Below are 221,155 nucleotides of genomic sequence, written 5' to 3' on the forward strand. Positions count from 1 at the left end.
GGGGAGGCTTGCGTGCCTCAGCGATACAGATAGTCGTAACGTAGGTGCATCCACAACGGAGGGGTATCTGTTGAGACGCCAGACAAACGTGTGGTTCCTGAAGAGGGGCAGCAGCGTTTTCAGTAGTTGAAGGGGCAACAGTCTGGATGATTGACTCATCTGGCCTTGTAACTATAACCAAAACGGCCTTGCTGTGCTGGTACTGCGAACGGCTGAAAGCAAGGGGAAAGTACGGCCGTAATTTTTCCCGAGGGCATGCAGCTTTACTGTATGATTAAATGATGATGGCGTCCTCTTGGGTAAAATATTCCGGAGGTAAAATAGTTCCCCATTCGGATCTCCGGGTGGGGACTACTTAAGAGGATGTCGTTATCAGGAGAAACAAAACTGGCGTTCTACGGATCGGAGGGTGGATTGTCAGATCCCTTAATCGGGCAGGTAGGTTAGAAAATTTAAAAAGGGAAATGGATAGGTTAAAGTTAGATATAGTGGGAATTAGTGAAGTTCGATGGCAGAAGGAACAAGACTTTTGGTCAGGTGAATACAGGGTTATAAACACAAAATCAAATAGGGGTACTGCAGGAGTAGGTTTAATAATGATTAGGAAAATAGGAATGCAGGTAAGCTACTACAAACAGCATGGTGAACGCATTATTGCAGCCAAGATAGATACGAAGCCCACACCTACTACAGTAGTACAAGTTTATATGCCAACTAGCTCTGCAGATGACGAAGAAATTCAAGAAATGTATGATGCAATAAAAGAAATTATTCAGATAGTGAAGGGTGACGAAAATTTAATAGTCATGGGTGACTGGAATTCGGTAGTAGGAAAAGAGAGAGAAGGAAACATAGTAGGTGAATATGGACTGGGGCAAAGAAATGAAAGAGGAAGCCGCCTGGTAGAATTTTGCACAGAGCACAACTTAATCATAGCTAACACTTTGTTCAAGAATCATAAAAGAAGGCTGTATACATGGAAGAAGCCTGGAGACACTGACAGGTTTCAGATAGATTATATAATGGCAAGAGATAGATTTAGGAACCAGGTTTTAAATTGTAAGACATTTCCAGGGGCAGATGTGGACTCTGACCACAATCTGTTGGTTAATACCTGTAGATTAAAACTGAAGAAACTGCAAAAAGGTGGGAATTTAAGGAGATGGGACCTGGATAAACTAAAAGAAGCAGAGGTTGTACGGAGTTTCAGGGAGAGCATGAGGGAGCAATTGACAGGAATGGGGGAAAGAAATACAGTAGAAGAAGAAAGGGTAGCTTTGAGGGATGAATTAGTGAAGGCAGCAGAGGACCAAGTAGGTAAAAAGACGAGGGCTAGTAGAAATCCTAGGGTAACAGAAGAAATATTGAATTGAATTGATGAAAGGAGAAAATATAAAAATGCAGTAAATGAAGCAGGCAAAAAGGAATACAGACGACTCAAAAATGAGATCGACAGGAAGTGCAAAATGGGTAAGGAGGCATGGCTAGAGGACAAATGTAAGGATGTAGAGGCTTATCTCACTAGGGGTAAGATAGATACTGCCTACAGGAAAATTAAAGAGACCTTTGGGAATAAGAGAATCACTTGTATGAACATCAAGAGCTCAGATGGAAAGCTAGTTCTAAGCAAAGAAGGGAAAGCAGAAAGGTGGAAGGAGTATATAGAGGGTCTATGCAAGGACGATGTACTTGAGGACAATATTATGGAAATGGAAGAGGATGTAGATGAAGATGAATTGGGAGATACGATACTGTGTGAAGAGTTTGACAGAGCACTGAAATGACTGAGTCGAAACAAGGCCCCCGCAGTAGACAACATTTCATTGGAACTACTGACGGCCTTGGGAGAGCCAGTCCTGACAAAGCTCTACCATCTGGTGAGCAAGATGTATGAGACAGACGAAATACCCTCAGACTTAAAGGAGAATATAGTAATTGCAATCCCAAAGAAAGCAGGTGTTGACAGATGTGAAAATTACCGAACTATCAGTTTAATAAGTCACAGCTGCAAAATACTAACGCGAATTCTTTATAGACGAATGGAAAAACTAGTAGAAGCCGACCTCGGGGAAGATCAGTCTGGATTCCGTAGAAATGTTGGAACACGTAAGGCAATACTGACCCTACGGCTCATCTTAGAAGCTAGATTAAGGAAGGGCAAACCTACGTTTCTAGCATTTGTAGACTTAGAGAAAGCTTTTGACAATGTTGACTAGAATACTCTCTTTCAAATTCTGAAGGTGGCATGGGTGGAATACAGGGAGCGAAAGGCTATTTACAATTTGTACAGAAACCAGATGGCAGTTATAAGAGTCGAGCGACATGAAAGGGAAGCAGTGGTTGGGAAGGGTGTGAGACAGAGTTGTAGTCTCTCTCCGATGTTATTCAATCTGTATATTGAGCAAGCAGTAAAAGAAACAAAAGAAAAATTCAGAGTAGGTATTAAAATCCATGGAGAAGAAATAAAAACCTTGAGGTTCGCCAATGACTTCGTAATTCAGTCAGAGAGCAAAGGACTTGGAAAAGCAGTTGAACGGAATGGATACTGTCTTGAAAGGAGGATATAAGAGGAACATCAACAAAAGCAAAACGAGGATAATGGAATGTAGTCAAATTAAGTCGGGTGATGCTGAGGGAATTAGATTAGGAAATGAGACACTTAAAGTAGTAAAGGAGTTTTACTATTTGGGGAGCAAAATAACTGATGATGGTCGAAGTAGAGAGGATATAAAATGTAATCTGGCAATGGCAAGGAAAGCGTTTCTGAAGAAGAGAAATTTGTTAACATCGAGTATAGATTTAAGTGTCGGGAAGTCGTTTCTGAAAGTATTTGTATGGAGTGTAGCCATGTATGGAAGTGAATCATGAACGATAAATAGTTTGGACAAGAAGAGATTAGAAGCTTGCGAAATGTGGTGCTACAGAAGAATGCTGAAGATTAGATGGGTAGATCACATAACTAATGAGGAAGTATTGAATCGGACTGATTAGAAGTTTGTGGCAGAACTTGACCAGAAGAAGGGATCCGTTGGTAGGACATGTTCTGAGGCATCAAGGGACCACCAATTTATTATTGGAGGGCAGCGTGGAGTGTAAAAATCGTAGAGGGAGACCAAGAGATGACTACACTAAGCAGATTCAGAAGGATGTAGTTTGCAGTAGGTACTGGGAGGTGAAGATGCTTGCACAGGATAGAGTAGCATGGAGAGCTGCATAAAACCAGTCTCTGGACTAAAGACCACAACAACAACAACATCAAGTGAGAGTCATATTACGCCTTAACTTCCAAAATTTCATCACTGGTGGGATCCGTTAAAGACGACCTTGGCCTGCGTAAATCAGGTGTTTACAAAATTCCGTGTGAATGCGGCAAATCATATATAGGGCACACAATAGGAACTGTGCACGCCCGCACTGTGGAACACCAATGATATACTCACCTTTTCCAACCCACCAAGTCCGCAATCGCCCATCATTGTATTTCCACAGACCATTCCATGAATTACAGTGACACCAAAATTTTGGCTCTTACATCAAACTTTTGGAGTTCGATTATCAATGAATCTGTGGAAATAAGATTGTTAGACAATGAGACTCTCATCAATTGAGATAGCGATTATCATCTAAACTCTGCTTGGAATCCTGTTATAGAGAAACTTCGTAGTCGACGTAGTTATCTGCATAAAGATGAAAATCGACCTGATATCGACACGCCAAGCTTTCACCGTGGAGGGCGTGAGGCGCAGGGCTCGGAGCTGTTATGAACGCGCACGCTGAGCACCGCATGCGCAATGTCACCTCAGTACGGCTTTAAATAGCGGAGCTCAGCGCGTACTCGCCAGTACTACTGCAGTGGTACTCACCTGAAGATGGCCTGAAGGCTCTGCGCCGAAATATCATGGCAGGTCGTTACTGATATCCGACAGTTCTCCCGTGTTTTTATGAAACAATACAGGGACAGATCGGAAACGATTACTGTATCAGGACAGTGCATCCTGTCATAGATTAGCATCTGTGATGGAATGATTTCTGGACCATAACATTCTTCAAATGAACTACCCTGCCCAGAGTCCCAATCTGAACCCAGTGGAAGACCTTTGGGACGAATTTCTAGTCGACATCGCTCCTTCTCCCAACGTCCAACATCAGTACCGTTCTCCGTTCGGTTCTGGAGGAAGAATGGGGCTGTTATTCCCCCACAGATATCACAAACCTCACTGAAAGCGCGCCAGCAGAGTCAAGTCGGCGTAACGTTAATACTCCATATTAATGTCCACTTACAGGTGACCGGATTCTTTTCATCAAATAGTGTGCGCTAACTTCAAAAATTTCTTCTGGTGGGTATTTGAGCTCTTGTAGAATAGGCAATGAGTTATTTATCCTCAGCACACATTATCTTAAAAAGAAAATTGACGACAAGACAACACATTCCAGTATATAATAATAATAGTAGTAATAGTTTAGCAAATCAAGAGCCTTAATATAAGATGATTTTCATTACCACAGTTCTACCGATTACATACGTTCTTATGAAAATGAGTTCACCAACACTGAGATATTTCCCTTTTTCAATATTGTTCTTGAACAATGGCACACTGGTAGATGGTCTAGGCTGTATTTATATTGCGAACATGTCCCAAACACTGATCACGAAAGAAAAAATTTTAAACTATCCTGAGAAACCTTATACCTCAAGAAGTATTACATACGAGAAATTTTTAACATTAAATGTGCGCATTAAAGAAGCCTATGAAATATTATGACAATGTAAAAATGATAGACAATATCGATCCTTTGTGTTCTAAAACATTGTTTCCTTGAGATAGAAATTTTTCTCCTTAATTCCAAATTTCTATACGCAATCATGGGTTGTAATATGTAACAGGTATCTTTCAGAAGTTGCATAGAACACGAAATGTACCATTAACTCAGATAAAAACACAGAAGTTGATGTAATCTGAAAGTCAAAATTGCAGAACTTATTGTTCAAGTTGCTAAAGGAACATTATTTCTTAGTTATATATGTGTGAAACAGAAAATAAACTGGCAAATTTTAGAAACTCACGCTCTTGCAGATGGTTCTTTGAAATATTACCATTTTTACTCTTCCTCTTCCACCGTCAATAGTTTTCTTCCCGGCCATTGTATTCCATCCTATTTTGAGCGTAAGGCATTTATCTAATATGGCATACACATTACTCGTATGTGTAGATGACTTAAGAATTGGCAAAAATTGCAGGAGTCATCATACGTCCAAAAACGTTCACAGTTTCCCTACTGACAGCATCACTATGACATGTTACTGATTCACCAGAATATCAACAGGGAACAAACTAAGTAAACAAACGTTAACGTTTCCACTCACTGTATCTACCGATAATTAAGCAAAAATATGGAAATGGGTATATAACCGTTTCAGTACACGGACACCACGAAAGAGAAAAGAAAATGAAATGTGAGAAACTAGTTATTGTGCATATGCACTGTGATCCTCAGAACTGATTTTCTTTCGATTGCGTAGCGTTTAAAACTGATGTGTTGAACTGAAAGACCATGTCAGTCATAGATTAGTTTATTTGAAATCAAAAGGTATTCTGACCATTTTGCCCAAAAATTCAAGATCATACAGAATTCGCAACCATAAGTACTACGATTGTATCGCATAGATCTCGACACTATATCGCCTCAATGAAATCCATTAACGCTTTCTTTGCGAAGAGGCATTGTTGATGTTCACTTCAGTCCAATGTTGAGAGCGCTTGTAAAGCAGTTGGTCTTTTTTTATTATTTATTATTTTTTTTACACATGTTATGTTCTAAATAGAATATGTAGATGAATACAGTGGTTGCGTCTTCATGTCTTCCTATATTCACTAAAGGCTCCCGACAGTACACCACAAAGCTGACTGATAAAGACACGAACATACAGAACATCGTCATAGATATGTTATTAGATAAATGAATGTTTGACTCACAGAACCAGATACATTAGTCTGGAAGGAGAACGTTTATTTTTCTATAATTTTAATTTTCAACCTCTAACGGTGAAAGAGCATGTGAGCATTCTGACCCATTCGAAGATCAGGCTCTTTTCAGGCAAATACCAATGGATATGACATTATAAAGCGTCAATGCTGATAGGGCCTTGGAAGGTTTCGCAGATAAATAACCGTCAGCCAGTAGTACAGGGGTTCATCTAGTGTAGTGCAATAGCCGCTGGAATGAGAAAGCACGTTCAGGACAAGAGAGCGACGGTTACCGCTTTAAGAAGTCCCACAGCCAGTCGCTGACGTTATCCTCTTGCGTAGCAAACTGTGCTGGCCAAGAGCTACTAAATTACTTACATTTACAAAAATATGAATTGTGGGACACAAATAAAACAGGCATACCGATTCCACTACATCAAAGTTACGAGTGTAGTGAGCATCTGCACCCCAAAATCAGTGCATGCTAAAAGTCGTTTAACTGAACCCGTCAATAACTTAGGATGTTATCCACAATATGCAACCAACACAACGTCGTACCAGCTGCATCATGGTTGCAGTACCACTTTTAATTGAAGAGCGACGTGTGAAGGGAATTTTTTTACACCGACTGTGAGTAAACGCAGAATTCGACATCTCGGTTGAGGTGTCACTGGGTAGCATTGATGTCATAATATTACAACACAGATGTAAACACGCTTAAGTGTGTTTAGAATATACAACTTGTGGCATTTTTATACGGTCATCGCACCGCACATACACGCCACAGCAGTGCAACATTACGATAAGTAGATTTCACGTAGAGTACTGCTCAAACAACTAGTAACTGTATTTAGCTATAATTAACAGAAATAGCTTTTTCATAATCAAACTAGGCCATAGCGCCTAAGTAGGAATATAAATTACAGATAATGACCAAGCTGAATCAAGTATACTCAGTAACGTTTCACTGTATCTGGATCGTAATCGTACAACAAGCGTAAGTAGCATAATTCAGATTTTAAGTGAATTGTGTATCACTTGGATTAACTTTTATTTAAATTCTGTTTATTCCTCACCGAAACATTGAATGACCAGGATCACATAATATACAGCAATCACCTTACAACCTACAAACTTGTAGTTTCTACAGCGGTAGCACGACAAGGCACTGGAAGGTGTAGGGCACCGCCTACAAACAGGAGCAGAGAGCTGCGCTCCTGAGGGGCATTTCTTGTCGCGAGCCTGTTTTCGGTGGAAGGTCTGGTTGGCTTGGTAGTCGCAGTGTGTCGTCGGCTTCAGGCACACTGTTGTGGCCGCTCGCAGTCGGCGAGATAGAGTTGATGTTTCCGGATGATGGACCTTGTTCACGAGCTAACAGTCTGGTAGCGTGCTTCCCTGCTAGAATATTAATCCATACGTATTATAAAAATTTAAGTACACTGCACGTTCCCCACAATCCGCGAATACCCAGACTTTATCATCCAGTACTTGAGAATGACAGCACTCAGTGGCTATATAACACGACTGTATGCTACTGCTATACCACAACCTTAACGTAGGAGGCAGGTCGTGAAATATAGCTATCTAGATAAAACAATTATGGTATAAAGCAACAGAGCAGTGTCACCCTCTGAGAGGAATTTTGTTGTGTTGACCGAGTTGTACCTGACGGGGTTGACTTATCGGAAATGAAAGTCAGAATTACGTAAATATTTGAACAGTAACAAACAAAATTTTTGCCTATCTGCACTCTTTAACGGATAAAGAAAACGGTCGCCAGCCTAATTAGCAAGAGAATGATTAACACTCTTGTTCAAGAAAATAGTTATTAGTAACTTTAACGGATAAACACAACCTATACTTTGTCACACGCGAGTGCAATGAACACTGACACATACGTATGTTTACAGTAAGATTGAAACTAACAGCTAGAGCAGGACAAACTATTTGCAAAAATATAACAGATAGCGAAACACACTATTACTTTTAGGGCTTGTTCAAGCTGAATGGTCTTTATAACATTACTATTAACATTCACTGCAGCATCATAAATTGGACAGTTAAATACTTTACTATTTAAAATGAAAGTTAATTGGAATCCACTAACAGGTTGCTTCTCACTATCTTTTGAATAAAGAAATATGGTTTTCATAAATAGTGGTCTTCCAAATTACTTGCTACCTAGCATTAGCACAATAGACAAACTGTGGATCCTGTTATATTATCAACTTCCAATACACAAGAGAGACAAGCACTTAGCAAACATGAACATATAATTTTGTACTATTGCAGTTTTCCACTTTTACTACAGTGAAACAAAATGTTGACAAATTTGCAAGAAACTGACTCACCTTTTAAAATTTACTACAGGAACCACTATGATCATTAACGAAGCAAAACTTTATAAGCCTCAATTTTAAGAACTTTAATTTATAAAAGAAACAGTAAATTGTCTTTATTACCACAGTCTTATACTTACAAGTAAATGATTAAATAGGTGAATACGAAACTTCACAAAACTACATTTACTGCCTCCCACAATTTCACTAAATCCACAGTAAATCTGAATATTCCCTTCTCATCAAAGATCAAATAACATTATGTAATTAACTGTCTAACTTTGAGGCTTTCATTTTTTCCGCAAAATAGGACACTTGGTAATCATAGTTCAAATGGAGAGGAACCTGAGACGTGTTGTGATAGGGAAAAAATCAAGGTCGGTACATAAATTCAGTTATTAGTTACCTTATATTTGTGCACACTAAATCACCCAATAAGCTGATCCTTCACTGTACGTTATTATAGTACTCCTTTACAGTGATTGCGCAATGTGGTGCAACTGCATGTTGGTAGGCGGATTTGTAGACAGAATTGCTATACTCTGGCGCTTCTTGGTGGCGATGATGAGTACCAATTCCAGAATCGTCCCAGCATTGTAAAGTAGCAGAAAAAGCCTCTCTCGGAACCAGAACACTATACAACTTTTACATGGCAGTGGTCAGTTTGGTAGCTCGTCCCCGACTGCCTCTTGTTTCCACCTTTTCTACCTAGGTCAACTACAATTTGCGCGCTACACAGTTCCGTTCCCGAGGGGAACCACTACACCTTTTACATACAAACTAACTAAGAATCCTAAGTGAAGGCCAGCAATTTACATAACAGCAAACAAACGCATTAAATAAAACAGAACATTTGCATGTATTGACATTTCTACAAAAAATTATTCACACAGAAATTACAATTATATACAGTAAGTTTTGTTCCCTCCAAATGGGACAAAGAATTTAAATAACAGATATACTACTTTGCATAGAACCAAATCATGACACCAAAGTTTGTTCAAAGAAAGGAGTATACAATTTTGTGTTATCGATTCAATCCAACAACCTTTACAGATACTCAATGTTATAACATAAAACCAAAACAAAAGGCAAAATAAATCAGTAGAGTATTAGAGCTGTGGTGTTACAGATGGTAACAAACCTTACACTTAATTTCAAACATTTGCAAAACTTCTTCTCGCTGACAACATCTACAAAATTTTGAAAGAAGAAAACTTTGCTACTTACTACATTTTCACTGTTCCTACAGTAAAACTGCCGAATCGGACATGACATTTTAATTTATTACTTGTATTGTATTGTATGGAACTGGGGATCTAGAAACGACGGAGAGGCTTGTTTGCGCAGCAATCGCCGACGTAGTGTAACTGAGGCGGAATAAGGGGAACCAGCCCGCATTCGCCGAGGCAGATGGAAATCCGCCTTAAAAACCATCCACAGACTGGCCGGCACACCCGACACTAATCCGCCGGGCGGATTCGTTCCGGGGACCGGCACGCCTTCCCGCCCGGAAAGCAGTGAATTTATTACTTCCTTGCAACTAACTGCTCGTTAGTTAACAGTAATCACATATACCACTGAATGTACCAGGAAAATTATATCATTGTACGTCACATAGTTCAGGAGATGCGATATCATAAAAATCGAGATGCGTGAAAAACTGTCGCATCATGCTACACTTTTAAATTCATTACTACGTTGCTGTTATCTCTACTGGCAACATTTTTCGCCGACAGTTTCCACATCTGCCGCTGAATGTACCTACAAAAATATATTATGGTGCGACGAATACGGTGAGCAACAGAATTAAAGGATTATGATGTGTGTGAAATCTTACGGGACTTAACTGCTAAGGTCGTCAGTCCCTAAGCTTACACACTACTTAACCTAAATCATCCTAAGGACAAACACACACACCCATGTCCGAGGAAGGACTCGAACCTCTGCCGGGACCAGCCGCACAGTCCATGACTGCAGCGCCTCTGACCGCTCGGCTAATCCCGCGCGGCATTAAAGGATTACTTTTTAGAAACGCCGTAATTGTCTGCCAATGCGAGGCACAAGTTAAATTTAGCTCAAAGGTGCCTACAGCCTACCTCTACATTGGTGCAAGAGCGTAATGCCCTGCGATATCGCGCTCGACAACGCTTCAAACAGCAAGGCGTCGACATACGCGCGAAAAAGACCACACATGAGAAGTTCAGGTGACGTGTAAAGTGGGCTAACGATTTCCCGTTGGCGCCAAATTTCACCAAAATTCTGCACAACGCGTCCGTGGACGTGTCACCCGGTGGGAAGGTCGTCAAAGTCTCTCATGTTCACATTTCACCCCTTCGTTTGACTGCTCAACGACTGAGGTCTGAACCGCTGCGCCCAGCGTTGAAATCGCGCAGCTTTATTACGCTTGGCTGAAGAAAGCGTTCCACAAGCACCGCCGCTCAGAATCAACACCAAAATGTCTTAGGGGGTGCCATGAAGGACGTCCATGAATCCACGCATTTTGTTGATCATCTTGCAGAAAATGTAATGGGGGCCAAATGCACACAAGACGAAATACCTGTGATTACTGGAGTCAGAGGGACACATTTTTTAGGTTAGAGTCAGGTTACAGACAGAGAGTATTGAAAGAGATTAAAACAGAACAGTGCCATAATGTCTATAGCAGTATCAAAAGAAATAAAATTTGTGTGTTTCATCAGAACATTAGAGGATTCAAAAATAAGATAGATGAGCTTATTTTGTGCATAGAAAATGGGGTAAATTCTGAAGGTATAGATGTTTTGTGTCTCTCTGAACACAATGTATCCGCAGGGATGGGGAAGTTAAATTTAAGGGATTACAGGTTAGCATCTTATTCATGTAGAGTTAACTTGGAAAAAGGAGATGCTACTTATATAAAAACTGGACACAAAGTCAAAACTATTGAAACAAATAGTTTTTGTGTAGATCAGGTCCTTGAAGCATGTGCTTGTGAGTTGCTACTGCAATATACTTCTATACTTGTACAATCTACAAATCCCCTCAAGGTCACTTTCAGCTATTCATGGAAAAATCTAGAGGTAGTATTGAGCCACCTGTCAGATAAAAAGAAGCAGTTAGTGGTTTGTGATGATTTTAATATAGATTTCTTAAAAGATACGTAAACGAAAAATGAGCTACAATCTTTGTTTGGTTGTTACAATCTAGTATCTGTTGAAAATTTTTCAGCTCGTGATCAGCAGGATAGTAGGTCACTTATCGATAACATTTTCATAGACAGTGCTCAGACAGAAACAATTAATGTGTACCCAGTTGTTAAAGGGCTATCTGATTATGATGCACAGTTAATCGAAATAACACATATAGCACCTTACAAGCTTCAGGCAGGTTCATACAGAGCAGGGAGGCTTATTGATGCGAACAGGGTACAGGGTTTTAAGAGCAGCCTAGAAGAGGTAGGACTGGATGAAGTAGACACATTAAACGATGCTGATGCTCAATTCAATTTATTCCACCGTAAATTTCTCTCAATATTTGAGAGTTGCTTTCCTGAAACGTTATCCACAAAAAGCCATTACAAAATCAAGTAAGCCAAGTGTTACTAAGGAAGTTAAGGTATCGTGTAATAGGAAGAGGGAAATATGCGGACAGGCCAGAATAAGTCAGGATCCGACGTTACTTGCCTACTACAAAAGATACTGTACTATTTTGAGGAAAGCCATTAAGAAGTCGAGAAGCTTATGTGTTCTGACAGAAATTAATAATCCGGATAGTAAGATTAAAGCTACATGGAATATTGTCAAATGGGAGACGGGGCAGCCTGACAGTGCACAGCATACCATAGCAATAAAGCTAAATGATGATGTTGTGAGTGATAATTGACAAGTTGCAAGTATTTTTAACAATCACTTTCTGAATGTAGTAGCAAAAATAGGGTTAACTGGTTTCAGCTGAAGAAGCAAAAAAATACGTTAAAAATGTCATTCCCCAGGACTTTAGGCCATTAGAGGTAGCAGCAACATCCCCCACTGAAATAAAGGGAGTTATAAATATACTGAAAAACAAGACCTCGTGTGGTGTTGATGGAGTATCTAACAGAATTTTGAAGTTTTGTTCTAATTTAATAATTGGAGTCCTTAGTGATATATGTAATGCTTCGCTAGCACAGGGAATTTTTCCAGACAGATAGAAATACGCGATTGTCCAACGTTTTCATAAGAAAGGGGACAAGAGTGACTTAAATAGTTATAGGCCAATCTCATTGCTGACTTCATTTTCTAAAGTATTCGAAAAAGTTATTTATTCAAGAGTAGTCTCACATTTAAGTGAAAATAATTTACTGAGCATGTCACAATTCGGATTCCAGAAAGGTTACTCGACTGAGAATGCTATCTACACATTTACCCATCAAATAGTACACGCCCTAAATAACAAATTATCGTCAGTTGGTATTTTTTGTGATCTTTCTAAGGCATTTGACTGTTTGGATCATGTCACAGTCTTAAAAAAACTCAGGTTTTATGGAATTGAAGGCTATACACACAGCTGGTTTGAATCATACTTAACGAACAGAAAGCAAAAAGTTGAACTGAATAACACAAATAATGTTGGGAGAGTGGTAAATTGAAGTGACTGAGGAGTTATCACAAACAGAGTCCTACAGGGTTCAATTTTAGGTCCTCTGCTGTTCCTTATTCATGTGAGTGGCCTCTCACTTAATGTTCACCAAGCAGAACTAGTACTTTTCGCAGATGACACAAGTGTCATAATAAATTCCATTCCAGATAAAGCAGCTGAAAATATTGTTAAGGATGTCTTCCAAAGAATTATTAAGTGGTTCTCAGAAAATGGACTCTCCCTTAATTATGAAAAAACTCACTATATCCAGTTCTGTATACTGAATAGAGTCATACCGACGGTTGATGTAGCATATGAATAGGGCTCAGTTAACAGGGTATAGTTCTCCTAAATTTTGGGTGTTCACAGTGACGACAACTTGAACTGGAAGAAGCATATTACTGAGTTTCTCAAACAATTAAGTTTCGCTCTTCGTATAATAGCTAGTCTTGGTAATAAACAAATCAGCCTCCTAACATACTTTGCATACTTCCTCTCAATAATGTCTTATATAACAGTTTTCTGGGGTAACTCACCGCTTAGACATAAATTATTGATTGCACAAAAGAGAGCAATGAGAACAATTAGTGGTGTTCACCCAAGGACGTCATGAAGGCACCTGTTCAAGGGGTTAGGTATTTTAACTGCACCATCAGAGTACATGTATTCGCCAATGAAATTCGTTGTAAATAAAACATCTCAATTCGCGAAGAACAGTGATGTGCATACGTACAACACTAGAGGGGAAAATGACCTTCCCTATCCGTTATTGAAGCTGTCAGTTGCTCAAAAAGGAGTACATTATTCAGCAACAAAAATCTTTGATCATTTTCGCAACAATATAATGTGTCTGGCAGGTAGCAGATCAGGTTTTAAATCTACCTTTAAATCATTTCTTTTGAACAACTCCTTCTATTCCATGGACGAGCTTCTATTTCAGAACTGGTAAAAAATGAAGAAAAAAATTGTACCCCTAAATGTAGGTGTGTGTAGAACTAAAAATTTCAGTAGCATTAATATTAGCACTATATATATATATATATATATATATATATATATATATATATATATATATATATATATATATATATCTTGTAATCTGACTTGTTCCACATCACATCGATAAAATAATCGTGAAAATGATCTACGGAACGTGATATAACTAAACTAAAGTAAGACGCTGATTTCCACACATTTGGCGATCGAAAACAACAGTTTGCACTGAAATGAGCGACAGTAAGTCGTTCTCGACAATGTTTGACACTGATGACATCTCCCTGACGCTTCAATCCTTCTCTAAGGACATCGTGGGCTAGCAACCCCACTGAAGGCGAACTGATGCCTTTGCAGTGCAATGTGAGCGCAAGTTTTGCTCTGTTGTACCGATTGAAACCACTGGGGACCGTTCAAAACCATTCGACGAAACCTGAACGTGATTCGAAACAGCAGAAGAGTGCTATGCTTTTTTAGTGCTCCTGTTTCACGCCCTCCTGCGACGTGGTCACAGAGGGATGCGACCTTCACACGTGCGTGAATAAAACTGCAAAGTATCCGTCTAAGCTACCCCAGTCGGCATAAGCCTCGGCACCATCCCGTCCCTCCCCCCCCCCCCCACTCCACCCCCCCCCTTCCCCTCGCCCTCCCAACTTATTGAGAATTTCAAAATGCGCCTTTACAGAGAAAACCTTCCAAGTAATGCTAGGCGCCTGCAGGAAGCACTGCAGGTGTATCAAGTTGACCATACGTTACATCCCAAGGATTGGCGAACCTTGTCAATGACACTAGTAATTCCCGTCACCCCGTGAGATGCACATTCCACTCATCCAAACATTTTCACAAACAGGATTTGATTACAGGAATAATTCTGGCATTCTTTCTACAGGGTATAAATAAAGAACAACACACGTTTCGTTCCTCGAGGCAAGCTACAGTCTCAAACAAGCAGTTAAAAGCAGTGAAAAAGCGATAAAGAGACAAATTATATGAAAGAGATCTGTTAAATCTCTTGCACATGGTCAGAGATTCCAAAACCAGATGTTGGATTATAAGGCGTACCCAGAGCAAATGCGAAGTCAGATCATAATTTGGTAATGACAACGAGTACATTGAGAAGAAGAGGAATGATGAGACGCGCTTCAAGTTCGCTAAGGATGTAGATACTGCGATAAGAATTACTAGAGTAGGCAGTTCAGTTGAAGACAATCGAATACGTTGAAAACGAATATCACAGAAGTCAGGAAGAAAAAACGTAGCCATAAGGAAGTTAACTGCAAAGGAATCTTGGGTAACAGAAGAAATACTTCAGTTGTCGACACAAGAAGGAAATACAACAATGTCTCTGGAAATCATGGGATAGCGATATGCATATATATATGACAGCAGTATCGTGTACACAAAGTACGAGTATAAAAGGACGGTGCGTAGGCAGAACTGGCAATTGACTTAGGTGATTCATGTGAACAGATTTCCGAAATTCTATACTCCGAGATCTACAGTGCCGAGAGTGAGTCAAAAATATCAAACTGAATGCGTTATCTCTCACCACAGGCAACGCAGTGGCCAACGGCCTTCACCTAACGACAGAGGGCAGCAGCGTTTGTGTAGAGTTAGCTGTCAGTGCTAACAGAGAAGCACCACTACAAGAAATAACCGCAGAAATCAGTTGTGGAACGTACGATAAACGTGTCCACTAGGACAGTGCATCTAAATTTGGCGTTAACGGGCTATAGCAGCAGAAGACCGGCGCGAGTGCCTTTGATAACAGCATGAAATCGCCTGCAACGCCCCACCTGGGCTTTTGACCATATCGCTTGGCCTTTAGATGCCTGGAAAACCGCGGCTCTGTCAGATGGGTTCCGATATCTGTGGGTAAGAGCTAACCGTAGGGTACGAGTGTGGCCCAAATGGCACGAGCCATGGACGCAGGTTGTCAACCAGGCACTGCGAAAGTTTGTAACTCTTTAATGGTAGGGGCTGTATTTACATCGAATGGGCTGAGTTCTCTGGTCTAATTGAACCGATCATTCACTGGAAATGGTTATGTTCGGTTTCTTGGAGACCATTTGTAGCTATTCATGGAGTTCATGTTTCCAAACTACTATGAAATTTTTATGGATGACAAACTGGGCCACAGTCATTCAAGATTGGTTTGAAGTGCATTCCGGACAATTCGGGCAAATGAAATGGCCACTAATATTGCCCGACATGCTTTCAAAAATGGTTCGAATGGCCCTGAGCTCTATGGGACTTAACTTCTGAGGTCATCAGTCCCCTAGAACTTAGAACTACTTAAACCTAACTAACCTAAAGACATCACACACGTCCATGCCCGAGGCAGGATTCGAACCTTCGACCGTAGCGGTCGCGCAGTTCCAGACTTTAGTCCGTAGAACCGCTCAGCCACTTCGGCTGGCGGACATGCTTTCCCTCGAACATCTATGGGAAATAATCGAGCTGTCAGTTGGCGCACAGAATCGTGCACCGGCAACACTTTTGTAATTATGGACAGCTATAGAGGGAGTATGGCTCAATATTTCTGTAGAAAACTTTCGACGATTTGATGAGTCCATAGTTGCGTCAGGCAAACGGATGTCCTACACGATATTAGGAGGCATCCCAAGACTTTTGCGCCTCCGTGTAAGTCACTTAGAAATGAAATAAATAGGAAGAGTCGGAAAGATAAAGTGAAATGCGAAAAATGCGAGGAAATCGAAACAGAAATGGTCTTCAGAAGGAGTGACTCAAGATACGGGAAACTAAGAACAACCTTCGGTAGCATTAAAAGCAAGGGTGGCAACGTTAAGAGAGCAATGAGAACCCCGCTGTTAAGAGCAGAGGAAAGAGCGCATAAGTGGAAAGAATATATAGAAGGCCTCTCCGAGGGCGAGATTGAGGAAGATATGGGAGTCGATATAGAAGACACAAAGGATCGAGTATTAGAGTCATGATGTAATAGAATGTTGAAAGACCTTCAATCAAATAAGGCAGAAGGGATAAATAACATTCCTTCGGCATTTCTGAAATAGTTGGGGGAGATGGCAAAACTAGACATTTTAAAAGGAGGGACAGCATTATGAGTACTGCAATTGTCCACGAACCTGCCACGTCATTTTACTAACAAAATCCTTTTGACGAGTTGGAAAACACTTCTGAAGTCATCCATGCTCGCAGTGTACTCCACAGGGAAAGACTTACACCCGGAAATTTTTTTTAGGTTTTTCAGTCATAAGTGACTTGAATTTTTCTGTGCCGCTCATATTTGCTGCTAACAGACAGTGAAACGATCTTTGCTTAGCTTGCCCCCTTGATATTTTTCTCCTCAGAAAGTCAAAGCTTTGCCTGGAAGACATTTGTAAAAAAAGTCCAACTTTGTCTGCGTTAAAAACATCATCCGATTTGTAAATTTGAAGGATCCTCTGCAATTCTAACTTCCAATTATCACGAATTTTGTTATCCGCACTGGTTCTTTCCCCACCTACTGTTCGGAAAACAATTCCGTGTCTTTTCCTGAAATTTGCTAAGCAACCATTACACACACGAAACGTGTCGCATTCCATCGCAGCTGCACAATACTCTGCCTTTTCTTTCCAAATAAGACCACAAAACCTCGCGTTATTGTTCCTCTGTTGTCAGAACCACTGGATAAGACCACAAAACCTCGCGTTATTGTTCCTCTGTTGTCAGAACCACTGGATAAGACCACAAAACCTCGCGTTATTGTTCCTCTGTTGTCAGAACCACTGGATAAGACCACAAAACCTCGCGTTATTGTTCCTCTGTTGTCAGAACCACTGGATAAGACCACAAAACCTCGCGTTATTGTTCCTCTGTTGTCAGAACCACTGGATAAGACCACAAAACCTCGCGTTATTGTTCCTCTGTTGTCAGAACCACTGGATAAGACCACAAAACCTCGCGTTATTGTTCCTCTGTTGTCAGAACCACTGGATAAGACCACAAAACCTCGCGTTATTGTTCCTCTGTTGTCAGAACCACTGGATAAGACCACAAAACCTCGCGTTATTGTTCCTCTGTTGTCAGAACCACTGGATAAGACCACAAAACCTCGCGTTATTGTTCCTCTGTTGTCAGAACCACTGGATAAGACCACAAAACCTCGCGTTATTGTTCCTCTGTTGTCAGAACCACTGGATAAGACCACAAAACCTCGCGTTATTGTTCCTCTGTTGTCAGAACCACTGGATAAGACCACAAAACCTCGCGTTATTGTTCCTCTGTTGTCAGAACCACTGGATAAGACCACAAAACCTCGCGTTATTGTTCCTCTGTTGTCAGAACCACTGGATAAGACCACAAAACCTCGCGTTATTGTTCCTCTGTTGTCAGAACCACTGGATAAGACCACAAAACCTCGCGTTATTGTTCCTCTGTTGTCAGAACCACTGGATAAGACCACAAAACCTCGCGTTATTGTTCCTCTGTTGTCAGAACCACTGGATAAGACCACAAAACCTCGCGTTATTGTTCCTCTGTTGTCAGAACCACTGGATAAGACCACAAAACCTCGCGTTATTGTTCCTCTGTTGTCAGAACCACTGGATAAGACCACAAAACCTCGCGTTATTGTTCCTCTGTTGTCAGAACCACTGGATAAGACCACAAAACCTCGCGTTATTGTTCCTCTGTTGTCAGAACCACTGGATAAGACCACAAAACCTCGCGTTATTGTTCCTCTGTTGTCAGAACCACTGGATAAGACCACAAAACCTCGCGTTATTGTTCCTCTGTTGTCAGAACCACTGGATAAGACCACAAAACCTCGCGTTATTGTTCCTCTGTTGTCAGAACCACTGGATAAGACCACAAAACCTCGCGTTATTGTTCCTCTGTTGTCAGAACCACTGGATAAGACCACAAAACCTCGCGTTATTGTTCCTCTGTTGTCAGAACCACTGGATAAGACCACAAAACCTCGCGTTATTGTTCCTCTGTTGTCAGAACCACTGGATAAGACCACAAAACCTCGCGTTATTGTTCCTCTGTTGTCAGAACCACTGGATAAGACCACAAAACCTCGCGTTATTGTTCCTCTGTTGTCAGAACCACTGGATAAGACCACAAAACCTCGCGTTATTGTTCCTCTGTTGTCAGAACCACTGGATAAGACCACAAAACCTCGCGTTATTGTTCCTCTGTTGTCAGAACCACTGGATAAGACCACAAAACCTCGCGTTATTGTTCCTCTGTTGTCAGAACCACTGGATAAGACCACAAAACCTCGCGTTATTGTTCCTCTGTTGTCAGAACCACTGGATAAGACCACAAAACCTCGCGTTATTGTTCCTCTGTTGTCAGAACCACTGGATAAGACCACAAAACCTCGCGTTATTGTTCCTCTGTTGTCAGAACCACTGGATAAGACCACAAAACCTCGCGTTATTGTTCCTCTGTTGTCAGAACCACTGGATAAGACCACAAAACCTCGCGTTATTGTTCCTCTGTTGTCAGAACCACTGGATAAGACCACAAAACCTCGCGTTATTGTTCCTCTGTTGTCAGAACCACTGGATAAGACCACAAAACCTCGCGTTATTGTTCCTCTGTTGTCAGAACCACTGGATAAGACCACAAAACCTCGCGTTATTGTTCCTCTGTTGTCAGAACCACTGGATAAGACCACAAAACCTCGCGTTATTGTTCCTCTGTTGTCAGAACCACTGGATAAGACCACAAAACCTCGCGTTATTGTTCCTCTGTTGTCAGAACCACTGGATAAGACCACAAAACCTCGCGTTATTGTTCCTCTGTTGTCAGAACCACTGGATAAGTCCACAAAACCTCGCGTTATTGTTCCTCTGTTGTCAGAACCACTGGATAAGACCACAAAACCTCGCGTTATTGTTCCTCTGTTGTCAGAACCACTGGATAAGACCACAAAACCTCGCGTTATTGTTCCTCTGTTGTCAGAACCACTGGATAAGACCACAAAACCTCGCGTTATTGTTCCTCTGTTGTCAGAACCACTGGATAAGACCACAAAACCTCGCGTTATTGTTCCTCTGTTGTCAGAACCACTGGATAAGACCACAAAACCTCGCGTTATTGTTCCTCTGTTGTCAGAACCACTGGATAAGACCACAAAACCTCGCGTTATTGTTCCTCTGTTGTCAGAACCACTGGATAAGACCACAAAACCTCGCGTTATTGTTCCTCTGTTGTCAGAACCACTGGATAAGACCACAAAACCTCGCGTTATTGTTCCTCTGTTGTCAGAACCACTGGATAAGACCACAAAACCTCGCGTTATTGTTCCTCTGTTGTCAGAACCACTGGATAAGACCACAAAACCTCGCGTTATTGTTCCTCTGTTGTCAGAACCACTGGATAAGACCACAAAACCTCGCGTTATTGTTCCTCTGTTGTCAGAACCACTGGATAAGACCACAAAACCTCGCGTTATTGTTCCTCTGTTGTCAGAACCACTGGATAAGACCACAAAACCTCGCGTTATTGTTCCTCTGTTGTCAGAACCACTGGATAAGACCACAAAACCTCGCGTTATTGTTCCTCTGTTGTCAGAACCACTGGATAAGACCACAAAACCTCGCGTTATTGTTCCTCTGTTGTCAGAACCACTGGATAAGACCACAAAACCTCGCGTTATTGTTCCTCTGTTGTCAGAACCACTGGATAAGACCACAAAACCTCGCGTTATTGTTCCTCTGTTGTCAGAACCACTGGATAAGACCACAAAACCTCGCGTTATTGTTCCTCTGTTGTCAGAACCACTGGATAAGACCACAAAACCTCGCGTTATTGTTCCTCTGTTGTCAGAACCACTGGATAAGACCACAAAACCTCGCGTTATTGTTCCTCTGTTGTCAGAACCACTGGATAAGACCACAAAACCTCGCGTTATTGTTCCTCTGTTGTCAGAACCACTGGATAAGACCACAAAACCTCGCGTTATTGTTCCTCTGTTGTCAGAACCACTGGATAAGACCACAAAACCTCGCGTTATTGTTCCTCTGTTGTCAGAACCACTGGATAAGACCACAAAACCTCGCGTTATTGTTCCTCTGTTGTCAGAACCACTGGATAAGACCACAAAACCTCGCGTTATTGTTCCTCTGTTGTCAGAACCACTGGATAAGACCACAAAACCTCGCGTTATTGTTCCTCTGTTGTCAGAACCACTGGATAAGACCACAAAACCTCGCGTTATTGTTCCTCTGTTGTCAGAACCACTGGATAAGACCACAAAACCTCGCGTTATTGTTCCTCTGTTGTCAGAACCACTGGATAAGACCACAAAACCTCGCGTTATTGTTCCTCTGTTGTCAGAACCACTGGATAAGACCACAAAACCTCGCGTTATTGTTCCTCTGTTGTCAGAACCACTGGGCTATGCACTCTTCTAAATCTGGAAACGAGCCTTTCGTTATCGTTTCCGATCTGTCATTTCATCTGTGGTAATCACGCGATCTTCATTCTAAATTGTTGTCGATAGGGTGCTTGCCGGAATCCCAAACTCTGAAGCTATTTCTTTCGTTTTTTTCACTCCGTTTTCACTTCATCAATTAACTCTTAGTTTTCAGCGATTGTCAGACATTTCTGCTTAGAGCCCATGGCTGACTCTTGTAGCTCACACTCAATCAATACAAACACTACCTAAAATCGCACCTGCACGGACGGCGTGGGAATTGCAACGCGACGCGGATCTCACTGACGCATTAAAGCATGGAGGGGAAGGACTGGGATTTCCCTATTTTGCGCACTTAGACATACAGAGGTATCAAATGGTTCAAATGGCTCTGAGCACTACGGGACCTAACATCTGAGGTCATCAGTCCCCTAGAACTTAGAACTACTTAAACCTGACTAACCTAAAGACATCTCACACATCCATGCCCGAGGCAGGATTAGAACCTGCGACCTTAGCGGTCGCGCGGTTCCAGACTGTAGCGCCCAGAACCGCTCGGCCACTACGGCCGGATACAGAGGTATCAAATGAAAAACTTGATATATAGGGCTGACTTCGATATAAAGAGTATTCCCACTGAAAGTTGCAAGTGCTAAGCAGTCGAAATATTGATAAAGAGATATAGAGATAAAACTACCCTTCTCGAACCTTCCTAAAACTTCGGTATGACGATGGGATTTCTTCAAAAAATCGAGGTTTTGGGCTTCCAAGGGAAGGGAATAAAGAAAAAATTCGCTATTGAAAGGAAAATGATAAAACAAAAAAATTATAAAATAAAAAAAGAGTTAGGGAACTATGACGTGCGCCCGCGGCGGTGGGCCTCATGTTAGCAGTTGGTGGGGCTGCCCGACTATCTCAAGCCGCAGCTTCGTCAATGGCGGGATGGCGGCCTCAGCCGCAAAGACGAACTAAGACGACGCTGACCATCCACCCCGAAACCAGCGCAGCAGGGCGAGGAATCGGTGGCAGTTCCCCTGTGCGCGAACGGACTGAATGTCACACCAATGATGGGTCTGACGAGCTGTAAGCGCATGGAGGGATACGCTGCCCGATCCTAAGAAATTGCAACAAAAGGCCGGCGATATGCGCTACTTAATGCACGATTTAGCTGGCCTTCAAAACCTTGATGGCGGTTGCGAGGGCTGCTTTCAAGGACGCGCTGACTGCGGAGACGGAGGAGGCATGCCGCCAGCTGCGGCAGCTGCATGTGGCACTTTATGCTGCAACGGAAGACGAGTTTGCTCCCACCAAAGCGACGTCCTCGGAGCGGAAGGCCGGGAAAGATTCTACCGAGTGGCCGACCACTCATTTGGTAGCATCAGAGATGCAAGAAAACCCTGGGGTGGTCGCAGAGAAGACGACACCTGCTACTGCTACTACTCCCACGGATCAGCCGGTACCAAAGCTGGCCGAAGACGCTCAGTAAGCAGCTCTAAGGGGCAGAGTCGAGAAGTATCACCAGGACTAAGGACTGCCTCCACCAGACCTGCCTTCTCCAGTGCCTGTGCGGTAATCTGTGGAGCTTGCAAAGCCATCTACAGCGCTAGACCGGCAGCAGCTGAAGAAGCCGTGCAGAAGGAAGTAACGCAGCAGCAAGGAGACACGCACAAAATTTAAGATAAAGCCAAACTGTGCCTGCTGGTGCAGCGTGACCATGGGCAGAACGCAGCAGAGGTGTCCACACGGCAGCGCATGGCGCTACCGCACTGATTCGGACTTAACTGTTTATGATCAACAGATAGCTATGGATCTGGTATCGAGTTGTATGATACCCGCTACTCACACAACCTACCCTTGTGTGATATGTCGCAGGCAGCAAGTTCACTAGTACCGTTACTACTCTTTCAGACTGGAACAGTGGTTTTTTCCCCATGGTGCTTGCCATAGCAGTTTTTCCCTCTGTCCTTCACCCGCTATTTGTTCGTATGTTTCTGTCCACTTCTTTCTCCCGAAGGGCCCGTACTAGTGGGTAATCTTACCCAGACTTGTCGACAACGTCACAGTCCTCCATGCTCTGAGCTCCTCAGTTCGAATAACTACCCTTGCAGAAGTGACAGTAGGGGTTTTGTGACGGTAACCACGCTAGTGCGGGCGCGTAGGAGCTCCATTCTTTGACAGAAAAGTTTCTTTCTTTTTTTTTTTTTTTGAATGAATGTAGTATTCTCATTTGTTTGCTATTTTTTTCGGTTTTGGTATTGTTTTTGTCGATACTGCGTTTTTTTTTTAGTTTTCGTCATTTTTCATAACGGTGAGCAATGAGATTTCTTTTATAATTTATCTTTCGGTATTGGCGTGTCAGTTGGACCTATACTGGTCTACTTAGTTGGTGACACTGTGTTTCGTTAGTTTTCGCGAGTTCTTTCATTATTTACGTTTTGATGTGGTGCTGCTGTTTTTTCGTAGGATTTCTTTGTTAGTAACGAGCTTTCAAGGTGAGCTATATAGCTCAACTCAAGTTACTGATACCACTCGTTGTTCGTGTTTTATTGTTTATCGCTGTATTTTTTTCGGTTTTGTGTTTCGGATGTTTTTCTAATAATGTGATTTGTTATGTTAGATGTTAGTTTATCCCCATCCAAAGCCCCGACTTTCCCGCGGTTATCCCTTTAATTTCTACATTTATTAGTTTCTCCCCACCCAAAACTTCCATACGGTTGCCCCGTTAGGTTCTTTAAATATAAATAACAATCTTCGCCATATCGTAATTCATGATTATATTAGGCCGCCATTGGAAATGCTTACGAGTACTGGTCACCACCTTGAAATCTTGCGTGTGTTGCATCTTGGGGCGTGGTATGACATCATTGGTCAAAATTGACCTATGGTATCGTACGCTCAGCTTTTCTCTCTCATGTTGCAGAGAGAACCTGAACAATATTTTTAAAAATTAATTCAGGAAAGAATTTGGATAGAAGCAGAGAGAATATATATATGAATGAGATTCTTTGGCAAACGGAGACTGATTTTTGTATGAGGTACAAAACAGGAACAAACTTACAGTTAAATAATGAAACAACCGTAATACCACATCTTCTAGTGATGTCGCACTGCTCTCGATCGCCTAGGAATGTCAAGGAAGATCAGGGTTAATGTTTATTCGACGACGAGATAGACACAGAAGCAATTTGAGCTCGGACTGAACTAGGATAGAGCGGAAATCATCGTTGGCGTTTCTAGAAATGCCGTCGCGACATCCGCCTCAGTGATTGAAAGAAACCTTTATAAATTTAACTTAGGAAGGCCAAATAGGGACTGAAACACGGCTCCTCCAGTATGCAGGTTTTCTGAATAAACCACTGAACCACTTTGCCCCCCCCCCTCCCCTTCTATAGGAAGGTGGAATTGGATACTTCCGATTTTACTAAATACGTCATACCAACTACGAAGCGAAAAATTTTGTAGGCCTAGTTCTCTTGTAAAAGCCAATAGTTATGTCTGCGTTGGTTTATTTCACATAGCGCTTTTTTAACTTATCCGTTTCATATTGTTACGAGACGTAAGGCCTTGTAGCTTCCGTACTGTGAAAGCTTTTCTACAAATTCTTAGATTTGTGTCTTGGCCTCGCATATTGGCATAGTGTATAAAACTATATCTGCAAATGGCACTACAACATTTGTTTTGTAATCATGACAGAAAGGAAGTGTCGAATGACAATACGGAGACGTAGATTCCGACAGCTTGTTTTGCGACTAATTCGAGAGGCTATCTTTCCCAGACATCAGTGGTTCCTTTCCTTCGCAATATGTGAGAGTTGTGTCTTAAAGGCATTTGATTATTTTGTATGACTTTGATGAATAAGTATAAAACATAGTGCTGCCTTCATGTTGTTGTTGAATGAGGCAACATTTGAAAGGCCGTGCCAGAAAGTAGCATGCTACTCTCTGATAAAGTTAAGGAAGCTACCGAGCTTATGATCTAAACAGGACGGACAGATTACCATTAATAGTATCACGTAGCCTCGCTACATACGACAGCGCAGACGTAATGCAGTTTGGCCCCTGAAATTGGCTTAATGCATGATCAGGAACAATATGTCAACCCTCCTTTCCTCTCTGGCCAGATATTCCCTCTTGCATTCGAACCAGCTCTTTCTACAACGAGCCCTAGTCGCCCCAGTTCTATTCAGTACCTCCTCATTAGTTACGAGATCTATCCATCCAGCATTCTTCTGTAGCACCACATTTAAAAAGCTTCTGTTCGCTTCTGGTTTAAACTGTTTATTATCCATGTTTCACTTCCATACATGGCCACACTCCATACAAATAATACGTTAACTAATTTCTCTTCCTAAGAAACACTTTTCTTTCCATTGCCAGTCTACGTTTTATGTCTTTTTTACTTCGCCCGTCATCAGTTATTTTGATTCTCGAATAACTATTGCTTCAAGTGTCTCGTTTCACAGCCTACTTCCCTCAGCGTTACCTGACTTAATTCGTCTACATCTCGTTATCCTTGGTTTGCTTTTGTTGATGTTCATCTTATTTCCTCCTTTCAAGGACGTGTCCATTCCCTTCAACTGCTCTTCCAAGTTCTTTGCTGTCTCTACAGAATTGCAATGTCATCTGCAAACCTCAAAGTTTTTATTTCTTCTCCCTAAACATTAATTTCTGCTCTAAAGTTTTCTTCTGTTTCGCTTACTGATTGCTCAATGTTTAGATTGAATAACGTCGGTGACAGGCTGCAACCCTGTCTCACTTCCTTCTCAACCATAGCTTCCCTTTCATGCCCTCAGCTCTTATTACAGCCATTTGGTTTCTATACAAATTGTAAATAGCCCTTCGCTCCCTGTATTTTGCCCCTGTTATTTTCAGTATTTCACAGAGAGTATTCCAGTCAACATTGTCAAAAGTTTTCTCCAAGTCTACAAATGCTTCACCTATCTTCTAACGTAATCCGTAGGGTCAGCATCGACTCGCGTTTTCCTATACTTCTCCGGAATACAAACTGGCTTTCACCAGTGTTCCATTCTTCTGTAACGAATTCTTGTTAGTACTTTGCGGCAACGACTTATTCCACTGATAGTTCAGTAATTTTCATACCTGTCAGCAACTGCTTTCTTTGGCATTGGAATTATTATATTCTTTTTGAAGTCTAGGGGAATTTCGCCTGTTCATACATCTTGCACATCAAATGACGTCATCAAATTGAAAGAAATGTAATTTCCGGAAAACAAATTAAGGACGCACAGACAAATAACATATTTATGAGAATCATTAAATAATTAAAATATGAAACAATCTTAACGAAGAAAATACGGAATAAGGAAATATCATACGCAAAAAAAAACTGTTTTTCTCATGATTTTACAAAGTGAATTAATTTTGAAATGTGAGATCTCAATATTAATGTAATTACTGGAAAATCCGATAATCGACCTTACTCCGAAATAAACATTTCTCTTGCTCTCTGCATCAGATCAATCTGTTACACACTTCTTTTAAACATAATTTATCTGACTGCATCAATTGTAGACCTTCTTGGATTGTGCTGTGACTTGCCGGCCGCGGTGGTCTTGCGGTTCTAGGCGCTACAGTCGGGAACCGCGGGACTGCTACGGTCGCAGGTTCGAATCCTGCCGCAGGCATGGATGTGTTTGATGTCCTTAGGTTAGTTGGGTTTAAGTAGTTCTAAGTTCTAGGGGACTGATGACCTAAGATGTTAAGTCCCATAGTGCTCAGAGCTATTTTTTGTGCTGTGTAATATTTCATTTTACATCATGTTCCACCTTGCAACGTTAGGACATTGCCCCTTTCATTTTCAGTCAGTACCTTGTAGATTTTCGTTTGCTATGCTCGGGTGTCTGATCAAGATTTCCGTTTAAGCACAATCTCTTTCTACAGTTGACGTCTGTTTGCTTACAATGTCATGCTACGAACTTTCTGTGGCTCTTTTCTCTCTTTAGCTTCAGTTACTTTTCGGTCAGTTTGTGATGCTTCTTCTTTCTTATAATTATTCCATTAAAATTTATTCAACTAAAAATATATATCTTAAGCAGAAAGTATTTGTATGGAGTGTAGCCATGTATGGAAGTGATAGAAGACAATAAATAGTTTGGACAAGAAGAGAATAGAAACTTTCGAAATGTGGTGCTACAGAAGAATGCTGAAGATTAGGTGGGTAGATCACATAACTAATGAGGAAGTATTGAATAGGATTGGGGAGAAGAGAAGTTTGTGGCACAACTTGACTAGAAGAAGGGATCGGTTGGTAGGACATGTCCTGAGGCATCAAGGGATCACAAATTTAGCATGGAGAGCTGCATCAAACCAGTCTCAGGACTGAAGACTACAACAACAACTGCTGCATATTTTTGTGTTATGCTATTTTTCTTTTCGATGTGGACCATATACAGTTTATTTTATTTTGTCAACATTTGTAGATAATATTTTTTTAACTTAACTGAAGATTAATTTTATTGTTCTGATTTGCATGTAGTGGTAATTTCTAATGCAAGTTAATACCACGTAGGGTTTCAGCATGTAGTGAATATTTCGGTGTCCTATATATTTACGGTCAAGCTCCCGCCTTCACACGTTTTTCCCTCTACCTACGTAAAGTTTCAAGTTTAGTTTGAGATGGCGCTCTGCCTAGTACGTTATTCTTATTACGTTGGTCTTGACGTGCAAAGAATTACCGTGTTAAACCATTTTGAGTCCCAAGTGTGTGCTGCTTATAATATAACGGCAGTGTTTGATGTCATATATGGTCCCAGATCAACTCAGCCTGCTATCACATGATTATTGGGGACCTTCCCTGGGGATAAAAGGTGATCAGGGGAAATGGGCGGGTCACCCGCCCCCTCAAGCACTGCGGCCAAGAAAGTCTGCGCTCTGCCTGCAGTTAGGCCAATAGCCCAGTCACAGCCTTGCATCACAGATTTTACTTTACATTTTATGACATCATATACACTTTACCGAAGAGTATGAGGGTACTGGATGTGCCAGGCTGGTCAGTTCTCCCTGCAGATTATATCCCTGACGCCAAATAATCCGCGCCAAGTAAAATGTATAGTCCTGTCCAAACATTTTGCTCATATGAATGTTCTTGTTCAATATGTGTGTAAAAGGACACTCTTGGTTTGGCAGAAGCTCTACGTATATCACTACAAGCAGTGCCACGCATGGGATACGGAGTTACATCAACGAAGAGGAAAACCATTCTATTGCGCATTAACGGCAATTTGAATTATTCTTCTTTTGACGTTACAGAAGTGAGTTAACACACGAAACTCGGCTACCTTTCTAGCACAAACACTTGCTGAACAATTCATGCAATTTTTAATCGATGCAGCCTGAGGAAGAGAAACAAAAGACAGTATTCGTTTTAAGTAGGAAGCTCTTGTTTTAACGCACGAAAGAAGAATTACGCGGTGGAAAGAGCTGAAAGGAGAAACTGTGAACAAATCTCCGTGTCTTCAAAGTAATAAACGAAAAACATCTTCCGGTGCGGAACTGCATAAATTAATCCGCAGCAACAGATTTCGTGGTATGGAAAATAGAAAATTTTCTCTTTAATTACAAGGAGAGCGAAACTGACCACAGGCAAAATGTTTTTCTTTCTCCTTCGAGTTGAAACAGAATTATTTATTTCTAGAGAACGAGACGGAATAAAAGCTCCCAGTTACAGTTTTCGGCAAAAATGCGTTGGAAGTAGCAGATGGTATACTGAAAACTGGTGTCGTTTGTGAAACTCTCATTAAAAACAATCAGACATTGGAGAAAATGAATGAGTGTTGAGTTCAGTACATCTCTTGGAGCGAACATAGGCCTCATGATTTAAGCAGGGTAAATTTTACTTTAAAAGAATAGTGCGGCCATAAAACTGGAAACCGTTAGACATCTGGATCCAGTCTACGAGAGTGAAATCTGACGAAATGGTGGCTATCGGATCACGTACAAAGCCGATACTTGTACAAGGGAGCAAATGTAAGATATCTAGACCGTTTTTGGCATGTGTAAGGTATTATTGAATAATTCTTCCACCGTTTACAAATAACATTTTCGTAATCGATAGTGCTCTTTGTGTGTTCCATTTTTTAAATTTGATACCCCTTCCGACTACGCAAGCACTTCAGCTTTGTGGCGTCAGTTCCAAATTCAGTGATAAATGCATGCATATCGTAAATGTTTAGTTAGTGTGTGAAATGTTAAGTAATAAATGCTGTGGCCATCAAGGTGTTTGCCGCTGTGGAAATAATTTTTTTGTGGTTTTACGAGTACTCCTCCTTAGCTGTGTTGTCAGCCTCTACGAGCCTCGCACGGAAGACGTGGTTTTGATCTCCGCTATTTAAAAAGATTATCCGTTGAGTGTAGGATTGAAGCAGGTTACACTCAGCGTGTTGATGAGCACTGTGGGACTGCTTGAAGGAGAAGTGGCCTCGATTCAAAAGCTGAAATTGACTACCGAGGGAGCGGAGTGTTCACCAGATAGCGGTACAAACTGGCGTCCATTGAAGCTTAGGAAGAGGATAACACCACAGACGGTGAGCGATCTTGGGTCACCGGGTCTGACTACGTGTTTATTTTTCTATTTTGTACGAATGAGGCTAGTTAGCAGTCCACAAAGTATATAGAACTGCTGTGATCATGTTTACTTCGCTATATTGCTGTGTGCTTGTTTCCTCGGAAAGTTTGAAAATTTGTCGTAAGGTCTTATGGGACCAAACTGCTGAGGTCATCGGTCCATAAGCTTATGCACTACTTAATCCAACTTCAACTAACTTACGCTACGAACAACACACACACACACACACACACACACACACACACACACACACACTCACACACACACATCCATGCCCGAGGGAGGACTCGAACCTCCGACGGGGGAAGCCGCGCGGACCGTTACAAAGCGCTTGAGGCCTCGCGGCTACCCCGTGCGGATTTTCCTCGCTTCTGATCAAGTGTTCTCCTTCGGTTATCCATCTTCCTAAACTTGTCATTACTCCACTTTAGATCGAAAAATTTCCCTCTGCTGATAATATTAGTGCATGTTTCTTCTTTACTCCGCGTTTCACGAGATCCTGATGTGTCTTGTAACTACAGTTAATAATCCCATTGTAACTGGCGTAAATATTTAATCTGCTTATTCTAATGTCACTATGACTATTTGTGTACTGTTTGCTTTCGTGATTGCCTCTTAGCCTGAGAAAATCGTCTATGGATATTGGTTCGAGAACTTTTCATATTATTTTACCTTCACTCATTTGACCCATTAGAAATGTTTTGTGAAACCCTGCGACTGTGAAAATATTGGGCTTCTTTATAAATAACTTTTCCGCTACCAACGACAATTTTTTTTATTTTTATTTTACATGACATGTTTCAGAAAATGATACCCATATTGAAGTGCATTTTTCTCTGCCTACTATTCCATTTTCTGGTAATGTTTTCGATATGTGAGGTTCTGCGTTGTTCTATTGACTTTATTGAAATATGTAAAATTTCTCGTTTTTCTTCTATATAGTGCAGTGAAGTCAACAGAACAATGCAGAATTTCACACATTAAGAAAAAATCGAATAGTACACAGAGAAAAACGCTCTCGAATATGGGAATCATTTCTCGAAACATGTCGTATAGAACATAAATAAAAACAAAATCGTGACTGGTAGCAGAAAAGCTCTCTGTATACAAACCCATTTTCCTTCGCTGTTTTCATAGTTTTTGGCATCCATTTTCCTGGTCAGAATGAACGTTTCAGGAGCATAGCGACAATCTGGTAATGATGGAGAGTTTTGAAGTGCATTTTTTTAAAAGTATTTTGGCTGAAAAGATAGGCTATTTTCATTTTAATCTACCCAATTTCTTTAGCATTTCTTATGTGTAGTGTTATTATTATTATTATTATTATTATTGTGTAACGAAATTAAATATGGACTGAGTATGTCGATTACTTACGCTAGAACTTCACGCATTATACATCTGGAAATGTGTTCCAGTTTTTTTTATTTTTATTGAAAGCACTAATACACAAGCATAAATAAAGAGGATTTTCTTTGTATCATTGTAAAGGGAAAACAGTGATCTGAAGACAAAAATATAATGCCGGAATAATGTATACGTATTTCAATATTGGCACGGTGGAGTTTATAGAGGTCAGTCTACAACTCTGAAGATTCTCAATTCGATTCCCTATGGAATCTATGTTTTCTTCTTTTCACTTGTATTCAGACCCGTGGAATAAAGTTCTCGGGATACCAAAGTACACCAAAAAAAAAAAAAAAGCTTAGGCTGCTGCAAATGCGAGACTTAAATTCAGATTTGATGTTCCAGCGCAGCCTAATCCTTAATGGTTTTCCGTAATGTGTATTATGAGGTGCTTTCTCTACTTTAAACCTAGATTTAAGAGGTAAATCATTCGAAAATTTTAATTTAAGTTACATAACATTTATTTTTCTTATTGTCTAAGATTTGTGGTAATACTCCTTGTTTATTTTATTAAAGTGAACAAAGCCAGCAGCGTTTTATTTTTTTAACGCACAGACTCAAACACTTTTCTGCGATTTTTAAATACTGCATATAATTAAACTCTTAGAGAACAGTATTTTACACTCCGAAAAACTTCAGTTTCTCTTTATCAAGTGAATTTCCAAAGAAAACTAAGCTCTAGGATTTAAACTAGCACACAAAAATTACACTCGATAGGCTCGAGAGACTCCCCCCATGAACCATGGACCTTGCCGTTAGTGGGGAGGCTTCCGTGCCTCAGCGGTACAGATAGCCGTTCCGTAGGTACGACCACAACGGAGGGGTATCTGTTGAGAGGCCAGACTAACGTGTGGTTCCTGAAGAGGGGCAGCAGCCTTTTCAGTAGTTGCAAGGGCAACAGTCTGGATGATTGACTGATCTGGCCTTGTAACAATAACCAAAACGGCCTTGCTGTGCTGGTACTGCGAACGGCTGAAAGCAAGGGGAAACTAGCGCCGTAATTTTTCCCGAGGGCATGCAGCTTTACTGTATGATTAAATAATGATGGCGTCCTCTTGGGTAAAATATTCCGGAAGTAAACTAGTCCCCCATTCGGATCTCCGGGCGGGGACTACTCAAGAGGATGTCATTATCAGGAGAAAGAAAACTGGCGTTCTACGGATCGGAGCGTGGAATGTCAGATCACTTAATCGGGCAGGTAGGATAGAAAATTTAAAAAGGGAAATGGATAGGTTAAAGTTAGATATAGTGGGAATTATTGATGTTCGGTGGAAGGAGGAACAAGACTTCTGGTCAGGTGAATACAGGGTTATAAACACAAAATCAAATAGGGGTAATGCAGGAGTAGGTTTAATAATGAATAGGAAAATAGGAATGCAGGTAAGCTACTACAAACAGCATAGTGAGCGCATAATTGTAGCCAAGATAGATACGAAGCCCACACCTACTACAGTAGTACAAGTTTATATGCCAACTAGCTCTGCCGATGACGAAGAAATTGAAGAAATGTTTGATGAAATAAAAGAAATTATTCAGATAGTGAAGGGTGACGAAAATTTAATAGTCATGGGTGACTGGAATTCGGTAGTAGGAAAAGGGAGAGAAGGAAACGTAGTTGGTGAATATGGATTGGGGCTAAGAAACGAAAGAGGAAGCCGCCTGGTAGAATTTTACACAGAGCACAACTTAATCATAGGTAGCACTTGGTTCAAGAATCATAAAAAAAGGCTGTATACATGGAAGAAGCCTGGAGATACTGACAGGTTTCAGATAGATTATATAATGGTAAGACAGGGATTTAGGAACCAGGTTTTAAATTGTAAGACATTTCCAGGCGCAGATGTGGACTCTGACCACAATCTATTGGTTATGACCTGTAGATTAAAACTGAAGAAACTGCAAAGAGGTGGGAATTTAAGGAGGTGGGACCTGGATAAACTGAAAGAACCAGAGGTTGTATAGAGTTTCAGGAAGAGCATAAGGGTCAATTGATAGCAGTGGGGGAAAGAAATACAGTAGAAGAAGAATGGGTAGCTCTGAGGGATGAATTAGTGAAGGCAGCAGAGGATCAAGTAGGTAAAAAGACGAGAGCTAGTAGAAATCCTAGGGTAACAGAAGAAATATTGAATTTAATTGATGAAAGAAGAAAATATATAAATGTAGTAAATGAAGCAGGCAGAAAGGAACACAAAAAGGAATACAAACGTCTCATTAATGAGATCGACAGGAAGTGCAAAATGGCTAAGCAGGAATGGCTAGAGGACAAATGTAAGGATGTAGAGGCTTATCTCACTAGGGGTAAGATAGATACTGCCTACAGGAAAATTAAAGAGACCTTTGCAGACAAGAGGGCCACTTGTATGAACATCAAGAGCTCAGATGGAAGCCCAGTTCTAAGCAAAGAAGGAAAAGCAGAAGGAGTATATAGAGGGTCTATACAAGGACAATGTACTTGAGGACAATATTATGGAAATGTAAGAGGATATAGATGAAGATAAGTTGGGAGATACGATACTGCGTGAAGAGTTTGACAGAGCACTGAAAGACCTGCGTCGAAACAAGGCCCCCGGAGTAGACAACATTCCATTGGAACTACTGACGGCCTTGGGAGAGCCAGTCCTGACAAAACTCTACCATCTGGTGAGCAAGATGTATGAGACAGGCGAAATACCCTCAGACTTCAAGAAGAATATAATAATTCCAATCCCAAAGAAAGCAGGTGTTGACAGATGTGAAAATTACAGGATATAGATGAAGATGAATTGGGAGATACGATAGTGCGTGAAGAGTTTGACAGAGCACTGAAAGACCTGCGTCGAAACAAGGCCCCCGGAGTAGACAACATTCCATTGGAACTACTGACGGCCTTGGGAGAGCCAGTCCTGACAAAACTCTACCATCTGGTGAGCAAGATGTATGAGACAGGCGAAATACCCTCAGACTTCAAGAAGAATATAATAATTCCAATCCCAAAGAAAGCAGGTGTTGACAGATGTGAAAATTACAGGATGTAGATGAAGATGAATTGGGAGATACGATAGTGCGTGAAGAGTTTGACAGAGCACTGAAAGACCTGAGTCGAAACAAGGCCCCCGGAGTAGACAACATCGCATTGGAACTACTGACGGCCTTGGGAGAGCCAGTCCTGACAAAACTCTACCATTTGGTGAGCAAGATGTATGAGACAGGCGAAATACCCTCAGACTTCAAGAAGAATATAATAATTCCAATCCCAAAGAAAGCAGGTGTTGACAGATGTGAAAATTACCGAACTATCACTTTAATAAGTCACAGCTACAAAATACTAAAGCAAATTCTTTACAGACGAATGGAATCACTAGTAGAAGCCGACCTCGGGGAAGATCAGTTTGGATTCCGTAGAAATGTTGGAACACGTTACGCAATACTGACCCTACGACGAATCTTAGAAGCTAGATTAAGGAAGGGCAAACCTACGTTTCTAGCATTTGTAGACTTAGAGAAAGCTTTTGACAATGTTGACTGGGATACTCTCTTTCACATTCTAAAGGTGGCAAGGGTAAAATACAGGGAGCGAAAGGCTATTTACAATTTGTACAGAAACCAGATGTCAGTTATAAGAGTTGAGGGACATGAAAGGGAAGCAGTGGTTGGGAAGGGAGTGAGACAGGGTTGTAGTCTCTCCACGATGTTATTCAATCTGTATATTGAGCAAGCAGTGAAGGAAACAAAAGAAAATTTCGGAGTAGGCATTAAAATCCATGGAGTAGAAATAATAACTTTGAGGTTCGCCGATGACATTGTAATTCTGTCAGAGACAGCAAAGTACTTGGAAGAGCAGTTGAACGGAATGGACAGTGTCTTGAAAGGAGGATATAAGATGAACATCAACAAAAGCAAAACGAGGGTAATTCAATGTAGTCGAATTAAGTCAAGTGATGCTGAGGGAATTAGATTAGGAAATGAGACACTTAAAGTAGTAAAGGAGTTTTGCTATTCGAGGAGCAAAATAACTGATGATGGTCGAAGTAGAGAGGATATAAAATGTAGACTGGCAATCGCAAGGAAAGCGTTTCTGATGAAGAGAAATTTGTTAACATCGAGTATAGATTTAAGTGTCAGGAAGTCGTTTCTGAAAGTATTTGTATGGAGTGTAGCCATGTATGGAAGTAAAACATGGGCGATAAATAGTTTGGACAACAAGAGAATAGAAGTTTTTGAAATGTGGCGCTACAGAAGAATGCTGAAGATTAGATGGGTAAATCACATAACTAATGAGGAAGTATTGAATAGGATTGGGGAGAAGAGAAGTTTGTGGCACAACTTGACCAGAAGAAGGAAACGGTTGGTAGTACATGTTCTGAGGCATCAAGGATCACTAGCTTAGTATTGGAGGCAGCGTGGAGGGTAAAAATCGTAGAGGGAGACCAAGAGATGAATACACTAAGCAGATTGAGAAGGATGTAGGTTGCAATAGGTACTGGGATATGAAGGAGCTTGCACAGGATAGAGTAGCATGGAGAGCTGCATCAAAGCAGTCTCAGGACTGAAGACCACAACAACAACACAAGGTTCAAGAAAGAAGCTTGCAAAATTGACATTTAAAGTTTGGATCTACATTTGTCTTTGGTACCGCTCACAACATGTTTGATATTAACGAACACTTGAAGTATTTTGTTGGAGAAACAGAAAGGTCCCCACCACCTTTCTGAAGTTCTTCCTCTGAATTGTTTCCTTGTTCGCTAACAGAATTGTGATCACTAGCTATTGCAAAATCGTAGTCTTTTTCGTCCGTTTCTTGATCTATATTACTGAAATCTTTCTCCAGCCACCGACTAAAAATTTCATCAAACTTAGGATTGTTAAAATTGTTACGTTCCTGCCAAAACTTTTTGTACTGTACTGGAGAAAACAGCTACGTAGCTCAGGAGGCGCGGTCTAAGAAAACCAATACATGTAAACAACAAAAGAAGAAGGTGATAATGCAGCCGACAGTAAAAGGTTGTAATGTCAGCGATTTAAGAACGGTAGAGGATTTGGGTACAGAAATATTTTGCCAGCGCTGACTCTGCAGAAGGAGCTTGAAAGTTCTCTAACGGTCTGAGAGATCACATCTAGTGAATTAAGAATAGATGCTCTGATCGTGTTGTACCGTAAGACGAGATCCAAGCCGGTTTTTAATGATTTAACATCAATATTCCAAACGTGTGAATCTATCTTTAATTAAAAAATAGGCTTCACCGTGTAAACAATATAGCCAACACATTCGTTTCAACCGTCGCAATATCAAAAGAGGCTGGGGTGTACCTAACGTTCACCTCTTGAAAATATTGTGATCTGGTGAAAAAAATATTTATTGTTTTCAGTCATTTGTTATAACAGATTCCGTTATTGCCTTTAATTTTTCTTTAAAACTTAAGCCAAAAACTTAAGTGAATGTGACTTTTCAGGTCCAGAGCGCTTCTTACACATCTATAACCCTTTAAAAACTATGTCATAAAGTATCCTTCCTCTCTGTGTGCAGATTGCGGAAGATGTGTTGGTATTGCTAAGATTGTGCTAATAGATTTTTCAGGTTCAGGACCCTACTTATATATCAGTACCTATTTAAAAAAGATTTTGTTAATAAGAGTTAGAAACAATTAACGACTATTGTTTGTTTTTAATTTTTGTGGTGGGCACAAATAAATCCCCCCCCCCCCCTCCCATTGAAGTGCACGTTATGGTAAATTCACTGGAATTGCTAAGGTTAATTCAAGCATTATTGTAGTTACACATCAGACGCCATTCCATTTGTAGTCAGTACAGATATGTTGACTGCTGTATCTATACACACATCATGACGGTATATTAAAAGTCCTAATCACGTCGTTGCACGACGAGATGTACAAGTCTGCAACCTGTACTTCTCTGCGTCGGGATACTACTCCAAGAACACGCAAGAAATTAGGGTCTCACGTCCCATTGACGATGAGATAGTTAACGAAAGAGCATATGTTCGGATTGACTGGCAAGTTGAAGGATATCCTCCGTGTTCGTTTCAAAGGAGCTACTCCAGCGATTTAAGGAGAACACGGAAAACCAGATCTGGACGGCTGGGTATGTATTTGAGCCTCGCTCCTGCAGAATGAAAAACCACTGGCTTAGCCGTAGTGTCTCGGTATAGCCCTTGTACTCTTGCTATTCTGCTTGTATTTTCATTTTGCATTTGTACTGGCCAACTCGGATCAGATATGATTTGAGTTCCTCTTCTTTCTACATCTACTACATCTACATCCGTACTCCGCAAGCCACCTGACGGTGTGTGGCGGAGGGTACCCTGAGTACCTCTATCGGTTCTCCCTTCTATTCCAGTCTCGTATTGTACGTGGAAAGAAGGATTGTCGGTATGCTTCTGTGTGGGCTCTAATCTCTCTGATTTTATCCTCATGGTCTCTTCGCGAGATATACGTAGGAGGGAGCAATATACTGCTTGACTCTTCGGTGAAGGTATGTTCTCGAAACTTCAACAAAAGCCCGTACCGAGCTACTGAGCGTCTCTCCTGCAGAGTCTTCCACTGGAGTTTATCTATCATCTCCGTAACGCTTTCGCAATTACTAAATGATCCTGTAACGAAGCGCGCTGCTCTCCGTTGGATCTTCTCTATCTCTTCTATCAACCCTACCTGGTGCGGATCCCACACTGCTGAGCAGTATTCAAGCATTGGGCGAACAAGCGTACTGTAACCTACTTCCTTTGTTGTCGGATTGCATTTCCTTAGGATTCTTCCAATGAATCTCAGTCTGGCATCTGCTTTACCGACGATCAACTTTATATGATCATTCCATTTTAAATCACTCCTAATGCGTACTCCCAGATAATTTATGGAATTAACTGCTTCCAGTTGCTGACCTGCTATTTTGTAGCTAAATGATAAGGGACCTATCTTTCTATGTATTCGCATCACATTACACTTCGCTACATTGAGATTCAATTGCCATTCCGTGCACCATGCGTCAATTCGCTGCAGATCCTCCTGCATTTCAGTACAATTTTCCATTGTTGCAACCTCTCGATACACCACAGCATCATCTGCAAAAAGCCTCAGTGAACTTCCGATGTCATCCACCAGGTCATTTATGTATATTGTGAATAGCAACGGTCCTATGACACTCCCCTGCGGCACACCTGAAATCACTCTTACTTCGGAAGACTTCTCTCCATTGAGAATGACGTGCTGCGTTCTGTTATCTAGGAACTCCTCAATCCAATCACACAATTGATCTGATAGTCCGTATGCTCTTACTTTGTTCATTAAACGACTATGGGGAACTGTGTCAAACGCCTTGCGGAAGTCAAGAAACACGGCATCTACCTGTGAACCCGTGTCTAAGGCCCTCTGAGTCTCGTGGACGAATAGCGCGAGCTGGGTTTCACACGATCGTCTTTTTCGAAACCCATGCTGATTCCTACAGAGTAGATTTCTAGTCTCCAGAAAAGACATTATACTCGAACATAATACGTGTTCCAAAATTCTACAACTGATCGACGTTAGAGATATAGGTCTATAGTTCTGCACATCTGTTCGACGTCCCTTCTTGAGAACGGGGATGACCTGTGCCCTTTTCCAATCCTTTGGAACGCTTCGCTCTTCTAGAGACCTACGGTACACCGCTGCAAGAAGGGGGGCAAGTTCCTTCGCGTACTCTGTGTAAAATCGAACTGGTATCCCATCAGGACCAGCGACCTTTCCTCTTTTGAGCGATTTTAATTGTTTCTCTATCCCTCTGTCGTCTACTTCGATATCTACCATTTTGTCAACTGTGCGACAATCTAGAGAAGGAAGCACAGTGCAGTCTTCCTCTGTGAAACAGCTTTGGAAGAAGACATTTAGTAATTCGGCCTTTAGTCTGTCATCCTCTGTTTCAGTATCATTTTGGTCACAGAGTGTCTGGACATTTTGTTTTGATCCACCTACCGCTTTGACATAGGACCAAAATTTCTTAGGATTTTCTGCCAAGTCAGTACATAGAACGTTACTTTCGAATTCATTGAAAGCCTCTCGCATAGCCCTCCTCACACTACATTTCGCTTCGCGTAATTTTTGTTTGTCTGCAAGGCTTTGGCTATGTTTATGTTTGCTGTGAAGTTCCCTTTGCTTCCGCAGCAGTTTTCTAACTCGGTTGTTGTACCACGGTGGCTCTTTTCCATCTCTTACGATCTTGCTTGGCACATACTCATCTAACGCATATTGTACCATGGTTTTGAACTTTGTCCACTGATCCTCAACACTATCTGCACTTGAGACAAAACTTTTGTGTTGAGCCGTCAGGTACTCTGTAATCTGCTTTTTGTCACTTTTGCTAAACAGAAAAATCTTCCTACCTTTTTTAATATTTCTATTTACGGCTGAAATCATCGACGCAGTAACCGCTTTATGATCGCTGATTCCCTGTTCTGCATTAACTGATTCAAATAGTTCTGGTCTGTTTGTCACCAGAAGGTCTAATATATTATCGCCACGAGTCGGTTTTCTGTTTAACTGCTCAAGGTAGTTTTCAGATAAAGCACTTAAAAATATTTCACTGGATTCTTTGTCCCTGCCACCCGTTATGAACGTTTGAGTCTCCCAGTCTATATCCGGCAAATTAAAATCTCCACCCAGAACTATAACATGGTGGGGAAATCTACTCGAAATATTTTCCAAATTATTCTTCAGGTGCTGAGCCACAACAGCTGCTGAGCCCGGGGGCCTATAGAGACATCCAATTACCATGTCTGAGCCTGCTTTAACCGTTTGCTTCTTAATTTTTCAGTAGTCCTTCAGCCTCTCTCCATGTTGTCTTTCCATTTGCTATGTCTGTATTGTTCCCGCATCCTTCTGCCTTCTGCCTTGAAAGCCTACTAAATTTTGTACTTTATGCTTAAAAAAGTTTCTTTCTGTTATTTCCGATTCTTTAATATTGTTTCTTTCCAGACTCATTTCTTTCTACTGTCCTTGCTGTTGTCGATTTATTTTTCAGAAGTACAGGATTACTTGCTTCGTTAGCCTATTTTAATTCATTAGGTAGAGCTGTCCAAAGAACATCAATCTTCGCTTTGACATTGCCTCTTATATGTTGTTTGTATTTCCTAGATCGCCTTCTTACTTCTCATTTTCTTACCTTCTGTAGGGTACATTTCAGTCATTGTTTTTCAATCCTCTATTCTGTCCAGTTTATAGTTTATCGTTGAGCATTCATATCATATAAAGATTTTGCTCTTACTACTGCGGTACAGTATATCAGTTTTTTACTCGATATGTATATCTTATTGTAGATATTTTTTGCCAAACCTTATGCTCTTTCCATTTTATTAATTTTTTCTTTTTCATTCTGCTAAACAGGGTGCATCAACTGTCCCAACGATGGGTTTGAGGCAACCCACAATGCTTTCAAAAACCACGTGTGACGTTTTCATATTCTCTTGCTCCCTAGTTGCAAACTATTAGCCGTACACAAAAAAAATGAACAGGTCCTTTTTGCAGGAAATTTAATTGTATTAGGATGTGTTTTCACTGTAGGCCACGGTTTTCGAGTTATTAAAGAAAAACGCGTTTGAAGGTTACCTTTGTACATTTTTCTTGAATAATTCAAGAGGTATCGTCTGTAGCGAAAACGTATCCAAGTACAAAATTTAACTACATTAAATTTACTACAAAAAGGTCTTGTCACTTTTCCTGTAGGACTAATAGTTTGTGCGAAGCGAGCGAGAGAATATGGAGATCTTGCACATGGTACATAACGCACTTGGTTGCATAAAATCTGTCGGTAGGGGCAGTTGAATCACCCTGTATACTTTCTCCAAATTATTCAAGTTTTCTGACGAGCTCTGTTTTTCCTAATCGTATTTGTATTATTTTGGTGCAGTTTTATGTTTGACATGAATTTCATTTCATCAGCTGAAATTTTGATTCCAGTTCTACGAGCTATTTTCCAGAAGACTTATTTCACTAACTGTATCTGCCAGAATTTCTGAAAATATTGCATAATCGCCTACAAAAGCCAAGTAGTTTACCTTATGTTATGGTAACAGACCTTGCAGCCCACTGAGAGGTGAGAGGCGAGCTGTCTACGAAATACTGTTGCAGGATGACATCTTGGCTATTTGGGAGTCCAGCCGGATGTTCGCGTCGTTCTCGCACGATATTTCAACAGCGTGCCTCGCTGTCTTCTTCAGGTGCTACTTGAGACTGGTCCTTGGGTCGATCGAGTCCATTATTTATGCCTGGAAGGAGCTGGGCGTTCCCTAATCGGTCCGCGCCGAGTCGAGTGTTCCCTCTGTGGTCCGCGCCCGCCAGACTCGGCTTCAGTAGACCCCTTCAGTCGCGGATGTTCCCTACTGCCGTCCGCGCCCGTTCTGGACGTCCTCAACGGTTGTGGTAGTCATCAGAGGTGTGTCGGACCCGTTCTGAGATGTTGGGTACTCTGTCTCACGACTGTTAGTATGATTTCCACTTCTGTTTCGTGCTGGTCGCTCCATAATCGGTCCGCGCCACGTCGTGTGTTCCGTGGTGGAACTCGATGTGACAGTGCTGCATTTGGTAGAAACTGATGTCAGTGCCCCACTGCCTCACGGTTTGCCTCTCTGTAAAAGGGAATCAATTAGCCTGTATGCAGTGCCACTAAAGGTTAACTTGTGCAATGAAGTTCCGCAAGGTATGAGAGAAAGCAGGAATCGATTTGGAAATAAATTGTTATGTGTGACTGAGCCATTGTAGAAGAATGATTGGTTGGATAAGCCACGGTGTTTCGTATGCAGGGGCGTTGCACACGTACAGGAGACAGACAATGACAACGTAATGATCATCAGAATAGAGAACTTGTCTAATGAATTTCTGGTCGCCATTTTGGAGATTTTGAGGCAGGATAATATTGATGTGATAAATTCGGACTCCAAGCATAACCAGTTTGTCAATTTTAATGCATTCTGGAAAAAAGTAAAACACTTGGAAGGAATGGAAAATTTGTCAATGGAGGCGTTGATATTAAAGTTTGAGCACCTGTTTAAACCTCGTGGGTTTTTGCCAGCAGCCCTGATGACACAGCACAGAATCTCAATTCGGAATGAAAAACCAGGGTATCATAAACAATACCGCATAAGCATGGCTTACGACCTGTGATAGAAGGATTTTTTAAATCAACAGTCACAGAATGGTATTACAGAGGTGTGTACCAGTCCTTTGGGAGTACCAGTAGTGATTATCCCAGAAATGAGTATGGATGGTGCAAAAGCATACAGGTTTCGTTGTGACTGCAGATTATCTGATAGCAACGAAACTTTTGGGCAATTTGTAGCAGTGCAGATTTTTCCACAATGGATCTGTGGATTGGCTATCATTAGTTAGAAGTAGCGTTGGAGGACTGGCCGAAAATGGCATTAAGGTTCGTTCAGGACATTTCCAAAATTGTGGTATGCCGTTTGAATTAAATAATGTGCCAAAGTCGCTTCAACATTTGTTACACAGAGTTTGTGAGGATAAAAACCTAGGCTGTGCAGGGTATATCTGGATTATATAATTGCCTTTGCAAAGCTAATGGAGAAACATGTGTTACAGCTGATGGAGGTGTTTTAACAGTTGCTGATGGTGCACCTAGCTGGCAGTATAGAGAAGTGTCACATAACGCTACAGGAAGTACAATGTTTAGCACATGTGAATATTGTGGTGCAGTCTGGACGGATTCTAGATTAGTAAAGGCTGTACAAGATTTTCTGACAACTTGTATATAGAGGGAGATACAGTCTTTTCAGGGTTTAGCAAATAATTATAGACAGTTCGTTCCGAAATTTGCAGAAATAGCGTAACTTCTGATGTTGAAAAAATAAATAAAGTACCATTCGACATCAAAGTGTGGGTATACATTTGGTAAATTGAAAAATTTATTGACAACTGGTCCAAAATTTGTTTTTCCATACTGTGAGAAGGAATTCATCCTGTCATATGATGCAAGCAGACACGCACTTGGCTGTATATTGCGTCAAGAACTACGTGGAGTACGCTGAGTGTATTATTTCTTATTCAGTTAAATTAAGCAGAAAGAAGTGACTCTACAGTGGAGAATGAAAGCCTGAGCAATATATATAGTCTAAAATGTTTCCAATATTATTTGTATGGTAGGTTAATTTAAAATAACGGATCATGCAGCATTAAAGTGTCTGTTTGGGTTGAAAGAGCCATCATGAATATTTCCGCACTGGGCACTGAAGCTTATCGTGTTCGATTTTGTAGTAAACTATGGAACTGACAAGAACCATGGGATTGGAGAAGGGTATGTGTATTGCAAAAAATGCGGCACTTTACAGCAGAAAGCACAAGCAGCTTCCGATAACTGTGAGGAATTTGCAATACAACCACAGTTCACTGTGCACAACGAAGTATTATGTAAGAAACAATACTAGGGCCTCTTGCTGTGGTTCGAAACAAGCTACGGGAGGAACTATTGAGCCAAGGACATGGTCACATGTTAGTGGCCAGGGGGTTGAATAACCATGGAATGGCAATTGGCCAAAAAATGCTAGTGGAGAACATATATGCAAGATATGGAACAATATGTGAAAAACTGTGCACCATACACATGGTGGGCTGAATTGAGCCATCAGTATATTCCATTGCAAAAGTTGCCAGAGGATAGTAATCCATTAGAAACGAATGGTATGAACATATTAGGTTCTTCTGGGAAAATGCCGGTAGGAAATCGTATGTAATGCAATAATAGATTAATTTTGTACGCTGTATGGCAACGTTGGATAGCCCAAATCATCAAGCTGACATGGTGGCTAAGCTCATTGCATTTTATTGCTTGTTGAAGGTCAGTGGTCCAGAGATTTTGATAATGGATCAGGACACCAATTTCATATCAGAGTTACTGAAGAAACTTGGTCATTTTTTTAATTTTTTTTATAAGCATAGGACAAGTGTGTTACATCCATAAGTGGATGGGAGAACAGAGAGGTTTATCACATAATAGAGAAAATGGGAAGTCATTATGTAAATAGTGATCATAACGATTGGGCTGGTCTGTCAACATTTGTTGTCACAGCACATACTTTTAAGGTTTACGAAAGCATGGACTTGTCATCCTACGAGGTAGTATGTTAGTGGAAAATGTCATCAACACTTGAGGTATTGAAGTCCAGTGTAGGGAAGAATGGTGAATCTGCATCGAATTTTGCAAAAACTTTACTGAAGGTATGGTATCAGGTGAAAAATCAAATATAAAGACCTTGGAACGTCAGGAACTGAAATGGGAGATAGAATGTTAGACTACCTGAATACCACCTGGTACAGTGGGAGATGTTAATGACCCTGTACAAAAGAAGTGAACGAGGTGACCTCACTAGTGAACGTCAAGCTACAACCTCCAGCTCGTGCAACAGTCATTCAAGCTGTGCATTTCCATCAATTTTGGAGCAAGCCAGTCTCTTTACGGTTGTTGCTTGCATCAGTTCCACAAACGGGTGGAAGGAGTAGGAAGGAGAAGGTAACACAGCGAGCAAAGCAGACTGCGACTGCACAGTATACACACACACTGCCTAATGAGTTAATACCTAGGGTTGAGCAGATGTAAAGAGGAATAATAGAGTATCCAAATTTTTCGGATTTTATTAAGTGCATTCTTTTAAGAAGTGTTTAATCTAGTAACATGTTTTATTTGTATGTATATCTATTTTGCTTGAGAGTATACAACAGTCCTTGAGAGTGTAGGTGGCTGTACCACTGCATGGTTGCAAATTGACTGTCAGATGGTGTCGACGGATGATTTCGACGCTGCAGTGCGTGGATGAATTTTGTTCTTGTGGTATGTTAACAGCTAATTGGGGGATATCACGTGGCTTGTTAATTTGAATTAATTCTTCTATTTTGTTACTGTAGTAAGTTGGTGGTTTCTTTTGTTTTGCAATGAACTTCAAATGACTGGGGTGGTGTTTCTTTTATTGTGAATATGGTGTAACCAGAGTACAGTGATGAGTATTTTATAGCTGTAATTTCAGAGGAAACGTTGGTAGAGAGAGTAACTCACAGCCAGCACCAGGTGTAGCATTAGAGAAATTGCAGTTGTCTGGTGTGCGACGATTTTTTCACATGGCCCTTCCATGGTAATCCAAACTGTCACACAGAGCTGAGATAGAGTTGCTTCTCGAGGGGAGTTGTTTCTCGAGGGGTACACGTGTGGGGACATTCTTCCAAAATAGAAAGCCAATATGCACTCGGTATCAGAATGAAATTTTCACTCTGCAGCGGAGTGTGCGCTGATATGAAACTTCCTGGCAGGTTAAAACTGTGCCGGTCCGAGACTCGAACTCTAGACCTTTGCCTTTTGCGGGCAAGTGCTCTACCATCTGAGCTACCCAAGCACGACTCACGACCCGTCCTCACAGCTTCAATTCTGCCGGTACCTCGTCTCCTACCTTCCAAACTTCACAGAAGCTCTTCCTGCGTACCTTGCAGAACTATCACTCCTGGAAGAAAGGATATTGCGGAGACCTGGCTTAGCCACAGCCTCGGGGAGGTCCCGAGTTCGAGTCTCGGTCCGGCACGCAGTTTGAATCTGCCAGGAAGTTTCATATCAGCGCACACTCCGCTGCAGAGTGAAAATTTCATTCTTTGAACATCCCCCAGGCTGTGGCTAAGCCCAAGTCTCCGCAATATCCTTTCTTTCAGGAGTGCTAGTTGTGCAAGTTTCGCAGAAGCGCTTCTGTGAAGTTTGGAAGGTAGGAGACGGGGTACCGGGAGAATTGAAGCTGTGAGGACGGCTCATGAGTCGTGCTTGGGTAGCTCAGATGGTAGAGAACTTGCCGGTAAAAGGCAAAGGTCCTTTTAATCTGCCAGGAAGTTTCATATTTGCACTTGGTATGTCTGCTGGGGGCCCTCACGTGATATGTGGAGGAGGCCTTGCCTGAGGCTATGGAGCATGCTTGGTACAGTTGTCTGCATGTTGCGGCTGTAGCACAGGTTCCTAGACAATCCTCAGTTCATACAGGCGGCTGGGGAAAGCTGTGAAGGGCCCTGGCCTCGCAGGGTGCAATTAGTATTGTTCCCTTAGTTGACTGTGTTCCTTTGGTTTGGAGCCGAGTGTACGGTCTCAACCAAAGTGATGGTCTTGGCTGTAGATCTCTGGACCTGTTTTATCGGGTGGGGAATTGTAGGACTCCTCTTGATAGGTCAGTGTTGCACTACACAAAGCAACCAGCTACTAGGGTGGCAGAGTACTTGTGGAGTGCACATGAGGGTTTATTAGGCTATGTAGAGTTTGAGGTGCTCTGATGAACACGCGCCAGACGATACGCAGATAACGAAAAGAGACCACGTTCAGAGTAGACACATCGACTGTCAAAATTTGATCAGTAAATTGTTGAAGTATTCATAACAAAGCTCCTGAATTTATTACCCTCCAGGAAGTTTCTCGGGCTCAAGTTATTCTTGGAACCGAGAGCAGACTGAAATCTAAAGTTGAAAGTTTTGAGATATTTAATGAGTTTATTGGAAAGACAGACTAGATACCATAGGAGCGCGAGCGTTCACTGCAGTTAACAAAAATATTGTCTCTATTGAGATCGAATTTTAGCACCTGGCCCTTCCATGGTAATCCAAACTGTCACAGAGAGATGAGATAGAGTTATTTCTCGAGGGGAACGAGTGTGGGGACATTCTTCCAAAATAGAAAGCCAATATGCACTCGGTATCAGAATGAAATTTTCGCTCTGCAGCGGAGTGTGCGCTGATATGAAACTTCCTGGCAGGTTAAAACCTTGCCCCTGGCGTTGAGAAACAACTGAAAGAGTTGAAAACAAATAATTCGCCAGGTCCAGATGGAATCCAAATTCGCTTTTACAAAAAAAAAGTAATCTGAATCACTGGCCCCTTACTTATCGTGCAACTTTCGCCCAAACCAAAGTCCCAAGCGACTGGAAAAAAGCGCAGTGGCTCCTGTTTATAAGTCTAGGTGAAATCCGGTTAACTGTTGGATGTTTTTACCGGCCACCCGATTCCGTCGTGAGAGTTTTGGAGTCATTCAAAGAAAGTCTACTGCCAATAACGGTTAAATACCCAGATCATGCAGTACTAACTGGAGACCATTTTAACCTACCGAGAATAGGGGTACAGACAGAGAGTCTTGCGATGTTCTTTTGGACACGTTTTACGAATACTGTCTTGAGCAGATAGTTTGGCAGTCCACACGCAACGGAAATATTTTAGAATTTGTAGCTAGAAACAGGTCTGACCTTATCGATGGTGTCAATATAGAGACAGGGATTAGTGGTCGTGATGTCATCAAAGCATTGTGGTTACTAAAGTTAATAAATCATCAAGCATGCTAGGAGATAGTTTCTGCTAGAAAGCGCAGATATGCAAGTGTTAGTAACTCACTTAGACAATGACTCGATATCATTTAGTTCCAGTATGATGGAAACAGAAGGATTATGGGCCAAGTTTAAATAGATTGTAAATCGTGTTCTTAAGAACAATGTGTCGATTAAGTGGATTAAAGACCTAAAAGACCTTGTTGCATTTTCTATTAACAAAAGGACGCACAAATGGTACAGGTGGATGTCACCAGAGCTTCGTGCGTCTGTTTCCACTGGCCGCACTACTCAGCCTTGACAGATTTAGTCATTCCAAGAAAGTTATGGTCGATAGCGCGTAAATACCGGACCATACAAAGCTGGAGGCGAAACATTCAACTGATACCGTCATGCCTTAGCGAAAGATCTGGCTGAGAATCCGAGGCAGCTTTGGTCCTTTGTAAAATCTCTAAGCGGGTCTAAGGCTTCCGTTCAGGCATTAGTTGCCCAGTCTGGAGTGGCAGCAGATGATGGTAAAAGGAAAGCCGAATTTTAAATTTCCATTTAAGAAATCGTTCACGTAGGAGAATCGTACAAATGTACTGTTGTCTTACCATATGGATGATATAGTAAAAGGCATCCCTGGCGTTAAGAAAAAACTGAAAGAGTTGAAAAATAATCCGCCAGGTCCAGATGGAATTCAAATTCGGTTTTACAAAAAAAGTAACCTGAATTACTGGCCCCTTATTAGCTTGCATTTATCGTGCAACTTTCGCCCAAACCAAAGTCCCAAGTGACTGGAAAAAAAGCGCAAGTGGCTTCTGTTTATAAGAAAGGTAAAAGAACAGACCGCAGAATTACAGACAAATATCCATAACATCGATTTCTTGCAGAATTCTTGGAGATATTCTGAATCAGAATGTAACAAATTTCCTTGAGACCAAAAAGGTTCGGTCCACGAATCAGCACAGTTTTCGAAAGGATCGATCGAGCGAAACTCGACTTGCCCTTTCTCGCTCCGGACACTGCGAGAGGGCTGTACAAGCAATGATCACACGCACGGCACAGCGGACACACCATGAACCGCGGTGTTGGCCGTCGAATGGCGCTAGCTGCGCAGCATTTGTGCACTGCCGCCGTCAGTGTCAACCAGTTTGCCGTGGCATACGGAGCTCCATCGCAGTCTTTAACACTGGTAGCATGCCGCGATAGCGTGGACGTGAACCGTATGTGCAGTTGACGGACTTTGAGCGAGGGCGTATAGTGGGCATGCGGGAGGCCGGGTGGACGTACCGCCGAATTGCTCAACACGTGGGGCGTGAGGTCTCCACAGTACATCGATGTTGTCGCCAGTGGTCGGCGGAAGGTGCACGTGCCCGTCGACCTGGGACCGGACCACAGCGACGCACGGATGCACGCCAAGACCGTAGGATCCTACGCAGTGCCGTAGGGGACCGCACAGCCACTTCCCAGCAAATTAGGGACGGTGTTGCTCCTGGGGTATCGGCGAGGACCATTCGCAACCGTCTCCATGAAGCTGGGCTACGGTCCCACACACTGTCAGGCCGTCTTCCGCTCACGCCCCAACATCGTGCAGCCCGCCTCCAGTGGTGTCGCGACAGGCGTGAATGGAGGGACGAATGGAGACGTGTCTTCTTCTGCGATGAGAGTCGCTTCTGCCTTGGTGCCAATGATGGTCGTATGCGTTTTTGGCGCCGTGCAGGTGAGCGCCACAATCAGGACTGCATACGACCGAGGCACATAGGGCCAACACCCGGCATCATGGTGTGGGGAGCGATCTCCTACACTGGCCGTAAACCTCTGGTGATCGTCGAGGGGACACTGAATAGTGCACGGTACATCCAAACCGTCATCGAACCCATCGTTCTACCATTCCTAGACCGGCAAGGGAACTTGCTGTTCCAACAGGACAATGCACGTTCGCATGTATCCCGTGCCACCCAACGTGCTCTAGAAGGTGTAAGTCAACTACCCTGGCCAGCAAGATCTCCGGATCTGTCCCCCATTGAGAATGTTAGGGTCTGGATGAAGCGTCGTCTCACGCGGTCTGCACGTCCAGCACGAACGCTGGTCCAACTGAGGCCCCAGGTGGAAATGGCATGGCAAGCCGTTCGACAGGACTACATCCAGCATCTCTACGATCGTCTCCATGGGAGAATAGCAGCCTGCATTGCTGCGAAAGGTGGATATACACTGTCCTAGTGCCGACATTGTGCATGCTCTGTTGCCTGTGTCTATGTGCCTGTGGTTCTGTCAGTGTGATCATGTGATGTATCTGACCCCAGGAATGTGTCAATAAAGTTTCCCCTTCCTGGGACAATGAATTCACGGTGTTCTTATTTCAATTTCCAGGAGTGTATTTATGTGGGGCAGCAAGGCAGACTCCACATTTCTAGATTTCTAAAAAGTATTTAACTCAGAGCAGACTGTTAAAGAAGGTGCCAGATATGTGACTGGTTTGAAGACTTTTTCAATAACAGAATCCAGTAAGGTGTCCTCGACAGTGAGTGGTCCTCAGAAAAAATGGTATCGTCAGGAGTTCCCCTGGGAATTGTGATAGGACCGCTATGATATTCTGTAGACATGATCTGGTGGACAGGCAGGTAGCAATCTGCACTTGTTTGTTGATGATACTACGGTGTATATGAAGGTGTCGTTACGATATCCTGGCCTCCTTGGTAGCATCTCCTGTACAAATTTCAGCATAATGGATACGGTCCATGTCGATGCATTTCAGCCCCTTTACAGTGTTGTTATCATCCAGTGTTCCCAAGGGACTTGACAAATCAGTCATCTTTGACAGTTTTCATACCCTTGTGTAATTGACAGAATTCAGAAGACAGTCGATAAATCAAACAGGCTGGCAATCATCAAAATAACAATTTTCTCTTGCAACCGAAATAAGAATATCTGTGGAACATAAATGTTTGGCGTACTATAATCAATACTAAGCAAGTCAGACCAAAAATGGCCGGGGCACTAGTTATCACATAACACGAAAAAATTAATAACTCCGAACCTAATTGTCAAATTTGCATGAAACAAGCGGTATTTTGTAGGCAAATAATAGGAGCACTGAACAAGACTAAAAAAAAGTCGATATTTTTTCAGCCTGTTCGCGGCTGTGTACACTTAAAGTAAGATGTCGAAGCAATTCAGAGGCAGTCTTCTAGGTTTGTTACCGGTAGATATGAGCAACACGAAAGTATTACGAAGATGCCTCGGGAACCCAAATGGGAATTTCTGAAGGGAAGGCAGCATTCTTTTCGAGGATCAATATTGAGAAAATTTAGAAAACCGGCATTTGAAGCTGAGAGCGGTATGATTCTACTGCCGGCAACATACATTTTGCCTAAGGACCACGAAGATGAGACGAGAAAGTAGATCTCATACGGAGGGTTATGCACAGTCGTTTTTCCCTCGCTCTATTTGGAAATGAAATACGAAAGGAAATGACCAGTAATTATACAGTGTACCCTCTGCCATGCTTGCTGAGCATGTATGAAAATGTAGATGTAGGTCCTCGCAGCAATCATATTTCCAGAAGACGGGAACTCACTGGATATATTCACTATTTCTGTATGACTCAGTTGCAGTTGCAGTTATTATCATTGCAACGGGCAGGGACGTTTAATAGGGACGGAACGCTTAGAACTAAAAGACAGCAGATTAATACTGAACAGGACAAAGTGAGGATTGTCTTTTCGGCTTCCTGCAACAATAACTAGGGGTATAACTCTGAACCTAATGTATCAACTGATGTATTTGGCGTACAGTCCTGCAGAAATACTGGTAACTAAGAATCCGACCTTCCTGAATAAAACCTGCATCCCAACATTTCCGATTCTCTTGATCATCATACAGCAGCACAGACGGGATGCATTAGCATGGATCCGATGCTCCAAGATATTCAGCAATACCACAGCAAGCCTACGTCTGTTTACGGTGGGGAAACATCTGCCCACCAGAACTTCCAAACTATTACCTGTTGCCCGACTAGGCCACTTCTAAGGTTTGAGCAGGTGCGGGTGTACATACACCAAATGACGATAAAAGACAGCCATTCGGGATATTGTAAATAAGAATGTAAGAGAATGTAAATAGTACCACGTTTGTCGAATGATTCTTAGGTTTAGTAGCACTAGGATTCAGTGCACTAAATCTTCCTGGAAGGGGAGGAGTATTCCAGCAACAATCTCCGTGTAGACATCGCAACGATTTTAGGGGGGCAGGGGGGAGAACAGCCAACGAAATCCTGCTCCAAGGTGCTAGAATATTGTTGGCACAGCATGGTGCACGACCGCAGCCCACCACAGTGGTGAGCTGAATTTACATATGGTGTGGCACGACGCTGTGTTGCCATGGTCACCTACACGACTAGAGGTGAGGCACTCTCACAAGAAAGCTCGGCAGAGCAACTATAAACACTCGCCACTTTGCCATCATCAGCACCTTATATTCAGCTACAACTGACACCATATCGTTTTTCATGCCAGACTTCGGTCCCATGTGGGAGCAGCAGCTTCAGCTTCATCTAGCAGCATCATCTAGTTGTCTACGAGCAGCTGCTAGAATGATGTTTCCATGTTTCGAGGTGATGCCCACAGGGAATGCAACCTCTGGGGTGGCTTCCTACGGGCGTAAGCGCCTGCTTACGTGTGCTCTTGACTGCCAGTCGGGACTGGCTGGCTTTTCCACATTCACGGCCGGCCGCGGTGGCCTCGCAGTTCTAGGCGCGCAGTCCGGAACCGTGCGACTGCTACGGTCGCGGGTTCGAATCCTGCCTCGGGCATGGATGTGTGTGATGTCCTTAGGTTATTTAGGTTTAAGTAGTTCTAAGTTCTAGGGGACTGATGACCACAGTGCTCAGAGCCATTTGAACCATTTTTTTCCACATTCACCTGCAATGTGCTGCACGCCTGAAGACAGCCTTGCGTCTGCAAGGCCGCACCAGCTGCAGCTGTTTTTCTGTGGCAGACCTCAGCCACAACTCCATACTCTCACTGCCACGAGCTTTGATGAGGTTGCAGCCGCTGCCTAGAAAATTACGCACACCACTGAGACGCCGGCACCAACCTCTGTATAGACATCTCGCAGAATAAAGTGCGTTATTGCTAACCGAACTCTTCTGATGTCGCGCTCTGCCCGATACTGATGGTACGTAGGCCCTTGTCCTCCACACGCCATCCTGGTGCAGAAAGGACCATCCTGCCATTTAATGGTGTCCAGAACCATTACACTTAATTTCATTTGATTTGCTTCAGAAAATTATTGGTTTAATTTTGTGAGTTCTTCGCTGCAAATTCTATATTCTTATAATTTTCTTCTATACGCAGTTACACTATATAGGTAGACGATAAGCCATCGTCTTGTCTACCAGTAACACCAATTTTTATTTAAAATGACTGGAGATACATCTCCAATATGTTTAACTTAAGATGCCTTATTTGTTAGTTTCATGAATTGTCTTTGCTGATTTTGCTTTAACATCAGACTCACTATTATTTTTTCTCACATTTCTCTGATACGGTATCAAACGCTTACTTGAAATCAGTAAACGATATTGTTGCAAGTTGCCTGGTTAGCATTATGCGACGAATTATTGATTTTAAATTAAAAATCTGTTCTGTGCAGACTCTTCCCTTTCGAAAACTGCCCTGATAGTCTCCCATGTGTTGGACTTAACATTTCAACTCTTCCCAGGAAAAGTTTTGTTAATATTTTGTGTGCCGTTAGCCGAAGTGTCATCCCTCTGCAATTGTTGACTTTTGTTTGTCTTCCCTTTTATGTAGTTGGTCGATTAACGATAATTTCCACTTCCCTGGAATCTTTTTTTGTTTTCCAAATATCCTCGAAAGAAAGTATACTTCACCTATAATGTGCGGTTTTGACCATTTCAACAATTCTGCACCACTTGCTTTGTTGTTTTTGAGTGTTTTGATGGCTTCATGAACTCTAACAGTTGGTCGGAAATCTCCTTCAAGATTTTTGGTACTGCGGGAAAATCCAGTTTAATTGTTGAAATCCAATTTAATTGTTGGAACTAGATAATTTACGAGCCCGTTGAAAAATCTTGGTAATGTTTTACAATTTTCTTGTTACTTAATCCTACTTTTCCATTTTCTTGGTGCTTGATGCACTTTGAGTACGAGTTTAAAAGTTTGCTAAAATTTATAGTATTATTTTTGATGAAATGTTGTATTTCCATAGGCTGAGGTTTTTCGAAGGTTCTTTTGATATCTGGTTTGTTTTTTATGTTTTTTTCTGTGTTGTCTGAGTTATTCTAGGTGTTGGTCTTTTTTTGACTTTCCCATTTTTGTGCTCTTTGACGTAATCTTCTTCTTCTTGGTTTCTAAGGGACTCGAACCTCCTGTGTTGGTCTCACATGTTGCCTCCAAATGCTTCTATCTTGTGCTACTTTCTGCCATTAACTTATACCCACCCTGTTGCATATTGTTTTACTTTCATCTGGGTCTCCCCCTTAGTCTCTTACAAAAAGACTATATTCTTGAAACCACTTGATCCTGTTCCATTCTCATCAGATCGCCTGCCCATTAATTCTTCTGGATATATTATTCCCATTATTATTGGTTGTTGTGGCAGCATGTAAATTTCTGTGTCGTGTCTTCTCTTTCGGCTGTACGATTCATTTTCATAGTATGGGCCAAAGATTTTCCTGTAAACTTTAGTTTCAAATACTTGTAACTGATATTTCCCTTTTACTTAAACACCACGTTTCTGTTCCATAGGTTAGGTCTGGTCTGATGATGAGGCTATATAGCTTCATTTTAGTTTTATTTATAAGGAGTTTGGAACTTTAGAGTTGTATGGACTAGTCAGTTCTATCAGCTCTTTGCAGTCCAGTCTCATTGTTCCATCTTCTTGTCTCGGATTTAGATTGTCTTTCATTTGCCCGAAAGTTTGAAGTGTTCAACGTATTTTATGTTTGCCAGTTATTAGGTGCGACTGATTGTCTTGCTCAATTCTACATCTTTGGACTATGATATATCTCGTTTTCTGATAGTTTACTTTTGCTCTACGTTTGGGTGTTTCTTCTGCGAGCCCTACAAATATCTTTCTCCTGTATTTCATTTTTCTGAATGAGCACTGTATCATCAGCACCTATTAAACCTTAACTTTTATTTTTGTTTGAGGTTCTCAGCACATACCAATTTGAGTTTCCTTAGAACTCTTTCTAAGGTTCCATTAAAGAGAAGAGGGGACATAGCATCTCCCTGCCTTAGTCCCATTTTTTTTAATGGCCATACTTTAGTCAATTTGGCAAATCCTTGCCTATGTTATCATCCATGTACATTTTACAAAGATTTAGGCCTGTGAGTCTCCCCAGGAAAACCCACATCCGTCATTACATTCCTGTGAATGGAGTCATAAGCTTTCATAAAAATGGTGAACAAGAAATGTATTTTTTTTACATTCCCATACTTTTGCATTTATTGTTTTAATTACAACTAAATTGTCAGTTGTGGATCTATTTCTGTGAAAGCCATTTTGTTAATCCCTGATTCTGTTTTCTGCGTGTGGTTTAGCAATAAACAGTATAAAATCTAGCGCTTATATTTGTTTAATATCAACCGATTTTTGACTTATGAAATCATCATCACACCGATGTCGTTATCACAGAGTTCTTACATGGTGTATTTGTTTTTATTACTTTTTACCAAATTCTGAAAGGCCACCTAAATCAAAATACTTGGGACAAGAAACGAGTAACTACAACGCTTCTTAAACGAGACATGAAAGCAAAATCTTAACAAGTAAAATATACAACTGAAGTTTCAAACTATTACTGAAACACGACTATATATCAGTATCCTAAATCCCTGACAGGTTTTCACAGATCGTTTTCAAATTTTGGCAAAACGTTGCATTCGAATATACGCTGGCTTAATTTGTTACCAAAAATCTCGAAAAATTCTTGACTGATTTATTTTATATTTCTACACAACATTCTAATAAACGCTGGGATGGACATGGGCTGTATATTTTAATATATATAATACCTAATGTATATATAATAGAGAAATCTTGTTAGCAAAGAGTTCGAAAAGATCATTACCGATTTACTTCAATTTTTTACAGGACACTCCACTAAACAATCATACGGACAGAGGCCATATACCTATTTAAATAACAATGTACAGGTTTTCTGTTGAAACTGACCGCGAGAAGGAAAATGGTGTGCTTTACTCTGCTGTGGAAATGTGCGTTCTTTTTTTTCTTTTTCGCAATGTATTTTAACTACAATAGTAGGGCTTTTAAATCATTAGAAAAATTTTTTCGTCCATACATATTCTTTCTCGTTATACAGGGTGTTACAAAAAGGTACGGCCAAACTTTCTGGAAACATTCCTCACACACAAAGAAAGAAAATATGTTATGTAGACATGTGTCCGGAAACGCTTACTTTCCACGTTAGAGCTCATTTTATTACTTATCTTCAAATCACATTAATCATGGAAAGGAAACACACAGCAACAGAACCTACCAGCATGACTTCAAACACGTTGTTACAGAAAATGTTCAAAATGTCCTCCGTTAGCGAGGATAAATATATTCACCCTCCGTCGCATGGAATCCCTGATACGCTGATGCTGCCCTGGAAAATGGCGTATTCTACCACAGCCTTCCAAAATGCAAGCACGAAGAGTCTCTACATTTGGTATGGGGTTGCGTAGACAAGAGCTTTCAAATGCCCCTATAAATGAAAGTCAAGGGGTTGAGGTCAGGAGAGCGTGGAGGCCATGGATTTGGTCCGCCTCTACCAATCCATCGGTCACCGAATCTGTTGTTGAGAAGCGTACGAACACTTCGACTGAAATGTGCAGGAGCTCCATCGTGCATGAACCACATGTTGTGTCGTACTTGTAAAGGCACATGTTCTAGCAGCACAGGTGGAATATCCAGTATGAAATCATGATAACGTGCTCCATTAAGCATAGGTGGAAGAAACTAAAATGAGCTTTAACATGGAAATTAAGCGATTCCGGACACATGTCCATATAACATCTTTTTTTATTTGTGTGTGAGGAATGTTTCCTGAAAGTTTGGCCGTACCTTTTTGTAACACCCTGTATGTATTTTTTAAAACTATATACGTGACAATGTGCTGGTTTATTTTCTTCTCCTTTAAATACGAAATTGGTATGCCAAGGCGGAACAAGAGTGCATTAACCCATGCGTAATATGTCAGCAGATTTGTCTGATTTGTGTAAATTATTTATTTAAATCCTCATACAATGTTGAATTAGTATCATCAAAGGCGCTTGAATGTGATAAAGTGGCTGTTGTTTCAGGAAATCAACCGATATAAAAAGATGATAAAATAAATGCATATTTGCCGAAAACGTTGAAATTTGTTAAAGTTTTTGTCGGTAGTATAGAGAGAACTGTAGATTTTTTGACACATTGACTGTTGGATTTCGTATCTTCGTCCTACATTTGTGGCTGGTAATGTCAGGGATTCACCCCCCGTTGCTGGTGGTGGTCTGAAGTCGAGACGGCGGCAAAGGTTATACACACTTGCCCTGCCATCGTCTGAGAACCTTCGCTGATCATTACCACTGTGGTACCCCCTTGTTATCTGCAACCGTGCTCAGCCACACACCGTTGGGTGGCTTGCGGAGTATAAATGTAGATGTAGATGTAGACCATTGTAAGGAGAGGACCAAAGCAGTAATGCCTAGGACAAGATCCTCAGACGTTAGCGCGGCAAGTAAATGCACCTCCGGTCTCAAACTCGATTCCTGTCCGTCACAGGATGGAGGGTACATTTCTGACAATGCTAGGCACTCGTGCTAGCGACCTATCGTCTGTCGAATTTCTTCCATCTGAAAGTTAAGTTGTGGTTGTGGTAATTCAAGTAAGGAGTTAACTGCATGTAGCAAGTCTAATATGAATGAAAACGTGCAGCTAACTAAACAACTTGTAGGAGTGTAGCAAAATGTACCACTCAGAATAGCCAGGTGAACTGTTAGTCACTTTGTCTTCTGATACGCAACACCCGATTAAGCCATCTTCACTTGAGATTGTGTGGTGGATAGTGGTGTGCTGTTGTGTCACTAGGCAGAAGGTGAAACAGAAAACAGTTTGCACGGCTGGCACCTTACGTCTTACCAACAGATACGACGTGCTACCCAGTGTCGAAAATACTTCTGAGCCAGCAGGGGATGCCCCTTCTGTTTGGCCAGGCAGTTCATTTTCCTGCCCACTCCAGACAAGTGCAGAGGGCGGCTGTGTTAGCCATTGGGAGCTCCACCTTTAGGCGGCTAATGGAGCCCCTCAGGGAAACAGCAAGCAGGGCAGGAAAGAATGCCATTGTGCACTCTGTATGTCTGCCGGGGAGGTCTCGTTCAGTACATGGAGAAAGCTCTCCCTGCAGCTATCGAGCCCGCTGGGTGCAAGTTGCTGCAAACAGTGGTATACGTCGGAACGAATAACACCTGCCGCTTGGGTTCTGAGACCATCCTCAGTTTCTTTCAGCGGATGGCTGTTTTGCTGAAGGCAGCTAGCATGACACTGTCTGTAGCATAGTACTCAGGGTCGACGGGGGTCCTTGGAGCAGCGTGGAAGGTCTCAGCTGGAGGCTCAGGCGACTCAGTGACGGTATGAGATGCGAATTTCCTGACTTCCGCTATCGGGTGGAGGATTGTAGGGCACCCCTTAACAAGTCAGTCGCGCACTACAAGCAGCAAGCGGCTACTAGCGTAACACAGTACTTGTCGAGTGGGCCTGGGGTATTTTAGGTTAGTGATGCCCCACCCCCACATCCCTCTCCCCTCGAGATCAGAGACAAATTGCCTGCCAAATCGAAGATACATCAGCCACATTGCTCTCAGAGGATGCTCGTCCTCGCCGATCGGATACAGAAAAGGTTAATTTGATATTAATAAACTGCAGGAGGATCCATGGAAAGGTTTCAGAATTAATATCGCTTATTGAAGATTATAATGCACAGATAACATTAGGAGCAGGTGACTGGTGGGAACCGGAAGCGAATAGCAACTAAATCCAAGTTAAGATTGGAACTTCTGTCGTAAGGACAGGTTACCCGTCAGTGATTGTTCAAATGGCTCTGAGCACTATGGGACTTTTGTTGTGATGGATAGGATTGAAATCGCAGAGTATCTGAGTAGTCAGCATCAAACATTCAGTGCTAAGGACGCGTATGTGGAGCACAAACGGGAAAAATTTGAAAGCATCGTTCAATATGTATTTTCCGAGTAGAGTCTTAAGGGATGCGGAAGACCCACAGTGGTTTAATAGCTGTACCAGAAAACTGCTAAGTAAACAAAGTACTGCTAAGTAAACAAAGAGATCTTGACAAACAAAATCTGAAAGAAGCGTAAACGAGCGTAAGGAGAGCAATTAGAGAAGAGTTCAATGACTTAGAAAATAAAATTTTGTCAACTAGTCTCACTGAAAATCCTAAGAGGTTTCAGTCTTACGTAAAATCAGGAAACGGTGAGAAGGCACTTATTCAGTCACTCAACGATCACCGTGGCACGTAAACGGCAGATTTCAGAAAGAAGACCGAAATACTCAATTTGGTCGTTTCGCCTCGGAAGAATGTAATACGGTCCCTTTTTTCAGTCATCTTACGAACGTCGAGATGACAGATATTGAGATAACCGATCGCGGAATGTAAAAGCTAATGCGCTCCTTTAGTGTGGGGGTGAAAGGAATGAGGGCTAGATGAGGTACGTGTAAGATTCTACAAAGATTGTGCGAAAAGACCTGACCGTTCTAGTAACAGCGACTGGATTCAATATCTCTTTGCAGACAGAACTCAACACGTTGCTCTTAACGGAACAAAATCGGTAATTATCGGTGTAATCCAAAGAAGTGTCACAGGACCGTTACTGTTTATAAATTATACAAATTACCTAGGAGAAGAATATAATAATTCCAATCCTAAGGAAAGCAGATGTTGACAGATGTGAAAATTACCGAACTATCATTATAATAAGTCACGGCTGCAAAATACTAACAGGAATTCTTTATAGACGAATAGAAAAACTGGTAGAAGCTGACCTCGGGGAAGAGCAGTTGGGATTCCGTTAGAAATGTTGGAACACGTGAGGCAATACTCACCCTACGACTTATCTTAGAAGACAGATTAAGGAACGGCAAACCTACGTTTCTAGCATTTGTAGACTTAGAGAAAGATTTTGACAATGTTGACTGGAATACTCTCTTTCAAATTCTGAAGGTGGCAGGGGTAAAATACAGGGAGCGAAAGGCTATTTACAATTTGTACAGAAACCAGATGCCAGTTATGAGAGTCGAGGGGCATGGAAAGGAAGCAGTGATTGGTGAGGGAGTGAGACAGAGTTGTAGCCTATCCCCGATGTTATTCAATCTGTATATTGAGCAAGCAGTGAAGGAAACAAAAGAAAAATTCGGAGTAGGTATTAAAATCCACGGAGAAGAAATAAAAACTTTGAGGTTCGCCGATAATATTGTAATTCTGACAGAGACAGCAAAGGACCTGGAAGAGTAGTTGAATGGAATGGACAGTGTCTTTAAAGGAGGATATAAGATGAACATCAACAAAAGCAAAACGAGGATAATGGAATGTAGTCGAATTAAATCGTGTGATGCTGAGTGAATTAGATGATCAAATGAGACACATAAAATAGTAAATGAGTTTTGCTATTTAGGGAGAAAAATAACTTATGACGGTCGAAGTAGAGAGGATATAAAATGTAGACTGGCAATGGCAAGGAAAGCCTTTCTAAAGAAGAGAAATTTGTTGACATCGAGTATAGATCTAAGTATAGATTTAAGTGTTAGGAAGTCGTTTCTGAAAGTATTTGTATGGAGTGCAGAGCCATGTATGGATGTGAAACGTGGACAATAAATAGTTTGGACAAGAAGAGAATAGAAGCTTTCGAAATGTGGTGCTACAGAAGAATGCTGAAGATTAGATGGGTAGATCACATAACTAATGAGGAGGTACTGAATAGAATTGGGCAGAAGAGAAATTTGTTGCACAACTTGACTAGAAGAAGGGATCGGTTGGTAGGGCATTTTCTGAGGCATCTAGGAATCACCAATTTAGTACTAGAGGGCAGCGTGGAGGGTAAAAATCGTAGAGGGAGGCCAAGAGATGAATGCACTTAGCAGATTCAGAAGGATGTAGATTGCAGAAGGTACTCGGATATGAAGGAGCTTGCACAGGATAGAGTAGCATGGAGAGCTGCATCAAACCAGTCTCTGGGCCTAAGACCACAATAACAACAACCTAGGAGAAAACGTAGGAATCTCTTCAAGACTCTTAGTAGATGATGCGGTTGTCTATAAGAAAGTAGTAGGGCCAGAAGGCAGTATCGATTTGCACCATGACCTACAGAGGACTGATGAATGGTGCAGGCTCTTTTAGTTGACCGGGAACGTAAATAAATGTAACATATCGCGAATACAGAGGAAAAGAGATTCACTCCTTTACAAGTACACTATTAACGACAAGTTTCTGGAAACAGCACCTACCGTAGAACATCTAGGAGTAACTATCCAGAACGACCTTAAATGGAATGACCAAATAAACCAGGTAGTAGAAAAGCAGCTGTCAAATTGAGATTCATAGAAGAAATCTTAAGGAAATATAGCTCATCCTCGAAGGAAGTGGCTTACAAGGCGCTCGTGAGTATTGTTCATCACTCTGGGATCCCTAGCAGGTAGGACTGACAGAAGACATAGGAAGATCCAACGAAGGGCAGCACGTTTCGCCTCGGGTATATTTAGTATCCGCGAGAGCGATACAGAGATGCTGAACCTGTGGCAGGCGCTACAAGAGCGGCACTGTGCTTCACGTAGAGGTTTACTATTCAAAAATCGTGGAATTCTTTCCGGGAAGCCTTCGACAACATATAACTTCCTCCCTCATCTCGCGAAATGACAACGACGAGAAAATTCGAGAAGTTAGAGCTAATACAGAGGCCTACTAAGAATCATTCTTTCCACGTGCCATTCGCGGGTGGAATAGGGATAGGCTGGGATCAGTTATTGGTACCAGAAGTACACTCCGCTTCACACCATCAGGTGGCTTGCAGAATATTGATACAGAAGTAGATGCAGAACACATTGAGCGACTTTGAACCCTGGCTGGGCCGGCCGGTGTGGCCGAGCGGTTCTAGGCGCTACAGTCTGGAACCGCGCGACCGCTACGGTCGCAGCTTTTAATTCTGCCTCGGGCATGGATGTGTGTGATGTCCTTAGGTTAGTTACGTTTAAGTAGTTCTATGTTCAAGGGGACTGATGACCTCAGAAGTTAAGTCCCATAGTGCTTAGAGCCATTTGAAACATTTTTTCGAACCCTGGCCGCGTCTCAGATGGCCACTGACACTGAACATATGATGTCACATGTAATATCACAAGACAGGCCTCCCACCTATTACTTCATCATCACAACGTCAGAACCCGTCCCCTCCTCTTTTCCATGATATCACGATAGTGGGAAATTAAAAAAAAAAATCAAGACGACTTAAACTGACGCCATGCAAAAGGAATGAATTATTTGGCAAAAATATGATATCTACAATACTGCAGTACTATGACGTCTGTAGTTTGATTATCAAAAAAATACGTAAGATTCATCTGGACTGTATGAACTGGGGCCGTTCAGCAAAAGCTCTGCCTCGTCAGTAAATTCATTTCGGTCTCTCTCTCTCCATCTTCCACTTTCTGCCTGTTTCACACACGCACGCGCGCGCGCTCACACACACACACACACACACACACACACACACACATCCAAGAAAGATATTATTCTCTCATCCGTAGATATGATTGCAGCTGGTGGCTGGAGGGAAAATTCTATGGAAGGTCTTGGCATGCTCAGCATTAGATTGCACACATCTCTGCGAAGGCCTTGTTGACTTAGCAGTGAAATGTTTGTCTCCAGGTCCTGCTGCAGGTGACGCACGAGAAAACACCCCTCTTACTAGAGGCTGTCGCCCCACAGAGAGAAATCAAAGGCTTACTGTTGAAATTGCATTTTATTATTTATTATTTTCATTGTGAGTCCGTGTTTAAGGTGCAAAAATAGTCCCAGAATCAAACCTCCATAGCAATAAGTCAGAAGCTGTTAGTATTTGGTAGATGTTAATTGACATTGACACACGACATAAATTAAATCTATGAACACCACGTTAGTGGATTCGTGACTGGGATGTAAAAACTATACGGTAATGGGTGTTACTTAAATCATTTTTAATTACACTAACATTATATATATAATCAGAATTTTACTTTATGTTTGACATAGGTGAAAGCTGTCCACACCATAATGGTGCCCGACAGAAATATGCCTTCACATAATCTCGCTTATCACGTCGATAATAAAAATAAAAATTGTTAGCGTCTTATCAGACTTGAAAAAGTAAAACATCCACCAGAATTCAAGGTTTTGTTTTACACGTATGTTTCTGAAGAGATTTAGAATACATATAGCGTTGGAGAGACTTTAGCTATGAGTGATATACTCTCCTTCACTGTTTATAATAGCCTGCCAACGATGAGGGAATTTTTCGATTCAGCGACTGTAGAAATCACGCGCTTTTTAAGCGAAGAACTCATCAAGCCATGTTCGGAGCGCATTTTCATCCGGAAAAGAAGTTCCTTAAAGCTTGTACAACAGAGAGCGGAAAAGGTGAAAAGCTGAGGGCGCAAGATCCGATGAATAAGGTGCGTGTGAAGTGACTTCCCAACCCAACTCCTGTACAGTTTCTTTTGACAGTGTAGCAGAATGCATGCGAGCTTTATCGTGGAATAACATAACTTCATGCAGTCTTGCTTCTCATTGTTCTTCGACTGCGTCTGCAAGACATCTTAGTTGTTGACAATAAATGTCAGCAATGATGATTACACCTCGAGGAAGCAATTCGTAGTACTGCACACCGTCGCTGCTCAACCAGATGCATAACATTATCTTTTGTGGATGCACGCAGGTCTTTGTACGAGGAGTTACTGCTTCGTTTTGGCTCAACCATTCCTTTCTTTTCCTTTTGTAAGTATAAAGATACCATGTGTCGTCATTAGTAACGACGCAGGATGGGGACGGTGGGTGTTGTTCATGAACCTGTTGACGACGAGCAAACAGAGACGCAGGAGATGCACATATGGCCACCCACTGATTTTTGTGATTTTGCGGTGCCAACATACCCGATTTTTGAACCTTCACCATTCCATGCAAATGTCGCACGGTGGTGAAATTATGACAGTTAATCAGATTTGCCAGTTCTCGAGTACACTGACGTGAATGATTGTGGATTACTGCGTTTAAACAATCTTTATGAAAACCCGAAGGTCTTCCTGAACGTGGAGATTCACTAATGTCAAAACGATTCTTCTTGAAACGAAAAAAACATTTCCTTGCTGTACTGTGTGCAATGGCATTATCCCCATACATGACGCAAATGTTTGTGGCTGCCTTCGATACTGTCAGCTCTCTACTGAACTCAGACAGAAGAACATGTCGGAAATGTTCCGATTCCTCCAATTGGCACTCCATTTTATAGCGTCCGTATCTCCACTTAATATCTCCATATGACGAAATGGCAACATGTAAACCCAAATAGCAATAGCGAACTACAAATAAAAAAAGACAATCAATAAATAAACTCATAGCAACCGGAATACTAACATGCAAAACCAAAACGCTTCGAACTTATGCACTAAGCTAATGTGTACATACACTAGGTGATCAAAAGTATCCAGACACCTCAAAAAACATATGTTTTTCATATTAGGTGCATTGTGCTGCCACCTACTGCCATTTACTCCATATCAGCGACCTCAGAAGTAATTAGACTTCGTGAAAGAGCAGAATTCGGCGCTCCGCGGAAGTCACGGACTTTAAACGTGGTCAAGTGATTCGGTGTCACTTGTGTCATACGTCTGTACGCGAGATTTCTACACTCCTAAACATTCTCAGCTCCACTGTTTCCGATGTGATAGTGAAGTGGAAACGTGAAGGGACGAGTACAGCACAAAAGTGTACTGACCGACCTCGTCTGTTACTCGTCTGTTGATTGACAGAGACAGCCGACAGCTGAAGAGGATCGTAATGTGTAATAGGGAGACATCTATCCAGACCATAACACAGGAATTCAAAACTGCATCAAGATCCACTGCCAGTACTTTGACAGTTAGGCTGGAAGTGAGAAAACTTGGATTTCATGGTCGAGCGGCTGCCAAACAGCACCTCGCTTGGTGTAAGGAGCGTAAACATTGGACGACTGAACAGTGGAAAAATGTTGTGTGGAGTGACGAAACACGGTACTCAGTGTGACGATCCAGTGGCAGGGAGCTACCACGCCTGTACATATTCGACTTTTAAATGCGCGTTTCGGAGAAATACATTGCAGATCGTTGGATGCAGTTAGTTTAAAGTACTGCAGATATGGTTCAGTAAAGGGATTTTAATCGTCAATCAGCGTCGCTCAGGCAACCCATGAGGTATGTTACGGCGATAAAAATTTTGTATGAATTCAATGAAATCTCCTACTTTCAGATATTTCTTTGTTGAGATCTTGTCGTACTTCATCCATTTCTGTTTTCCAGTGAGCAGTAATAATTGCCTTTTCATCACTAGTTGCAGTATTTGAACCCAGCGTTTCGTTGAAATTGGTTGCATTAGAATCTAGTTATTCATTTAGGCTCAAGGACTTATTTCAGTCCTTGTGGCCTAATTTATTTTAAGCAAAAATTATATGAACTATGAATATTTTATATAGACTGCTGTTGACGTGTCTAGCATTGGAAACTCTTAAGGTATCGTCAAGCCTCCTGCTCTCTCCCTTTCAGTTTCATTTAATCTCCTGTTTTTCAGCTGTTAGGTCAAATCCATTCTGTACATTCATTTTTGAAAGATTATTAGAAATTATTAGCAAATAACAAAGGTATTCTTGACATACTCATTAGATGACTTTTGTTAATAGTTGCATCTAATAACATGTGATAACAAGACATCAACATGTTCAGGCGCCTCTTTACATACCTTTTACTCTCTTCGCCCACTAGATATTTGAGGCAATTTTCTTAGTAAACTGTTAAATTTTTTAATACCAGTGCAGGAAACTCTCCTAATGAATGCAGAAATCAATTTCCTACTAAAATCTTGAAAAGAATCAATCGTTTTAGTGCTGCTGATTTCCTAAGAAAGTAAATCTGAATTTTTATTCTCAATAGGTACCTTGATACACTAAAAAGCAAGCATTTCACAAGTGATTGTTAACATCACAACCACTTTATCGGAAGTTGCAGAAAATTAATGTTCTCACATCTATCTCGACGTTCATATTCAAGCAACATCACAACCACTTTATCGGAAGTTGCAGAAAATTAATGTTCTCACATCTATCTCGACGTTCATATTCAAGCAACCGACAAAAGAAGGCAATCAAAGTAAAAAAAATAAAAAATAATTCACTTATTGTTAGCTCCACTCGCCTCGCAGCTTAAGAAAAAAGCAACTGGTAACATAATATTGTTTCTAGAGATGTTAAGTCACATTAAAAATCCATTAGCGTACACAAACTTCTTCATTGTGATAGACAACACAGTCTCTTTAGTGTTGCACTAGCGGTAAGTAAAAGGCCAACGGCGTTGCCGCAGTAGTAACACCACTTCCCATCAGATCACCCAAGCTAAGCACTGTCGGAATGGGCTAGCGCTTGGATGGGTGACCATCTGGTCTGCCGAGCGCTGTTGGCAAGCGGGGTGCACTCAGCCCTTGTGAGGCAAACTGAGGAGCTACTTGACTTGGAAGTTCCGGCTCCCGTAAACTGACATCCGGCCAGGAGACCGGTGTCCTGATTATATACCCCTCCATATCCGCATCCAGTGACACCTGTGGGCTGAGGATGACACGGCAGCCGGTCGGTACTGTTGGGCCTTCATGGTCCGTTCGGGTGGAGTTTAAATTTTAGTGACAAGTCAAAATTCAGAATGACTTGACCACAAAATTTCACACAGAGCTTCTCCGCACAGAAACATCCTAAACTTGGATCACACTAAGACGAGAGAGATCTACAGGCAACACTGCCTCCTCCTCATTTTTCACAGATCTGCACTGTACAATCCTGCCTGTGTCTCAGCGTTTAAATAACCCCCTCAATAGAAATTTGAGTCGTCAGCGACCACGAATGGCTGAGGGTTTCAACTTGGAATTTTAACTGCCAGTCAGCGACATTTAATCAACACCAGCATCCTGCTCGCTGTGAAAACGAGAAAAATTCCTCTATTAATTCACTCAACTCTCACATAGCATTCTAATTACGATTTTGGTTGTTATAATTTCTATATTGAGAGTGCCTTCTTCCAGTGAAGCTAGACATTCATTAATACCCATTGATATTCATACGCTAAATAATTTTCGGAAGCGAGTTTGCTGCACACACAAGATGCCCATATTAGTTTAGAACGCTCCAATTCTGCGCAGGACCACTAAATGACTTGCTTAATAGTTCATCACCCTCCGCTTTACAGGCTTTAATGTGTCTGATGTGTAATATTCCGTTTTTATAATAAACAAGAGAATATTCACAAATATTTGAAAAAATCTAAAAATTTTATAGTTTCTATGGAATTCAGATGGTGCATAACTACTAAAATTACGTCCAATGGTAAATTATCAAGTGTGAGTATGTACCAATAATCAGCAGCGTCCTCTAAAGCAACTATAAGCTGCTAATTGTTGTCAACTTAAGAATGTAAATAGAACTGTGGCCTTCAAAGTGAGCTTTATTAAAATACCTAAAAAAAATTCTTTATAGCACAAAGTTTAATAAGGGTAGTATATTGAATATGGTATCGTCTCTATTTGCTTCCTGTTTGCTCGCATCTTCATGTACCTTGGGAATGGTCGAGAAGACTAAACTTTAATAGCGTTCCATTTTAATCCATTTCTTGGATGGAAAAATGTGAAAGAGAGTACTGGGTAGTAGAAGAAAGTGTTATATGGCAATGTCGGCTGGGAAACTGTTTTTTGTTTTATTTGTCATCTTGTATTTTAATTTTGCTTGTCTTTTTTGCAGATTGACGCCTTTCCTTGCACGCGCTTTTGCGTATCAAACAAGTGTATTAGCTTGTTCATTCAGATTGTCTTGTATCCTTTCCATTTTTCTGATATTTTCCCCATACAGTTTTTGTATGGATTTTAAGTACTTTAATCATCTTTAGTTGTGACACTGTTGCGCCATTACAATCCTATCTTGTAACAGAGCTCTCCTGTGGATGGATTGTTGCCTCCTTTTAAAGGTAAAGTAAAGGCATGGACACCAGTTGTAGAGAGACAGTATCTACATACGTTGTTGGGGACGTGTTACCTGCTGTAATTGAGATTTTTTTGTATGTTCGTTCTTGATTCTTTTGCATCCTGTACATTTTGCTAATTTGTGGCAGTTTACTAGTAGTGTTGTTCTTTTTAGATCTGATGATGATGGTTTAATAACTGAAACTAGTCCTCAGAACGGTATCTTGTGATCAAGAGAAGTATAATTTATATTGAGTTTTTGGATAATGTGTTGCATAACTTGACTATGCTTATCTTTTGAAATGCACAGTTTGTTGATGAGTAACGGTCATTGTTTCCCTTGGATGCACGTCCGACAGTAGCGCAAACTGCGAATATAATGGAAAACTATTACGTAGTTTCGCGTACTTTCGACATAGGTACCCGGGGACTGGGTGTTTGTGTTGTCCTCATCATTTCATCATCATCATTCGTGACAGTGGCTAGACTGGACTGTGAAAAAAATTTGGACTATGTAAAAATTAGGACTTTGTACGGGCGCTGATGACCGCGCAGTTGAGCGCCCCACAAACCAAACATCATCATCATCATCTAAGCAGGTATTTCTGTGAACGCTATAGTCAATACTATTGAACAGTCGCGCACTAAAGCATTATGACCACTGCCCGCCGTAATACTGAATGCAGACTGGTGGCATTGCGGCCACGTGAAACGACAGGGTAAATGTATAAGCAGAGCAGAGACGATTGAGGAATCACTCTAGCCACGACGCAGATTGAAAATGTGGATCTCCGCTGGAAAAAAAAAAAAACAGATTTTTATGGCCCGGCGCCTGGGAGCATCTCGGAAACGGCGAAGTTGTTCGACTGTTCGCGGCTAATGTCATGACCTTTTGTGGAAAGTGGTTGAAGGACGCTGAAAACATGAATAAGCCACAAGACGATGGACGTCCTTGCTTCATCTCAGACCGTGGGGGTAGAAGGCTTGGTCACTCTATACAATAGGACAGGCAGTGATCTGTGGCACATTTGACGACCGAAAACACATCATTGACTGCATATTGCTGAACACGGGTGTCCGCTTTACGTGTTCACGTATTGACTCAACGACACTGTCAATTACGGTTGCAGTGGGCACGTGATCAACGAAATTGCACCGTGAATCAATGGAACAATGGAAATGCGTTGCCTGGACGGATGAATCAGGAATTTTGCTACACCATTTCAATGGTCGTGCCCAGATACGCCGTCATCAAGGCCAATGACTCTTCGAAACATGCAGCACGCCAAGAACGCTGGCATTTGGAGGCAGTATTATGGTAAGGAGCACATCCAACTGTGCTTTTATACGATCTTGATAGTATTCGAAAGCGCCATGACAGCTGTTAACTGCATGAACATCATTGCGGATGACACACATCGCCTCATGCTTGATGTCTTCCCCCGACGGCGATAGCCTCTCCCAGCAGCGTATTGTGCTCGTCACATGGCCAGAATCGCGGTACAGTGGTTTGAGTAACACGATAGCGAACTCCCGTTGATGCCTTCGCCACCAGATTCCCCTGATCTGAACCCGACAGAGCTTGTATTGGACGCTATCGTGTTCCGGCTCCGCGTCCACAAACCACCGACTTGTAATTTATGGACATTGCGCGACATATGCTACGTACCTCCAGAGACCTAGCAACGACCTCAAAGTCAATACTATGTAGAATCGCTACTACATTATGATAATATTTAGCACACACGTTCCAATATCTTTAGAAGCTCGCCAGCACAGTGACATAATGTGGACATCTTGGTAAGCGACGCACAGAATGACAAAACAGAATTTTTGTCTCTATTTCGCTTGAAGAACATAGCTGAGGGCTGGTCATGAAGCAAATTCATAAAAATCATAAAATATGAATTCATAAAATATTTAATCATATGTCTGATAAACGTACAGCCAAGTATAATTATATACATTATCCACCATAATACACTCCTGGAAATTGAAATAAGAACACCGTGAATTCATTGTCCCAGGAAGGGGAAACTTTATTGACACATTCCTGGGGTCAGATACATCACATGATCACACTGACAGAACCACAGGCACATAGACACAGGCGACAGAGCATGCACAATGTCGGCACTAGTACAGTGTATATCCACCTTTCGCAGCAATGCAGGCTGCTATTCTCCCATGGAGACGATCGTAGAGATGCTGGATGTAGTCCTGTGGAACGGCTTGCCATGCCATTTCCACCTGGGGCCTCAGTTGGACCAGCGTTCGTGCTGGACGTGCAGACCGCGTGAGACGACGCTTCATCCAGTCCCAAACATGCTCAATGGGGGACAGATCCGGAGATCTTGCTGGCCAGGGTAGTTGACTTACAACTTCTAGAGCACGTTGGGTGGCATGGGATACATGCGGACGTGCATTGTCCTGTTGGAGCAGCAAGTTCCCTTGCCGGTCTAGGAATGGTAGAACGATGGGTTCGATGACGGTTTGGATGTACCGTGCACTATTCAGTGTCCCCTCGACGATCACCAGAGGTGTACGGCCAGTGTAGGAGATCGCTCCCCACACCATGATGCCGGGTGTTGGCCCTGTGTGCCTCGGTCGTATGCAGTCCTGATTGTGGCGCTCACCTGCACGGCGCCAAACACGCATACGACCATCATTGGCACCAAGGCAGAAGCGACTCTCATCGCTGAAGACGACACGTCTCCATTCGTCCCTCCATTCACGCCTGTCGCGACACCACTGGAGGCGGGCTGCACGATGTTGGGGTGTGAGCGGAAGACGGCCTAACGGTGTGTGGGACCGTAGCCCAGCTTGATGGAGACGGTTGCGAATGGTCCTCGCCGATACCCCAGGAGCAACAGTGTCCCTAATTTGCTGGGAAGTGGCGGTGCGGTCCCCTACGGCACTGCGTAGGATCCTACGGTCTTGGCGTGCATCCGTGCGTCGCTGCGGTCCGGTCCCAGGTCGACGGGCACGTGCACCTTCCGCCGACCACTGGCGACAACATCGATGTACTGTGGAGACCTCACGCCCCACGTGTTGAGCAATTCGGCGGTACGTCCACCCGGCCTCCCGCATGCCCACTATACGCCCTCGCTCAAAGTCCGTCAACTGCACATACGGTTCACGTCCACGCTATCGCGGCATGCTACCAGTGTTAAAGACTGCGATGGAGCTCCGTATGCCACGGCAAACTGGCTGACACTGACGGCGGCGGTGCACAAATGCTGCGCAGCTAGCGCCATTCGACGGCCAACACCGCGGTTCCTGGTGTGTCCGCTGTGCCGTGCGTGTGATCATTGCTTGTACAGCCCTCTCGCAGTGTCCGGAGCAAGTATGGTGGGTCTGACACACCGGTGTCAATGTGTTCTTTTTTCCATTTCCTGGAGTGTATAATCAAAAAATGGTTCAAATGGCTCTGAGCACTATGGGACTTAACATCTGAGGTCATCAGTCCCCTAGAACTTAGAACTACTTAAACCTAACTAACCTAAGGACATCACACACATCCACGCCCGTGGCAGGATTCGAACCTGCGACCGTAGCGGTCGCGCGGTTCCAGACGGAAGCGCCTAGAACCGCTCTGCCACTCCGGTCGGCTAATATAATCAAAGTGATAAAAGTATCTTGAAGTACGTGTTATCACTTGCTGTGCTCTCTCATTTACGAGTGATACCACGTACTGTGCTTGTAGCGAACATGTGTTGTATTAATTTACTTCAAAGCCATATTATATCATATAGCTGAAATGAAGTTTGTGGTATTGTTTCTTCTATTCTTAAGTTGTGTAATTTGATGCATCACGTATGATTTGTGACTGAATTAGTATCTGAGAATATGCAATAACTGAATTAGTTTTGTACTGCGCTCTACTTTTTTGAATCTGAGGCAGTTGGCGATACACTGCCGCGTTTTAACGGTGGGATACTTTACATCTCTTTCTACCTACTCTCATGTTCGATATGTAGCGTATAGGAGTTTATGTGCTGTAAACAAAGTCACATTCAATTTTTTAGCTACTGGGAAAATAAAAGATATAACTTGCTTTGTTTCTCTTGCTCTTCGCCTAAGATCCTGAAGTGTATATTGGGTATATATACTTACTCAGTTTGTGCTTGAGATCCTAAAATTGTAGAAAGCAAAGTCCAACTTAATGCCGCTTTTCGCATCTAACGGAAAGTATTGGATGAAGGTGTTCTCCGTCGCTTAGAAATCTATAGACATACTTAGGAACTATTGGGACAGCAAAGTGATTAGGTTGTAGACTTCCTGGCAAACCGAACTCAGTACTTGGTTTATATTCTTGGTGCTCTGCAGCTTAGATAAATCTTATCAAGGTCATTGTGGTTCAGTAATTGATAAAAGCTGAACTAAAGGTGATTTAACTATAGGTTTTATGAATTAAAGGTTCCGTGGCGCGTTTTTATGTCTATATGTCAAGGTTAATTTCAGGAAATATGTAGGAATTTTGATGCGGTTTTCACTAATAGATGGAATGATTCACGAGAAACGTTTGAGTTTGTTACCGCTACCCCAGGCAAGTCGTCCGTCCCTGGATACTTTGCGCTACGCGTACGAAAAGCCGGACAAGCGCTTCAGTTGCTGATCAAATACCAATACTGAAGAGAAATGAAAAATTGTTACAATATTAGTTCGCAAATCACCTGAGAACAATACTAAGTTTGGATTTGGTGTTGCACTCTATTTACGTAGTGCTTCTGTTTACTATTCTCGTACTTGCTCTAGATCATCCATTCTACGAGGTATGGCTACAAAATAACGGAACTATTGCTGTAAAATATTTTAATTCAAAAAGGTACTTGTTTAGTTGTTGTCACTCTCAACACACACATTCCTCTAGCCCTACAACGCTCCATGCGAACTTTTCCTTGGTAGTAACATTGCTGGAAGTCTTCCTCTATGAGCTCCCTAATGACGTGGCCGCTTTTTCTTTAACTGCTTCAACGGACAGAAATCTTGTTCCTTTTAATGAAGATCTGGCCTTGGCGAATAGAAAATAATCACATGGTACTAGGGCAGGTGAAAAAGGTGGGTGGTCTAACACTAGGAAGCTGTAACTCTTAACAAACAATTCAGTTGAGCCGGTGTGTTGTCTTATGCAGAATGCCCGTAACTTGTTCTTCCAGTAATTCGGGTTTTTTTTTCTTGTTTTCTCACGGAGCTGAGCAAGAAACTCAAGGGAGTATTGTTGATTAGTAGTTCGACCTTTAGAAACCCAGTGAAGATACACAATCAATCATCATCGCTTTGAATCTTGATTTGTTCATTCTAACTTTTTTCGTTCTCGATGAACTTGGACCCCTTCAGTCCATGTAATAGCGCTTATTGTCTGAACAGTAGGTCATAAACCAAGATTCGTCACATGTTCTCACACTTTCCAACAAATTATGATCATTTTCAAGGGTATTCAAAGTGTCAGTACAAACATCTTTGCTATCTGCTTTCTGTTCGCTGGTAAGAATTTTCGACACCAGTTTCACACACATTTTTCTCATGTTAAATTGGTCTTGTGAAATTTCTTGTGCGCATTCTTTGTCAATTCCTACAGTTTCAGCAATGGATCGAATAAGATTACTAACTGTCCCGATATTTTCATTCGGTTTTTAAATTGAAGGGCGTCCCTTCCTTGAGTCATCTACTTATTCTCGATCATCTTGCGAACTCGTGAACCACTCAAAAACTCGCATACATGATAAACAGCCTTCGCCATACACTTCTTTTACTAAAATATAGGAGTCAGTAGCAAGTTTTCTAAGTTAAATGTAAAAACGTCACGACAACTCGTTTCTCTATTGTTGTATTTATCATTTTTTCTGGCAAAACAAAGTAACAGCTCTTACACAAACGAAGGTTACGGGCACACTGATTTAGCTACAGACAGCAGAGATGCCACATTCGACTAAGATGGCTTCACACTTCACAGCTATTGGTCGTTAATCTTTGGAGCATGCTTAATTTATGACAGCACCATTTCAGTTATTTTATAGCCACACATTGCACATTTAGCTCTTTCTTTTACTACATGTAGGTAATATTAGCTCACGAATTGTTGTCGTTATAAGTATAGTGGAGCATAATGAAAACTACGCTCTTTAAGCTACGTTACTATTATTATTGTTATTGTTATGATCACACAACGCCAAAACGATTTATTGGAGTACCTGCAGCCACGTCTTGTCGAGTGTCTTTTCGTGTAAAACATGAATGATGGATTCGTTAGTTTTTCGACTTCCACTGTGGTTGCTTAAAACATACCCAGAACATGTGAATTTATCAAGACGCAATTTCCGCTAAATTACGGTTGACAATGTGATGGATTTTCTGACGTAGACTGGTAGTTTTTGATCCTTATAGTTGCTGAATCTCCACAAACTTTTTTATGAAACTGTATAATTTATCTAAAGCACTGCACAGAGGATTTCTACGATTCAAAACGGGTATAAATTTATCAGATAGTAACAAGATATCAGCTTGTAACACCGAAAATGCAGATAAAAAACCTTCTGCACAATCGTAAATTTTTCGCCATTTGATATTTGTGGATAATTTGTTCTCTACTTCTAAGTCTAAATCTATAAGCTTTATTACAGAAACTATATTTAATACTAATCGAGGTAATAGTGTACTTATTTATGAATGTATTTAATGGATTGTAATAATTACGTAAATATTGTAAATTTTTGGGTAGCTGAGGGAATTTTATTTAAATCTATCAATAGTAACGACGAAATGGCAGTAACTGTGTCATTGTTTATCTTTGCGTATGGAGAGTCTGTCGCGCTGCGATCAGAGAGGAAGCTGAGCTGCTTGAGTTACGAAAGGGCGCAGACGCGGTGTGCCGCTATGATCGGACCGGGTTGAGCACACTTACTTCGTTAACCCGTAAGTACTGAGAGCACGGTGGGTGTGAACAGGCGAAGGAAGCTGCAGTTCTATTGCCTCTTCCATAACTATCAGTGGCTCTGGAGACGACTCGTGGTTCTCAACCAGCAACAGCAGCTGCAGCAGTTCAGTATTATCGTCGGCTACATTCGTCGTCGTCCACACAACTACAGCATAGTAAGATTGTTAACTGACAAAGTATAACTAATAATGTAAAGATCTACCCAGTGGCATTCCTTTCACAAAATTTAATGACTAACTTGAATAAAACCAGCAATACTTAAAATTAGTAGGGCATTTGTGTTATCATTGTCCTCAGACATAATTATCAAGCAGAGCCCCTTTCCTTTCCATCCAGTGTCGTAAAAATATGAAAACTGATTAACTATTTACCGCCAATTTCGTGTGTGTAATAATGACCAGTTTCAGTCTAAATTTTGCTGTCTCAGTAACTGTTCATTATTGTATTACATGACTGAGGCTTAATGAAATTGCAGTTTTGTGTGTTAACTTCATTCACTCAATTTCACTAGCAAAATAATAACTAAGGATACAACACAAATTAAAAGTGCGCAATTTCATTTATTTTGTATTCGGCTTAGCGAGTGACCTTTGCTGGCTTGGTAAGAACCTTATTACTCTTATGTTAAAAGTAAATTCAGTTGCTCATTTGCTTAAAGTAAATTCAATTACATAATTAAAAGTAATTAGATTGCCCTTTTTCAAATTTTACATTATGTTGGTCTGTAGTTACTGAAAGTCATTTTAATGTAACACTCTATGCAGCAGAAACTGACTATGGAGAGAGAGCTAGAACAATTAGAAAAAATTGATGAAGACTTCTATGAAAAGTAGTAGGACCCAAAATTATCAGGGAATCAGAACATAGATTAAGATCTAATACGAAACTACATTAAATAGAAGTTTAAAAGGTAATGGATACAACGAGAACAACGATATTAAAATGCTGTGTACTCATATGCAGGGTGAATAATGACACAAAAACGAAACAAATCTGTGACTTACTAGACTACTGCAAATCCAAAATCGCGGGGCTGAAGGAAGAAAGAAAGAATGTCGAAAATGTAGGAGTCGAGTTGAACAGAATAGTAAGCAGAACAGTTTTTTGAGAAACAAGAGAAAAGGCGGTCTTTCAGGACCGAAAAAAATCAAGAACTAGAAATGAACGGAAGAAGAGAAGGAACGACTTTCACGAACAATGGAAGAAGTGTGGGGCCCACAGAAAACTGCAGTTGAAAACAAATAAGCGGATAAATGTTCATTTATCATATCCTCCACAAGAATCGTTGAGAAAAAAATCCTAGACATCTGTGGCACGTTAGAAGCGAGAGTGGCAAATTAACTTGGAGGAGGAGAAGTGACAAGACGTTGAGAACATCAAAAGAAATATATTTTGGTAGGGAACTCATGGTCTCTGAAGTCAACTTGTAATGATAGGAAACATTTTATTAGTGGTTCTGACGTCGGTGTCGCTGACTGGAATGTATACTGAAATTCAAATATCACAGGTCGCAGGTTTCGGCACTTGTGAACCTACGAGGACTCGACCTTACGCTCATCAACAGCGATTTTGTGTTAATGTATGAGCTCGTACTCTCAATGATAGTTTGATTGGACCATATATTGTTCCATTCAGTCTCAACGGAGGGAAATATCGCATCTTCGTGGAACACGTGTTGCGAAAACTGCTGGAGGATGTAACTCTGAATGTTAGACAATTTACTTCTAGCACGATAGGGCGTCAACCCATTTCGGCATTACTACGAGGAACTATCTGAGTGTCACTTTCGGGGTGGCCTCGCAGTCTGGCCAGCCACGTCACCTGGCCTCACGTGTCTGGATTTCTCTCTCCTTGCGGGCATCTGAAATAGCTGGTGTATGAAATCACTGTGGCAACAGATAAAGCCCTCGTCGCTAGAATTGCCGTCGCGGTTGGTACCATCGCGGACATGCCAGGAATCTTCGAACGGACAACACGATCAATGATCCGACGACGTACTGCGTGCCAGCATGCCAATGATCGCACATTCGGCAAGTTCCTGTGAATGCCATTGCTGTAATTAGCATGCAAAACTACCTTTTGTGCAAATCGTGCCAAGTATTAGAAACTGCCCACACTAAACATGTATACCATTAACTAAATACGCTGAAGCGTCAAAGTACCTGTTGTAGGCATGCGAATCCAAATATAGAGATACGTAAACAGTCAGAATACGGTGCTCCGGTCGGCAACGCCTATATAAGATAACAAGTGTCTGGAGCAGTTGTCAGATCGGATAGTGCTGCTACAATGGCAGGTTATCAAGATTTATGTGACTTTGAATGCCATGTTATGGTCGGTGCACGAGTGATGGGGCAAAGTATCTCAGAGGTAACGAAGAAGTGGGGATTTTTCCGTACGACTATTTCACGAGTGTACCGTGAATATCAGGAATCCGGCAAAACATCAAATCTTCGACATCCCTTGCGCAAATTGCTGCAGATTGCAATGCTGGGCCATCAGCCAGTGTCATCGTGCTAACCATTTAATGAAACGTCATCGATATGGGCTGTTGGAATCGAAGACCCACTCGTGTACTCTTAATGACGCCTCGTCCCGTCCCGTCAACACCGACATTAGACTGTTGATGAATGGATGCTTGTTGCCTGGTCAGACAGGTCCCGTTTCAAATTGTATCGAGCTGATGGATGTGTATGAGTATGGAGACAACCTCATGAATCCATGGACTCTTCATGTCAGCAGGGTACTATTGAAGCTGGTGGAGGCTCTGTAATGGTGTTGAGCTTGTGCAGTTGGACTGATATAGGACCCCTGATACGTCTAGAGACACTCTGGCAAGTGACACTTCCTTAAGCGTCTTGTCTGATCACCTGCATCCATTCATGTCCATTGTGCGGGTTTGGGCAATTCCAGAAGGACAATGGGACACCCCACACGTCCAGAATTGCTACAGAGCGGCTCCAGGAACACTCTTCTGAGTTTAGACGCTTTCGCTGGCCACAGAACTCCCCAAATATGAACAAACATGAACAGTATTGAGCATATCTGGGATACCTTCCGATGTGCTGTCCAGAAGAGATCTCCACACCCTCGTACTCTTACGGATTTATGGACAGCCCTACTGGATTCATGATGATAATTCCCTCGAGCACTACTTCAGACATTAGTCCAGTCCATGCCACGCCGTGTTGCGGCACTTCTGCGTGCTTGCGGGGGCCCTCCGTGATATTAGGCAGATGTACCAGTTTCTTTGGCTCTTGAGTGTACATTTGTTTTGATGTCTTGTACCTCCTGTATTAATCTGAAAAAACAGTTTCACAATACCCCGTAGTAACGAAGACTCCACAGTCTTTTCCCGCCTGAGCGACGTCATGAAAGTACTAGTTGTTCGAACGAGCGTTCTTAACTGTTGATCAGTGTATGAAAAAAAGATTATTTTCCGTTTTGTTACATGTGGAGCGCACACTTCGTGACAACATGGTCCACTGGTTATCTACGGACGAGGCTTGTGGCAGTGCAGGTCACTACAAGACACCAGCAGATGGAGATGCCCGCAGTCGCACCGTGAAGAAAGTCGATGCACGCTACTACACTTAAATGAAATAGTGTTATACACCAAATATGTTCAGCTCTCTTCTGTATGAGCTTGTAACAATGTCTCATGACGTATTTATCAAGTTGTTATGAAGTTATTATATGAAACGTGAAGATATTTTCGAAGATAAAGCACAAGATAAAGATTTATTAAGTAAAAGAAAAATAATTGTGATACAGATTTTTATTTACCTAATAGTCTCCTGCACAATTATTTAAGATTCTTAAGTCCATTAATTAGTTGTGGTTACGAAAGGGGAAGGAACACTCAAAATAAGTTGCTATCCATTCTGAAAAATATTATGAGAATTATTGGAAAAAGCATTATCTCTGGAAAAGAATTTAATCGACTCTCGATACTCCGGCGTAATTTTGTTCAACTATTTGAACTCACAAATTTTAAAGATCACGAAAAATTTTTGCTGTTTTTTTGTGAATGGTTTACAGAATTTGCGCTAAGACAAAAGTTAATTGAAACCTAAAAGTTCATATCACAAGAAATCTGCAGAGAGAAAGAGAGCAATGACTGCGATGTTTGTAGTGTAGCTACTGGTGACAGTGTGCTCCCTATGACAGATACACTGCTTGACAGTACTAAGGAACAACTGACACTTGCTATGTAAAAACTGCCAATTGTTACGGAACAGCCCACAGTTGCTACAGAACTTTTGATCAGCGACAGTAAGGACACATAAAGAGTGGGTGGACACGTGTTAAGTGCAACGAGGCCTGAGCATTCAACCGTTCACACAGTGTGGTGTTTGACAAAGTATGTAGCGGAAGCCATTAGTGTACATTGCTTGTGATGCGGAACATGTCTGCAAGACATCATTTGAGTTCTTACGATCGTGGACGAGCAGTTGGACAGTTCAAAGCCGGTCAACGTGCCACTACTGTGGCTACAATAACGGGGGTGTCCAACAGTGTCATCTCGTCTCGCGATGCAAAAGGCCACCGACGGTGAGAGCGACTTGCGATATCATGCAGGAGGTCGTAGAAGGCTCACTACCCCACAAGAGTATCGATACGTAGCCCTAATCACGAAAAGGAACAGACATCTCACTCCCAGGTAGATCGCTGTAGGTCTTGCAACCGCTATCGGTACGCGCGTCTCTGACAGGAGCATTTCGCCGCTACTATATCAGGCTGGTTTGTATGCTCGGAAGCCTGTTAAATACATTCCAATTCAACCACGCCATCGCCAGGAAAAGGTCGTTGGTTTAGGAGAACGTTGATTGTGGTCAGCAACAATGTTCCGACGCTTCGTAATACCAAGTGATTCCTGACTACCAGCCAGTGCTGGAGAGAGAGGGTACACGTTACACACCACAGACTGTCCATGTACGTTTCCGGCTTGGTCTAACCGTTATGTGTGGGCAGGCATCATGCACAATGGCGGAAAACCGCTGCTTATCTTTGACCAAGGTACCAGTACAGCTCAGTGGTTTGCAGGGAGGTTATTCTGGATCATGTCCGTCTGTTTAGGGGTGCGGTAGGTCCCGACTTTTGTTTCTGGGAGGCAGTTCCCGACCACACAGAACCGCTAACATGTCGGACACATGGGAAAGTGAAGATATTGAATGTATGGAATGGTCTGTGAACTCCCCGCACCTAAACCCTGTAGATGATGCCTGGGATGCTCTTGGCAGACGTGTTTATCAGCGAACAACTCTTCCCTGAACCGTGAAAGACCCTTGAGAGAGGAGTGGGAAAATATCCCAGAAGTACTCCTCAACACCATGAATAACAGGTGCAGAATATGTATTAGTGGCCAAGGGTGCCATATTCCTTAATGAGAGTCCGATATCAACCTTTATGTTGGGATTCCCATCTGGTGAAATCTGCACCATTTTTCGTTGTAAATGTAATGACCCACCTCTGTTATGTATCTACTGTATTTGTTGTCATCCATAACTGCCTGTGATTATTCCTGTCCAACAATCCCTCTGTTCCATAGCGATTGTCAAGCAGTCTGTTGCCATTCCGAGCACTATTTATTAAAACTGCAGACTATTAACTACATAAAACCGTAGCAACACTACAGAAGACTCTGTATCTATGGAGGCAGATCACCTTGAGATATGGCTGAAATGTGCGACTGGGCGATGTCTTGTTGGGCTTGAAGATTGCTGTGATTTTTGATAGCTTCATTTTTTATGGGATTGAACCAGATATCATAAGGTCAGAGAAGAAACCCGTCACCCAACTTTTTCCATATTTCTCACTATGCTGAAGAAATTCTGAATGGATTCATTCATTTCCCGGTCTCTTTCCAGGTCTTACAGTTTTAAATGCAGCAGAAGCTTCAGATGCAGAGAAAGTTCTCGACAACTCAGATTGTTCATTAGAGTTCATTTTTAGCAGTGTAAGTTTGCTTTTGATGTGTCTTGCATGAGATTTTCCCCCTTAGTGCTCTTGATGTGGACCTGGGAAGGCACCAGGAAATGATGTAATCCATCCAGAATACCTTACGCATAGTGGAATTATGCAAAAAGATGGCTGGCGGATTTCTCCTCTGACATTTTGATATTTGGTTCAGTCCCACAAAAAAATGAAGTATTCAAAAATCATAGCAATACTCAAAGACGGGTGAGGGTTGATACCAGCCTAAGATCCATCGCCCACTCGCACTATTAAGCACTATTTATATGTTCCTTGAAAGAATTCTATACAATCGAATTAGTCCAGTGATCTTTCAGAACTTTCCTATTGAGCAAGCTGGATACTGACCAGGACAGAGCTGCGCTGATCAGGTCTTACCTTTAACAATATTTATTGAAGCAAGATACCAAATGAAACAGAAAACATGTTGCTTTCGTTGATCTAAGTACAGCATATGACACAGTCTGGAGGCATGGACTGCTTTATATACACTACTGGCCATTAAAATTGCTACACCAAGAAGAAATGGAGATGATAAACGGGTATTCATTGGACAAATATATTATACTAGAACTGACATGTGATTACATTTACACGCAGTTTGGGTGCGTAGATCCTGAGAAATCAGTACCCAGAACAACCACCTCTGACCGTAATAACGGCCTTGATATGCCTGGGCATTGAGTCAAACAGAGCTTGGATAGCGTGTACAGGCACAGCTGCCCATGCAGCTTCAACACGATACCACAGTTCATCAAGAGTAGTCACTGGCGTATTGGGGCGACCCAATTGCTCGGCCACCATTGACCAGACGTTTTCAGTTGGTGAGAGATCTGGAAAATGTGCTGGCCAGGGAAGCAGTCGAACATTTTTTGTATCCAGAAAGGCCCGTACAGGACCTGCAGCATGCGGTCGTGCATTATCCTGCTGAAATATAGGGTTTCACAGGGATCGAATGAAGGGTAGACACACGGGTCGTAACACATCTGAAATGTAACGTCCACTGTTCAAAGTGCCGTCAATGCGAACAAGAAGTGACCGAGACGTGTAACCAATGGCACCCCATACCATCACGCCGGGTGATACGCCAGTATGGCGATGACGAATACACGCTTCCAGTGTGCGTTCACCGCGATATCGCCAAACACGGATGCGACCATCATGATTCTGTAACCAGAACTTGGATTCATCCGAAAAAATGACCTTTTGTCATTCGTGCACCCAGGTTTATCTTTGAGTACACACCATTGCAGGCGCTCCTGTCTGTGATGCAGCGTCAAGGGTAGCCGCAGCCACGGTCTCCGAGCTGATAGTCCATGCTGCTGCAAACGTCGTCGAACTGTTCCTGCAGATAGTTGTTGTCTTGCAAACGTCCCTATCTGTTGACTCAGGAATCGAGACGTGGCTGCACGATCCGTTACAGCCATGCGGATAAGATGCCTGTCATCTCGACTGCTAGTGATACGAGGCCGTTTGGGATCCAGCACGGCGTTCCGTATTACCCTCCTGAACCCGCTGATTCCATATTCTGCTAACAGTGATTGGATCTCGACCAACGCCAGCAGCAATGTCGCCATACGATAAACCGCAATCGCTATAGGCTACAATCCGACCTTTGTCCAAGCCAGAAACGTGATGGTACGCATTTCTCCTCCTTACACGAAGCATCACAACAACGTTTCACCAGTCAACGCCGGTCAAGTGCTGTTTGTGTATGAGAAATCGGTTGGAAACTTTCTTCATATCAGCACGTTGTAGGTGTCGCCGCCGGCACCAACCTTGTGTGAATGCCCTGAAAAGCTAATCACTTGTATATCACAGCATCTTCTTCCTGTCGGTTAAATTTCGCGTCTGTAGCACGTAATCTTCGTGGTGTAGCAATTTTATTGGCCAGTAGTGTATTATTACAACTTGTCCCGTTCAGATGGACAACAAAACTGATTGACAACATGTTACAAGTTACAGTAAAAAACACTAGCTGTCCAGAAGTATTGAATAATAGGAATCAGTCCATGCTCCTCCGTTGTTTAACTGATATATGACTGATATCCCTCCAGCTCAGTGCAGTAAGTTTGGCTATGTGGTCGACTGGGCAACAGGCACCCAACACAAACCCTTGAAACAACTGAAGAAATCCCAGCTTTTGATCTAGACATCTTAAGCCAGTATTTCCGTAAATTGAGGTTAAAACGAAACTCAAATAAACCAGAAGTTGCAGGTTTTCGTCTGATCAATAGATTGTCACACAGAGCCCTTGATGCCTGTTTTACGGGAAACAAACTTCATCATAACATGCATCCAGACTTTAGGTGTTCAGTTGATGCATCCGAGATACCTTGCGCTCACTCTAGACAGGACATTTTCTTTTAAGGAGCACTTGACACGAACATCTTCTAAGCCCAAAAGTAGAAACAACATTCTCTATGAACTCTGTGACACTCGTTGGGAATCATTAGCAGACACTCTTCTTCGAGTATCAACACTCGTATTGATGCACTCAGCAGCAGAGGGTTGTGCGCCGGTCTGGCTTAAAAGCCCACACTTAAAAAAAATAAACGTATGACTTAAAGAAGTCATGTGAATTGTTAATGAGTCAATACTATCTACTCCCAAATGCTCCTTACCTATCTTGAGCCACATCCCACCTCCTGATATCAGACGGAAGAGCACGCAACTGTGTTCACAACAGAAAACTGCTGATAACGTCGACCCTCCAGTATTGAACAATGTATTCCCTGCAGAGTGAAAAAGACTAAGATCAAGACATCCCATTCTTATCACAGCCAGGACTTTCATGGTAATTCAATATCATCGATGAATGAAATAGCTGCTGGCAAAGGAACTGTCCTCAGAATGCCTGAAACTGCCCTGCACACAGAAGAAATCCCCTGGATTTGTCGAGCCTCGGGCAATTTGGACTACCGTCAATCGCCTTCTAACGGGCCACGTAAGATGAGCAGACACTCTCCACAAGTGGGGCAAATCTCCCTCACCACCGTGTGACTGTGGTGCAGAACGACAGGCACTCGCTCAGTTTGTATCAACATGTCCCACACGTGCTACAAGATTTCTTTCGAAGACTTCCTGAAAGCGACAAGTGGTGTGATGCAATATATCAAAGACCTTGACACCCGTATATACCTGTTGTGCTGGAGAGCTGTGTTTGAATGTTTACATGTAATAGATTTGTAATATACATATATAACAGGCAATGTCCTAACTGGCTGACTCATCATTCACTGGCCCAAACAGCCAAGAATAGAAACATGAAATTTGGAGAGAGTACTGATCTTATACTGTAGGCCTCGTTTAAGAAAGCGTTTTTCGAAATTGCGGTCCTAAGGAGGTAAAATAGGAAATGAAAGGTTTTTTGAAAATATGTCGCTATTGATTCAATTTTGAAGATACTAAGAGTATTGCTACCCGGTTTCTCGATAAGAAATAAAGAAATACGTGTTTCAGTTTTTTTGGAAATGTAACTTCTATGGGTGTGAAACTGTGTGTGAAAGTATTTTTTAAATTAAATTATTATTGAACAACTACTAAATTATTTTTAAAGCTAGATCTATGAAAATTGGTATTCGAATTCTCCGTTACGAATAAAAAAAATACATGTTTCACTGTTTTTGGAAATTCAGCGCCTGTGAGGGTGCAATAGGGAATGAATATCTTATGAAAATATTTTGAAGCTAAATCTGTGAAAATTTGTATATTGCTTCTGGGCTAGAAATAAAAGATACGCGTTTCAATGCTTTTGAATTTTCAACCACTATAGGTTTGAAATAGGGGGTGAAATATTTTATGAAAATATTTCATTGTGATAGCATTTTTAAAGCTCTATCTACGAAAATTTGGCATTTTAATTCTCGGTTAGATATAAAGAAATGTGTGTTAGAGGAAGAAAGTTTCTATGGAAATAGCACTAAAGGAACGGAAAAGGCAACTAGCTACCAGACCTGTTTTTAGAAAACATCGTTGCTGTGAAACACAACTAGCTCTTTATTCAGATGAAGTGCTGAGTGCTATTGACAAGGGATTTCAGATCGATTCCGTATTTCTGGATTTCCAGAAGGCTTTTGACACTGTACCACACAAACGGCTCGTAGTGAAATTGCGTGCTTATGGAATATCGTCTCATTTATGTGACTGAATCTGTGATTTCCTGTCAGAGAGGTCACAGTTCGTTGTAATTGACGTAAAGTCATCGAGTAAAACAGAAGTTAATTCAGGCGTTCCCCTAGGTAGTGTTATAAGCCTCTTGCTGTTCCTTATTTATATAAACGATTTGGGAGACAATCTGAGCAGCCGTCTTCGGTTGTTTGCAGATGACGCTGTCGTTTATGGACTAATAAAGTCATCAGAACGTCAAAACAAACTGCAAAACGATTTAGAAGAAGTATCTGAATGGTGTGAAATGTGGCAGTTGACCTTAAATAACGAAAAGTATGGGGCCATCCACATGACTGCTAAAAGAAACGCGTTAAACTTCGGTTACACGATAAATCAGTCTAATCTAAAAGCCGTAAATTCAACTAAATACCTAGGTAATACAACTACGAACAATTTAAATTGGAAGGAACAAACAGAAAATGTTGTGGGGAAGGCTAACCAAAGACTGCGTTTTATTGGCAGGACACTTAGAAAATGTAACAGACCTACTAAGGAGACTGCCTACAATACGCTTGTCGGTCCACTTTCAGAATACTGTTGCGCGGTGTGGGATCTTTACCCGGTAGGACTGAGTGAGTACATCGAAAAAGTTCAAAGAAAGGGAGCACGTTTTGTATTATCGCGAAATATGAGAGAGAGTGTCACAGAAATGATACAGGATTTGAGATAGACATCATTAAAAGAAAGGTGTTTTTCGTTGCGACGGAATCTTCTCACGAAATTCCAATCACCAAGTTTCTCCTCCGAATGCGAAAATATTTTGCTGATACCGACTTACAAAGGGAGGAACGATCACCACCATAAAATAAGGGAAATCAGAGCTTATACGGAAAGATACAGGCGTTCATTCTTTCCGCGCGCTATACGAGATTGGTATAATAGAGAATTGTGAAGGTGGTTCGATTAACCCACTGCCAGGCATTTAAATGTGATTTGCAGAGTCGCGATATAGACGTAGATGTAGATGTAAGTAAGAAGTACATTCGAAAAATACCCTCGTTCTATGAAGTTCGCTAGCGTGAAAACTGTAGAAGGTGTCGCAATTTGTGAACAGCATAAAAATTAGAATAAGGAAAAACAAAAGAATCTTTGTAGACCGTACAGTCTACGCGAGCGAAGCAGCGGGCGCTAACCTGGTCTTTGTATACGCATTGCCATACAATAAATAGATAAAAGGACTGAAATTTCAAATTGTTGTGTGTGACTATTTGTGAAACAGAGTTGCTACTCCTCCCTGTTTGTGAATGTTTTGGCGTAGACTCCAACAAAGGCCAGGAGGACGGCGCGTCCCCGTCGGAGAACGTGCTGTGGCGCAACATCAGGGTGCTGCGGCTGGCGGGGGTGTGGCGGCCGGAGGGCCGCTGCCTGGCGCGCCTCTACCCGCTCTACTTCGGCACCGTCTGCACTAGCATGCTGCACATCGGCGCGCTGGCCATCTTGCGCAGCTACACCGTCTGGGGCAACATGACCGAGGTCACGTTCGCCCTCGTCTCCGGGCTCACCTGCTTCAACGGAGCCGTCAAGATGATCCACCACTACAGCCACAGTGAGTCCTACTACCGGCTGGTCGACGAGCTCAACATCCTCATCGACCGGCAGCGGCCGCTCTGCGAGGGGGACGCCGAGCTGGCGGCAGCCCTGCACGCCGCCTACGAGAAGGCGAAGCGGCTCACCTTCGGCGTGCTGGGCTACATGTTCGTGCTGGGCCAGATGTGGGCCACCGTGCCCCTCTTCATGCAGTTCCCCCCGGACGACCCGAGCAGCCCGCTGCCTCTCGTCACCATCACCCGCGTGCACAAGGTGCACAACCACACGCTCTACTCGCTCGCGTACCTGTCCGAGTGCCACACCGTCCTCTACTGGAACTTCTCCAGCCTCGGCATGGACGTGTTCTTCGGATCCGTCATGATCCACGTTACGGGTCAGCTTAACATACTCAACATAAGGCTGTCGCGCTTGAGTGACGGCGGGGCGGCACAAGACCTGGCGCACTCCTCCAACTCCGCCAAAGGCAGCCAACAGCAGAAGTGGAACACACACGATTCTGTCTCCATGTACGATGAAGTGCGCAACTGTGTCAAAGATCACCAGGAAATACTAAGGCAAGCCAACTTATTCCGTTATATTTCCCTCTACTTATAGTTAAATTTCATCTGCTTTTGAGTATGACTAATTTGCGAGCACACCCAGCAATCTCATCCATTCATCGAGTTACCATACTTATAGATAAAAATTTATTAATTATTCGAAACATAGTAATCACCGATTAATCATGTTGTTGGTGTGGCATTTAGCTCGATGACTTATTTGATCCACTTCTCCACATTAGTCTGTCCTTTGGGAGCCTCTTCATATCTGCTCAACTATTACAATTTACATGCATTTTAACCTGTCCCCTACACAACCCCCCTCCCCCCCCCCCCCCCACACATTTTCCTCCATTACTAAACAAACAATTCCGTGATGCCTCAGGATGTATCTTATTGAAACTATCTCTTCGTTCAGAACGTTGTTTTCCTTCTTCTGTGGTATAGACCCGACAATACTCGTCATTTCCCCTATCAACTTTTAATCTTACAGCTACTATTCTTCCAGAGGCATAGGACTAGCTTACAATTTTTACTATCGTTATTTAGCATTGTAGTACACAGGAAACCCAGAATTTTCAGTGTAAAATCCAAAGAAATACCTTTCACACGTGAGAGTATCTAAATCTAAGTGCTTATCTACATAAGCATTCGCAACGAAATTGTCAGAGTTTGAAGCTCTCCTAAAATGCACTGAAGCTCTCATAATACTAGGCACAGAAAGCTGGTTAAAACCTCGAGTTGACAGTTGTGAGAACTTTTGGGAAAATTTAAGTGTACATCAAAGTAACAGGAAAATTGGAAATGGAGGTGGTGTATATTTGTTGCAGTAGACAAGAAACTTAAATCCACCGAGATAGAAACTGAAACTGCATGTGATATTGTTTGAAAAAGATACAGTATCAAGGTTGGGCATACTAGGATGCTTTTATCGACCAACAGACACACCTCTAGATCTAATCGAAAATTTTAGAGAAGACCTCATTTCACTTTTACAGAAGTTCCCTAGTTACGCTGTAATTGTTGGAAGCGTCATTGATCATCTAACACTCAATTGTGATAGTTACAGTATTTTTAGCGGTGAGCGTGACAACAAATGTTGTGAAACGTTTCTAAATGCTTTCGCTGAAAACTACCTAGAAAACATAGTTCACAACCCCACTGATGACGGCAGTATTAAGTCTAATGGTAACAAATAGACTTGATCTCTTTGAGGATGTCCACACCGAAACTGGTATCAGTGATCATAAGGTAATTTTAGAAACAGTGAATACCAAAGTAAAAGCGATAACTAAAGAAAAGAATGATTTATTTGTTCAGAAAATGAGACAAAGTAGTAGTAGTGCCATAGATCTATGACAAACTTGAAACCCTTAGGACGGCGGCATGTAAAGGAAGTATGGCTCAAGTTTATAATAATAGCTGGCCATGCACTAGATAGATATGTACCCACCAGGACAGTTCGTGTGGGGAAAGGTCCTTCCATGGTACACAGTCGCTGTAAGGAAGCTCCTACAGGAAGAGAAACTACTGCATAGACAGAGAGACGCTGGATGAAACTCCGTTGTCTGTCAAGAGAGCAATGTGTGAAGCATGTGCCCAGTCACTAATGGATAAGACGTGCACTGAAATTGACAACAGCAAAGCAAAAGCTGAAATACTTAACTGTGTTTCTAAACGTTATTTTACAAAAGAAACCCAGGACTATTACCCCAATTTAATCCTTGTACCACGGAAGTGATGAGTGAAATAGATAGTGGCGTTGAAATCGTTAAAATTGAACAAAGCCCCAGGGCCCAATGGAATCCCTGTCAGATTCTGTACCCAATTGGCGACCATAGATCCCTCGAACAAAAACGTGATCACTAGCTGGAGTAAGGCACAAAAATGGCTCTGAGCACTATGCGACTTAACTTCTGAGGTCATCAAAACTTAGAACTACTTAAACGTAACTAACCTAAGGACATCACACACATCCATGCCCGAGGCAAGATTCGAACCTGCGACCGTAGCGGTCGCGCGGTTCCAGACTGTAGCGCTTAGAACCGCTTTTTTTTTTTTTTAATCTCATTTTGTTCGCTTGTGTTCGTTTGATCTGCTCGGGGCGGACGTCGTAAGACATCCGGTTAAGTTCGCAGTTGATCGATTAACTCAGTTTTTTTTATTACAGAGGGAAGCTAATCCTCTGAACGAAGACGCTGAGCTACCGTGCCGGCTACGGCCATCCCGGCCGGCTGACGTCGGTTCGTTGTAGAATCTTAGGACATATACTGAGTTCAGATGTAATGAGATATCTCGAGCAGTGCGAGCTCCTCCATGCCAACCAGCATGGATTTCGAAAACATCGGTCATATGAAACCCAACTCGCCATTTACCTCACATGACGTACTCAAAGCCATGGAACCATGCAGTCAGGTAGATCCGGTATTTCTCGATTTCCGAAAAGCGTTTGACTCAGTACCACACCTAGGCTTATTATCGAAAGTAAAATCGCGTGGGATATCAGGTGAAATTTGTGGTTGGATTGAGGATTGCTCGGTAGGGAGGACGCATAATTTTGTCTTGGATGGAGAGGCATCGACAGATGTAGAAGTAATTGCGGTTGTGTTCATATTGTATATTAATCACCTTGCGGACAATATTAATAGTAACTTCAGACTTTTCGCAAATGATGCAGTTGTCTACAATGAAGTGTAAGCTAAACGAAGGTGCACGAATATTCAGTCAGACCATGATAAGCGTTGAAAAAACGTAGTATCCTACCAATATAATATCAGTGAGTCGCAATAGTAATCAACGAACTCATACAAATTCCTTGGTGTAACGCTTAGTAGGGATATGGAATGGGACGAACACATAAGATCGGTCGTGGGAAAGCAAGTATCAGACTTCGGTTTGTTGGCGGAATACTAGCGGAATCCTATCAGGCTACAAACGGGGTTGCTGAAAAATTACTCTTGCGGCCCATCCTGGAATATTGCTCAAGTGTGTGGGACATGTACCAAACAGGACTAACAGGGAAGGGCAGCACGAATGATCACAGCTTTGTTTGACCCAGAAAGAACTGAACTGGCAAAATATTGGAGACAAGATCCGACTGTGAATGATGACTCTATGAATGTACTACAATTCCCTACGTATCGCCCAGATAGTGTTTATGAGGACAAGATTAGGTTAATTATAGTACGCATAGAGGCATTTAAGCAATCAATCTTCCAGCGCTCCTTATCTGAATGGAACGGGAAAAAGCCCTATTAACTGGTACAGTGGGTCGAACCCTATGCAATGCATTGAGCGTGGTTCGCGGACAATGAATGTAGATACGGATGTATACGACACGTGAGGAATGCTGTCCACAACTACGCGTTTCTCAGCTCAGGCTCTCATCACTTGACTGTATCCGATCAATTTATTACACACATGCACTTAAAAAAGCACAAAGTAGCGGTGAAATAAAATAAAATAGAGGTATTCAGCATTTCATAATTATTTAGTTCTTCCTTCAGTGTGTATGTATGAAGCGTTGAACGTAGACAACCAGATAACTGATGGGAGCTTGACTCCCGAAACGCGTACCTGTCGATTTTTAGGGACTTTAAAGGTCAGTTCGGTTTTATAAAATAAGAATTTCTTTAGTCTGGCTTTACAATCTAATAATAAAAAGGGTAAGAAATTTTTTTAATTACTTAAAAATTAAGGCATATCTTATAGTCCGTAGCGTCTTGTAATCTGTAAAACACGGTACGCATGTCAATGTGTTGTGTTTTTGGTGTTCGCAAATATTTGTCTACCCCTGTACACGTTCCGTGAACTATCGTACGATGCAGGGAAGGGAGCATCTTGTACTACTGCTAATCATTCCCTTTCCGTTACATCCGCAAGTGGAACGAGCCTTAATTTCTCTTATCTTGTCTTCGCGGTCTTTATGCGAGATGCATGTTGGTGGCAGAACAAACGTTCTGCATTTAGCCGAAAATACTGGTTCTCTAAACTTTCTCAATAATGTTTCCCTTAAAGAAAGTCGTCTTCCCTCTAGGGAACCCATTTGAGTTCACGGAGTATTCCCGTTTTACTCGTATGCTGATCGAACCTACTGGTTACAAATCTAGCAATACGCCTCTGAATTGCTTCGAGGCCTTCCTTAACGCGGCCTTGTGGGAGTCCCAAACAGTCGAGCAGTACTCAAGAAGAGGTCGCACAACTGTTCTACACACGGTTTCCCTTATAAATAGATCAGCTACACTTACCTAAGAGTCTCCCAATAAATAGAAAACGACAATACGTCTTCCCCATAATCGACCTTATGCGCTTGTTCCAATTCATATAGATTTGCAACGTTATGCCCAGATATTCAACAGACTTGTCCTCGTAGTCTTTCGCGACGGCATACATGAATAAAACGTTCTCGGTTTTTCGGCCGCGTCAATTCGAATTGACGCGGCTGAAAAACCGAGAACGTTTTATGCATTTAACAGACGTGACTGTGTCAAGCAGAACACCGTTATACTGCATTCGAAAATCACAGGATCGTTTTTCCTGCTCATTGTGTGTGTGGGTTGTCTTCAGTCCTGAGACTGGTTTGATGCAGCTATCCATGCTACTCTATCCTGTGCAAGCGTCTTCATCTCCCAGTACCTACTGCAACCTACATCCTTCTGAATCTGCTTAGTTTATTTATCTCTTGGTCTTCCTCTACGATTTTTACCCTCCACGCTGCCCTCCAATACTAAATTGGTGATCCCTTGATGCCTCAAAACATGTTCTACCAACTGATCCCTTCTTCTAGTGAAGTTGTGTCAGAATCTTCTCTTCTCCCCAATTCTGTTCAATACCTCCTCACTAATTATGTGATCTATCCATCTCATCTTCAGCATTCTTCTGTAGCACCACATTTCAAAAGCTTCTATTCTCTTCTTGTCCAAACTAGTTATCGTCCATGTTTCACTTCCATACATGGCTACATTCCAAACAAATACTTTCAGAAACGACTTCCTGATACATAAATCTACATTCGATGTTAACAAATTTCTCTTCTTCAGAAACGCTTTCCTTGCCATTGCCAGTCTACATTTTATATCCTCTCCATCATCAGTTATTTTACTTCCTAAATAGCAAAACTCCTTTACTACTTTAAGTGTTTCATTTCCTAATCTAATTCCCTCAGCATCACCCGATTTAATTTGACTACATTCCATTATCCTCGTTTTGCTTTTGTTGATGTTCATCTTATATCCTCCTTTCAAGACATTTTCCATTCCGTTCAACTGCTCTTCCAAGTCCTTTGCCGTCTCTGACAGAATTACAATGTCATCGGCGAACCTCAAAGTTTATACTTCTTCTTCATGAATTTTAATACCTATTCCAAATTTTTCTTTTGTTTCCTTTACTGTTTGCTCAATATACAGATTGAATAACATCGGGGAGAGGCTACAACCCTGTCTCACTCCTTTCCCAACCACTGCTTCCCTTTCATGCCCCTCGACTCTTATGACGGCCATCTGGTTTCTGTACAAATTGTAAATAGCCTTTCGCTCCCTGTATTTTACCCCTGCCACCTTCAGAGTTTGAAAGAAAGTATTACAGTCAACATTGTCAAAAGCTTTCTCTAAGTCTACAAATGCTAGAAACGTAGGTTTGCCTTTTCTTAATCTTTCTTCTAAGATAAGTCTAAGGTCAGTATTGCCTCACGTGTTCCAACATTTCTACGGAATCCAAACTGATCCTCCCCGAGGTCCGCATCTACCAGTTTTTCCATTCGTCTGTAAAGAATTCGCGTTAGTATTTTGCAGCTGTGACTTATTAAACTGATAGTTCGGTAATTTTCACATCTGTCAGCACCTGCTTTCTTTGGGATTGGAATTATTATATTCTTCTTGAAGCATGAAGATATTTCGCCTGTCTCATACATCTTGCTCACCAGATGGTAGAGTTTTGTCAAGACTGGCTCTCCCAAGGCCGTCAGTAGTTCTAATGTAATGTTGTCTACTCCGGGGGCCTTGTTTCGACTCAGGTCTTTCAGAGCTCTGTCAAACTCTTCACGCAGTATCTTATCTCCTGCTCATTTGCATTAACTTAAGTTGTCTACGTTTAGAGAAAGCTGCCATTCATCAGATCAAATAGAAATTTTCTCTAAGTCCATTTTCATACAGGAGGGTTGCGGGACTTCGATTGTTCGGTGTAAAAGGTCAAATCGGAAACAACATTTTGCCGTCTAAATTTCTTATCTTATTTTATTTTGTTACCAGTTTCGGAGTTACACTAAGCGATCTTCAGGCCCCCAGTAGGCGTGTAGAAAGAATCCCACTTCTCCTACAATAGAAATAGGGGCCAGCACGCGGTCACTGATACCCGTAGACTTCTTTTTAACAATGCTATCCCTTCGATTATAAAAAATCCGAAACAAAATTAATTTCTCATCTTCCTTAATGTCCAGAAATCCACTACCTAGATCTCCAATTGGCTCTCGTTTGGATTTATTTTCACCGATCCAAATGTTGGTTAAAACATGTCATTATGCCAGATGACATCCAGTAACAAGCCTTTCTATTTTAAGAGTTGTCTAAATGGTTCTGTTTCTGCTACATTACATTTTATGTCAACGATTGTATCTCCCTATTATCTCGCTAAAGTCAGACTTCTTCATCCCCTCAGATTTCAGGCACTCGTGATCACCAACATGGTGTGCCGTTGTGCGACTGGATTCATGATTTCCTGTCAGAATGTCTCATGAGTTGCCACATAGTCGAAGCAGACGTCTCTAGTGATCCAGGAAGATGTTTATATATTTATTATTCCAGCTACAGACTGCAAAATATTTATAGTTCAGATTTTTAGTACCAATCCGTAATGGCCACCTTCAGACCTAAAAAGACATTTGCAAGGTAGTTTGTTGAAAAAAATAACCAAAATTATAAAACAATAGATCAGAAATCAATTTAAGCAAAATGAATCATTTACATACCTCAGTAGACACAGCATACAAATGATACCGAGTCGGCATGTATAACAACTGTACAGTCACATTTAGTAGCGAAACAAGATTCGTCATGTTCTTTTAATATGTAACTACCACCTGCATAGTTGCAACAGACGTGCTCACACATATTTGACAGCTGCTTCATTTATTTTATCGGGAGATTCGGTCTACAGGTGATGAATTTTGTTGTAGCTTATGTAGTCGGTCGTGGTGGCCGAGCACTTCTAGGCGCTTCAGTCTGGAACCGCGCGAGCACTACGGTCGGAGGTTCGAATCCTGCCTCGGGCATGGATGTGTGTGATGTCCTTAGGTTAGTTAGGTTTTAGTAGTTCTAAGTTTTAGAGGACTGCTGACCTCAGAAGTTAAGTCCCATTGTGCTCAGAGTCATTTGAACCATTTGTAGCTTATGTAGAGAATAGCCGTGTAAGATAGTTGTGCTAAATGTGTCGTTTGGCAGTTACCTCTCCATGCTGTCATACAATTGTCAGACTAGTTGTCTATTACTATTTGTTCAGTAGAGTGCATGGGCGTAATTTAGGTGCTTGTACATGACAACTGTTATATTTATTTTATTGGAGCTGTAGACCGTTTTCATTCAATTACCGTTTCAATTGTGCAATGTTATTCTTTCCAATGCCCTACTCTGGGTGTGCTACGTACAACATGTGTAGGAGTGATGGTTGCACTGTGCAACAATGAAAATGTAAATCGAATGAAAATAGCCAATTCCTATAACTTCTAATGTGCCGATCGCGAATATCACAAAGACAATTCAAAATTAACTCTGGTTTTCATTTTACACTGTTTTATTATGTTGAGATAATTATATACGGATTTTTATGTTAAATTTAAAAACAAATATTATAATGGTTTGTCAAAGTTATAATAACTAGTAACAATGGATTATATTATTGTCCCTGGTCTTACTTGTGTGCAATATTTTGGATATAAACATTTTGCTACCAATTTTAGTAATCTTTTTTTCTCCCTCCTCTTCATCTTCAGTGACTTTATTAATGCATGTAATAATTTTTGCACATTTTTCCCAGATTAATTAGCAGTTGTTCAATTTGAACAGATAATGACATAGAACATTAAATCAGACCCTTTAATCTAAATTTGACATCGGCAAAACGTCTATGACTTTAAATCACGCCCCCCTTTATACGACAGAAACACTAAGTGGTTGATACTGTTTAGCATCGACGTTAAGAGAGCCACCACCTTGATTCATACTGACACTAAAGAGCTCCAAGATCCACTAAGTGGAACTTAACACATGTGTTATTAAAGATTCCCTATCTGCCGAGCCTTGGTGCGTGGATCACCGAATTCAGTGCTGGGAAGAGCATTTCTCTAGCTCCTATCTGCTCAGTGCTGCCGGCCGTCGTAGAGACGAAATGCGTTGCGTAATTGTAATTTGTGACTGTACATAGGTTGTGAAACAGCGTCTGTAAATTCCTAGGGTCGAAAACTACTTCAGTGAAGTGCCAGACACGAATCAAGAATTCTGCTGCTTAAGCCAGGAGTAGAGACTTGACTCAAGTGCCTCAGTTCCACAAAGAAGAACATGTTCCTCACAGACAGACGAATTATTTTGCTCCTAGTGGCGAAATCAGCACTTCATGAAATCTGATGGTGAGACTTTTCACTAGCGCCTTCTCAGCAATGTCTCAAACCACTCTCCAGTGAGGCGGCCGGAGTGGCCGATCGGTTCTAGGCGCTACAGTTTGGAACAGCGCGACCACTACGTTCGCAGGTTCGAATCCTGCCTCGGGCATGGATGTGTGTGATGTCCTTAGGTTAGTTAGGTTTAAGTAGTTCTAAGTTGTAGGGGACTGATGACCTCAGATGTTAAGTCCCATAGTTCTCAGAGCCACTCTCCAGTGATGTGTGTCCTATCGACACCTGGCAGAGTATTACCTGACGCACCGTGCTCCAGTTTAGAGCAAACCTTGCATCGTTAGCATGCACTCTCCATGCGGCCAATCATTGCTATCATTAGAAACGGAATGCCTTCTACACTACGAGCCATGAAGCCGTCAGCCAACCCCTTTCAGCTCATACTCATTTCGATAACACGCTCTAGAACATTCTTTAACTCCTCCTACGACTACATATTTAGCCAATCATATTTTTTTATCTGTTTGCTGTGGGATTACATCTTGTCATCTTGCGTGAGAATTTCCGCTGCTGTTAGCTCGCATCTGCGGCAGCCGTCCCCTGCACATTACTTCATGCTAGAAAGCCTGTGGCGATGCTTGTAAGATGTTACCTTTACGATCTTAAGCTTTCAGCCATCGCCTCGCCACTGACTATATTAGCAACGTACGAGCCGCCATGAGGAGCCCGTACCGCCTGCTTTGCGACAGGGTGGTGGGCATAGGCAGTGAACGCTCCCACTGTCCTATTCTTTTGAGAACCATGAAAACTGCCCTACCTACAGCGCTATCTCCCTCGGCTTGCTTTTCTTTCGACGACTGTGGAGGCCCTCGATTTCTCTCTGCTGTCAGAACCAGCGCAAAATTACTCTTCAGGCATGCAACTCTACGGAAATGTTAATGTGATGCTACTCACTATCAACCAATAAATGATTAATAATTCGAGAACCTCACCTAAAATGGTATCTCCTACTATTATGTAGTATCAATGATGTTTAATGTACCCTTCTATAATATGCAAGCACACTGGTATCTGCACTTATATAAAGCTGTGTTAACTCCCACTGAAAAGATTTCGTGCATTCGTCTGTTAAATAAACAGCTAATGAACACGCCTTGTGAACTGCTGTGCAGTACCGCCCCTAAAGTGCCATACCGCAGGCACGTCATTCGCCGCTGGACGATAGCCCTAAAGCCGTCGGCACACGGACCGTGCTGTCGAACGTTAACGTTGAGCGTGCCAAGTGCAACGTGCTGCTGAACGCTCAGGAATGATGCGACTTGTGCATGCGGTACGTGGGCCTCAAGGTGATATACGAGATCTCAACGCACTCCAGCGGCAGCTCAGGGATGTTTCTAGATCGTAAATCATAGTGTTTAGTCAACGGGTGCGCGTAAAATTCCCACGTTAGCTCCATTAAAACGCACATTTCCTCCATCGTCCACGAGAAGGAAAATGCCATGTCACAAGCTTATAAAAGTGCCACTACAAATACTGCGGTACAAATTTGGAATACTTCTCCGCATAAGATAAACATTATTTCGTCATTCCTACATTTTAGTAAAACCCCGAGGTCAGTCTTATTTGATCACTGTTCCTGCCCAGCAGCAGAATCTTTGCAACATGTGAATTACGAAGCGTAAAAGAAAAAGGAGCAAAATATATTTATACAAGTAGCGCAAGTAGTCCAGTAGATTAAGTCAATCGAACAAAGTGACCCCCAAAAACAAAAGGTGAACTTATATTTAGATAACATCAAATATTATAGTAAATACTTATATTAAATTAACTTATATTAAATTAACAATAAAGTATCAGAACCTAATAAAACGCGAATGTTAGGGGAAAATATTTGGAAGTAAAGATACGCGAACCACCGCCTTCACAAACAACTCAATCCAGGTCACTGTCGCTACGCGTTACACTAAACAAACAACGCATATTCTGCTTCTAATCATAGTATAACTTCCGTTTCTGAAAACCTTAATCGTAGATATTTTAATAACTGGAATTTAATTATAACAAATTGTACCAAGAAAAATGCGTTTTGGGTGGATCTTCAGTGTGTCGCTGCCTTCAAATAGCACACTCTTATAATACACCAGTTACAATAATTCTTTTGCCACGAATATGATGTTTCTCATTATTGTATTGGAAAGAATTACACAGTTAACACCGCGTTTTCCAGTGATTCTCAATTTGCTGGTGCTCAGAAACGGAAACTATACATATACGCTTGAAATGAATGCCAAAATGGGGCCTCACAACTCTGTACTGAAGGGAGACGACGTGTGTGTGACGTAGGTGGCGTTGTGCCATCTCACTGGTCAACGCTCAGACGCACGCTCAGAATATCTGACATGCCAGATATTGCTCTGCACGTTCGGAAAGACTCCAGACGTGCTATTCCACGTTATGACGTCAGAAACTCGGCACGCTCAACGCTCAGCGTTCGGATCCACGGACCGTGTGCCGACGGCTTAATAGTTTCTTTAGAGTGTCAACAGGGCTGTTGACAACTTTAAGTGTGGCCCACGTTCCCTACCCCCAGATGTCCAGAGAGTATCGGACACGGTGTCCCGCTGCAGGCTGTCAATGAAGCTCCGAGCATGTAGGTAAGGTTTCCAGGTATGTGAGTAGCTCATACACCTCTTCAGGAAAGGAACGCAATATGTTGACCTCGATGGCGAGTGTTCATCAGAGGAGAGCTCCAGGGAAGCTTGAGAGGACCGCTATTATTCTATGTACAGATAAATAATCTGACAGGCAGAGTGAGTCGCAATCTTCAGCTGTTGGCTGATGATGCAGCATTGTACAGGAAAGTATCGTCGTTGAGTGACTACAGGAGGGTATATGATGACTCTGAATTTCTAGTTGAAGTGATAAGTTGCAACGTGCTCTAAAAGCAGAAAACCGCAAGTTTATGAGGATTAGTAGGAATCTCAATCCTTTAGTGTTCGAATACAGCATTAGTATTGTGCAGCTTGTGTCAGTCACGTCGATGAAATATCACGGTGTAGCACTGTTAAGCGATATGAAACGGTATGAATATGTGAGGTTGGTAGTAGGAAAGGCGAATCGTCGGTTTCGGTTTGTTGGGAGAACTTAGGGAAGTGTAACTCGTCTGTGCCGGCCGCGGTGGTCTCGCGGTTCTAGGCGCGCAGTCCGGAACCGTGCGACTGCTACGGTCGCAGGTTCGAATCCTGCCTCGGGCATGGATGTGTGTGATGTCCTTAGGTTAGTTAGGTTTAAGTAGTTCTAAGTTCTAGGGGACTGATAACCACAGCAGTTGAGTCCCATAGTGCTCAGAGCCATTTGAACCATTTAACTCGTCTGTACCACCGGAAAAAAAAAAAATATTTTGACCTGGAGGTGGTAGATGTAATGATAATGGCTCCAATAATGGCTCCAATGGCGTCTGCCAACAGATAGCGTAGTGGCATAGTTACCAGAGTGAAATCTGCGTCTACCCATTAATAAGGAATGCTCAGCCAGAAGGCTCAGTGTGGTATAAATGTGTGAATCAGGCAGGCAACCACGCCACAGAGACGCATTCGCGCTTCCTTAGAGCAACTGAGCGATTTTGAAACGGGTCAAATTGTAGCATTTCTGGAGGTGTGGAATTACCACACAAGTTGGACGAGTTGCATTAGTTATGCAACGATACTTGTATCAGTCGTCAATGTGAACATAATTTAACTAGTAGACGAGGTTCTGGGCGTCCACACAGCACAGACGCCGGGATTGTTGTAAGGGCAGCAGTGACGGATCGTACAGCTACCACAGCAGGGATAAGACGGCTTGTGAACACACACGTCTCAACACGGACTGCTGCAATCTGCTTGTTAGCAGTGGGACTATGAGCACACACACCTCTAGCCCGTCTTCCACTCACGCTACTGCATCCACGTGCACGGCTCGACTCGTGACGGCAAACGATCACTTGTAGGACTGAATGGCTAACGAAAACAAATACACACACACCCATGCCCGAGGACGCGAACCTCCGACAGGGGTAGCCGCGCGAGCCGTGGCAAGGCGCCCAAGACTGCACGGCTATCCCGTGCGGCAGCGCTGTGAAGTAGAGTGCATTCGCACAAGACATACTGGTCACACCTCAGGACGCTAACCAGCGCGCAAAATGTGCAGAATGCTTTTAGACCTCTTTCTTAACCGTTCTTTTGCCGTTCTTGCAACAGGAAGGTGATGTGTTGCTCCAATAGGATAACGCTTGCCTACATGCTGTTGTTGTTGTTTTCAGTCCTGACACTGGTTTGATGCAGCTCCCCATGCTACTCCATCCTGTGCAAGCTTCTTCATCTCCCAGTACTTACTGCAACCTACATCCTTCTGAATCTGCTTAGTGTATTCATCTCTTGGTCTCCATCTACGATTTTTACCCTCCACGCTGCCCTCCAATGCTAAATTTGTGATCCCTTGATGCCTCTGAACATGTCCTACCAACCGGTCCCTTCTTCTTGTCAAGTTGTGCCACAGACTTCTCTTCTCCCCAATTCTATTCAATACCTCCTCATTAGTTATGTGATCTACCCATCTCATCTTCAGCATTCTTCTGAAACACCAAATTTCGAAAGCTTCTATTCTCTTCTTGTCCAAACTATTTATCGTCCATGTTTAACTTCCATACATGGCTACACTCCATACAAATGCTTTCAGAAACGACTTCCTAACACTTAAATCTATATTCCATGTTATTTTTTTTTCTATTTTCAAAAAAAAAAGAAAATAATTCTTTATTTCCAGAAAAAACGTTAATTATACATCTAGCCTACTGCCTTATGTGATTAGTGGGCAAAAATAGTGATACAGAGGTATAAGTTGCAGCTAATTCTAAGTCATATTTTAGTAACTAGTTAGTAGGTAAGCTATGAGGAGAAAGCAATGAGCAAAAATAATGTGTTAATTTACTACAAGCAGGTAACCTAAATATAGACTAGTTACTAAGTCCTACAGCGTTACAAATGTGTCAGATGAATAATATAAACCTACTATAGAGCCTTGCTCATTGAGCTAACCCCAATGAGCTTGCCCCTGACACTGGGCAGGCCAAGATGTTGATCGCTGCAGGTTTCTAAGGATAATGTTTAAAAACTAAGTCCTACAACTAACTTATCCTAAGGTCAAATCAGGTGCGTTATCCAAATCAGTAAGGCTGCACCACACTTCCCCAAAATCCCGTGGCGCAGCGGATTCAAGACTGAGGAAGTCGGCCTTTCCGCGCCCAGGTGGTTTGGGAGTAGGGTACCAGACTCTATTAGTGTTTAGGTAGGTCTCTTGTAGGTGCTAATTTAATTCTCTCAAATAGTCCTTTAAGACTTTCTGTGATACCGCGTTAGCCAGTTCATTAATGGTCTGAAAAGTGTCGCGTTGTCTGAACAGTCTATATGTGTCATTATGCGGTAGTTGGTCACGTAATACTGAGGCCACATCATTGAAAAGAGGGCACTCGTAGACTACATGGTCAGGAGTACCCTCCGGAACACCACAGTCACACGCAGGTGTCGCCTTTTCCCCGAATCGACATAAGTATGTCGAGTAGGGTCCATGTCCAGTGAGAAAGTGGATTAGTCCCCGGGTTGGTTCGAAATATGACATTCCCATCATTCGACGCCCTGTTTCTTCGCTTTCCCACGAGTGTTGCCATAGCAGATCCCTTTTTTTGCTTAATCTCAACTTTATTCTCAGTCCTGCTGCCTAGAATTTCCTCAGTTTTCTCCAAATTCCCCTTCTTTGCCCAGTACCAAGCTGCCTGCTCTCGAATTTTGATATCCAAGGGGCAGAGCTCCATTATGACTAACAGGGCTCCTCCCGGTGTAGTCCTGTATGCTCCCACTGATCTCAAAATCATGTTTCTCTGCACTCTCCTCACTGTTATGGCGGGCACCACCCTCGTGAGCCTGTGTGCCCAGACTCCTGAGCCATAACCCACTATAGATGTGAGTGATTGTGATAAAGTTTGATGAGATGTGGTGGGAGATGAAATCGTTTGTGTCCAATGGAGATGAGTTTATTGAGTACTTGTAGGGCTCTTTGAGTTACGGTTTCGATGTGCCTGCCGAAGGACCATCTTTCATCAATGATGATACCGAAATGGTTCAAATGGCTCTGAGCACTATGGGACTCAACTGCTGAGGTCATCAGTCCCCTAGAACTTAGAACTACTTAAACCTAACTAACCTAAGGACATCACACACATCCATGCCCAAGGCAGGATTCGAACCTGCGACCGTAGCAGTCGCACGGTTCCGGACTGCGCGCCTAGAACCGCGAGACCACCGCGGCCGGCGATGATACCGAGATAGCGAGTCTCACGTCGCCTGAGAACTGGTGAGCCGTCTATCCTGACAGTTGGATTGCGAACTAATTGTCCCTTTAGAAGAAGGTATGTGGACTTGGCTGGTGAAATTTTCATCTTTGTGTTACGGCACCAAAGTTGTAGTATTTCTATTGCTCTTTCAATCTTGGGCTCTATGTCTTCTCGGCTACGGCCGCCGACCAGTAGGAGGAGGTCATCTCCGTAGGCTATCACCTCTAGCACTTCATCACCTTGCTGAAGTTTGTCTAGTAAGGGGTCCATGTGGATGTCCCAAAACAGGGGACCCAGTACAGAGCCCTGGGGACATCCTTTAGTGATAGTGTTTCTTACTCTTGTGCTAGTGGATGATAGCCAGACCTCCCGATATTCGCAATGGCTCCTCAGACACCCTTATAGCGGCCGTGGACACTCCTTCTCCCGTAAACAGGAGAAGAGCGAAGGCCACCACAGGTTGTCGAAAGCGCCACTTATGCCCACCATGATGCCAACAACGTACTTGTACGGGGTAGAGCCGCAAACCTCGGCCGCCAGGGCGATTGCATCAGATGCCGATCGCCCAGGCCTGAAGCCGAACTGCCTGCCGCTCATCCCGCACAGCACTCGGTGCGCAGCCAGTCTGTCAGCCAGTAGTCTCTCCAGAACCTTCCCAAGCAGATCAAGCAGGCACATAGGTCGGTAAGATTTTGTTTCTGCTGGGTCTTTGTGAGCTCCTTTCTTGATAATTACAACATTTGCCCTCTTACAGATTCGAGGGAACTTTTTCTGCCTAAGGCATTCTTTGTACAGGTGAGTTAGAGGGGCGACTATCTGGGGGGCCAGGAATTGCACCACCTCCGCCACAATGCCGTCTGGCCCAGGAGCTTTCCCTCTCTTCAGGGAGTTTATATGGGCAGCTACCTCTTCTTCAGAGAATGGATAAACTGCCGTATCATTTCCATATACGTTGTTGTTGTTCTCACGCAACTCTCGTTGTTCGTCTGTCTCTCCATCCGCAGTGTCGTCAGACAGTAGGGACCGGTGAAGGACCTCAGCAGTTTCCTGCCAAGACTCTGTCATCCCGTCCCCATGCCTGACGGTTGAGAGCTCTATCGGAGAGCGGATTTTTTCTCGGACAAGCTTGTAGTGGGCTCCCCATGGGTCTAAAGCTAGTTGGTTCAGAACAAAGTGTTCCCAACTTTTTGTTCTTACTTCACGTAGTTGTTTTTGGAAATTGTCTTTAGCTTCCCGGTAAAGCTGCAGCCATCTTTGTCTTTCTAGCCAGACGACACTGCGCTGGTATTGCCTCCTGAACCTTCTGACCGACCGGCGCATCTCCTCCAGTTCAGCTGACCATGGTGACGGAGAGGCCGCCATGGCCTTCCTCCTAGTAGGTACGGCGGCTTTGACCGCTCGAGTTATTACTGTCACCAGTTCCTCGGCTCTGTTGTCTACATCAATGTCCACGTGTCCGTCACCTTCTGATAATGGAGGAATGTCGCACTCCCTAGCAAGTCTTTCCCAGTCGTCTCTTTTGTAGTTGTATTGTACTTCCCACCCCATGGCCCAGCGGCACTCCTTGTCTCCAATACTGAAGGTGATGAGATTGTGATCACTGGTGGTGGCGTTCTCTACTACTTTCCACTGCTGGATGAGGTGCGCAGCATTAGGCGTAGCCAGGGTCACATCAATGTTTGTGCCTTGGCCACCTCCCGCCGCATAGGTCGGAGGGTTGCCTGGCTTGTTAGCCACCACCAGCTGCAAGGCCATGATGGCCTCTTCTGCCTTCTCTCCATTAGGGTCCCTGGTGCCACTGTACCATAGGGGGGATTTGGCATTTATATCTGCAGTTATAATTGCTTTTCGCCCCCGTAACGCCGTGATAGCTGTGGTGAGGTGTGCCAAGTGTCTCTCAATGTCATCACCGTATTGAAAATACATGTTGATAAGACAATTGCTCCTGATGGAGACTGCAGCTCCACGACGTTGCAGCGGCTAGTTGTGAACTGTGTTAGTACTGTGGCCCTTATAAGTTTATTGGTTATTATTATTGCCGATCTTGGGTCTTCCCCTCTGCTTACTACTTGCCAGGTCGCAGCTGTGAAAGCTATTTTCCCATTTAGGGAGTACGGCTCTTGCAAACAGACCACATCCTGTCTTCTCTCCTCCACTTCCTTACGTAACTCCTGCATCACTAGTCTGCTGTTGTGAGTGTTAAGTTGGCCAATGGTGATTTTCGTCATGTAGTTATCTATGGGAAGTACACTCCTGGAAATTGAAATAAGAACACCGTGAATTCATTGTCCCGGGAAGGGGAAACTTTATTGACACATTCCTGGGGTCAGATACATCACATGATCACACTCACAGAACCACAGGCACATAGACACAGGCAACAGAGCATGTACAATGTCGGCACTACTACAGTGTATATCCACCTTTCGCAGCAATGCAGGCTGCTATTCTCCCATGGAGACGATCGTAGAGATGCTGGATGTAGTCCTGTAGAACGGCTTGCCATGCCATTTCCACCTGGCGCCTCAGTTGGACCAGCGTTCGTGCTGGACGTGCAGACCGCGTGAGACGACGCTTCATCCAGTCCCAAACATGCTCATTAGGGGACAGATCCGGAGATCTTGCTGGCCAGGGTAGTTGACTTACACCTTCTAGAGCACGTTGGGTGGCACGGGATAAATGCGGACGTTCATTGTCCTGTTGGAACAGCAAGTTCCCTTGCCGGTCTAGGAATGGTAGAACGATGGGTTTGATGACGGTTTGGATGTACCGTGCACTATTCAGTGTCCCCTCGACGATCACCAGAGGTGTACGGCCAGTGTAGGAGATCGCTCCCCACACCATGATGCCGGGTGTTGGCCCTGTGTGCCTCGGTCGTAGGCAGTCCTGATTGTGGCGCTCACCTGCACGGCGCCAAAAACGCATACGACCATCATTGGCACCAAGGCAGAAGCGACTCTCATCGCTGAAGACGACACGTCTCCATTCGTCCCGTGCGTCGCTGCGGTCCGGTCCCAGGTCGACGGGCACGTGCACCTTCAGCCGACCACTGACGACAACATCGATGTACTGTGGAGACCTCACGCCCCACGTGTTGAGCAATTCGGCGGTACGTGGTCGAGATCTCCACAATTGTGGCAACGCGGTACAACCAAATAGTCACGTGTATTTATGGCGTGAAAGCCGATGTATAATTTGCCCAATGCAGTTACTTTTCTCCACATTTGAGCGGAGACCTCAGCGACGTGATGCACCACATCACGGTCCAGAGGCCCCGTTTTGAATCTCAGATTGAAATTTCCTTTAAATTGTTCATCTGTCACATCCTCAAATTTTTGTGCCTTTATAGCATTTTGCAGTTCCTCATTCGTCATAATCGTTGGTACATCATGTAAGATGATTAATGGGTTTCTTTTCCTTGGTGGCTCGCATTTGACCACCGAGTTTAGTTTGGCATTGTTTAGTAATTTTTCTTTGTCCTTTTCCGATGAAACTTCGACGATTACCGAATTTTTACTTGGTTTATCTTTGTTGATTCTGACTCTATCTTTTGCAGGATTTATGGTGGTAGTGAGCAGCTCCTGTATCTTTTTCACACTAGTGTCCTGACCAGGCAGGGTCCTTAGAAAGACCGTTGTGTCTGATCGTTTGGTGACTCTGGCAATGGTATCCTTGGTTGTTTGCGGTTTTGGTGGCGCTGGTGCGACCACTGCCGCCCAGGTCTTCACAGGTTGCATCCTTAATCTTTCATTTTCTTTTGTTAATCCTTCGACGCGGCCCTCAAGCTTGGCGTTAGCGATGGCCCACGCCACCATTTCATTTTTAATTATCGTTAATGCCGCCTGACTGACCTTCCCATTTTTGATGTTTTGCTCAAGGAGCAACGTGATCCTCGTGTGTCTTTGCAGCACGTTTTCATCAGTTGCCTGTCCCAACTCGTCCTGAGGAGCGGGTTTAGACATCAAGGAAGCTCGCGATGGCGCACTCGAATCACTCGTCTCTGGTGTCGCCATATTGAACGAGTGATAAAAGAGGGGTGGGAGCCGTCTCTTGCCCCGGACCGGCTCCTCTGGCATGGGGGGGGGGGGGGGGGGACTTCTGCAGCTCGCCCACCGACATCGCCCCTAGGTCAAGAACACTCCAGAGCTGCTGGGTTCAGCGCACCGTTTCCAGCGCACTGGTCCCCCTCGGCGACTCCGTCATCGGCGATTTCACGCGACGCACCCTGGCAACTGCACCCCGCACTCCGGAGAGGCGGATGCACCTCTCGCCCTTCGCCGCCTACTTGCCCGAGTTTCCACCTCTCGGCCAGGGACCCACTCCTACTCAGGTGGCGGGCCTGTCCCCCAGTCGTTCGGCGGTCTGGACCCATCTAACCTGGCCCAGACGATGTCACCACCTCCTGGGTTTGGCAGAACACGCCCCGGTTACCCAGGGGCGCGGCGAAGCACCCTTCCCGACACGCGCCGCGATCCCACGCCGACAAACGAGATCGCCGGCATGCAGAGCACCTGTTGGTCTGTGCCCTGCGAGTGGAAGGGACTGATGTTCGGTCCCTCGACACAGCTCCCACTGTGCCACGCACCCTTCGCTTTCGCATCGGGTTGGGTCGCAGCTCTTCCTTTTGTCGCAAGGCAGAAGCCAAGCTTAACATCTGGCACCACGGGAAGGCGGAAAGAGCCACTTGGGAAGCAGAGGCAATGAGAGACGCATCACTTCCCCTGTGAGGACTGCCGCGCCACGCACGACTGGAAGCGATATGCCCCAGTGCGAGCCTCCGTGCCTTACGGCGCGCCGGCAAAGGGCGCCGTCAAGCGACCGACCTCACGTCAAGTTAACAAACTTCTCTTCTTCAGAACCGCTTTCCTTGCCATTGACAGCCTACATTTTATATCCTCTTTAGGCCGGCCGCGGTGGTCTCGCGGTTCTAGGCGCTCAGTCCGGAACCTCGAGACTGCTACGGTCGCAGGTTCGAATCCTGCCTCGGGCATGGATGTGTGTTATGTCCTTAGGTTAGTTAGGTTTAAGTAGTTCTAAGTTCTAGGGGACTGATGACCACAGATGTTAAGTCCCATAGTGCTCAGAGACATATCCTCTTTACTTCGACCATCATCAGTTATTTTTCTCCCCAAATAGCAAAACTCCTTTACTACTTTAAGTGCCTTATTTCCTAATCCAATTCCCTCAGCATCGCCCGACTTAATTCGACTACATTCCATTATTCTTGTTTTGCTTTTGTTGATGTTCATCTTGTATCCTCCTTTCAAGACACTGTCCATTCCGTCCAACTGCTCTTCCAAGTCCTTTGCTGTCTCTGACAGGATTACAATGTCATCAGCGAATCTCAAAGTTTGAATTTCTTCTCCATGGGCATTAATACCTACTCCGAATTTTTCTTTTGTTTCCTTTACTGCTTGCTCGATATACAGATTGAATAACATCGGGGAGAGGCTACAACCCTGTCTCACTCCCTTCCCAACCGCTCCTTCCCTTTCATGCCCCTCAACTCTTATAACTACCATCCGGTTTCTGTACAAATTGTAAATAGTCATTCGCTCCCAGTATTTTACCCCTGCCACCTTTAGAATTTCAAAGGGAGTATTCCAGTCAACATTGTCAAAAGTTTTCTGTAAGTCTACCAATGCCAGAAACGTAGGTTTGCCTTTCCTTAATCTATTTTCTAAGATAAGTTGTAGGGTCAGTTTTGCCTCACGTGTTCCAACATTTCTGCCGAACCCAGACTGATCTTCACCGATGTCGGCTTCTACCGGTTTTTCCATTCGTCTGTAAAGAATTCGCGTTAGAATTTTGCAGCTGTGATTTATTAAACTGATAGTTCTGTAATTTTCACATCTGTCAACACCTGCTTTCTTTGGGATTGGAATTATTATAATCTTCTTGAAGTCTGATGGTATTTCGCCTGTTTCATACATCTTGCTCACCAGATGGTAGAGTTTTGTCAGGACTGGCTCTCCCAAGGCCGTCAGTAGTTCCAATGGAATGTTGTCTACTCCCGGGGCCTTGTTTCGATTCAGGTCTTTCAGCGCTCTGTCAAACTCTTCACGCAGTATCGCATCTCCCATTTCATCTTCATCTACATCCTCTTCCATTTCCATAATATTGTCCTCAAGTACATCGTCCTTGCATAGACCCTCTATATACTCCTTCCACCTTTCTGCTTTCCCTTCTTTGCTTAGAACTGGGTTTCCATCTAAGCTCTTGATATTCTCTTTTCTCTCCAAAGGTCTCTTTAATTTTCCTGTAGGCAGTATCTATCTTACACCTGGTAAGATAAGCCTCTACATCCTTACATTTATCTTCTAGCCATCCCTGCTTAGCTATTTTGCGCTTCCTGTCGATCTCATTTTTGTGACGTTTGTAAACCCTTTTGGCTGCTTCAGTTACTGCATTTTTATATTTTCTCCTTTCATCAATTAAATTCATTATTTCTTCTGTTACCCAAGGATTTCTACGAGCCCTCGCCTTTGTACCTATTTGATCCTCTGCTGCCTTCACTACTTCATCCCTCAGAGTTACCCATTCTTCTTCTACTGTATTTCTTTCGCCCTTTCCTGTCAATTGTTCCCTTATGCTCTCCCTGAAACTCTGTACAACCTCTCTCTTAGTCAGTTTATCCAGGTCCCATATCCTTAAATTCCAACATAGCAGTTTCTTCAGTTTCAATCTACAGTTCATAACCAATAGATTGTGGCCAGAGTCCACATCTGCCCCTGGAAATGTCTTACAATTTAAAACCTGGTTAATAAATCTCAGTCTTACCATTATATAAGCTATCTGAAACCTTCTTGTATCTCCGGGATTCTTCCATGTATACAACCTTCTTTTATGAACCTTGAACCAAGTGTTAGCTAAGATTAAGTTATGCTCTGTGCAAAATTGTACCAGATGGCTTCCTTTTTCATTGCTCTCTCCCAATCCATATTCACCCACTATGTTTCCTTCTCTCCCTTTTCCTACTCTCGAACTCCAGTCCCCCATGACTATTACATTTTCGTCCCCCTTCATTACCTGAATAATTTCTTTTATCTCAACATACATTTCATCAATTTCTTCATCATCTGCAGAGCTAGTTGGCATATAAACTTGTACTACTGTAGTAGGCGTGGGCTTCGTGTCTATCTTGGCCACAATAATGCGTTCACTATGCTGTTGATAGTAGCTTACCCGCATTCCTATTTTTTTTATCCATGATTAAACCTAGTCCTGCATTACCCCTATTTGATTTTGTGTTTATAACCCTGTATTCACCTGACCAGAAGTCTTGTTCCTCCTGCCACCGAACTTCACTAATTCCCACTATATCTAACTTTAGCCTATCAATTTCCCTTATTAAATTTTCTAACCTTTTCTTTCTCCTAATAACGACATCCTCTTGAGTAGTCCCCGCCCGGAGATCCGAATGGGGGACTATTTTACCTCCGGAATATTTTATCCAAGAGGACGCCATCATCATTTAACCGTACAGTAAAGCTGCATGCCCTCGGGAAAAATTACGGCTGTAGTTTCCCTTGCTTTCAGCCGTTCGCAGTACCAGCACAGCAAGGCCGTTTTGGTTAGTGTTGCAAGGCCGGATCAGTCGATCATCCAGACTGCTGTCCCTGAAACTACTGAAAAGGCTGCTGCCCCTTTTCAGGAACCACACGTTTGTCTGGCGTCTCAACAGATACCCCTCCATTGTGGTTGCACCTACGGTACGGCCATTTGTATCGCTGAGGCACGCAAGCCTCCCCACCAACGGCAAGGTCCATGGTTCATACATACATACTGCATGTGAAACTCAACGCGATGTGCAAGACGTGCAGCAGCTTCCATGGCCAGCACAATTTCTAGACGAACAATTCTTATAGAACTACGTGAACAGGTCAAGCAGGCGTGGCTTATCACATCCCAGGAAGTATTCACCATCAGTACGATCGGCTGGGTGTCAGAATCAGCGCCTGCCTTGCCACCTGTAGAGGCTACGCAGCGTGGTATTTCAGCATGGGTCGACACCTTGTACGTCAGAGCCGTTTGCGCTATTTATCTGTAATTGGAATTGTTTCGTGTACTTCATATGCACTTTTTCAGTGGAAGTGAATTGGAAACCTCTAAAAGGGCATACTAATTTATTTTCCGGCAGTGTATAGAGGGGATCGCATATAGATCACCAGTGTAACCAATCTTGAGTACTTCTCGAGTGTTTGGGATCCCCTTCAGGTCGGAGTAAACGAAAACATCGAAGTAGCTCACAGGCTTGGAGCTAAATTCGTTACCGATAGGTTGGATAAACACGCGAGTTTTATGGAAATGCTCTGTGAAATGGAATGGGAATTCTCTGAAGGAAACCGACATTCCTTTCGCGAAATACTTACTGGAAAATTTAGATAACCGCACTTGTGGCTGACTTCAGGACGATTCTACTGCCTCCTACGTAAGGATCACGAATACAAGAGAAATTACAGCTTCTACGACGAAGTGTATAGAGTCGTTTTTCCCTCGCTCCATTTGTGGGTGGAACTGGAAAGGAAATGAATAGTAGTTGCTCAAGGTATTCTTCGCAACGTGCCGCCGGCGAATTATTTATGTAGAAGTAAAAATTTTATAAAGATAAGACGAAGCTCGTGTGGCTAATGAAAGTGAGTGGGTATGAGTAGTATACTTTTTCTATTGGGGCGTGTGAATGTTTCTTTTTTGCTTAAATTGATTGCTGATCTCTTGTTTCTGTAATTTTTGGTATATTTCGTACCATGTACTAGCTCTGTGTATATATATTTTAGGTCTGAAGATGGTAAACTGAAATTTATGTCCTGACTTGTAAATATTTTTTGGTGTGTAGCTGGAATAAGAAATATATAGAAATGTCATATTTCATAGTAACTGACTGGAAGTCTTCAAAAGTGATATCTGGGGTTCCCAAGAAAGTATTATAGGCCATGTCAAGTTCTTAATCTGTATAAGCGGTTAAGGAAACAATCTCAGCATTCTTTCCAGATTGTTTGTAGATCATGGTGTCGTTTACTGTCTAGGAAAGTCATTCGAAGATAAAAACCAATCGCAGAATTATTCATAAACGTATCCGTATGGTGCGAAAAGTGGTATTTGTCTCTCAGCGATAAAATGTGAGAATTATTTCACATGATCGAACCAGAATAAATAATTTAAAGTTTGTGCTGCACGAACTACCCAAGAGTTAGCATTATTGCCTAGGAAACAAGGAGACCCGGGTTCGAGTCCCGGCGGTGGCACAAATTTTAATTCATTTCTTTTGCTTCGATCATTGTCGTAGATAATGAAGAGATGTCTCAGAGAAACATTTAATCATAACATCTTTAACATGAGTATGAAGTAACATATGTTAAATTTCGGGTTGGAAATTTTAATTTTGTCGGGTCAGTACATAGGGAGTACTATTAAGAACAACTGAAATTAGAAACATCACTTCAAAGGGTGTTGTGGGGAAGGCGAACCAAAAACTGCGTTTTATGGCAGACCACTTAGAACACACAACAAATCTACTACACAGACTGCCTGCGTGATATGGCATCGTTACCGGATAGGGTTGACGGAGAACATGGAAAGAGTTCAAAGTAGGGCAATCTGATGTGAATATGATACTCATCCTCCTATGTGGAAGTGAAGTTGGTAGGTTACGAGAATGGCTCTCGTCACATTGTCGCGGTATTTCAACACCAGCTCCCGGATAGAGACCTGAAGCTTCTCACCAACTAACAATCTTAGCACATTGCCACGTCTGTGCTGCTCGAACGATAATGCACCACCTGTTTCATCCGTACTCCCACGCCTAAAAATGAAAATTCCAATACCTATGGATTCCGATAAAGCGATAGAAGTGCACCACGGCAGCTGAAGGCACATTCGTAAAATGGTTTCAAGAAGGGTTTGGGTCTTCACATGGAATGTTACCACTAACCTTTAAATATACACTCCTGGAAATGGAAAAAAAGAACACATTGACACCGGTGTGTCAGACCCACCATGCTTGCTCCGGACACTGCGAGAGGGCTGTACAAGCAATGATCACACGCACGGCACAGCGGACACACCAGGAACCGAGGTGTTGGCCGTCGAATGGCACTAGCTGCGCAGCATTTGTGCACCGCCGCCGTCAGTGTCAGCCAGTTTGCCGTGGCATACGGAGCTCCATCGCAGTCTTTAACACTGGTAGCATGCCGCGACAGCGTGGACGTGAACCGTATGTGCAGTTGACGGACTTTGAGCGAGGGCGTATAGTGGGCATGCGGGAACCCGGTTGGACGTACCGCCGAATTGCTCAACACGTGGGGCGTGAGGTCTCCACAGTACATCGATGTTGTCACCAGTGGTCGGCGGAAGGTGCACGTGCCCGTCGACCTGGGACCGGACCACAGCGACGCACGGATTCACGCCAAGACCGTAGGATCCTACGAAGTGCCGTAGGGGACCGCACCGCCACTTCCCAGCAAATTAGGAACACTGTTGCTCCTGTGGTATCGGTGAGGACCATTCGCAACCGTCTCCATGAAGCTGGGCTACGGTCCCGCACACCGTTAGGCCGTCTTCCGCTCACGCCCCAACATCGTGCACCCCGCCTCCAGTGGTGTCGCGACAGGCGTGAATGGAGGGACGAATGGAGACGTGTCGTCTTCAGCGATGAGAGTAGCTTCTGCCTTGGTGCCAATGATGGTCGTATGCGTGTTTGGCGCCGTGCAGGTGAGCGCCACAATCAGGACTGCATACGACCGAGGCACACAGGGCCAACACCCGGCATCATGGTGTGGGGAGCGATCTCCTACACTGGCCGTACACCTCTGGTGATCGTCGAGGGGACACTGAATAGTGCACGGTACATCCAAACCGTCATCGAACCCATCGTTCTACCATTCCTAGACCGGCAAGGGAACTTGCTGTTCCAACAGGACAATGCACGTCCGCATGTATCCCGTGCCACCCAACGTGCTCTAGAAGGTGTAAGTCAACTACCCTGGCCAGCAAGATCTCCGGATCTGTCCCCCATTGAGCATGTTTGGGACTGGATGAAGCGTCGTCTCACGCGGTCTGCACGTCCAGCACGAACGCTGGTCCAACTGAGGCGCCAGGTGGAAATGGCATGGCAAGCCGTTCCACAGGACTACATCCAGCATCTCTACGATCGTCTCCATGGGTGAATAGCAGCCTGCATTGCTGCGAAAGGTGGATATACACTGTACTAGTGCCGAAATTGTGCATGCTCTGTTGCCTGTGTCTATGGGCCTGTGGTTCTGTCAGTGTGATCATGTGATGTATCTGACCCCAGGAATGTGTCAATAAAGTTTCCCCTTCCTGGGACAATGAATTCACGGTGTTCTTATTTCAATTTCCAGGAGTGTATTTAGACGGGGCTCCCGCCCTCTATGTACAGGACTGATCGTGGAAGACCCACGGAAAGCGTTACTGATCAGCAACGAGATCCTGAGTCCAAACGCTCCTCTTTAGCATCATGCTATCTGGATAACAGCTCAAAAGCAATAAAACTGTTGATTGTAGAAGTGTTGAAAGTGCTTTTTTTCGTGTTACGTGGAAATATCTGTTCTTTATTTTCATTATCGTGTATATTTCCTTTACTTATATATGCTGCACCTCTGATCCAGTACCGTTGGAATTGCTTCAACCATTACTGTTTCTCTTTCACAGATACCTCGATTTCTTAGAAAACTTGATGAATCCAGTTCCTCTGGCGCAGTTTCTCCTTTGCGTGGGCGGCATTTGTCTCACATTGTACCAAATAACATTCGTAAGTATAAAGTTATACTGTATCTCATTGACAGTCTTACCGAAAGAATCTCGTGTGCACTGAGTATTCTACGTAGGCTGTCACTGATTACTGGAGAAATTACCTTCTATCGTCGGTTTTAAATCTCATCACAATCAGCTACTGTCATTTGGAACTTACACTAGAGTTGACTTCTTAATAAACGAAGTACATGAGTTACATCTTCACTTTTGCATTATTGCACATTCTATGGAGCCTGGGGGTGGCAGGCCTCTATGGTGGCAGGTGGAACTGGGTTGGCAGAGGTCAGGAGGCCAGCAAATCACTGCCCTATATACGGTTCCAGTGGAGCAGTGAGTGTATGCCTGGTAATCGTCCCGTATCGTCATGAAAACATCATTGTTAGAACATTCATTTATTGCTCAGCAGACTACAGCGGTTGGAATGGTGGTTGCAGAAGTCAAATCGGCCAAGTCATAAACTGTATATGGTTGGTGAAGAGGTGCGGTCGTTAGCAATTGGCTCGGCAGCTTGTGGTATCGCACGGCCAGTGAAACGTTGACGGCAGCGACAGTAAGGTCGCTGACTCCAGCATCTCGAGGCAGCCATCATGGCTATCACACTATCACATAGACTAGAGGCAGCCTGATTGTTCAGCGGCATGCAGGACCACATCACAGAACCAGCGCGGGTGAGACGGCTGGCAGCAGCAGTGCCTACTCATGTAATCAGTGGTTTACAGTAAGGAGTTTGCCTAAACAGGCAATGATGGCTGAGTGGCTGCACGGTCCTGGCCTCGAGTTGTAGTTGTACACGTCCAGGGTAATAAACCGGCAGCAGCTGAGTTAGACCCGCAGATGGCCCGCAGGTTGTTGTGCACTCTGCCCACTGCATCAGACTTAGTGCGAACAGCAGGGCTGCAGTTGGCAGCGGCAGAGCCTGGAGGTGATGACATGTTGATGATCCATGTAGACTTGTAGACTCGTAGACTGAAATAGCTGATAGCCAGAGAGAGTAGGGGTCCTTTGTACTAAATTATCGGTTCCTATCACGGAAGTCATAACAGAGGCACGGCTCACTCGTAAATGGAGTTGTAAAATTACATTGACCTGTGGCATTAAACATTTAGCAGGAAAAGTGAGTAACTACGGTTTGGTAAACAATATCATGTATACAGCAGAAGCATTAGAAACTACATTAATTCTGGGTAAACTTCATGGTACACTCTGTACATTTGCACATTCAACACAGTCCATATTCTTGAGCTGGCACCTGTATGTCTGACTTATAATTGAATTTCCACTTTTTGTAAAAAAATGGACAATACTGACGAAGTCCGTTGTGATCAGCTGTCGAAGTAGGTCTGTCACAGACGTAGGATGGGGAATTCCTACTCTGATCAAGGCCTTAAGAAACTTTCGGCGTTGTTTTTCATAGCTTCTACACCCTAGTATCACATGGTTGAAGTCTGCAGTCTCAGTTGGGTGGAGTTCGCAGTATAGAGATGGCTGAACTTTCGTCCTATAAAGATATGAAGGGTAACAGCCTTGACCCAGCCGGATGCGCGTTATAGTAGTGGTATGACATCTAGATGATTTGTGACAATCAGGTTTTTCGCGGAATACTCGGCTGTATTGCAGCATAGTGCCTTCCTTTGAACTCCCACGTCTTCGACCCTTCTTAATGAATCTTTTTCTTTACGCCAGCAGCAAAGCCTATATGTGGCAGGCAGGTACAGTAAGGCTGGCCATCACTCACACTTTGCTTCGCTAGGTGGTCCGCCATCTCGTTCCACGAGGTACCAGTGTGTCCCTTGTCCGCCTGCTTACCTGGGTGGTAATGTGCTCGCCTCCCATGCAAGCGGGCCCAGGTTCGATTCCCGACCGGTTGGAGATTTTCTGCGCTCGGAGACTGGGTTTTGTATTGTCTTCATCACCATTTCATCCTCATCACCGGCGCGCAAGTCACACAACGTGGCGTCGACTGAAATAAGACTTGCACTTCATTGCCGAACTTCTCCGGTTGAGGCTTCCCGGCCAACGATGCCATACGCTCATTTCATTTTTTAGAGAGTCCCTTGATTCATAATGACTGCACTCGTTTATGCTGACTTTTACACTGATAGTTTAACTTCATTACACCGAGCACATGGCGGTTAGTGTTGCTGCTTTTCTAGGTTTTCCCGTGCTCTCCTCGAAGCCGTGAGACAAAACATGTCGTCGAACTGATTTGCCGCAAATTGAAGGATTTCCTTAACTGCAAGAACTTCAGTAGTGAAGATGCTGGCTTCCGTCGGTAACTTAAAAATAGCACAAGACAGTGGATCTCAGCAGAAGTAAGAAAAGCCGGTGCCCTCTCTTGCTTTGGAGCCGTCAGTGAAAGCTTGCCAATGAAGGCCAGATTGATGCAGTCAGATAGGAAACACCAGTAGAAGTAATGAAAGTTCTATCCGATCCCCTAGGCTAATAGAAGATCGGTAGCTGGTAGTTTGGTAAGTCGTATTCCAAGCTAAATGCAGTAGGCAGAGAGTATTTTAGAACGAAGGGTGTCACATATGTCGAGGCGTTGACGTATAACGTGCACCCATAATGCAGTATAGACCCAATCATTTCGGACTGTAACATCAGCTCCCCTCTAAACGAGAGGTACCGGCCGTAGCATAATCAATGATCGACCGAGCTTGGAAATCAAATATTCCACATGGCTTGCACACGTCAGTCTGCTGTCGACAATGAGTCCGAGCCACTTGACTGGGCTCCTTCCCGGAATGGTAAAAGGCTCTACTCGTACCTCGGGAGTTGTCGTCCATCTCTGGAATGCAAAGACGAGATTTTATATCTGACAGATTCAGTCCAATTCTGCACTTCTACGAATACAAAATGCACGCCGCTCAAGCTACCCACCTTAGCGTCATTCTAAAGCTGAGAGAAAACTTGTACATGCCGATGTCATCGCTGTACATTAGGATTTTTACTGTAGGACCAAAAATTTTGCGGAGGTTTGACGAGTACACTGCATAAAGAATAAGACTTTAGATGGAGACTTGCCGCGGCCCGTGCAAGCTATTGTCCTGTTGTTTGATGCAGATTACACGTAGTCGTAGGAGAGAGCAAATGTTGCGGATAATGAAGTCTGGCACACCCATCGACTGGAGCTTCCGGAACAGGACGTTCACGTCCATAATATCATACGCTCCGGAAACATCGTAAAACAGTGCCGTCAAGAAACCATTAAAAGCATAAACACGTTCTATGTCGGTAGTTAAGAGATCTAGGTTATCTATGGTGCCTTTTCCTTTTCGAAACCCGTTCTGAGAGCAGGGCAGAAGGTAATACATACAGACATACATACATAAATCCTTGTTCCATAGCTCGTGAATACGACATTTCGTAATTATGTGTATTGTGTCCCTTTAACATAAATATTCTTTACACAAAATAATTAATTAATTAATTTTTTTACAGTTACTACTTCATATCTAAACATCCATCCATTGAATAGAAGAAGTTGTTACTCAGAAATTCTTTTAATTTGCTTTTAAATGTTGGTTGGCTATCTGTCAGACTTTTAATGCTGTTTGGCAAATGATCAAAGTATTTGTGGCAGAATAATTCACCCTTTTCTGTGGCAAAGTGAGATTTAATCCACATTCGTGAATGTCATCGTTTCTTTTAGTGTTGTTGCTATGCATTTCGCTGTTATTTTTGGATTGGGATGGGTTATTAATAATAATTTTCATAAGTGAATATATGTAGTGAGAAGGTACTGTGAATTTCCCAAGTTCCTTAAAGAAGTGTCTGCAAGACAGTCTTGAGTGGATTCCAGCTATTATTCTGATTACACGCTTTTGTGCAATGAATACTTTCTCTCTTAATGACGAATTGTCCCAAAAAATGCCACATGAAAAGCAGTGAACGAAAATAATCATAGTAGGCTAATTTACTGATATCTTTATCACCAAAATTTGCAATAACCCCAACAGCATGCTGCTGAACTCGGGCTCACTACCTATTTTTCACGTGGCTCATCTGCAAAGGGGGTTGGTAGTAAACGGTTGCATTTGCGCCCCTACTATTGAGTCATATATTGGCTACTTTTTGAACAGCAGTGAATTGAACTATAACAGATTCAGATTGAAACTGATTTATTCAAAAGAAACACTTTAACGTTGTGGCCATGCATTTTTAAGTTCACAAATAAATCCGAATTGTACAAATAATAATCGGTGCAATTTGTACACTGTTTGTCCGGCACCTACACACTCTCACGTTGTTCCTTCACATACACTGGCGTCCATGCTTACACTCGAGGCATTTTGCCGCTCCCAACTTGCCACCACAACGGACCAACGACAAAAGGCCCGATTTTCCCGCTCATATCCGTATTCCTGAGTCGGGTCACGTGACGCTACATTAGTCAAAATAATCCCTAAACATGGCCACAATTCGTTTACAATTTTTTTAATAAGATTTAAGTATTTAAATCTAAATACACTCCTGGAAATGGAAAAAAGAACACATTGACACCGGTGTGTCAGACACACCATACTTGCTCCGGACACTGCGAGAGGGCTGTACAAGCAATGATCACACGCACGGCACAGCGGACACACCAGGAACCGAGGTGTTGGCCGTCGAATGGCGCTAGCTGCGCAGCATTTGTGCACCGCCGCCGTCAGTGTCAGCCAGTTTGCCGTGGCATACGGAGCTCCATCGCAGTCTTTAACACTGGTAGCATGCCGCGAAAGCGTGGACGTGAACCGTATGTGCAGTTGACGGACTTTGAGCGAGGGCGTATAGTGGGCATGCGGGAGGCCGGGTGGACGTTGGGCCGAATTGCTCAACACGTGGGGCGTGAGGTCTCCACAGTACATCGATGTTGTCGCCAGTGGTCGGCGGAAGGTGCACGTGCCCGTCGACCTGGGACCGGACCACAGCGACGCACGGATGCATGCCAAGACCGTAGGATCCTACGCAGTGCCGTAGGGGACCGCACCGCCACTTCCCAGCAAATTAGGGACACTGTTGCTCCTGGGGTATCGGCGAGGACCATTCGCAACCGTCTCCATGAAGCTGGGCTACGGTCCCACACACCGTTAGGCCGTCTTCCGCTCACGCCCCAACATCGTGCAGCCCGCCTCCAGTGGTGTCGCGACAGGTGTGAATGGAGGGACGAATGGAGACGTGTCGTCTTCAGCGATGAGAGTCGCTTCTGCCTTGGTGCCAATGATGGTCGTATGCGTGTTTGGCGCCGTGCAGGTGAGCGCCACAATCAGGACTGCATACGACCGAGGCACACAGGGCCAACACCCGGCATCATGGTGTGGGGAGCGATCTCCTACACTGGCCGTACACCTCTGGTGATCGTCGAGGGGACACTGAATAGTGCACGGTACATCCAAACCGTCATCGAACCCATCGTTCTACCATTCCTAGACCGGCAAGGGAACTTGCTGTTCCAACAGGACAATGCACGTCCGCATGTATCCCGTGCCACCCAACGTGCTCTAGAAGGTGTAAGTCAACTACCCTGGCCAGCAAGATCTCCGGATCTGTCCCCCATTGAGCATGTTTGGGACTGGATGAAGCGTCGTCTCACGCGGTCTGCACGTCCAGCACGAACGCTGGTCCAACTGAGGCGCCAGGTGGAAATGGCATGGCAAGCCGTTCCACAGGACTACATCCATCATCTCTACGATCGTCTCCATGGGAGAATAGCAGCCTGCATTGCTGCGAAAGGTGGATATACACTGTAGTAGTGCCGACATTGTGCATGCTCTGTTGCCTGTGTCTATGTGCCTGTGGTTCTGTCAGTGTGATCATGTGATGTATCTGACCCCAGGAATGTGTCAATAAAGTTTCCCCTTCCTGGGACAATGAATTCACGGTGTTCTTATTTCAATTTCCAGGAGTGTTCATTATATCATTTTACACCTTTATCACCACACTTTTATAATTCGTTGCAATTAAAAGAACACCAAAACACTATGAAACGGAACTAACGGAACTAAAACGCCCATCAAAACATAAAACAAGTATTTTCCGCTCTATTTTTCTCAACATATTATCTCTACTGCTGTGCTTTATATTTAAATTACGAACTACTTGAAAGAGCTCCATATTATCCCCGGTTACCTTACAGGCATAAGCAGCTGAACCTAACCATTTCAGCAGATCTTCTATGTGTTTTTTCCAATTCAATTGCTCATCAATGCACACACCTAGAAATTTTGAATATTCTGCCTTAGAAACATACTTCTGTTCATCATCTATATTTATCAATGGTGTTATGCCATTTACTGTACAAAATTGTGAAACTGTGTTTTCTCAAATTTTAGTGAGAGTCCATTTTCAGTGAACAACTTAATAATTTTCTGAAAGGCATAGTTTACAACTTCTTCAGCTGATTCTTGCTTGTTGGGTTTGATTACTATACTTGTACCATCAGCAAAAAGAATTAGTTTTGCATCTATGTGAATATAGAGTTGCAAGTCATTAATATATAATAAGAACAGTAAGAGACCCAAAGACTGAACCCTATGGGACACCATTCTTGATACCTCCCCACTTAGAAGACTCTGCTGATTTTTGCAGACTGTGTTGTTGATTTAAACCTTCTGCATTCTTGGAGTTAAATATGAATTGAATCATTTGTGCACTGTCCCACCCATGCCACAACACTTAAGCTTATCTAGAAGAATTTCATGATTCACTCAGTCAAAAGCCTTTGAGAGATTACAAAATATCCCAATGGGTTATGTTCGGTTATTCAATGCATTTAATATTTGATCAGTGAAAGGATATATAGCATTTTCTATTGAAAAGCCTTTCTGAAAACCAAATTGACATTTTGTTAGTACTTCATTTTTATAAATATGTGATGCTACTCTTGACTGCACTTCTTTTTCAAGAATTTAGGATAAAACTGTCAGAAGTGAGACCAGGCAGTAGTTGTTAGCATCAGATCTATCCCCTTTTTTATACAATGGTTTAATAATAGCCTGTTTCAGGCTGTCCAGAAGAATGCCCTGTTTCAGTTAGCTACTACATATGTGGCTGAGAATCTTACTTATTTTTTGGAAACAAGCTTTTAGTATCCGTCTGAAATGCCATCAATTCAATGTAAGCTTTTACTTTTGATTAATTTTAATATTTTCCTAATTTCAGTATTAGAGGTCGGTTGAATTTCAATTTTATCAAATTGCATGGGTATTACCTTTTCCATATAGTGCCTTCTATTTTCTAATGAATAGCTGGATCGTATTTTCTCTAGAACACTTAAAAGTGATTATTAAAAATAATACTCCTGACTTCCTTTTAACAAACTTTTCATTGAGTTTGATAGAAATATAGTCTTCCTGTGCTCTTGGTTGCCCTGTTTCCCTTTTAACAATATTCCAAATTGTTTTAATTTTATTATCAGGTGTGCTAATGTCAGACGTAATGCATATACTTCTGGACTTTTAATAACTTTTCTTAATACAGTACAGTAGCTCTTATAATGTTTCACTGTTTTGGGATCATTATTCCTCCCATCTATAAATACATTTCTCTTTTCTGTTTTCAAGATATTTTTATCCCTTTAGTAAGCCATGACTTTTTAGATGGTTTCCTACAATTATATTTCACTGTATTCTAAGGAATTTGTTTTCAGATATACTCACAAAGGTATCATGAAATCATTTCCATACCTGTGGCAATGTGATGTTCAGACAAGCATAGTACATCTACAGCACCCTCAGTTTTTAAATCTTCTAAACAAACAAGAAGTTCATTTACTTTGTTTTTTAATCCCCTGATACTCTGATGCAATATACTAACATTATTTTTCACTGTGCTTTTATGAGAATCTTGTGACATACTACCATTATTTTTCTCTGTACTGTTATGAGAATCATGTGATATTTTAACATCTCTGATACCTGACTGTCTTAACTTCTTGTTAAGCTTAATTTCAATCAGTGTTGGATGATTGATGATTGAACACTGATCTTAGCCTAAAAAAGTACTCCCATGAATTTCAGTGCCCCCCTCCCTTTAAAGATTTTGCTATCATACAGTCAGTTTATCCTTCCCTTTCCTACTGAGTTGCAGGCCATATCTTGTGAAGTCCCTCCTACCAATAGCATCAACAAGAACCAAACCTGTGCCTAGCAAAGTAGCAGTCTGAAGCTGCTGATCTAGCTCAAAATTGACCCTCCTGACAGAGCTGTTCAGTTGGGGCCGATCATACGGCGCGAAAGCAGGAACCAAGCCAACATTTGAATGGTTCGTTGTAGATGCTATTTTTACCAGGTCACACTCAATGAGTTCGTCTCAAACCACGATTCTTGATCTTTTCTAATGTTTTAAACATGCAAGAAGAAAGATTGAAAGGACGGTATCAACTGCTCAAATCGGGATCTTTGCTGGGCTTGAGTATGGTAACAATTACGCAAGTGGCCACTTTCCATAAATGATTGCAGATGTCGAGCAATATGCGTAAGGATTCGTCCGGCAAATTGTCCGGCATTTTCTAGTGGATGTCGTCAAATCCTAGAAAAGCACTGCTGGTACCTTTTTAGACGTTCCGCAGTTCTGTGAACTGAAATGAGTCAGTAAGGACTGCGTCGATCCCACGGACGAAGGAGAAGCAGCATCTCAGGTTGGCAGTGATTCAGGGATGACCGATGGGGGCGCGATGATTTGTGTGAAGTCATCAATCCAGCAATGTAAATCTTTACTCAATGGGGATTTGTTTCAGAATTTGCATTGGTGGACCCAACCGATGACAACGGAGTTTCTCTGGCGAGTATCTCACAGAACTGTATCCAAGATTGTTGTTTTCTCTGCTTGTGGTAGTGGCGGCCGCCTGCTTGTATTTGAGAAAATTCGTCCACGTGCGTTCTTTTTTATACATGCTGTAAGTTAGCTTTCATTTAGGAACTTGTCTTGAGCAGTCTTATTCCATCATGGAACTAAAAGATCTTTCGGCCTTCGGATCGGTTTGACTTGGCATTTGGAAAATACTGCCGCCCCATTTGTTAGGGGAATGACCAGACTGTAACGTTCGTGTGCGGGTCCATACAGTAAACCTGCTTCAAGATGTTCCTTGATATATGTTTTATACGCCTCCCAGTCCGTTTTGCACGTTTTCTTTTTTGGTGACGGCATGTATGTCGCTGGTTCAATATCATTTATAAAAATAAAAAAAAGGCTCTGAGTATATGGGACTTAACTGCTGAGGTCATCAGTCCCCTAGAACTTAGAACCACTTAAACCTAACTAACCTAAGGACATCACACATATCCATGCCCGAGGCAGGATTCGAACCTGCGTCTGTAGCGGTCGCGCGGTTCCAGACTGTAGCGCCTAGAACTGCTCGGCCACTACGGCCGGCTTCTTTTATCATATTACTCGAATAACAAAATGATCAGATCCCAGCGGGGAGTAGCAGATCTCCCACTTAAATTCTTAGAGATATTTGAAGAACGTAAGCTGATGTCTACTGCAGACGAGCGTCTTGGAGGCGCAGGGATGAGAGTTAGGCAATAGTTGTTCAGAATAAATAAATTGAATTCTTCTGTAATGTCCAAAATAGCTGCTCCATGTCTACCGTCCATCTCGCATACGCAGGTCGCATGGTACGCATTGAAGTCTATATAAAACAGGAGAGGGGGTCGAGCTGATTAACCAGTGTGTGTCACTCATGAGTTTCGATTATCTTCTTGGAGGTCTCAGTGGCAGGGTGTTCGGGTTCAGAGGTGAAGGTGGCGTCGCTGCTTTGTGACTGTGTGCCTGTGCGGCTGAGCCGGCAGAGCTGGGAAGGCGCGATCATCACGCAGGGGTGGAGGAGAGTGCACTGCTTCGGCACACGGTCCATATGAGATAGCCGTCTCGACTTTCACGAAAGTGACGCCTCGCCTAGTAGCAACTTCCTTGACGTACTACTGCCGCACGTGCTCTGGGTGCTCCCGGTTTAACGGCTCGTGCGCCTGTTGTAATGTAAATACCGCGGCTGAGTGGTGGGGCAGTCGGCTCGCGCATGATTTCCACCACATTTGGCGCATCTTATAGCTGAGCAGCACTGGCTGTTTGCATGGTTAAATCTGAGACAGTTAAAACGTCGCCGCACAATATGTATCCAGTGGGCAACGCATCATGGAAATTGAAACGGAGTCTGCTAGTACTTTCAAAGCAAACTGAACCACAGACGTGCCAAATGGTGTGATAGTGGTAATTCCATCCTTTATCGCCTTTTTTGACATGCGCCTGACATGTAAGACAGTGTAAGGTGAAACTATCACAAGCATGAGTTCTTCCTCATTTAAGCCGTTGTCAATTTTTCTGCTTACACCTTGGCGCGTGATGACGTGACTTTGTATTTAGGCCTACAGCTGGTGAGTTGAAAATACCGGGGACTCTACCAGTAAGTTAGCTGTTCTGGGAGAGTTAAGTTCAATTTTGGTTCTGCTCCGTCCCATTGATAAGATATTCGTAATGTCTTGCCAACATTCTGAGTTTGTTGTGTACACAAGCTTTCCAATCGCCATCAGATGCAGCCTATTAACGTTTCCTGTACGTATTTCCACGGATGTACAGAGAGGGCCAATGTCACTGCCTCGATAACGTTTATTTTTATTCATTGCATAAACAGACCGACGGGAGCGAACAGCATTGTTTGTAGCACTAGTCGGTGCAGCACGAGAAAAGCTCGACAAGTACAGTTCAGGGATGAGTCTACAGCTGCAGCGCTCTCTAATGGCAAAGCATTATCTACGCACTGCTGCGATAAGTTGGCTACTTCCCTTATTTGGTTGTTGTACTGCTCCACGGCGATTGCTGCTCGTTCGGCTCTCTTCTGTTCTTCCTCATACTACGAGATCCGCTTCTGCACGGCAACCGAAGCACCGGTGCCAGATGAGGTGATGGTGTCAGGGCTGGGATGATCGCTGAGAGCTTCCACGACCTCCGCGACCGCTGAGTGCAGTGGCTGCTGGCCTGCTGTCGAAAGACACACGGCTGTCGGCAAAGGAGACGGGGAGCCACCCTCCTCGTTCGCCCAACTGTTCGTGCTTAGAATAACTTTACCTATTGCACCGTATCTATGTGTCGCCACAAGAAGAATTTAGGTTTCCTCTCAACTTAGCATGAACACAAGTGACTGAGCGACACTAGATAAGCAAATCGAAGTAAAAAACGCTCCGTGAGTACAAGGGAGTTAACGCCTCGGAGTCTCGGTGCAGAATGACTACCGTAAGTAAGCGTAGACTACGTTAGCTTCCCTAGTAGTTTTGGTCAGTTAAGGTGTCCCAGTGTTACGTGTAAGTTAGGTGTGTTGCATACCTATCGGGCGTTACATCATAACGATTGTTTTCTTTATGAATGCGATCAGTGTCTTACTAGCTTCCCCTAAAAATCAAAAGCGGCGAAACTCTAGAAATTGAGTGAAGATGTATAAAGAGCTGGGAAACCTAGGTAACATTTTTGTTCTACATAGTTATCCTCCTGTCTTTTAGTTAAGAATAAACAGTATTTATAGCAAAACTGAAACTGTCTATGTTTAATTCTATGTTTATACTATGTTGATATTTGTTCTTTTGGCCTTATTTTCTATTTATTCAAATATACTCGTGTGTTTATTTCCATGCATTTACAAGTTAAAGCTAAAATAATAAGTGCAACGGAATTTTTAATAAAAATACGTTTCTTCTATCCCATTCGCGTAAGATACTGAAAGTTTCACTATCTCAGGTTATACAGTTTAGTTATCGAATAAAATCGCCTCATCCAAATTGTTAAACGTCGTAAAAAATTAAGTCTTCCTTGTAATAAATTCCACTTTACAGCTGTTATATATGTTGCCCTCATGAAGATACAGAATTCGCATTCCGGGGCGTACCAACTAAATTTTGAGTTTAAATAGGATACCAGTGGAGTTTGATTCTCCACCTGATTTCGTAGTGCGTGAACAACTTAAGTTTGTGTATTGTTAAGTTTCTTTGAGGATTTTTTTGTAATTTGTAATTGCAAAATTTGCATTACATTCCGAATCGTGGATGGAGGTGGTTGCAGGTTTGGCAGTCTAAGAGTTGTTGGAATTTGAAAGGGCATTCAGTTATTTCACCAAATGAATTGTTGAGCATATGGAAGAAGCAGGAGAACGGCTCATTAGCAAACTGCAAAATCATTGACATACAAACATTCACACTCGGTGCAATGTGTGAGTATAACAGGGAACGAGTGTACAAGAACGATTAGCTGAAATATGTTCCACATGCTTTTTGTTCTAGGATCTCTTTTAAATGGAAGCAAAATGGGAATACCTGTAACGATACGTTTTGTAAAGTAAAACCGTTGTTATGGAGTCTTCTACCATACTGGCATTACTCGTTCGGAATATCTAAATGAAATAGTGGAAACAATAGGGAACGCGTGTGTTAGTCAGGAACGAAGAGGGGAGAGTATTAACGAAATACTTCACAGACATTGTCGACTATGACGTAGCGTAGCAGAGAAGCATGAAAGATGCATGTTCTCTAACGTAGCTTTCCACAATGTACGAGTGATACTGTAAAATGAGTGCGTAATTCAACTCTCAATTGATCATTTATAATGGGAAGTAAGGGATATGATTTACCGGTAAATGATAAGAAAAATATTCGACTTAAAGCGTAGTTTGTGTACGATGGAAGCAAGGGCAGTTTTACTAGCACGTTGCTCAGAATTTTCCATTTCCTTTCAAGTTATATTTTTTTTATTTCCAGTTGCTTCCGCCTTCGTAAGTAATAATAATAATAATAATAATAATAATAATAATAATGTATTATTTAGTTCTGTCTTACAGTACACTCTGTACTTCCAGAGTTACTGTAATTATAACTAATTTCGGCTACGTTGCCTTCAGCACCTTTATCTAGAAGAATCCGTGGATAGCATTTACAAGGTTATTGGACATATCCGGCATAAGAACAAAACTTAAATCAAATGTACGTCCAAAACATGCAATATTGGAATAATGAAGTCAGCTTGCTTTCAGCCAGTGACTTTTTCCTCAGAAATCCATCAGAATTTTGCAGACTCCGCATTTTTTCAACATGTTCGCGAGCATCCTTCGCCAGTTCATGTCTCAACTACGTTTAATCAGTATAGCCGGATGGTATTAAGTCTCCATCTTCCCAAATATAAGGCTAATCTTTCAGAAGCAGTGTAATTTCTTTCTGTCTATCCTTTGTGTGAAGTACGGTTTTGTTCATACGGTCTTGCAAAGAAGTTATTTCATAATGTAAACAGTAACGTCACTGAATAGACTGTACAAACATTGAAGCACAATTTGCAAAGCTAGTGATTCACCGCTCATTCATTTCCCGACACCAATCAGGATGACACGTTTTTTCATTTCAGAACCCAGATGATGGTGGAGTGATCGAATGCATCCTCTTTCTACCTATCCCAGCTCTTCAGATATTCATCTACTGCTGGGCTGGACATGGTATAATGGAAGAGGTAAGTAAAAATGGATAACGTTCGTCAATATAACTTGCCAGGCTCGCGCTCATTTACTGAACAGCATATGCGTCTCTACTACAGCAGTGGTTTCCAACCTGGGAATAATTGCCACCTTAGTGGTGCAATGTAATTTTCTCAGTGTTAAAAGCAAAAGGGTTCGATTGCGTTTCGGTCACGAAATTGAGTTACCTTTAGAAGATTGTTAACTTTATCACTATTTACCAAAGCTATAATGCTCATTACATTAGTTGGAAATAATTACATGTTTTAAATACTAACATTAACGTTTGACACAATGTGAAGGAGATTACAACTTGTGAAACGAATGTATGAACATAATCTTCTTCACATAATCTACCCACTATACATATGTTTCCTTCTTTGTGTCGTGCATCTATCACGGTAAATTGTAGACATATACACCACATATGTTTAAATATCTCCTGATAATGCCTTCTACGAGCTATAAACAGTTCACATAATGGGCTTAAAATTGCTTCACAATTCATTTCGCAACAAAAAAATGAACTAATCCACAGCAGACAATATCAGTAACTATGTAATGGCTACTACACTGTTGTAGGACCTACATATTATTATTATTAGCGACAGTGGTCACACACAAAGCATTGTCAGTCTTCCAGTTCCTGCCTTCTGGCAGTTCAGAAATGAGAACTCTAATTCCAGCAATCAAGTAATGTACAAATAATAAGCATATTACGCACATTTTTTGAGAGTTGTAAGTAGCACTCATGATGCACTGGAAACTGCTCCATCATTCTATAAGAAAATATTGTTAGAAACAAGCAGAACAAACTGTCTCGTTTAGTCATTAGTTTGTAGTTTAATAAAACATCCACAAAAACTATATATCATTGATCTTCCGTCATTTGTGCCTGGGAGAAACACTTAGTAGGGACGTGAAGTGGGATGATCACATAGGTTCAATTGTGAGTGAAGCAGGTGGAAGACTTCGGTTTACTGTTAGAATAATGGGGAAACGCAATCAGTCTGCAAAGGTGATTGCTTAGAAATCACTTGTGCGACCCATACTAGAGCATTTCTCAGATGCGTGGGTTTCGTACCAAATACGGCTAGCAGAGGATACTGAACGTATACAGAGAAGAAAAGCACGAATGGTCACAGGTTTGTTTGACCCGCAGGAGAATGTCACAGAGATACTGAAAGAACTCACCTGGCAGACTGTTGAAGATAGGCGGAAACTGTCCTGAGAAATTCTGCTAACAAAGTTTCAAGAACTGGCTGTAAATGATGACTCTAGGAATGTACTACAACAGCTACAAATCGCTCCTATAAAGATCGTGAGGATAAGATTAGATTAATTACAGGACACACTGAGGCACTGAAACAATCATTTTTCCGCGCTGCATACGTGAATGGAACGGGAAAGAGGCGTAACAACCGGTATGGAGTGACGTACGCACTGCCATGCAATTCACAGAGGTACGAAAATCATACGTGTAGATGTACATGTAGCTGTAGATCCATCCATCTTCCCGTTACATCTTACAACTGTTATCTGCAAGAATTTTATTCATCATGATCTCCAGATTTGCCAGAGGATCAGCTGTGTAGTCTGAACGATCCCTTCACATGATTCCTTTAGCGTGGGGCCGACTTACACAATTTCTTTGTGCAGCAGACATTCCTAATACAAAGACGCTTTACTAACGTGTCATACAGTATGCGAAATCAGTCGACACCGTCCACGGGTGTCTGAAAGGGTGCACTGTCTATGATCCAACAATTGTAAGCTATCATATCGCGTTTTGATCATTAGTTCCGGTTTTCTGGCTTGAGAACTCAGCAAAATGTTCTTTCACTAGTATCTCAAATACGATGTGTTTTCAGCTATATGTTTCTTGTTTTAAGGTAAAATAATATGCCCCAAAGTTTGTAGAAGTGTTTCTAATAGGATGTAACTCTTCTGTGGCTGTGGCTACAAGCAGAATATCTTTTCAATGACAGAGTTTGCCACGAAATTACCTAGTACACTTCCAAGTACCCGTTTAGCATATGAATGAAGACGGCAGTCCTTTTAGATGAACCAGATACAACTGTTGAGATGCACTTGTACTACAAAGTTACCGGAACTTCTAGATGGCTCTCTATTGTAGGAGTACGTGTATGAAGAACACTGCTAGAGATAAGACAGTACCCATTTCATCTTCACTGCGGGTAACTTCTCTACATAGGAGGTAACACGCAGATTTTAGTTATGATGCTATATTCAAGCCAATAGTAATTTAATACTATTCAGACTATTTGTGATCAAACTAATTGATGCGTTCTCAAATCCGTGGACATCTAGCTGCACGCGGTTTTTTATGATTTCGGTACTGGAGGAGGATTTAACTTCTTGTTGTTTCTGTCAGCAAGTGTCGACGGAGAAAATGAATTCGAGATTAGTACATGGTATACAATATCACTTGCACATTATAATTTGTTGATGACCACAGTGGAAAATGTGACATAGCCCCTTCTTGACGTGATTCCAGGGCTCTCAAGATTGCTAAGTATACCAGTAAAATTTTACGACTATATGAGTGTACAGGTGCACTATGAGCGTTGGTAATGCAGAAGAGAAACTTTAGAAAACACGGAATCTATGTTCAAGTTTAGTAGGTGTAAAAGATAAGTAGATAAGCATTGCCGAACTATAAAGCACATTGTGGTGCAAGTAACATCGTGTTAGCCTCTGAACCGTGAAGTAATGCTTAGAGTGTGTGAGCATCTGCCTGGTGTCTTGAATATGGCATTTTCCTGATTGTGCTGTGCGATTATGGAATCCGATGAGCTTAATATGTGTTTCGGTTCTTTTAGTACTAAGGGACGGAAACCATAAATTGTAACCATTTGTAGAGGTGACTTTCAGTGCCACAGCGTAACGCGGTTAGCAGAACAGTGCGCTCAAAATAACTTCAGAAGTGCCATTTGGGCGGAAGACACGGAGGCGCGCAGAGGTATCGCCACTTCCCGTGAGGAACCGATTCGTAATCTTACATTTCATTCAGCTCGCCCAATCCAGCAAACTACTCCATGTACGACGAATGACTGTTTTCAGTGTTTCTGGTAGAACTGTACCATGTATTCATTTTAGCTTTACTGGTATTGCAAAACCCAGCTTTATTATACAGGGATATATATGTAGCTTAAAAGCTTCTCTAATCTATTAATCTATCTTGTAAATGAAGTTTTCATTTTTCAAAATGAATTAATGCCGGTGAGGTATTTTACAAAATTTCGAAAGCTGATTATACAGCTTTCAACAACATTAATTACATATCAACTTTCATATGAAAAATATTTTTATATGTATCATCGTTTCGATGAAATTCGGTCTAGACCCAAAACTCCGAATTTCTTTCCTGAAGTGTTCCTCCTCTCATAAATGAAACTGCCAAAAAAAGGTGTATTGCACTATCTTGCCACCCTGTTCAAACTCGCCAAATTTCATCAACATCGTTTATTGACACTTGGGAGTGTTCCGTTGTGAGTGAGTCGACAAGAGGCAGAGAATTTTATATTGTTGCTAGTAACACAGCCTATAATTTAGGCCCTTATCAATTCTACTGGATTGAAATTGCAATGAGAAGGTGACAGCCTAACGACTATGGCCTTACGTTTTTACCAGCTCATTGCGTTCATATATGGGATACTATTGTGTATTGTGATGTATTAGATTAATAAGGCCTCCTGTTTTATTGCTAACTTCGATGTTTCAACGCTGAAGCCAGTCTTCCCCTCCTTTTGGTTTGCCCCGGTAATGTGTGTTGTTAACAACACATTGTTTGTGAATATTATCAAGAATAATTGTTGACATTGTACTTACTTAATACGCAACTCTACTGTCCCGTCATATTAATGTGAGGACTTATCAAAAGCCTGAATAACCTCATTTTGATGCACAGACCGGTGCGACAGATGCAGAAAGAGAATGAGTTTTTTGAAATATCATCAGGGTTGTGGAGCCATGTGGACTCCAGTCCCGTTGCTAGCTGCGTTAAGTTTCTCGGCTGAGGATCCAAGGCGCGAAAAGTCCGAAAGAGGTGACCCCCACAGATTCTCGATTAGGTTTCTATGCGGGGAATTTGGTGGCCAGGGGAGTACGGTAAATTAATCCTGGTGCTCTTCAAACCACGCACATACATTGTGAGTTGTGTGGCACGTTGTATTGTCCTGCTGGTCGATGGACGGCCGCGGTGGCCGAGCGGTTCTAGGCGCTTCAGTCCGGAACCGCGCGACTGCTACGGTCGCAGGTTCGAATCCTTCATCGGGCATGGATTTGTATGATGTCCTTAGGTTGGTTAGGTTTAAGTAGTTCTAAGTTCTAGGGGACTGACGACCTCCGATTTTAAGTCTCACAGTGCTCAGAGCCATTTGAACCATTTTGCTGGTAGATGTCACCATGAAAAGAAAACGAAACTGCCTGTAGGGCTGAACACGGTCCCAACGAGAGATACATACTTGTATTGATCCATTATGCCTTCCTGAATGAGATTAGCCAGGAAACGCCAAGAAAACATTCCACAGACCATAATGCTGTCATCGCCGGCGTGGACCCTTCAGTCGATTGTTGCAGAGGGTTTTCTTTCAAACATTTCACTCCCTACACGCCAAAGAGCATTTCCCTGATGGAGCATAAAACGTAATTAATCTGAGAAGGCCACCTGTCGTCACTCAGAGGACGCCCAATTGTTGTACTGGCGTGACAATTCCAGGCTTCGTCAACGATGAACAGCAGTCAACATAGGTGTATGACCCAAGTGTCTGCTGCGGAGGTCCATTTGCAGCAACTGTAACTGAACAGTCGTTGAGGAGACACTGTTAGAAGCCTCTTGGTTCATCTGGATGGTCAGGTGCTCAACACTTGCTCGTCTTTTCGCCCATACACATCTCTCTAGACGTCGTTCACCCTGACATCTGTAGGCCATGGTGCACCATAATTGTCTCGTCGCTAGTTTTGGATATCGCCATTTTGGCATGCACGGTATACTTTAACCATGGCAACATGCGCTCAGATTAAAAACTTAGCCGTTTCGGATACGCTTCCACCCTTGTCCTGGCAGCCAATGATCATGCCCCTTTGGACGTTGGAAAATTGCTCCGTTTCCTCATTACGACAACGACTGAACTGTTCCGCGTCCGCCCTCCTCCACCCTCACCCCCCTTTCCCACTTGGCATGCTTTATATAGCCTTCACAGCTAGTGCTACCACCTGCCGTCTGCGAATGTTTACTGCACGTTGACGTCGAAGTTTGGCGATTGTCACATTAATGTGATTAGGGCTATGGTCATAATAACCAACGTGACACAGCTCAACGCCAGCAGAACACTTAAAATCCATTTCCGGTCACTGCTAGACCCCTCCATCCAAATACCCTTCCAGCCACTCCATCAGCGAGCAGTAAACAAAGAATTCTATGTTAATTTAGCTTAAGACTATTTTTAAGTAACAATTTTATATACGCACAAACGCCTAAAGATGGGCAGAACACGGTCGCAAACCTGTTGCAATATGTTAAAGTAAACATAAAACAAATAAAAGTGACTGGTTAGAGAAAGTACAAACAAATCAACCTTCTTAATAACGGCCAAAACTTACGAAAATACAATGTTGCTACGTAGGTACTTCTGACATTGTTCACCGTCACACAGCGAACAACAGTAATAACGAACAAAATATTAAACCCTGTAACTGTGAGAAGTAAAAGCTAAAGGTCAACATGCAACATACGATGAGGGATATGGGGAGATACTAGCTAATATCCGATTGCATCCAGGGGTGGTGGTCTCAGAAAGCTTGGGAACCACTTCGCTGGGCCTTTTTCATGGACACATTTTCGATAACCGCGTTTTTCGCACTCCAGATCCAGTCTGGAATAGTACATTTTCTACATCAGCGTGATAGACCTGCTCCTTACAAAATAAACAACGCCACACGCCGTTCGGTGGCTTACGGAGTATGATGTAATTTAGATGTTACATAGAAACTTTGAAGTATTTCAGCTGCATGTGTTGGAGTGCTCTGTTCAGGTGCAGTAGGTGCCAAGAATGTCTGATGACTGGTCGTGCAGTACGCATCATAATTCGGTGGTGTTTATCTACCTGTTTTCACATCTATCAGAACGGTTGGTTGTTTTGGGGAAGGAGACCACACAGCGAGGTCATCGGTCTCATCGGGTTATAGAAGGACGGGGAAGGAAGTCGGTCGTGCCCTTTGAAACGAACCATCCCGGCATTTGCCTGGAGAGATTTAGGGAAATCACGGAAAACCTAAATCAGGATGGCCGGACGCCAGATTGAACCGTCGCCCTCCCAAATGCGAGTCCAGTGTGCTAACCACTGCACCACCTCGCTCGGTTCTATCAGAAAGAAAATTGGTTTCGTGTTTCCTGAAGTTTCTCTTTTACATACCGTCGCTAGCAGTGCACCTGGGCACTCGTATTTTGTTAAGTCCTATTAATGAAGCATTCATCACAGTGTGTCGTCGCAAAAAATATCTTCGGGAGAACTACACCATCTATCGAGTCTCAGATGAATTTGACTATAAACAAATGGTTCAAATGGCTCTGAGCACTATGGGACTTAACATATGAGGTCATCAGTCCCCTAGAACTTAGAACTACTTAAACCTAACTAACCTAAGGACAACACACACATCCATGCTCGAGGCAGGATTCGAACCTGCGACCATAGCGGTCCCGCGGTTCCGGACTGAAGTGCCTAGAACCGCTCGGCCACTCCGGCCGGCACTATATACAACAACAACAGTGAGTTACGATCTCCCAGAAAGCATTTAGACAATTTTTTTGCAGAAATCCATCTCCGAAGACTAAACGCTTCAGTTCAGCCGGATACCTGCATACATTTAGTCGCCTGACGCACCTGAAATTCCAAGAGCGTTCTATTGATTCTGGTCGCTGCGAAAGCTTTGTAAGTGTGCAGCCCAAGCGAACCTCGATCCCCATCGGCGCGGCTACCGCAGTTCCGAACAGCAGCGTGGTGGACGCTGAAGAGCGCCACACGTTCAGCTTCATTTCAATTGTTCATTTGAGGAACTAAAGCTACCACATTCGACTAATGAGAATAATTATTCAAGTGTCCATTCCTCTACGAAGTGCCAGATGCGTTGTTATATTTTCAATATTCTGCTTGAGTTTAGTTAGGTTCATCCTTAAATCTCGGTCAGTGATTTCCAATATGTTTCGTGTTCTTTATAATAAGAAGACTGACAACTGCGCTGAAATTACGTTCGACGAAGTTTAAAGATGGAAGAGCTATCAAAAACTTTTTTGCAGTGGTCCAAAATATCGGGTAAGCAACAATTGCCACAACTGCTGATATCGCTTTCTAAGCTGTAACTCGAGTTCTTTGTTAGCGTTTAATCCGATCAGTTCTTCTTGTCATGTAACATCCTCTTTTTTCAGTATCATTGTGTGGACTCGTAAGACGGCGTTGTATTTACATCCTAGATTCAAAGTCTTTGTGAAAGAATTTAAATGTTGAACGTCATCATCTTGGCAGTTTGTTTGTGACATGCTGAGAAACCTGGGAAAATTTGTGGCATCCAGTGTTTTGCTTCATTAGTTTAATTCCGGGAAGAAAATCAGGAACGATAGACTTTGTTTTTCTCAAATTTAGACCGTCACCTTTAACAGCAAGTTAACACTATTAGATTTAGTAAGCAAATTTGTAAAGTAAAAAATGTCTGGTTTCAAATTGATTTAATTTCCTTTTGAAAGTGGATCCTTTGCAACGCTAAAACAGTTTCAGATGGGAGGAAAACCTTGTTAAACACAGCTCTTTCGATAGGCAGAGTACTACTATGTGGACGAGAAACCGATAACAGTTCTCATCATGTTCTTCGCATAACTGCACAAATAACCTAGAATCCAAACCGCTACTTCGAAATTTGTTTTCTGCGTTAATGACAATTTGACGAGATTAATGCAATCCACGTCTCAGACTTTTAGCAACTAAATGTTATTGACGGATGGCGCAGTGTACTGCAAACACCCCAGGTACATTTTGTTTTAAATAGTTTATAAATCCACTCGGCAGCGCCCAAACATGGCACGTGCTCCATCTCTTGTCGCTGAGATTGTATTTAATAGAGGGATCGCTTTTTCCGTGAAATAATATTTCCAAAAATGAAATATTGATTCAACTTTAGTGATTGTTGTCATATTTCTCGCTAGGAGCAGTACTTCATGGATTACTTTGCCCCTAACAAAAAAAAAAAAAAAAATAAAAACATAAAAATGCAAATAATACTTCATTAACAGGTAAGGTTGACTCGACTTGTTGTATGGAGAAATGGGTTGTTTGCAGAAAATTACACAAGTTGCTTTCAGAATCATAACATATTTTATTACTACGCCCTCGAACTGCGTTGTTATTCAAAAGAATTCTTTTGAGTATTTCTCAACCAGGCTTGTGTAGAATAGTTTCACCGCCTGGGAAAATTAACTGTTCCTCAATAGTATGAGGTTTTTCAGATTTTGCTAAAAGGAGTGAGATATTTTAAGACACTAAAAAAAGTATTATCATTTCTTCCTGCTCACCAGGGGCTCTTTCGATTTTTTTACCTCTAAGTATTTGAAAGTATTTCAAATTTTTGCCTGTTTTATTAGGGTGACGCCTTGCCAGATAACTCTCCAGCCTGGATGCTTTCATAGTTCAATTGCTTAAACCTCCACTCTCATTGATCCCCATTTACATCTAATGCACTCCCAATTCTGTTTTTGTTAACATGGACCCCTTGCACGTTGCAGTCGACAGCTGAGGCTCGATATAGACAACTCTGGAAACCACTGATCCACATAATTTCCTACACTCTAACCCTAGATGAAAACGTCGACAAACGACTAACATGTATGGAGAAGCTGTCATCATTTTCATATCAGAAGGAAAGTACATTTTTCGACTAGAAATAACAATGAAATATTGCTATTCAGGATACGAGCCGCGTTCGTTGAATACTTATCGAAAGCAAAAGCGTCATGAAATTATTTAGAGCGGCTTAAAATAAGAATTCAAACGATTTTGCACGCCGACGATTTACTATCGGTGGAACATGAGTTCTTTCAATTGCCCCAGAAAGGAGACTAGTGTAAAACAGTAGGTGGAATCAAATGGTTCAAATGGCTCTGAGCAATGTGGGACTCAACTGCTGAGGTCATAAATCCCCTAGAACTTAGAACTACATAAACCTAACTAACCTAAGGGCTTCACAAACATCCATTCCCGAGGCAGGATTCGAACCTGCGACCGTAGCGGTCGCGCGGTTCCAGACTGTAGCGCCTAGAACCGCTCGTCCACCCAGGCCGGCAGGTGGAATCCGGATGAGATTCGCCAAAACGCGTAAAGTCGGAGCATGTTCACATTAAGTCAACTTTTCTTTAATAATATCAGTACGCTATTGATTACCGGTAAAGAGTATAAGTTAACTAGTGAATAGGAGCAAGTCGGCTGGAACAAAAATTATAAAAAGTCATTAGGAGGGGCCTGTATCGCAATAAAGTAATATTATTTTGTACTTTTAATGAACCATGTATTAAAGCTTCTTCCGGTTCCATGTTGTTGTTGTTGTTGTGGTCTTCAGTCCTGAGACTCGTTTGGTGCAGCTCTCCATGCTAATCTATCCTGTACAAGTTTCCTCATCTCCCAGTACCTACTGCAACCTACATACTTCTGAATCTGCTTAGAGTATTCATCTCTTGGTCTCCCTCTACGATTTTTACCCTCCACGCTGCCCTCCAATGCTAAATTTGTGATCCCTTGATGCCTCAGAACATGTCCTACCAACCGATCCCTTCTTCTCGTCAAGTTGTGCCACAAACTCCTCTTCTCCCTAATTCTATTCAGTACCTCCTCATTAGTTATGTGATCCACCCATCTCATCTTCAGCATTCTTCTGTAGCACCACATTTCGAAAGCTTCTATTCTCTTCCTGTCCAAACTATTTATCGTCCATGTTTCACTCCCATATATGTGGCTACACTCCATACAAATACTTTCAGAAACGACTTCCTGACACTTAAATCTATACTCGATGTTAACAAAATTCTCTTCTTCAGAAACGCTTTCCTTGCCATTGCCAGTCTACGTTTTATATCCTCTCTACATCGACCATCATCATTTATTTTGCTCCCGAAATAGCAAAACTCCTTTACTATTTTAAGTGTGTCATTCCTAATCTAATACCCTCAGCATCACCCGACTCAATTCGACTACATTCCATTATCCTCGTTTTGCTTTTGTTGATGTTCATCTTATATCCTCCTTTCAAGACACTGTCCATTCCGTTCAACTGCTCTTCCAAATCCTTTGCTGTCTCTGAAAGAATTACAATGTCATCGGTGAGCTTCAAAGTTTTTATTTCTTCTCCATGGATTTTAATACCTACTCCGAATTTTTCTTTTGTTTCCTTTACTGCTTGCTCAATATACAGATTGAATTACATCGGGGAGAGACTACAACCCTGTCTCACTCCCTTCCCAACCACTGCTTCCGTTTCATGTCTCTCGACTCTTATAACTGCCATCTGGTTTCTGTACAAATTGTAAATAGCCTTTCCCTCCCTGTATTTTACCCCTGCCACCTTTAGAACTTGGAAGAGAGTATTCCAGTCAACATTGTCAACAGCTTTCTCTAAGTCTACAAATGCTAGAAACGTAGGTTTGCCTTTCCTTTACCTTTCTTCTAAGATAAGTCGGAAGGTCAGTATTGCCTCACGTGTTCCAAACTGAACTTCCCCAGGTCCGCTTCTACCAGTTTTTCCATTCGTCTGTAAAGAATTCGTGTTAGTGTTTTGCAGCTGTGACTTATTAAACTGATAGTTCGGTAATTTTCACATCTGTCAACAACTGCTTTCTTTGGGATTGGAATTATTATATTCTTCTTGAAGTCTGAAGGTATTTCACCTGTCTCATACATCTTGCTCACCAGATGGTAGAGTTTTGTCAGGACTGGCTCTCCCAAGGCTGTCAGTAGTTCCAATGGAATGTTGTCTACTCCGAGGGCCTTGTTTCGACTCAGGTCTGTCAGTGCTCTGTCAAACTCTTCACCCAATATCGCATCTCCCATTTCATCTTCATTTACATTCTCTTCCATTTCCATAATATTGTCTTCATGTACATCGCTCATGTATAGACTCTCTATATACTCCTTCCACCTGTCCGCTTTCCCTTCTTTGGTTAGAACTGGGTTTCCATCTGAGCTCTTGATATTCATACAAGTAGTTCTCTTTTCTCCAAAGGTCTCTTTAATTTTCCTGTAGGCAGTATCTGTCTTACCCCTAGTGAGATAAGCCTCTACATCCTTACATTTGTCCTCTAGCCATTCCTGCTTAGCCATTTTGCACTTCCTGTCGATCTCATTTTTGAGACGTTTGTATTCCTTTTTCCCTGCTTCATTTACTGCATTTTTATATTTTCTCTTTTCATCAATTAAATTCAATATCTCTCCTGTTACCCAAGGATTTCTACTAGCCCTCGTCTTTTTTACGTACATGATGCTCTGCTGCCTTCACTACTTCATCCCTCAGAGCTACCCATTCGTCTTCTACTGTACTTCTTTCCCCCACTACTGTCAATTGTTCCCTTATGCCCTCCCTGAAAGTCTGTACAATCTCTGGTTTAGTCAGCTTATCCAGGTACCATCTCCTTAATTTCCCACGTTTTTGCAGTTTCTTCAATTTTATTCTGCAGTTCATAACCAATAGATTGTGGTCAGAGTCCACATCTGCCCCTGGAAATGTCTTACAATCCAAAACCTGGTTCCTAAATCTGTTTCTTACCATTACATAATCTATCTGATACCTTTTAGTATCTCCAGGATTCTTCCATGTATACAACCTTGTTTTATGATTCTTGAACCAAGTGTTAGCTATGATTAAGTTATGCTTTGTGCAAAATTCTACCAAACGGCTTCCTCTTTCATTTCTCTCCCCCAATCCATATTCACCTTCCATGTTTCCTTCTCTCCCTTTCCCTACGCTCAAATTCCAGCCACCCATGACTATTAAATTTTCGTCCCCCTTTATTACCTGAATAATTTCTTTTATCTGATGATACATTTCGTTAATTTCTTCATCATCTGCAGAGCTAGTTGGCATATAAACTTGTACTACTGTAGTAGGCGTGGGCTTCGTGTCTATCGTGGCCACAATAACGCGTTCACTATGTTGTTTGTAGTAGCTTACCCGCACGCCTATTTTTTATTCATTATTATACCTACTCCTGCATTACCTCTATTCGATTTTGTATTTATAACCCTGTATTCACCTGACCAGAAGTCTTGTTCCTCCTGCCACCGAACTTCACTAATTCCCACTATATCTTACTTTAACCTATCAATTTCCCTTTTTAGATTTTCTAACCTTTCTGCCCGATTAAGGGATCTGACATTCCACGCTCCGATCCGTAGAACGCCAGTTTTCTTTCTCCTGATAACGACATCCTCTTGAGTAGTCCGCACCCGAAGATCCGAATGGGGGACTATTTTACCTCCGGAATATTTTACATAAGAGGACGCCATCATCATTTAACCCTACAGTAAAACTGCATGCCCTCGGGAAAAATTACGGCTGTAGTTTCCCTAGCTTTCAGCCGTTCGCAGTACCAGCACAGCAAGGCCGTTTTGGTTCGTGTTGCAAGGCTAGATCTGTTAATCATCCAGACTGCTGCCCCTGCAACTACTGAAAAGGCTGCTGTCCCTTTTCAGGAACCACACGTTTGTCTGGCGTCTCAACAGATACCCCTCCGTTGTTGGTGCACCTACGGTACGGCCATCTGTATCGCTGAGGCACGCAAGCCTCCCCACCAACGGCAAGGTCCATGGTTCACACATACATACTGCATGTGAAACTCAACGCGATGTGCAAGATGTGCAGCAGCTTCCATGGCCAGCACAATTTCTGGACCAACAACTCTTATAGAACTACGTGAATAGGTCAAGCAGGCGTGGCATATTACATCCCAGGAAGTATTCACCATCAGTACGATCGGCTGGGTGTCAGAATCAGCGCCTTCCTTGCCACCTGTAGAGGCTACGCCGCGTGGTATTTCAGCATGGGTCGACACCTTGTACGTCAGAGCCGTTTGCGCTATTTTTCTGTAATTGTAATAGTTTCGTGTACTTCATATGCACTTTTTCATCAATAAACCCGGAGTGAATTGGAAACCTCTAAAAGGGCATACTAATTTATTTTCCGGCAGTGTATAAAGGAGATCGCATATAGATCACCAGTGTAACCAATCTTGAGTACTGCTCTAATGTTTGGGATCCCCTTCAGGTCGGAGTAAAGGAAAACATCGAAGTAGCTCACAGGATTGGAGCTAAATTTGTTACCGATAGGTTCGATAAACACGCGAGTTTTATGGAAATGCTCTGTGAAATGGAATGGGAATCCTCTGAAGGAAACCGACATTCCTTTCGCGAAATACTTACTGGAAAATTTAGATAACCGCACTTGAGGCTGACTTCAGGACGATTCTACTGCCGCCAACGTAAGGACCACGAATACTGCTGCCCCTCTTCAGGAACCACACGTTTGTCTGGCCTCTCATTAGATACCCCTCCGTTGTGGTTGCACCTACGGTACGGCCATTGAAGGATGAATTGTAGAGAGAGTGACCTCGTGCGCTTCTTTGTTTGGTTTTATTTGACTAACTCTGTCTGTACGATCTCTGGCGGACAGAAGGATTTTCGTAATTTTCTCTACTGAAAGACGGATTTTGCAAGAAGGTGTATGGCGTCTTTCTTCGAGCATCTGCCACTTCAGATTTTTCAACGCTACAGTTACATTCTCTAGCTAGCTGAACAAGTCTGTGACCATTAAGCACCACTCTTCATGTTAATTCCATCTGATACAGGTCCCATACATTTGGGCAGTATCCAGATGTATATTGTACGCATTCTCTTTGTAGACTAAGTTCTGTTTTCCGGTGTCCTGCCTCTGACTAGCCTTCTATTTGCTTCACCTACAACTGAGCCAATATGTTCTTGGCAATGACGCGACGTCAGACCTCCGTTATATTCCTTGTGAGGCTCCTGGCGTTATTGTAGTTAATATACTCTGAAGAACCAAAGAAACTTGTACACCTGCCTAACATCGTGTACGGCATCTGCGAGCACTCAGAAATGCCGCGACACGACGTGGCATGGACTCGAATAATGTCTGAAGTAGTGCTGCATGGAACTGACATCATGAGTCCTGCAGGGTTGTCTATAAATCCGTAATAGTATGGGGTGAGGGAGGGGGGATTGGGGGGGGGGGGGGGGGGGAGTGGAGATCTCTTCTGAAGAGCACGTTGCATGCAAGGCATCCCATATGTGCTCAATAATGTTCATGTTTGGGGAGTTTGACGGCCAGCGGAAGTGTTTAAACTCAGAAGAGTGTTCCTGGGGCCACTTTGCAGCAATTCTGGACGTGTGGGGTGTCGCATTGTCCTGCTGGAATTTTCCGAGTCTGTCGGAATGCTCAATGAACATGAATGGATGCAGGTGATCAGACAGGATGCTCGCGTACGTATCACCTGTCAGAGGCGTATCTAGGCGTATCAGGGGTTCCACACGCCCCACACCATTACAGAACCTCCACCACTTTGAACAGTTCCCCTGCTGACATGCAGGGTCCATGGAATCATGATGTTGCCTCTATACCCGCACACGTCCACCCACTCGATACAATTTGAAACGAGACTCGTCTGACCAGGCAACATGTTTCCAGTCATCAACAGTCCAATGTCGGTGTTGACGCGTCAAGGCGAGGCGTAAATATTTGTATCATGCATTCATGAAGGGTACACGAGTGGGCCTTCGACTCTGAAAGCTCATATCGATGATGTTTCGTTCAGTGGTTCGCACGTTGACACTTCTTGATGACCCAGAATTGAGATCTGCTGCAATTTACGGAAGTGTTGCACTTCTGTCACGTTGTAAGATTCTCTTCAGTCATCGTTGGCCCCGTTCTTGCAGGATCTGTTTCCGGCAGCACCGATGTCGGAGATTTGATGTTTTACCAGTTTCCTGATATTCACGTTACACTCGTGAAATGATCGTATGGGAAAATCCCCACTTCATCGCTACCTCGGAGATGCTGTGTCCCACCGCTCGTGCGTCGACTATAACAGCACTTTCAAACTCACTGAAATCTTGATAAACTGCCATTGTATCAGCAGTAACCGATCTAACAACTGCGCCAGACACTTTTTGTCTTATACGGTATAGACTCTGCATATCGCAGCGCTACAGTCTGCCTCTGTATTTGAATAGGCATGCCTATACCACTTTCAAAATGGTTCAAATGGTTCTGAGCACTATGGGGCTTAACATCTGAGATCATCAGTCCCCTAGAACTTGGAACTCCTTACACCTAACTAACCTAAAGACATCACACACATCCATGCCCGAGGCAGGATTAGAACCTGCGACCGCAGCAGTCGCGCGGTTCCTGACTGAAGCGTCTAGAACCGCTTGGCCACCGTGGCCGCTATACTACTTTCTTTGGCGCTTCAGTATAAGAGTTGTATGCTCTCCTGTAGTGGAGTCTCTGAGGACCCATTACTCGCCCCCGAAAAGACATAGCAGGGAGAAAGGCCTCTTTTTAATATTATTACACAGTGCAACGTGTGGGGGAGAACAATCCATTAACTATTAGGGATTGAAAATGGTTTCTTTTCTATTCTTCTTGAAGTCTGATGTGTGATTGCTGTTCGGATTTGATGCAAACTGGGCTCTTGCTGAGGCTTTGAGCAGGCCAGCCTATCGGACCCATTTGAATTCTCTCGTATCATGACGCCATGTTTTGTGGATAGGATTGTTATCTTTTAGTGCAGAAAATGTCTAATTTCAATAATCAGTGAGTGTATGTACTATCTAAAGTACTTATAGGAAGAGAGATGTGAGTTTTGCTGTGAACTGACAGCGATTTTTATTTTTTTATTTTTTGCATCTTCCGTAGATCATAATTGAGACTTCTAGCTATGATATCGAACAGGTTAGTTTTAAATTTATGTTACATCTTAATTTTTAATGCGTCCGTTGCTTTATACCTATGTTCAATATCTCTTTCTCCCTTTCTTAAACACACCCACACGGCTACACCACTATATGTTCCGAAATTCTTTTGTAGAGTAGAAGTTGTGAAGTATAGTATCGTGACAACAAATTTCATAAGTGACTAAATACAGCATGAGGCTGTTGTCAGTATCCTCAAACATTTAAAGAGCTCTTTACAAGAGGTTCTAGAGTGGACGCCACGTATTATCCCTATTACGCGCTACTGTGCAACAAACGTTTTTTTCTCAACGACACCCCACAATATGATGCCATAAAGAACCAGTGATTGATAGAAGGAAAAAGAAGTCAACTTGTTACATTTTCATTCCCAAAATCTTATATCGTTCTTAACGCAAAATTTGCAGAGACTAGACATTTAACATCTACGAGTACTTCCTATCATTATCAACACCCAAGAATTTGAAATATTCTGATTCGTTTATTGACATGCCCTCATGCATTATTTATAATGCTGTGGTCACGTCTTGTACAGTACTGAATTGCATATATAGTGTTTTATCTAAATTCTGTGACTGTCCACTTATTAATTTTCAGTAAAATATTATTTACATTTTCAAGTGCTGGAGTTACTCCATAAGACTTGATTATACTATTTACACCACCAGCAAAGAGAATTATACTTCTTGGATAAGTGATGGGAGGTCATTTATTTATAACAAGAACAAAAGTAGACCCAGTATCCATACCAGTGGTACGCCTGCAGGGATTTATTCCCATTTGAAAGATGCTGTTTCGGTGTGTACACTACCTGAGTTTCTTAATGCTACTGTCTCCATCCTTGTAGTTAGACAGGATGAAAACTGATTAGATCTTTCATACCATGATATAGGAGCTTCCTCAGGAGAATATTGTGAAATTCTCAATCAGATGCTTAGGAAAGTCATAAATGATAACAACTGGCAATATTCTGTCACTCAGCCCTAACTGAGACTGGAAAAGCGTCTAATTTTGAAATAGGAGTTTTATGGTTCTTGCACATATAATTTTTCCCAGTGCCTTAGAGAATGAGATAAGCTGTGAAATTGGTTGATGATTATTAGTATCTGTCTTCCTATCTTTCTTGTGAAGGGGTGTGACAATAGCATGTTTTAGTCTCTCTGGAAATACCCTATGTCGTAGTGATGTGATGCATATGTGACAGAAAACGTTGCATACACATTAAGAACACGAGTTTAGTACTTCACTCGAGATATTAGCAACCTCGTGTCCGCCTGCTTAGCTGGATGGTAACGTATCCGCCTCCCATGCAAGCGGGCCCGGGTTGGAGATTTTCTCCGCTCGGGGACTGGAGGTTACGTTGTCCACATCATCATGTCATCCTCATCACCGACGCTCAAGTCGCCCAACGGGACGTCGATTGAAATTGGACTTGCATTTGGCGGCCGAACTTCCCCAGATGGGGCCTCTCGGCCAACGATGCCGTACGCTCATTTCATTTTTATCAACCTCATGAGTTTTTGTTTTGTTACTTACATTCTTAACTTCTTTTTCATAGCAGACTAATTGAAATTCGCTTGTATGTATAAGATGTTTCATGTATTCTATTCCTCTATCCCTTGCACTACCCATGTCAATCTTCTAATCTTCAATGATGTGATAATTAAATACATTGGCTACTTAACCACTATCATTTATTATTCCGCTGTTTTCTTTGATAAAAAAAGCCTTCACAGCCCTTAACTGATTTCCTGGTTTCTCTCTAAATGTTATCAATATAGATTTAATTTTGTTATCTGAATTGTTGCTTTCGTCATTAAATATGTATTTTTAAGCCTTTCCCTTAATACAGTGTTTCTCGTAGTATGAAATCAGTCTTACATATCTGGGTGTCTTAACCATCTCAAACATTTCCTTTTCTTTGCACGTAATATTTTGATTCCGTTAGGACAACAACATACTCTGCCACCAAAGTTTCTTTCAATGTCAGTTTTATTCAAGTTAGGAAAACAAGTTAATTGAAATGGTCATACAGTGATGATAATACCCCAAGAATTAAATATGATTTTCGAATACTAGTGCAAACACAGCAAGCAAAGAGTACGCACAACGTTTACTTTTGTACCAAAGGCATTGGCATGTGCTTTGATTGTTTGAGCTAAGCAAATTCCCTGCATGTAAGCAGGCCTTTTTTGATGTCTTAGTAGTGCCACAATAATCATCCGATGATATCGCAGTCGACCCCAGCTACGGCTGTAATATTCCTACTAATGGTTGTAATATTTTTCTGAGGAACAGTTTGGACGTGTTTAAAAATGTGTAAATAATTTCAGACTATTCTCTACAAGTTAAGAGTTGACATTATTGCAGTGGTGGCCATGTGACAAAGTTGAGGATGGAGTGAGTAGAGCATGTTTAGGGGTCTTTCGGTGGCTGTCCTTGGTCTTGGTAAGTCCTTGCTTGGTCTAGAGTCGCTTATAACAACATGATGTTGCAAATAGTCGAAGTTAGGCATTTCAGTGCAACAGTTTGTAATTCTGGAGGTGCGTATAGTGTGTTAGTATGAATAATTATATCGCATTCTATTTGAAGATCATTTATTCAGTAGACTTCAAATGGTTCAAATGGCTCTGAGCACTATGGGACTCAACAGCTAAGGTCATCAGTCCCCTAGAACTTAGAACTACTTAAACCTAACTAACCTAAGGACATCACACACATCCATGCCCGAGGCAGGATTCGAACCTGCGACCGTAGCAGTCGCGGGGTTCCAGATTAAAGCGCCGAGAACCGCACGGCCACCGAGTAGACTTCAGCGGACTGCTTAAATGCAGGGAATTTGCTTAGCTCAAACAATCAAAGCACATGCCAATGCCTTTGGTACAAAAGTAAACGTTGTGCGTACTCTTTGCTTGCTGTGTTTGCACTAGTATTCGAAAATCATATTTAATTCTTGGGGTATTATCATCACTGTATGACCATTTCAATTAACTTGTTTTCTTGACTTGAATAAAACTGACATTGAACGAACCTTTGGTGGCAGAGTATGTTGTTGTCCTAACGGACTATTCCAGATTCACCTTATTTAATATTTCAGATTTATTTTTCTTTCACATTCATTGATTGTTTCATACGCTGGCTTACTATTATCTAAAGAATTTCTTAAGGGCACAATGCAGCTTTGCACAACCAGACTCCTGCTTTATAATAGCAGACGAAGCACAAAATTTATTAAGTGATTGTGTGCTTGCCCATCAGTTGTTAGGGTAGCAGCAAACAGTTTCTTCTGATGGTTAGTTTTTTTTTCTTTTTTGTTGCTATAAATCAAATAGTACGTTTAGAATGGTGTTGAGTGTGATCGGGAGCAGTAAAGGGTGTTCATGCTGTTTCAGTCCTCCTGTGGCGTAATCGCAGAGAGGTGCGACATTGAGACAACCATGAGGAAAACGGCGAAGGACGCTCTAAAGCGCCTCGAACCAGGTACACAATCAGTGTCACCTGCGCGTCTTTGTTGAGCACTTTAAAAATACATGCGGACTATGTAGAAAAGTGAGGTTCGATTGGTTGCTAAATGGAAATCACTGTGAAAATCAAAAAATGTTTTATTTGAAACAGTTGCTACACTTCCAGCTACTTCACGTAGTCGCCGATCCAACTTAGACATTTGTCGTAAAGTTGTACCAACTTTTCAGTAGCCTAATCGGAGAAGGCAGCCCCCTCTCGTTTCCGCCAGTTCTCTACGCTGGTCTACAGCTCACTGCTTGTGCTAAAATGTTGTCTTTATAGAGAGCGGTTTATGTGAGCAGAGATGAAATTCAGGGGGAGCAAACACTTGCCACTGAAGATGCTGCAGGAGCATTTTTATTGCCCCTGCAGAGTGCAACCTAGAGTTTAATCAAGACTTAAAAAGACGACAGTTACGTTATGTGGGGTGCATGCCGTCGGGCTAAATCTCTCACCAGGCACTCATAGTTGGCGGGAGACGTTTTTACGTGGTCACTGTGTGCTCAGAACTGGAAAGAGCGATGTGGCGGGATCGACGGGAATACTAGAGAAACTGTCCAGCACATGTGTGCAAAGCTTCATCGAATTCTCACTGTAGTTTCCATTTCGAACCCGATCGGACCTTTCTTTCGGAACAGCTCTCTTAGCCATAGACAGCCAGCCACTGGTTGCTGGCGCCGGTGTGATACACATCCCTTTCGACAGCCCTGAGCTCAGTGGAGCTATGTCGGTGAGCTAGCGCCTGCTGGACGCACGCGGAATCTAAGGGGTGTCGAAAGTCAGGCCTGAGCCACACTAGTGCACGATAATCAGTGGCTGCCTCTGTACAGGTAGCGTTGCTGCCTCTGGGTCACGAGGTCCCAGGTTCGATTCCCGGGCGGGTTGGGGGCTTCTCTGCCCGGGGACTGGGTGTTTGTGTTGCCCTCATCATTTCATCATCATCATCTTGATCATTTGTGACAGTGCCTAGATTAGATTTTGAAAAAATGCACTGTTAAAAATTGGGACTTTGTACGGGCGCTGATGACCGAGCAGTTGAGCGCCCCACAAACCGGACATTATTATCATCATCATCTCTGTACAGGTACATTATTAAAGTGCCCGACAAAGATGCATGTGTAGCACTGACCGTGTTGTCGAACTGGTGCCTCATAGACGTAGCCTGTGCCCTTTTATTGACGCATGAGTTAATGCCGCAACGCCCCGTCCCCCCTTTATATAGCTCCACCCTCCCCGTGATCACGCCACAGGAGGGCGGGAAAAGAAGATCACATTCAGATTTCGTCTAATGCTAATCTGTAGTAGTTCCAGCCTGTATAGCACAACAAAAAATTGCTGTCGCACTACACTCCAAAGCGTGTGATCATGTTCAGTGGGGTTTCAGGCCCACGATTTCCTTACACAGGGTCAGCATCTTCAAAGATTGTGAAGAACGTCGCCCTGTTCCTCACCGCACTGCTAATTGTTTTCGACTGCGAAATCTGCGAGTATCGAGGCCCCAAGGGAAGGTGTGGCTTCATTGACACCTTTTCGTGTGAGTACCGGGCGGCAGTGTACCTTAAATATTTTCCTTTCAACGATTGCATCAAAATCTAAAGTTTTTACAAAAATCTCGTGAAAATATAAGCCGGTAGGATTATTAGCTTGATTTGCATCAGTATCATTGTCCTGATCTTCCTTACTTCCGTAACGTCATAATAATCTGGCGGACCTCTTAGAAGGGCTGCAACAATTCTGTCATCTGTTAGTAAGGCCAACGCCCAAAAAGTGGTACTTCTGTGTGAAACAACATTGACAGTAGTGAGAGGCGTGCTAACACTAAAAGGAGTCTGACCCTTATGCAAACAGATCGAGAAAGTTAGTGAAATGCAGCATGCAAAATCAAAGAAAGCGACAAACCACGCTTGTGCGACAACAAGAAAATTGCACATACGGTCAGACGGTACTGTAAAGTATCACACCGTTTTCGGCTTATTTAGTAAATAAAGACTACAGATTTAACAAAAGAACTGCTAAGCTTCATCATATCTTTGCTAGTAAACACAAAATTGCTAGCAGTCGTAGGACAGTAAATAAAACAAATACGATCTTTCCAAAGCAAACCTTCAGGTGCCACCAAAGATTATGGAAACGAGATCAGAAGCCAGTGAAGTGTTTACAACTCAACACGAACATGTACTTAAAGGTACAATAATCCCAGGCTGTGGGAAATATGTGTGCAGTCGAAAAAATAGCGATCGCAAGAGGTGGTACTTAAAGGTACCAGCAGGCAACAAAGTGTAAGTAGGCTGTTTAGGTTTTCATGTTGGTAACGCCACGTAGCGCTTTATATGAAAATCACCCACTGCGGTGTGTACAATCTGTGTCTGGTTGGCATTGTTGGAATATTCGCTGTTGTAGTGTTGGGCAGTTGGATGTGAACAGCGCGTAGCGTTGCGCAGTTGGAGTTGAGCCGCCAGCAGTGGTGGATGTGGAGAGAGAGATGCCAGAGTTTTGAGAACGGACGATCTGGACGTGTGTTCATCAGAAAAAGGAAATTTGTAAAGATGGATGTCATGATATATACACTCCTGGAAATGGAAAAAAGAACACATTGACACCGGTGTGTCAGACCCACCATACTTGCTCCGGACACTGCGAGAGGGCTGTACAAGCAAAGATCACACGCACGGCACAGCGGACACACCAGGAACCGCGGTGTTGGCCGTCGAATGGCGCTAGCTGCGCAGCATTTGTGCACCGCCGCCGTCAGTGTCAGCCAGTTTGCCGTGGCATACAGAGCTCCACCGCAGTCTTTAACACTGGTAGCATGCCGCGACAGCGTGGACGTCAACCGTATGTGCAGCTGTCGGACTTTGAGCGAGGGCGTATAGTGGGCATGCGGGAGTCCGGGTGGACGTACCGCCGAATTGCTCAACACGTGGGGCGTGAGGTCTCCACAGTACATCGATGTTGTCGCCAGTGGTCGGCGGAAGGTGCACGTGCCCGTCGACCTGGGACCGGACCGCAGCGACGCACGGATGCACGCCAAGACCGTAGGATCCTACGCAGTGCCGTAGGGGACCGCACCGCCACTTCCCAGCAAATTAGGGACACTGTTGCTCCTGGGGTATCGGCGAAGACCATTCGCAACCGTCTCCATGAAGCTGGGCTACGGTCCCGCACACCGTTAGGCCGTCTTCCGCTCACGCCCCAACATCGTGCAGCTCGTCTCCAGTGGTGTCGCGACAGGCGTGAATGGAGGGACGAATGAAGACGTGTCGTCTTCAGCGATGAGAGTCGCTTCTGCCTTGGTGCCAATGATGATCGTATGCGTGTTTGGCGCCGTGTAGGTGAGCGCCACAATCAGGACTGCATACGACCGAGGCACACAGGGCCAACACCCGGCATCATGGTGTGGGGAGCAATCTTCTACACTGGCCGTACACCTCTGGTGATCGTCGAGGGGACACTGAATAGTGCACGGTACATTCAAACCCTCATCGAACCCATCGTTCTACCATTTCTAGACCGGCAAGGGAACTTGCTGTTCCAACAGGACAATGCACGTCCGCATGTATCCCGTGCCACCCAACGTGCTCTAGAAGGTGTAAGTCAACTACCCTGGCCAGCAAGATCTCCGGATCTGTCCCCCATTGAGCATGTTTGGGACTGGATGAAGCGTCGTCTCACGCGGTCTGCACGTCCAGCACGAACGCTGGTCCAACTGAGGCGCCAGGTGGAAATGGCATGGCAAGCCGTTCCACAGGACTACATCCAGCATCTCTACGATCGTCTCCATGGGAGAATAGCAGCCTGCATTGCTGCGAATGGTGGATATACACTGTACTAGTGCCGACATTGTGCATGCTCTGTTGCCTGTGTCTATGTGCCTGTGGTTCTGTCAGTGTGATCATGTGATGTATCTGACCCCAGGAATGCGTCAATAAAGTTTCCCCTTCCTGGGACAATGAATTCACGGTGTTCTTATTTCAATTTCCAGGAGTGTATTTAGACGGGTCTCCCGCCCTCTATGTACAGGACTGATCGTGGAAGACCCATATATATATATATATATATATATATATATATATATATATATATATATATATATATATATATATAATGACTTTTGAACATTATTAAGGTAAATACATTATTTATTCTGTATCAAAATCTTTCATTTGCTAACTGTGCCTATCAGTAGTTAGTGCCTTCAGTAGTTTCTTTTATTTAGCTGGCAGTATTGGCGATCGCTGTATTTCAGTAGTTCGAGTAATGAAGATTTTTGTGGGGTAAGTGATTCATGTAAGGTATAGGCTATTGTTAGTCAGGGCCATTCTTTTTTAGGGATTATTGAAAGTCAGATTGTGTGTCAGTTTAGAGATGATTAGAATAAGTAAAGAAAAAACCGTCTGAGTACGTTGAGTTTTGCTCAGCTGTTTGAAAATCTAATAACGTAAGAGCTTTTCCAGCACTGCCAATCTTTACATTCAAAGGGGAAGTTTCAAAAGGGTTAAATCTGAATCCGTGATGTCAGCCACTGAAGTTGTAACTTTTGCCCACAGAGCGAGTACGTGTCATTCGCGGTGTACAGCTGCCGGTGGCCAGGAGCCGACCGGCGGGTGACCAACCTGCTGCGCATCGTCATGAGCAGGGCTCAGAAAGCGTCGTTCCTCACCGCCGGCAAGGTGCACCCCATCAACAGGGACACATTCCTCTCGGTGAGTGGCCGCCACGTCAGGTGTACCAGTCAACTCAGTAAGAACTAGAGGTCTAGTACATCAAGAGCAGCACGTTCCTCTAAATTACTACCCACCATTTGAGAACTACCCCATCAGGGTCATCAGGGTGCCTTCCTCACATTATGTATCTCATAATACAACATCTCTCCAACAACAGTAACTCTCTCTCGGTAAGTGGCCGCCACGTCAGGTGTACCCGTCAACTCAGTAAGAACCAGAGGTCTAGTACATCAAGGGCAGCACTTTCCTCTAAATTACTATCCACCATTTAAGAACTGCGCCATCATGAGAATGCCTTCCTCACATTACATATCTCATAATACAGGCACCTTCCCTTTCTGATGTTGGTCATCACTGAAACCGAGACATCCCCCTCAAAGTAAATGGCCACTACTGAAGATTTACTCTGCTAATAGAGATTTGATCTCCTTGGTAAATACCTACCATTAAGACCCAACTTACGAATATTAACCTCCCGTTAAAAGGAGTCCAAGACCCCGCTACCAGATCTACGTAGACCAGCCTCTTGTTGAAGAGGCACAAAATCATGTCAGCTTTGTAAATAGCGATATTTCCTAGACTATAGAGGGGCATCATGCAAGCTCTCCATCACCAACAGAAATTCTTCTTTTGAGATAGGCATTAAAGTCACACAACCAGAAGTCTTAGACGGAACTTTTCCTAACCCTTCAGTTTATATAGTCGAATCACCTGTCACACACATTTTACAGTCACATTTCTTACTGTAGCAGAAGGGTCCTTGCACAGGCTGACAGCGTAACGTCCCTCATCACGAAGATAAGTTTGGCCGTGTCAGATGGGCTCAATACCAGTTAACCTAAAGGATTTCAAATATGTTTATATTTGTCTACATAAGAGAACACTTTTCATGGGAATATTCAAGGTGTTTTAATGTAGTTTCCCAGTCGGACTGTACCATAGTTCCCCGTCGTTTGCTCTGGTACACAAATAGAAAAACATAAAATCTGAACTTCACACAAACACTTCCTTAGTCTAATACAAAACGTATACAGTTGACTTGCAGGCATCTGGTCCTGCATTGGTAGGTACATCCGTGTTGTGAGGGTATGGTGAGAGAGAACTCACTGCCGTCTCCTTAATTTTGCTTCAAAGATAAGACCTGCCTCTCCCAAGGCTATCAGTAGACCTCACAGAATGTCATTTGCTGGCTGTGTCTATCTACGGTAATGCGTTCACTAGGCTGTTCATAGTAGCTCACCAACATTCCTGTTTTCTTATTCATTATTAAATCTATTCCTGCATTACCCCTATTTGATTTTGTATTTATAATCCTGTATTCACGCGACCAGAAGTTCTGTCCCTCCTGTCACCGAACTTCATTAATTCCCATTACAGCCGACATCAACCTATCCATTTCCCTTTTTAAATTTTCGAACTTACCTGAGTGATTAAGGGATCAAACATTCCTTGCTCAGATCCATAGAACACCAGTTTTGTTTCTTCTGGTCATCATTTTCCTGAGAAGATTCCACCAGGAGATCATCAAGTGTTACATACTTCCAAAGCAGCAGAATTTCTACATTTTGTCAGATATTCCAATTTTGAAGTTAAGTTTGTTACTAGTTTCATTCCAGGTGGTCTCTAATACTTTCATTTCCCTTTTTTTTATTTCTCAGTCTGTATTCTGCACCCAGTAGACTATTCCTTCCATTCGAGATATGCTTTAATTCTTCCTCACTTTCACAGAGGATGATAAGACCCTCAATGATAGATACAGTTGATATCCTTTCACTCAGAATTTTCATCGTATTTCCAATTTTTTTTGTTTTCTGTAGCATTTCATGTACAGGTTTAACAGTAGATACAAGCCTACTGTCCTTCATTGTGCCCTTTTTAGTTTGAACGCTTACCCTTGTTGTTGTTGTTGTTGTTGTAGTGGTCTTCAGTCCTGAGACTGGTTTGATGCAGCTCTCCATGCTACTCTATCCTGTGCAAGCTTCTTCATCTCCCAGTACCTACTGCAACCTACATCCTTCTGAATCTGCTTAGTGTATTCATGTCTTGGTCTCCCTCTACGATTTTTATCCCCCACGCTGCCCTCCAATACTAAATTTGTGATCCCTTGACGCCGCAGAACATGTCCTACCAACCGATCCCTTCTTTTCGTCAAGTTGTGCCACAAACTTCTCTTCTCCCCAATCCTATTAAATACTTCCTCATTAGTTATGTGATCTACCCATCTAATCTTCAGAATTCTTCTGTAGCACCACATTTCGAAAGCTTCTATTCTCTTCTTGTCCAAACTATTTATCATCCATGTTTCACTTCCATACATGGCTACACTCCATACAAATACTTTCAGAAATGACTTCCTGAGACGTAAATCTATACTCGATGTTAACAAATTTCTCTTCTTCAGGAACGCTACATTTTATATCCTCTCTGCTTCGACCATCATCAGTTATTTTGCTCCCCAAATAGCAAAACTCCTTTACTACTTGAAGTGTCTCATTTCCTAACCTAATTCCCTCAGCGTCACCCGACTTAATTCGACTACATTCCATTTTCCTCGTTTTGCTTTTGTTCTTCCATTACTATTATACCCTCGTGGTTTCCTTGTGATCCATGCACATCGTGTATATTATTAGGTCTGTAGAAATATTGAGTCCCTCTGCCTCTGTAGCCATCCATAATTGCAAAAGTATTGCCAGTGCAGGACATTGCGCATGACCTGGCCTCTCGGTTATGTCCCGCAAACGTTCAGTGGGATTTATGATGGGTGAGCTGGGTGGCCAAATCATTCTCAAAATGTCCATAATGTTCTTCAAACCAGTCGCGAACAATTGTGGCCTGGCGACATGGCTCATTGTCATCCATAAAAATTCTGTTGCAAACGGCTGCAAATGGTCTTCAGGTAGCCGAACATAACTATTTCCAGTCAGTGATTGATTCAGTTGGATGAGAGGACACAGTCCGTACCTTGTAAACATAGCACACACCATTGTGGAGCCACCACCAGCTTGCATAATGCCTTGTTGACAACTTGGGTCCATGGCTTTGTGGGGTCTGTGTCAAACTTGAACCCTACCATCAACTCTTACCAATTGAAATCAGGAGTCGTCTGACTAGGTGACAGTTTTTCTGTCGTCTAGGGTCCAACTGATATTGTCTCTCACCCAGGAGAGATGCTGTAGGCAATGTTGTGCTGTTAGCAAAGACACTCACGTCTGTAGTCTGCTGCCATAGCCCGTTAACGCCCAATTTTGCCTCACTGTCCTAACAGATATGTTCATCATACGTCCCACTTTGTTTTCTGCACTTATTCACGCAGTGTTGCTTGTGTGTGAGCACTGACAACTCCACGTAAATGCTGCTGGTCTCAGTCATTAAATGAACGCCTCCGGCCACAACATTGTCCGTGGTGAAAGGTTACACAAGAAATTTGTATTCTTGGCACACTCTTTACACAATTGATCTCAGAATTTTGAATTTCCTAAAAAGCTATATTGCCTACAATGCTAAAACTGTTACCTTACAGAAGCCAAAAGAACCTCCATAGTCAGGAAGAAATCCTGAAGTGCTATAAAAGTACTTTTATTCATAAGCAAAGTGCACAAGCCTGTACACTATCAGCGCTTGCCTGTCTTGAGGACACGTCCGTTCCCAGTGGCTGCTCGCGCTAACTGAGGCCCTGGATAAAGGGACCGGATGCAGCAGCCAGGTGCACCAGACACGGTTACACCATTTCTTAGGCAGATTAGACTGGATAGGAGGACTAGTCCGGTTTGCAAGATGCCTCTAGTAGTGACCAAAGCGAGTGAAAGCGATCATCAGGTTTTGGCTGTAGATTTAAGCTTAAACCAAAATGATAAAGCAAATTAAACCGCGCCCACTCACGTAGCAAAAAACACTATTGTTTCCACAAAAATAAAGCTATATCGCCTAAAATGCCAAAACTGTTACCTCACTACAAGCCAAAAGGACCTCCTTACTCACGAAATGAGCTTAAAGGGCTGATGTGGGAATCCTGAAATGCTATTCTTGGCAGGGTCCCAAAGAAGTCAGTCTGCTACTGAATGCTCCATTCTATCATGAAGCATCAATTGTGTACCTTCATGATGTGGCTTACTGCAATGAGTGCTTGTGCGGTGTACAGTTGTGTTTGTGACGCTATAGTAGAAATCAGGTGTCGGGAAGTGGCCTACTCCTCTCAAAGGGCATCAGCTGAATTGAAGGAGACAGTTACAAATTTCAGTGGCACTCACTGAACCCTTCCAACAGATGATTGCAATCGGTATCTGTTTTACTGTCTCATAGAAGCCACGTCTCGTCTCTGTCAGGTATATGCTGCAGCTAATTACTGAAATACACCTTACTGTCTGTGTAGTTGCGATAATGTCGTTCTTTTTTTAATTGATGTATGTTCCCCATTAAATGATTGTATTAGGCACTGCTGTATGCTTCCCCGCTCCCCATACCCTGTCTATAAAATATCTAGTAATTAGGTTATATGTTTAGAACATCGCACAATGAAATTCCAGAGTTAGTCCTTCGCAGTTCTTTGTTAGCTCTGACATAATTTCAATAAGGCAACACATCAGAATTTTCCTACGTTAATTAATAAAGATACGTTTCTTTTTTTGTTGTAGCTATTAAATGCGTCGTACTCGTTCTACACGCTGTTGCGGCAAATGAAAAATCTTGAAGAGGGGAACGAAGCTTCTCCGTAACGATAACACACGTCGATGTCCCACAAGATGTCGAACAAGAGAAGATTCAGCCAGACTTTTCATCGAACATCCACTGTCAACTCATTAATTCTAAAATACAGCTGAAATGACTGATACTTTGCTTATCACGCACATTAATTAAACTGCAACTTTTCTTTATGTGTCAGCAAAACGTTACGAAATTCGTTTCAGATTTAATAATAAAACCACACAAGTCTGACATCCAACAATGTTTTGATCACAGCTAATATATTTGTGCTTGATACTGTAAACCACGCTGTCACAAATGTACTGACACACATATGAGAAGCTGAATACCAAAAAATTGCTTAATTCTAAAACATATTGTGTAATTTAGAATCGAAGAATATAATAATTCCAATGCCAAAGAAAGCAGGTGTTGACAGATGTGAAAATTACCAAACAATCAGTTTAATAAGGCACAGCTGCAAAATACTAACACGAATTCTTTACAGACGAAGAAAAACTAGTAGAAGCCGACCTCGGAGAAGATCAGTTTGGATTCCGTAGAAATACTGGCACACGTGAGGCAATACTGACCTTACGACTTATCTCAGAAGAAAGATTAAGGAAAGGCAAACCTACGTTTCTATCATTTTTAGACTTAGAGAAAGCTTTTGACAATGTTGACTGGGATACGCTCTTTCAAATTCTAAAGGTGGCAAGGGTAAAATACAGGGAGCGAAAGGCTATTTACAATTTGTACGGAAACCAGATGGCAGTTATAAGAGTCGAGGGACATGAAACGGAAGCAGTGGTTGGGAAGGGAGTGAGACAGGGTTGTAGCCTCTCCCCGATGTTATCCAATCTGTATATTGAGCAAGCAGTAAAGGAAACAAAAGAAAAATGCGGAGTAGGTATTAAAATCCATGGAGAAGACATAAAAACTTTGAAGTTCGGCGTTGATATTGTAATACTGCCAGAGACAGCAAAGGACTGGGAAGGGCAGTTGAACGGAATGGATAGTGTCTTGAAAGGAGAATATAAGATGAACATCAACAAAAGCAAAACGAGGATAATGGAATGTAGTCGAATTAAGTCGGGTGATGCTGAGGGTATTAGATTAGTAAGTGAGACACTTAAAGTATTAAAGGACTTTTGCTATTTGGGGAGCAAAATAACTGTTGATGGTCGAAGTAGAGAGGATATAAAATGTAGACTGGCAATGGCATGGAAAGCATTTCTGAATAAGAGAAATTTGTTAACATCGAGTATAGATTTAAGTGTCAGGGAGTCGTTTCTGTAAGTATTTGTATGGAGTGTAGCCATGTATGGAAGTGAAACATGGACGGTAAATAGTTTGGATAAGAAGAGAATAGAAGCTTTCGAAATGTGGTGCTACAGAAGAATGCTGAAGATGGGTAGATCGCATAACTAATGAGAAGGTTTTAAATAGGATTGGGGAGAAGAGAAGTTTGTGGCACAACTTGACGAAAAGAAGGGATCGGTTGGTAGGACATGTTCTGAGGCATCAAGGGATCACCAATTTGGTATTGGAGGGCAGCGTGGAGGGTAAAAATCGTAGAGGGAGACCAAGAGATGAATACACTAAGCAGATTCAGAAGAATGTAGGTTGCAGTAGGTACTGCGAGATGGAGAAGCTTGCACAGGATAGAGTAGCATGGAGAGCTGCATCAAACCAGTCTCAGGACTGAAGATCACAACAACAACAACAACAACAACAATTTAGAATCACGGTACGGATAACAGGAAGCACGTCAAACAAATAACTACGCGAGAACACCAGCATCTAGGTAAGCTGACCCATTTAATTATATATTCACTACCAATTTTCGTAGCATCAGGAAGTGATGAATATGAATGTCAGTCTAAATAAAGAATAAAACAAGTATTCAAAGATGTTATCGCAGCGATGATTAAATACCTTGTAAGTGTCCTGGTATACGAGGTCTGCTAATATGAGTGGATAGAGTAAGGTCTGATTTGTTGAAGTTGAGCTTTGTTATTTGAGTGTTTTTGACCCATTGATCAATATTGTAATACAGTCAGAATAAATAGTAAGAAAAGAATCAATCATAGTGAAACATACCTACAATAAACTCACAACTTCATACTGGCAGGCATAGCTTCTATGACTGAATATCACACAGTAAGAATATCATTCGGAAAATCCTATCAGAATTACAAAGTACGGCTGTCGTCGGCTTGTAACCAAATACAATGCAATGGGGTGATGCCCCGTGAATGAATAACCCTACTTTAATCTGAAAATGGTCTATCACTGAAAATGTCTATCCAAAGCAATTAAATAATGATGTAGTTAATACAAAGTCTGCAAGTACTATTGCAAAAGGTGAAAGCATCGCTACCCTTTCCTGTGAGCAATCTCTTGGTTACATAAGGACGCACTGCAAAAATCTGCCACAGCAATCTGCATTCCGGATCAGCGCCTGAGCTTACCTTTCACAACTTGAAAATTAGTCATGCAATAGAACTAGATATTCGTTAGTAATAACCATAGAAAGCTGCATATGATTGAGCTATTTCATTCCCTGTGCCATAGATAGCTGAATAGACAAAGTGAAGTTAGCAACAAGTATGCTCATTAGTGCACCGCACAAAACGTCCATCAAAAGTAAGTACGAAAATTTTATAAATGACTGGGGGGCCAGAAGTAAAGGGCAATAACAATGAACAGCTATTCTACATTAACTTCAAATTGACCAAATAAGAACATACACTGTGTGAATATAATTTGAACTGACTTTTTATTGTCCACCTTGATTGCATTACTTTTCAAACTAATTGCTATACACTAGAACAATCAAGGCAGACAATAAAAATCAGTTTTACCGGCTAATTGCGGATTTTTTGCAAAGACATTATGTCAATTTTCGGAAATTTTGTGCTATGTCAGGCATTGGAGACGTATCAATGATTTTTTTAAAAAAAATTAATGCCATCTTGACAGACAATAAAAAGTCTGTTTTAGTAAGTAATCGCATGTTTTTTCGAAAGACATTGTGTCAATTTTTGCAATGAATCGAATTTCTAGTAATCATGAAAATACCAGTGTTCTACACGCATCTGCCGGTAAGGCACTGACTAATCTAAAATGCAGAAGAGAATGACAAAACTGACAGCATGTGGTATTGCATTAAGTAACTACAACATGGTCCTGAAATGAGCATACAACTTACTAAAAACGAACTATTTCTGTGCCTCTGCAGAGCCTCTTACATAAATATCAGACCACATACGCATTTCGTCACTGGTTTAGCACGCAAAACACTGACAAAATAAACGTTTGAATGTAAGGCAGCAGTAGCCGACCGAGACAGACGCAGCAACAGGGGAGTAACCGCTTCTGTGTCATTTACGAGTTCCTAACCAGGAGCGAAGTTTATTGTATCATCTGTGTGCTTTAATAGTTTAGTTTCTTGAGTTTCTGGGTTTAAATTTACTACCTAATAGCCACAGTTGTCGCGTTTTCGTTTGTGTCGGAAAGTAACTCGATTTTGTGACACATTTCAAGTTTCTAATCAGGGGCAAATTATTTAGTTTCACATGAATGCTTCGGTAGTTAAGTTTTCGAATATATCCGTATTACTAGACAAAGTTCGTCTGTTTTCGTCAGGGCCTACAGTAGAGTTGCGCAGCACGTGCCGATAGTCCGTTTATCTGCATAGTTTAGTTTTCCACGTTCTGTAGTATGGACAGGGACTGCGATTGTTGTGTGAGGATGCGAGCCTAGTTGGTGACACTTCGCTCTCAGTTTCAGGCTGTGATTGCTTCGGTTACACAGCTTGAGGCTGCGGTGGATGGGCACCACTGTTGTGAGCCAGCGTGGGGATCCAACGGACGTCCAGCACGTCAGGGTCCTTCGATCGCTCCTCACCGGTGGCCAACCCTTTACTGCTCGCACTGAGTCTGACCCTTCACCTATGGTCGAGTGGGAGGTCGCTCCCGGGCGAAGCAGGCGACGACAGACTTCCCAGGCGGCCGCACATAAGGTCTCCCCGGTTTGTTTGACAAACAGGTTCCAGGTGGTGTCTGTGGCTGACACTGTTGCTGAGCCAGATGCTGTCGCCTGTCCTGTTTCAGAGGAAACCACTCAGCCTGCAAGATACGGGCAAGCGCAGAGGGTGGGATTATTGGTGGTTGGGAGCTCCAACGTTAGGCGTGTTATGGGGCCCCTTAGGGACTTGGCTGACAAGAAGGGTTAGAAAACCAATGTGCACTCCGTGTGCATACCGGGTGGAGTCATTCCAGATGTGAAAAGGGTTCTCCCGGATGCCATGAAGAGCATAGGGTGCCGCCAACTGCAGGTGGTTGCTCACGTCGGTGCCAATGATGTGTGTCAGTTTGGATCAGAAGAGATTCTTTCTAGTTTCGAGCGGCTAACAGAAGTGGTAAAGGCTGCCAGTCTTGCTTGCAAGATGAAAGCAGAGCTGACCATTTGCAGCATAGTCTACAGGACCGATTGCGGATCTCTGGTACAGAGCCGAGTGGAGGGTCTGAATCAGAGGCTCAGACGGTTCTGCGACCGTGTAGACTGCAGATTCCTCGACTTGCGCCAAAGGGTGGTGGGGTTTCGGGTTCCGCTGAATAGGTCAGGTGTCCACTATACTTAGGAGGCGGCTACACGGGTAGCAGGTGCTATGTGGCGTGGACTGGGCGGTTTTTTAGGTTAGAGGGTCTCGGGAAATCACAAGAAGGGCTTCAATCACAAAGGGTGCAGGCTGAACACAGGAAGAACGTAGATGCAGGAACCATTCGTATAACAGTTATAAATTGTCGTAGCTGTGTTGGCAAAGTACCAGAGCTCCAAGCGCTAATAGAAAGCACTGATGCTCAAATCGTTATAGGCACTGAAAGCTGGCTAAAGCCGGATGTAAGCTCAGCGGTGGCGTGTTTGTTGCTGTTAGAAATAGTTTAACTTGTAGCTGAATTGAAGTAGATACTTCCTGTGAGTTAGTATGGGCACAGGTCATTGTTGGCAACCTGAATAAATTAATAATTGGATCCTTTTACAGACCTTCCAATTCAGAGGATACAGTTGCTGAAAGGTTCAAAGAAAACTTGAGTTTGATTTCAAACACATACCCCACTCATACCATAATAGTTGGTGGTAACTTTAATTTACCCTCTATATGATAGCGAAAATACATGTTTAATTCCGGAGGTACGCATAAAATATCATCAGAAATCGTGCTAAACGCATTCTCTGAAACTTATTTAGAGCAGTTACTTCATGAGCTCACCCGAATAGTAAATGGTTGTGAAACCACACTTGACCTCTTAGCAACAAATAATCCTGAGTTAATAACGAGCATCAAAACCGATTCACTGATTGGTGAACACAGGGTTGTCGTAGCGAGACTGAATATTGTAATTCCCAAATCCTCGAAAAATAAGCGAAAAAATACCTATTCAAAACAGCAGATAAAAATTCACTTGACGCCTTCCTGAGAGATAATCTCCACTCATTCCAAATTAATTATATAAGTGTAGACCAGATGTGGCTTAAATTCAAGGAAATAGAATCGGCAGCAATTGAGAGGTTTATACCAAATAAACGACGGGGCTGATCCTCATTGGTACACAATGGGTTAGAACACTGTTGCAGAAACAACGAAACAAACATGCCAAATTTAAACAGACGCAAAATCCCCAAGATTGGCGATCCTTTACAGAAGCGCTGACTTCAATGCGAGATGCCTACAACAGTTCCCACAACGAAACTTTGTTTCGAAACATGGCAGAAAATCCAAAGAGATTCTGGTCGTATGTGAAGTATGTTAGCGGCAAGAAAGAATCAATGCCTTCTCTGCGCGATAGCAATGGAGATATTATCGAAGACGGTGCTGCCAAAGCAGAGTTACTAAACACAGTCTTCCGAAATGCCTTCACAAAAGAAGACGAAGTAAATATTCCAGAATTCGAATAGAGAACAGCTGCCAACATGAGTAACGTAGAAGTAAATATCCTTGGAGTAGTGAAGAAACTTAAATCACTTAATAAAAGCAAGTCTTCTGATCCAGACTGTATACCAATTAGGGTCCTTTCGGAGTATGCTGATGCATTAGCTCCATACTTAACAATCATATACAACCGTTCGCTTGACGAAAGATCCGTACCAAAAGACTGGAAAGTTTCACAGGTCTCACCAATATTCAAGAAAGTTAGTACGAGTAATCCACTAAATTACAGACCCATATATGTAGCAGGATTTTAGAATATATATTGTGTTAGAACATTATCAGTTACCTCGAAGAAAACTGTCTGTTGACACACAGTCAACATGGGTTTAGAAAACATCGTTCCTGTGAAACACAACCAGCTCTCTATTAACATGTAGTGTTGAGTGCTATTGACAAGGGATTTCAGATAGAATCCGTATTTATGGATTTCCGGAAGGCTTTTGACACTGTACCACGCAAGCGGCTCGTAGTGAAATTGCGTGCTTATGGAATATCGTCTTAGTTATCTGACTGGATTTGTGACTTCCTCTCAGAGAGGTCACAGTTCGCAGTAACTGACGGAAAGTCATCGAGTAAAACAGAAGCGATTTCTGGCGTTCCCCAAGGTAGTGTTATAGGCCCTTCGCTGTTCCTTATCTATATAAACGATTTGGGGGACAATCTGAGCAGCCGTCTTCGGTTGTTTGCAGATGACGCTGTCGTTTATCGACTATTTAAGTCATCAGAAGATCAAACTGCAAAACGATTTAGGAAGTATATCTGAATGGTGCGCAAAGTGGCAGTTGACCCTAAATAACGAAAAGTGTGAGGTTACACGATAAATCAGTCTAATCTAAAAGCCGTAAATTCAACTAAATACCTAGGTATTACAATTACGAACAACTTAAATTGGAAAGAACACACAAAAAACGTTGTGGGGAACGCTAACCAAAAACTGCGTTTTATTCGCAGGACACTTAGAAAATGTAACAGACCTACTAAGGAGACTGCCTACACTACGCTTGTCCGTCCTCTTTTAGAATACTGCTGCGCCGTGTGGGATCCTTACCAGGTAGGACTGACGGAGTACATCGAAAAAGTTCAAAGAAAGGCAGCACGTTTTGTATTATCGCGAAATATGGGAGAGAGTGTCACAGAAATGATACAGGATTTGGCCGGCAGGTGAGGCCATGCGGTTCTAGGCCCTTCAGTCTGGAACCGCGTGACCGCTACGGTCGCAGGTTCTAAACCTGCTTCGGGCATGGATGTGTGTGATGTCCTTAGGTTAGTTAGGTTTAAGTACTTCTAAGTTCTAGGGGACTGATGACCACAGATGTTAAGTTCCATAGTGCTCAGAGCCATTTGAACCATTCTTTTGATACAGGATTTGGGCTGGAAATCATTAAAAGAAAGGCGTTTTTCGTTGCGACGGAATCTTCTCATGAAATTCCAGTCACCAACTTTCTCCTCCGAATGCGAAAATATTTTGTTGACACGACCTACATAGGGAGAAACGATCACCACCATGAAATAAGGGAAATCAGAGCTCTTACGGAAAGTTATAGGTGTTCATTCTTTCCGCGTGCTATACGAGATTGGAATAATGGATAATTATTTTGAAGGTGGTTCGATGAACTCTCTGCAGGAACTTAAATGTGACTTGCAGAGTATCCATGTAGATGTAGAAGTACCACCCGAATGAAATGAGGTGATTAAAGTCATGGGACACCTCCTAACATTGTTGCCCGGCGTATTGCAGCGACTCTACGTGGCATGGACTCAACCAGTCGTTGGAGGTCCCTGCAGAAATACTGAGCCATGCTGCCTCTATAGCCGTCCATAATTTCGGAAGTGTTGCTGGTGCAGAATTTTATGTACGAACTGGCCTCTCGACTATGTCCCATAAATGTTCGATGGGATTCATGTCGTACGATCTGTGTGGTCATATCATTCGGTCGAAATGTCCAGAATGTTCTTGAAAACAAATCGCGAACAATTGTGACCTGTTGGCATTCCACGTTGTTATCCATAAAAGTTCCATAGTTCTTTCGGAATATGAAGTCCATGAATGGTTGCAAATGGTCTCCAAGTAGTACAAAATAATCATTTGAAGTTAATGGTCGGTTACGTTTGGCCAGATTACCCAGTATATTCCATGTAAACACAGACCAAGCCAGTGTGGAGTCACCACCAGCTTGCACAGTGGCTTGTTGACAATTTGTTTCATGGTTCCGTCGGTTCTGCGACGCATTCGTATCCGAGTATCAGTTCTTACCAACTGAAACTAGGACTTATCTGACCAGACGTTTTTCCAGTCGTATAGGGTCCAACCGAAATTGCCTCGAGCCCAGGACAGGCGCTGCAAGCGACGTCGTACTGTTAGCAAAGGGACTCGCTCATTCACACCAGATTTTGCAGCATTGACCTAACGGACATGTTCGTCGTACGTCGCACAATGATTTCTGCGGTTATTTGATGCAGTGTTGCTTCTCTATTAACACTGTCAACTCTACACAAATCCCACTGCTCGCGGTCGTTAAGTGAAGGCCGTCGGCCACTGTGTTGTCCTCAGTGAGAGACAATGCCCGAAATTTGGTGTTCTCGGCACATACTTGACACTGTGGATCTAAGAATATTGAATTCCCTAATGATTTCCTCAATAGGAAGTCCCATGTATCTAGATTCAGCTACCATTCCGCGTTCAAAGTCTGTTAATTTTCGTCGTGCAGCCTTAATGAAGTCAGAAATCCTTTCTCATGAATCACCTGACTGCAAAAGACAGCTCCGCCAGTGCACTGCCCTTTTATACCTTATGTATGCGATACTACCGCCATCTGAATATGTGCATATCGCTGTCCCATGACTTTTGTCACCTCAACCTATATGTTGCCTGCAAACAACAATTGCAAATGACTGAAACGGTATCACCAAAAATATCCAAAACTGCAGCTGCGACCTCCAAACTACTCCCAGTTCCTAGTTTTGAAGTCCAGAAAAAAGTGTGGAGCAAACATTCTAATCCGCTTGACCTACTGGAACAAACACTACTCTCATTGACTGAAGGGGAGCGGAAGGCACTGGAGGTGAAACACATTGTTACAGCAGTTCCTCACAAAGAGATAACTCTACGAGAATCCACTAGCTATCGACTATCGATTGCGGGATATCTCTGTGAAAAGTTTTCAAGGTTGCTTTATGATCTAAATAAAAATAAAAGTGAATAATTTGAAAGTACCATTTACTTCAAATCTTTCATCTTCCTCTCCTTCTAAATTTAAACAGATATTAATTTGGTCTGGAGGAGACCAGCAGAGGGGGCTACAAACTAATGTAAATAAAATTCTAAATCACTTATTCAAAAAGAAGAGAAAGTTACCCAGTGATCAAAATTTCTATTCAACTGAGATTGCTGAATCTAAATTGTAGCAATAATAACAAAAAATTGCTCTGAGCACTATGGGACTTAACTTCTTAAGTCATCAGTCCCCTAGAACTTAGAACTACTTAAACCTAACTAACCTAAGGACATCACACACATCCATGCCCGAGGTAGGATTCGAACCTGCGACCGTAGCGGTCGCGCGTTTCCAGACTGTAGCGCCTAGAAACGCTTGGCCACTTAGGCCGGCAGCAATAATAACATCATGCTATAGTCTACAGGCTTGTCATTGTTTGAAGATAACCAATAAGTATTAAATTTTGAGTTCAATAACAATAAAGTGACTTATATCTCGTTGATAAAGTATGAACAGTTAGTCAAAGATTACAGTTAAATGAAACAATGAATGAGTTGCTTCACAGTAAGCTGTCATATTTAGAGATTAGGTAATGAACATTAATGTATTATACAAAATGACTTATTAATATTAACACATAATAAGAATGCACTAGAGAGCAGCTCTGCTTGTTGATGATTTTGTATGTGCAATGTACATATTACAGATCACACTAAAACTATAAATAAAAAATAGTAATTGAATTTTACACCCTTGTATGTACTAAGCATTACGAGACACATACAGAAACAACTAACACAGAATATCTTAATTTGTGTGGATGCTATAATAACACATTAAAGTTGTTCTGTAACTTTTGACGTGCTGTACTCTTGGAATGAAACTGTTTTTTGGGGGGAAGGGGGAAGTTTCTTACGACACATGAACATGTAAATTACCAGTGTGATCTTGCAAGCACAATGGCTATCTTTCTAAATTACCAGGTGTCAACTTTGCAGTGATCTGTATAGATCTCAGTCACATGACCAAACAAGTAACAATGCACCTTCACGGAACTCCATAAAACAGCCAAATAATTACGTCCACATTTACTGAGTACCCACCTGGCAAAAGCAACAGTATGATGCCTCGTAACTCCATCAACCTCATTCTTGAAAAAGCTCAGCACTAAGAACAGTCTTAGAACTGTCTTATCCTAGAGAAAAACATTTACCCAGATAAGAAAGTGACTGGAGAAGAGCCTCCAGAAGAACCATTTTCACACCCTCAAATTACATCAACAGTCTGTCGGTTTCTGGTGAAATAATTATATTTATCTTCCTTGAATCTAATGCCAACCTAATACCATCTCATTTCTTTGGATTTACCAACAATAGGTTGTTATAGGAACTGACAACAGGCTGGATGATACCTTACGGTAATATTTTCCCAATCTCAGTCTCAAGCCTCTCTTTTCAAATCAGTGCTATGGGATAGATCTCTTTATGCTCCTTAACTCTGAACTGCCATGAAAAACCTATGCTTGTCCCAGAACAATGCAGAACAATAAAGTCAATGTAAATGAAATAAATTTTCTTTAACTACCTCATTTGCCTCCTCAACTTTATATTTCTTTTAAAGTTCAATCATCTTATCGGCAATCATATAATAGAACTACACCAACACTATCCTAATTTACAACAAGCTTTCTCTTGAAAGACGACTTAGATCAGGTGAGAATCTGAAGGTAATGACTTGAATTACTCTGATTTATGGCACACTCGTCAAACTCAAATAAAAGTCTGTGATTCCAGAGATATTTTCAATTCTCAAACATCTGTGGTCTATATCTATAGACTGAAGTGACAAATCAAAATTTGTATCAAGGCTGATGCAGTAACCAGTATTCCATCCTGGCTCAGTGACTTTGCACTTCCTCAAAATGGAAGCAGACAGATGGACACTAACGAAAAAACCAGCCATACTTTCGCAGTAAGTGAAGAACTAAATTTGCATCCACATCGACAGATGTACAATAGTCATGGTGATACGTTAAAGCTTGTTCCACCTACTTGTCACAGTGTCAGCACCCAGCATTATGCTAGAAATAATCATGTAACTTCCAGAAAACATCTGAGGATGAACCTGAAAAGGTTAAACAAACTGGTCCACGGAAAAATAAATAATTATTCAAAAAACTGACTGGTTGCAGTTTTATGTATTGATATCTATCATGTGTATATGCAGACTGAAGCTCTGACTGAAAATTCTTACGAAGACTCCGAGTCTCCTGCTCACCATGCAAATGCGCTAACCACTGTTATCTTGGCACAGTAGCTTTGCACAACTGCATGGAGTACCCCAGCATGCTTCCCTCCTCATTCGAAATTCTTGTTTACACCTAAGCCCACTCAGTATTCCACCTAAAATCGAATAGCATTGCAAGGGCTTTCCAATTGCATTGGAATAACACCTCAAAATCGAACGAATCGTGGCTATAATCCAAACACAGGTGTTTTACTCAGAACGTTATGAGCAATTGGTGCTTTTATAAGCTATCTAAGATCCACCCTAGACCACACCTAAGGCAAAAGAACCAACCGATTTACTCCGTTATCGACGGGTGGAGGAAGAATGTGATGTATAAATGTTGACCCTAAACTGTAGTACAACTGCAGTATGCCCATTGTTCCAATAGGAATACAGGCGATTGCTAGACCAAGTGCTACTCAACACTCTTGGCCTCTTTTCTTTCTGAGCAACAGAAATCGAGATACGACACATAAAAAGCAGCATTTTGCACACAAGTGTTTTGAGCGTATTGGTATCGTGCAGAGACTGATAATTGTGTTAATTTAATAATACTAACATTACATGACAGTGACAGTAACTTTTGTATTATCCATTCAATATTAAGGTTAGTTGGTTACCATTTACATAAACCATAAATACCAGTAGCCTATTTCTAGTGGTATTTTAAATGCATTACAAAATAAGGGTTATGCTCTAGATGCCAGATCTGTTTGGGGTAAAAACACTCTAAGAATGGAAATGTTACTTTGGAAGTATTTTAAAGTCTAGAATATCGTTGGCTAACGAACGGATAAAGCTTCATTACTCGGTTAATTACGCCTTGTTTTGTAACAAATTGATTCTAAGTAAGAATGCGGAGGAATTGGTATATTTTCGAATTACACTTTCCGTATTTCTTTCTAATGGTTCAAATGGCTCTGAGCACTATGGGACTTAACATCTATGGTCATCATTCCCCTAGAACTTAGAACTACTTAAACGTAACTAACCTAAGGACATCACACAACACCCAGTCATCACCAGGCAGAGAAAATTCCTGACCCCACTGGGAATCGAACCCGGGAACCCGGGTGTGGGAAGCGAGAACGCTACCGCACGACCGCCAGCTGCAGACTATTTCATTCTAACATTTGTATGAGTTACAATGTGTAACTCATAAAGATAGTCATCCCATCGATTACACATTCACATCAACCTGAAAAGCAGTTTAGTGAAGAATTTGAGGCAGTGAAAGATGTAATTTGCTTTCATTTAATTCCTATCACTTATAACAAATATCAGATGTAATCACCTAATTTCCAAATTTTGTATCACTTGTGTCAAATTGTAAATTACTATCCATTAGATAAGTAGCCTTCATTATATTCTGAAAATACACTCAGCTTCACTAGAAACCATTTCATTAGATACTCATACGTAATATTGTCAAAAGCAAACAAATCTTCTCACACAAAATATTTTAGAATGCTTACTTCACGAGTACAGAAAACATTTTTGTAACTATTTTGCTTCTTAGGTTTTTCTGAGTGTAAAAATGTACACTCCTGGAAATGGAAAAAAGAACACATTGACACCGGTGTGTCAGACCCACCATACTTGCTCCGGACACTGCGAGAGGGCTGTACAAGCAATGATCACACGCACGGCACAGCGGACACACCAGGAACCGCGGTGTTGGCCGTCGAATGGCGCTAGCTGCGCAGCATTTGTGCACCGCCGCCGTCAGTGTCAGCCAGTTTGCCGTGGCATACGGAGCTCCATCGCAGTCTTTAACACTGGTAGCATGCCGCTACAGCGTGGACGTGAACCATATGTGCAGTTGACGGACTTTGAGCGAGGGCGTATAGTGGGCATGCGGGAGGCCGGGTGGACCTACCGCCGAATTGCTCAACACGTGGGGCGTGAGGTCTCCACAGTACATCGATGTTGTCGCCAGTGGCCGGCGGAAGGTGCACGTGCCCGTCGACCTGGGACCGGACCGCAGCGACGCACGGATGCACACCAAGACCGTAGGATCCTACGCAGTGCCGTAGGGGACCGCACCGCCACTTCCCAGCAAATTAGGGACACTGTTGCTCCTGGGGTATCGGCGAGGACCATTCGCAACCGTCTCCATGAAGCTGGGCTACGGTCCCGCACACCGTTAGGCCGTCTTCCGCTCACGCCCCAACATCGTGCAGCCCGCCTCCAGTGGTGTCGCGACAGGCGTGAATGGAGGGACGAATGGAGACTTGTCGTCTTCAGCGATGAGAGTCGCTTCTGCCTTGGTGCCAATGATGGTCGTGTGCGTGTTTGGCGCCGTGCAGGTGAGCGCCACAATCAGGACTGCATACGACCGAGGCACACAGGGCCAACACCCGGCATCATGGTGTGGGGAGCGATCTCCTACACTGGCCGTACACCTCTGGTGATCGTCGAGGGGACACTGAATAGTGCACGGTACATCCAAACCGTCATCGAACCCATCGTTCTACCATTCCTAGACCAGCAAGGGAACTTGCTGTTCCAACAGGACAATGCACGTACGCATGTATCCCGTGCCACCCAACGTGCTCTAGAAGGTGTAAGTCAACTACCCTGGCCAGCAAGATCTCCGGATCTGTCCCTCATTGAGCATGTTTGGGACTGGATGAAGCGTCGTCTCACGCGGTCTGCACGTCCAGCACGAACGCTGGTCCAACTGAGGTGCCAGGTGGAAATGGCATGGCAAGCCGTTCCACAGGACTACATCCAGCATCTCTACGATAGTCTCCATGGGAGAATAGCAGCCTGCATTGCTGCGAAAGGTAGATATACGCTGTACTAGTGCCGACATTGTGCATGCTCTGTTGCCTGTGTCTATGTGCCTGTGGTTCTGTCAGTGTGATCATGTGATGTATCTGACCCCAGGAATGTGTCAATAAAGTTTCCCCTTCCTGGGACAATGAATTCACGGTGTTCTTATTTCAATTTCCAGGAGTGTATTTTACCTATTTTTCTGCTGTATTTGCAACCAGACGTAATTATCATAATTAATTGGACAAAGAAATTTCTTGAATATTCTGGCGGCAAAGCTAAGTTATAAATACCACCAAATGCACGCCAAAGTAATCAGTTTGCATTCTACAATTTCTTCAGCTTGGTGTTGAGAGCAACGCAACTAAAGATGTGGACCGATGGAATTTTTTAAACTGCAGATTGCATATTGTAATCTGATAACCACTCTTTGCTGCATGATTAGTTAAAATTCTCGTACTTCTTCTTGGAATGGCAGCAGGTTCAGATTGAATGATAACTGAAAAAGATACTGAAAAAAGCCATCAAAATCATATCACCGTCAGATCGGTGCCATGTGGACGTTTTGCATCTCTCCACCAAAACAAATCTGAAAAATCGGAGTAGTAACACAACTTTTATTAACAAAATATGTGAACAGGTATTACAATAGAACATTTTAACACATTTAAAATGAAAATTAGCTTAAAATATTAGAAATTATTCAATGCTACTGACAATGATGCTTACTTGGCAAGACCAGGAAGGTAAAAGACAAAAGTGAACGCCAGGTACCTCATAGCTGCCCTCAAAGAAACAATTGAAGGCCCTACACTCTTGTATTTCTACAGATAGTATAGATACTGCCATATCGACTCTTTGGTTATCAGTCGATATATCAATTATATCTTCCTTTACACAAGCAAAAGCAGAATTTTACATACACAAAAATAATAATTTATAGTAAAGGAGTTTTACAAGGAGATGACTATTTTGTTCTGCTCGTTGTTGAATTGAATCACCACTCTTTCCCATGAATTCTATTTGCACTAAAATGACATCACATTCATTAAAAACTTCCAAACTTTTCTAAAAGAACTGTATCATCGTTACATAATTAAGAAAGAGGGTGATATCAGTCCCATTTACTCCATTCCTGAATGTAACTTCTCACCTCCTTCCATTATAAAGAACACTATTATTTATGGATTCTTCCATTGCTTCTTGGTAAAACAATTCCATATTGACGGGTGAATAACAAGTATACTCATTTTGTTACACTGATTTTTGTTTATTTCGAACTAGTTTTAGGTTTATTAGGCCATCTTCAGGAAACAATTGACTAGTTTCTTGAAGTGACACTAGTTTTTAGGTAATCAAACATTATAGGCCAAGATACAATCACTTTCGTTGAGTGTGGTGCATCTAACGTCTGGCAGGTGGCAACACTATACAAGTAGAAGACATAGAACTGGCCACACAGACATTTTTACGACGAAATTGTTTCAAATTTGCAGGTACTCTATTCAGAGAGATGGGTTGAAAGTGGGGTCTCTTCTCAGTCCTCATTTGAAGGAAATCTTCATGGACCATTTCGAAGAAAAGTTGCTGTGTAATGAGCCTCTTAGTGATAATATCAAATGTTGGTGTAGATATGTAGATGCTGTACTGTGTCTGTAGACTGGATAACTGAACTCATTCCTTGAGCATCTAAATTCAAATGTTAAGTCCCATAGTGCTCAGAGCCATTTGCCATCGAAATTCAAAACATGAAGACATACAGTTAACCTTGAAGATTCTTGAAAAACCCATTAATTTATTAGGCCTCAACACAGATACCAGTACAAATGCACATAGTTCAGATATACAGGAAACCCACCATAACAGACACTGTAATACCATCATGTTCAGAACACACAGTATCAAACAAACATTCTGTATTCCATTCCATGATACGCTGTCTTACAACTATACCAATGTCAAAACAGGACCTTCAAATAGAATTAGACACCATTAAAAGTATTGCATCAACAATGGCTATACCCCTGACTTAATTGACAACATTTTACACAAAAAAATACAAAGAAAAAAGTTACCCTATGTGTATGCGAGCTCTGCAGCAACAGTCATATCTCAAACTAACTGATGTACTTTCCCTTATTTAGGAAACCTATCTGACAAAAGAGCCAAAACCCTCAAATCGTGCAATTACAAAACTTCATTTTATGTAAGAGGCATTACAGCCCACATCCTATTCAACAGTGAGGACACAACAAATTTATTAAGTAACAGTGGTGCTTACAAAATCACTTGCGATGACTGCAACAAACAGCATATTGGTCAGACAGGGAGAGCCATAACAATTAGGCTGATGGAACACAAAAGAAGCTGTAGATTGCATTAAGTCAGTCTCCACATTTGCTGAACATATGCCAACGATGGATACAAAATAATACCAAATCTACACAGAAGTAATATAAGGGGCATTCAAAAAGAAACAAGCTGGAGGCATAATTACAGAAAACATTACCTGTATGTAAGAAGTATTGACCCTGTTCAGACACTTGTCCCAATGTGACACAAATCGGTGAATGGCTGTCTCTTAAAATTCCTGGGGCTGCGATGTTAACCAGTTTCGCATGTACAGCTGGACGTCTTCGTCCGAGGTGAATTGTTTGCCCCTCAGAGCTCTTTTAATGGGAGGAAAATGGTCCCCTTAAGATTCACTTCCTGCAGCATGGGACAATAGTGAATGCCCAGCATAATTAGCAAACCTTGACCACCCTTTCCCAAGCGATCAAATCAAAACAAACAGGCAATCTCACCCATGGAGTCATTCTGTTCAATGACAATGCAGCTTCATATGGGCAACACAGTCACTGCACTCCTGCAGAAATTCAAATCGGAGGTTTTCGGCGACTGTCCATACAGTCCAGACCGCTCTCCCTGTGATTATGCCATTTTTGGTCCCCTTAGAAAGGTTCTGAGAGGCAAACTATTCACCTCAGACGACGATGTCCAGCTGTAGATGTGTAACTGGTTAACATCGCTGCCCTGGGAATTTTATGAGACAGCCATTCACCGATTTGTATCACACTGGGACAAGTGTCTCAACAGGGTCAATACTTCTTACATACAGGTAATGGTTTCTGTAATTATGCCTCCAGCTTGTTTCTTTTTGAGTTGTCCTATATAATGGGTTACCTCTAACATTACCTTTTTAATAGAAATAACCGATAGCACATATACTCTCAATTCTTGTAGAGGTGAACAATATATCAGCTGTCTAACTTCATATGATTTTGTATACTACGTGTTATGTTGCAGGCTAAAATATGTAAAAAGAAATCAATTTGTTAGCACTCTGCATGTGCAGTTAAAATTACTTTTCTTTTAAAGATATTTGAAATTATGTATTTCTGATATACTTAAAAATCATATTATTAATTGCACAATCTAAGACTAGTTATTAAATTTAATTCTGGACTCATTTGTAAAATAATGATATAAATTAGTAAAGTCTATTTTTGTGTTAAAAAAGTTTGTAAACTCTTTTGCTCTGTAAACTCTATGGCATACATAGCCAACAAAGGAAGAAAACTAAGCCTATTAGAAGCACTTTAGGTAAGCAGACACTTAGCTCGAAATCAGCTGGTTCTGAATGATAAATTACAGCTGAACCCACCATTACTACTAAGCTTCATATACTGTTATCAACCATCCACATACCCACAAACCACCACAATGACATGTACTGCTACACACAATTAAAACACAACAGACTTTCCTATTCCTTACCCCACAAAACCTCAACAGTATACATTGTAATACTCTAATACTATATATTGTAACCATGTACTATTTTCAATATTGACCAGTGCATAAAATAATGTTATTTACAATATACAACATGTTTGTTTCTCAAGACAAGCTGCTAGTGCTCAGTTATGGCATCATAACCATATATCCTGTAATAATGTAAGATTATGTATTCTAATTATTGTGTAAAATATTGTCCACTGCCTAGAGTATAGTTTAAAAAATATGTTTGTTGCAAACATATATGAAAATTACTCATTTTGGCAATACCTCAAAAAAAACCATTTAACCTGTAATACCGTGTAGTTTAATTATTTGTCATGCTTAACACTGTCCATTGTGTAAAGAGTAGTTTCAATATTAAGAAGCAAGTTTGATGTACAACATTCTATGCAAGTGAATGTATCTTCACCTATAATGTTTGGTTACCTAAGAACCAGCGTCCATTCCAGTTGCTAGTTACTTGTTTCCTGCAGATGGGCTAATAAGCCCAAAAGTTGTTCGAAGTAAACAAAACTCAAAGAACAAAAACACTGTACTTGTTATGCAACATTAAACACTATTCTTCCTTTAACCCAAACATTAGCTTAAATCATTTTCTTTCTACCAGTTGAAATCGAGTAACACGTTCTTTCACAGTTCTCGTAAAAAATGCATAGCTTGTTTGAAATTCCGCATCCCCTATCCCAGGTATATTCTTCTATTTCCAGTTATACTCCTGATTCTTATTCCCTTAACTGGTTAAATAACACCACCATCTTGATTACTAATTTTCTCCTCAGGAGCGTAATTTCCACACATCTCATTTCACTGCCAGTGTTTATAAGGAGATGAGCAGAAACTTCCTGTGTAAGAGCTACTGAGCTACTATAGGACGGAAAAGACTTGCTTTTTATTTCCTTCTCCTCCCTTGACATTTCTCTTAAGTGTTATCCTTCTTTGTAATGGATAAAAGCAGACATTAAAACCCTTTCCTTCTGAAATTATATTTCAGTTATAGGTGCCTGTTCGCTGGTTGGAACCCTAAATGGTTTTTCCTATTCTCTAAGCTGTGATGAAGTCTAAGCCCTTACATTGCTTTCATTTCGTCTCCAATACTGTCGTCTCTTCGTGAGTGGACTAATCTCCCATTACTCCAAGAATATCCCTTTTTCTGTCTATCACTTACATTTCTGATCTTGTCTCCCCTTTTCCTTCTTCACATATTATTACAGCCATTCTCAGAATGTTGGACAATTTGTCCACAGTGCTCGTTACTCACTTAATCACTTTTTCATTATGTCTATATGATCTTCTCCCCCCATTACTAACCCCCTTTTACTATCACAACTTTCACAAGACATATTTAAGTCATCTAACTGATTCAAGCATTCTAAGACAACCTGTATATTTTCCCAGGTTCTGCCAATCAGGCTGTACCAGGCAATCTGATAATTGATACCTCAACTAAATGTGCATCATGTATACCCTCGTTTGAATGCTTGCAAGAATCTGTGTAAATTCCTAATCCCAACAACTGTAACTGCAGTCTTTTCTGCACACCACATGACCAATACTTGGTTTTAATGTCCTTTTCAGATTGACTATAGGACACAAAATGGACTACAATTAATAATCCCCACTGAAGTGTATTGCCCTCCATGTGGTTAGTTACAAAATGTATGTCCTGCTTATCATCCCTAACGCTTACTAAAACACCTTGGAAAGATCTTTAAAAAATACTGGATGGGTATTCCTATGAGGATCAAATTTGGGAAATTTTGTGTCATTCCTTTTCCAAACGCAAACATCAGCTACTCCATCCAGTTACTATGTTCTGGTTGGTGTACCTCACCTTGGCCTGTATACTTATAGACACTGCTAGATGGTTTTACTACATTCTCTGTGTAGTCCTTTCTATTACCACGAATTTGCTACTGCTGTTTGTGTGGTGGGACATAGCCACAAGCAACTGATTCGTTCTCTTGCCTACTTGCATCTCCTAACGACTTAACACTAACACTGTCGACTGACAGGTCATAGTCAGTCAACCTTATATCAGCAACTACCTTTCTTTTGTTTAACGATTTTAATCCATGCTGGACATACGGGCTTCCATGTTTCACTAATGGTATCTCCTGCGCGAACTCTTTCGACATGTGTAGTTCGCAATTTACCAACCTCATCAATGAGGTACTGTAAAGTACCGAGAGGGATGTGGAGCCATGCCAACTGCAGTAATGTCGTCAGCTGCACCAGGTTTCTCGGTTGGGGATCCATGATGCGAACAGCCCTTGTGGTGGTACCACAGATTCTTGGCTGGGATTAGATCCGGATAGTTTGGTGGTCAAGGGAGTACTGAAAATTCATCCTGGAGCTCTTCAAACCATTCACGAACACTGCTAGCTGTGTGACACATTTCATTGTCCTGCTGGTAGATGCCATTGTGGCAAGGAAAAATAAACTGCACATACAGGTGAACATGGTCCCAAGGATGGATGCATACTTGTCTGCTCCTTCCGACGATCCAGCGGCCATCTCTTTGCTGGAGCATAAAACGATACTCATTTGAAAATGTCACTCAATGGACGTCCAGTTGCGGTATTGGCCTTCAGATTCCAGTCTTCGTCACCGACGAACTGCAGTCAGCATGAGTTTGTAAACCTGTTACCAGCTGTGGAGGCCCGTACGCAGAAACTTACGCAGAACGGTCGTTGAGATGTTGTTGTTGCTTCATTTGGGCAGTCAGTTACTCAATAGTTGCACGTCTATTCTCCCCTACACATCATCGCAGCCGTTGTTTCCCTGATTTACTATAAACATAGTCAAATGTGTTCGCTAATCCTTCTCCTAAGTCATGTTGACAAATTTACAAAAATTGCTGCATTGATTATCCACACAACAGTAAAGCAGTACCCTCCTAGTCTACTAAATACACTTCACGAATACAGTAAAAATCCAAATCTACTGACTATTGTTTCATAAAATTAGTCCTGCATTAGCTCTACAGGAACTGCAATTTTTGAACTTAGTTCTTTCAAATAGCCTATTGCTACTATGGTCACTGCCCTGGATCAGAGTAACTGAGTATTGTTCATGCACTACAGTACTCTCTACAAACCATGTATTATTCTATTGTCTGTCAGTTAGTCAATAAGCTTCTTCTTGTGTTAAGCACTCATATACAATGCATGTATTCGGGTTTTCAGGATATTTTCTTTATTACATGTACTTACTTTGGTGCCTTGTAATATTGTCCAGGCTTCCTCCAATGAATCACCATCTACGACTTGTGGCACGAGATCTCATGTCTAAATATTGGTATTTGATACTGGTTAGGCATGGCAAGGTGTTTGGCGTGTGTGAGCTGTAGCCCAGGGACAAGTTAGGAGTCCCTCTGATGGGTGTTGTAGGCAGTATGTGTTGGCAGACGTGGTTACACGCCACCTACAACGATTAGTTTGTAAGAATTACACTTCAATTAACTGTCCATAAATTTGCATAATTTTGCTTATAATTCTAAGCTGATTCTAGCTACATTAATTCTGATGTGGCAGTGAAAGGTAAGGCAAATTCCTGTGAGACAGAGGTTTAACACATGTCTATACAATAATTAGTGAAGGCACAGAAATCACGAACTGCTTCAATTACTGCTACTAAAATATGCAGTCGCTTAAAATTAATTTGTGGGCAAACTACTGCACGTAGAATTAAGTATAATAGATCATTTTTGTTTAGATTTTTAATAGGTATCAGATGGCGCATTAATTTGTTTAGTTGTTCTTGTATATCACAAGTTGAGCTGCTGATAGTATGAAGTCATAAAGTGGGATAGGGTCTTGGATTTTCCAGGGAGGAGTGCACTGCAGTGTTAAAACGACAGAGGCCATCTTTCACTTGTGCACTGTTTGGAGCGATGAGCCATGACCTATGTTAATGAAAGGCACTCACTAGTCATGGGGCAGCCACCTGCTGATCTACTTTCAGTTCTATTTTTGAGTCAGAGTGTAGCTCTACCGGGACTGGTGGATGTCGTGCCTTTCCTATTTATAGCTCATGACCTGGTTATTTCCTGGGATAGTTCTATTTTTTGACCACAATATACCCATTTCCTGAAACACATTCGGGTTTCAATTGTAGCCGTAGCAGATGACCTACCTAATTCCTGAGGCTCTCCATTTTAGTCTATGGTCTTCTTTTCTCATGACATCACAAAATTGGAGGGAAAGAGATCGCTCTGGACTGTTACAGGTGACAGCCACCACTTCAGACTTTGTGTCCTATCATAATTGGCAGAGAGCATCTTGAGGAGGGCTTATTTTACACGTCAGTACAAGTCCCACAGTTCATCAATCTGGTTAGTCTCAAAAGCAATGTTACTGTTTCCGAGCAGATTTTATTTGACCACTTATGAGTCAAAGTGCGTTAATATGGGAACAACGGCAGACGCCGATTTTCATTTCGTCATTGAAATGGAGAACGCGTAACAGCATGGAAATGTTCAGCTGAATCAAGTAGAATGGTGAATCCTCTTTGTGAATGTGTGATACATTGAAAGTCCACTGACCACTGAATACAATCTACATAGGGTTGAGATGAATGCTTTCTCCAGCAGCAGCGTCAACATCAGCAGCAGCAACACCAGAAATTGTATCGCTGGTTCAGTAATAACAATGTTCATTGGTATGGCACTCAAACTACAGGCTTGTGATATCACACATAGCATATGTTTTAAAAAGCCGAATGTACAACATGTGTTTGACCCTGAATATTATACAACAGACAGATTAACATATTATCTAAATTAACTGATAGTGTAAAAAAGTGTACAGTGATATGGTCGAATATATAGTACAGCATAAAGTTTGTGTGTATGTTAAATAAGACAACTATAGCTGTATGTGAACAAAATCACACACATGCAGAATTTCAAGTACACAAAAGAAAATTATTTATCAAATGTTTTTATAGCGAATGTATACCATAAAGACGAATGATTGCATTTTAAATAATAAATTGTCTACATGAAACTATTAACATTAATATTGTTTTTAAAAAATAGTTGTAATATGTTTTAATTACTGGTCCTATCTTTCCAATATTAACTTTTTAAATAAGATGAAATTCCACATTGCTGCAGTGTTGTATGAGACAGATGCATAAAACTGTTTCTTAAAGCTTAAAAATCTGAGGATAGTCGTACTGAGCTACCAAAGTTTTGTAGCACACTAATACCTCTAACCCGTAAAGGAAAAAAAAAACCAGAAGGTTCAATGGAATGCACCTTAGTGGTCATATAAAAATGTAATGAATTCAAGTGTGATGTTGGAAAAAGGTATATTAGTTCCTGCTTTCTGACACAATCATATCTCTGACCTGTTAAGAAGTGACTAAACTAATGAAAATGGGGAATGAGTGTAACTTAACACAGCTAGTAGAAAGTGTTAGGAAACTCCTTAAGACTATTGGCACTTGATGCGGATGCCGATAAGAACGTAACAACATCAGAAGGCAGTATCGATATGCAGAATGACCTGTAGTTGATTCACGAATGGTGCAGACTCTGCAGTTGACCCTGAACGTAAATGAATGTAACATGTTGTACATACATAGGAAACGAAATCCACTATTGTAGAACTACATTATTGATGACAGAGTGCTGAAAACAGTACCTACCATGAAATATTTAGGAGCAACTATCCAGAGCGATCTCAAGTGGGATGATCACATAAAACACGTATTAGGAAATGTAACTCAGCCACGAAGGAAGTCGCTTAGAAGGCGCTTGTCCGACCGCTTCTTGAGTATTGTTCATCAGTCTGGGATCCTCATCAGCAAGGGCTGATAGAAGACGACTGAGCACTTTTTGGAAGATTAGGACTAGGTAATATTATTTCCTACCATATTCATTTCACGAAATAACCACGATAAGGAAATTCGAGAAATTAGAGTTGATACAACAGCTTCACGACAATATATTTTGGATAAATGGCAGCATCGGTCGTAAATATTGAAATTCTTTATTTTACAGATCTATTTCAGTCATTGTGCTCCATCTTCAGCGCTGAAAATACATAAGAACCATCAGGCAAGCGGATCGTAACACAAATGTGGCCCTATTTATAACCACCATGAAAAAAAAAGAAACAGAAAAATACATACAAAAATACAGATTTTCGTACATACCCAGTTATTTGAACGTTGTTGATTCATATCATAATAGCACAACATTTTATGTGAGGTGTAACATGTACTGTGGTGATTATTTCCAACAGATATCTCCGCTTATACTCCGTACAATGATTTTTTTTTTAATTTACAGAAGAGCCTATTTTGTAATCTTACCATTTAATCTTAGCGGTTGCCGATCGAACGTACACTGAGCTTGTATCTTACACACCCAAATAGCTAAGCTCAATACTGCAAAAAGAACCATCATAATGTCCTCTAAATTGTAAAGCGTACAAAACGCCGGCATCAAATACAATACAGACCGTAAAAGAAATTCCAGCGCTTACATAAAAAATAACCTATAAAAATACATGACGATTTTTTACTCTAAGAAGTTAAAGCTAAATTTTAGAAATGCAGTATAGGCATAAATAAAAAAAATACAATAAAGTTACGCCCTCTGACGTAAACCACAAGATAAAATTTTTATAGGAATACACCTAACATAAAAGCATATGGTAATTTCTTAAAAACAAGTGTAGAAAAGTTAACATCAGGAACTGCCTTTTTAGATTTCCAAAAACATCGATTACATGTAAAAAAAAATTAACCCTTTACAATGGGACTTTATGCCCTCTCTTATCAGACTCGAAGATTTGCCCAACCTAATGACTGACATTATCAGCGTGAATTCTTAACAGGCATTTACAAAAAGTAAAAAGACAATAAAAAATACAATAATCTGCCATATGATGTACCAGACCTGTAATACTGCTATTTTTCACGTGAACAACTGACGTTAAATTTTAATAACGACAAAGTGATCGACTGTGGTAACTTCAATGAAGAAGCACATTACAAACAGGGCTCGAATATAAAACTAATATCTACCACTTGCTTTTAGGAAAACTGTTAAATACCTAATAGCAAAACAATGGTGATGAAGATGCATGCCTTAATGAGCACCAAGTTAGCGCTCGTATCGTGAACCAGTATGTTGCACTGTACAAGAGGGTTATACAGGATAATCTTCCGTCTCGTTGCTGGCCTTGTGGATGGCTGTCTTGCAATGCGCTACGCAGTTCTCAAAGTGCTCCCAAAAATTAACACTTTTCATAAGTGTTTTCTCGGTAAGTAAGGTCCATTTATGAGATTTCAAATCGAGGAAAATCTCCATCTTCTCAAGGAGATCGAGATATCCGCCTTTTTCACCCACAGTCGCCCAATTTGGCGTTTTGAAATTTAACGTCAGTTAATCACGTGAAAATAGCAATATTACAGGCTTGGTACATCACATGGGAAATTATTTATTTTCGTTAATCTCTTTTCATTATCTTATGTAAATGTGTCTCAAGAATTTACATTGATATTGTCAGTCATTAGGTTCGTGTAATCTTCGAGTATCATAAGAGAGGACATAATGTTCCATTGTAAAGGGTTACTGATTTTACATGTAATCGATGCTTTTGGAACTTTAGAAAGGCTGTTTCTGATGTTAAATTTTCTGCATTTGTTTTTAAGAAATTAATTTGTGCTTTTGTGCTACGTGTACTCCAATGGAAAATTTTATCCTGTAGTTTACGTCAAAGGGGGCAACTTTACTGTTCTTTTTATTATGGCTGCACTGCGAATGTATTGCTTCTGAAAGTAAACAATTGTCGTGTGATTTTAAAGGTTATTTTGTAAGTGAGCTTTGGTTTTGTTATTGGTGGTATAAATTGTTTTTTATTTCTGAATGTTGTACGTGATTTTAAAGATTATTTTTTATGTAAGCTTTGGTTTTTCTATTGATGGTATTTATTGTATTTCATGTCTGCGTGCTGCACGCTTTCGAATATAGAGGGCACTATGATGCTTCTTTTTGCAACACTGAGCTTAGGTGGTTGGCTATGTAAGCTACAGGCTCACTGTACGCAACTGCTAAGATTAAACGGTAAGATTACAAGATAACCTCTTCTGTCAATTAAAAAAAATATTGTATGCATTAAAAGTGAAAATATCCGTTGGAAATAATCATCACAGTACATGTTACACCTCATAGAAAATGTTGTGCTATTATGGTATGGATCAACAACGTTTGAATAACTGGGCATGTACGAGAATCTGTATACTTGTATGTATTTCTCCGTTTCTGTATTTTTTCATGGTGGTTATAAATAAGGCCACATTTGTGTTACGATCCGCATGCCTGCTGGTTCTTATGTATTTTCAGCGCTGAAGATGGCTCACAGTGACCGAAATAGATCTGTAAAACAAAGGATTTCAATATTTACGACCGATGCTGCCATTTATCCAAAATATATTGACAATAATACGAGCGTGGTCCACACAGTTCCAAATGGAATTACACATCAAGCTTCATGACAGTCGTTCTGCCCATGCCCCACTGAATATAGGAAAAAAGAATGGACACAGGATTAGTTTTGTTTTGTTTTCCAATGTGCATTCCATATAATCACTTTTATAAAAAGGTTGTTAATAAATGTTCATGCCAGTCTGCAACCCTCCTCAGCATTTTCAAATACCAGAGAGAGATATTATTAATAATTAAATATGCACAGATGCATTAGGATTTATGAAATGAACATATAATATTGAAAATATGAAGATGAATTATTATGCAACATGTTTATAAAAATATACCAGTGCGTAACACTAGACTGTCAAATTCATAAACATACACTCTGTCTCTCTGTATATGTTAACATTTACTGTCATATTTCTATACCTGTAACTGCAGTATCAAAAACTCCTTACAACTTCACGTTTTCTGTAATTAATTTCTACAAACTACTTGACCCGGGCGACCAGCAGCAGAAAATTAATCTACGATCTACACCCCGAAAAGGTATCTACAAATATCAAAAGACGTTAATAATGAAAGCCTGAATAGCATGTGTTACAAAAATGCAGTCACCATATGTGAAAACTATAAATGTAGTCAGCTAACATAGTGTTTAACAAAAAAAATAATGCATATTCCATGCTCACAAATATTATGAAACACCTTTAGATATATTCAGATTTATTAAATGTGTATAACATATGCATTTTTTATGTAATACCTTATTAAAACCAATCATCCTCATACACTGTATGCATCAAGTGTAAACAGTTTTTATAAAATACCAAGCATTTACATGCATTGTATTCATTCTATATCTTCAACAATTTTACAAAACCTATGCCACACACACATACCTATATACATTCTATATACAGTATGATGAACTTTATTGTTTGTCAGCATTATGCCATAAGTATTATCAGCTGTACATGCGGACCTGTCGAATGAACAAAGTGGATCTTTATTATTTCACCAGGATTACTGCTCTTGACCCAGTACATGCAACTGTCCATATGCTCATAAAGTAACTTAAGGTCCGGAAAAATAGTTGCAACAGACTAATAATGAAACTGGTACATCTGGAGTTTCGAAAGGCCTAATTGACATAAACAAGTTAACGGAAATAGTATTGAAACTTTGCTCATCTCCAGAGCCCTGAGTTTATCACTGAAGATTTTCGTCCATTAAAAGTTGGTATGGTGATGAAAGTTTACCTCTTCATGGACTGCTTACCCAGTGTGTCTATGTACACATTGGCAAAGTCCCCTGCAAACCCTGCACATCGAGAACAACAGCATGTCAACATTGGTCGAAAGCTTCAGTTCTATCTATGTATCCTTAAGCATTCCATCCCACGACAACCCAGGTACAGTACAGTCAGAAGCAGGATCTAGATCATATGCTGCCAGGCATCTCCTAGACGATATACATCTATATCCATATAAAGCCTAGTACATCGATCCAAGTCAGGCGTTAAATTCCCACCAAACACTCAAGGTATGCCTATATTCTGCATCCGCTGTGGTATCACCTGCAAGTTTACTGGAGAATGCGGATATATCGGGCAGCATGGTTTCGTTGAGTTTCTCCGTCGAGCCCAGATATTCGCCCCTACTCCCCAGTGATGAAAATATACATCATCGAGATGTGCAGCGTGAATGAGATCACAAGTCTACCTATTGCATAGACTCAGAAAGTTTCTGAAACAGTAGCCATAAATCGTAACGAGTTGAGGAATCGCAGCATTATACTTTGGTAACCCGCTTAGAAAACGAAACATAATTCTCTACATTCACAGGCACCACCCTAACCCATGTTTATGTAGTTCTAAACCTAAATGTAATTTTTCACATGTTTACATCGTTATAGATTTATCAATTGCTCAGTGATGAAATGGGTATAATATCCGCTCAATATCATAGAGAGGCTACCTACAACCATGCTGCTTATAGCTGTCTTTCTCAGAAGGATAGATAGATTGGACATGTTTCTGATCAAGGACTAACACTGTTAGGAAACGTTAGACACGTGTAGCAAATCAACATGTTTTTCATGTGGCTGATTTGCATGTGGCAAGTGATAGAGTGGATCGACAGTTTATTTTCGTTTGTCTCGTCACGTAAACAGTGCAAAGTTATTTTATTTATAAACTTTCCAACCAGTCTTTTGTTTACATACAGTGTGAGCAGAGTGAAGTCCATTCAGCTGTGATTACTTTATTTAACAGTTACTGAATTTAAGTGAGTGCTAAGTTCATGTTGTAATCGAAAATAAATAACTTTTTGTGTTTTATAAAACACCTGAAGCGATAAACGGTAGGCTCAATTTTTGCTGCTCATAAATAACGAACGTTGGTGTAGTGTGAAGCGTGTTAAGTGATTTAACTGTTTCTAAGCGTGTAATCCGTCTTGCAATGGGTGATAAGTGTGGATGTTGCCGTATGATAGTCAAAGAGGGAATGATATGTGTACACTGTGGGATGGAATTTCACTGGCGTGATTGTAGTGGGGAACTGAATGGGGAACTCAGTGAGGCTCTCCCATGGAACTGTAGGCTCTGCAAAAAAGACAAGAGAATCGCTGAACAGGAGGCATAGATTTGTGCCCTTCAGGCTCAATTAGATAACGTGAAACTGGACCTAGATAGACTGAAGGTGGGAAAAGGTCGTGGGAGCTGGGTAAAGGTGAAAAGCAATGGGCGAAAGGGGAAGAGTTCATAAACTTGTTCTACATTTTAGCTATCAATATCGAATAAATTTGGCTTGTTACCTGAAGTAGGGGGGGAAGAGCCTCATACAGCTGTAGTTTACAGTAGGGTCAGGCAGGCTTCTAGCCAAGAAACTCAGTGTAGGTCGGTACCAAAAGAGATCAGGAAGAAAGGTGTCTTGCTGCTAGGCAGTGGCCACAGGAGGGGTGTAGGCCAGATGGTGAAAGAAAATTATGAGCAGAGTACCAGGTAACAAGTATTGTGAAGCCAAGTGCTAGCCCTACCCAGGTGACAGAGGACACAGGAAAACTGTGCAAAGGTTTTGGCAAAGATGATCAGGTTATTATAGTAGGTACAGCAGGAAACAGCCTGGCTAAGAACAGTAATTACAGCATTAAGGGTGACATGGATAAAGTAGGAGTAGCAACTACACACACAAATGTGTGTTTCAAGGAGATCCTACAGCGCCGTGGCCAGCTGTGGGTTAATACTGCTGTGAGCCGTGTTTGAGTTGAGAAGGTTACTGCTGACTGAAATAAATTCTTATATGAGTGCAGTGCCCGTTGCTACAATTGGGAGATGGGGGTCAAACTAGACATGGCCTGCACCTGAATAGGAGAGGGAGAGATAGGTTGGCTGAATACCTTGCAGGAAAGGTATGGGGGGCCACCAGCACACAGTACAAGATCACCGTGGTTACTGGTGTCAGAGGGGCATCCTGTTTCGAAAGAAGTTACTATGACAGAAGAGTCCCACAAGAATGCACAAAAAATATTAGAGGATTGAGTAATATGGTGGAAGAGCTTCGTGCCTTTTTGCAAAATTTAGAGGAGGAGATAGACATCCTGTGCCCGTCTGAGCACCACGTAACCATAGGGTTCGATAAGTTACATATAAAAGGATACAGTCTAGCAGCTTAGTCGCTCAGAACACGATGGCAATAGGAGGAGTTGTTGCTTATATTAAGACAGAACACAAGTTCAAAAACATTGACAAAAGTATATTTTGTACTGATCAGCACATAGAATGTGTGCTTGTAAATTAACGCTGAAAAACAGTAAATTTTTAACCGTAACAGTCTATAGACCCCCACAGGGTAAATTTGACTTATTTATGAGGAAACCTGGATTCCTTATTGTGCTGTCTGTCAGACATCAGCAAGCAGTTACTAGTGACGTCAGTTTTATTTTCTAAAGGATTCTGATAGGAAAAATTATCTGGAAACCTTATTTGGGTCCTACAATTTTCTCTCAGTAGTTAACTCTCCAACACAGAGGATAAAGACAGTAGGTCTCTAATATATTTTTTTTTGATGAGGCACATAGCAAGTAAAAATAACTGTTACCCAAAAATAAATGCTCTCTCTGATCATGATACACAGTTAGTCTGGACAAATGACATAGTGCCTTATAGGGTGGATTTACCTCAGTGGGAGTCAGTTAGAATTATCAATGACTATAGGGCAAATGTTTTTAAGAGTAGTTTACAAAAAACAACCTGGGATGAAATTTATAAAGAACCTAATGCCAATATAAAATTTAATCTATTCCACGATAAATTCACATCTTTATTCGAAAATAGCTTTCTGCATAAGCTAATCAGAGGGGACACTAAATAGCCACGTAAAAAACCATGGATCACTAAGGAGTTAAAATATCTTATGAAAGGAAAAGGGAAATTTATCTTTTGGCAAGAACCAGTAGAGACGCTGCAGTAGTTGTGCACTACAAAAACTACTCAAAATTGCTAAGAAAGGTTATTAAAAGTCAAGAAATATGCACATAATGTCAGAAATCAGTACGCCCTACAACAGATTTAAGGCAATATGGAATATAATGAAACAAGAGACAGGACAACCAACCACAGAAGATGATAACATTACTATTGAATTGAATGGAAGGGTTATAAATGACAAGCTACAGGTAGCAAATGCATTTAATAATCATTTCTTAAAGATAGTAGAAAGCATAGAGACCAACAGTTCAAGAGAAAGATCACAGCAATATGTTGAAGAAGTAACTCTCATAAAATTACGTCATATGAATGCCCCACCAACTTCTACATCTGAAATTAAGAGGGTCATACATTCTCTGAAGAGTAAAAGCTCTTCTGGTTTTTATGGTGTTTCCAATACAGTACTAAAGATTTGTTCCCATATGAAAAGTCTGCTATTGACCAAAATATATAATGCATCAGTAATTCAAGGTATTTTTCCACAACTATGCCGTTCTTAAACCAATCTTTAAGAAAGGTAATAAGAGAGACATCCATAACTGACGACCAGTTTGACTGCTGACGCCATTTTCCAAAATATTTGAGAAGGTGATGTATTCTAGAATAATATCTCACCTTGGCAACAATATTATCCTCAGCAAATTACAGTTTTGGTTACAGAGGGTTAGCTCTGCTGAAAAGCCATTTACATGTTCATACACATGATCTTACAAGCATTAAATAACTAAATAGCACAAGTAGGCATGTTCTGTGACCTATGCAAGGCATTTGATTGTGTGAATCATAGTACACTCCTAGATAAATTGAAGTTTTATAGGATTGATGGTATAGCCAACCAATGGATCTTGTCATATCTAACCAAAAGAATGCAGAAAGTTGTACTTAGTAATAATTCAACTATCTGAATCCAGGGATATATTTTTGACTTGGAAGAAATCATGTAATGGGTTCCCCAAGGCTCAATCTTAGGTCCACTATGTTTCTCATATATGTAAATGATCTACCATGTAATGTACAACAAGCAGAATTAGTTGTTTTTGCAGATGACACCAGTATTGTAATCACTCTCAGTATACATACAGAAATAGAAGAAATAGTGAACAAAGTTCTCAAAAGTATCATTGACTGGTTTTCTGCGAATGGTCTCACGCTGAATTTCACAAAGGCGTATCATATTCAGTTCTGCACCTCTAGGGGTACTGCACCAGTGATAAGTGTAACACATGGTGATGAATTAATACATAGCGTGGAATCTTCAAAATTCTTAAGTGTCCATATTGATGAGAATTTAAATTGGAAAGAAAACACATTTTTGATCTCCTAAAACAACTTAGTTTAGCCTCATCTGATCTTAGAATCATAGCAAACCTTGGGGAGAGGGAAATGACTAACTTGATATATCTTGAAACTTCCTGGCAGATTAAAACTGTGTGCCCGACCGAGACTCGAACTCGGGACCTTTGCCTTTCGCGGGCAAGTGCTCTACCAACTGAGCTACCGAAGCACGACTCACGTCCGGTACTCACAGCTTTACTTCTGCCAGTATCCGTCTCCTACCTTCCAAACTTTACAGAAGCTCTTCTGCGAACCTTGCAGAACTAGCACTCCTGAAAGAAAGGATACTGCGGAGACATGGCTTAGCCACAGCCTGGGGGATGTTTCCAGAATGAGATTTTCACTCTGCAGCGGAGTGTGCGCTGATATGAAACTTCCTGGCAGATTAAAACTGTGTGCCCGACCGAGACTCGAACTCGGGACCTTTGCCTTTCGCGGGCAAGTGCTCTACCAACTGAGCTACCGAAGCACGACTCACGTCCGGTACTCACAGCTTTACTTCTGCCAGTATCCGTCTCCTACCTTCCAAACTTTACAGAAGCTCTTCTGCTCTTCTTGATATATCTTGCTTATTTTCATTCAGTAATGTCATATGGAATGATGTTCTGGGGTAACAAATTTTTAAGAAAGAAGGTCTTCTTTACCCAAAAACGTGCTGTAAGAATAATATGTGGTGCTCACCTGCGACCATCTTTTAGACATCTGTTTAAGCAGTTGGGCAGTCTGACTACTGCTTCACAGTATATTTATTCCCTAATGAAGTTTGTTGTAAATAATCCACTGCAGTTCGAAAGGAACAATGAGGAACATAATTACAATACTAGAAGAAAAAATGACATTCATTTCTCAACATTAATGTTGTCTTAAGCAGAGGAAGGGGTACACAACGCTGCAACAATAATTTTGACCACTTACCCAGTGATATAAAATGTCTAACTGACAGAAAGGTAAAATTTGAAAGAAAACTGAAAAAGTTTCTCCTTGACAGCTCCTTCTATTCTGTAGAAGAATTTCTGTGTTTGTAATCTGTACAAGCTGATGGGTAGGAATTGTTAAGTCAATCTGTATATCTTCTTTTCATTTCGGGAAAAAAATAATTATATTGTGATGTTTAGAGTACGAATAGATGTACAAATTAATTTGAAATGTGAATGTGAAATGACTCATTCCACATCATGACGACTTATCGTGAAAATATGAAAAAAATTATGCTTAGTCATACTCGTGGACTAGTCTTTTTGCAAGCTGTATGTGAATTGAAAATTTGGAGTATTACCTCTTAAATTTTGAAATGTGCTGGAGCTTTACAGAAGGTAAGTACCAGTATTGTTGTAAAATGAATAAATTTCACTACCACTCAAGTAATAACTATGCCCATGATCTGGGTGTTGGTGCAAAATTCTCTCTAAAGCCAGGGCCAGAATGGACCTAGCAAATCCTGCAGTGTCAGTATTTTTCACATTAAGAATAAACTATTTATTGGCTGTATCTTTTGAAAACTCGACATTTGTAGAACGTCCACATGCACGAAAAAAAAGAGTGTTTGTTGAGGCATAGAATAAGAAGTAGCACTTTTCCAAACTTTCCTAGCTAGAATTTAGAAAATCGAACCATGCAGCATGTGGAAATCCCTGTGATATCACCTTATTTGGACCCAAGAAATTAATGGCCTCGATAGTAACTCACTGTTCCCAGTTACCACATTAAATTGGCAGCAAATAGAATTGTGGCACTTAATGGTGGGATATCGTGTATCGTTGACTATTTTAGAACTCTCACATTCCCAAACACTTTGACATCAGTTTAGGAACATGATTGCATCTAAATTCCCAACCAAATTCTGGATGTAGACATCCAACATCCTTTTTCCAAATGCCCCTACGTCTACTGAAAACAATAGGTATGTGGTATCATGCTGGTGTACCTGGTCGTCGTCATTATTTCTAATAGCGCAGGCTAGGAATCTAGTGCTGGTTAACTTAAGTGCTAATCCAGCTCCAGAGATGTTGGCAAGTGGCTGTGCTGGCCACAACGAAAGTCTGGGTTTGGTATAGGCTGCTCTACGAAGCGCTGTCAAGGGGCTCTGCTGGTGGTGGCGGGTGGAAGAATAGCTCACTGGCAGCGTCTCTATGAAGAAGAAAAACGGTTAATACACGATAAAAAAGTCGACATGTCTCACTCCCTATACACCACCGAAAAAGATTAGTAGATCTGGTCGATTTTGATCCGATGACGGTGTTTCACACCTTGGTGATAGTAGATGTACTGATAACGGTTTCAGCGTTGTCCATCAACAGATAGAGTAGCGGCACAGCTAACAGACCGCCATCTGCGTATATCCTGTAATAGGGAATGGTCGCAGTCAGAAGGCTCTGTGTGATTTACGCGTATAAAGCAAACAGGCAACCTTGCCATGGGGATGCACTTGTGCTTCCTACAGCAACTGTAGCCTTCCGAGTGGCGAGATGGTCCTTTCTGAGAACTGCCACACAAGATGGACGTGTACCGTCAGCGTGCAATGATGCTGGTATGAGTGGTCACATGAACATTCTCAAACCCGTAGAATTCTGGACGCCCACTCAGCACAGACGCCCGAGAGGATTGTCGTATTGTAAGGGTAGCAGTGGCAGACCGTACAGCTACCACAGCACGTGTCAGCTCAAACCGTTATGAATTGTTATTGGCAGTAGGACTTCTGTCATTCACGGCACAATACTGACGCGGACGACTCGAATAGTACTATCAGAGGACCATTTAGAGATGGAATGGAGCGCCGTGCTATTCAGCAATGAAAGCAGATTCCGCCTGCACGCAAGTGATGGTCGTTTGCGCGTACAACGCAGACCTGACGAGCACTGCCTTTTAGAGTGCTTTCGTCCAAGACACACTGGATGCACCCCAGGCCTTATGGTCTGGGATGAGATCAGCTACAACTCTCGTTCAACTATGGTGCTTCTGGAGGTGACGTTGATGATCGCTCGGTAAGTGCAGAATGTTGTTACACCCGTTATTTTTCCTTTCTTGCAACTGGAAGGTGATGTGTCGTTTCAACAGGATAATGCTCGTCCACACACTGGCTATCAAACTCAATTTGATGTGCAAGACGTGCAGCAACTTCCGTACTTGTCTGCAATCGAGTATGTGTGGGATATGACGCACGAGAAGGGACTCGTGCGCCATGTCAGCCAAAACCAACAATTCTTACAGAACTACGTGAACAGATCGAGCTGGCGTGGCATACGTATCTCAGGACAGTATTCGCCATATGTACGATCGAATGCATGCCAGAGTCAGCGGCTGCTTTGCTGCCTATGGAGGCTTCACCAAGTGCTAATGTGGGTATTTCGGCATTGGTCGATTGTAGCTTTTCATCTGTAAATCTAAACATTTCCTGTGCTCCATATGCACCGTTACAACAATAAATCTTGAACGATGGAAACATCTAAAAGGGTTTACTATTTTTTTCTACTTTACAGCCAATACTAAAACAAATAACGTCAAAATATTGGATTCCAGCAATCACCAATGTCATCTCTCGGTCATTACCAGCAGGAGCTGGTTTAGCATTGACATCTTCACCAAAAAGTGTTATACTGTATTAGAATTTTTACACACACACAGACACACACACACACACACACACACACACACACACACACACACACACACGAGCGCGCGCTCGTGCGCAAATACACACATGTACACACTTGTAGTGAATACAGATTCTTATAATTGCAGATGGTGGAGGTGAATGGGTGTAGTGCTAAAAAGTTTTTGGTTTAAAAAATAAAAAGTATTTATACTATTATTCTTCACTTACAAGGGCGAGGGCGTGACTGTATGTTATTGGGCATAACTGAAACAGATACGAAGAAAGAAACCTTAGACTGTGAATAAAAAAAAACGTGAATATAAAAATATCTTTTTTAATACAACTTCCACCATTCGTTGCTGTCGTGTACTCTCTAACCTTATTTTAGCCCATCTCTTGGTGTTTTAGAGCGGTCTCAGGATTCTTCTCATCCATCATTCTGCTGATGTATGTTTCGTTTTCCTCAAATCATTGCTCATGATTCATATTTGGAGGTATCGTTTGGATGTCAACAACATAGCTTGCAAAATATGGAATTAATACTTAGATTATTCACAAATATGTATACAATACATACAAAAATGTAACAAATAAAGAGTACTTATGTGGCTGATCATCTGCATAATTCTCAGTCTGTACACATCATTACACTGCTGCCTCAGCTCCCGATTTGAGTATTCCACAGTAACATCATGGTGCTGCTACTCATCCATCAATTGTTGATGCAGCTCTTCCTACATTCTAGGAATGTACCCTGTAATGTATAGAATAAGTTCTTAGTTAATGCACTGTTATTAGCAGCACGAGTACACACACACACGCACACACACACACACACACCCGCGCGCGAACTGGAAGAAATGTTCTCGGTATATACGATCATTGGGGCCCACTATGAGCAAAGGCTGCATATCCCCATCTTCAATAATTATAACCGTAACCTATGAAAAAAAGATTCTAAATATCGTAAACAAGCATAAGAAACAGCAACTTTAGAAGTAAGAGACTTATTACTTACTAGAAATGGGACTTGCACCCTCAACAGCTGCTGGTCCTTGCAGTGGCAAAACATTCACAAATGCTTCCGCAAAGGCAATGCAAAAATCTCCACTGTCCATTGATATATCAACTGTAACATATACCGAAAAGAATTATTAGATGGTATACAAAAATGTAAAAGCACACACATAATATCTAAAATGTATATTTCAAATACTTAACAACTGAAGTCCTGATGCGACCTTTTTCTAGGGTCACTATTGTTTCAAATTTCATTTTGACTTTCTGGCTGGTTAACTGATTGCTAGGCAAATATGAGATCACTACCTCTCCAACAGCTTCATTATATATTTTACTGTGACGAAAAGCACTTCCCCTGAGACGTTAATACGGAAACAGCTTTCACAAGGGAAAGGACGTTTGCAACGCGTTTTGAATTGAATGAAAGGACACGCACTTTATTAAAATCATTAATTCATTAATAATAACACTACATTTTTTCACTAACATGCATAAATTGCATATTAAAATTACATAAATCATTTGTTCACCATACGACTTCATAATAACAGCAAATTTTCATATGAATTCATAAAGTTCATTTTCTTTCCATTCTTCAAATAGCGCAGGGATGTATAAAGTCTTCAGATATTTATATTGAAGTGTTTTTGTAGATCGCTCTCATCCAGCTCACTTTTTCATGACCTTTCATATGCAGAATAGTGTTTGTATGGCCGAAGGTCCCAAGTGTTTTTTAACATATCAGTGTAATTTATCCCCACAGCATTCCAGAGCAAATAGTGATGGCTTTTCCACAACCAAGCAGCTGTTCTGTGAGTTTTGAGACTTTTACTATCTCTGAATAACTTCGTTGGTGCACCAGTCATATTTAAAGCCGTAATAATTTGCCCATCATTTGTGAATGCTATAAAAGCAGTGCTTTTAATCGTAAATTAACCATTTTTGTCGCTAAACTCTTCTGTGTTTCCCACGATGTTAACTCCCTGAGGTTTTACTGCGCAGAGGTTTAGAAGTCCTTTCTGCAAAACCATTTGTACCATACCTATGATTGATCAACAATTAATGATCCAGTCATACAAAATTAGTGCTTAGGTAGCTGAATCACGGGGAAAATTCTCTTTGGATTCAAATTCAATCTGCACGCGGCTGGATCTAATTTCACAATTTCATTTTGCTTTAAACAGTCCATGGATGCACTCTTCATAAAGTCACTCACACTTAATACACGACCACAGTTTTTACCGCCTTCATAATATCATTTGCTCAATCTCAAATACATATCAAACAACAGGTTCAGATCATAATATGGTTGCAAATTGTCGTACGGATAGCCTTTAGCATTGAGGTACATTTTCAAACTTATTAATTTACAAGTGTAGATTACATCTGGATCAGATTTAGGGTTTGCTTTGCAATCCGACTGCGGTGCTAGCAATTCGTAGCCCAGTGTTTTAATAGTCCAGGTTTGTTATGTCGTTAGATGCAAAAGAGTCTATGCCAACATCTTTCATGAATGAAACGATAACGGAAATTCGACACTTACAGCAATGGTCTTCAATAATTTTAAGTGGTGCTCACTGCTTACTGAAATACGATGAATTTCCTTACAATCCTGTTAAGGATGATTTTATTAAATTCATCTTTGCTATTCATCCTTACTAGTATACTTTGCTTTCTGTTGCACTATATACTAGAATCAATACATGTTTAACATTCACAAGCATTGTCATTATTCTCAAAACACCTCATTAGCAACAAAATTGGCAAGCACGCACTTATACACTTGTATTCTGGTATAGGCCGCTTTTCCGTTTCATCAGAGATGTAGCCAACTTTTACCTACTCATTTAGGGTGGATTTCGACGCAGACACATAAGTTTTTAAGGTTGATGTGATTCGCACTTTACGTGTGAGATCTATATCGATTCCATTTAGCTCATATCTTATTTCCTGGAACAGGTGTGCGAAGGAATATTCGTTATCACTAAACATCGTCGAAGCACATGGTTTGTGAGAGAAAAACTCATGTCTTGCGATTACCTCATTGTGCCCTAAAGGTGGAGTTTAACCAACAATCTCCATCACGCAATTCAAACTTCATGGATTAAGAAATTTACAGGTTTCTTATATTAACAAAGTGCATTGCCACTGTGAAGTGCTACTCAGGTGGTTTCGTATACTCATGCCTGAAATGTAAATGTATAATGATTTCTTTCTCGCACAAGTCTGCAAGGTAGTCGTCTTCACAAACAATGCTCAACTGAAGACTGCCCAGTGTCTGAGCAATTACTAGGAGGTAAGTTGTATTAGCCGGAACTTCAATGGCCTTATAGCCAGGGCCCACTAAGGGGGAAAACCGTAAACTGTATGGTTCAATTTATCGTTTGGACAAGAATTCATTCCAATATGGCTTTCAGTGTTTTAATTGTGTTAACTGAGAATATATCTACCATCCGAAATGAGTCGTAAAATTCACCCCTATAATAAAAGTTTTCCTGTTGACCCTACTTTCTCAAAGTCTATGGTCTCAATAGTTGTTCATATCTCCATTTGAAGCTTATTGACATTTGCATGTGACTTTCTACAGACTGCTGTTTAAAATTGTGTTTAAATCGTCAATATTATATGCTCTGTATGGTATTTAAATGATCTCATGGGATTTTATATGAAGTTTGCAGTTTGATGATGTAGTATAATTATATCTCTCAAGCCATGCCAACATAACACTCAGTTACCCCTTGCCCAAACGTAATGGTGGGAAATAATTTGTACTTAGAGCTGAGCATGTCCCTTTTAAATACAGAGAGTACAGCGCTACACACATCTAAAGTTCGAATGATTAATTGATATGTAGCACTCTCTATTTTATACGTAACTCTTCTTCTCCGTAATTGCAGTCATCAGAAGAAACGTTAGGCATAAGTGTTCACACAAACACACTGCCGGAAAAAAAATAGTACGCCTTTTAGAGATTTCCAGTTCGCTCAAGATTTTTTGTTCTAACAATGCAATTAGAGTATACGAAACGATCAAATTTAGGAATCAATAGCACAAGCGGTTCTAAGGTACCGGGTATCGAACACACGCTGAAGTATGTGGTATACCTTCCCCAAGCTGCACCGCAGACACTGACTCTGTCATCAAATCGATCATACAGGTAACGAATTGTCTCCTGGGACACACTATGCCACGCCACCTCAACTTGTTCAACTGGTTCTGTAATTGTTGGTTGACGAGTCGCATGAGCCATTTCTCGTGCCATCATATTCCACATGTGTTCGATTGGAGACAAGTCCATAACTCATGTTGACCAGGCAAGTTGCTCCACGTCTAGCAGAGCATATTTTCAAATATTACCCTGTTGAAACAACAGATAACATTCCTGTTGCAAGTACAGAAAAAGAACTGCTCTAACGACATTCTGGATGTACTGAGAACTAGTTAGCGCTCCCCCCCCCCCCACCCTCTCTTTCTATCAGAAACACCAAAGGTGAACGAGAGTTACAGCTTCTCAAGCTCGGGATGGGACCAGTGAGTCCTCGACGAATGCACACTACGAGACAGCTCTCGCCAGGTATATGTCGTAGGCGCAAACGACTGCATGCAGACAGTACCTGCTCTCATCGCTGTAGACCACAAAAGGAAATTGCAGAATCACCACTTATAATGGGACCACCACCATTTGTGGAACCAGTTCCTGCACGTTCTTTGCGAATCGTGTGTGATATGATGGTTGCTGGATTAGGACTACAGCTCCGTATGTGTGGAATAGATACTGTAATACTCAAAGCTGGTCAAAACTATGATCAGTGTGTCAGAATTGCTATGAATGAAGATCGTATGGTGATCACTAGAGGAAAAAACATATACAGACAAATGAGCCAGCATCTACCTATGGGTCACTGTTATCTTGTTTCTGAAGGAAATTTAGAGAAACAGTTGAAAGAGGTGTTGGAGTACTTCAATGTTACAGTTACAAAGAAAGATGTTTTTAGCAGGTGTAAAATTTGTAATGGAGTGATCCTCTGACGGCACCAGTCGAGCCGTGCACGTCGATGCTGTTGCTTGAGTGGAAGACGGGCTACATGTGAGTCTGCCCATAGTACCACTGCTAATAATCGGTTCGCAACATTTCGTATTGACACATCTGAGCTCGCAAACCCTCCTATCTGTGCTGTGGTAGCTGTACGATCGGCTACTGGTGCCCTTACCGGACGAGGACACTGGCGGGCGGCTGCACTGCTGGGAAGTCCAGAACCTCGTGTACGGGTGTGATACAGTTCAAGTGACCACTGATACCAACATCGTTGCACAATTAGCGCAGTATATCCAACTTGAGTCGCGATCCCCAGTGGGAGAATCCTGACACACGGAAGGCCTCAATATAACCCCTTTCAAACTCGTTCAGTTGGCTGTAGGAAGCACGAGTGAGCTCAAATGGTTGAGATAGCTCTAAGCACTATGGGACTCAACATCTGAGGTCATGAGTCCCCTAGACTTATAACTACTTAAACCTAACTAACCTAAGGACATCACACACATCCATGCCCGAGGCAGGATTCGAACCTGCGACCGTAGCAGAAGCGCGGTTCCGGACTGAAGCGCCTAGAACCGCTCGGCCACAGCGGCCGGCCACGAGTGAGTCTCTGAGGACTGGTTACCTACTTGCTTCACACGTTTGCACCACACTGAGCCTTCTGGCTGTGAGGTTTCCTATTAAAGGCTACCCACAGATGGCACTCCGGTAGCAAATGCCACTACGCTATTGTTAGCGGACGACGTTGAAACCATTACCCTCCCCCATGCGGCATATACCGTCATCGCATCAGAATCAAAGAAATCTTTCCAGGTGTGCCTAAGATTTCATAGCGTTGAAAATTGTAGAATAGTATATAGCTGTTACTGAAGCAGTAGCTTAATTTTTGAGGTGGTTGTAAATCTCCAACCGAGTCGAAGTAATAGACGGCATTTCGATTTTTTTAACATATACCACCGAATGAGTCCCGCGACCTCCATCAGCATCTAAATTCATAATTGTTCATTCAATCGTTGTCCATATAATTTAGGCAATGAATTTCTCATAAACACTCCACGAAATCTTGGTATGTTGAAATTTATGACAGTTTTAAACAGATAGGTATTTTTGATATTTGTCTGGTGGAAAAATTAGGATTTTTTTAAATTTTTGAACAGTCGCAGTCCATGCCTGTGTCGTTTTGATCTATTACAAAGCGGAAAAGGTGGTCCAACTAAAACATTCACATTTCTTTACGTACTACACGAATATGTAATAAAAAATGGGGGTTCGTATTTAAAAAAAAAACGCAGTTGACATCCGTTTGACATATGGCAGTGCCATCTAGCTGGCCAACCATAGCGCCATCTGGTTTCTCCTTTCAAGACAGACGAGTTCAGATCTTTGTAGTTTTTTTGTTAAATGCGTATTTCGTGAGATATTTGGCCCGGTCACTATCAATGGACCACCCTGTATATCTCCATTGACCAGTTTGGCAAATATGATTCTTCAAATGAAGTCCTGTGCTTATAACACGAACTAAATGCCCAACATTAAATTTCTGTTTGTATGACTCTATCATTTAACATGATAGTATACTGTATATTGTAGCTTGTATATCATAAACATTGACAGGTGTCATGTATTTTATTTGATGCATTGTTTAGTTATACTAGGCATTTATTTGTATGTTAGCCTATTTATAATAACCCACACTGATTTAAATGCTTTCACATAAGTTATTTTATTCTTCTGTTCAGCCGTTCCGCGATTGGTGTCTTAAACTATGTGAAAGTGAAATACTGGTGTGTTCTTGCGTGTGCACTTAGGTCTTAAAGTACTGATTGTAAAATTCTCTTCGATGATCAATATGTAGATTATCTGGAATACAGTTCATACCAGTTTTAAATAACCGTTCAAGCAACCAAGCGACTATCTACTTAGTCTTTATTTTCACAGATACTGCCAAAGCGAATCTTGAATAGGTATCAATGATCACTATAATAAGTTTGAAATATTTATTCACAGGATGTGTATACCACAAATCGTCTAAAATTTGAATTATAACAGGATTATGTGAGAATATTTTCCGTGGACGTTTGTGAAGTTCTTCGACAACTGTTTTCATTATTGAAACTTGCTGACAGATTAAAACTGGGTGCTCGACTGTGACTCGAACTCGGAACCTTTGCCTTTCGCGGGCAAGAGCACTTCCATGCGAAACGCAAAGGCCCCGAGTTCGAGTTTCGGTGAGACAGGCAGTTTTAATCTGCTAGGAAGTTTCATTTCAGCGCACACTCTGCTACAGAGAGAAAATTTCATCCTGTTTCCATCATTATTGAGTGATGTGTCTTTTTCGAAGCTCGGAGAAAATTAAAATGATCTTGTTCATATGTACCACATTTCCCACAAATGCTGCCGGAATCAGAGCTCTTACATGGTTTAGAGTCTCACTTGCATCATCGTAATACTTATACTCCTTAGACCGATTGTTCTGTCTCTTACACTGAATGTCGATTGTCGTATGCTTATTGCTAGAATAATTATCAATCAATGCTGGTCTGGTAATGATAGTGTGATTCCTAATAGGATTTTTTTACCTTCCCATTACTTTGCTCATGTGCCTTAGTCATCTGTAGTATCTTCAAACATGACTTTAAATCTTTTGACAAATAACTATCTAGGTCCCTTTTTTTTAAAGAATACTAGGTCTACTGATCCTGGCGTTGATTCAAATTCTCTGTCTCCGTTATGTATTGTATTTGTAGTTAATTTTATGGGGTATTTAGTTAGTTTATATGACTGTGTTCTGCTAAAAACCTATCTCCTAACTAAATTTGCATTTGTGTGTCGTTTAGTGAAATTGCCAGTCATATTATCTTCTTTATTAGCCGTTGCGAGACTCATTCAATAGATTCAGTGACTGGTCGAAAATTGTCTTTGAGATTCTGACCCTAAGTTAATTGTGCAGGTTTCAGCAATCTTAAACTTTTGATGACTGACATTTCGTGCTCCAATAATTTAGTTTTGTTGACATGTCACTTTGTACTAAGCAAACTTTTAATCTGCATATATTTTATACATGTATCTTCAAGCTAACTGGAAGGGGGTTTATTTTTTTTCTTCCTTTTTTTGGTATGGATTCAGTTTCATCAACCTTTGCAGGCTACATGCTGATTGTCCTCTTATTTTCATCTACCTTTATAACCAACATACTATACAATCTCAAAACAGCTTTGATATGTATATTTAACTGTTTTAGCGATTTATTAATCGATTACATTTTTGCATCTACAAAATGATGAATATTCTGTTGGTGCACTCTCTCAGATCTCATACTTGATGTTCTAACAAGTGTCTCTATACTACTATGTGTAATGACATATTTACATTAATGAATTCACACTTGTAGCAAAGTTCACAATCTCTATGCTGTTCAGAGGTTCTATAGTATTTATAGCAAATATTCTTAAGTGACTATCATATGAAACATGGTGTGTCATGAGTTCCCACACTGGTCCCTGTACTGAACAGAGCCGTATGCTCAAGATTTCCTTAGCGAATATTCTGAGCTGAGTACCACTTGAAATGAAGCGTGTGTCAAGTTCTCCACCAGGTTGTGTGTTGAACAGATTGATGCACATTACATCTGCTCATAAAATTTATGCAGCCCGTGTTTTTCTAATGTGACTGGTGTTACTGTATGACTATTAGTGTCCAGTTTGTTAATCTGTTCATTTGTATTAACAGTTTCAACAAATAATATTAGTGATTTCCTCAATCATTTTATGCATATTAACTCTGCGCTCCTTAAAAATATTAATTAAATTGACACTGGTTCATTTATGTCCATATGTCCATGACATATTACATACAAAAAATGCTCAAAGCAAATCTTCTTTTAAATAGTTTTAGAAATTTCGTCTGTACTGGTCGTTGTTCAGTTTCCTAGTTTTATCAGTTACAAAGACTAATTATGATTCCAACAGATGGAGTAAATTCTCTTAAAGTATGTAAATATGTTTCAGATTCACTTCACCTGTTTAAAAGATATCATAAGGATAGCATTATATTGTACTATCTGTTGATGTATCCTTGAATATGTCTGTGAAATATGGAAAATGCCAATTGTTTTATACCACAAAGAAAAAAACAATTTTTTGTCTGCTGATGGTTTGCAATAGCAATGTCATCGAAATTGAATACTGAATTTGGTTTTTCTTTATATTGAGGCAAGATATCAGTGTTATCAGTATATTTTGCGTATGTAACTCCTTTAATACCATTCAATATCTTCTGTAATAACTAATACATAGGCTGTATTAGTAGTTTAGAAACTATACATGCATTTTCAAAATGGACTCCAGAGGGATGAATTAGATGTGTCATTACTAAATTCGTTTTACTGCAGTCTGAAAGACCTCACATATATTGTTAGGTAGCAATGAGCCAGTTATATTAATCTTATTTTATTCTATAATGTCATATGACAAGTTGGTAACTATTAGGTGTTTACAAAGAGGTTGTTTCATCAATATAGACATGTTGCTGATTATATGATTACATGATTATGCAGGAAATTTTATAGGAATAAAAATATACTTTGTTTATTATTTAAGGTTTTACAAATGGTTAGATAACTAACCAAACTTAAATATGATCTCAGCTCTACAAATATGCCTGATATGTTAGGTTCTTGTGCATTACCACTACTAAGGGATAATACAAATCAAAGCTTCAGGTTTCACTGTCTTCAGTTGAACTTATCATAACAAGCAAGTTCCAGTTTTTCAGTAGATTTTCATAAGTAATTTTAATATATGGTCTCCAAGTAATTCATTCATTGATACCAGATTTTATAGCATAGCTTCAAACATTAAATTCTTACCTATCTTATCCTGAATTTGTATACCATCATTCTTGTTGCAAATTTTTATTTAATGTTGGAAATCTCCAACGCAAAATGGTTGATGTTTCAACTGCGCTGCTGGCGTTTCAGTATTTCGACTAACATCGCCATAAATTCTCATAAATCCATCATGAAGTTGTATCCACTCATTTATTGATAGTATAACTTTTTTACTACAAAATTGAGGATTTTCATTTACTGCAAAATAATGAAAATGGTTCGAGAATGAAATTTGCACTCTTCAGCGGAGTGTGCGCTGATATGAAACTTCCTGGAAGATTAAAACTGTGTACTGGACCGAGACTCGAATTCGGGAACTTTGCCTTTCGCGGCAAGTGCTCTACCATCTGAGCGACCCAAGCACGACTCACGCCCCGTCCTCACAGCTTTACTTCTGCCAGTACCTCGCATCCTACCTTCCAGACTTTACAGAAGCTCTCCTGCGAACCTTGCAGAACTAGCACTCCTGAAAGAAAGGATATTTCGGAGACATGGCTTATCCACAGCCTGGGGGATGTTTCCAGAATGAGATTTTCACTCTGTAGCGGAGTGTGTGCTGATATGAAACTTCTTGGAATATTAAAACTGTGTGCCGGACCGAGACTCGAACTCGGGACCTTTGCCTTTCACGGGCAAGTGCTCTACCAACTGAGCTACCCAAGCACGACTCACGCCCCGTCCTCACAGCTTTGAAAATGGTGATCCAATGCCATTCAATGACTCTTTTCGAATTACTTGCATTTAAGCAATCCGAAGTACTGAATATCGTCACAGCTGGGTCATATTGTGGTGGTATCTCCTTCATCAATGGGTACTCACCATTATCATCTGAAACAATGATGATAATGAACAAGCCCAAATGCATACATCAACAGTTTGTATATATATATATATATATATATATATATATATATATATATATATATATATATATATATATATATATACATACACACACATGTATGTGTGTTTGTGTGTATGTGTGTGTGCGTGTGTGTGTGTGTGTGTAAAATAATTCAACTGATACATATTTGTTATTGGATACTTGTGTGTAAACTGATAATATTGATAAAACATTGCAGTACTTATACGAATTTTTATTTTATCCATTTGGCATATCGACATTGTGCCCTTCATGTTCATCCTTCAGTTGGTACTCACTAAATGACAACTGACAATTTTTTATTAACAATGACACTTATTATACCTCGTTTTGTGCCCTCTGTTGTAATAAATTGAAGCTGCATGCAGTCATTCAAATTTCTCAATTGTGCTTTGCAGTGAAACCCTCCCCCCCCCCCTATTGGGATGCATCTTCTATCACTAGAGGATGCCACAGTATACTGCATACGACTCTACACTTTTTATTCCCAATAAAATGAATTGCAAAACTATGTTACAGACTATTATTCTGATTCCATATGATTCGTTTTTTCACAATCTTTATTTTGCAATGTTTTGATGCTTGCTGTTTGTCTTGTTAGTCTTATAGCTACGCTTCACTCCTGGACACACCTCGCACATGTTGTGCTTATATAAAGCACATGATTTCTCTAATAGATTCATCCTTCCCTAGCGTCTTCCTGCTAGACTGGCTAGGTACCCTCTAGTAATAGTTTGGTTTTTGCTACTCACCCTCTCACATAGTCTGGTAGGGGTACTTCCTTGTGATTTGCATCCATTAGTGTTCATGTGTGTAGTTTACTGTGTTTTCTAAACTTCTTCTTTGTGTATGCATGTTCACTGTCAACTCATTTTATGCATGATCATCACTGTCGTCACTTCCATCTTGTTGTCGTCTCGTCACTGATCCATAGATGTCATGTCGCTGCCCCTTTACTGCTGTTGCTGTCATCATCATTACCACCACTACTGCTGCTACCACCATTGCCACCACCACTCCCACCACCACCTTACCACCACTGTCAACAACATCAACCATCCATTGCCCATCAACTGGTAAATTCCCAGTCTGTCTTCTTGTGATCACCTCTTTGTATCTATATGACACAATGCCTTCTCTCTCAACCAAGACCATGACCACCACCACCATCACCACCACTGCCAGCACTGTTTACACTAGCCCCTTCCAATACCCTATAACTATCACATGGAGCACTTCCACCTTCCACCAGGTCTATTCCGTCTTCCAGTCCTCTCACCTCCTGGCACACCACCCTCAGTAGTACTCCTTTCAGAACCAAGATTTACAGCACAAGGACCAGCATCATCAAGAGCATCACCAACACCCAAACTACCATCATATGTCGATCTACCTGTGTTATTTCTACCAAATCAGTTTCCTCTGCAACATGCGCTTGGACAGTAGTCCAAATCCAATTGTAAAGAATCCTTTCACCTGTTATCCATAGTTTTGCCCACCACTATCTTGTTGACTACACCCATCAGCAAGAAATCTAAAAATGTAGGCATTGGCTCTGCTCCTACCCTGATCCCAAAAGAAAACCCAAAACAAACAGAAAGCTCATACTTCATTAAACCACCTCTCCAGAGCTTTATACCTTCCTCCTCTCCCACCTAGACCCCAACTTACTCATGTATAAAATCCTCCTCATCGAAATTATAAACTATATCTCTTCCTTACCCATCATTCAGATCATCCCCAGAAAAGGCAGCATTCTGGTCAAATCCTCTGATCTAGACTTCCACACCAAACTCCTCCAGAAGAACTCTTATGTCACTTTCAGTCCTCATGTATATCTCACACTCTTTCCCACAACCACCTGGACCAAACAACCACAACCTATTAGCCATCCACCAACCCTCAGAATCATGATCAAAGCGGTTGACCCATTGACCCAGAGACCACAACTATGGAGTTGGAGTCCAAGGCCAACCCCCACCCTGACCTATACGTTCAGAAAGCAGTCTGTATTTTTGGTCAATCTGCCCAACCTTCAAGGTCTTCACCGAATTCCCATCCAAAATCGACCACCATATTCACCATGGGGCCCTGATCTACAAACGAAGGCATTCTAATGAACTTTCCAAATTCTGAGCACAATAATACCGCTGCCAAAGATGACTGATGTATAACAACCACCTTACTGCCCATGGTTAAGACCCTCCCACCTACTCCAATTGAAAATTCCATCTTATAGGGACCAAACAACCTAGAAAAAATTTCTTTCTCTTCCACCCCAACACGAAGCCCATCTATTCCCACAACCAGATCCACTTTCTTTTTAGCCATATCGACATCCTAGTTTAAACCAGCTCCACCCACTCATCCACACCAACCCTTATCTTCCTAAAGCATGGCGCGAGAGCATTATAACACACTATTAAATATTATCTGCTCCTTATCAGTGAAAAAACCCTTCTTCATGCACACTCTTTCCCAATACTTTACCTCTACTTTCTTCCTGAAGGAAACCTTCTTCCAGCCCCAATGTACTCTCAGCACTTCGCATACACCCTGCACTGAACAGATAACTACTTCCCTATGGCCAGAGGTCGAGCTTATACTGGCCACCACAATAACACTCCCATTCAGTCACGATCTCCTACCAAACACTTCATTCTCACTCTCTTCCTCGAAAACAAAAGTTTTGCTTGTGCCATTATCTATAAATTATGGCGTCATCCCATCCCATACGGTTTCCTCACCCACATAGTCCCTACTTTCTCGACCTATATTATTGCTGCTGACCTTAAATTGCATAGCCATAGCCTCTCCCAAGGTGAACTCCAGCCTTGGTATCGATTTACTGACTCCCTCCATGATGATATAGTTCCACTCCCACAGCATATTCACCCCGAAAGCAATTCCACTCCTGACGTTATCTTTGCATCTCCTTATCACCTTGGACGCATTACTACACCAGTCTTCGACCCTATTACAAGTGACTGTCTCCCTCTCCCACTCATCATCCTCTACACAACACACCCTACCTGTGCACTCACTCCTCCTCCATTTCCCAAACGCATCGAGGGTACTCACATACCAACTGGTATGTCTGCAGGGGTCCATTGCTACCCAAATCAGAAGACATCCCTTATCCTTCCAACACGCAAGTGATCTCCATCGCACTGCCATATTCCTCTGAAATACCTTGTCAAACGCCATAACTCAGCCCACCCTGACGAAGCGCAAATATTCACACTGTTCATACAGTCCCCCAATGTGCCACTTCCTCCTCCATAAATCCTGTGCCTATACTGATCCTTCCTTCAGACCTGTGGCTGAGGTACAGTTGCACAACACTGATAACTATAGTGACATATCATAAATCCGCTAAACGCAAAGAAACGACAAGTCTGGCGCAACCACGCACAACCTCAACACCAGAATGCTTATAAACTCTTCTATGTAGTGGAAGATATTTTACCATATTACCTTTCTCTCTCGCTGTCTATCCTATGTAATATCGACAACACCAACTACTGTTTCTTCTATCTCACAGCAGGTGTGCCCCAAGGATCTGTCCTCTCTCGTGTCCCACACATCTTCCACACTAATGATATGCGAAAGCCCCCTCCTACTGTTCATCTCCTCTAGTGTGCTGAAACACATAAGCTTTCTCGCCATCTACTCTAACCTCCAGAAATCCCAACGATCCCTCCAGCCCCATCTCAATCAGCTCACCTCCTGTTGCAGCCAGAGGCTCCTCAAAACCGACCCTACCAAAACCCAGGCAATAACCATAGGGCGAACTACCCACAACTTCCTCCCACACAACCTTACCATATCATTTACAACTATCCTATCCAATTAACACATTAAAACACCTCAGACTATCACTTGATCTTCAAGTAACATGGAAGCCCCATTTACTAACTATTCAGCAGAAAGCCCACAATACATTAAAATACTAACTGGCTGAACATGGGGATTGCTCTCTTCCATGATCCTCCACAGCTATAAATCCATGATCTGACTCATCCTGTCTTTTGCAAATATAGAATGGACTTCCACTTCTTCCTCTTTATACTAAGGAACAAACGCCACACATTCCACCTAGCCTTTCAGATCCTCTACCAGTTATAAAACGCCCCACCCTACTCTTCCAACTTGAACACCTTCAAGTATTCTACATTACCCACAAACTCAACACTAACCACCCACTGGTTCGCCCTCCCCCCTGTTCTTTGATGCTGGTAGTCTGCCATGTCTCTGCCACCACATTCCCTGAACATTACACACCCACAGTGTACATCTACTCTCTCAAGAAACTTTAATAGCCTCCCTTTACCTGATCATGTAATCCGCCCTGATATATAGGCTATCTGTCCTAACAGTTCTAGAAGAACACATCCGTTCTTCGTGTTGCAGGGCTCTCTCCCTCACCATTCCCCTGCACTCACATCCTACAGCTTTGTTTGGCACCGCATCCTTCTTCACTGTCTGAAATCTCTTCTTCAAACAGATGCACAAAAGTATCCGCCTATGCACTACACCGAATGCTATAATAGCCCTAATCCTGGCAATCTACATCTACTCACCACTTTCTCCCCTCTATGAATGTGTTTTAACCAAGAAATACATCACCTAACCATCTATGTAAACTGTGTGAAAGATTAACCTTCCATATACCTGTGTATCTTAAACTTAAGTAATTCCATCCGAACAGGCTTCAGAAGGCCCAATGACACCGACCGACCGCCGAGTCATCGTCAGGCGTAGGGCGTCACTGGATGCAGATATGGAGGGGTATGTGGTCAGCACACTGTTCTCCTGTCCCTTGTCAGTTTTCGTGAACAGACTCGCTTTTTCTCAAGCAAGTAGCTCCTCAATTGGACCCACAAGGGCTGAGTACACCCTGCTTGCCAACAGTGCTCGGCAGACCCGGTCGGTCACCCATCCAAGTGCTAGCCAGGCCCGACAGCGCTTAACTTTATTGATCTCACGGAAACCTTTATTACTAAAGCAGCAGGGCAGTTGGCCTGCCTGTGTATATACATTATTTTAATTAATCAGGAACTTAGTCTTTTATCTTTTAATTTGTGGGACTGTCCTACTGTTTCTCTATTTTGTAACATGTTTTAAAAATTTTACAATGATTTGGCTGAAAAGTGGCAAACTGCATCTGCTGACAGCCCACCCCCCGCTCATAAGCTGCGAGGAGGACGAAATAACAATAAAGGGAATAAAATCCAATTCATTTTTGGGTCGGCTATGTGTTCAAACTGGCTGGAGCCACTCTCCAAGGCCAACTGCATGACTATCCTCTAACGAATGCTTTAATAACTGAGGCGGTGGTAACAAAGTAATTTTTCTATGCTTCAGCCTCTTCGACAGCTGTAACGCATATCTGAGAACACAGCACACTTTACCGCCTCTTTGTGGCGTCAGTGGGCTGAAAATAGGCGTCCCACGAAATAAGAAGGGCATGGGCTAAGAATAGAACTGATACCTGGCAGTGTTCCAGGAAATAAGCACACCATGTGCTAACGCTTGGGATGCCATGGCACCCACCAGTACTGGGACAGCTACACCCTGATCTAAACATAGAGCTGGAAAGAGGTCAGGGGGTGGCTGTCACAGGACTGGTGGGTGGGTACAACTTATGCTACTCTGAGTGGTGATGCACCCTCACGCTTTTCGATTATAGGAATTTTTGCGTCACCGGCCGCAACACTGAAATATCTCAGTCAGTTCAATAGGGACTATTTAGGATATATTCTGCAGCGGTCCAAACTGTTTTATTTCTGCCGGTTGCTCAGCAGAACTTGTGTTTTAGCGAGTAATATCTATCTTTATTTTGAATTACTAGAACAGAATCTGATTTTTAACTCACTTTGCTAGCGGGAACTTCACTTATATTGCTCGCTGATCGGCAGTTAAGATTATTGCATCGTGTGGTGAGTAGATTACCATCAGCGTCAGTGTGGAGTTTGACTACGATTAGTTTCAGCTGTGAACACCGCCTGTATTTTATTTCTGTAGTTTGTTTAGCAATCGCTATATATTATGGGTTCGAGGTAAATTGCAATTGACTTAATTACATAGAGCTCATTCCCCATTCCCAGTGTACAAAGTTTTGTCTGATACTGAGAAAAAGAAACTTATTTTTTTAATTTAACCGCCTGTTGTAGGAGTATGTAATTTAGATTTGCTGTACCTGCTATCAACCAAGCGTTATTTTAAATCTGATTGGTATATCAGGGACAATTTTATTTTTCTTACTTTTCTGTAAAGCGGCAGCAAAGGAATCAAATAACACAGAAAAACAAATTTTAAAAATTGACGGATGTCTTGATATCCAACACTTGTTCTAAGACAAATAAAACATTTTGATTCGAAACATGCAAACCGTTTGTCTGTATCACCCAACGTTTTCAGATACACTCCTTCAACCATTTATATTTCAATAGAACAATTATTGTTGTTGAACTAATGAAGTTGGTATTAGCCAAGACAATACCGAGATTGTGTCACATGACACACATACTATATAGTAATACCGTGTTCAAGATTTATAATACACATATAAAATTCGTACACATTGAACACAATTCCTTAATCTATGGGCTTTTGGCTTACACTTCTTGGCTGTAGACTTGCGTTTGTGCGGAGCATTTGGCGTGTCACGCTGAAGCGTCGGGCGCTAGTCAGTCAACACTGCTGCACGACACTGATACCGTGGCTCCATAACCGAGATGTCCTGGTGAAAACGTTCACTATGTTCATCACCGTCTGTAAATATGGTTCCGGGCACTAAGTTAAGATGTGAGTCGAAGAAATGAATTTTGAGGGACCTACTGAAACTTTGCTGTTTGTAAGCACTGATGCATTTTTCACATTTACATGACCAGGAGATTTATAATTTTCAAGGAAATTAGCTACAGTTGAATTGAATGCCACTCATCTCAGTATAGTTTAGTAAGTCTTGGAAGTGGATGTCAGCGACTACGTCCCTTATCTGTGCGCTTATGAGCACATCTTTCACTTTAGCACAACTCAGCTCTGGAAACCTGCTGTACAGGTACCGAAAAGCATCTGAGTCGCTGTTTAGTGCCTTCACGAACTTCTACTTGGGCCCCAGCTTGATGTGACGCGGTGGCATGAGAACTTTGTCATGGTCACTCAACGGCACACGAAGAACATTCTTATTTCCTGGTTGCGTTCTGTTTCCGATTGGCCAATTCTTCTTTACGTAGTGATGCTTTCTGGTTCTACTGTCCCACTCGAAGATAAAACAGCAGTACTTGGTGTACCTTGTCTGCCTTCCCCCTGAGAAAGGTGATAACTTTTAAACCACCGCAGATACAGCATTTATACTTATGACAGCGTATTTTTTCCAGGAATATCGACATAGTTTCATATGTCTTTTACTGGTGGGCTGAATATACAACCGGAGTTGAAGCATATTTGTTTCCATCGTTTAATAATACTTGTTTTAAATGAATCGATAAACAATTGCTACGCTTCAGTGTTATGTTCCACTCGAGGCTTATCATAAGATCTCGAACGTCCGCAGAGCAGCAAATAGTTTCATGCTTTGCAAAAAATTTTCATACCTTCTTTGTGTCTCGGTGAAAATATGAAATTGTTGTATCCGGTGCAAGCAAATTAAATTTCTTGAGGTGCGAACCGAGCAATTCAGCCTAAACTTTTGTTAGTGCCACGTCCCATATGAGGTGAAACAGATCAGCATTGTTCATTAAATGAACGCCTTATTCACATTGATAGTCAGGGTATGATATGTTGCGGGAAGATGAAAGAGAACTTTCTTCTTGCATTTCTTCATCCATTGTATATTAGGTTCTGTTGATATTGGACAAGCGGCGGGATCATGGGAAATTGGTTTAAACTGAGGGAGCGTCTGGATACCTTACAAATGCACGAGGTTTGTAGGAAAATCGGGTGACGTTTGCCAAACTGAAAAACACTCTATGGAGTGGTTGCTTGACTTACGCCATATCAATGGAACCCAGAATCCCTAACGGTTGTTCTTCTTCGGCTTCTTTATCTTACTGCATAAGTTGCAAGCAAACGTCAGGCAGGTGAACTGTGGGGCTCACGATTTACCGGTATCCACCTTTCAACCGAAGAATAGTTCGTATGCTTTCTTCAGAAACAGTTTAAAACTCTCCCGATGGATTCGTGTCTTAGATAGCCGCACACATAGCAAAAGAGGTCTGATGAACCAACGCAAGCTCTGGGCGCCAGAATGTCGTCTTAAACTGAAAATAAAAAAGAAACAAATAAAAAATTAGTAATGCAATATCGAAAATTTTTTGATGTGTTGCCTTAAATACATCTGTTTTCATAGAAAACGAAAATATTGTATGCCACTGAAAGAAAAATTGTTGCAAACATGAGGGGAAAATATAATTTTTGTCATTATCTTCAAAACCTACGTGATAGAACCAAACGGTTTTCAGATTTGAAGTCGGCATAAAAAATTACGTTAAGGAATTAAACACCATCCCAGTCAGATATCTATATCTTGATTATCAGTATAATAATACCCTAGTGGATGAAGAGCCACAGTCAACTTTTACAGTCGCAAACTGCTCGACAGAATTTCCTTTCCGCTTTTCGATAATCTTATCTCAGTCATAAAAATCGTAAAACATAAACTCAGGGCAGTATTGTTTCTTATCACTGTCACATATACCTTCCAGTCGTGGAGTTTGATTGAAAGTGAACAAGGTGAGTAGAATCTTTATCTCTAGATAGGCTACTAAAAACCAATAACTATCCTAAGCAATAAATATGCTAAGATTGTGAGTCCTATCGATACGACTGCTAATATCTGGAGTTACTTTTTGAACCATGGGAAACGGTAGTGCCAATTTAGTATTATAAACCTTCCCGCCTGTTGTACACTACTAGCCATTAAAATTGCTACACCAAGAAGAAATGCAGATGATAAACGGGTATTCATTGGACAAATATATTATACTGGAACTGACATGTGACTACGTTTCACGCAGTTTGGGTGCATAGATACTGAGAAATCAGTACCCAGAACAACCACCTCTGGCCGTAAAAACGGACTTGATACGCCTGAACATCGATTGAAACAGAGCTTGGATGGCGTGTACAGGTACAGCTGCCCATGCAGCTTCAACATGATACCACAGTTCATCAAGAGTAGTGACTGGCGTATTGTGACTAGCCAGTTGCTAGGCCACTATTGACCAGACGTTTTCAATTGGTGGGAGATCTGGAGAATGTGCTGGCCAGGGCAGCAGTCGAACATTTTCTGTATCCAGAAAGGCCCGCACAGGACCTGCAACATACGGTCGTGCATTAACGTGCTGAAATGTAGGGTTTGACAGGGATCGAATGAAGGGTAGAGCCACGGGTCGTAACACATCTATGTAACGTCCACTGTTCAAAGTGCCGTTAATGCGAACAACAGGTGACCGAGGCGTGTAATCAATGGCACCCCATACCATCACGCTGGGTGATACGCCAGTATGGCGATGACGAATACACGCTTCCAATGTGCCTTCACCGCGATTTCGGCAAACACTGATGCGACCATCACGATTCTGTAAACAGAACCTGGATTCATTCGAAAAAATGAGGTTTTGCCATTCGTGCACTAGGTTCGTCGTTGAGTACACCATCGCAGACGCTCCTGTCTGTGATGCAGTGTCATGGCCAGTATAACAACCATCATATCAGGCCTCGAGGACAGCAAAAGCGTATGAACCAAAAGCTAGTTTTGAGAGAAATCTGATTAACACTTCGCTAATAGGCGTACGTGCCAAGACCTAGTTTTGCAGAACAATGAGAGTAAAAGGTTACTGATCTTTATGAACAGAGTCGATAATCACATTAGGAAGTGTTCAGATGTGAACATATGAAGTATGATTGTAAAATGCTATCTGACAGATGTTCAAATTTTCTGAGCCTAATTTCATTGACAATGTTATTTACATAAGAGATTAGATTAGATTAGATTAATACTTGTTCCATAGATCATGAATACAACACTTCGTAATGATGTCGAACATGTCAGGTTAATGAAAGATGTCTGTACATGAAATTACATTACACAAAATATTGCATGACACTAATGTTTAAGTTAGTGTTTTTCCCTCCCTTAAGTTATATATAAAAATTCAGCCAATGAGTAGAAGGAGTTGCCATCTAGAAATTCTTTTAATTTATTTTTAAATGTTGGTTGACTATCTGTCAGGCTTTTGATGCTGTTTGGTAGCTGACCAAAGACTTTTGTGGCAGCATAATTTACCCCTTTCTGTGCCAAAGTCAGATTTAACCCTGCATAGTGAAGATCATCCTTTCTCCTGGTGTTATAGCTATGCACACTGCTATTACTTTTGAACTGGGCTGGATTATTAACAACAAATTTCATAAGTGAATATATATACTGTGAGGTTACTGTGAGGATACCTAGATCCTTAAATAGATGTCTGCAGGATGCCGTGGGTGGGCTCCAGCAATTATTCTGATTACACGTTTTTAAGCAATGAATACTTTTCTACTCAACGATGAATTACCCCAGAATATGATGCCATACGAAAGCAGTGAATGAAAGTAGGCATAGTAAGCTAATTTACTGAGATACTTATCACCAAAATTTGCAATAACCCTAATAGCATACGTAGCTGAACTCAGACGTTTCAGCAGACCATCAATGTGTTGCTTCCAGTTTAACTTCTCATCAATGGACACACCTAAAAATTTTGAAAATTCTACCTTAGCTATATACTTCTGTTCAAAGTCTATATTTATTACTGGAGTTGTGCCATTTACTGTACGGAACTGTATATACTGTGTTTTATCAAAATTTAAAGAGAGTCCGTTTGCTGAGAACCACTTAATAATTTTGTGAAAAACATCATTTACAGTTACATCACTTAGTTCTTGGTTTTTGGATGTTATTACTATGCTTGTATCATCAGCAAAAAGAACTAACTTTGCATCTTCATCAATATGGAATGGTAAGTCATTAATGTATATCAAGAACAGTAAAGGACCTAAGACCGAACCCTGTGGGACCCCGTACTTGATAGCCCCCCCCCCCCCCCCCCAGTTTGAGGAATCAGCTGTTGTTTTAACATTACATGAACCACTTATTTCAACTTTCTGCATTCTTCTAGTTAAATATGAATTAAACCATTTGTGCACTGCCCCCTCTCAAACGATAATGATTTAGCTTATCTAAAAGAATTCCATGATTTACACAATCAAAGGTCTTTGAGAGATCACAAAAAATACCAATGGGTGATGTCCGGTTATTCAGAGTATTTAATATTTGATCAGTGAAAACGTATATAGCATTTACTGTTGAAAACCCTTTCAGAAAACCAAACTGATATTCTGTTAGTACTTTATTTTTACAAATATGGGAGGCTACTCTTGAATACATTACTTACTCAAAAATGTTTGATAGAGCTGTCAGAAGAGAGATTGGGCGATAGTTGTTGATATCCGACGTATCCCCCTTTTTATGCAATGGTTTTGCAATGGCATATTTCAGTCTATTGGGGAAAACACCCTGCTCCAAAGAGCTACTACATACGTGGCTGAGAATCCTTCTTATCTGTGGGGAACAAACATTCATGGGTGAGATGACTGAAAGTGTTTTCTTGTAACATTAATATTTTGCGAGAATTGATCTAATATTAATAATTGATACAAATAATAAAGAGCACACCATAAGACATTAGAAATAAACTAATGAATATAAAAAATATCTAACCAGAAAGTATAAAGTGTAGTGGACAGAAGATGACTAAACGCTGTTCCATGTTGGGTTGTGGCATGAGGAACCATGAGTATGTTATAATATACAGTGTGATCATCCACTGCTACCTTTTCTTCTCCCTGTGGTGTGTGATATGTGTAACATTAATATTTTGCGAGAATTGATCTAATATTAATAATTGACACAAATAATAAAGAGCACACCATAAAACATTAGAAATAAACTAATGAATATAAAAAATATATAACCAGAAAGTATAAAGTGTAGTGGACAGAAGATGACTAAACGCTGTTCCACGTTGGGCTGTGCCATGAGGAACTATGAGTATGTTATAATATACAGTGTGATCATCCACTGCTGCCTTTTCTTCTCCCTCTGGTGTGTGATATGTGTTTTCCTGATCAGTAAATATAGTTGTGAAGCATGCATGATGATTCGCGGTAATGTTCAGAAAAGTGAGAAAAGATCTGGTGAAATAACTACAGGTTTAGCGCACAGCGATATCGAAAGTGTTCTTCTTTCTGCTAATTCTTATTTGTTTGCGATACTGGATCGCAGTAAACACTTCTCTTTCCCTAAGATACATTTCTATATTCCCAAACTCATCATCACATGGAAGGCAAGAGTGACCGGGAACCATGAAGACGTGTTTCATTATTGAGAAACGGTCTGCATAGATGCGTCTGAGACAGGTCAGAACCATGTTCATGTTTTAATTCTGCTCACTACAGTTATTGTGGAAAATGTATGATGTCTTCACTTCTGGTGGTACTTTACTTTCAATATAGTGCATGAGGCACCTTGCAATTTCAGCAGAGCCTCGTTTCCCAGTACTTTCATCCCAAAGCTACATTGAAGCTGTTCTTTCCTTTATGTTGTTAATACCAAAATTATAAGACCATAATTTCCTCTTGTAAAACTGGATTCCAGAATTTGTTTTGGGTGTGGGAAGCGCCTGATGCATGTCTATGGCAACGGCAGCAATTGTTGGATCCTTGTTATCAGAAATTTCTTTTAACAGCATTTGTGCCATCATAGCTCTGTGTTTATGACAACTGCTTACCTGTTTCAGTTCTGTTATTTGTCTGAATCGATGTCCTGTCTCATTGTCTGTAGTTGCCGCTCTGTTGTGTAACAATAGTTGCAGGTGTTAGACATAGGAGGACTAAATCCAAGATTAATTTTTGTGTTGGAATTGTGACAGTATAATGAGTCAGAAACTGGACGATCTTCAGCATGGTTTTCAACAATCCAATCACAATATGCCTCGTTAATTTTGGAAATTTTTAAATCTGAGGCTAAATATCTCCTGTGTAGACTTATGGCTCTGTTGTAGTGGCTGGATAAGGCAGGGAAACTATTAATGTGTGCCTTCACTTTGTTTCTGAGTCAGGTATGCTACGTGTCTTTTCCTGATGCCCACGATGATGTACATCAATGATCCCAGTTCCTTTAAACTTGTCACGAGCAGTCCGCAGTCACTTTTCACTCAAATCACGTGTGTTGCGAAAACAATTGCGCAAACGTTGTAACTCTTATTTCCACGAATCACTTTATAATATACTGTACGCAATGTACGAGACGGCCTGTCTTTTACATACGACCTTTTTACATCCACACTTGTCATTAGTTTATTTAAATAATTATTCTGTAGGTTTTAATCTCATATGACCCAAAGTGTTCGAAATATTCCATCAACTTTATCTTGACCCAGTTTCTCAAAACAACCACACCGTCAAAGCAGGCCCTACTTCTTTATTCTTTACAACATTGTTTGTTTACACACCACGTGTTCTTCATCCTTTTGGCAGCGGTCATTTCTCATTCGTGTTGGTGCACATAGCGTTTTCCAGGATGACTAGGACACGGTCTGTATCACCATTGTGCTAGACAAACGTACATCATTACGCTAAATGCACTAAAGGTTTGTTCAACGGTATCATCGTTGCAGCACCACTTTCGACACACGACAGTACATACACTGAGTAAATCTTAGTCCAAGAGCTACGAACCACCAGATTGTACGTTACAGCCGTCTTCACACGCAGCAGGCCGAACTCAGACAGATACCCGGCCCCGATCGGCAGGCTGGCTCATACACCTGCGCTGGTCTTCCGATTCAACTGCAGCCCTGCCGCTCAGGTTGTAGTCAAATGGCAGGTTCGTTCATAGCCAAGGCATATCGTCCATTCAGACTTAGCAGGCGTGAAACAGTACACTTCATACAATACGCTGCAAGAAAAAACCAAAAATGCGTACTTCGGCGCATACGCCTCCGCTATTCTAAGGGCCTCATATGACAGAAGAACTATTGACTGGAAAAAAGCAGTACTGTTCAACTACGTCTTTTATATTTGCTCCTGACAAAATATAATCATATGCCAGTACCTCCTTAAATAACATTAAACGAGACAGTCAAAGACAGAACCGAACATTTTTTGTTTAACTTTAAACATTAAATGATTTCTCTTACAATAGCGAAAGCATATTCTCTAAATGTCCATCATTTTATATAATGTAATTTTTTAGCCACGGAGTGTCGACCGTAAAAGATATTCCTCTTGTTTTGCCCCGTTTATTCTTTATAACGCCTCATTATTTATATCGCAGCTTGACACCGGAAATCACATACTGTCAGCTGTCGCCAACAGCTGCACTCGGTCCTTCGAGCTTGCTGTCACGGTTACAGTCTTCCGCAATACGGGCGCCACAAGAATGTCTCTCATTATTTGGCTTTCACGAAACAAACAGTTCATGAGAGAAAATGGAGAATACCCACATATCAAAGTCCGATCTTGTACGTGGGAGAGAAAACCATAGCTTGTTATCACGAAAAAGACGAAAAGTGCAAGTACTTTACGCGGACAATACTGGTTCCTCACAGTGGCTAACTCTAAAGCCAAAAATGACAAGAAGGCACTTATAGACATAATTACAATTCTTGCAACTTCACAATACAAATTGAAACTGCACTGAGGTGACATCGTAGAACTGAAGAAAATGTAATTTCCGGAAAACGAAATAGATACAAAGAAGAGCATTAAATACGAGGGGATGCTGAAAAGCAATGCCTCCGAATTCTTTATGTGATGACTCTTGAAGCTTTTCAAATAAAACAAACGTTTTTAACATTTTACTTCTTTATTGTTCAAGTCTACTTATTTAGTCCCCAACAGTTACCCTGGCTACTTCCACATTGCTACCAATGGGAGACCAGTAGACCAGTTTCGTGTTATCGTCACTGTAGAATGTTCAACGTTGTTGACGGAGCCGCAACCTCATCTCTGCCTGCACCGTTCATCACTATCGAATTGAAGTCCTCGAAGGCATTCTTTAAGTTTAAGAAACAGACGAAAATAGAGATGGGACCAAGTCGGAACTGCATGGAGAATGGTCGATTGTAGTGAACCCAAGGGGTCGGGTTGTTGCAGATGTCGTAGTGCTCGTCTGTGGCCAGGCATTTCCATATTGAATGAGAGGGTGCTCCATGTGTCGATGAAATCCTCGAATTAAAACTTTCTTACGGCACGCTGTTTCTCACGCACCGACATAGTTACGTTACACACCGCCATGTTACACGCCACTATTCGGAGTCTTCGAGCAACAGAGGGCTGTCGATATGCAGGCAAGAAGAATAAAGATATAGACTGTTAATATAGAATGTTGATAACGTTTGTTTTGTTTAAAAAATTTAAGATTTTTCACATAAAAAATTCAGAGGCATTCCTTTTCCAGGATGCTCTCGTAATAACAATTTTGAAACTATCTTAATTAAGAAAATACGTATTAATATGATAAAAAAATGTATAAATGGTCACCAAAAATTACTGATGGAAATGTTATTCACAAACAATTTAGCATGGTTACGATTTTACATCACGAATTAAGTTTGAAATGTGGTATCTCATCGGTAATCTGACCACTGAAAAACTCTTTCAAATGAACATTCATATTGGTCTCTGCATCATATAATGTTGTTACACGCTTCGTCTGGAAATAATTTACCGTTAAGTGCTTTCTATATTGTGTTTTGTATATTTTATTTTACATCACGATCCATCTTGTGATGTTGGGACACTATATCCTTCTTTTTCTGTCAGTGTCTTGTAGACTGTGGTTGTTAGAATGAAGTGTTTGATCAAGATTTTCGTCAAGTCATTATTACTTCCTTTAGCTGATGTAGTGGAATACTCTCTTTCCAATTCTGAAGGTGGCAGAGATTAAATACAGAGAGCGAAAGGCTATTTACAATTTGTACATAAAGCAGATGGCAGTTATAAGAGTCGACGAACATGAAAGGGAAGCAGTGGTTGGGATGGGAGTGAGTCAGGGTTGTAGCCTCTCCCCGATGTTGTTCAATCTGTGTATTGAGCAAGCAGTAAAGGAAACGAAAGAAAAATTCGGAGTGGGTACTAAAATCCATGAAGAAGATATAAAAACTTTGAGGTTCGCCGATGACATTGTAATTCTGTCAGAGACAGCAAAGGACTTGGAAGAGCAGTTGAACGGAACGGACAGTGTCTTGAAAGGAGGATACAAGATGAACATCAACAAAAGCAAAACGAGGATAATGGAATGTAGTCGAATTAAGGGAATTAGATTAGGAAATGAGACACTTAAAGTAGTAAAGGAATTTTGCTATTGGGGAGCAAAATAACTGATGATGGTCGAAGTAGAGAGGATATAAAATGTAGACTGGCAGTGGCGAGGAAAGCGTTTCTGAAGAAGAGGAACATTTATGGAAGTGAAACATGGACGATAAATAGTTTGGAGAAGAAGAGAATAGAAGCTTTCGAAATGTGGTGCTACAGAAGAATGCTGAAGATTAGATGGTTAGATCATATAACTAATGAGGAGGTATTGAATAGAATTGGGGAGAAGAGGAGTTTGTGGCAGAACTTGACTAGAAGAAGGGATCGGTTGGTAGGACATGTTCTGAGGCATCAAGGGATCACCAATTTAGTACTGGAGGGCACCGTGGAGGGTAAAAATCGTAGAGGGAGACCAAGAGATGAATACACTAAGCAGATTCAGAAGGATGTAGGCTGCAGTAGGTGCTGGGAGATGTAGGAACTTGCACAGGATAGAGTAGCATGGAGTGCAGCATCAAACCAGTCTCAGGACTGAAGACCACAACAACAACAATAACGGCTATCTATAATATCATGCTGCGAACATTCTGCGGCTCTTTTTTCTCTTACCATCACACCAGTTTTCGAGCAGTTTGTGATGTTTCTTTCTAATGTTATTCCGTTATCATTTACTCATCTTAATGTTTGCATCGCAAACTGTACATTTTTTCTTTTTTCTTTTGTTTTTGTGAGGTATGGACCATGACCCACTTTTATTTTATTTCTTACAATTTTTGTAGTTAGTGTTTTCTTCAATTTTACTGAAGCTCAATTTTATAGCGTATAGTAGTACTTTTTCAGCTTACTGGTATCAAGTTCTTTTACAGAATTTCATCTCAGATTGTTTCACAGCTTCACCACATAGCGCATCTCTCAATGTCCTGTGTCCGCACTCAAAAGTGTGCTGTCACACATTTTTCTCTCTTCTTATGTGAAGCACTAAGTTTATTTATAGATGTCGTACTGCCCAATATACTGATCTAAATTTGTTAGAACTGACGTGTCAAAAATTACGGCATTAAAACATTTTGAGTCTCAATCGTCTGCTGTCTACATTATGTCAGTGAATGAATTCAAATCTACCTTGTTAAAGAAGTTGACTGACTGTCCCAGGTTGGATAATTTGCCCAGCAGTCAAGGCCCATGCAAAAGAAAGAAAGAAAAAAAATGAATCACGACAAATGAAATCTATAGTCTTTATGTGTACAAGGACAATTTTGTTTTAGTATAATTTCCACACGTATTCCCGCCGACATGGAATGACACGCATTTGATTCGAAGTTACACCAAAGGAGAAGAAAAACGTTGTATTATAGCTTTACTTAATGCAAAAAGGAATTCTTTTCTTTTAGCGTTACTAAAGTGTTTTTCCTCACGAAACTCTGCTACCTTTCTAGCATAAAAGCTTGCTGAACAATTCATATGATTAATAATCGAAACAGGTACCTATTCGACGGCCTGAGTCAGCTTTCCTTTTAAGTAGGCAACGTTCATTTTAACGCACGAAAATATAATTACGTGGTAGAAAGAGTGGAAAGGAAAAACTGCGAACAAAACTTCCGTGTCTTCAAAGTAATAAACGAAAAACAACTTTCGACGCCGGTCTCCATAAATTAAATCCCGGTTAGAGATTTTTCGTAATGCGACGTAAAGAAGTCGGAAGTTTTCTCTTTAATTACAAAGGGAGCCAAACTGTGACCACAGACAAATCTTATTTCTGTCTCCTTAAGATTAAAACGGAATTACTTATTTCCAGAGAATGTGACACAAGAAAAGCGTCGAGTGACGGGTTTTCTACAAAAA

General features: G+C 41.8%; 1 protein-coding gene and 1 non-coding gene across 2 annotated transcripts; one reads left to right on the forward strand and one right to left on the reverse strand.

Annotated features, from left to right (window-relative positions):
* Positions 1 to 29,220: 29,220 nt before the first annotated feature.
* On the forward strand, positions 29,221 to 156,513 carry LOC126301749 (odorant receptor Or2-like). Its single transcript, XM_049991718.1, has 6 exons — positions 29,221 to 29,272; positions 86,194 to 87,037; positions 113,659 to 113,758; positions 127,120 to 127,221; positions 151,323 to 151,478; positions 156,131 to 156,513. Exons 1-6 carry the CDS (start codon positions 29,221 to 29,223, stop codon positions 156,209 to 156,211), a joined length of 1,335 nt encoding a protein of 444 aa, XP_049847675.1. The 3' UTR covers positions 156,212 to 156,513.
* A 46,141-nt stretch (positions 156,514 to 202,654) lies between these two features.
* On the reverse strand, positions 202,655 to 202,729 carry Trnas-uga (transfer RNA serine (anticodon UGA)). Its single transcript has one exon. It is a non-coding gene; the product is annotated as a tRNA-Ser (tRNA).
* Between the last annotated feature and the right edge of the window lie 18,426 nt (positions 202,730 to 221,155).

Source organism: Schistocerca gregaria, chromosome 1 (genome assembly GCF_023897955.1).
Source record: "Schistocerca gregaria isolate iqSchGreg1 chromosome 1, iqSchGreg1.2, whole genome shotgun sequence".
NCBI lineage: Eukaryota > Metazoa > Arthropoda > Insecta > Orthoptera > Acrididae > Schistocerca > Schistocerca gregaria.

Coding starts and splice junctions, on each gene's coding strand:
- LOC126301749 (XM_049991718.1), top strand. CDS start 29,221: ATGGTGGCTATCGGATCACGTACAAAGCCGATACTTGTACAAGGGAGC. Junction 87,038..113,658: donor GATCACCAGGAAATACTAAG/GCAAGCCAACTT, acceptor TCTCTTTCACAG/ATACCTCGATTTCTTAGAAA. Junction 151,479..156,130: donor ACAGGGACACATTCCTCTCG/GTGAGTGGCCGC, acceptor TTTTTGTTGTAG/CTATTAAATGCGTCGTACTC.